General features: G+C 46.2%; 4 protein-coding genes and 2 long non-coding RNA genes across 18 annotated transcripts; 2 read left to right on the top strand and 4 right to left on the bottom strand.

Moving 5' to 3' along the window:
* Window positions 1-896: 896 nt before the first annotated feature.
* LOC308197206 lies at window positions 897-12431 on the bottom strand. Of its 4 annotated transcripts, XR_013952680.1 has the most exons (5): window positions 12152-12431; window positions 7162-11261; window positions 5465-5601; window positions 5043-5199; window positions 897-4358 (listed from the first exon to the last, which is right to left on the bottom strand). It is a non-coding gene; the product is annotated as an uncharacterized lncRNA (long non-coding RNA). The 4 variants fall into 4 exon arrangements; XR_013952679.1 differs by having other exon boundaries at window positions 897-5199; XR_013952681.1 differs by having other exon boundaries at window positions 897-5199; window positions 8066-11261.
* A 166-nt stretch (window positions 12432-12597) lies between these two features.
* SMNDC1 (survival motor neuron domain containing 1) lies at window positions 12598-22098 on the top strand. Its single transcript, XM_080597300.1, has 6 exons — window positions 12598-12737; window positions 12944-13063; window positions 16313-16455; window positions 18190-18351; window positions 19467-19620; window positions 20321-22098. Exons 2-6 carry the CDS (start codon window positions 12944-12946, stop codon window positions 20456-20458), a joined length of 717 nt encoding a protein of 238 aa, XP_080453426.1. The 5' UTR covers window positions 12598-12737; the 3' UTR covers window positions 20459-22098.
* LOC308197207 lies at window positions 17513-18296 on the bottom strand. Its single transcript, XR_013952683.1, has 2 exons — window positions 18163-18296; window positions 17513-17887 (listed from the first exon to the last, which is right to left on the bottom strand). It is a non-coding gene; the product is annotated as an uncharacterized lncRNA (long non-coding RNA).
* Window positions 22099-29271: 7173 nt separating the features above from the next.
* MXI1 (MAX interactor 1, dimerization protein) lies at window positions 29272-81692 on the bottom strand. Of its 3 annotated transcripts, none has more exons than XM_080597297.1 (6): window positions 81420-81692; window positions 71316-71448; window positions 55614-55643; window positions 34574-34688; window positions 32546-32717; window positions 29272-31150 (listed from the first exon to the last, which is right to left on the bottom strand). In XM_080597297.1, the coding sequence occupies exons 1-6, from the start codon at window positions 81592-81594 to the stop codon at window positions 30987-30989; spliced, it is 789 nt and encodes a 262-aa protein (XP_080453423.1). In that variant the 5' UTR covers window positions 81595-81692; the 3' UTR covers window positions 29272-30986. The 3 variants fall into 3 exon arrangements, with proteins under 3 accessions (XP_080453423.1, XP_080453425.1, XP_080453424.1); XM_080597299.1 differs by lacking the exon at window positions 81420-81692 and adding an exon at window positions 72153-72596; XM_080597298.1 differs by lacking the exon at window positions 81420-81692 and adding an exon at window positions 71562-71927.
* A 12225-nt stretch (window positions 81693-93917) lies between these two features.
* ADD3 (adducin 3) lies at window positions 93918-193572 on the bottom strand. 7 transcript variants are annotated; one of them, XM_080597291.1, is made up of 17 exons: window positions 193352-193558; window positions 158527-158572; window positions 124688-125019; window positions 120149-120372; window positions 108198-108336; window positions 106577-106728; window positions 106370-106450; window positions 104932-105081; window positions 103868-104011; window positions 103681-103779; window positions 102755-102937; window positions 101689-101946; window positions 100429-100548; window positions 99086-99175; window positions 98422-98545; window positions 97059-97154; window positions 93918-96325 (listed from the first exon to the last, which is right to left on the bottom strand). In XM_080597291.1, exons 4-17 carry the CDS (start codon window positions 120341-120343, stop codon window positions 96024-96026), a joined length of 2133 nt encoding a protein of 710 aa, XP_080453417.1. In that variant the 5' UTR covers window positions 120344-120372; window positions 124688-125019; window positions 158527-158572; window positions 193352-193558; the 3' UTR covers window positions 93918-96023. The 7 variants fall into 7 exon arrangements, with proteins under 7 accessions (XP_080453417.1, XP_080453416.1, XP_080453418.1 ...); XM_080597290.1 differs by lacking the exon at window positions 124688-125019; XM_080597292.1 differs by lacking the exons at window positions 124688-125019; window positions 158527-158572 and having other exon boundaries at window positions 193352-193572.
* A 17359-nt stretch (window positions 193573-210931) lies between these two features.
* Window positions 210932-241050, top strand: XPNPEP1 (X-prolyl aminopeptidase 1). 2 transcript variants are annotated; one of them, XM_080597288.1, is made up of 20 exons: window positions 210932-211089; window positions 214025-214155; window positions 219595-219658; window positions 221116-221220; window positions 221532-221624; window positions 222190-222333; window positions 222708-222803; window positions 225041-225122; window positions 226076-226286; window positions 229880-229969; window positions 231101-231151; window positions 232255-232313; window positions 232979-233056; window positions 233587-233658; window positions 235455-235515; window positions 236356-236425; window positions 237574-237747; window positions 238595-238671; window positions 239362-239460; window positions 240494-241050. In XM_080597288.1, the coding sequence occupies exons 2-20, from the start codon at window positions 214039-214041 to the stop codon at window positions 240620-240622; spliced, it is 1872 nt and encodes a 623-aa protein (XP_080453414.1). In that variant the 5' UTR covers window positions 210932-211089; window positions 214025-214038; the 3' UTR covers window positions 240623-241050. The 2 variants fall into 2 exon arrangements, with proteins under 2 accessions (XP_080453414.1, XP_080453413.1); XM_080597287.1 differs by lacking the exon at window positions 210932-211089 and adding an exon at window positions 211122-211357.
* The last annotated feature ends 1098 nt before the right edge of the window (window positions 241051-242148 follow it).

Raw genomic sequence — 242148 nt, 5'->3', positions numbered from 1 at the left:
CTTCAAGTAATAACATTTTCACAGCAACCTAACTTATCACCATGTATAAAGAAGTTATTTCTATCCAGTCGCACTACCCATAAACAAAGAGCCAAATAAAATATAGAACATGTGAAATATTGTTTTTAAAGCAGCCATCAAAGGCTAAACAGCACCCTTGGACTAAGCTGATGTTTGTCTACTCCTGATTTAGAGCAGTGAAAAATCAGGATATTTGGCCTCTGTTTAGGTTAAAAGCTCTCTCAAACAGACTCCTCAAAGCCACATCAACAACACAGAGAACACAACAGGTAGGCTACAATGCTGGACGTGCTCCGTTTCTGAATGTAGGGTGACACTGGCGGTAGGGGGATGGTTGGACAAGGTGATCTTGGAGGTCTTTTCCAACCATGATTCTATGAATTGTATTTAAAGGAGAAAAGTTATATTTAAAGGAGAAAAGCTTGTCATGAAAGAATAAATACGAAGAAAATGTACTGGACACAAACAAGCTATAAAGTAATATACAAAACCAGTTTGACAGTATCAGTTGGCACGAGAGGTGAAAATCCCACCTTTTAAGTGGTTTAAGGGTATAAAAAAGCATCCTCAATGAGATTAGGTCCCTTGCACCTAGAGAAATACTCCCTGTAGGAACTCCACCTGAGGTTGCTATGTTTGGCACACATGGGTCTTGGGACAGGGGCAGTTTATAAACAACAAAAGAGCACCAAAGTACAAGATGTAGCCTTAAATTCTAATTTGGAGTGAATGCCACCACCTGGGCCAAACAGAGCGAGGAGGAAAATGTGCACCTGTGATTTCAGGGGTTAACTCAGCCAAAAAAGCCAAGAAAATCCCACCTCAAAACCATTTTTGTTGAAATTTTTGGATTAACTCCTTTTTGTTTTATTGTTAATGTTACTTTCAAAGACCAATTACATACCTGAAATAATAAAATATGGAAAATTGTAACAAACCTAACATCCACATGGAAATTTGTGATAGGATTTGCATGCCTTCGGTTCATGTTTTAAACTAAATCAGATGTCAAGCTTGACTCCAGCCTAGGATTTTGCATTTCATATTTTTTTTATTATGGGGTAACCAATCTATGAATAACGTACTTATTTATTTTAAGGTCTGTTACCCAGTCCATCAAAAAAGACCGTGTGCCTTGAAGTCCCTTCTGACTACCCTCAGCCAATATACACAATTTTCTGATGATTCCAACCTGATGAGTTACAACTGGTTTTGTCATCATACAGCTCACAAACCACAAAGCAGGCCAAAAGCATGTTTTTACAAAATAATCGGGAGTCAGTCAGGTTTCAGACTTTTAAGATTTTTGAACTGAGAAACATGAAGAATCAGGAGGAAAACACATGAATTTAAGGCAAAGGGCATGTTTACTATAAACGATGTTACCTCTCTTGCACAGCTATAAACACTTGGATGGTTTATTTTTTGAAGGGGTAAGGAACAGATGACAAAATTAGATTCAACGACTCCGTTTGTTACGCAAAATAAGTTGTTTTTATTTATTGGTTTATAACTGGGAGCTCTGGGACCTCTTCTGATAATAGGCTTCACCAGCTGAGTCACAGCGTGCGCAGGATTAGTCACGTCTTTAGAAGTGTCCCAAGGTTTCATTTCCATCGGCGTATTTACCTGATGTACATTCTTTTTTTTTTTCTGTAAGTGGCAAATCTCTGAAGTTGTGTGCTTCGGGACCTTCTGGCTGTGTCCCTGCCCAGGGCACAAGGCGCTCCATCCGCCGGCGCTGCAAGACCACGAGGCTGGGTCAGGCTGCGACAGCAGGCAAGGAGGAAGGCGACGGCTGCTGGACGTGGGGAGAAGAAGAGAGGGCTCACAGCTCGCACAGCAACATATGCTATGTGGGCCACAGCAGAGCACAGCATGCGTCACGCTGACTTGAGGCTATTTTAGGCAGCGATGGGTAAACTAAATGACTTAGATGAGCAACCGAGCACCCTCCTTTCACTCTGCGCTCCAGATGATGAGTCTGAAGGTACTGCAGGAGGTACGCGTGCTTCCCTCTGCCCTGTGATCTTCCCTCTCTGCAGATGTGGAACAAGGATGAGATGGAAGCAACTTTTCCCAGGATTGAACAGCAAATCCTTGGCAAAATGAAAACCGTATCAATGCCTCAGGCCTCCATGTTTTCATTTACCCTCTCCATGTAATCCCCGAAAATCTTCTGCCTGGAAGATCTGACCTGGCAAAACCCGGCTCTCCCACAGGAGATGCCAGTTACTGCCTACACCGGCTCACCACATGAACGCCAGGGAGCATATCTTAGTTATCTCACGTACCTTTTACAAACACCTTGAATGTGGCCCTAATTAGACACAGATGCCTTTCCACTGGGGCCCACATCCTTACGCTACCCGTATGCTGCTCTCTCAATGAGCACTCAGGTCACTGTCCGACCAAGGGACATCTCGGACACTCGTCTCCCACCAAGTGAACTGCAGACACTCTTGAAGTTATCTCGAATGGAAGCCTATCTTCATGGCAAAACAGGAAAAGAGAAAACATACAGTAAAAATTATTTAAAACTGCACTTAAAGAACATGTTGTTGCAGGGACAGTCCCCCAATAAACTTGCAATCTGTTAAACAAATTTTCACACAAAAACAAAACATGGTTAGCCAAAGATAGTTTAGTCTACAAACGACGGCACGATGGCACTTCGCTGCTCTGTGTTGGCTTACACTGCTCACAGCTTCAAGGACAAACACAAACAGCCCACTGAAAACAGACAGCTCCATGAGACCATTCTCTTTCCTGTGAGGTTAACATGCATTTCACTCGGTTTTGTTCCTCCATGGGGTATGGGCTATACATTGATTCAATTTTACATTTCTTCCTGCAGTAAAACCCAAATCGTTAACTCTCATCTGTAGGTTAAACCACCCCTAATTTCCTTCCGTCTATTATTTCTTATTCTCCCTCCTCTCTTCCTGTTTCTGTGTTAAGGATATTGCCATGTACTTACGACAAAATTTTCCTCCTTTCTTCTACCAACAAATTGCTTTAGAAGATTCTTAACCAGTCTTATTAGACATACGGAATTTTTTTAATGCCATGCAGATGGAAATACACTATCTGAAAGCTTGACCAGCTCCAAAAGAGAAGTGCATCAATACTTATTGAACACTGTATACTAAAACCACTCATAGTATTAATACAGCTGATGATAGGAATAATCCACAGAGACTTATCAAGTGATTGTAAAGTTCAAAACCAATAGTGATTCCCTGTTCAGATCTGTTCAGAAATGCCAAAGAAATCTAGAAAGATTATTTCCCAAGAGGTTTCACTAACAAACCACCACCAACAAAAAGGATTAGTATAGCTGATCTAATATCTCAACCACAGCTCCTGACAACAGCTCCCTCAAGGTTAGCCTTAGAACTGTATCACAGCCTAATTTACTCTTGTTTTACATCAGTCTGAAACCATGTCTATATTTTATTGAAACCTGATTTTGTTACTGGTTTTACATATTAGCCAGATTCAATTTTTTAAGATGGCTTCATGGCTTGAAATGCACCATCATCTACTGCTGGGTAGTTTTTAGTACAGCAGGAAATGGAATTAGGAAAGATCTACTGACTTAATTGAAGACGCCACTAAAAGCATTTGTCAGCTGCGAATATTCTGCCCTCGCGCTTTCTGCAGTGGTCCTGGGGGAGCGTACTGAGCAAACAGCCACCCTCCGAACACAAAGCAATTCCACTGCAATGAAATCTGTGATGTAGACCTGGTCCACGCATGTATATCCAAGCAGGGGGCGCATTTACTGCAGTCAATATGACTTTGGGATGTGCAATGATTTGATTATGATAATTGTGCTGTGTTGTGCCTCTTCTCTAGCTCCAAAGGAAACCCAAACTCTGAAAAAAAACAAAATTCAAACCACAAAAGCCTCTACCTTCTCTGCTGCTGTAATGTAAATTTGAATCCCAAAAGTGACTAGAAGAGAAAATTATTATGAAAACTCATCTAAAGATATGCAAATGAGTATTTCCTATGCTCACTATTCTGATTTACCAGGTAGCTACTGCCTCCATTTTATTTCAATAAAAGGGGAATGGTGAGCCCAAGTGAATGTCCTAAATCTAGAAATACTAACACTTGAGTGTCAGTGAAATAAGTCTGCTTGGAAATCGCTCTGAAAAGAGGCAGAAGAAAAAAAAAAAAAAGGTACATTTGAGTTCTGCTACCATGTTTTCTCCCTGTGGCTTAAGACATCACTGTCATGACTCACACCAAGGATTGGGTTGCTCCCTGGGCGACACGGCCTCCTCATACCAGCTTTGTTCCTCATCCCGGTACAGATTGGTCATCCGCTGACACCAAATGAAGAAATTTCCTTATTAGTCATATCTGGATCTATAAAACTAATACCAGAAAATGATGTTTAAACAAGCCCACTGCTGCTTCAGGTATGCGGCCTTCCAACATTTCAAAGCTGAATAGTTTCATTAGGTGTGGGAGGAACGGCAGAAAGAGAAAAAAAAGTTAGATGCAAAACTGCTTTGGGGCTCTAGGTAAAATCTGTGCAGCAGCACTGCTCGCAGGCAGTTTGGATCCATAGTTAGCTTTTCATGTTCATTTGCTTGACTGGCAAATCCCAAGGAGATTCTGAGGCTGGTGTTTTAAAAACAAAAAACATAAAAACACACTGAGCTTTAAAATCCAGAAGGCTCAGTCAGCTCTCAGCTGCACTTTAGCTGATTAGCTGTCCATCCCTAGGCTGTAAATCACTGCGTCTTCCCATGATGCAATTAAAAACTACACACCAGATCACCCTGCCAAACACAGGCGCAGGTGTCAGCCTACACATGCTCTTGCCAGCACCTGTCCTGTAAAACCTCAATACATTTCTGACCTGGTGCAAACCCAAAAACTCTGAGAAAAGCAGGCTGCATCGGAATAATAAGTGTGATTTTATACCAAGTTGCTTAATGTAAAAGATACAGCAATAGTACCAAAGCAGACGTCATTACAAATTACATTTACAAGAGACTTACTCCATTAGCATGGCAGGCCAAGGCGGTAGCAGAGATGCAGGGAACATTGCAGAAATAAACTTAGATTTTCTCCAGTGGCAATATGTTTGGATCTGAGACAGCACTTTGCCCACTGCTGAATACGATCATCTCCTCTGTCAATCCAAAAATTATTTCCCTTGGAAGAAATCCCAAGAATATAACACGAAATGTTATTACATGGATAATGCCCATTATAATGGTCACTGACAATAATTATCTTCATCTTGTTCCCACTGACATTGGTTGCTTTTCATTTTAAGCTCCCTCCCCTGGTAACAGCACTGGGTCCAGTGCCACCCAGCAGCACATTTTACCCTCTCAGAAACTCTTGCCAGTACGCTTGACCAAGAAGAGGCCAAACGTCCCCATGTCAGGGGAGCTGATCAGAACCCATTACCTACCCCGAGGCAATAAAGTACGAAGCCAAGCTGCAAATCCTCCGACGGCCCTGAAGCTTTGGAAAGACTTTGGATCTATAACTACACCAAGGAACTGAAGTTTTTTTTCTCAAAGGAAGCCTAGCACAGGGAATCGAAACCTTCAAGAAAAAAAAATGCAATGTATGAAACCATGTAACATACCTACTGTACCCTTTTTTCCTTTGTAACTAAAGGATGTTGACATACTAAGTCAAATAAAATTGCTAAAAACCTTGAAATGATTCTTTTTTTTTTTTTTTAAAGCAACCAAGAAAAAAGCTCCCATAGGTTTTCAGTCAATACAGGGTGAATAGCAATTATCCCAGAGCCCAGACATGGCGTTGATGCCTTTGTGAAAACAAGAATCCTTTAGTTAGGCTTCCAGATCTCCTACATCTTTGTATACCCCTGGTAACAAGTCATCTTGGTTTCCCCATCATATTAAGACGGATATCAAAGTAGTTTTACATAAAATTTATCATTTAGAGAAATATCAGCCAGTCGCAACCACATCCTCTTCTCCTTTAAGTGACTTACAAACAGGAACATTGATAAAGAGAGGTCTCAGTGCCCATCTGATATATCCTCGTTTTATTATTAGCCTCTAAATAGGGACATTTGCTTGACAGGGATCCGAACAGACTTCATCTGTAGACAGCTGCAATGACGTGCGGGACGATTACGGCAAGAGAAATTTCAGTTTCATTTTCAGAGGAAACATCTGTAGGACTTTCAGTTTCCCTAAGCACTGTGCCAGGTGTAAGACATGAGACAACAGTGATTACCAAGAACAGGATGCTAAGCCACACGAAAGCAGTCTCGCTGCTCAAGTTGTGACTAACATGCTGTAGAAGGGAACATTTCACAAGTTCGTTCACGCAGCAGGATGGGTGGCTGCCATATCTCACCGCTATATGCACGCTCCAGAAATTCTCTCACTTCATGAGAATGTGTCTCAAAGTCTGGCAGGAAAACGAAGGATGGGAGACTTCGGAAGAGGGATGTGCATATTTTGGATTTTATGCAGGCTGTGCGTGTTGTTTATGTTGGTGGAGAAGGCGCACGGCTGCATGTGAATTCTGCAGCTACTATAGCATAGCGAATGTTTCCCAGGGTTCACGTACAGAGTAAACAGCAAAAATAACCTTACCACAGTCCGTTGCTAGAAATGTTAACTGTGGGCAACTTCTAGGTTCACAGGATAGAAGCAAAACATGTCCTGGCAAAGTAGACTTGAAGAGTCCCTAATTCTGTTCTGATGCTAGATGTTCCCAATCTGCTGCAATGTCAGCAGAACTCACCAGAATAACTTAAAACACTTCCACCTTTTCTGTTCAGATGAAGTCTTTGCCAAGGACCCCTCAAATTCTGTTTTAAAAAGAGAATTCTTCATTTCCTTACTGGCTTTCCCTTGATACTCATCGGTACTGTGTCTCAGCATTTTTTAAATACTAATTTCCATAACACAAGGCAGCCTTATTAGCCCCTATTCTACAGGAGGGCAGAGCAGCAGAGATACCAAAAACCAAAGGTGTCTGAGGGACTAATTAAAGTTCCGAACTCATTAACTTCAGAAGAGGCAGCACATAAACACTACTCTCGTTATAAATAAATTATCCTGTCTCAAATTGCTTGTTTCTATTTTTGACCACCCCCAAACAACCACCCACGTGGCTTACCCAACACTGATCGGGAGTGGGAGCTGTTGCGGGTCAAGACGCTAGGATTTTTCAGAACCTAGGAATGTATGACACAGTTCCCAAAAGCAAGCTTGCCATGCTCCAGTGGCAGCAAAATTACCTCTGGCTGAATCAGAGCTGCTTCGGTCAGTTTTCAGCGCCAAGACCCATGGTGCAATTTGTTTACAAATTGCAAAAAACTCTGAGTTTACACTCTGAGCTTTCTACTTGCCATACATTGCTGCTTGCTCATTCATGCTGTGTAGACACTCCTGCAGGGGTAACTAAATCCAGATCTTTACAGTGGCACTCGGTTGCCCTCTTGCAAACCTCACTTTCCCTTCTTTCAGCTTACTTTCCTTTAGAATTCAGGGAAATGAGATGCGGGACCTGCAAAAACAACACCTTTTTTTTTTTTTTTTAAATGTTTGTTTTAACTACCCGTCCTTGATTACTGTAAATCCTGTGTTCTGAATGGAACAGACGCTAAGAGGAAGAGGATGAAGGCATTTGAGAGTGTAATTGAAGACTGCAGCCGAAGGTGCAGGCAGTTCCCTTCAGGGCCGAAGCAGAGGAGCTAGGGGCAGAGGGGCAGGCGGCATCTTTCCCTCGCCCCTAGGCACTGTTACCTCTCCTACCAGCTGCCACCGCCGGACGCCTGCCTCCTCTCCCCCACACCAGTCCCACAGCTCACCCCAGCAGAGCTCCTTGTTCCTGCCTCCCAGGTCCCTCCCGCACAAACCCATGCCGTACCCCCGCCGTTCCCACAACAACCTTGAGCTCCTGCCTCCCAAACCTCCCACGCTGCCTGCTCGCTGCTTCAGGCTCTGCCAGGCCTCCCAGGCGCCTCTGCCTGCTGCACCGGCCCTCGCTGCCTGCTTTCCAACCCCCCTCATCTTCTCACCTTTACTGGCACGCAGCTCTCGCCTGGACACAGAGAGCCTCAGCAGCAGGCTTCCCAGCACCCCGAGGAGAGGAACCAGCACCCCCAGCTGCCTTGCAGAGTCCCCAGACAGCCCGCACTGCCCCGCTCACTGACACTGAGGGCAGAACGCCTCGCAGGAAGCCGTGGCACCTGCACTTGGCCTGTTCCTCCAGCCTGGAGACTCACGTCGGGCTGAGAAAACACCTGACAAACAGCGTGTTGTGTAGGCCTGCTGAGGGTCCGTCAAACAGACCTGCTGCTTGCACCACTAAAGTGAGCGATCGTACTGGCAGGCTGCCATTTCCTACGTAAGGCAGCGTTTTGTCGGGTTTCACAAAGTTGTCAGCAGCAGGAGAATGGGAATCCCACAACCTCTGACTCTGCTGAAGCAACTGATGTCCTAATGGCTGCAGGCTTTCTGTCCCTTCATCCCAGTTCTTTTTCTTCTTATCTCCATGATGTCCCACCCTGTCTCCTAATCCTCATCCAATTCTGATTCACTTCTCCTCCTCAGATTGAGTCACTGTGCCTTTCTCACTGATGGAGCATAATGACTGTAATCATTCAGGGCACAGAGCGTGTTCGAGCTCTCAATTTCTCTGCGTAGCACCACAACCCCCGTCGTGGGCTACCGGGGCTGTAGGGAGTCTGCGTTCAAGAACATGCTCACTTATTTAACTTCACAAACTCCTTTAAGAGCAGGTATTTGAAAAACTAATAATTAGGCCAAATTTCAGGAGAGTGGAACAGCAGAAAATATATCCTTAAAGCAAAAAGAACTTCCCCATGAAGTTTCAAGCCCGTGCTTTAGAACAAAGAGGCACTAGAACCTCTCAGTGACAGAAGTACCTGCATATTTTAAGTATAAGCCTGGCCAACCTGCATCTTTTCTAGAACTTGATTTTATAAGTTGGAGCTGCTGAAGTTTTCAAAAGTCCTGCCAGAACCAAACAGCCAGCGAAGAAAAAAAATCACCCCAAAGAAACAAATTTTGCAGGAGCAAGAAGAACAATGCCTCATAATAGCAAATACCACATAATTGTGTCTATGGACAAACCTGATAGCTCTGATAACAAACTGTTTAAAAAAAACAACAACAAATTTTGCTTAGAGGCACGGGTCAACTAAAAGGAAAAGATATATCTTCAGGAAAACAACTCTCTTAATTGAAGTATCGATAGATATTTCCTTGACGGTTTGATCCAAATGAAAATACCGATGACGCTGAGGCCCGACACGCTGCCCTACTAACAGGGCAAGGCCTGCCAGGCTGGCAGCCCACCAGAAAAGCCCCAAAAAGCCCGGTGTCTCCATTTTGGCCTAGATTCGGATTGCAGTTCAGCTTCAGTGACTAGCACAGACCGCTTTGTTTGCAAAAGCCACATTTTTGCTAGGGACTGGGTCGCTGTGCTGAGCGAAACAATCTGGCCACACAGATGAAGCTGAAAACGGAGGGCATCAGCTTTGGGTACAACTGTCGGCTGTGTTACCTGCCGCTGAGCACTCGGCTCACTCCCCTCCCATCCCACCGTTAAACGCATCAGGGTTTAACATCAAGGCGTGCAGGATGGTGCTGCTCTTGGTGTACCGCTACAACAGAACACCCGTACGCGATTCACAAGACCGGGTAGTCCCAGATAGCCTCAAAAACAACTTCAGATATACGTCGCTGATAGCTCTAACTGCAAAAATAACGCAGCAGACCGTGGAAAAGAGGCGTAACTTCGGTCCTGCCAAAGAAAGGTCTCCCGGCGGCCTGGGTAATCGTGCCGGCCGTGCAGGCGTTCGCGCAGCAGCGGCACCGCCTGCTGGCCGAGGCAGGCACGCCTCCAGGCTGGGCTCGGGGCCGGGCTCCCAGCAGGGCCCCTGTCCCCGGAGCGCTGCAACGCCCCGCGGGCAGCTTCGGGAGAGCCCCAAGGCTCACCATTAAGGGAGTAAGAGTAATCCAGGCGCCTTTTCTTCCTCTTACTAAGTTAGGGTAACAAATTCGATGGCGTTTGTGATGGAGGACGGTCTTAAATTCACTTGATTTGGCAATAAACTGCACAAAATTCTACGCATCATATAAGATGCAATGCACAAATTCCTATAATCGCATCAGTTACTCTGTAATAACAATATAACTGTGGCACAGCTGTACTCTGTAAATTAATATTGCTCAATTCTATGAATACCCTGTAATACCAAATGACAATGTATACACAGCTCATAAAAAGGGATTATGAAGAGTGAAAGTCCTCCTGGTAGCTACTCCCCTGCCCATATATAAGATGAAAGTACTGGCTGCAGTTAGAAACATCCAGATATGGCTGAACCATACCTGAACTTGGTTTGAATTCCTCCCATTTACAGATCCAACAAAATCTTAGCAACTAGATATCATCGTTTTAAGTAGCAAGAGGTCTGGCTTAGATCGTGTTTTTTCTCAATGTAGTATAAAAGATCTGTTTTGTCAAGCATAGAAAAAAAATCTCTGTTTTTGGGTGAAGATAAATCCATTTTTAAGGATACAATTAATGAGAATTTCCAATTTATAGGAGTTAAAGATAAGTGGTTTCAAGAGTGGGATTGTTTTCCTATCTGTAGTAGCATGCACTTGAATGATACCATGTGATGAAATGGCTTCTAAAAAGGCTGAAGAAACCAAGAGAAAAAAAATCCCCTCTCCCTTGTTTTTTGTAGTTAGTTCCAAAGAAGCTATTCATCTTCATTTATTGAATTTTCTAAAATTCTTCAGTGCACCATTAGCTTTCAGTCAACTGGGCCTCTCTCTATGCTTTTACATTTCAACTACTTCATATTGTTTTCCCTTCAGATTATTTACATGTTGCAATCAAGTCATTCCCGAACTTCAGTTAACAGATAAACAGACTGGGTATTTCAGCCTTTCACTGAGAGAAAGGCATTTTCTGTAGCCACTCAGCAATTTGATGGACGCTTTTAGAAGCCTGCAGATCGCACAGAACTCCAGACTCTAGAACCACATATATTATTGCAGCATTAATTCTCAACAAAACCTATAAAAATAAAATAATCTCCTTACTCTTGCTCAGGCAAGCACAAATGTTTTCTTCTTTTGCTACACCATTGCCTTTGCAGAGATCTGGACACCCCCACGGCTCCTCAGTCCTCCTCTGTCACTTCCTTTCCAGAGATACGGACAGGGCTGCTTGTTCTGAGAGGCAAAGCTAGTGTTAATTGCAGTAACGTGCATTTTAACTCATAGACGTGCTCACAGTCATTAAGATTGCTCTGTATCAACAAATTTGCAGGTTTGTTTTCAACAGTCACTGATTTGCTCACAAAGTTGCATCAGAAAATGCTTTTATATCTATTTCCAGGTTAATAAAAATACCAAAAAGATGCTAGCTAGTATCTTCATTGTTGCTCGTAAACATGGTCCCATCAATCAGTCTGTGAACAGTGTCCAATAACTTCTGTATTTCAATTATCAAACCTTATGCCAAGATTAGCCAGAAGCCTGGTTTATCCTCCACGAGGATATCCTCTCAGGACATAAATTAGGCACTGCAGGGTACAGTAGATGCATTTCCCCCTTTGTACATAAACAAACCCAAACGAAGCCCAAGTCATCTCCCTGCGAAGCACTGCACGCTGCCTGCCGCGTGAGACAGGATGTTTGCTGGAGACACCGATCCTGGCAATATTAAGAAACACTTTGGGCGCCTGCTCAATTTGAGTGGCTCACGGGCTGGAGGTCACATTAGTCATCAAATTTCTGCCAGGAATGCGTTCTTAATTCCTGCTCTGGGCTTGAGTGGTCCACTGAATTTTCCTTTCCCCTTTCCTCTGTTGGTGTAGGACTAAACATGGAATTACAGAGGCATTAAGGTTGGGAAAGACCTTCAGCATCACCTGGTCGTGTCCCCAAGCACCACGTCCAGCCTTTCCTTGAACACCCCAGGGGCGGTGACCCCACCACCTCCCTGGGCAACCCGTCCCAATGCCTGACCGCTCTTTCTGAGAAGAATGTCTCCTCATTTCCAACCTGAACCTCCCCTGGTGCACCTTGAAGCCATTCCCTCTAGTCCTACCACTGGTTACCTGTGAGAAGAGGCCGACCCCCAGCTCCCCACAGCTTCCTTTCAGGCAGTTGCAGAGCGCAATGAGGTTTCCCTGAGCCTCCTCTTCCCCAGACCGAACACCCCCCCGTGCCCTCTGCCGCTCCTCACAGGACTTCTGCCCCAGACCCTAACACTGGGAGTCACTCCTCAGACTATTTGGCACCGAGTTCCACACAAATAACCAAGCAACACAAATACGCCAGAAGAAACTTGTGTTTAATAGAGAGAAACACGAGGACGCGAGGCAAGGATCACAGCAGCGATGGCGGCCCCGAAATGGCGGCGGCCACCGCCCTGCGCCTGCGCCTCACCGCGCCCCCCGCGCCTGCGCCTCACCGCGCCCCTCCCCTCTCCTTCCTTCGCGCGGCACCGCTCACTCTCCCCCCACGTGACCCAGCCCTCTGGGCGCGCTCCACCAATCAGCGACGCGCAACGCCCGCACGTGATTAGCAGGGGAGCTCCCGCGAGCTCCGTTCTCCCTCCGGTTCCAGTTCCGGTTCCGGTTCCGGCCCGGCGCTCGGACGCGGAGGCGGTGGCGGCGGCCTCGGCTCCCCCGGCACGGCGAGGTGAGGCGGGGAGTGGCGGGAGGCGGCCGGGCCTGGGCCTCGGCCTCTTGGGCCTCTCGGGCCTGGTGGGGCGGCCCCGGGGCTGGGCGGGCAGGGCCGGGCCGCGGGGTGCTGGGCCCGGGGTGCTGGGCCTGGGAGCGGCCCCCGGTGTGTCCCGGCCGGTAACGTGTGTTCCTCCTCCGTGGCGCCGCGCGTGTGCCCCGCAGATGTCGGAGGACCTGGCCAAGCAGCTGGCCAGCTACAAGGCGCAGCTGCAGCAGGTGGAGGCCGCGCTGTCGGGGAACGCGGAGAACGAGGACCTGCTCAAGCTGAAGAAGGACTTGCAGGTGAGGGCGGCGGCACGGGGTGGCTGCGCCGGCTGCCGGTGCCGCGGCTGAAATACGTTCCCGATAGCTTTAGTGCTTCATTTTCCCGTGATTTCATATAATTGTTGTATGGTTGGGTGGGGGAGTAGCACCGACAAAGTTTGACCTACTTACAGTCTGTCCTGTACATTGCCCAAAACACACACGATTTTACATGGCAAACTTTTTTTTGCTGAAAACCCCAGCTAAGGAACGGTGAAAGATATGCCAGTGCTGTCTCTGCTATCTTTTTGGTTTTCTTTTAAGGTGTTTCTCAGAAAGGTTGGACTTAACTGCTCACCTTTTTCTGGGGCTAGTTTATAATAGCAATAAATCAGAGAAGTAGAAAAACTTAAACCTGAGAGGCATAAAATTATTCCGATGAAATTACACATTGGTTAAAGGGTACCATTATTTCTTGTCACTGTCACTGTGCTGAATTCTAATGGGTGGGCTCAACCTGCTGCCTTTCCGCTTAGCTTTGAGTTGTCAAATCATTGATCCAGAATCTGTTTGTTCATTACCTGCTCTTGCAATGATGCAAATTTTAGAGTATTTCAGAATTCCTTATGCATCTAAGCATCCGTTGTGTTAAGGCTTACTTACGAAAGGAAAAAGATGCCCTTCATTTGCCACCTGCAGTTTTTGAAACGTTTGCCCATACCGCATTCCAAAGAGCTCAGGAACATTTCTGGTCGTTAGGCTGCTGTTCAGTGACAGGAAGACCACCAGTCTCATGTTAAACTGGTAACTGGTCTCTGAGGTTCTTGTCTATCTAAAGACACCTTGGCATAGGCGTGAACAGCAGTACTGCTGAAACCTCATGTGAGAGTGCAAGATGCTGCCTCGTTTCTGTTGTGCGTTGCTTTAGCTCTCAAGTTTTAAAATATGTGCAAGTATGCAGTGCGAAATTCAGTGACCGCTATTGTGGATGGAAATAACAGCGATAAAATGAAGCTTCAACCAGAATACAGGTAGTGCCTCAAATCGGTGATCTTTAGAATTCCTTTTAAATTGTGAAGGCTTTGTGCCCGCAGGGCACTTTATAGATCACCTTAATGTCCTTCGCTGTACGCTGTTAAAAGCATGTGTATATTTTTATATTTTTAAAATGCACAGCAAAACCCATATGCGATGATATTTCCAATACCAACACGACCTTGGCTTTGATGTGCAGAGATCATTGATGTGAAAGGACAACTTGCACACTTTTTAGTAAAAGCTTTCTGCACAGAATGGGGAAGATGTTTACACTTTCGTCCCCAAAAGGTTTGCTATCCATATGTTCCACCTTGACAATGACGTAGATAATGTTGTACAGACTTAATATGTCAACCAAACAACTGTAGAAATGGGCTGAATGCCTTAGTGCCCTGACTAAGTAGCTTTTTTTTGTTCAACCAGAATGTTACTATGTAACTGAAACATCTTTTTCCACCATAAACAGGGATGCGCTACTGCATTTCATATACTCGGCTTATCGCTGAGTAACAAAATTAAAATAAATATTGTAAGAAACTTAGCTTTTTACCTTTTGTTTCACTGAAGCACTTCTTAGGATGCTGTCCATGCAGCCAAGGACCAAACTTCACCCTTTGCGTGCGGCAGAATTGATGGCAGCTGTCATCTTCTGCAGTTAGGGACGATATTCATGGGTGTTGCATGCTAGGGTGTAAAGCTGTGTCTGGGTTTTAGAGACCAGGTGGTGAGGAGAAATCCTGACAAATTCTGACTAGCATTCTCTGCAGGTCACACTCTGTGTCACGGGGCCATGGCAGCAAGCCCGGTTGTTCAGCTCAGTTGTTCAACTTGGTAAGCTGCTGCGGTAGTCGCTGCTGTTCAGAAACTTTCTTTGAATAAACTGTTCCCTTAGAGACTGTGTTGGAGCTATCTCGTGAGTTGCAACAGAATTTCTATCTTGTGTGCTTAGCACTGTATTTGCGGATATCGAATGAAGGCTTTTTTGTTTATTACCTGAGCTAGTCTTTTTAAACCCACAGCTGCAGCGGGATGTGAAGCTGTGAGGAACATTCAGGCTTCACAGAGCCTCAGTTGAATGTTGTTTGTCTGTAACTCCTTTAAATGAAATATTTCCTGCTAATTAGGAGGGTGACAGTGGCTCATACTGAGATACTCTTAAGAACTGAAGGTTGTTTTTTTTTTTTTGTGAACTGCAGAGTTGCCTGGTGTTATGCAAAAAGTTCAAATGTTCTTTTAGGTGCTGGCTCCTAAGTCTGATTTTTAATTCTAGTCAAAATCAGTGGTACTGATCTTGGAGAATACAAATATAATATGGGCGGGAAGTTGAGGAGGGTAGCATGCTCCTGTCTGTGAGTGAATAATATTTAAAAGAAATGGAGAAACTTGTTAAGTACTTAAAAGCCTTTTTCTCTTGTTTTTGCCTCGCTGGATTAGCAAGGGAAGGCCTGACCTGAAATCTTGAGGTCATGGATTTTGAGAAAAGTGAACACTTCAATTTAAGTGACTTAAAGAAATCAATTTCCTAAGGATGCATCTGAATGCTTTCTAGAAAAGAGAGGGCTTTACTGAGTGGCAGTCTTGGAAGGTACTGGCACTGAGTACGTCAGTTCAGACAATGCAGATATTTGAGGAAACACTTTTCAGTTTATTCAAACTTAGAGATGTTACATTATGCTTGCAGCAGTTGTTTGTTTATAGGTTATATAAAGTACTCAGCAAGTCCCAGCACAGAAGAGATGGAAGTAACTGCTGGCTAGACAGAGAATAGAAGAAGTACATGCTTGACTTTTTGTCTTTCTTAGAGCGCTGTCCTGCTGATTATTTGCTCTGCCACTCGTGTGCTTTTTGGGCAGTAACCAGTATCATGTGCAGCCATCTGTACAGAGAGCCACACCGCTGATGTGTCTTAATCTTACTTCGCCGTGAGGCTGTCTAGCTGTGTCTTTGTGCCTATGGATAAACAATTCCCCTAGAAAGAAATCCCATAAAAATAGAATGGGCAACTTTTCTGAAATTTTGTGGAAGGCATGGGGAACGTTACAGGGAGGACTATGGATCTTTTTATCTACATGGGCAATAAGTGAATTTAGTTAAATGATTTATAAAATAAAAAAAGCACCCCCCTTTGGTCCACTACATCAGCTATGAATTCATCGCAGTAACTTCAGAAAAACAGACCTGTAAGCTTGGGGTAAAAAATTCGTGGTAAGAGTTCTGAGATATTATTCTGTGCTATTTTTTCTTTTATAGGAAGTCATAGAATTAACCAAAGATCTCCTTTCGACACAACCTTCAGAAACTCTTGCAAGTTCTGACAGTTCTGCTTCTGCTCTGCCCAGCCACTCCTGGAAGGTTGGGGACAGATGTATGGCAATATGGAGTGAAGATGGACAGTAAGTGTAGAAAACTTCTCTAACCGTTACGTGAAATAGTTCAATGGTAAGAGACTTTCATTCAGCTTGTACTGCCCCTAGGGCGACTAAAAAGCAAAAAGAAACACGCTATTGGCTATCATACTCCTCTTATTAAAGGTCAGTAAAGTAGGTGAAAAGCAAAGAGCTGTGGGGTCATTTTCTAGGAATGCCCTGTTTGTCACTAGCCTTGTCAAAGTAGAGCACCTTTGGTAAATTCCCATCTGTTAATGTAATAAATGGCAGACTTCTGTGAATTGATCTTAGGGCAGCGTTTCATAAAAGTTACATAATACTAATATTATATTATCATAATAATTGATCAATATCAAGAAAAATGCTTGTTGTATCTCAGTGTGTGTCAGTAATTGGAAATTAGTTTTTAACTGGAAATATTTTTTGGCTATGAAATAACTGGCTATGCAGTGTAGTTAAAGAATTAACTGACCTTTGGAATTTAGTCTCCACTGTGTTAGCCTTTGAAGTTCTGGGGACCAAATTAGTTCATTCTGACTTCTTAATTTTTGAAATAAACATTCTAAAATTAGGAATGTGGTTCTATTAATATTTGTATTAACCACACAAATTTTGGCATAACTGTTAATATTTCAGGTAGAAAACAAACCTAATGATTAACAATTTTTCTGTCACAGATTTTTAATAACTAAAATGCCTTTGCGTAAGAATTTTAAAAAGATAATGTTATATTGTGTGTGTTTGGTCACCACTGGGGCATTCCTCTTACTCTGATACTGGGTTAGAGGATCAGAGTTCGAAGAAGAACGCGTTGGAGTGTCCACTGAAGTGGCAGGTGTTTTGGCAGCTCAGCATGCCAGTATTGGACGTCATTTGTATGACTGTCTTCTTACTTCACGCAGTTTGGGTTTCCCTGTATGGTGCAAGGCATTAACATTTAGCTCAGCGTAAGGCGTTAGCCCGCTAAAATTATAGAGACTCATTTAGTAGATATAAACTGGAATACTGTCTGTAAAACATCTCATTTTGTTCCTCAGTTTGTCTCAGAGATAACCTTTTGCTCTGAATCCAGACTCAAATTGTTTTAATGTTCTTGGAAATGTCACGCTTTCTCCCCTCTTCCCCATCAGGAGGTCCATTTGATTGACTACTGCATTTCATACGCATAAATTCAAAATGGACCTGTTTCTGTTAAAATTTCAAAATTGGGATTTCAATTCAATAAGAAAACTTAGAACGTTGTAAATGTTGAAGGGGAAATATTTTTGAATACGTGAGTTGTTTTTCTTTATTCTTTTTTATATGGAGGAGAAGGGAACCAAACCTTTTCTGCCATGAGCTGACAGTTCCTGAAACTTCCCAGTGAATTCCCTGAAAGCTGTGTTCTTTGAGTGCTGGATCGTGCTGGGGCTTTTTCCAGTCCCATGACCTGCCAGAACTAGGAACAAAATCAGAATTTCTGATTAGATTGCCCACGCATTAATCATTAGTCTTGCTAACTGTGAGACCATTGCTTCTCGCTGCCAAAGGTCAAATAGAACCAAGCCCAGTCTTTGTACTCGTGTCCTTTTGACCTTAAGGACATGATCTCTTGGTTTGATTTGGGTATTGTCCCTGAGAAGGAAGGCTGATAGTTGCAAGTTTTTTTACTTAATGCCATTAGCTGGCTGACAGTGTAGGTGTTGAAGGGCTGAGTATTAAACCTTTACTCACATGCTTACAGCCATGATATCTTTACAGGTGTTATGAAGCTGAGATTGAAGAAATAGATGAGGAGAATGGAACAGCTGCAGTCACTTTTGCTGGATATGGCAATGCTGAAGTTACACCGCTGTTCAACCTCAAGCCTGTGGAAGAGGGAAGAAAAGCAAAAGAGGACAGTGGCAACAAACCCATGTCCAAGTAAGTAATATACAGGCACGGGTCTGAAAGCTACTTGGTTTTTTATTTTTTCACCCTCCCTCACAGCTATGAAAATTGGCTGATGAAATAGAATTTCTCTTTGATATCTTCACATATTTGTGGTGAAGGATCATAAATCAGTCTGGCATATAACGTTTGGCAGATCAGATGATTGTGGCTGGTATTGTATGTGTGATGTATCCTGGTAAGATAACATGATAGGCTTTGTTGTGCTCAGATCATGCTATTTATTGCAAGATACCAAATATCGAAGTGGTAGACTAAAAAAAGGTAGTACTTTCTGGTTGCCAGCAGAGAGCCTGCAATTTTCAGCCCAGCTCCACAGCAGGCTGCTCTCAGATGTGTAACGTGGCGCACAACTGAGTGCACGTAGTACAAAGGACTTGTGCTCCTGCCCCTATCCATGTGTTGGGATAGCTGCGTTGACCCCATCACTGGGGAGATGAGCTTTACTTAATATCCCACTGTGCCTAACAAAGAAAGTATTTTTCATGTTTTAACCTTTTGGGGACAAAAATATGCAGTACAATTTCAGACTTTGCTATAGGCACCTTGTCCAGGGGCTCATTCTGAGGAATGCTGGTGTGGCATAGATTGATTCTTGAACTTCCTTATCTTACTGAAAAAAAACCATCTCTGTTCCTTTCCTTCCATCCCTGTCCAGTACCGGTTAGCATATGAGTGCTGTAGGCATCTAGAAAAATTTGGGCTTTTCACTCAGATGGGCTAGTTAAATTTTCCAAACACTAGATGCTTCTGAGAAGTGCTGGTAGGTTCCTTTCCAGACTCAGAAATGAATTGCATGCATTCCCACGGGTTGCTGCATTTGGCATGGTATTAATCAGGTGGTTCTTATTATTGTGCCCAAATACACAAAGGAGTAATGCAATGCTTAAGCATGGAAAGATATAGTTCTTTAAATTACTACTTTTATTTCCTCTCTCCCCCTATGAAGTGGAGAATATTTACATGGTTTATGTCCTTATGGAAAAACTATTGTCTCTCTTACAGAGGTTTTAGTTTCTTACAGGATGCTCTATAAATATCAGGAGAAAGGCACAAACATAAAATGTATTTTTTTCCCTTTCTTCCAGAAAAGAGATGATAGCCCAGCAACGCGAGTATAAAAAGAAAAAAGCTTTGAAAAAAGCTCAGAGAATTAAAGAACTTGAACAGGAACGAGAGGACCAGAAAGTCAAGTGGCAACAGTTCAACAACAGAGCATATTCTAAAAACAAGAAAGGCCAGGTTTGTTCGCGCTCTGTATGCGAATAGTAACAGGTTATAGAATTCTGTGCGTAACTGGGGAGAGAGGTGGCGGTGTTTTTTAAAGGGAACTTCCTCACCTTTGGCATTTCAAAGTATGCAGTTCAGTATTTTATATACTTTCAAGGCCTGGTTTTGCGCTTACCTTGGAGAACTGGGTAACTGCTCTCAGCTGCAAGGTACCGTTTGTTGGAGTGAAGCTTCTGAGGCCTGTCTAAACCAACAAGCCCGACTTCTTCTTGTGTTTATGATGTAGCAGGCACAGCACTAAATAACTGCCATGGGTTAGTAAGCACACTGCAAAAAAGTTAGCATCTTAAAACTTTACTTAATTTTTATCATGGCTGGACCAAGAGCTGCTGGACATTGTTCTAAAAGTTTGGTCTCCCTTGTGAGCAACAAACAAAGATCATCTCACGAGGAAGGTGACTTGTATTCATTGTCGGTCTGACCCAGGCCAACAAAGTGCAAAAATCACATCCAGTACATGCCAGCCAGGAAGCTCCCAGCTGTTGTCTCATCTGCTTGTGATGTGCCACAGATGAGCTAGCCCTGTTGAAAGCTTGCTTGCTTCTAGAGTAAGAAGTTGAGGATTTTGAAAGACTTCAAATGGTAATATTTGGTCATTTTTAAAAGCAAGTCAGATGTTATTCAGAAACGGTGTTTTCTGTTTCATTTGCAGGTAAAGAGGAGTATTTTTGCTTCTCCAGAGAGCGTAACCGGCAAGGTTGGAGTTGGAACATGTGGAATTGCAGACAAACCTATGACACAGTATCAAGATACCTCTAAATATAATGTCAGGCATTTGATGCCTCAGTAACAGGGGAAAAAGGTGGAACTTCATCTCTGCAGGGCTTTACACTTATCTTTTTACCATTATATTTTTCTAAAAGTAAATTATTTGTTGGCACATAGAAAGTAGTCCATTTTGTCACCATCACTTTGGCTTCAGCTGATACGAGCCTTAAATTTCCAACTATTGATTTGATTTCCCCTAATCATTGAACTTTTTGTAGCTGCATTAAAATACATTCTGCAGGTAAATGCTTTCATGAACTGCTGCACCCTGTTATGCAGAAAGCAGTAGTTTCCTGGAAGCTTGATCTCCAGAATCTTCCATTCATACTGGTGGTAAAGTTTTCTTTTCTTTTTTCTGTCCTTAAGAAAAGTGGTGGTATAAAAATGGCACCGTAACAGCCTCCCTCATTTCTGTAGTCACAGTGCTGTCTGCTGGTCTCGGTGACAGGCCCAGCATTACAGAGCTGCTGCAGTGCTGTAGAGAGAGCTAGGCTCCATCGTAGCTTTTAAGTCACGTGGAATTGCTAAGGAAGTTCTGAGTTACTCCCTTACAAATCCATGGAAGATTGATTTGTACAGCTGTGAATGAGGGCAGAACAGGGCCGGTACGATCCTTATTACTAAGTACTATTCATGTGCTAGAAACAATAAATCTGACTTTAATTCCAGCCTAAATTTCCTGTACTAAAAGTTAAGCAGAGGAGATCTTTTTTTTTATACTCTAATTGTAACAGGAAGTTACTGAAACATAACCAGAAAACCATAGGAAAAGATGTTTGGACTGCAGTTTCAAGAGTGGAACTGTACTTAAAGCGTGCCCCAGGGATTAGAGTTGAGAGACCTCTAGATGGTTGTGCTTTGGAAATGAATCATCACCTCCCCTCGTGTAGTTCTTAGAAACTAAAAGGTTTGATGGTCACAGACCTTGAACACACAGCAACACCTTGTGTCTGGGCTGCCTCCATCTAGAAGAGTAGAACTGAAGCCTAGCAGGTATGAATGCCTAGATCCCTCGTAGTTGTGAGTGAGTGAAGGTTAGTCCCAAGTTTCTGTCCGTAAATAACTGACTGGCCCTAGTGTTCATTGTAACTTCAGCTGTATTACAGTGCTGCTGAGCCCCTCCAATTTTATTCAGGAAACCACGTGTAAAAGCTCTTGCTTTTTTTGTATTTTATGTGATTTGCTTTCCTCTGTTATTTGTCTCTCACTTACGGTAGTGGTGCCATCTCTGAATCCGTAATGTGGTTAAAGAAGTTAATGGGTAGCCCTGTATACAATGTAGATATTATTTTTGTAAAATCTAGGGCTGAGTTAATGGACAAGAGTACATCAGCTGTTTCCCCATTAAATAATTAAAGGGTGTGTCTTGTCCATTAACCCTGACCATTATTTCCCTGTATATTATGTTAATGTAGCTCATTTTGTAATTTGTTACCTAGATCAGGTCACGTCAGCAATTGTTGATGCACTGATTGGTGGAACTGTCCATCAGTTACCTGAGTCACAACTCAAGCTAAACTCTACAACTGGTAGTTTAGAATCCATACATAGAAAAAAGTTTTCCCTATAATGGGAGAAGGTGATTTTTATGAATACAAAGTGTGTTAATTTCAGTTTTGTATGTTTAACTTTTATTAAATAAAGTGTTTAAAATCTGCTGGATATATTTGACAAGGTGAACATACCTAAGTGTGGCATGGGCACAGTAAATGAGCAGGAGGGAGGCAAGTATAGAAGCTGCTGATGTTACACAGAACAGATGGAGAAAAGGGGGTATACTGAATATGATACTCAAAAGTGAATCAAGACTATGTCACTGTCAGTACACATTCAATTCCTCATCTTCACTGCTAGTGTGTGTGGGGGGGTGAGTTTTCTTTTGACTAGAAGAAATAATTTATAGTAAAACAATTTGAGGGAAGACCCTGCTGCTTTTTAGAGAGGGAGTTTGTACTGCAGCCTGCACCCTATAGTGATGTCTCTGCAATGACGGTGGTGATAGTTCTGCAATGCTGACAGCTACTTGAGGAAAGTCACCTGTTTTCTTTTACAGATAGATAGCTTTGATAGAGATTCTGTATCACTTTCTTCAGACAAAAAGGAGCATCTTTGTAAGGTTACAACAAAAAAGCACTAAAGTAGACAGAACTGGGTTTCTCAGAAAGCCATGTAAGCCTTCCCTTAACTCTACCTGATCAGTTTTCTTTTTGGAAAAACACTTTTAGGGAAAGACTTAAACCATACAATAATGTACTCTGGCTTGCAGTAAGTATAACAAATAGTCTATCACAGGACTGTTCCCTAGTTCTGAAACAAACCTGAGGTTACAGCAAGTCACCAGAACGCAACGGCCCTCCCTTATTGTGACAGCCCAGCCCAAGGTGAACTTGGGCTTATGGGCTTGGTTTTTGCTGATCCTTTCCCTGCCCAAATTAACAGAACTCAAATACGGTTGTTCTGGCCTGATGTAGAAAAAAGCACCTCTTACAACCTGGGCTGCCTACTAAACTTAGCTGTAGTTCTGTTGGGCACCATGAAGAAATGCTGCTTACAGAAACCATTGCTACATATACTTTTTTCTTTCTTCCCCCTAGTGCCTCACCTGAAATAGCTTGTGACACACAACAACCACTATGGCTGGGGTGGTCCACTCTACAGAAGAGAGAATAACTTTAAGATCACTTGTTTAAAACCAAACCAAACCCCCTAAAACTGACATCTTTGCTACAGCCATTCCTCATGGTGCTTGATTAAATGGCTGTTCCCTCATTCTGTAGCACAGCGCCGCTAACTGCATAGTCCCAATAATGTAGCTTGAATTAATTTTTTTTAAAGCATCACTGGTGATTGCCAAAACAACAACAGAAGTTCCTTACTTTACAACAGCTGAAGTGGTTTTTGACTTCTGGGCCTCTCAGCAGATTAAGTATCTACCCCCGTGCTAGCAACTGCTACCATAAAGCAGCCAGTACTTCAGAAATACCAAAAGGAAGAAGAGGTAGTGTTAAGCATAAAAGTAAGATGCAAAAATGCTGAGCTAGAGACATTTTGGAAAAGTATTTCTTTTGTCAGAATACAGATTTGTTCCTTTAATGCCCAAGAAGAGCACTATAGGACGCATGTCTCCTCTTAAAAGCAAATTGCTATAGAAAATAGTTTATCTAGCACAATCTTGAGATTGTACAAATGGTAATCTCCTGGGGAAATGAGAACAGCACGAATCTGAGACTCCTAACTCACTGTAAGCATTTAGAACAGTCTTAAGAGTAGCAATATTAAATACTGTGAATGTTGCCATCACAGTTACATTTTTTTAAAGAGATATTACTGATTTTTAATCAGTAACTTGAGACATTAAGTATATAGAGGTAAGAGAGGAATTATACTGACCAATGCAAGGCTCATGGTCATGGAACTCCACTGAGGCTGCTGTTTCACTTAGTTCTGAAGCTGTCTGGCCTCCAAGAGATTTGGAAATACAAAGGTCTTCAGCAACTGCAATTCAATGCTGGAGGTGTTTGGAAGGCAAAAAAAGATACGGTAAACTTCTATATTTCCCCTTGACTTTTCTCTACTAGCCTGAGCTGGCACATTGGCAGTACTTTGTGGACCAGCCACCATTTGTGTGTCTTAGAGCAGTTACACTGAGCACGGGGTGACTGAAAATGCTCTGGGGTCAGGCCCAACAGAAGCATCACTACCTTGGCACTGGTGGTGGTGTTTGCATTGCAGTGTTGGTGCAAGCTTTATCCCATCACTAAAAAGCCTCATTTAAATTACATGGCAAAAAGGAAGGCAGTTTGCATCACAGCTCTGGTAAACATCCATGCCCTATACCCAAGCTAGCTACCTATTAACACATGACCCGATTAAGCAACTTCATCTTGACTCTAGAGGTTCTGACATTTCAGTGAAGGCACAGCTACACAAAAGGACAACTTCCCCTTGTGAAGGAATTATTCTAAACTGAACTCACCTTGCTTTATGATTCCTCAGTCCGTACAGAAGTGCAAAGCTTTCCCATGATGAATGCTGATGGAAATGGAAAGTGCCTGGAAATGTCTTGCTCTCACCTAGATTGAGGTGATGCGAGTTCCCGCAGAGCACAGGTATTCCCTAAGGCAACAAGTACGGTTTTGTCTAGCTGTCCTCTACTCCAGAAGAGCAGAAGGCTTTTACATTTTCCCACCAAGCCTTCCAGAAGGAGATTCAAAACAATTCATTATTTTGAGACAAGTATTTTCGAGAAGGGGTTAAATGGAAAGACCTCCCTAACCTTAGCTACACTAAGCACTAGGTAGTTAGCTGGTAGCCCAAGTCAAGGAATGCGCTAAGTCTGTATGTTCTGAATAGCAACCACATTTGAAAACACCATAACATTGCTAGATTGCTTTGATGGTTTATCCCATTTTGTTGTAATGTCCCTCACAATCAAAACTAATCCTTTCTAAAATGCAGCCCTGCTGCAACGTTCATAAACCCAATGGGGCATTAAAGGGGCCAATTTGGCCCACAGCTGACAGCACACGCATGGAGTGGCTTTCTGGCTCACTAACGTCTTTCAGTAGGAATCACAGCAGGGAAGAGCAGATGAACACTAAACCTGTCTTCTCTCAAGCCATCCCTGTAATTATCACCTTGTGGAGGAGGCACGCAAGAGTTATTGCTAGCTGGAAGGAAATAGGAAATGCCAGTGTCCTCCAGACCCATACCCATCAGTCAGATCCACACGATGAGACATCCCAGAGAACCCTATTGCAAAAACAAACAACAAACTGGGAGCACGCCTGGAGGTGGGATTAGTATTATTGCCTTTTACTCATCATTCCTCTCTGCTTGATCCCTTTACTCAGCTAACACGCTTCCAGCCTGTGAACACACTTCACGGCCTTACAAGCGCTGGCTGGGACCATCCCATGCTCCCCTGAAAGTCACTGAGGCAGCTGCCTTCCCTCACCCAGCTGAGAGCTGACATAAATCCTGTGCAGCGCTTTGTTTCCTCAGAGTAAATGCCACATTACAGTGCAGCCTCGCTGCACGGCTGCAGCACAGCAGACTACAATCCATGTTTTACGGATGAGGGGACAGAACCAAGATGGTGAGTGACTTGTTAAAGGCCGCGTGAACCAGCTCACCCCGGGCAGCAGGATGTTTGGGAGCACCAGGCCACGCGCAGAAATGTTCTGCTATCTAACGCGGTCCCATGGAGCTGGCGTGGAGCCCCTTTCAGCAGAAGCACGGATTTGGATCTGCATCTGGCCTAATTACTTAGCAGAGGATCCCAACAGGCAAAGTTCACACGAGCCCCCTCCGCAGTGGGCCGGCGTGTACAAAATGGCTCCTGCTGAGCTCGGCTGCCAGCCTCCCCGCTCCTTCCCTTCCCTCCACACACGCACAAACCCACCGCGCTACGGAGGCGCACAGAAGGCTCCGCAAGGCCCGAAGCTCTGCCCACACACAGGACAGCCGCTGCCCCTTCCCAGGGCAGCCCTGGCTCTGGGCCTCACGCGTGTGCTACCACCAAAGGGGCCGGCTTTCTCCAATGCGGTAGCATAGTGTTACATTAAAATATCACCGACGGCAGCACACACCTCACAGGGACAGCCACCCTTCCCAGGGGCTGCCCAGTAATTCCTCCTGCTCGGCCTTTTTCAAAGGACCCCAAAAGGAGCATCCCTCCTTTCAGGTAACTCCTCAGCTGTGGTGGACCACAGCAACACCACAGACGGGAGCCCTAAAAACCATGCGTTCAGTAGCACATCCATAGCACCGATACCCATAGCCTCTGTATTCCTCCTTCTGCCTACTACACAGCCCAGTCCTCTTCTCAGGGGGAAATAAACGAGCAGTACGTACATACCATCTGCAGGCCTTTCTGGAACACGTACCTCCAAAGGAAAACACCGCGCGTGCAGTCAGCCACTCTCCTGCCCTACGTCCGTCCTTCCAACCATCGCTCAGCTCTATCGGCCCATTTCAAGCAGAGCTGACAGCACATCAGTATTTGCAACAGCATTCATTTTTGAGGTATTTTGCACAGGCTGGTGAACAGAGAGGAAGAGAGATGCACTCCTCTTCCCCCAGGGTCCACAGGACAATTCAGGGAATTTATCTCAGATGCGGAGGAGTTTCAGTCACTCTGTCAGAGTGCTCAATTTATCACTCACCAGAGAATCTGCCCACAAGACAAAGGCCCAGGAAAAAAAATCAGACTTTATTCTGGTATTTATGGACTTTTTTTTATTATTACCAACCTCCCTAAACTCAGAATAAAGTCGTATTTTTTATCACCATCTTCCAGGGAGTTACCTAAATTTCTCTTTCCAATGACATACAGGTGGTACCAGAAAGATGGAACAACAAAAGCTTACAGTCATGGGGAAAATAAGATTCTCTATTTAGTGCACAAGATGGATCCCACCTCCACTGAAGCCAAATATCCAAATATTTCATCAGTTTCAACAGAGCAACACAAAAACACAGCCTGCAAACAGGGAGCAGCATGTAGAAGCAAACAAAGAGCAGAAAAGCTGGACATTAGGAACCAAACCAAATGAAAGCACAACGACAAAACCTGGAAAATGATCCATATGTGCAGTTAACCCCATTTCCATTGACCTCCAGATTTCTTGAGACAGACAGATTTGCGACCACCTTCCGTCAGTGACATGCCTCTAATGGAAGGGACAGCGAAATGACCTTCAAGTGACAACTCGCCCCGGGAAAACCGTGACAAATGCAGCCCGATAGCCATCTCCACCTTGCGTGCAGACACGAGATGACATACTGTAATACGCTTGTGTCACAAGGAGGGAAATGCTGGATGGTCTTTTTAATGGGTTTGTCTGTAGCAAAAGAACCCATCAGAGATGTAATTTGCAGGGGAAGGACTTGCCAGAATGAGCTTACGAAGGAGGTGTGTATGTGTGTGTGTGCACGTGTGTGTGCTGCGTGGGCAAGCTGCCTGAAGGAAGCACATCTGACTCTCTTTTATAGGGAAAGGCAGTGTATTCCTGTAAAATTAAACAGGTTTAGGGCTCCTGTTTTAACACAAACAGAAACAGACCACAAAAACAACAGCATGCATGAAGAAAACCATAGAAAGAATCTCACTCAATTTTGCAAGGATGAAAAGGAAACATGATTCCGTGCCCACAGTACCGTGTGGTAAGAATACAAATTATTCTGGATGGAGCTACAGTTAATGTAGTGGACCGACACCTAGGGCCACAGGAGACTGGGAGAGAAGGGTTTCACCTTACTCGCACAGGAGCGAAACGGGGCCTCAGAGGCAGCATGAATCCCTCACTACCATACATTAAAAAAATACCAGGGTTGGAGACCCAATAAGCAACATGCTTTCATTATTTTTGTCAGGTGAATGAAAAAAACTGTTTGTTTTATTTTCATTTTAAAAAGTGAGTTTGGACAAAACTGTCCTGAATTCTGTGTTGTGGAATTTTATACAGCACGTTCAGGTGACATCTGGGTAACCACGAAGATGACTTCCACCATCGGTATGAAAGCTGCTTCTTTCCCAGAACAGCACCCAAGAAAGAAGAGAGGGACAGAAAGCTGCTGCAAGCACCTCTCTGAGGAAAACCCATAAATTTGACTTGCTCTATGGGTTCTCTCAGAGTTAAGCAATGTGAGGGCTTCCAAAGGATGACAGACCTGCCCCTCGAGGCTTTGGGTCTGCACCTGTGGATACTTACTCCTTCACAAGATTTCAGAGCTGCTACTAGAAAGTTGAGGACACTTTGAAAGCTGACATGATCTTAAAGCAGATCGGGGACACTGGGCTATTTTGGCTTGCCACAATGGGGAAAATTCAGGAGATTCATACATTTTTGAGCAGAAGGAGCTATTACGATCATTTAACTAATATCCGGCATAACCGTACTGATTGGCCTGTACTATCATCTAAAAGTAACTGATAACGACTTCTCTGAGCCCATCCGCCACCTTGAACGTTCGGTGTAACAGCCCAGAGCAACACATGAACACGATGAGCGTTACAGACCGTGTGGGGTGCAAGCACACACAAAAGGCCAGAAAGCCTGCAGTGCAGTAATGCAGCGCAACACAACCTCAAAAAGCCAGAGAAATGTTTTCATCGAGCAAGAACTATTCAAACACTACCTGAAATCTGCTATGACCTGCCAAAACGAACCCTCCAGCACCAAAGCAACCCAACTCTTGTCTTTAGCAGTTATTATTATAAAGACACTTTCAGGTAGAGCAATAATGAATAAGTCAGGCCTTGTTAGAGCTGAAGTTTTCCTCTCTTCATCACTCAGAAGACTGTCCCAAACTCCTGTCATCTGCAGATAACGTGGACCCCAAACACAGGGGTGCTCTTATTCCAAAACCCTCAGGCCCTATTAATTAACCTGGAGCTCAATTCAGCCTGCGACAGGCTCCTCTTCCTGCCAGGTCACCTCCCAGAAGGAAGGAGAACAGATGTGCTGTGTTACATACGCACGAGTGAAAACACATTTAACAACAGCAACCTGACCCAGACTCAATAAACAAATTAATAAAAATAGAGGAAAAAGAAAAAGAAAACCACACAAAACCAGAAATAGTTCATTACAGCCACAGAAAGATTATTTCTCTACTCAAGCACGGGTGTTGTGCCTCTTAACAAGGGACAACACATTTTGGAGAAGAGTGGGGGACACAGGGGAATATTTAAACAGAGGCAATTCACCGTAACGCATAACTCGACAGCAGAACCACTCAGGATCTTCTCTTCACAGGATCAAAGGGCACGAGAAGAACAAAGGGTCAGCTGAAGTGATACGAATGACCAAGATGGAAGAACACAACTCATTTCGGATACAGAAATGTTTAATGGCGTTAAAGTGCTACTTTAATGGGGACCATATGCTAACATTTAAACACAATTCCACTGCACTGCTAAATATGGTTGTCTTTATTTTTTATTTACTTTATTTACTTCTTTTTGCCCAACCCTACCTAAAACAATAAAATAAAGTCTAAAGGACTGAAATTAACAACCCATTCAAATCAGCAATAAGTTATGAATTTTATAAAGCATTTTTTTTTCCTCTTCTTTTCTTAGTAATGAGGGGTAGTTAAATTACTTAAGGATATACAAAGTTTCAAACAATGCCATAGGTGAGGACTCTATCAAGGTTTTTAAAACTTGGAAAAAACGAAATAATCCTGGCCATTAAAAAGACAAAAATAAAAAAACAGCAAAGCCCTCAAAGTGCAGGTTAGAATGCTCATCTCTGAGAAAATTAGAAAACATTTGCTAGAATAGCTCTTAACAGCACCTGCACAGGTAAGATGGCAAGGCCCTTGGGAACAGGACGTGCAGTCAAAACATTACATTAACGTGAGAGACGTGCTGAGCTTAACTAGGTTAACTACTGGACTGGAACTTCAAAAGTCAGCAGAGGGAATGATTCTAAAAAGAAAACCAAAGGAACCCTCACCGAACTTGGCCTTCTCCAGCTAGCACAGCCTTCATCCATTATGTGCACGGCAAAAAGCATTTTGCATTTCATTGGGTCAAGTGCTTCATCAAAACAGAGATCTTCTCATGGCGTAAATTCATATAAAAGACATCTAAGGTTTAATATGGACAAGCTCTAAAAAGACGCATCAGACTTGGGGTGTTTTCCCTCCCAACACATTTACAAACGTTTATCAAAAAATCTCTTCAAATAAAAAGGTCATAGTGGCTCAGTATCTGGGCACGACTTTCTGGCATATCGCCTCTCGTGTGTGCTGGTTTCTTTCTGCCCTCAGCTGGTTGTGTGCCTGCGCGTGGGCACGCATCTACCGGGAGATCTGCTGTCGCTGTCACAGCACGACACAGCCCATGATGTGCTGGTAGATTACAAGCGTGTACCCCTCGCTTTAGCCACGCGTCAGAGGTACTTGCTTTTTAAATGATGTCCAACAGAAAGCTGAGCTGAATGGTATTCTCTCCTGTACATCTCTTTTCACTGCCCCTCTCTCTGGGCACAGAATGAGACCTTAATCATTACTGTTGTTGTTTCTAGGCTACTTATGCCCTCACAGATTTCCTATTACATTACGACAGCATTGGATTGTGATAAACTGTAGGACATGGTCCTTTTAGGACCACAAAAGCTCTTCAGAAGGGCCTAAACAAGGTTGTTCAACCTGAATGCAGTGTAAGAAATTCTGACATTTCTCAGATCTCATGACAGAAAGAGAGGGATGAGTCTCTAGTATCCTCTTTCAAACAAAGAAATTCAAAACAAAGTGTTTCATCGCTAAGGTCTAGATCCAGGTCCCACAGAAACAAATGGATATCACGGACTTCAATGGGACTAGGGTTTGGTCTAACTTTTGGCCAGCAGGAATTGGGATTGGTAATGTGACCAAATGAACACGTGGGTTTCTTCCCTCACCCCAAAGGTTTTATTTACAGGTCTCTTCAGGACTAGCTGTCAACGTGTCATTTCTGAAAGAGGATACTGGCATCTAGGACCCAGTTTGATCACCCCAGTGAAATCTTTCGCCCTGCACTGTCATCTCACTTGGTTCTAGGAAGCAAAGGAGAGCTTGACACTGGCGCTGGAGTAACCCTCGTCACTCCCAATACTCTGCAAGCTGCTGTGATCATCAATGTCACTGATGCTGGTTGTGCTGATATTGTCCACTTCTCCATGGGAGAACTCTGTGCTTTCAACGTCCACTTCAATCTCTTCTAAAAAGGGAAATGAGAGAAACACACACAGGTTAGCATCACAAACCCAACTGCTTCCTTCAAGCCAGCTGCCAGGACTGCCCTGGTCAGGGCTGCAGCAGCAGCCTGGCAGGAAGACTCTCGGTGTTTTCCCTTGGGGTAGGATAGGCTATGGACATGGTTTGGGAAAGGACTAGCTACCAGCCTGGAGCTTTTCACAGGGACTTTGCAAAGGGGCTTGACTCCTCCAGAATGCAAAACACACTGTCAGTATAAGTGGGCCATCTCATGCACTGAACTTGTTACTCTGCCTCTGTTCTTTGGAACGGTATTACCCCCGTGTTGGAAACAAACAAACAACAACAAGAAAGAAACACAGATAGAACAGAGGACAAGACAGAAAACAGAACATGAAGTCACCCCTAAAGTTACCCCTGCCTGTAACACGCTATTCGATTGATATCACTTTGCCAAAGGTGGGACCACCCATTATAATGGGCATTATAATGCATTAAGATGAGGGTCTGAGTTACTTTCAGAGCTACTGAGTGGACCTAAGAGCTTAAATCCTGTTTTTAAGAGGGTATTAGAAAGCAGATACTTAGTCAATCAGATTATCTTGATTTCCATAGCATTCAGGAATTTTCCAAAAGGATTTTTTTTTCCAAACTGTAGACTCAAACCCGAACTACATGGTGTGCTTGAGCCTGTTAGTAAATATCAAGCTATCTACTGTGCCCACCTGGGATCCACAGCAGAGGTGTTTCAAAAAAGAAAATTATCTGAATTCAGTTGGCCATTCAGACCATCTCTATGCAGTTTTAACTGAGATGAACAGTACGGGAAGCTTGGAAAAGAAAGGGGGTTGGTGGTAGAATGATTCTTGGAGTTTTAAGAGTCAGTTTGCTTGGTTATGCCATGGTAGGCCCAAATACAGGAAATATATTGGAGAGCATGAGAAGTTGCTTTGCAACATCTGCTCCAGCCCCAATAATATCTTTCTTAGATATTCTCTTTGTGTTGCTGAGAGATACAAAAAAGGGACAATGCATATAACATCTTTAACATCAGGTATTTATCTACCATCTTGTGACCACTGCAAATTACTTTGCGTAACTGATGCTTTCGTATTTTAGAGAGCTCTTCAGAGAAGCAGATCACTTTAAATGCCACCGAAATCATCCTGAGATGACAATGGCAACACTTCTTCCAAACTTAACTGTAACTCAAACAAAAGGCAAAACTTTTTGTATATAAGTGTGTGCATATGTATGCAAGTACATGTGTAAGCAAAATCAGTAGCCTAAATACCATAAGTCAGAGAGAAGCGGGTAACTGAGAGACAAGAAATGGATCAGCCCCCTGCCCCCTCTTCTCAGAGTCCCGGGGATTCCCTGCCAGCTCAGTGACACCCACCTCGCTCCGAGTCTGAGCGATCAGAGGAAATGGTAGATCCAATGCTGTCCATTCGTATTCGCTCTATCTCCTGAGACCCCTGTAGTTGTTCCAGTCTTCTCTTTAGGAATCTTTGTTCTCGTTCCAGGTTCTCAAGCTGGTGTTGGCTTCTCCTCTCGGTCTCTTCAAGTTTCTGACATGATCAAATATGGCTCAGTAATAGGTTTCATTCTTTTCTCCTTCCCTCCCACCCCACTGTCCAGCCACCTGCTTTACTTAGATGTTCCCAGGCCCCTGAAGGATTTAAGCTGCAAAAGAGCACTGAAACAAGCTGCTTTCCCCTTTCCAGGAGTTGTGCTGTCTCCTCACAACTCTTCCTGTTCCCAGGCTCTGATAAATCACACATGCATTGGTATCAAAAGGCTTTGAAGACAGAGCCTCTCCAGAGGAAACGATAGGAACCGTAGCACTGTGGGCCATTCTGCCTGAGCTCAGCCCCCTGCATTACCACATCTGTCCACAAAGGGGCCTCGGTGCCCTTAACCAAACCAACCCCGCGTTACAATCAGCTGTCACATAAAAACGTGCCCCGGGAGCTCTGTGTTCCTTGCTGCATGGTTTAGCAGGATTTCTCAGAAACAGTTTTCTATTTAGTAAGTGATTTACATAACCTACTACAGATTTCTTTGATCACAGCTGGGAAATCTACCAGGGCACTGTTCTTTGTTTCCTAGGACAAGCACATTGCATAAGGAGGAGTCATTTCAGGCTAACCCCGTCCCTTCAGCAGGGCTTTTTCTCCTTCGCCACCCATCCTCCCTCCCACTATCCTGGGCTGTGACAAAGGGTTCCAGCCTTTTCCAGATACTGACAATGCTGCGTTTTCTCTTTGTGCTTCACTCTGCCAGGAGTGAAACTAGATGAGTGTTGGGCTGGCTGGCTGGCTCCCACACGGAACTTCAGCAAGCCAGCCCTGGCTTACCCTCCTGGGATTTGCACCAATGTTTTGGCAATGGAAACTCACTGGCACATCAGAAGAAAAGGTGCATTTCCCATCAAAATGGGGTCATTCAACAGTAGGTATGTTTTTCTCGTAAGAGCTGTTGCTGTCAACAACTGATGACGATACAGAATAAGGCTCCTGCTTTCCAAATCAATCATTTCCACAGTTAACAGAGTTCCTTATGGACTCTCCTAACAATGTGGCTTGTAGTAATGATAAATGATTAACCGAAGAGACAATGCTTGCTTGTTGCTTTATATATATATACACACACACATAAAATGTAAATAATAGATATATATGTATATTAACATATCAACATGTACTACGAGTAGTTAAGAATCAGAATGAGTATTAGAAGTATTAGAACGAGTCCAGAGGAGGGCCATGAAGATAATCAAAGGGCTGGAGCTCCTCTCCTATGGAGACAGGCTGAGAGAGCTGGGTCTGTTCAGCCTGGAGAAGAGAAGGCTCCGGGGAGAGCTCATTGCAGCCTTCCAGTACCTAAAGGGGACCTGCAGGAAAGCTGGGAGGGACTCTTTGTCAGGGGGTGTCATGGTAGGACAAGGGGGAATGGTTTTAAACTAAAAAACAGTAGGTTTAGATTAGGTATTAGGAAGAAATTCTTCACTCAGAGGTGGTGAGGCGCTGGTGCAGGCTGCCCAGAGAAGCTGTGGCTGCCCCATTGCTGGAGGTGTTCAAGGCCAGGCTGGATGGGGCTTTGGGCAACCTGGTGTGGTGCGAGGTGTCCCTGCCACTGGCAGGGGGTTGGACTTAGATGATCTTTAAGGTCCCTTCCAACCCAAACCATTCTGTGATTCTATGGCATAAGGTTTGATTTTTGGGTGGTCTTGTGTGGATCCAGGAGTTGGACTCTGTGATCCTTGGGGGTCCCTTCCAACTCGCGGTATTATGTGCTTATTTGATTAAGGAAAGGCCTCGGTCTCCTTCGACACAGAGTTAACCTCTAGGCAGCAAGAGCGAGCTATTGGATTGTACTTCCAAACCAGCCCCGCCAGAAAGCAGCTGGGAGAGGCAGCTCTTACCTTGATATGTGCTTTGGCTTTGTTGAGCAGCCCAAGCGTCGTGTGCCTGGTGCAGTCTGGTCCGAGCGGTATCAGAACTTTCAAGCGTTCGAGACACAGGCGGAGGTGAGCTCGGCTGTAAGGGGAGAAGAGGAGATCAGAGCCGTGCTTTCGAGAAGGGAACACCATTTCTTTCTCTGCCTCCCTTCTAGGAGGCACTTTTCACGCTTCCTCCTCTCTCTACACATCAGGAGATTCCCCACAGGTGCCAGGATGGGCCGCCGCCGACCTATTTACACCGCAAACAGCAGCTGCTCACCAATACTCGCACGATTGCTAACCTCTGGCAGCCGCTGTTTGTTTTCTTGCCGTTTGAGCTGATAATCTGATTCAATGGATGGACTTTGTGCAGAGACAAGGCACAGGCACAAACGGTACGATTACCTTGTAGGCTTCACCTCTCGCTCAGCTAGTTGCTGCTGTGCTGAGAAGGTTTGTGGAGGCACTTGGGAATGACTGCTACCCGCGGCACGCTTGTGCATTGCCGGTTCAGGGACATTTGCTATGATCCAAGCAACATCTCTAGCATTTCTTTGCACAAAATTCGAAGAAGGAAATAGCAAAACAGTTAGCCCAAAGCACCCAAACGATCCCTGCTGGCAATTAAGAGAGTTAGAGGGATTGCGGTTCCCAAGCGTGGCACCCTTACTCCTTCCTTGGACCCAGGTCTCAAACAGTGCTGGGGGCACAAGGTCTGCAGGAACACGAGAGCCCTTCCCTGGGCACTCTGCTGACCTTGGACCACATCTCCAAAGACAATTTCAAGCACGACAGCACTGCTGATGGCCTGAGCCATTTTCTGCAGAATACGAAACGTGGGGAAAATGGTTCCGGAGCAGTGGCAAAGCACGTCGTCCTCAGGCTGCACAGGAGAACTGCTCCTGCCGATCCTGCTCTGCATCACGAATGCAGGGACCAACACCAGATTTATGGAAAACTATCTCGTGGGTTGCCTTTTTTCTCCTCCCTCTCTCTTTCCCAGACATTAATGATTTATGTCCAAACTTGTCATCCCAATCAATAACACAATGACATCAGCTTCACCATTCACATGCAAGCAACACCGGTGCAAAAGAGTCCTGAAAGCCTATCCCAAGCCCCGCTCAGACACAAAGAAACTGCATCTTAGCCCGATCTGTCTCAATGCAGGGGGAAAAAAAAATAAAGAGCACGGACAGTTCATTTCCATTTGTTTTTCAAATTCACCATTGCTCCCGGTTTGAAAGGGGTGGGGGAGAAGAGTCTGTAATCAGGCAATTATGTCAGTGACAAGCAAGGATGATTAAGGGTGGAAGGGTCAGGGGTTTTGCTGATGAACTGTCAGCACTGAGGAGTGCTCGCTGGCGGTGCTAGGGCTGGGAGCCCCTCAGTACTTCTATTATAAATCTCTTTACAAAGGGTCCATCATTCTGTCTCGAGAACAGCCACGGGGCTGCGTATGAGCAGCAAGGGCCTTGACGAACATGTGCTTTTCATTAAATATTAACAACTGGGGAAGGGGGGGGGGGGGGGAAGAACCAAAATCAGAAGAACCAAACAAACAACTACAGAAGAAAATCACATCACTCTCCTCTGTTCCTCCTCGGACTGCTCCAGGGCAAACTGTTGACATTAAACCCATATGGCTGACACAAGTTTGGGTTTTAGCTACCTGGAAGCCCCTTTTCAACATACGGGCTGGTGAGCGGGGGTGCGTGCGCCCAACCCACCCCAGGTGCTTTGCCCAGTACCTGTAGGGCCTGCAATGACAGCGCACTGCTGGGGCACGCCGCACGCGTCCTCCCAGGGGAGACTGCTCAGATGTCTGGCAGCCAGAGAGAGGAGGAGGAGGAGGTCGTGCAGTTAAGGACATTCTGGGTCTCTGAACCGATTTTTGGTTGTGCCACAGATTTCCTGAGTGCCCACAGGCGAGCCACCAAGCCAGAGCTGCCCCAGCACTGCCACCAGGCTGCCGCACGGAGCAGCGTGTCCCCGCACGGCACGAGTGCAAGCACCAGCCAAACGCCTCACCTGCAGGATCAGCCCCAGTTGGAAATGCCGCCGGAGCGGAGCTGGGGATGTGAGCAGATTTGGGGGCTGAGAGCAGGGCCACTGCCACCGCACAGAGGGCTGGGTACGCGGCACCTGCCGCGGGTAGGGCCTGGGACTTCGCCCTGACCCGCTGGTAACAAACGCACCGTGCACGCAGCAGAAAACCAAAGCTCTGGGGAATCAACGCCTGACCAGCGTCGAATTATCACAGCAGCTCCAGAACGCAGAGAGAAACGCACAGCACGTTACGGCCTGAGCTCCGGGGTTTTTACCAAGAACAGGGGAAGGCCCCGCACAAGGAACCAGGCCCTGGGGACCAGAGGTCAGCTCTGGGCAGGAACGAGCACGCGCCGGATCGCCCAGGCACAGGCTGAAAGGATGGCACCAGGTACTGGAAGCACGGCCACCCATCAGTTCGGCTTGTGCCCCAGGACCACGGTGGATCAAAGGAAGTCACCGTGCCCTGCAAACAAGGGCAGAGAGGGGACAAAAGATCTGGAGGGCTTGTCTTCAGAAGGACTGGACAAGCTGGCAGAAAGTTGCCTCCCCAGCACACACGGTCCCTATTTTCCCGTTTGCATCTGGTTCAGAGAGAGAGAGAGCAACCACAAAGCTATTAATCTTTCTTATCAAGTCCCGTAGCTGTACCTGAGCAGCTGTAATCCCAAGGTCACGCCCTGATAGGCACACCTTTCCTTCCCCTTGTTTACCTGGCTTCAGCTGCAACGTGGCTTCAGCAGCGCTGCAGGCTCTTGGGCTCAGTGAAAATGCCGGCATTGTGCAGGCTCCAGACAGAGCCCGATGGCTTCGCCTGTAAACCACTGGATTATGCCAATATTTGACGCATCTGCCAATATCTGGGAAAACAAGCCTAAATGCCCGTATTGTTGTGTAACAGAGGAGCGACTCAGGCTGGGCGCGAAGCGCTGCTGCCTCTCACTGCGCTGGTCCCAGGGAAGGCAGAGGAGGGCAGGAGGAGAACTGCAGTTTCAGGCAAGGCTGAAGCCTCCGCACGCGAGCTGCAGGGGAGACGGGAGAAGCCAGAGGCCTTCCTCCTGCCTCGGCAGCTTTGGTAAAATCAGGCCCCCCCAGCCTTACCTGTCCTCCGCTGAGCACAGGTAAGTGCTGGATGTGCCAAAGCACCAGGCTCACGCAGAGGGAATTGGGGAGTACCTGACAAGAGGAGGCTCCCCCCTCTTTCACCCTGTGCCTGGGTGAGAGCCTCTGTGTTTGGGTTACCTGCTTGCACCAGCCGCCAACACCCCCCATCCTCCTCCGAGCCCCCAGGCTCTGCCCCGCGCCCCTAGCAGAGCAGCCTGGCTCTCGCTCCGCGCCTCCCCCTGCACTGGGCTCTGCCTGGCTGCAGAGGGCTGTAACTTCACAGCCTGCTCTGCTCTCCTCTCCCAATGACATCATCCGCTCCGATTATATAAAGCGCTGGGAGGAAACCTTTATTTCTGCATGCTTTTTGCTCCTAGCCTCAGCTGTCTCACCGCACAGCCCGCAGCCAAATCCCACTGCAGGAGCCCGGCTCCTTTTTGCCTGCATTGGACTGCAGTGCAGGAACGGGGCTGGGTGCAAAAAAAAATTCCCCGTTTCCTCACCCCACTCTTCTGGGGACGTTTTGGAGGGGCTGGGGCAGGGCTCATCCTCTCCCCCACCAGGCACCACAGCAAGCTTGGCACAAAAGCCACCAGCTTTTGTAAACATCCCTGGTGAGACTGCAGCTGCTTTGCTGCTACGGTGAGGGCTTTTTTCTTCCACCACGGGCAAAAGCGATGGAAACTGAAACAAAGTTTCTCTGCCTAGAAGTCACTAAGAGACACGTGCGTGCTCAGCTCTGAAGCAGCAGGTTTCCCAGATTCAGCGCTCTCTGACTCCATCAGACGCTGCTGACAAACTTTGCTGAATCAAGGCTCGAACATCTGCAGAACACCGGCGCAGGCGCGCACCAAGCTCCCATCTTCAGACCAAACCTCCCCTCCTGCAGGAAATAACTCACGAGCCGCCAGCGGCATCTCAAGTGCTGAATTCCAATTCCTGTATGTTGAAAGAGAGCATTGGGGGGAAAAGGAAAGCGTTTCCCAGATACTGTTGTACCACGCCTGCAGGTCTATAGGGCCTGAGTTCAACAGATTTCAGCACGTGCTCAGCGTTAGGAATTCACTCAAGTCCCACCGAAGCTAGATCAGATGTTTGATCTCCACGAGGAGTTAACAAAACAAAACGAAAAAGCAGCACCAAAAGCACCAGCACAAGGAAGATCCTAACACGGAGAAGAACATCAGCACCAGCCTCCCTCTCTGCCCTCCTCTCTCTCCTCCCTCTTCATCTTTTCAAAGTTGAGTCCGATTTAACCCTGAAATTAGATACCACCAACTTTGTTTGGATTTCAGGGCTAATAGATTGCTTAAAAAATTCAGGAGGGATCGCTGCTTAAAGAAAGCAATTCCTGGAGAAACACAAGTGACCCCACATCAATAATTCATTGGACCAGAACGATTTTGAGATAAAAGTAATGAGAAACACATGCAAAAACCGCAGGGCAGGGAAGATGGGGGAAAATATGGTTTCCTTCTATAAGCAACTCGCAGGTCAGAGCCTCATTTATCTTGAGCAGCCATCACATGATGATGTTTTTTTCCTCGCTCGTCTCTAACCCTCTACCAAACCCAACCCTCTCTGCTAAAGGACCTGACCCCCGCCGCCAGCGAAAGGAGAGGAGATTTTGCCGAGTACCTGAATCAGAAACTGAAAGCCAGTCAAGTGCTGAGGACAGAGGCTGTATTTTCCTTGCTGCAGAGCGTTATGTAATTGCCGCGAGCCCTCGAGCCACGAACAATGGAGCTGCCGTGGCTCCCGGCCAGCCTGCAATAAACACGCACGCGCTCGCCCCGCTGCCTCCTGACAGCGAGGACGGGACAAGGTTTAGAAGGAAACCTGGTCCAGAAGCTGATGTCCTCCACCTGAGCTGTGACATCATTCAGAGCAAGCCATTCCGTCCGATTTTAATCCGGGCCTCTTCTCGTGATTATTTGTTTGTCTGCGTTTGCTCCACGTTGAACGAGATCCTTGTGCATTTGCCTCTTTGTCTCCAGTCCGCTTCTCCCCATGGCTCCCTGGCACAGAGGAGCATTGGTACTGCAACGCTAACAAAATGCACCGTGAAGAAGTAACTGGGGGGGGAAAAAAGGCCTTTAGATTTTTTTAATGCCTTTCGATCTTTTAAAAGACACAAAGAAATGAGAATTTAGGAATGACAATAAAAACAAACTCGATGACGCGTTATAAATCGGAATGTTGGCCCTGCACACACCTGGAGCCACGCGGACAGGAGGTATCTGCTTCCAACATTCAAGGCCACACCACTGCGGGCACAGCTGCAAAAAGGACACTTCTCCAAGTCTCAGGGCCCTACGCTCATCTCAGGGGGCACTTCAGGGAACAGGATCGCTTTCATCTCTGAGTTTTGTTTTTTTTTACCTTCCTTTTCACTCTGACCTGGTGCAACGCTGCAAACGCCGAACTGCTTGCTCAGCTCTGCTACCACTGGCCTTTGTCCTTCTGTCTCCACAGGTTTTTGCTTCTGTCCCCCCTTCTGACAGCCTGCAGGATTGGAAACTCTTTGGAACACAACCACAAGTGCCAAATGCGCTGAGGTCCAAACAGGATTTCATAGCTGCACTCAGAAATCCTGTACCAGGCAGGTCCCAAATAATCAGACTAATGCAACATTACGATTCTGAAGCTGAAGTGATGTATTTGGAGCTTTTTGTTTATTCACGCACTAACTGCTGGGCCTCTGGGTCCCATTTGTTGCACATCTTGAAGCTTTTCTCTTTGAACCGGAGGACTGAAACAGAGAATCTTGATTTAAATGAATAAAACAATAAAAAGGAGAGACCATCTGTAATCCCATGCCTCCCAAAACTAGGATGCTAAAGGAATGGCAAAAAAAAAGAAATTTAAAAAATGAATACTGATACTCACAGTAAAAAATACTGCTGAGGAAGTACCATTTTGGAAGGTGCCTCCTCCAGAACGAGCTCTCAGCTGTTCGCTAGGCTAACTGCTCATCCTTTCCTGACACCTTTGATCTTCAGAGGCCCCAATGAGACAGACTGCTTCAACTCAGTAGTAAGAGATCAGATATAAGAGCCTGCAGTTCCCAATGAGAAGGTGATGAGAGCAGCATAGGTGGCTGGCTGCCCAGCAGAGGAACCGAGTGAATCAATGCCTGGCATTTTCTCTTGCCTCTTCATTTTCCTCCAGACCTAGTGCCACGCTCTCAGTGCCCGTTCATCAGTTTCTCTTCTCCCCTTCCAGCTCCTCCACAGCTTTTTGCCTTTCTTTGAAAGCAAGGAAATTTAGACAGTTAAGAGATGTCAAACAGCAACAGATGCTCCGGAGCGGAGTCTATTACTACTTATCAAAGTTAATCTCCCCCTAAAATTATACATTGAGGATCTATTACTATTGATCTTGGCCATTAGCCACCAAGTATTTTAATCCCTGGTGAATCTAATGAACTGAACTTCGGTCTCCTGTAGCACAACACTCGATGCTACCAGCTAAACCCCTTTACGGCTCAGCTGTGCTTACAACAGGACCCTAAACCCTACAGCCATCACAATATATGAATGTTCTACCTCATGTTCTCTTTCTGACCTAAAAGCACTGCCCGGTTGCTGCCAGCAGTCACACCTAGGTACGTCCTGCACCAGACCGTTTGGCACCAACTTTCCGCTGATGCTCACTCCCGACACCGCGGGTGTCGCAGCCCCGCTGCCCTGGCAATGAGGCACGGTCACGATCCTGCACCCAGCTACCAGGGACCACGCAAAGCAAGCCTGCAACACCAACGTGCAGCCCAGTCCGGCTAATTAGAAAGCCCCGATTAGTCCAGCCTAATAAAAACTCCACCTCTGTTAAAAGGCAGTTAAAAATAGAGACCTGCTCTTTGAATAGCCGGCGGTGCCCTGTGCCCCCGCTCTCCCTAATACCATTATAATCACCCTGCCGGGGCCACGCAGCGTGCTCGGGGCCACAAAGCGCGGTGACACTGCTCCTGGCGTCCTGCTCCGTGCCACCAGCGTGCCTGCAGCGCGGCTCTGCCGTTCAGCACACACCCGCCTGGCCGCAGAGCGGCACTGACCTGCTTTGCTGCGACCCACGGATTTTCAGCTTTACGGCTAGAATTAGGTCACCAGCAAAGATAGCTGAGGTTTTCCAAACTCGCCAGCTATTCTTGATGCTCCTGTTCGGGTTTCCTGGCTAAGCACCACGCGTTTGAAGAGAAGTGACGAGGTATTTCAGATGCTGGCAAGCGGCGACGCTCAGCCCAGAACCTCTGCCTGCCTCCGGAGCTGCCGCCCACCACGAAGAGCTCTCCAGTTCGGATCTTCCTGGCCCCTCGAGGAGAAAGCAAGTGTGATACGCACCAGGAAACAGATAAATTAGCTGGGACCTGCAGAGATCCTTGAATGCCACCTGAGACGGAAAGAACGTGAGACACGAGGCAGCCTCCCGCCAGGCGGACGGAGAGCGGCGCCCTTCCTGCCCTGGGCCACTCTCCTGGCTCCAGCAGAAAAGCCACCCAGGTGCACGGGGTGTCACAGCAGCAAAGGCACGGACAGGGTCTCAAAACAGAGCCTCTGTTTCTTCATAATACGAAAAAGACCCTGCATTTAGGTGCTGAACGTAGTCAGGTTTTAGACCAGTGGCCAGCTGAAAGCAGCACGCATTTCTTTTGTCAGATCTACGTTTGTCCACCAGTTAAAGAATAAAGGATGCTACCAATCCGTTATTTGGGAAAACTATTTCCTGTCTTCAAAATAACAAGCAGGGAATACGCCAATACCAAGAACACGTTCTGATGTAGTACCAGTGGTCGCTTTTGTCATTAACGTAGTTCCCTAAATCACACAGCTAAGCTATTGCTACTAAGAAGTATTTTTCTGGTTCATAAGATAGGGCAGAGTTTTCCCACCCCACACAATTCTTTCCTGATACTGTATTCCAGTTTCCTCACCTCATGGAAGAAAATCTTAATTCCTAATGAAAAAAATAGTCCAAGAACAGGACCGTGTGGAATATTTGTTTACGTAAAGTCTTTTCTACCAGAAGGAAAGCATGTGCTTTTCATCTAATGCCACTCTGCACTGTCAGAAATATTTAGGGAGTCATCAAATATCTCCCGTACCTCTCAGGTACAGAGGGCACGCATCTGGAACAGAGGAAGCAGTGCATGTAATTTAACCTTGTAAAATTATTTTAAATTTAACCTCAGACTTCGCTGGAAAAAGGAATTACCAGCCAAGGTCATTACTCGATGTGCGGTTGGAAAAAGGCACTGCAACTAGGAAAGAGAACCTAAGAGCTCCTAGCACTATTTTTCCTGCCGGGTATATATTTTAGCACACATACGGCAGCACTAACGTATTTCAAAGGTCTAGGAGTTAGCTAGCATTAAGTGCCAAACAGTTTTAATTTAACTACACGTGTTATTCAGCAGGAGAACCTGAACACAGATGCCCAACTCCTGGCATTACGACAACAGATGCGTCACGTCCTGGCCTCACACGTACTGACGCCCCAGGAAAGGTGCTGAGAAGAGGTAGTGGAGAGCACATCGCGCTTCTGCTCAGCCGGTACAGCACGCTAACATAACCTGGTTGTATGCCAACACCGTTCTTCCAAAGAGGAGCAGGGCTGATCACCTAGAAAGTTATAACTTTGTAAAGTGCAGGAGAAAAAGCAAACCCAAACCTGTACCTTGCCCTTTCCCTTTAACTACCTTCAACATCTTCCTTGTGTTTTCTTCCTCTTCTCTATGCACGTGTAAAGGCAAAGAGATACAAGACTGCTCAAAACTCCAACAGAAAGAAGTGTAATGCTGGCCACTTAGAGCCCATTTCCTTAGGCAGACCTGCACCCAGAAGAAATGAAAGGGGATCAAATGTTTTTCAGTCCCACTACAAAACTCAGGACGCTGTTCCTAGTGAACTCCTGATCACTCCTGATCAGCTGGAGAAGATCGATATGACCCCAGCTTCGGCCAGCAGTGCCACAGACGGATATAATCCTAATTCCCCCAAACCAAGAACAGCTGCAGTTCAGTAAACTAACATTTGTGCGAGGATTAGCTGCCTTACGCTCACTCGGTCTGTATTCTCCCAGCAGGAAAAGGGCTGGGATCCCACCTGGGAACAAACCAAACGCAGAAAGGTTCATGCTTTTTTTAGGAAAGAAAAAGGAAAAAAAAGAAGGGCTAGAGCTCCCAGTCCTGTGGTTTGGTGGAAGCTGGTTCCCATTTGTTCAACCATCAGGCCAATGTTTAAAAAACAAAACACAAAAACAAACACATGTGAGCTTACAGAAATACTTACAGAAATACCTGCAGTAAGCTCACTGTAATTGCAACCAGACCTCTCCTTCCCTGTTATGCTGTAGTGCTTATATCCCTCACAGGGCCTTGTGAACTGAAGAAAGATAAATTACTGCTTCACGGCCAGGTATTTCCTATGCACTGTTCCATCCTGGGATCTCTCCCTGCTTGTTTCACAGATCCCCAGTGAAAAAACAGTTGCTGGCAGAAGCCCGCCCAGCTCGCGCGCATGTTCAGGGAGAGCGGTGCAGCACCGCAAGGAGCCAACGTTTCAGCCTCCCCACCGCCCTCGGGGCTGGGCCGCAGGCAAGACGTGTAAGTGCCAGCCAGGAGAGCTGCTGCAGGCAGCCTGCACCACCTCAGGTAAATCCCGCGGAGCACCGGCGCACGCACCGCTCATCCGCAAAATGCAGCTAATCCGAATTCCTCCGCGGAGCCCCGCACGGCTAAATCCACCCTTGTTTTGCAGGTGCTCACGCAGCTCAGCAATGGCACTGGTGTTGGAAACGCCTGGACAGTGGGACACTTGAAAAGGTAACTCAGGTGTCAAAAGGGGGGAGCAGAAGACACTTCGCCCGCCGCTCCTGCACCACCGCCTTCCGCTTCGGCCACCGCTAACCCTTTACGGCACGCTCATCCCGCAGCAGAACCCCCTTCCTGCCCTGCGCCTTCCCTACCACGCATGCTTTTCTCAGAGGTCACTGAGGGGGGGAAAAAAAGACAACGAAAAGCAAAACTCAAAGAAACTCCAAGATGCTCCTGGCTCCAGAGGGCTTCAGCATGTTTTCCTGAAGTATATCACAGCTGAAACAAGACTTCCCTTCTCCTCCCCCTTTGCAATCCCTTCGCGGAAGGGATGGAAATGCATCCCCGTATGTGCTTTTTCCAGCGAGCACCAAGCCTGTAAGCTGCTTTTCCAAGCCAAGAAAAGTTTAAAAGAGGTGACGCCCCGCAGAACAGTGCCTGCACACTTCCTTACGGGGTCACGTAACGTAGGATATCCACCAGAGACAGAGTGTTCCCGTCCGGTTTCCCACTTCTTTTGGCATCAACGTTGCTTTTCTGGGTAGGTGAAGTGGCATATGCATGGTCAGAACAAGGAAAAGGATTTTTCTCCTCCATATTCCCTCATCTCAGCCAGAACTGCTCTGCATACTCGTAGCATCTAATGTTCAGTCTTGCTGTGAAAGCTGAGTACTACGTGCAGCATCCAGGGCTCTCCCCTTCAAACTCACAGAGGCACTCAGCTTTGGATGGCTTTTTTTATTTCAACATTATTCTAGAAATAATTTTCTTCCTAGTTAGATGTTAAGGAAAAACTTTCCAGCAGTACCAACAGCCGGTCAGTGCACCAGGCCGTACTGCCTTCCCCGGCAGCCCTTCTCTCACGGGTTTTCAACACCAGTCAGACAGGCACCTGTCAGCTACGGTGGCGATGGAGCTTACCCTGCTTTGGGGCAGAGGGACACACCAAACGAACTACGCAGGCCTCACAGCTCCACCTCTGACAGCTTCACAAAACACCATGCAAACCCGAAGAGCCTTCCTGCCTTCTTCTAGGCGCAGGTCCCGAGCCAGCTGCACAGGCACCGTGCTGAGCCTCGGGAAAGTGAAGGGGGATTTTGCCTCTCCGAGCTACAATCCTGGTGGCAGAGCAAAAGATTTACTCTGGTGTGGCAGCCTTTGCTGCTGCATGCAGCTGGGAAGGGCAGGGATGCCACGTGTGCGAGCACACAGGCAAGGTAAGGGGATCAGGAGAAAGGAAACGCGCAAGGCAGCTCCCACCGCCAGCAGGAGACAAAGCCCTGCCCTGCGCGTTGGGGAGGGAGGACAAGAGCAAAGCAAACACCAGGAGGGCCTGCAGGTAACGTGACAGCACCGTGACTTGTGATTCCCCAGGTCGGGTTTGGCTGAGGAAGGACCAGCTGAAGAGAAACGTGCACGCCGGCAGGCAGCAGGAGGCCGGCGGGAGGAGCAGGCGAGGGAGAAGGCGCAGCAAGGAGCTGATCCTCGGCGGGGAGCGGGCGTCCTGAGCCGTGGGGGGCACGGGAGGAGGCAGCAGGCCTCGAGGATGCAGGCAGCACACAGCTTCGGTTGCCACTGCTCTCGCTCTTCCTTTCTTAGAGCAGTTGTTATTTGGAGGCAGGAGCAGACACCCCCAGCACCCCGCTAGCTGCTCCGCGTGCGGTTTAGCGGCTGCAAACATGCAAAAAAGCAGCCAGCTCCGAGGAGCGCCAGGATCCAGCCGGTGAGAAACAAACACAGATCAAAGCGAAGACCCGAGCTGTATACACAGCTGGGGCTCTGTCCTGTGCTTTCAAAAAGAGGTGGGCACGTAGATTTTAACTGCGAGCTCTTTGTGTGCGTCCCCGCACGTAACTGTGTTCATCTGTGCGAGCGGGAGCACTCAGCCCACGTCTGGCATCCCGATGCTGAAGGGTAGCTAGTGAAGGGTAGCTAGTGAAGGGGATTGTCTGAGCCGGGCAGGCGATTCCCACACAGCTGGGCAAACTCTGACTGGGCAACGCGCAACCCGACCTGCCCCAGGGAACAAGGGCAAAGAGGTGGGAACGAAGGACATGGAAGATACAAAGCAACCTCTTTTTAACCTCTGAGCTCTGTAATGAACTGGATGCTCCGCTCCCCCTTTCAGGGTAACTCATGGGAAGAATTTCCCCGAGTTCCCAGAAGAAGCAGAAGAACCCTTCCGTCTAAGGATCCCGTCCCACGCAGGGTCTGAAGTGTGCGTGCCTGGTGAAGCTGCGGTGAATCACCCCAGGGTTCAACAGGTTGTGTCTTTCAGCAGCACTGGGAAGCCCCTCCGGGGAGGAGGTGCGGGACTTGTCACCCAGAACCTGCTCGAGGTCACGGAGGACCTGAGCGATGCCTCCTGCACAGCGCAGCTTTGAGGGGAAAGAGCAGAGGAACGCCCCGCTGCAGCAGCTGCAGGTGCCTTTACCCGTGTGAAAAGACGTCTGCCTTTCCTCCACAAACAAATACACGTGCTTACTCACATGGAGAGCGGCACCTATCAAGCATCCTCCCTTCGCTGCCGTATCACACGGTGTCCTGGGCAGTACGGTGCTGAGTGCAGGGGCCCTTGGCACAGCCCCAGCACTGTAGGGACAAGCGGGGGGAGCAGCATGTACCCAAGCAACGGCGCAAGTATTCATCTGAGTCATTAAAAGCTGAGCTGCTGCCCAATTAGATGCGTTCAGATATTCCACCCTAGCAGGGCAAGCCCTCAGCTCAGAGCCGGCAGGCTGCACGTGCCTGTATGAGCACGGCTACGTTGTGTGCAGCTGTTTACCACCCCCCGCGATAAACCACACCCGTGTGGCACGCAGCATTATCAGCACGGACCACGCACGAGCTGCCTGATACCATTCACCCAGGCTGTTTCTGTGAAGGTAACGCTGCATTTCAAGCTCGTGTCCTCTTTCCAGGGCAGGTTTTGGTGCACGAGCTTTTCTGTATCAGCTTCTGTCACGTCTCCCTCTTTCCCTCAGCCTCTCCTGGGCAGAACTCCTTCTGGAGGCAGTTACAAGATGGCTTTGCAGCTGCTGCATCCCCTTCCCTTTTGCAGAAGCTTTGCATTTTGCATCCCTGTCCTTTGCAGAAGCTTTGCATTTTCCCCTAAGTAAGTCATGCTGTTTTCTGAACGCATTCTCAAAGGTAAATAACAGGCAAGTGGGACAGAAAACCTTACCCCGCAGCTGATGGGAGTGATGTTCAGGCAGCAACTTACACAAGAAAGACACCCTCAAAAGCCAGCCATTAATTTTTTTTTAATGGACCGTTGGGCAGAAGACCTGACTCATGCCATCGCTCTGGGATCCAGAGACTCCTCTGGACTCAAAGGAATCCAAAACCTTCACAAGAGTCAGTCTGCATCTGACAGCCTCAGGTGCCACCTTCAAAAGCAGAGGCACTCCTATTCTGCAAAGGCACATCAGGGGTTTACCAAAATGAAACACAAAGAATGCTACAGAGAGAAGATCTGTACTTCTACACAGATTCAAACTCTTGGGATGCACAGAACGGGAGTTGGGTAAATGATCCCCCTGGGTCTCCCCATCGCTACGCCCTGCCGTGGCCCTGTCTACATTGCCCAGTGGCTTCACGGGAGGAGAATTCCTGGCCCTTGGTTGCACGCTGCCCATTTCCTTGTTTTATGGCTGTCACGCGCTGCCTGGGGGGAAACCTGCCTGCTCTGTTTGCCCACAGCTATGCAAACTGCTCGGCACCAGTTTGCAGCCAGGCAACAGCCACAGCAACTGCCAGGCGAAGCCCTTCGCTTTCATTTCCCAGACACGGGGCGACGGAAGTGTTGCACACTTGCTCTGCCTACCTGCCTTCCCAAAGCAGGGGGCTGGAAGGTGCTGCACGAAGCCCCGCCACCATCCCACACCAGCAGAGGCCCCTTCGCTCCGTGCCCCTCTCCTCTTGCCAGAGGGGAGAGGGCACAAGGGCAGTGAGACAGCATCAGCCTGCACGTCCCGGCCCTGGGAGCAGTGTTGGGGACACCGAGGGGGACACAGGGAAGGAGAAAGTTGTAAAGGAAGCAGAGGTGAGAAAGGGCAGCCTTTTGTGGAGGGGAAAAGCAAGCACCTGGCTGGAGGGATGGAGCAAGGAGGCCCCAACAAGGAGCGGGTCAGCGCAAGCTTGCTGCACGTGCCAGTGATGCAGGCACTGGCTCTTCCCCTCCTCTCCCCAAGGCATCACAAAGGCACGCAGGTTCTCAAAGCTGTAACACCACATCCACAAATGAGAATGAGGAAGCTCCTTGCCTCTGGTTCCCGTTCCATGCCAAGATTTCCTTTGGTTACCCCAAGCCCACAGGGGCTGTGTTGCTGCAGTACCCCCGGCACGTGCGCCAGCCGCAGGTCAGCACACAGACCGCTGCAGGCAGCTCTCGCTTCTGCCCCGAGAGCACAACGTCCTGAAACTTGCAGTTACCCCGTAATCTGCCTCAGAAATTATACTCCTATTACCTCATCTTCTCTAAGACAGGAGCTCCCCGAGTGGCTGTTAGCCCGTAATGCTTCCGGGCCCACGCGCAGCATCAGCCACTTGAGCAAGACAAGTTGCTGCATCAAAATCTCTGGCTCTCGGCGCTCCAACAAACAGCACCCCAGGAAAAAACGAATACGAAAACCAAACGTGCAAAGTCTCCAGAGACGCGTTTGGGAGAGAGATGGCAAGTACAAAGCCCTGACGTGACTGAAAACTGAGCCAAGAAAGCTGAGCGCTCAACTTCCCACCTAGGGCCAGATTCTTCCCTGGCCCAAGCTCACGGACTGCAGGGTGGATTTGCCCAGGCTTTGTTTTTCAGGACGTCATCCTGAAAGAAAACTGTGGCAACACACCCAGGTAGAAATTTGAGGACAGAAGTTTGGGAAGAGAGTCAAGAACCAAAGCTGGCACTGATGCAAGCTCCTAATTAGGTATTATTTAAGTCCATCTGACTGCTTTCGTTACACATCCACGGCAGTGACCAGACTCCCTCCTGGAGCTCCGAAAACAGTAAAACAACCACAAAGCACTTATTGGATACCTGTTCTGCTCACTGCTCCGCAAATTTCAAGTCCAAGATGCTGAATGCAAGAACTCAGCCAGCACGTAGGGAGACACAGCAGTAGAGCATGTGGCTTTCTAAGGGCAGGGTCTGCTCTGGGGTCTCCATTCCAGGAGGAGAAAGGACGAGTGGATTCTCAGCATCAGACCTTCAACCTTCAAGGCAAGGCCAAGCAGACCATGGTGACACTTCTATCTGCACTCTGGGAGGAAAACACATCAGAAAGCGTCCCCACAACACATCTTAGTTGAGAAGGGTTTTGTGATGAGCACTGGGTTTTGAGAAGTGGCTTACAGCCGTGACTTTGTGTGGCATTACCGAGACATTTTGCTTTGAGGTACTTTATTCAAAATAGTAGCGGTGTTCTTTTTCCTCTTCCTTCTCCATCTGCTATTGGATTCATAGGGGAGGTGGAGAGAGCTGGGAGCAGAAAGGAAGCCGTGTAGGCATTCATTCCTCACTGCATCACTTTGAATAACAAAATACATATATACATACACACAGATATTGAAACTTGGAATTCCGATATGAGCAGTGCTGAAGGTCTTCCAACAAAATAAAGATCATTTTGTTTCCTTTGAATTTTGGCATGGAAACTAACTGTCACTTTTCAGCAGCTTTACTTGGAGTTCAAAATGTTCTGCTACCCAGCCAATGTGAAAGAAAGCCTCTGCAGACTTCTGACTCTGAGTGAGTCAAAGCGCTGCTTCTGTGCAAGGGGGCACTTTGTTTGAACAAGAGCAGTGGTTGAAGAGATCAGATCCCCCTTTTGCAGCATCTCACTGCTGAGTTCCTGGAGCAATGCAGAAAAGTAACAGCAAGGTAGCAAAAGGCAAACTGACACTAAATAATGGTGACCACACCTGGACTTCCCCAGGATGAGCATCCCTCTAATAACCTTGTTCCACAAGCTACAGCCGTCCCTCTCTGGTTAAACCAAACCGGGCACAGCAGTGTAACAGTTACCAGACCTCCTGAACTAGCAGAGCACCTTTCAGCTCCCGTGAAGAATGTTTGTCCCAGCTGAAAATGGATGCATCTGTCAGCCAAGCGGCAGAGCTGAGGACAGCTAGCTACTCCCAGCTCTTGTTCCATACCCGCCACGGAGACAGGAGGGTTTAGCTGCAGCTCCCCCAAGGAGCAAGTGGATCGCGGCGTGCTCTGACCTTTGGATGTGTCAAAAAAAGATGCATGCTCAGCTGCGCTGGCCATGGTTTGCCTGCTGCAGGGAACATCACAGGTTCCAAGTTTTATTAATGAGGAAAATAATACCTACTGTCAACGTCTGCTACACGAAGTTAACACGAAAACAAAGCCCGCTCCAGAGAACAAATGAAATGTACTAGATTAGGTTCTTGCTCCAGCTCTCCTGGATAAACAGCACGGAACTCAACACCACATTGATCAGTTGCTTCACGACAAACGCTGATCACACTGCCCTGGCAAGTACGTATCGCACAACAGAAGCACAGCCAGGCAGTCATTCAGAGGAGCAAGGATTCACTACTCTTTCATTTCCCCTCCCTCCATCTTCCAGCATAGACAACACGGCTGCGCTGTTTAATAACAGAACTACCTAAATGTGCTACGTTCACTATGTTCCGTAGGTAAATGCTTTCCCCTCCCTCCAGCATTTTGCTAGTACAGACGCACTCGAGGCCCTGTTCCGGAGAAGGGGAACCAGGCTGTGTAAGTGCTGCGGAGCCGTAGAAATCTAGCCCCATGCTGCAGTGCAAACTGACCCGGGTCATGGTTCTCTCCTGCACGTTGGGTAGGGTTTTTTCCTTTATCTCATCTGCTTCCTCAAATATGCAACCCAGCACAACAGTCAGCTCCGCTTAAGAGACCACTTGGAGAAATACTCAGCGTTTAACTGTTTCTCTTATGTTAAAGCAAGGATGTTTGGGAAATCACAGAAGCTACAAGGGAGACCCTGAGAAGAGTCAAAAAGGCTCAAAAAGCCAGCACCGATCATTGCTACGTGTGTGTTCTTCGCTTCGTTTCTGATCATCTCAAAAGATACCAGAGAGAAAGAATCTTACACCACTTCACTCTGTGCTTTCCCACTAAGCACAACACTTCAATTTGGCTTAGGAGTAGTTTTGTCGCCTTTAGACTTTGTCCTTCTTCGTTTTAAAACAAGTCACCTTTTGCAGAGACAAAATCCATGAGATCTTCAGAAAATGCTGATTTTGATGGTTCTCCCAGTGACTTTTTCCCTCCTATCTACCTTTTGTTTGAGCTACATTATTGTTATCAGAAGCGAAAATGACCCTACTAATTTCTTCCTCATTCAGTTACTCAGCTTTGTTTCCCTTCTTTCTGCTGTATTATAATGCAATCGTCACCAAAAGCAAATAGGTCAACCCAGGCTATATAACAAGACTTAAATAAAAAAATAAAAATGTGATCAGTAGCCCCAGAAACGTGACTCTTGTTCCACCAGGAGATGCACCGTGTCTGTCAGACCCCGCCACCACGTTGGTCTACCAGAACTGCCACTTCAGAGAGGAGCAGGAAAGCCTCTCGGCGCTGCGCACTGACCACATCCTTCCAAAACTGGCTGGTGTCTGAAACGTTCACAAACACCGGGTAATTTTGCTGTGTATAACACACACGCACGCATGCAATGGAACTTAAACCTGAATTTATACTTGTTTGGGCAACCATTGCTCTATCAGAGCGACTATTTTAGTCACTCACTTTATCGTGTTTTCTTTCAGGGAATGATGGGGCTTTGCTTAGGAGTCACTTTTTTGGTAGGCGTGTTAAAAAGCTAAGAAGTATTGCTTTAGTTACCATAGGAGAGACAGATGCTGGCTTCTTGTCTAAATGCAAGCTATGAGTCATCCCAGGCGGAGAGAAACTGAAACACATACCCATTAAATAGAAAACACAAACAATTTTCCAACATGAGGATTAATGACAGATAATAACTATAAATTAACTTTAATCTTTTATAAATCAAACAAAGCCCCTTATATAAATGTCACTGCAATCTCTCTAGATAAAAAACACAAATCAAAGCAGAAAGAGAAGTCGCTCACACACTGCAGTTAATATTCGGGACAAAATCAAACACCTCCTTCGTGGAAACACCCCAGTGTTTATGAAATATTTCAGTACTAAGAAAGGGAGTGCACCTTAAGACACTGCTTTAATTTCTGAAAATACAATTTTAGTTACTTTTGGACATGAAAAGATAAATATTCTTAATCCCGATGCATCAGAATTTCATGAGCTCTACCATAGTGAAACCAAATTAAGTTGCATATTCAAAAAGGAGGGGGAGAGCATTGTTTTTCTGCTAGCCCTTTGCTGCTGCTTGAAAGAAACCGTGCGATTGTTGAAGGGGTTAAAACGAAACTTCACTGAATGTAAGGCGGCTGCTGTTTGTAGACGGGAGGGAAAGAACCAGAGTCAGAGACCTAATAGTGGACAATTTTGAAAATTACAGTGTGTGTCAATAATGGAGATAACAGTGAGATTCAAAAGGAATAATCTCAAATAATAGGGAAAATGAGCACCTGCCAGCCACAAAGCCATTAGTATCAGGGCTTTTATCTTTGCCACAGTTAAGTCTGGAGACGCCGACAAACTTAACAACACAGCAAATAAAACACGGTGAAAATCTAACTGGGAAGCAATTCTCTTCACTCAGAAAACGCTGCCATGGAGTTTGAAAATGCATGCTTCTAGTAGGAAACCCAGTGTCCGATTGCTGGTAACGAATACTGCAAACTCAGCACAGCCTCCGTGGGGTCCAGCTGGGCTTGCAGATGCTCCGGCCTGACCAGCTACACGCGTCTGCACTGAGGGACAGAAGCAGAGGGCTCCTGACCAAAGGGACCCCAGGTACATACAGGATTTTGCCTGTGCAGACCACCCAATGCAATCAAACGCGTGTCCTTCCCAGAAGGATGAAATCAAGGGCACTTAAAACCGTATCTGAGACACGGACCTGGGCTACTGTGCCTTGGGAACTGGGAGCCCTCTAGGAAAGACCTTGCTGAGAGGGCTGATGGTTGGGAGTCTTCCACCTGGAGCAGGTGGGGATGAGGGAGCGCAACTTCGGTGGAAGGAGAGGAAGAGAGGCAGACGGTGTTACACCAACGGCAAGTGACAGCGTGTGTGGCAAGCAAACAGCTTGTCCATGCTCACAAGAAGGTGGTGTAAGATGAAACAGGTCCTCCACATGCTCCTCTCACTAGTAACATAGGTAACAAGGTTAATTCTCATATCCCCGCCCTAGGTAGTGTTACTGTCCACAGCTGAAGTCAGGGAACAGAGGCAGGAACTGCCCCAGCTCACACAGCGAGCAGGCAGCAGGCACATCCTGAGCCCACCGCTACTCACCAGCCCTCACCCAACGAGAGGTCCACAACATTAGCTGCTCAGACCTCACTCACACAGTTTGAAGCTTTGCTGCCTGTCCCCCATGCCTGAGGGCAGAAAAAGCTGGTCATAGATCCAGGCAAACCTGGCCAGTGTGAGAGGACCACGATGGTACAGGGGAAGATGGGGACAGCTCTGCTCTAAAGCTGCGCTGAGAACAAGCAGTGTTTGCAGTAACAATTAGATATGCAAATAAGTGCATTGAAAATTAGTGACGGTTCACTGTTGTCATGGAGAAAAAAAAAAGCACCCTCCATTCTGGGTCAGACCCAAGCACTGCATTTTGTTTCCCTCACTGGTGAACAAAGCTGCAGAGAGCACTGGAAAAGCCCAGGACCAGCACTTCTCAGCACAGCTCCACCTGGGCCCGGAGAGCTCACGGCTCGGACAGGGACAGGAGAGCAACATCACCTAAATAAAAAACCTCCCCGCATCACCCCAGAAAGGCAAAAAAAGGCCATGACAACTCCACAGACTCCCAGAGCTACCAGGAGGTACAGGCACAGCCGGGAAGAAGCCGCCTGCACCATGCAAAGGGAAAGCTGCTTCCCAGCACCGCTGCTGCCAGGGGGCAGAGGTGTGGGGGCAACACGGCACAAAGTACTCGGCTCCAGTTCTCCGGATCTCCATGGCAAGATCCTGCCTGAATTCCAATGCAGAGTTCACCTGGAGGCTCTGCGTATCCTTGGCCACCCTTGCAGTGTTCCCATCCCCTGTTAAATGGCTGCTGCTAGGAGGGGGCAATCAGCCTATTTAGACCCAGCTTTCCAAGCCAGGGGGTTTCTTCGCAGGAGCAGCTGGCCAGAGCTGCCTTTGCTCCAGCAGCCACAATAAACCCAGAACTCCCCCCCCCCCCTCAAATCCCACAGAAGGGCCATGATAAGTTTCTAATGGAAACCCCGACATAACCTTAACTACAGCATCCTGAACGGCAGCTGATAATCTGAGCTGTGTGTGAACTACCTCCCCTGGTCTCGACGGCATTTATCTTACTTGAACTCCCGTTACAAAAGGGTTGAGTCACGGAGCAGAGCTGGCCAAGGAACAAAAGCGCAAGCCTTGCTACAACTCCAGACTCGAGGATAAACAGGCTCAGTCCTAAACCAGGTTAGAAGAGAGGCTCCACAGGCACGCCAGGCTCCAAGCTCAGAGCCTCTGCACAATGGCATTTGCTTCTGCTGCGGAGATGATCACGGCCCAGCAGAGGGGTGGGAGGGAGAGGGCGTAGAGCACAGGGCTCTGCCCTTTGGGTCTTGGTAACACATCTTACCCTGCGCCCAAGAAACCTGATCCCGTAGCAACCTCATGTATGGGAAATGCCCCAATCAGATTTCACTGTGTCAGGAGAAGAACGGTATTTACTCTGCATACAGATTAGTCACAAAACTGGGTCACTTCTTGCCTTTTCAGAGAGCAAAATGAAAAAAATAAAAACAAGGCTTCTTCAGATCTTTTTGCGTCTCCCCCCCCCAGCTTTTAAAACTACGTGATGGGCTGTGGTCGTTCACAGCTGCCTAAGCTGATCACAGACACCTGCGTGTGGTAAGGTTAAAGCACATTAGCACTCGCTGGCCTCCCATTTCTCAGAATTCAGCTCATTAGCTACTTACCGGTTCTTTTCTAGCTCGTTGTGCGTAGACCTGGAAGACAAACAAAAATTTGGATTAGCCACCTTTGAACTCTCAGCACCAAAGTTCAGTCACTGAAAGCTGCGTACATCCCCGGTGGGGTACATCAGCATAAAGCCGAACACACGTAGGGTAACATCTAGAGCTGCAACCTCAGCCTCCCTGCTGAGGAGAGATTCCTTCCCTCCTAAGTCTGTACTTACCTGCTACGTGCAGATCTGGTGCTTACTGGTGCTGTACAAAACGCAGCCCAGCGGCTTAAAAGCACACAAAACCCCAAAGAGAGGCAACGATTCGGACAGGGGACCTGAAGCAGCCCTTTCCAAACTATTTCTGTCTCTGCCACCAGCTCAGGCCAGGACTGCAGTCACACATCTCTGCGCTTCAGCTTCTCCATCTAGCCAGTAAAAATATTGTTACCATCTGCTAACCCAGGAGCCGGTGGCGCATTCATTTCTGCACGTTAAATACTTGGGGACCTGCCGGCAGAGTCGGTTCTGCGAGGACACCTCTGGAGCCCCTCAGCCTTCACACGCCACATTCAGCAAACTCAGCAGAACTCCAGGTATGGCCGGCGTTCAGGCAGGAAATGGGATGAGCAGCGCTGCCCTGTTTGCAAACACCAGCAGCACTTCTCAGGTGCCTGCAAAGCCCTCAGCAGCGGCTTGTGGCAAAGCAGATGCCCCTTAAAGCGGTGCTGTGACCGCTCGACAAAGGAGGGGGCTTCATCTTTGCACCTGCCCGCCACAGCAAGCGCACTGCCAGCACTCCTTCCTTTGGAGCTCACAGCTTGAAAAGGAGACCGAACAGAAGCACAAGGGAAACGCACAAGTTCACTCTCCCGTCTCTGATGATAACGGCGGCAAAAACAAACCACCAAATAAATGAAAAAGCAACCAAAACCCCACCAAACTTAAACCATTTCACAATTTCTAATCTAACATGTTATTAGCAGCCCAGGGAAGCTTGTTGAGGACTATTTAAAAAGGATAGTCATCTATCCAACATTCCCCTTTAACAGAAGATCACCTTAGAATAAGAGCAAAAGGAGCCCAAAAGCTTAATAAAAAGGATCTATTTTCTGTAATTTGGCATCACATTTCTTCCGGAGCTCTGAGAAGATTATCCTCTATCCCCCATCTGGAGAATCCCGCAGAGATTTCTACAATTAGGGAACTGAATGGAGGATGTGCTCCAAGGGAAACCCTGTCATAATTAAATGCTGCTCCAAAAAGAGGGAGGAGGAGCGCCTAACAGGTGCTAGGACCTCGGTGAAGATGACGAATGAACTGCGGACGTCTGTGAAAAGCAACGCAAGCGACACTTGGCTGGCTGTGCCTGAGAGCTGGGGGTAGCTGGGAGAATGAAAAAAGAAATAAAACCTTTGATGTATGCTTGTGCAATACGCCCTGCACAGCGGGATGAGGGGTGCCCTAAAGTCAAGGCACGTTAGCCAAAATCCTAAAGTGGAGGGAACTCCCACAGCAACTCCTTCCACCCGACCTGCTGAAAACAGGACCCCTGAAGTCTGGCTGCCAGCAATCAGACACAAACTTAATACAGATTTAGTCCAGAAAAGTCACCCCACATCTCCCCCCAGAGCCTAAACCACCACAACCCACTTGTCCCAGCTACTTGGATGCAAGTTAACCCCCCGGAGGCTGAGCTGGGGCCCCGTGAAAGCAGTGCCCGTATGTTCTTTGGAGCATGTTTGCTGATCTTGTTTGCCCTACGTTCCCGCAGGAGCCTTTGCAGTCGTCTTGGCTGTGACATTAGCAGTTACGGAGCCAGAGATATGCAATGGCTTGAATTCCTATATTATATCGAGCCAATTATCAAGGCCAGCACTGAAAGAACAAAGTTTGGCCCACTGCTGTGAACAAAATTAAACCAGCAGGTTCTCCCTCCTCCTCTCGCATCGCAGGCTCTTTATTACCTATCTGCCTTCTGACGAACGCCACAATTGAGAGGGGTCACAGGTTTCTCACCAAGTCAGGAAATTTACGCTCTGACTTTTAACCATATTGGTGGCAGGGAAAAAAATAAAACAAGAAACAACCCCCCTCAAACTCCTTCCTCCTGCAGCTGAATGCAAAGAAAAGGATCCCGGCAACACTGAACGACTCCTGTGGGAATGCTGCCTCCCTTACCTGCCGCTGTCTTACTTAGTTTTACTGGGGACACTTGGAAAAAAGTAATTTTTCATTTCACCTAAACTGAGGAAAGAAACCAAACAGTACTGCTCCCCAGCACCACCACAATTCACTACTTCTATTTGCCGTGCCACCTTTCCTTTGCTCGGACAGCAGATACAAAAACACCTCTCACTTTTCTGTTCATAATTCGTTTCATTTGCTGTAGCTCCTGATTGAGAGATTAAATTTTCTCCCTGTCTTTGGGCTCCACGTGTCACTAAGGTTTATTTGGAGTTAAACAAGGACAGGGGTGTCAGTGAAGTGGTAAAAAGCACGGGAACCTCTACTGACACCACGCTCAAAAGCGATTTATAGGTACAGAACCAAATGTAGCTGAAGGTGTAGCTGAGGCGGTGTCATCCTCCCCTGGGAACCCAGAAAGGATCACTGGCTTTTGGATGAGTGCAGGCTGAACGCCACAGCTGTGCTCCTGCAACACCCAGGGGACGTTCAGGGGCACGCGTAACCCTGCATTTCCACCAGCAAGGAGCTGCTGCGTTCTGTGCGACGCTGCTTTGCTGCTGCTGGTGGTCGGGCACAGTCTGTGCCACGCAGTGAGACGAGGACATCACCGCATACAGCATGGATGATAGGAGAGCTGCTGCCTGACGGACAGGGCAAGCAACTCGCCCTTGCCCCCACCTGCAAGGCTGAGATCAGAGCCATGCAGGCACAGACGTGCTCGGACCGGAAAACAAAAGCCCATTACACCTACCAGCACCACCTCCAGCCTGCCCAGCACCTCTGCTGCGATTTAGAAGGAGCTCAAGCACAAGCTGTCTGCAGGGCTCTCATTTAAAAGCAGGTTTCTACAGCTGTCGGTTCCTTAACGAGGAATTTGAAACACCCGTACTGTTAGCGTCCCATAAGCAGGAAAATACTAATGAATACATTTTGAAAACAGTTGGGGAAATGATCATGAAAGAGTTTTAGAAGCTTAACGTGAAGGAGCCAAGGAAACAACAACAGAAACAGCAGAGCAGTCCTCATCGCAACTTAAGCACCAAAAAGCTGAGAAAAGGGGACGTTTATCCCTCTTTACCCCAGACACCTGAAAGCAGAGACAAACCAGCAAGAAGCAGGGAAGCACAACCGCCCGTCACACCAGCGTCAGGTCAGATGAACCAACCCTTCTGCATCCGTTACTGGGGTCCTGCCCGCCTGTGACACCGCTAGCCAGCCCTGGGACAAGGTGCTGCTGAAACATTAAGCTAGGCTAAATTCCGTCCCTGCACGAGACACTGTGAATAATTTACGACACTGTCTTTATTTAAATGAAGTCCCTCTTACCAAGGTAAAGGCAGCCAAACTTCCTCTGAGCACGGGCAAGGAACGGGCTCTAAAGAGCAACAAATTCATTCGCCACTGGTTTTGTTTGTTTGCTTTGCTTTTACATTGTAATTAAAATCACAAAGCTGCCACATGGCATTAAGCACAGCTGACCTTTCTGTTTTACACAGTTCACGTTGATAAACGGCCCAACAAATGCACGGACAGCACATCTGCTTTTTGTTTCCATTTCTTAGTGAGGTAACTTCTACCTACAGGAAAAACTCGGCAGTCAGGAGCCCCTGTCCTACACGATACATGGAATTCAGACCCCGAGACCCTGTTGTCTCCCCATTGCCATCCTCCTGTCTGTACCTGGCACCTGCTCCTGGGGATCCCAGGGCTCCCTGAGCTGCTTCTCCACCACACCAGAGACTGCAGTGGCTCAGGAGGTGCCGTGGCCACCCCTAACACCAGGCAGGGAAATAAAACCCAGCCCTTCAGCCACGTGGCCTCAGTTCTAACACAGACCAGTGCTTGTCCTCCCCACCACATCTCCAATTCACTCCCCCCACTCCGCTGTAGCAAGAAGTTGGTGCAAACTAGTGCCCCGTTACCTGAATCACATTTAGCACGGCAGCAAGAAGGTCCCTCCGCGGGGCAGGCCGGCCATCTTCTCTGCTTCGTTCTGCCCAGGCTCAGCCCTCTGTGCGTCGTAACCAACCCAACCTCCTCCCTCATTTCACAGCCCTTTCCCACCTGCCTCTGCTGACACCCGTTTGCTTGGCCACCCGGCTGCCCTCCAGGAGGTGCCTTCTCCCATTCTCCCAGCCAAGATCCACCAGCCCTGCAGGGACCGCTGAACTAACCTCCTGCTCTCTCCTTTATGCAAGGCTTTTCTCAGAAATGACTTCTAATGGAAACAGCCAAAACAAAACAGGACAAAACAAATCCTCAGCTCCTTTGTTCCGCCTCAACCCCACCTCTGTCCACACAGCAAAGCCTGCTGGCTGACAAATCTCCATGTTCTTGCCAGGGCTTCCAACGGCAGCGGAGCAGCCCCTAAGTACTCTGTGAAACCAACGGCACAACGCTGGGAAGCTCCAACGGCAGCAGTGGGTGAGGCTTTCAGCCCAGTGGTAAGGCAGGTACACAACTCCTGCACCGGAGCCGGACCCTGCCCAGACGGAGGTGCTCAAGGGCTGAGCTGTGAGGGAGCTGCGAGCCCACCTGGCCTCGGGGAGGTGGCTCTCAGGAGCCCGGCTCTCGGGGTCTGGGGCAGGCAGCAGCTGAGGGCGCTCAGTGCTCCGGCAGCTCCTGCGGTGAGCAGCAGGATGCAGCCAGCAGGAGAGGGAGCAGCTGGAGCAGAAGTGCTGCCGCTGCCGTCCACACACCCGCTGCAAGTCCAAGAGCCTCACCGCAGCCTTACTTACTAGCTAACGTAACGAAACATTTCCTTAAAATACGCCGGAGACAAAAGGTGTCTCCATCAGTGCTGACCCACGATCCCCCTACCCTGCCTGGCCTCGATGGCCAGAGAAACCCTGCTCCACGAGGAGCCACGTGAGGAGAGAGAACGGGCTGCGCTTCGCCTTCCAGCTGACGTCAGGGGAGATGCAGCAGATTAACCTGGCCCCAAAGTCTGGCTGGGCTTTCTGTCGCTCTTCGACTGACACGGTATCAGGTTCCTCCCCAGGCTCTGATCAAAGCTGTTTTCCCAGGATCGAGTCAGGCCACTTCCAAAGTTCACATTCTCCGTCTCCAGCAGAGAAGGGGACAGAGCCGTACTGGCATCTGTTCCTGTTTATTCATCTCTGGAAAAGGAGAAACGGCCCCACAGCCCGTTTTCAGCTCGACAAGGGGACGAGAGCTCCTTCGTGTGGTTCACGATGACTGCAGAAGGGCACCTACCCCTCTGCTTCTACCCAGTGTCCCAAAAGCCTCCTGCAACGTTGTCAAAAAAAAAAAAAACAACAAACAATTAAAGGAGATATACTGCACACCTCCCTTAAGGAAGTGAAACTCACACAGCCCCTCAGTTTGGTACCTACTCCCCATAACCATCATTTCTGTCTGCAACACTTCGGAAATCTTCCCTAACGCTTTCTGTGCGGGGGGAACACCACCAACAGGCAGAGAGCTGAGTGGTTTTCCCGAGGCCACACCAGAAGCCCGTTGCAGGGCAGGGTACTGAAATCGGGGTCCCTAAATCCCAGGAGAAGGACTGCATCAGTGGGTTGCTCCTCTCGGGCTCTGTCCCAGCGAGCCACCCAACAAGGCCGTGTGTGCCATCTGATGCTCATGTCAAAGAAAAGACGCCAGTCACTGCATGCTTCAAGGGGGGAAGTGAAGAACCCCCAATCCAACCCAAAACGAGCCCTCGCATCTCATCCCCCAGCTGCCAAACGAACCAAGCCTGCTCCCAGACACCACGCCACGAGGTGCTGCGGAAGAATCCCAAACGCAGCGTGCTGCCCTGCCCTTGCCTGTTCCGCTGTCCCAGCAGGAGGAAGGAGCTGGCGGGCAGACGGCTCTCACGCTGAGCACCGCGCGCCTCTCCCAGCCCCCGAGCTGGGCTCCCCCACGCCACAGCACCACCCCGAGCAGCAGCACAAGGTGGCACCCTGCAGGGCAAGGGTTTTCCGAGCCAGGCCACGGAACAAGAAGGTTGTTTTGCATTCCCTGCTGCAACCTGGGGCCAGCAGAGCAGCCCCCGGCTGGCCTCCCTCCCAGCTGCGCAGGGGCAGGCCGGCTCCTGCTCCACCCGAGAGCCCACGAGCAGGGGCTGCCCCCAGCTAGGGGCGAGCTGCCCCAGCACACACCCTCCCTCTCGCCGGGCCCTGCACGGCCAAGAGGAACCGGGTTTGCTGAACAAGCAGCTATTCAATATTTTGTTTTCTCCTCATTGTTCAGCGCGTGGCCTCAAGCCAAGCCCTGCTCTGAATGCAGAGCCCGGGGTTTTCTTACAGGCTTTTCGGCACTCTCACCCGGAGCAGGGCTAGGCACTTCCCATGTTTGCTGTTGAGCAGCCTTGATTTCCAAATGGGAAGCTAAGAAATGAAAAAAATCAGAGCCGCAGCTCCTCGTTTCCTCCAGCGTGCCTATGAAGACCCCCCCAGGGGCCTGGTTTTCTGGGCCACTTCACAATTTCAAAGCACCGCTCCCCCCGATGCTCCTTGCGGCTGTGCCTCATCAGCACTTCCGCAGCTCACAGCCCAGGCTCGTACTTTGGAAAAAAGCACGGCATGAAGAACACGCTGTTTGGGGGTCTCCTTTGACAAGACAGGCTTAAAGTGACTTGCTGAACGTATACAGGACTGCTGACAGGGGCCAGGAGGAAACCGTGTTCTCCGGCGTGCGATGCGCTGCCTCATTTGTCTGCTTCTGACTTCTGTGAGGAGTAAAGGTCCTACAGAAACCACCTCCTTCCCTCGCAGCCCGCAGCTGACCACATCAGAAGGGGCTGCTGCACGCCTATCAGACACGCGGGCTGGTGCATGTTCACTGTGGGTGGCCCCTCAGCCATTTCAGTGGGGAAACCCAGGCTCACCTCCCCTGGGCACGCTGCAGCTGACACCTTCTATACTGACTTAGAATTTGGCCAAATTACGGTAGATTCTCACAGCTCAGGAAAAGGTGTTTTCCTTGCCTTCACCAAGGCAAAATTTTTAAACAAACCATGTTTTTCAGGACACGGCGAGGAGAAATATCAGGTGGCTTCACCTTGGCACCTCCAGGCTCCACCACGAATGGAGAAGAACAAGGCACAGAGCAAGGGCAGCGAAGCAGACACCTCCTCCCACCAGTGTCAGGGGGCACCGTCCCCCAGGTCTCTCCCAAACGCTACTTGGGGCAGACAGCCTCCCTGCACAACCACCATAAATAATTCATTTTGCTTCAGATGACCTGTTTAAGTAGAACGATGCACAGATTTCATCCAACTGAATGACAACATCCTCTGCTAACGACATTTTCTCTGTTGAATATTCAGGTGTATTAGGGAGTGGGGTAAGGCCTGACGCTGCAGGAGGCTTTGTGGGACTGCTGTCCCAGTGACTTCCAGCAGGCTCCACGAGTCCCGCGGCAGGGGCAGGGTCTCAGTCTCTTCCAAAGCGCCACCAGAACCAAAATGACAGTTGGTGATGCCTACATGGCAAAGGAACTGCAATGATTTACAGAAAGAGAACAAAAACACGGGGCAATGTTCAAATCTACCTAGAAGACTTAGGATCCTAAGTTTTGTCTTCTTTCAATCCAAAACCCCGATGCTGCCTCCTGAAAAGAGGACTAGAAGAGCGTGTGCTCCCCCGACGTACAGACGGTAGGACCCGTGTGGGTTAGCTGACGTGCCCAGATCTTGCAGCGTTTCTGTGGCAGACTCAGGACGGGATCCAAGGGCCCGGCACGCCAGCCCTTTGCCCTGTACCGCGCTTCTTCCCACACACAACGTTACCCTTTCGAGGAAGCCAGAAATAGCCTTCGCAATGTCATCCGCAGTGCAACAGCCTGTTCGGGGAGAATGTACGTGTCTCTGCAGCCTCTCCTGACCTCAATACTCTGCCTTCAGATGCACCGGGGGAAGTGAGGCTTTTTGACTAAATGCCACCTGCCTGAAACTCGCTTTGTTTGAAAAGAAGCTGATGGCATTTGTATGGCCCGGGGCCAGGCCAGGATTTCTTCACCTACTTCTATGTAAGTTGTCAGCTCTCTCTCACGCTGCAACTACGCTGCTGCGATGCTGTGCCTGCAGATGGAGGGAGGGGAAGTGTACTTGAAAACAGGAAACACAGCAACTGTTAGCTACGCTCTGTCTCAGGGAAACTGAGGCACAAACACTTACACAGGCTGCAGCAAAATCAGGAGAAGAACCCAGATTTCCCCATGCCCGGGGTTACATCCTGCCAACAGGGACATTCTCCGCTAGCATCTGGGAGATCCGTGAAAGGGGAAGGCTGAGAAAACTGAAAAGCTCCAATTTCCTCTGTTCTTTCAGTTCTGGCTCAGGAGCAGCAGCAACTAAGAGGAAGGCAGCGAGGTGGCTACCTCCCACTGCTCCCAGATGGCCAAACGACTTGTGAAGCACCTCAAACTGCTGCAGTTTGTAGCCTGATGGTTAAAGGCAAACCAGAAGTGGTGCCATGTCACCTTACCGTGTCCATACATCGCTTTATGGCTGCCCAAGCAGCTGGGCAATGACCGCTGGGGTAAGAGTCAGCCCAACGTCATCTGTCCCTTCCCAGAACTTGTAGCACTCGGTTAATCCCTTCCGGATGGTGCAATAGATGGAAGAAGATAAATTAGAATCATTTAGAAGACAACTGAACGCTTGATGCTGAGGAACTTGAAATAAAACGGAGGCAGAAGAACTGCTTTCAGTCCGCGGGACTGCTTGCCATGGAGCGAGCAACAACGTATAAACAAGTAATTAAGATAATGCTGAAAATCATCATGTCTACTCCAATCGGGATTCAAAAAGCGACAGAACTGGAGTGAAATCACATCCATCCAGAGAATGGAAGTACAGTAGGCAGCACAGAAACGAGAGATGGGAATATATCCAGCGGGGTGGAAAAAACAGGCCTGTTCCCTCCCCGCTGATCAACGAGGCAGTGTCTCAGAGAGAAGAGATCCAGGCAGAAGCCAGCCAAGTGCACAGCCCCAGAGACCCCCAGCCTCTGATCAAGAGAGTCCAAAACAGTCAACAAAAACAAATCCTATCTTTGTTGGTTCAAAGCGGGTAGGGGAGCAGGAGCCAACTCTCTTGAGAACAAACAGAAGTCAGTCTTTGAATTGGGGCAGAAGTTTGTCAGGAGGGATCAGGAGATAATCAACAGCAGGAACTCCAACAGGCAAGACAATTAATTCAGCAGCACGACACGAAAAGATGGCCTGGACTGCTTGGGTCAGGAAGAGAAATGGATTTGAAAGCTCCACCAGGAGCAAGAAAGAAGCAAGTCAGCGTTACCCACAGAGAGGGGAGCAGACGGGAACAACATGACGGGTGACAACCAAGTCACCACCAAGCGAAGGAGCGGGTCAGGTTAAACAAATCATGAAGGATAAATCCCTGCACGTACTGTGGATGAGGTGTCTCAGAAGACCCGAAGCACCACAACGTGCTGTTCGGCACTGCACGAGCACTGCTGTCAGCAGTGTAATCACCGCCTCTCTACCTGGGCAGTGCCGCAACAGGAACAGTGTGAGCCCTGCCTAACAGCCCCCCTGCTGCAGAACAGCACCTGCCTGCAGGGGCTTCCCCTAAATCTGGGAGGACAAAGGGATCACGAGCCTTCAGCCACGGAGGGAGCCGATTCACAGCAGGCAGATCCCACAGCAGTGAATTGCAGCCGAGGTGCAGGTAGCGTCAACAACTGGCTCTGCTTCTGGTTTGCATAAAGGTCTCTTTGCACAACTTTGACAGTCTAACGAGATTGCAAATTACATTTTACACCTACTGAAGGTATCAAAGTCTAAATTCAGCCCAGCACCAGGGCTCTCTGCAACACAGATCTCCCTACGCCGGGCTGCATCGCCAATACACAAAGGAAAGCAGGAACTCGACAGGATCTTCTGCTGGGAGGGCCATCAAATAAACGGGGTGACAGAGGGGAACAAGGCGGGTTCCCCAGTGGAAACACATCAGCCCTACGGCATCTGGGGGCCTCAGTCCTCCCCAGGCAGTGGGATTAAAGGCTCTCACGCCACTTGCTGGGTTCCCCCTTACTTTCTGGTATCCTGTCAGCTGTAGCACTGCAGAGGCAAACATCACCAAGACACCGCACACAAAGCCTCACCTCTACCGGGCCATTTTTGCCCAAATCGTTGGCAGGATCTCCGCTTCTGATACAGACCAGCAAAGACAAGGAAAGGCACAACTTGGTGCCAGCAGGCTCAGAAACTAGCCATCACCACAGCTTGCTGCCTGTACTTGCAGACTCCAAACCAACTTACACCAAGAGGGCAGCTGGGGGCCTGCTCTGAAGCATGTTCCAGTCCTAACCTGCAGAAAGCAGCGGGGTTTTCACGAGGGGTGATGTGCCTCTTGTGCATTTGATGTAGCTGCTCTGTCACACCAGCTCGTTCCTGACGACCAGCCTTTGGACTGCAGCCCGCTCTGGTGCCGCAGCCAAGCCCCACCAACTCCGAAAGGCCTCTCCTGTGCTACCCGCAGGTAGTGCTGGCAGCGGGGGGCTCGCGCACAGCTTGTCTTGCCAAATCCGCTCAGGAAACAGAATGGACCAAAAATCCGTTTTCCCAATCTAACACTTAAACCACCACTATGTTTTCCCAAAGAGAAGTCATGCTTACACCTAGTGGCAGTCAGCACTAATCCCTCGGAGCAGCTCTACCAGGGAAGCAATCCTTAACAGCAGCTCAGCCTTGTCCACTTTTCCTTCCTTAAAAAATTACCTACGAGATGAGAAGGCAAGGTCCCACCCCCAACTATTTCCAGGCAAGATTTCAACAACGGCATGAGGATTCCTGCTTGCCATCTCCCTGTTTGTGCGTTATCAAAATGCGGCATAAATCAAAACACGGCACAGCCGATCTCACCCATCCTCCGCATCACACGCGTGTGCTTTTGTACTGTACGAGGTGAGCCAAGCCCTGAGCCACCAACAGAGCTCCCCGGCTCAACAAGGCTTGAGACAGAAGCAGTCTCTAGCCCCAGCACGTTACACAAAGTCCGGATCCCAACCCACCCACACGCAGAGAGTCAAAACTCAGCCCCCACTAGCTGAGAAGTAAAGCGTGATCCAGTGTGAGTACAAGTGGATAAAAAAAAATGCCCTAAACAAATAAATATCCTGAAACAAACAACTGCTAGAGGCTGGGGTGGGGGCAGTGAACCCCCTCTGACCAAAAAGATGTAATATATTTACAGCCATGCCTAAGCAAGCGTTCAGGATCCCCCTGCTCCTCCCTTGCACAGCGAGGTACAGTCGCACAGCGCTGCTGCCGTGGTAAATCAGGCTTCCTTTCGCACCAGACAGCCAAGGCTGACTTACAGCTACAGATGCCACATCCTTTTAGTTCTGCACCCATGTTCGTGATCCTGCGGCACACGGAGCCATCACCTGAGGCACGTGAGGTACCTTCTGCACACCTACCTGCCCCCAGCCTCCCTCAGGGGGGCTATGGACCGACTAAGCTTAAAACCAAGAGCACCCGAGGGTTTCAGTAGCTACAACCCCCAACCTCACCCTTAAAAAACAGCTTTAAAGGTTGTGAGCGGAGGGCTACAGAGAAGATTCAGCACAAAACCAAGTGATTTAATTCAGAAGTGCGAAAAAAAGTTTTTAATGGGATGGAGAAGAGACCAACGATATAGAAAAACGAGGAACTGCATCACTGGAACAGCCAGACGGGCACAGAAACCCAGGCACCCAGGCTTTCAGGCCACCCTCTCCAAAACGCCTTACCATAGCCGCTGCCGCTGCCACCTCCAAGCCCTGCAGGCAACCTGCTACCGGGTGTAGGTGCCTGAAAGGCCCCTGGGACACAAGAGAAGATAACGGGAAGAGAGGAAAATGAAGGGAAAAAGAAACTGGAGAGATCGAACCCTCCCCAAGGAACTGAGCAATAGGTTCTCTGAGTGCCCCCCTGGGAGGGCTGAGGGCTCTCCACGCCCCTGGAAGGGTGTTTGGCATTTCCCCAGGATCAGACCAAAAAAATAGCAGGCTTCTCTATATGCCTGAGAATCTGTGAAAAATACAAATGACAATATGATGATGTTGGAATGTAATTTCAGATTCTCTTATAAATCTTACCTTTATTAAACTGATGGTATTTTGAGTGAAAAAAAACACATCGTTTAGCATCCCTGCTGTTTCTTTGCTGCTCATGCAACAACTCAAATTGATTAAAAACTCTTCTCAAATGTTTTTCAAAATCCATAAATACCAGACCTGTCTCAACTATAATGGATTTTTCTAATAACTGGGCCTATCCAGGACTGCATATGGAGGGTCTGTAAGACTTCTACTTCACTTTTCTGGCAAGTTCTAAGAACCCAGCTTCTGTCCCAGAAACGTCTTCGGAAGGAAGAACACTAAATAAGTGATGCCATATGTTAAAATAAATCTCTGCTAATTTTCATCCCCATCCAAAAAATATCAGATACTATTTTCAAGAAAGATAAAGCGAATTTTAACATATACATAAAATTAAATTCTCATTTAATATGGGTTAGCTGATTGGCTTACTTGTTTGGTTTTTGTTTGTTTGCTGTTAGCTATATCTTAGACGGGATATTTTTTAAAAAGTTTCACTTGTTTATTAAAAATTCCAGGTCACGATGACTGTGGTTTCCCCACATTTTTGTAGGTGGGTAATTTTCAGTACCTAAATATCTCCAACTAAAGCCAAGACTGCACATGTTTAAATACATTCAGATTTTAAATCACAGCATGCACTCCTAGTCACTAATCCCAAAAAGGTCTTTAAAACATCCATGCAAAACCCCACGCATACATCTAGATAATGCCCGAGGATCACAGAGGGGGATCCCTGTGCAAGCTGTCAGTTGCACAACTGAAACAAACAAAAGGAAGGAGAGAACCTGAGCCAAAACATCCTTATTTCAAAAAGCATCATGTCAATTAGAAATAATGAAATTATGGGGTTTTTTTTCCCTCTTAGTTGTACGCTCCTATTTGGGGCAGAAGTAAAGTTATTTTGCAGGTGCTGGGAGCCTGTCCTTATTTCTTTAAGAGTAAGATTTGCTCCACCAATGCCATCCAGAGGTGGGCTGCCTGTAAATCAGCAGGTGGGTAAAAATACCTGTAGGTATTTATGCCACAACATCACAGGGCCTGTTGGGAAAAGCCACTGTTTTTGCAAACAGTGAACAGAAATACTTAGATTTAAACTGTGAAATAAAGAGCATCTAGGTTACGTAAACGCTTTGTGTCTCATACTCTTGGTTTGTCTGGTTCAATGAAGAGCAGCAACAGCACTCAAATGTCTCAAGTACTAAAGGTGCATACACTGAAAAAAAAAAGAACAACTGTGCTTTGCCAAGGTTGCTTGAGAGAATTTTTTTTTTTTTCCTACAGGAGGCTTTTCAACGACAAATCTGCACAAGATTTTAAAAGAATAATTTTTCCACACTAATTAAACATTTTGAGACAAAAGTAATCTAAGAAAATCGCTCACCCAGGCCTGAAATGTAAGTTTCATCCCTCATCAAGGGCTTGGTATTTAATTCAAAGTCCATTTGAACCTCACTAGGCAGAGCTTCCTGAACTGTCCCTTTGATTTGACCAGGAAGGGATGATACAGAGCCTTCTTTAAACAAGGCTAATGCTATACTCGGCGTCACACAAGACACACTGCAGTGAATTTGGAGGCTCCCTCAACTTCACAGTTGTCACTTGCCGGCACTGCAGCCATCTGGAAGGCCTGCCATCTCCCACAGCAAGTGCAAGCTGCTACGGCTCGCTGAAAGAAACTTCCATGTCCAACTGCGTGCGTAAGGTCTGAGCGCCCCACAACTGCTCTGCTCTCTGCCTGCACCAGACCTTCCTCAGGCCAAAAGGCCAACGGGAGACAACACACACTGCCTACCGCTTCCGTGCTAACGGATCGTGTTGGTACTCAGGTGTTCCTTGTATAATGAAGGTCTTAAATAAGGCTCAAAGTATAATTTCTGCCTCTCTGTTCCCTTACCCTCACCCCACACCCACCAGTGTCAGCCCGTCATGCTAAATAGCCCCTTGGGCTGGCCTCAGCCCAGAAAGGCACCCCAGGGCTCCATGCTGGCAGGGCACGCTGAGCACCCAGGCCCCAGGGAGTCCCCTGCGTCCCTCTCCAGTCCAGAGGATGCAGGATTTGGTACTAAGGAGCTCCTGAGGGGGATGTGCTTCCAGCCCTCCTCTGGAGAAGGGCAGGTTGCCATGACAAAGGCCTTTGGGAGAATGGTGTGGGATGGAGGAAAGACACGTGAGAAACCTAGGAGGGAAAAACACAGATCTCAACTCAGCATTTGCCGTCATTTCTCAACACCGAGTGACTGGGATTTGGGACTTTCGTTCATGGGAATTAGGAAAGGACTACAGCTGCCCTGAAATCAGGAGAGGGCAAATGAACAAGGCAGACAAATACAAACATGCAGCATAAAAAGAACCCAGGATGTGCTGATCCTGAGGAAGAAGAGTTCCCCACAGCAAGGCGCCCTTACTTCACTTCAAACATCCTTTGTTATCAAAGGCTACCCAAGCAGAATCACCGTAAGCAAAGGTGCCTTTCTCCATGGCCTCTACGGGTCCCTTTCCAATGGCCTTAAGAAAGCTTTAATCACCTGAGCCACCTGCCACCATTTTACGATTGCACAAGCCTCACTGCAGTAAAAGCAAGCTTGCAATTGCCTTTTCAAAACTATACTTTGTTTCTAAAGTTTCTTTGTGCCAGAAATTCTCAGCAAGGTCTGAACACTTCTACAGAAGGGAGGGAAAAACAACAACAAAACAACATAACAAAAAGGCTATCAGCTAGAAAGGAAGGTCAGATCTACCACTGCATCAAGTGTTAGGCCTAATCCGCTTGTCTATTCTACGTTTAACAAGCCAAGAAATATGGCATTGTTTAATAAGCAAAGTGTCAAAAACATGGAGTTCTACAATTACCAAGCAATCAGGAAGCCAGGAAATCCCACTGCCCTCAAAGGCAGAGTGAAAGACAGCTTCAATTTCCTGAACTGAATTTTTAACACGTTGCATGTAGCAGCCAGTCATCTCCCTCTCTCCCATTTGTTGAAGGAGATCCATTTCAAAACATCATTTCCTTGCTTCAAGTCATGCCTGTCATTACAATCCCAAAGCACTCAGGCTGCACACACGCTATCCCTTAAGAGCAGTGACTTCTGGGTTGGAAAGACAACATCAGCCGTATATAATGGGAATAGCTACTGCCTGTCTCCTCCCTACACCCCGCGAACAGATCTCCCCATTCCACTTCTCTCTGCAGCATCTGAGCCTTGGCACAGAGTCAGCTGGCAGTGCCACAGATACAGCTCCCCTGTGTCCCTCTGTTCGCAGCGCCACCGATCCAGAAGGGATGCTGTACTTGTGTGTCCCAGCTCCGGATCCCCCTGTGCTCAGACTTTTCCCATTTTCCCTGCTGGCTAAGTTTCTCTCCTCTCGGCTCATCTCCAGCTTTCCTCTTCAGCTTCGTCCTCCCGTCCAGCCCTGCACCCCGCACCTTCCTGCCCACGTCGTACCTGTTGGCAATACTTGCATTGCTGCCACTGCCGCTGTGTTTCCTTGCCCGGCTCAGCCTCCGCGTGGGCTTTGGGTCTTGTAGTCCAGGACTTGGAACTGAGGGGAAGGTCGAGGCATAGCCATGTTCGCACTCTGCACAAGAATCAACAGGCAGGGCATAAAAAAAAGGATCATTCGGGGAAAAAAAAAAAAAAAAAAAAAAGGAAAGAAAAAAGAAAAGGCAGCTGGCAGGCCTCATTGCTAACCCGTCAGTCTAGCTGGGGAGGCCCCTAAGCACAACAGCACAGGGAAATGACTGCTGATGTATTCAGAGGGAAGTGGAGCGGGAGGTGGAGAAAAGAGAGGAAGGGGAGTGTGAAGAAGGCTCTGCCGGCCTTGGAGGAAGGCCCACATCTCCAATACCTGAAAGCACCAAAAGAAGCCACGACAGCCAAGGGTGCCTCGTCCCTCTCTTCCTGTCTGAGCTATCTGAACCGAGCAAAGCAGACACCTTTCACTCTGCTACCGAGGTCTCAGCAAAACCAGAGCCTCCCACCCCATCTCTCCAGTCCACCGGGAAACTCCCAAGCCAACCCCTCGTCTTCCTTCCAGGAACCGCACTCACCTCCGTCTTCCCTTCTCCACAAAAATCTCCCACCCCAGCCACCACCTCGGGGAGGGTCTGCCAGCCCTGCCCCTAACCTCAGCCCCTGCTCCGGCATTTGCAGCAGCCCACCAGCGTACGCTTGCTCCGATCCCCTTCGCCAGCGGCTCCCTCACCCCTCTGCAGGGATTTCGGACCCTGGCCCCGCTCCCACCACAGGAGGCGGTCGCCCCGGCACCCCTCCTCCCATTACCTCTCTCCCTTCGCTCCAGATACTCGGCCGCCTCCAGCAGCCGCTGGATGTTGATCAGCTGCACCTGCTCCATGCCCCGGGGAGCCGGCCGGGGGGCTCCGCAGGCCCGGGCCCCCCTCAGCCCCCCAGCTCTCCCCTGGAAGGGGAAGGAGCGAGGCAGAGCCGCCTGCCCCTACACCCCAGGGCTCCTCACATCCACACCTCAGGACGATTCTGCTCAGAGGGCCAGGGGTGGGTGCATGGAGGAAACCCGCAAGGAAACCCCGGGGGAAGGATGGGGACGGGGATCCTTCCTCCTCCTCCCTGACGAGGCGGCCAGGCGAGCCCCCCCCGACCGACAGCCGGCCCTACTGCCCAGCTTCGCCCCCCAGCCTGGCTTCGCCCCCTTGCCAGAAGCGGCCCCTTCAGAGGCGGCCACCCTGACCCCCCCGGGGCCGGCACCGGCCCCCCCGCCTCGCACCACTTTGTTTACCTCCGCCGGGCGCTCACGGGAGAGGGGGGCGCAGCGCCACGGGGCTGCCTGGGAAATGTAGTTCCTATCTGCCGCTGAGCGGTGTGGGATGGTGGCTGCCACCGGCCATCACCCCCCTTTCGGCCCTGAGGTGGTGGCATTTAGCCCCAAATGGGAGCGAGGAGGCAGCCTGGCCTCCCCTCGGCTGGGGCAGCCACCCATGGGCGGCAGCGGGCTGGGGCTCAGCACGCTGCCAGCTCAAGGCCTGCAGCCACTCTGTGCTTCTCCCTACAAACTTCCACGCGTGGAAGTACCCCGAGTGGGGCGAGAGAAAAGCAAAGAGAGGCTACGGAAGAAAAAGCTGCAGCCGCAGGGTGGGAGCTTTCTGCGTCTCATCTGTGGAGATGTACGTAAAGATGAGGCGCCAGGCTCAGGGGAGGCGCACCTCGAGTGGTGGATCCAGGGCTCCTGACAGGAGCCAGCAGTACGGGATCCACGCCCTGACCCGAATACAGTCCTTCAAGAATTTAGACAAAAGAAGGCACAGACAGCAAGTCTATGTACTAATGAAAGCATTTTGTATATCTGAAGCACCATATAAGTAAGTGACACTTGACCTCCTCAACATTTTAAAGAACTCTGTCACACCTACACCTTGCAGTCCGACCTCCACTCTTCCCAGTGTCTTTACAATACTCTCACATCCTGACATTCCTACAGATACACACCCTTGTGATTATGTCTGTGACTGAATTTCACCAACATTACTGTTTTCTGGTATGGAGCTTAAAAACTGTTAGTATTTAATTGTATGATACCAGTCTCCAAAATACTTAATCTACCCTCCGAAATTGAACAATAGTCACAGGACATTCAGAGTCAAAATCTGAATCTCAAAGTGATACTGACCTAGAAACCTACAAAGGATTGTTTTACTGGGGTTATTTTTCACAGCTCTGAACCTTTAGATTGTGACTGACCACATTTTCGAACATTCCTCCAATAGAACAGGAGCTGAAAAAGCACCTTTAATAAAATAACAAAAAACAGAAAAGCTGAGATTCTCAATGGTTTGTGTCTGTTAGCAAGAGCTTTAAACAGAGCATAAAATATCAGGAGACTCATGGTAGAGTTGCAAGACTTGGCAGTAGGCCTTGAGAAGGCCTGAAAAAAAGTGTATTTAGTTTAGTGAATTTTTCTTTAGCGCATTTCTCCGATTCACCATTTCAGAGGTTTCCTCAGAAAACTGCAGGCTTGCAGCTGATGGAAGTAAAATAATACCACTATTCAGTCCGTACACAACCCCTTTCATCTCTGAATCTCAAAGGGCTGACTTGGTTTGTTTCTCTTAAGATGGGACAGTCAAAAAATAAAGGAAGTTGGAACACCTTCAGGGCCATACTTCCCTCATTCCGCCTTGCAGAAAAGCAAGGCCCAGTCCTCACTCAAGCAAGACAACCACCACTCATACACACACGGGGCCAGACCAGGATGCTCGTAAAAAACAGCTTTTATCCAGGGGAGAACTTGGGGAAGGAAGTATTCTTTCCGTGTCTCCCTCTCTCTTTTCCATACTGGAAACTACTGATAGCACAGATAATTAAAAGCACATGTTAAGACTCAAATTTGAGTAGTCCCAGGGACTACTTATGTGATCTTGGATTTCTCACAAAGGGAAAAGGATGCAGGTGCACACGCTGCTCTGCAAGAGCGGGGTTAATGCAAGAGCATTTCTGGGTTCTAACTGTACATCCTGCTTCCAAAACCAGGCAGTCATTTGCCTTTCAGGATTAGCAATACTAAGCATAAAAAAAAGGAAAAAAAGCCAACCATGACTCAAAAATCACTGCAAGACAGGCTGTTGTCAGCAACCACCACCACTACCTTTTCACGTGGCGATGCGTGTAGTGACTCTAGGGATTAAATAGGGAAAGCCATGGCTGTAATATGAAGTAGTAATTTAGGAGTCTATCTAAGTATAGATAGTATAGTCCTGAAGCCAAGGTTCAAGACACAAAATGGAAGAGTATGGAGGAGAAGGACAGGGGTGCACATGGTGAATTAAATCAGCACCAGAAAAAAGAGCAGGATCAGTTCTTTGTGCGGTGATGTAGGATCAACTCTTCCATTTACACATCAGCTCAGCTTCCACATCTTTGTTTCCTAAGTAAATAATGTACAATTAAAAAAATGTGTGTGAAACAAAGACAAATTTGAGAGTAAACTGTGGGCCGTCTTCCCAAAGCCCTACAGAGGTAGGCAAGCCAACCATGGAGCCACAGTAGGTCTGCAAAATCTTTCAGTTGTCATCCCAAGTGCTAGTGTGGGCAGGTCAGCCCGTAAAATGCCAGATTTGTATGTGACAGAAACAAAAGTGGGTGGAAAGTGAATGGCACGAAGACGCCTAGTGCTATTCAACTGCTGACCAAAAAACCCCCAAAGTCACATTTAAAATGTGGTTGAGCAATCCACAGGCAATGCTGGGGAGGGGCTAAGGGAAGAGTATTTTAGGGGAGAATGAGATCATTTAATTTAGTGGCTCCAAATGATCTGTAAGTACAGTTTTCTGATTATAAGTGCTTGCTGCTTGGCATCCCTTCTGGCAGCTGTGATTCACTTTCATTGTGTGTTCTGCTGTTTCGCCCTTTAGAAAGGGGCTTTTTACATTTTATTAAATGGCACTTCGGCAGCCCTCCATTTCCAGCCTTAATAATGGATTTGTTAATCTCCCTGATAGCCTTTCCCTCCTCCTTAGCAACAATTTAAATATCCAAGAAGAAATCTGCAGTGCAGAAATCAATTAATATTTACATCTGAAGTGCTGCTGTGCTATTTTAATCAAGTAAAACAGATGTGGTCTGTTTTTTACCAACACCATCACTCACTTTAAACTAGCTGCTTCTATCAGGGGAATCTTCTAGGAGCTTTCCAGAAAGTAATGTTTTAAGCTTCTCAAGACTGCGATGACTTCAGTTTATTTTTTTCTTTCCACTTTGCAGGAAGGGAAACTGAGGTGTAAGCAGCGTAATCGCTCACATGAAGGCGGCACACCCTAAGCTAGAAGTAGAACAAGAATACAGCTCATGAATCAAGATGCCCAACCCTCTGCTTTGAGCACGAGGTTTAGAAATAACACAGTGCTTTGCAACCTGGGTGTTATTTTCAGCAGGGGCAATACCTTTGGTTAAACTGCCTAGTCTTCCATCCCTTGGCTGGCTTTTTCTTAAATCCTCCTGTCCTCAACTCTTTGCAAAATCAGCTAGGAACATGAACATGGCAAAAGTTGCAAGAGTTTCCTTTGCCCACCTTCAAACAAACCCCGAAAATTCTTGATCTTGCTTTCAAAGCCTTGCAACCTAACACCCCTGCAACTAAGGCATGAACAGAGATCCCCATGAGGAACCATTTTCTGCAGCTCTCAGATCAGTAAAAAGATTCACTGGAGTGTGGAACAAGCAAATTTTTGGTGACAAGAGTTCCGTAAAACTCCTCGTTTTTTCTAGCCAGGAGAACAAGAGCTATGGCACACCTGAACATCCCACCTACCAGCACACACTAACAACCACGTCTCCATTCCCATACCCACCTCCCTTCCGATGCCTGCAATACCTTTCGTAAGGGACCTACAGCGTCTACAGGATGTGGCCTCATTTCTCATCTAGGAGCCTCGTTCTTTTGCGAGGCATCAGATAATCCCTCTCAGCACTCCCACTGCTGCCTGGAACCCATCCAACGGTGAGGACAGAAATTGCTCACAGCCAAACCACCTGGATACCCAGGAGTTTGAACAGGAATAAAGCGCACGCTATATACGCCGATTCAAAGAACAAGCTCTACCAATCGATAAGGCAAAAAGCCACAGGTGTACTGGCTCTTGGGGCTGCTGGCTTGCTCCCATCCTCTGGGAGATGTGTTGCTGTTTTCAGACCTGCGCCGTGCCCCAGTTCATTCTGAGTCAGTGACTCATTCTGTGACTTGGGTCAAGTCACTTGACTAACCCAGCCGCAAAATTAAGTAAGAGGGCCTCCATTAAGGAAAAAATACATCACATACAGGATGGGGTCCCTCAGCTAACTAACAGTAAGGTAGGGTTCTCCAGACAATGGCAGAAGGCACTTCGCTGCCAGCTCTGAGGATGCTCTGCTGACAGAGGACACGATCGGTTCTCAGCAGGGCTTCTGGCACAGCCCCACAGTTCCACCTCTGCCCTATCATTTCTCATGCTGTGGCTTCCTTCTGCCTTTTATGACGAGGTCCTAACAGCCTGAGTCAAAATAACCCAACCTGGAAGTGGCTAACTCATGAATCACTGTGGCCAGGTCACGAACCAGGAGGAGTGAAGGAGGTTTATTGTGAGCTGGATGAAAAATATAGAAATGAAGGAGCCCTGCACTGCTCCAAATATTGCATCACCGTAAGATCCAGGACCACCTACACCGACCTTGAGCCCCGGGTTCAGCTCTCATTGAGTCACGGGAGCTCTGCACACAAACTTAAGGCAGCCTCAGCTCCTTCTGCCCTCTCCTAATTATAGGTTTCTGATACATCTCTGCTTTGGCTTGTCAGAAAAAGACCCCAAACTGCCCATAAACAATGGAAGGAGCCACGTGATGAATACAGTGTTGACTCACCCTCAAGGCTCAGATCTCCTCTCCTTGAGACAGGATTATTCAAGAGCAAAGGACAAATCTAGGGTCACCCGTTTGTTATTCCTGGTCAGAAGGTCACTAAACACAGGCGGCACTTGAAAGTCAGACCGCAAAGAAGATCTAGCTAGCTTCTGGTGAGGGGCCGAAGTCCACTGTGCACACCTCTACTAAACACGTGAATAAGGGCACCGCTGTCATGGTGGTTTGCTCGCCTTCGTGATTTTAGAAGAGGATGTGACAGCGTATGTCTGTATCTGTAGTGAGATCAGTATATATTACGTACCACGTCTATTACAGATAAAGCATCATATCCAAAGAATTAATCATGTGTGTTTATGCAACCTTCCACTGACATAAGCATGAGTCCACAAACACACAGGTAATGCTTGGCACATGCTAACCCCAGCTGAATTTACTTCAGGTCCCTCTCTCTAAAGACATCTTCCAAACTTTAGCATTTCAGCTGCTTTTACACACTGCTACCCGCTTCCAGCCACACACAATTGTGAAGAGGCACTGGCAGAGGTTACCCACGCACCAACAGAGCTGCCCTCAGCGGAGCTTTCATTTCTGAAAACAGCCAGAGTAATTTTTCATGTGATGCTTCTATTCCTTTGATACCAAGCTAAGATTCCTAGAAACAGGTCATTTGGAAACCCGTCCGTGTCAGTTAGCGAGGTGCGTTGGGGCTGGGTCCTGTGGTCTTGCCGTGAGAGCTGCATCCCCAGGCAGGCAGCGCTCATTTCCAGAGGCTCAACTGGAGAAAAGACTTCTCTATTACTTCAGTACCTAAAATACCCCGTTTTACCCAAGCAGTCTGAAAACAGGACTCCATCCTACCCAGTCACTGCAGTGTACTCCAGATAATTTTGCAGACCCACACATTCTAGTTTTTAACAAGGCGGGTGAATACCAAAGCAGTGTTTTACTGTGCTGAACGGGCACCGCTGAAATAGTGTCCCACTGCTCCAGACCTGATGGTACGCTGCAAATGCATCTAAGGGGGAGCTGGTAAAAAAAAAAAAATCGTCTTATTTCTCACTGGGCACCACGCAGCTCGGGATCTGATGCCTTGGCTGGAAGTCCTGCCCTGACATGGAAGGCTCTCCTCACACTGCTGGCCTGTGGACAAGAGGCAGGGACCTGGTGTGTTTTGGGGGCTGAAAGGGGCCTCGGAGCTGCTCCTCCACCACCAGTAGCTGCGGCATGCGAGCAGGGAGACAGGACTGCCTCCAGCTCTCGTGGGGCTGCTCCACCAGACAGCACCCACCCCTGCTTGGGACAGCGTTTCGAGGAGGTGAACAACCTGTACGGCCGGCAAGGGCTTGGAAGAACAAATGCAGGCACTGAGCACGGCTTATTAGAAATGGTGTAAACTAAGATCACCTCCCGGGCTCGCCCAGCAGTTACGGCCCTTCCTCAAACACCAATCTTTGGCACCCAAAGCCCTTCGGGATGCACTATCTGCGTGACGAGCAGTGCCATCCCATCAGGATAACGCACGGGCTCCGCTCCCACCCCCTGCCTGCTGCTTCCCCAAAGCTGCGCCGCCGATCCCAGCACCTTGATGCCCGTCCCCAGCACGTGTCCTGGCCAGGTGGAGACAAACATCCACCTGCTACCTCTGTTTTTTTTTTTTAAAGACCGTGTTTCCTTGGGGCAGGGCACCGTCATTCCCCTACGTGCACAGCACCTAGCCCAGCGGGGCTGTGACTCAGCCGCCTTCCTGGTGGGAGTCACGCCGAAATAGCTCCTCAGAGCCCTGCCTAGCGCCGCGGTCGAACGACCCGGGCATGCTGCAGGAAGCAGGCGGGTGCCGAGTCTGCCTGCCGCCAGCCGGGACACAGCTCCCATCACCCGGCTTCTGGGGCTGGACTCCTTTGTCACTGCTAATTGCCAGGTAGGAGACCGCGCAGATAAGCGAGGAGCCATTATCAGCGTCTGGCAGCCAGCAAGGGGTGCAGCGAGCAATCCTGCCTGCTCTGGCAGACTAAAGGGCAGCGTATCCTCCTGGTGCAATAACCTGAGCTGAGCACGCAAATCTCTCCCCAGCCAGGCCAGGTATATACCCTAGGACGTAACCCTCCTGCCTCTGCAGCTGTTCCCCAGTTCAAACCGGGCCCGTCGTGCTCGGAGGTTGTTTTCCAGTTCCAGCAGCATTTCTCTTTGTTTGGGAGCAACACGTCAAAGCTGCCTGTTCTACCACGGTCACGTCTCGAGCAGCACGTTCAATAGCCCAGCCCTGCGCTAAACGGGACTTTTCAACCTAAAACGTCCCGACTGCCAACAAAAAAAAAAACTGAAAGATGTTGCAGAATCTCCTAAGAGAAGCGAGGAGTTTAATTGCTGGGACCGTGATTATCATCAGCGGAAGATTCAGTGTAAACAACTCGGATGTGAACGCTTTCTTTCCAAAATAAAGCAACCAAAATCCCGTATCCCCGTGTCCTGCTCATGCAGCAGAGCCAGCAAGTTACACCGATCAGCCCGTTTTTTGGTCCCAAACACAAAAAGGATGCGTTTTTTACGAAGCACGCAAAACACCCGATGCCATCCACGTCACGGGCAAGAAGAATTCCGCCAGCCTCCCCCAGCAGGAGAAAGCACCGCGACAACACGGGTTTTCCTAGCTCCCCTCCGAGTCGCGAGCGCTCCTTAAAGAGACAAAAACAAGCGGAAGGTCTCAGCTAGGGTTTCTGAAGCAACTGCGGCTGGTTTTTGCTGCTCGCTCCTGGCCTTTCCCTGCGTGCGGCCGCCCCTGGGCTGCTCTGCTCCTCCGCTGCGCGGCCGTGCAGACTCATTATGAAACGACAAATCGTAAACGGGAGGCGAAAAGGCGCTGTTATTGCAAGTTTTGGGAAGGGGAGAGGCTGAGAATGAGGGGCTTGGGGACCACCAGCGGCGGGGTCCCGGCCGCACAAAGCGGGGGTGCCCCGTACGGGGGCCCTGCGGCCATCGGAGCGGGGCGAGGGGGTGACGCTGTGATGGAGGCGTGCCGTGAGGGGCTGCGGGGTGCCGCTGCCGGTGCTGTGCGGAGTTTGGCGGAGAAGAAAAATGCAGCTGGAGGAAGAGGAGGAAAAGGAGAAAAAGGGGAAAAGAGAAAGCAGGGATTAAAAAAAAAAATAGAGAGAAATAAAAGAGATAAGAACAAAATAAGAGGGAAAAATGGGGAAAATAAAAGAAGGAAAAAAGAAAAAAATGAAATAAAAGTGAAGGGATAGATGCGGACGAGGAGGGCGCGGAGGCACCCGGGGACACCAGGGGACACCAGGGGACACCAGGGGACACCAGGGGACACCAGGGGACACCAGGGCACCCGGCGGCACCCGGCAGCCCCGGGCTCACCCCGCCGCCCCCCCGCCCCGCTCCGCTCCGCGCCCCGCTCAGCAACACGTGACGTCACGAGGGGGGGGACCCCGGCGCCGCGCATTGGCGGAGCGTCGCGCCAGGCCCCGCCCCGCGGGAGGCGCCCGCCAATCGGCGCGCCGGGCTGCCTCCATGTGCGAACCATGCGCCCGCGGGGGCGGGGCCGGGGGCTGCCCGCTCGGGCTCGGCGCAGCTCCGCGGGCGCGCAGCGCGGCTCGGCCCCGCTCCGTTCCGCTCCGCGCAGCGCGGTGATCGCGGCGCAGCGCCAGCAGCGCAGCGCGGTGTGACGCCGTGCAGCGCAATGCAATGCAACGCAATGCAAAGCAGCGCCCCGGGGCACGGCGGCCCCTTTGTTCCCAGCACGCCTTCACTTCAGCCCCCCCCCCCCTTAGCCCCTTCCCCGCTCCGCGGGGGGGGGGGGGGAATCGCGCAGTTTGCGCGCATCCTCCGCGCAGCGGGAGGCCGGCCGCCACCCCGCAGCGGCCGCTCGCCCTGCCTTGCCTTGCCCTGCCTTGCCCCGCGGCTACCTGGCGAGCGCCGCCGCTTGCCTACGTGACTGTGCCCATGCCCCGCCGGGGGCAGCGGGGACGCGCCGCCGCCTCCTCCCCCCCCCGCGGACCCCCCCCGGGCTGCGGACCGCCCCCCCCCGGCCGTGGGACACCGACCCGAGCCGTGGGGCAGGGGGGGCACACGGCGGGGGTGCCGGGGACCTGGGGGGTGCCAGCCCCGTGGCGCTGCGCCGCTGCCCCCCCAGCCCCGAGTAGTGCCTTTATGTCCCCCCCCCCCGGCTCGCTCACTCACTTTTATTCTCCTTCTCGATCCGCTCCAGGTAGCTGGCGGCCTCCAGCAGCACCTGCACGTTGCGCAGGAAGGTGTCCATGCCCGCGTTGCACAGCTCCCCCAGGGGGCAGCGGGCCCCGCCGGCCGCCCCCGCTCCCCCCCGCGGCTCCCTCCGCGGCCGGCCGCGCTTCCCCATGCCCCGGCGGCTCCCAGCCCCGGGCCCTGCGCGGCGGCGGCGGCGGCGGCGGCGCTGCGTGTGCGGCCGTGGGGCCCTGTGCGGCGGGGCCCGGCGCCGCCGCGGTCCTAGCGCTGCCGCTGTGGCGCTGCTTCGGGCCCCGGGGCCGCCGCCGCCGGCCCGCCCCTTCCCCGCTCCCCGACGGGGCGGCCCGGCCCGGCCCCGCCTGCGGGGAGCTGCGGCGGCGGGGTGGGGAGGTGTGCTGCCGCCCCGCGCCGTCCTGTGTCGCCCCGTGTCGCCTCACGTCGCCCCACACGTGTTCCCGCTGCTGTGTCCCCCCTCAGGGCTGCCTGTCGCTGTCACGCCAAGCTCTTAGGGCCACCCAGGGTCCCCAAGCACAGCCCCGGCTTCACCCCTCGAGGGGTGTCGACACCAAGCCGGCCGAGGTTTTTGAGCGGTGTCCCCGCCAGTTTTGAAGGGACCCCCGGCCGCAAGGTGCCCCCCGACATCAGGGGACCCCCGGCTGCGAGCATGGCCCTGGTGCCCCCCCACGTCACGTCCAGCCACGTTAGGGAGCGGTAATTGGCACCTGCGGTGTCACGGGGACCTGAGTCACCGGGAGCGAGCTAACCCCAGAGAGCAGTGCACGGAGTGAAGTCCCTCAGGCTCCCCAGTGCTTTGGGGAAGCACGGCGGCAGCATTTCGGCCGTCACACGCGCCTCGTGGGGCATGTGCCAGGGCCGGGCCGGGCTGTGTGACCACATGCCAGCGGCACCGTGTGCCCACCTCGGCCCTGCCTGGCTGCTTGAGGTGACGGCACCTTGCCTGAGCGGGGATTTCAGTGACACAATTCGTCCTGAGCAGGATTTCTGCTGGAAGATGAGGGGCCGAGTCGGGCAGGGGGGGCATGGGAGCCAGGGCTCTGCTGGAGATACAGCCAGGCAGGCCAAGGGCTCCAGATGTACTTTGTTTTATTCTCTCCGCTAAGTAGCTGAGGTAAGACACGGTTTCAGGTCACATGCCTGGTGTCTGCGTCCTCAGTTACCTTCTGCAGTTCTTGGTCCTCCGTGTACACCCGTACACGGCCCTTCTCCTAGGATCTCGTAACGCCCTGTTCGAATCAGGGCTGTGCGGCGTCCTGCTTTTTCCCATGTGACAACGCCAGGTCTGAAGCCAGCGCAATCACCATTTTGAGACGCTTCCCTATTAGCTTAGTTCCAAAACTATTATTATTATTATTAAGTTACTTCCACAGAGAAAAGCAATCAGAATTATAACTCTCTCAGAACGGCTTTGTGCTGGAATTGTTCAAGCAGCTCTTGTGCATGTGGCCAGGCCGCGGGGTGCCCCGGGTGCCCCCAAGAAATGGGGTGGCTCTGTGCAGCTCTGAGCCCCAGTGACAGCCCCAGTGCCCTGCCCGGGGGCACTGCCCCAGCCCCTCAGTGCTCCATTTCTTCTAAATTTCTTTGGGCATCCGTTCTCAGCCATCGACAGCAGCAGGATGCCGAATTGGCCTGGCTGTCCTTGTGCTCTGCTACCCACACCTGTAGCAGCCCCAAGCCACAGCTCCCACGTGGATACAGGTCTGTGCAGAGATGGGTCCTTGGTGGGACTCGGACACCCGTCACGGGGACAGTCCTCGCACCGTGCTGTCTGTATGGACACGGCCCATACCTGCCTGTCCTGCCTGCCGCTGCGATGTTCCCTGGGGAGTGGGGTAGGGAGGTAGCACTGCCACGAGGAGGGCCTGAGGAGAGGCCGGGATGCTGGGTTTCCAAGGGAATGGACCCGGGAGAAATGGGGTTTCCATGGGATATGGCCTGGTTTACATGCAGGGGCATTTCCATGGACATTTCCCCTGCCAGCATTGCCCCCCTGGGCATGCCACATCCCAGCAAGGCCCGTCTCTCTGCTCCCACTGTGCACGGGAAGGACGGGACACAAACAGAGCAGTGAGGGAGAAGGTTTTGCAATATCGCCGGCTCCACACACCCAGCGACCGCAGTCCGGCACCCCATGCACGTTAGCCGAAATGCAGCCAGCTGGGCCGGGCTCCCTTCATTTGCCTTCTTGTTTGCATCGTTTAACCTTTGAGCTCCCCCCGAGGTTTTGGTGTCAGGCTTCTCTCCGCAGGGCAGTGGCGGAGCTGCTTTGCCGGGCAGAAGCGGAGGGGCTGGCTGCACACCTATGGATCTGCTCAGGGGAGCCGGGGCGAGCTGGGGCGAGGTGCTGGCACAGCCCGGCTGCCCACGCCATCGGCAAACCCTCGCCCCCTTCCTCCTGCCCCTGTGGTAGCTGTGCCTGCAAAACGAGGCTGCAGCATGTGAGGGCTCCTTGTCCGAGCCCTCCCCGGGTGGAGGAGGCTGTAAATCACCCCTCGGACGGACTGTGTGGGATGTGGAGGCAGTGAAAGGGTTGGGGGCCAGAACAGCTCTGGGTTTCGGTCTGCAAAGTCTCCTGGACGCACCTGCTCTCTCTCCTTTGTGGCTAACGCCATCGTAATCCTTTTACAAAATTTCACCTGCAGTCTGCTGCTGCCCTTTTGGAAGGACGAACCTGTTTTCCAAGTGATAATTGCACTGCCCATCTGTCAAGGGCAGACATTTCTCACTGCTCGATAGCGGTACCAAGATAGTGGGAAAGAAAAAAAAAATAAATAAAAAATGGCTTGGAGGGCTAGCGCATCTCTTTCTTTTTTTTTGGTGGTGGTGGTGGTGGTGCCACAGTGTGTGTGGTCACAGACTAGAGCTGGACTGGAGCAGCTGGAGGCAAAGCAGGTTTCTGATGGATCTGGAGTGACTGCTAAAGGCTCGATCTCACAGCTGGACCCGGGGACTCCCCACAGCACCGCCTTCACCAGGGCAGGGCAGCAGGAAGCCTCGATCAGTGCTAAGAACCACAGCTGTGAGGAACGACATTTTGTCTTTTAGCATTTCTTTTCCCACTCCAATACCAGTCTTTTCACTTCCAAATACCTCGGCATCCATTTTTTTCATTTGCAACCTGTTTTGCAAAATAATCTGCCCTTGCACGTGAAGGGTTATTGGCATCACTGCTTGTGGTCACCCAAGTGGCCCCAGCCCAAAAGTGAGCGCAGGTGGAGGGTGGCTCCTCACCTGGGTGCCCAGGTGTGATTTCACCAGGGTACAGAAACCAGCCAGCACGGAGCGATGCTCAGAGATCAGTGAAATCCTGGATTTCATTTTTTTTCCTGCTTTCCAGCCCATAAATCTTAAAGCTGCTCCAGAGCCAGTGCAGTGGTCCACCGAAGCACCAGCACTTCTCAGGATGCTTGGGACTCATCCAGCTCTTAGGCGCTCCCCAGCACTCCTTCTTTCCCCTTCACACTCCTTCCTTGGACGGTTTATTTATGGGGAAGAAACCAGCATTACTGATCAAATATTTCCCTGTTCACAGAGAAAGGGGGAAAGGCTCGAGGCAAGAAGAGGCTTGAGGAGATGTTTAAAGACAAAGGATTTCTCCATCTTCCAGTCAGACTATTTTTGCCCACTTTTTCAAGGCACAAATCAGACAGCAATCTTCATTTGGAAGGTTAAAGCAGAAGGGGAGGAATCTTGCTGTTTTCATTTCCTGCACGCTACCTGTTTGATTTGTCTTGGGTTTTTAGGGAAGACCTTTCCAGACCGATCCAGGAAGTTTAGTAGGCAGCACTTTAACGAAGTGTGAGTCCATCTGCGCCTGAGCAGGCCAGTCCGTGCTGAGGGGCAGTGTCACCAGCACTGGCTGCAGGCTGTCCCGTCAGGCCCAAGCCTGCCACCTGCCCTTGCTGCCTGCCTGCCCTGGTGCCCAGCAGGCATGAGGTGGGAACGGGATGTGACTTAGGGGCACCGCCAGAGGCTGGGGCACAGGTGGCCAGGGCTGAAGGGAGGGGATGCATGGGAGCAGCTCCACCCGATGGAGTCCTTTGTCACGAAGCCATTGTAACACCAGCGTTTCACTCCCCCAGCTGCTCCCCAAACTTAAACAAGTTCGCTCTCCCTCCCCGGTCCGCCAGCTTTCCTCCCTTGCCACCACGCTGACCTCAAGCCATTGTCGGAGCAAGCTCCTTTTCAAGACGTGACAGGTAATTCATTCTCCATCATGACTCATTCCCAGGCTTTCTGGAGAATGGAGAAAAATCACCCCCGTCTTCCTGACGTGACAGCGGGTGGCTCGCAGGCGGCAAAGTAATGCAAACGGGTGTCCCTGCAGCGCGGTGTGCTGGGCAGATCTTCTCCGCCAGTTTTGTCCTTGAGTGGCTCTAAAGCATCTCCGTGATCTCCTCTGACAGCTGCCTCAAACTCTGCCTCAAGTTCTTGCCTCCTGCCCCTTACACAGGTGGGAGCTGTGATCTCTCTCTATTTTCACCCAGCATACTAATTGCCCTCCACACCCCTGTTTTTTTCTGGCATCTGTGTTGGCCCATAACTTTTCTCACTCTGGGGCTGTAAGCCAGCGCAAGATCTCCTTGTCTCTTGCTAGCTCCTTGCTGCTCAGCGCGCTTGGTCTTTCCTAGCAGTTGATACATCGTACTGAAATGAAAAGAATGAGTATTTTTTTCTTTCCCACACTTAAGGGAAAAACATGGCCTAAAATTGTGAGGTACCAGCAGAAAATGACATTTTTTGGGGGTGGATTTGCTGCCAGATGCTGCCGGCAGGTCTGGGTGGCTCTGCAGGGAGCAGCCGGGCTCTGGCACCCAGCTTTTGGGGACACAGGCAGCGTGGTGGCGGGGTCCCCTGGGGCATGAGCATGGAGTGATGGGCAGGGACTGCCCCAGGGGATTCAGCAGCAGCTTAGGGATGCAGTTCTGCTCCTCTTCGGTTGCTCGGCGTCGTGTCATTCACATACAAATAGCCTGGCCCCGCTGCTACTCAGAGAGCTTAGTGTCGTACAGGGAGGGTGGAAGTGGAGGGGATCACCCAGCCCAATTCCTGCCGTTCTGGGCAGCCACACCATGTAACCCCCTTCCCAAATTTCCCAGGCTCCCAATGGTCACAACCAGCCGATACCCGGTTGTTCCTGTGCCAGCGCTCCTGCAGTTTAAACTCCTTTCTTCCTCTCCGGTATTTCCCTGCTGCTTGCCCTTCTCCTTCCTCTTCCCACCTTCCGTACCAGAGGACGGGCACCGCACCTTCCTCATGGCTAAACATTGCGCCCACACTGTGGAAGTGAAAAATGGCTTGTTGCAAAGAAAAAAAACAACAGTGAGACTGATTTATTAAAACCTTAACCCTTTTCGCATCCTCTCCACGCTCTCCTGGGCAGGCGGGCACGGCCGAGCCTGGGGCCAAGGCTGGCGTGGAAAGGTTCCTATTTTGCCCGTGTTTCCCAGCTGCCATGCAGATTACAGCTGTTTCTCCCCGGTCACGTTGGCTGCAATACTCGTTTGGTTGGTATTTAATTGCCTCTCCCTAACGACACACTGCACAGGGTGTAATTTGCCACTGCTGGTCAAACAATACAGATAAACGCAGCTTGCACGAAAAGGCAGCGGAGCAGGGAAACTTTGCTATCTGGTTCTGGTCTCCTTTACAGCCGGTGGCTCCAGACATGGGCGGGACGTGAAGAGATGTCTCGGCCTTTGGGACGCAGAAGGAAAATACCAAATAAAAGGCGATGCCCACATACACGACCAGCTTCCCTGCCGGGGTGAACCCAGAAATGCCCCCAAAGACACCTGGGCTGTGCTGGTGTGTGCCAGCTCAGGGCCATGGTTTTTTATAGTTCAGCTATTCCCTTCTCTTGGGCTCAAGAGATGTCTATTTTAACTTTTGTTTCCCTGATTTTGAGGTGTAAAGAACTGAAAGATATTTTAAGATTTTTTTTTTCTTTCCTATTTTTTAACCTTAGGGGTGTGGGTACACGTACAGGAAATGGTAACTTGGTTTCTGCTTGGGAACCACCCCACAGGAGACAAAAAGCCCAGAGGGTCTTTGACGCAGGAGCCAGGAGGGCTGCCCCAACGCCCACGTGAAGTCGCAGTGGCTCAGAACCTGGGCTTTGGCAGAAACAGACAAAAAAGGAACAAAAATGGGAAAGTTTCAACCCCCAGCCTCAACTTCTGGTCTCGGTTCCATTGTACCGTGATGCTCTGAGGCCTCTAGCATGGTCGTGGGGCATTCCTGTGCCAGGAGCTGGACCTGCCCTTCCTCTTGCAGCTGTGCTGAGGCCAGGCAGAGATCTGCCCAGCTGCTGTGAGGCCAGGGGGCCAGAGGGGTAGCAATTAGCCTGCCCTTGCAATGCCAGCGCTGAAGAAGCAAACCGTGAACTTCCTTGCCCTGGCTCAGGGCAAGGCCGTGCATAATGCAGCTGTGTATTGTAAAAAAATACAGAAATGGGCGATACCTAGTATCAATACAAAGACAGTTACACAGACAGTAGGGTGGATTTTAATGCTCCTTAAATATTTATACAAATGAAGCTATCAGTCGGCATCACTTCTAAAGGACTGCAAACACCCAGAACGTAGTGAACTTTAAAACTCTCGGAGAAGCAGTATCACCGCTAAAATTATTGGGGAATCAATAGTCTCCCACCCCTGGACCACTCAGCATCCTCATCTCATTGCTACAAGGCCACACGAGATGAAATCGTCTGCTTCATTGCCACATCGCACACCACCGTATGCACGTACAGCACAGCAAACCACACGATAATAAGGTCCTGCCCTGGCAGTGGCTTGCTGGCAGGGCTTGGGCACACACAGAACAGCGCTGGCTTGGCTTTGGGCGCACGATCAGCACAACGGGGGTACCCAGCAGAGCTGCTGCCTCGGCTGGTCTGTGCCTCGTGCAGCGTGCACAGAGCGAGCCCCGAGCACAGAGCCTACGTGAGCAGCAGCTCCCAGGACAATGTTATATACATGTGTAAAAATTAAATGCATGTAGCCAGGGAAATCATCTACTTGCTTTATTTTTTTTTATTTTTTTTTACACACAACACACGCACAAACATTATTTTCCTCAGGAGAGATGGCTGAGGGAGATAGCAATCCTGGAAAATTGAAATGGAAATGCAAAGTTGTTTTTGCTGAGAACTGTAGGAGCTTCCACGCACGCGTAGATATATTTGCATGCATGTGTATCCACCCCCACCCTCACAAACACACCCTCCCGTTTTTACTCCCCACACTAGGTGTTCCCTGTGACAACCGCAGCTGCATGAATTTGGGCAGTACTCGGGGTTAACGCGACTGGCAGGGCAGCTCATACAGACTGAAAACACAGCAAGAGAGCAACAGGGAGGAAGGAGGTGTCAGGAGCCTGAAGGTTCCTGAAGTTCCCCTTACTGTTGGGAACGAGCCCCATTTAAGTTAAGTTTTCCAGACGTTACGCCATTTGAGTGCCTTGGTCACTGGGGAGCTGCGGCAGGCAGGGCAGCTGCTGTGGCCCGTAGCGGCATTGGGAATGAGACGCAGGGCATTAAAGGTGCTCAACATCACAGGTTTGTATTAACACAGTGTCATGTTGTGGTCTTAACGCTGCACACAGCCACCTCGCTTATCTACTACTGTGTGAGGCTCTGTCCCCACTGCTGCCTCCTCACCGCCCGCCCAGCCCTGGGCCCAGGCCGCTGGGGAGGCCACCGTCAGTTCAGGGCAGCTTCAGCACCGTCCATCCAGACGGCAAGGCAGCACAGTGCCCCGGTCACCTTCAGAGATTCCAGTTCAATTATATTGTGCAATACAGATTTCTCCAGTTAACGTTTTTTCCTCCACGTTCAGTAAAACAGCAATAGCGAAGGCCTCAGTTAGGGGCGGGGTTTAGGGGGCTGCTCTGCTCCCCGGCCTATGCACCCAGAACCATGCAAGGCAAATAATGTAATACCTCTGCATATATTAATTATATGCAGGTATAATTAGCATGTATATACACACACAAACACATACAACATATGTAATTACAGGCATTGGTGTTAGAGGTGTCTGGCCTGACAGGAACAGTCAGTGCTGAACTCCAAAACACCCCGGTGCTGCCTGCTAGAGAGGCGAGCGTGTTCGAAGGCGCTGGAACAAGCTGGTGGCTGGTATTTGGGGAGGGGGTTACTCCCCCAAACAGCCAACTTCTCCCTCTTGTCCATCCACCTGAAGAGGAATTGGTGCTGGGGCGGCCGAGATGAAAGGGCGAAGCACACAGGCTGCTAACTTCAGGTGCTGCGGTACGTTCACCCCATCCTCTGGAGATTACTTTTGGCATCCAGAGAAGATGCAATTTGGGAAACTTCTACTCAGGCCTCGGTCCTTGGAGCCTCTCTGAGGTATGAGGGAGGGATGCAGGGGCTGTCCTGGGGCCCCTCGGCAGGGAGCCTGGTCCTGCAGAGCCCTGAGGTGCCCTGGAAAGCCCTCATGACGGTAACAGCCCCCCTGGCAGCCGACTGCACAGCAGAGCTACGGCCTGGTTTCTGCAGATTCATGTCTTTGGATAAGATTTCAGTAAGTTTACATGAGTTCAGTGAAGCTTTGAAGCTTGCAGAGCCTCTGTTGCTCAGCTGTAACGAAGACAGAGGGAAAGAGGTGAGTCCCCACCAGCCGCCCTGTCACACACCACACGGCCGCTGGCAGGGGGCTGGGAGCGTCCCCAGGCGCCACAGGCTGCTCCTTCCCCTTGCAGCCCAGTAGTGGGGGCTCAGCCCTACGCAAGGCAACCTCAAGAAAGGATTACATGGCTTCTGATGCCTCACACTGGGGGGCCGAACCGGCAGCTTGCTCTTCCACAGCTCTCCCTGGCATCTGCAAGCATGCCCAGCCTCTGGAGAAAAATCTGGGTGTTAAGCACCTAATTTTAGGCAATGTTTGGACCTCCGTGAGGAGATGGCTCAGCAGTGTGCCTGATGAGGAGGCTGGAGAGTGTCTCAGCGATTCAGGAATCCCATATATCTGCATGATACGGATGCACTAATATCACACCTAAGCATAAGAGCCTAGAGGGAAAAGAGTCTGCATCGGTCACATATGGGCTTGAGACTTTGGTTTTCTCTCCCTGAGTTTGATCCAGTGCAAACGTGGACAGGGGACAGGAAGGAGAAACTGGAGAAGTCAGGCAAGACAGTCTGGAAAGGAAGTTCTGCTGAACACATGTGGAAAACACTTGTAGCCACTATTTCTGCTTTGTGTGACTTCTTTCACAAGCAGATCCCAAGTATGAAACATCTGACAACACCTTAGACGTTTTTTTTTTAAGCCAAACCTGCTTTTCTTCTCTCACTGAGACAACTCCAGGTGTCTGTCTCTTTGACCACTGTCTGTTATCTACTCATACCCTGTCTGTTTTTCCCTGCACAACAGTTAACATCAGCATTAACAGCTAAGTCATTCCCTTCTCAAGTTTGGCTAACATGGAAGCACAACTGTAACAAATCAGCAAAAAAGTCCAACTTACCCGGTATCCTGCTTCTCACAAAGATGCAAGGGAGACGCTTAGAGAATAGCCTAAAAACAGGGCAAGCACAGTGATGCTTCCCGACACCTTGCCATCAGCCTCTGAAGATTTACAGCTCAGAGACTAAGATGCACAGAAAGTACAAAAACCTAAGCTGTGACTTTGGCAGGTTTTATTTGCCAAAGAGCAAGGAGACACAAATGGGTTAAGTCAGTGGCAAAGCATGCCTTTCTGTTTTGAAGAGCCATGACAATTCAGTGCAACCCTCAGAACTGTTGCAGCTGAACTTCAAAAGCAGCACATTTTTCTAATACTTTAAAATATCTTCCTTCACCGTAGCCCTTCCTAGATACACAGCTGCCATGATGCAATTTGCCTTACAAATCCCCTGACATCTGGTTCTGCATTTGTCCGTCCATGGCTAAACCCACAGCTGAGCAGGAGGTCAGCAAAGCTCTGCCTCGGCTCCAAGGCACCCAGAACCCTGCAGGCTCCCAGCCACGTCCCGCCGCACGCTTTCCACGGAGCTCTTCTACCCCAGCCATCCAGAAACGCTGAGAGCCCCTGGCCTGTGGGTGAGGTTGCAAGAGAGAAGACATTCGATGTCAGGATATTCTTTAGAACAGTGCAGTAAGCTTCCAAGTGCAAAAATGTATTACATTCTTTGTTGGTCGCTGAAGCACTGAGCTAAGTGGATGTCTTGCTTCCCAGATAAACCCCCTTCCATTTCTGGATTTTGAAATGAATCAATAAAGAAAATGAGTCCAGCATCCAGATGTCTGCTTTCATCTCGCTGCGCTGGAACTGGAATAATGCCCACCAAATCTCCAACAAAATACTTTCTTTGAAAGCTCTTTTGTTAACGGCTTTCCAACTGGAGGGAATGAAATGTAGCAAACGTGAAAATCTGATGCCACCTAACGGCCACTTGAACGTTCAGCTTTCGGAGGTTGTGTTTGACTTTGGGACTCGACCGAAATTTCAGAGTGCGATCCCTTGAATACACATTGCTCCTGCAGACGCAGAAAGACAAAAGGAGTGATTAATTGCAAAGGGACTTTGAGAACTCACTCAAGGAAATGTTTTCTCAGCATAATGGCCCTGTAGAGCCCCCATCACTGTAGCGTGTTTAGAGGATGAAATATCTACACGTGTAGTCCTACCAGGGCTAGGCTGCACGGAGGGGAAACACAAGCTGTGGCCACATTTGCCCTCCACTTCTCACCCCTGACTGAAGCTTTCCATGCTGAGCACTGGTCCAAGTGAAAACTGCCTGGCTGTGTTTGCAGGCACTGTCTGCACACAAAATTTAAAGCTAATGTAATCAAACACTTCCACAGAACAAACCTGTAGAAAAATACAAGTTGCCAGAACGTCAGGTGGAGAAATCTTTCCTTTTAGAAACTTCCACTGCTGCTGGCTTTGCAACAGAGAGTGGAAATCCTGGCAAAGGACTGAGCAACCTTTACATTAGCGATGTGCTTTTTACTATTCCCTTAAAAGCCTGTGCAAAATTTGGCTGATCTGCAGAAGCAGGAGCTTACACAGGCTCTGCGAGAGCCCCGCCAGGAGCGTGCATCCAGCCTTCCAGCGCCGTGCACACGCAACGCCTCCGGCCCGGCTGTCAGCTCTCTGAATGCCCTCATGTGATTGCCACATGGCTTTTAATTACTGCTTTCCAATGAGTAATGTCCAATTTATGCTATGTGCTCAACACTGCACGATCACTCAACTAGAAAGGCAGGAGAATACTGGTCAAAATGGGCTGGTAGCAGCCTTAGCCGTGACTTACCCTGTCTTCTTGCAGCATATAAAGCCTGATCTAAAGTAAATAACATCTTACAACTTTTGCAGCAAATCAGACAAAATCTGTTTTGCCATGTATCACAGCTCCAGAACAGGTGAGTCTGTAAAAAGTCTGCAAGCAATCGCCTGACAACAATACAGGTCATCTTATCAAAAAAAGAAGGGTACAAAGATGTACAACTTACAATTCCTTTGTTTTCCTTCACAAGGTTCTTAGATGGTGGCTTGCATGGAATTCCTCACGGCATACGTTTCTTCTCCACAGTGCTCTGACTTCCTTGGGTGAAGCATCCTAAGAGCAATTATTATTTCCTATTATTTTCCAATTATTCTATAAGCAGGCTGCAGGCACTCCTAGAGACAAACAATAGTAAGAAATCCCTCGAATCTTGGATGAGATTTATTTAAAATGCTGAACCAAAATTATCCTCCCACACAGGAAGACCGGGTTCATGAAACTGTCACCGGACTCGGAGGACTAGATTTTGACTTTCTTGTAAGCAAACAAAAGGTTGATTTGCGGAAGGACAACGGAAACTAACATTTCTCAAAAAGTCCTTAAAGACATATCACAAAGTTGATAGAGAGATAAAAACGTAACGCTTCAACTTCTGCTGCCTCGAGCACTGAAGTACGTATACCATATGCTGGCAGGGCAAGATACAGATGTCTTCAAACAGCTTTGAATGAAAACATTTCCCACAAAATACTTTGTTTTCATCAAGAAAATGAAAGAAGCGGTAATTTCCAGAAGCTATTTCCCTGCTCTGTACTTCCATAGCACTTACACCAGCCGAGCTCCACGTAGAGGCTGTCATGCTTAACCCCATAATGCAGAGCAAAGAGAGACAGATGAAGCAGAAGCCGGCAGCACCAGCACGACCAGGGTTCAAAATCCCTGCTTGATGATGCTGTAGCTTTTTTTATTTTTATTTTTTATGATGGGCCCGTCCTTTTTCATCTCCAGGATCTCAGACAAGGAAAACAACTGTTCTCCAGTAAGATCAGACTACTTTCTTGCATACCTTTCAGAATAAGCCCAGGAAAACCCATCTTCGGAATAAATTCTGCAGAAGTAATGCGCATAATCAAGTCAGCTTTTTACAAGCAAGAGATGCAAAAGCCCTGTATAAATAAAAGGCTGCCATACAAAATGCATCTATTTAAAATACTGTTTATTTGTGATTTAACATTAATTAGCATTACATCTATGAGCAATTTCAGATAACATTTATATATTTTCCACAGGACACAAGAGTTGGCTGGCTCATTCTTTATGCCAAAGCAAGTAAATAGAGGCATTAGCAAAAGGTGCAAATAGTTCACGGTTGCATTTTAAAAAATATTTATGCACATTGCATTCATTTAGATATATTTTTAAAAAAGTTATGAAAAGCGTAGTTCACAGGTTACTGTTTCTACATATGTTGTAATACAACACAAATAATGTAGAACATAAAAAAAAAAACACCAAAGTAAGCAACTGAAAGTTTCCACTATGATTAAAAACACGGATTCCAGTATTTAGTGATAGCTAGAAAATTGTTTCCAGGATCCATTCCAACATTGCATTATCACACTTACACGGTCAAAGCTAACCAGCCCCCGAACATGCTATAATCAACATTTTTGCATGCCAAACCACTCTCCAGCCATATTTAACAATTATATACTGTATAGTATTTCAACTGGCAATTTGGGAATCACATGGATCTTTCAAATGTATGTCCTACTGCAATGACTGATTTACAGACAGTTTGACACAGTGAAGAAAACCCTATGTTAATTTCTATGCTTAGTTTGTATTTACAATACAGTAAAAGTAATAAAATGACAATATCAGTAAAAATGAGTAAGTGGCAGTACCACCCTTACCCATGGCACTAGGCTCTGATTTGCTCTGGGTTCATCCAAAGGACAACACAGACTCACGAGACCCTTTTACAATTCAAATGAAAGTAAGGAACAACAACAACAAAAAAGCGTTACACTCCACATGGATCCATACAAATTATTTAAAACTTCTAATATGGAAATGTCACTTTGCTGATTTAATAAAAATATCCCACAATCCATATCATATATTTAAAAAAAATAATCACCAAACTTTTACTTTCTTTGTCTCCTCCTATTTTCTTACTATTTCACTTTCCCTTTTAACAGTTTTGTTTCCTTCATTTGGTTATGTTAAGAGATTATTTTTCTTCATTCATTAGCAATACCATGAGGAAAAAAACCCAACACTAAGTTTTAAACGTGAATCCAGTTCGATAATTTTGTATGTTTTTCTTTCTGATTTCTAACTCCCTGGATTCCTGAATTATACTTAAGTATACTCTAAACCAAGCATTCTTAAATACACTCTACTATTAAATGCTTGGTTCACATGCCTATAATACTTTTATACTGAATGGTATAGAAACATTTGAACATATAAAATCTTTTTTGTTTTGCCACTTAAACTAAATTATCAATGTTAAGTGTATAAAACCCCCCCTCCTTGAAAAATAAGGGTTCCCCCCCAACTGATAGAATAAAAAAGAAGTCTTCAAAAATTATAATTCACTAAAATGAAGTATTTGGCAAAGAAGTTATTGATGAATGGAATTCTTAGACATTTTTTATAATTCCAAATAAACTTTCTCTTACACAGTTCTTCCCCTAATATTATGTGCCAGTGTATAATATTTCTACATGTTCTAATCTTAAAAAAAGATTTAAAGGTGTGCTGTTAATATGCACCCACTCAAACAGGGGTACAGAAAAATAAAATATATGGTCATAAAATCACAATACAAAAATGCATGACCTGGTTACCAATTGAGACAGCAGGTGTTTTTTTCTTTAAAAAAAAACTCACGTGATCACTCTAAGTAACTTTATTAAAGACTTTACTGTACTGAAAATTTTAAGGTCTGCAAAATACTCCAAGCAGAATTTGCTGCTGCATACTGCGATGGTATTTGATCTTGCTATGATGGTATTTGAGCACCTGACAGTGTAGTTCTACACAAAACTAATGAATGTTTCAAACCCTCGTAGCAATTTTGGACTCAGTTATGCGAGAGATGAATTAATTTTAATTAACATGAAAGTCTTTTTTTTTGGTGGTGGTGTTTTTTTGTTTTGTTTAAAGCAAAACCTCTTCCAGTTCCTTTTTGTTTAGGTTAAAAAGTCCAGTTACTGCACACCCCTAACACTACTCTGTTAATGGTCAACTTAAACGTTTAAAATGTGCAACATCTCCTCACAACAGAACTGCATTTATGCTTCTACTTTCTCCTTCTTTTTATTCTTTTTCAGGAAAGACGGGGTCCGGAATTTCTTCTTCTTCTTTGACGGGGATTTGGAAGGTGACCCTTCAGGGGACAGGGCCTCTTCTATCTTTTCAGAGCTTTTAATGGTAATCTCTACGCTCTCCACAGTACTACTAGTGGTTAACTGACTGACCCTCTTGGTGAGGTCTTCTTCCACATCATGTGCATCTTCCTTGCCGTTCACCACCACAACGGGTAGCTCCACAGATATTAGGTTGGCATTTTGGGTATAGAAATCTTCATGATTTTCTAAGAGAATGGAAAAATTTGCAATTATTTAGGTGCATTATCATGAAAACAAAAAAACAAACAAAAAACCACAACCCCAAAGCTGAAACAAAGATGTGAGTCTGGATTGTGATCCAAAGAACGAAACCTAAAGTGCTTAGATGGGGACTTTTCTCCTTTATCCACATGCCTACTTGTTGTAAACAGACAAATACTTTGAAAACATAATTAAAGGCTATTGGGCTGAAAATGCTAACCTCATCTCTGCCAGGTACATATACATCTCAAGCTGCCTACATTATATTACACATACAGTATACACATATGTACTCTAGCACACTCAGAATTGCACTTTACTCCAGAGACTGCTTTACAAAACTTCAGCAGTTCCATACGGAAATCTTTGGAGCACTACTGTTCTCAAGTTCTTTCTTAGAGCTTTCCGCAAAACCCTTAGGCCAAAAATCTAATCTTAACACTTTTAGTAAAACCAAAATATGCCATCTATTTCCTCCACCTTGTTAATATCTAAAGTTCAATATTCCCCATGTTATTTTCTATTTGTGAGAATTATGTATTTGAAAAAATTGGAAAAGCAGTTTACTGGATAGAGTTCCACCCAGACTTTGGTAAAAAGAGGGCTCTTGTTTTTCCCCCCTCATTTGACCTCATGCAAGTGTGAAGAACCCAGCAAAAGAGCAGATGACTCAGGTTATCAGAGCCATTGATATTTCAGAGAAACTACATGGAATACCTTCTAATTTTTCTGGGATATTTTGCGGGGACTGAGTTTGTGACTGAATTTGTGACACAGATGAACCGTCATCTGAGAATAATTCCTGTTCAGCATCTGCAGGACAAGATTTTAATTAGTAGCCATGCAAAAGTAAAAATAAAGAATGTCAGTACTAGTGTTACAAGATTTACAGCTCTGCTAGCATTGTGCTGTTCATGCTGACAACCTCAAGAAGTTGCAGTACACAGTTTAAACTCTGTAGAATTATGGATTTACACATTTCATCTGCTAACAATCATTATATATTAGTTCTTTAATAGAAAGCATAAAAAGGGGGGAGGGTTGCATTCCAGAAGCATGCCCATGGTTTTATCTAGCTGTAACGGCAGAGTGTGTGACTTACAATAAGCTATATATCCTAATATATCCTAAACACGGTATATAGCAAAGTTGTTTTATTACACAATATTAGTGAACAAATGTGCATAGTAAGTGCTATTGTTAAAAAAAAAAAGAATTAGTAATTCCCTACAGAATAGTAGTACTGGTGAAAAGATGTAAAAAGTGAAAGCAGATGAGTCTTGTACATTGGGAGAATAAAGGAAAAATTAAAGAAGCCAAGATCAAACATCTCAGTAAACTTCTGGAGATAATAAATTACAAATGTGAACTCAAAACCACTGGAATTCGAGGGTCAGAAAATGCAGAACCTATCGACAGGGCTGCACCAAATGTGAAGCATCACAGCGTATTTCATGTTCTCAGTTAGAGCCCAGCAGCTTTTTTTCTGTGAACTCTGATATCTGAACGGGTAAAAAAGACCCTGGAGATCACAAAGATTTTTTCTACCTTACCATATATTTCATAATTAAGTGGCAAAAAATCACTTTTCAGAGAGTCAACTATTCCCATATCATTTAGATATCTTAACCTTCTGCCCTTTGTCAAAGTTTTGTTACAGACTAGCTGCACAATCGTTCTCCTTCCAGGTATTCAAAGCTCTGCTGGACATGGCCCTAAGCAATGCGACCCAAATTGAAATTCACTTGGAGAAGGAGAGTGGACTAGGTGACCTTCACGGGCTTGTGTAAGCTAACTTCTATTATTCTAAGAACCCAATGATTTCTAAGAAAAAGGTCACTATGTAAAAGCATGTTTTTTTTTTCCCCTCAACCCCACTGCTGTGCAAATCCTCCATTGCTTTAATTTCAGCATTTACCAAATTAAAAATGAAAAATTAAGAAATAATTCCATTGCCTCAAGGAACAATTAAGCAAGTAGTTACATTTTTACAGTTGAATTTCAAACTAAGAATGAACTGATGATTGAAATATAAACCTCAACATAAAAACCAAACCAAACCAAACCATGCACCACTGACCTTCCAACCCTTGCTGCTTGCGCTCAATTGTTTTCTTGTACTCTTCCAGTTCTTTTTCTGTGAGATGGCTGAATGGGTTGGGTGGTGCTGGTGGTGCGTGCTCATCATCTTCAAATTGCATTGGCTGGAAGAGAGAAAACCACAAAAATGGACGCTTGAGAGGCAAGCAACATGCATGTGGCTAATAGTTTGGTGACACCAGACCTGCAGAGAGACAGACAGACACATCCATACTAAAATTACCCCATTGGATAGACATTTATGTAGAAATCAGCACCAACTACAGAGCTGTAACTCACCATTCTCTTACAGTGTCACAATCATATTATTTGAGGTGGGGTGTTATTTTTGTGTGTGGTTTTTCATTTGGTCATTTTTTTTTGTACCAAGTATGATAGTTTCAAAGGAGAGACCTCTCTCAAAAGCTTATAGCTCAGGGACCAAGATATTCTTCTGATAAGTTTCTTCAGAGAAGTGAAAATAATTTAACAACAGAGATTCAAGCATAATGCATGATGTTCCCCCTCCCTTTTTTTAAAAAATAATGGCATTAAAACATTTAGTTCTAACAAAGTATTTAGAAAGAAAATGATCCAAAGTGAAGTTTGAAAGAAAGTAAAGTGAAAAAAATATATATTTAAATCAGTGAATTAGTCCTACTCACTGGACTTGGCTTTTTATCCACAACAATCCCAGCGAGCAGCTGAGACTGCGGTCCTGCTGTCTTTAGGTCGTATCGGTTTTGTTCCCGAATCTATATATAGAGAAAATAAACTAGGTTAGAAGCAGTTATTTATGTGTTAATTTTAAACAAATCCTATGTCCATCAACTTTGTAAAGCCAGTAATACAGGTAGTAGCATGTGGCCAGAGGAACAAATTGTATGTTGGTGCACCTAAGATACAAGACGTCTTTCCTCTGCTGAAGGCACTGTGTATGTTATTTAGCCCTTCAAGTACTGCCGAATAGCCACGCTACCCCCAGCTTCTGTGCTTCATGTGAGCTAGTATTTAGAAATAAACTCCAAAGAATAGTACGTCTCTGAATCTCTCCTCTCCATCGCCAAAACGCATGACACACGCTAAGCTATGAGAGAGTTCTCTGTGGTCATAAAGGAAGGCAAGGTTTTTCTTTCTGAGCAAAATTCACTGTTTTCCCCAAAACAACAATCCTAGCACATGGTCAGTGCTTAAGAGATTGATAGATCAGATCTAAACAAAAAAAATAGATCAGATAAAAACACTGTACAGCAGAAAAAATAGGGGCCAGCTAACTAAGGAGACAGTGATTTGCACAAATCTAAAAATCATTGTCTGGGACTTGCAGTATAAATCTCTAGATGATTAGAGGGAGCCTCGCCCGCTCTAAGGAAGGGAGTTGCTCCTTCTGACTCCAGTTCAATCCCCACGGACACTGATATGGTGCTTTCCAAGAAATAAAAGATTCTGTAATCAAATGGAAAGTGTCCCAAATATCTGTTCGTACAGTAATGTCCAGGGTGGAGTGTTTGGTCAGTCTGACAGTCAGCGCCTTATGTGCTGGAAGGGAAAAGCAGTGAGACATTTGTGTTTACAGAGAGGTTTTTTTCCATTGCCATTACAGAGTGGACTAGGACAGAGAGACTCCAGCTTAATAAACAGTAGGAGAATTAGCACAGAGCAGAGCCCATCTGAATTGACTGATTTATGGTTCACCTGATGCACAACTATTTGGTTCATGCTGACACCTAATTATCTACCAAATATAATGCTAAATAGCAGGGCACTACCATTTCTAGAGTTAATGCTCATCATTCACCAAAGTATTGCATTCAAAATGTGCATATATTGCATGTATCTCTCTACAGAATTCATGTATATCACGTTTAAATACACGTTTTTATAATGCTTTTTGGTGCCACAATCACACAAACTTCCTAGTAAAGTCAGAACACTTAAAAATGTTATGTTACTTAACATATAATTATACTTGGAAACGTTACAATTTTACTCATTTCACATCTTTTACCTTATTTCTCTTTTCCAGCACTTCACTGGGGTTTGTGTTTAAAGGAACAAATTGGTTTGGATCTTCAATTTTGATTGGCGTTCCTCCGCTAATTTTCGAAGAGTCATCAGCTTTCATCCACTTAAAGGAAAAAAATAATGCTAAAAACCAGCGTGATGGAGAGGGACAATTCTCAGTTCTGTCTTATGGCTAAAGAACGGAGATAAAGAAAAGCCTTCCTGACTCTATTCTCTATTCCACACGACATCCACAAAATAATCCCAATTCCTTGCAAGTTTGTGTGCTTCCCCAAAGGGATTTAAGTTGACTCGAATATGTACCATCAAGATGACTTTCAGCAAACACCAAAATTTACTCTTGCAAAATACACTGCTGTGTACTAATGAAGTCACGTTTTGGAAGTGTCACGCTTCCTAGCGACTGGCACACAGATCTGTAAACTCCAGAGCCTGTCCTCTCTCAGTCGTACAGTCAACTTCCACCTCTGCTAACTGCACATTTTGTCTGGAGCTTTCTTACTTTGTAGTAAGGTTTTGCATCTGTTGCTGTGGATATTTCTTCCAAACTTAAGTGCAGAAGCTTGCTGGCCTGCCAGCAGGAGGAGCTGATGCTTCTACGGTTGCATTGTGCATCTGGGAGTAGCCCAACAGCAAATAACGTGTTCCACACACACACAACAGCCACCACTCTCCAGGCTGGAAACACAGCGGAAGCAGGAAAAGTCTTGCTCATGTCTTGTTCATCTTTAGAAGTAGTAACATTAGCAGACTCTTCAGTTCCCCCATTTTTATTTTTTTTCAATTCACAGAGGTGAATTAGAATCACAGAACGGTTTGGGTTGGAAGGCACCTTAAAGATTACCTAATACCAATCCCCTGCCATGGGCAGGGACATCTCCCACTAAATCAGGTTGCCCAATAAGAATTAGCACTTGTAGATATGAGAGCAGCCCACATGTGATTTAAAACCTTACTATATTGGGTGGATAATTAATAGCACAAAAAGGAATCAGAGGAACGGGTTATAAAGGGAAAATAATTGTTATATTTTAACAAACCGTTGCTCTTCCAAACAATGGCAAGGCCCAAAACATTGGGAGCCCTTAATACTGGTGTCATTAAATCTCTCACAAATCTATTTCTGCCAGCTTGATTAACTGATTTGCTAGTCCTGTTAAAGATGTCTTAAAAAAATCTGCTTGTAGTTTGCTTTCTCTCAAGTAGCATAAAAACAAAGCAACTACTCGAAGCATCGGCCTACCGTGATCTTGGTCCTGGGACTGGCTTCTCCGTTCCAGGACTCCTCAGGCACATTCACTTTCAAGTACGTGTTGGGGGAGTTCAGCCATCTTGTCTTTTCCCTCTGTTGCTTCTGCGCCAGGAATTTCAGCGGGGACAGTGGGACTGCATCATCTTCAAAGGAAAAGGCAGTCACAGTGGCTGGGATCTCAACGTCACTCTTGTGTCTGGGCTTTTCCCTGACTAACGGTTGCCTATAGGCATAGCCAGTTCTGTATCCCTATGGAGAATGAAAAAGAGAAAATAATTAAAAGGAAAAAAAAGTCAGAAAAAAATAAGCGAAGTAGTCATGAACTTTTTCTGCTGCTCTTTATGCATTGAACAGGCTCACTGAGCTTTTCAGGAAATCGGCTAGTGGTGTTCTCTGTAATTCATTCCTACTGTTCTTTTAACATTCAGGATACCCATTTAAACTACCCTGCAGGTAGGCAGCTGGACGGGTCGTCCCCCACTCACACTTCACCTTCCTCCTGCCTTTGTGAATACACAGCTACTGAGTGACCCTCCTGCTCAGGCTGTGACTTAGTTGAATATCCTCATGAAGTCCTCCTATCTTGCACTATGACAATCCTAGTTTACGACACTCTCCCATTTCTCTCTGTTTTTATTAGAAGGCTGTTCCAGAATTCATAGTGTAGTGAACAGACATTTCAAATAATCAGTCTTATTTCCTAATATTAGAATTATTAACAAAACCAGAGGAAATATTCTACATCTATTTACTAGGGTGGCATTTAAAACATTTTCACTAGTAGGCCACTTTTAAGAGCAAATGTTTGTGAGATGGGTTGGATAAAGTTTAAGATCAAAACATTATAAATTCTTATCAGAGCAGGATAATACTTTCAAATACACTGACATAAGAACTAAATCAAGCAGAAGAGATCTAATATACAATAGAAGCCATTCTGCCTTAATTTTCAAACTCACAAAAAAAAGCCAGAAAGAAACATTTGCTGTACAGAAGTTGATCCTACACTCAGCAGCTTACGAAGGCTGTATGGACAATGCCCCGCGTGCGTGCTCACCAGGTTGTCCAGCATCCGCATGAGTGCTTCGAACTCCTGTTCCCCAACTTTCCATTTCTGTTGCGAAGCCATATTAACTCCACCTCCTCCAGCTGCTGCCACAGCATGTGTGGAAGGCTTGAACTTCTGCAGATCCAGTAGTAGGAGATTGTCTATCCCACCTGCTCCAGCTAACGCATGCACCTACAGACATCAACGAGCATTATTTTGTTTGTGGAAATGCTTTTGGATACACTGCTTCTCTGAAAGCACTGGAGAAGCGCATTTACATACAAGCTGCAGCTGTTTCTCATGCTAGCTTTCTTCTGTGCAAAAATGTATTAAAATATACAGCAAGTGATTCTTACTGGAAGGATGATAGTATCCTGATAGTAATTGCACTCCAAAAGGAATGGGCTCAAACACTAACTCTCAAAGTACCCTAAAAAGGTCTTTTTGCATCACAATACTAAAAATTTTTCATTTTAATACAAGTTTCAAAATGAATGAGTGATTGAATTCAAAATGAATGGCAGGGTGAGGGAGGAGAGACTGCCATCTGCAACTCCCCTCCAAACGTACTCGGGAATGTGCTGGGGAACACGAAAGAGCAAAGTCACAACATTTCTGGGGATAGGCTTCTGTGGAAGGTGAGGACACTTTAGCATTTCTCTCCACAGAATACAAATAATGCCCAGATGGCCAACAGGACAGCTAAAGTTAGACAATAGGGAAAAACTGACCTGGGGACTCAACTTATTTTTAAATACGCAACCCTGTACCTATGCTCTAAAGACCTTTTGTTTATTGGGTTTTACAGTTCTTTGTGATCATAAGGAGAAGTTTCTTTCCTTGACACAACAGTCAGCTTTGATAAATGAGCTGGATATTAATCTATCTTGAGTCACACCTTTTGCAAGACTAAATACAGATGTATTCTTTCTCACCTGTGTTTCACAGGCCAGTTGCACATTGAAAATATAGTGGAATGCTTCTTCCAGTGTCTCTCCTAGTGCTACCACACCATGGTTTCTCAAGACTAATACCTAGTAAATGAAGACACTAATGTTAAATGGTAGAAACTGGCACAGAACATGAAAATTGCCTTTGGAAAGCGTGAATGAGGCTGAATACCTTGCAACTGGGTCCAAGAACTTTCTGAAGCTGAATTCTCTCTTCCTGTTCATCAAGAGATCCCTGATAATTGTAATAAGCAACATCTCCCAAAATCAGAGCCTCTTGAGATATTGGAAGGATGCCGCACTTCATAGATGAAACCTGTTTCAAGAAAATGAAGTAATGATAATTAGGAAAAAAAAAACAACTCTTAAAACACACCTTAACCACCCAAGTCTTTGCAGGTTGTACAATGTATCTTTGCCAGAAAAGAGACTCTCCATAACAAGAGAGCTGAGAAATAATACCTCTATGTTTTAACTGCTCTAACTTGCAACAGAGTGAGAGAGCTGCTGCTACACAACCTAGGGACAGGTTGATTATAGGAAAAGACAAGTTATCTCAAGTTAATTTTTGTAAATTTTATCCTCCTTTAATTTTCAACATAAGCCTCCCACTATATCTTTCTTTCCCTTGTTTATAGTTTCAAAAAACTAGCATGAAAGAACTTAGCCATTACCTTTTTTTGTCTGCAGTCAAGGAATGCTTATATATGTATATAAAAGTAAATAGATACATTTCATATTATTGTATTTCAAAGCATTTTTTTCAAGTCTCCTTACGTTTTTATCATTGCTGTACAAACCATTTTTGACATATTTTAACTATGATATTTCTGTAGTAGGGTAAACCCAAACTGAGCATAACTAATAATTAAGCCATTTAAAAATGGAGTTGCAGAGTGTAATTGATGATGTATACAGCACATTGTACGGTCTGAGATGCTATAAATAAAGCCTGAGTAAACTCTGTATTTTGTAACCTCCTCAACCTGAGGACCATCATATCCGTGCATCAGTTTATTCTTATCCATTTCACTGTAGTGCCCCAGCCCTCCTACTCTGCTGATTTCATGACCTTGCAGAATCAGCTTTAAATAAATAAATAAAGCAGTGCAGAGCTGATGTTACAAACAAAAATAAACCCCCCGTGAGTAGTGATTCAGCTACAGAAAGGCGATCTAAGTTCATAAGGTAAACCTGTTTTCTTTTACCCTTCATGCTAGATGGAGGAAGACTTACAGCTGCTGTTGCAGGGGTGTGTATGTGTATTATACACCTGACATCAGGGCGCGTGGAGTAGATGGCCACATGCGGACTGAATCCTGCTGTGTCAATACTTAGAGTTGTGCTCCCCTGGTCAACTACATCTCCTAGGATGTTTACCTTAACCTGGAAAAGTCAAGCAAAGCAACAATATTTAATAAGTCTGTGACAACCACAATTATTTGATAACTGCCCTCTTCTCACTTGGTACCCAATTTTCCCCACATACTTAGGGCTCAGATCATGAGAAAAAAAGGAGAGCAGCCATCAGTCTGCGTGTCATTAAACCACTCTACCATCCAAGACACTAATAGTATTTGACAGCATTTACTCCTCCTACTGTGGAAGAAGTAAAAGACAAGAACCCAATATACCATATCATACACTCTTCTTTGGTCTAGCTAACCTTTCATTTAAAAGAAAGTCTCAGCAATTTACATACTGGAATCACAATTGGAACAGAAAGCAGCTATGTGAAAGAAGAGATTTTGTTCAACCTATAAACATATTTAGCATGTTTATGTAAGCATCTTCCAACTACGCAAGAAAGGAGGAAAGACACTTTCAATATTTTCCCATAAATGACATACAAATACAAACCGCTACTGATGTCTCACTTAGAAAAAGTCATTCTCATTTCTAGCAGTTTAAAATTAATTTTATTAACATTTCCTGATTTTGAATATGAAGAAACTTTCAGCCTCTGAGAAACTTCCAGTAAGAAAATTAAATGCATAGGGAATTTTCAAAATTGTAGGAACATTAGAATACTAGCACATCGGGTCATATTCTCGCATTTTTATTTTGGTTCTGTGTTTGCTGGTGCAATGCTATCAGTCTTGATCTGCTGCCCCCTTCCAACTGGAGGTAGTTTCTTTACAGATATGTACTGACATGAAGAACATATGGCAGGTTCTGCAGCAAAAGATGTGTGATTTAGCAGCTACCAGTTCCTAAATGCCAACCTGTAGCTTTACCCAGCTCCTTTGTTGGGCCCAGGGAAGATTATTCAATTTATTTTTCCACTTATAAACATAAGAGCTGATTCTACTAACACTACTCCTACAGAGTGATTTCCCCTGCATTATAATATTGCTGGGTTATAAAAGGTTGCCGCTACACTGAGGCTATTTGGCTAGCTTCAGGAGACAGGAGAACAAAACTTTGCTACTCTGCATTGAAGCTGGAGACAAAGCAACACAAAGCAAAGCTAAACCCAGAATGAAATGCTAAGTATTAAGGATGCTGCTATCTAAATAGTTAATCAGCTTTGCATCTGGTGGGTAAACAATAAAACAAACAAACAAACCCAACAAACAGCATTACTATAGTTTAGGCCCGTTTTAGCAGCCACAAAAGTATTTTAGAAAACAGGTTGAGCCTTGGTGGTTATTACTGCAGGTGAATTACATACCAAATTGGAAGCTGAAGCTTCAGAAAAGGACAGACCTCTTGGAATGATTAGAATATGGTCATGTTCTTTGCTTACTCTGACCTGCAACAGAGGAAAAAAACAAATGGATTATTGACATATTTCTTAATTTATATTATCAGGGGGGAAATTAATTTGGCTGAAAAGCTGAGATCCCAAATAAAAACTCTTATTCTCTAAAATACTTACTGTGATATAGGCATTTGGCAAATGTGCCCACCCAAACAAGTCAGCCAATCTGTATAAACTGGCTAACTTGCAACGAGTAAGTTTTTCTCCCTTAACAAACAAGGAGGTATCTATTCCAGGTAGATCATTGATAGGGGTAACCATTCCATGGCCTGAAAAACAAACAGATGAAGATGGTGGCACGTCAGACAATTAAATACCTTCTAGCTATGTCGTGACCTTTCAGAAGCAGTATATTTAAATTGTCAATATAGCAGTAACAGTAATTATTAGACTGGACCTGTACTCCTGGGATTTCTAAGGTTTCTTTCTGAAACCTCTGTTACTTTAGGAGAGTAGGAACCACACCCTTCATCTCTCTTTCAAACACAAGGGAGAGGCAATATATAGGTTTCCTTTCAAGTAAGTACCACTCAGATTTTGAGCTCTCTCCTGATTCAGGATGCTATGTAGGACCTGAACTGCACTTTAAGACATCTGCCACTAATGAACTATTTTTACATTTTGAAAAATACATGAGAAAATGTTCCTGCTGGAACACTAACGTAACTAATCTGAAGAGATGTCTCAGTCTGAGCCCTTTAAAGTTAGTCCTAATGAAGGAATTAGGATTAGTGCAAGAGTTCTCAAACTGCTAGACAGAAGAGATCACGTCTTAACAGAGAAGGAATAAAAATCAATTTATTTCTTTGACTTGTGATTGCACAAACATCTCGTGAAGGACTACATCTCCCCTTTGCGAGAGCATGATACCCCTCTGAGAACTACTGCCTTTGCTTACAGGGGAAGTTACTACCCTACTAGAGTTACTAGTTACTACTAGAGGGAAAAGGGTTTGGTTTGCAACAGAAAGAGTGTGCACTTTGAGATTAGTCATCCTGTCCAAGTCCCTGGGCAAATGTTGCAGAGACAACAGTTGGACCTGCAGGACCAGCTAGAGACGTGGAGATAAGGCTATCTGAGCTCTCTGCTGTTCTTTTCCATTTGTTTTGTTGTAGGAACACCAAAGAGACATTTTAGGACCAGTTCTCAAAAGATGTTGAATGCTGACAGCTGCTACTGTACTTCAGGCTTATAAGCTCCCATATCATATCATCCACCCACAGAGCTTAAATTGACTTTAACACTTCAGTGTTGCAGGACTTGGAAAGACTGGAAGGTCCCAGTGACATCTTTGTAACTATAGTGCATACTAGAAGCTGTTTTTAACTCTGGGAGGTGTCTGGGTAACAATCCAGTCCTGCAGGCTATTCCTCCTTTTTACAACTTATGTGCAAGAGTAGAAAAACAAACAACTTCACATCTCTGTTTATGCTCATGTTAAATTGCTAATAATAGCAAGGCACAGAATTTTGTTCTTTCTCAATGTAACTCCTCTTAGCAAATTCTAAAATAACCAAGTGTGAAGATTCAAAACATTTTGGATATCATACAAATTAAAGCATTTGAGAGAAAGAAGGCCCAAAAGGAAAGTTAAGACCACCATCTGTACTACTTCACAGCTTAAGCAAGCTCTGACGGAACTTTTTTTTCAGATAAAGAAGAGATACCAGCAGTGCTAGCCACTGGTGATGATAAAAGTGAAGAGAAAAAGGGGCCATTGTAGGCATAGCTCACTTACTGAGTGAAGATGAGGAAAAGCCTGCAAAAGAGCTTGCTGTAATGTAATCAGCAATCTGCTGTAACGCAAGCAGTCCGGTTGGGTTATTGCCCTTCTTCATCTGTTCTTGAATAAGGCATTCCAGATCTTCTCTAAAAGCCTGTGGAAACATTTGACAATCATCAAGGAAACCTGGATTTGATAGAAGAAAGATTATTATAGGTGGGGCTGGTAGATTTGCCTGTTATTAATGTTACATGACACTTCCCCCTAGACGTTGTTTTTAGCTGCTTGTAACTTCACCGAACTTCCACCATCTGATCTAAGCTTTGTATGTGAAGTATTGGCAATCTGGGGGGCTGAGGGGGAAGGCGTTTGGTCACAGAGGGTTAACTATTTCCTAGAAGAACACAAGGTAAAATACATTTTTGTAAAGGCTAACAACTGTGTGTGTATCAACAATTAAAGCACACTCCATGTTTTGGAAGAGATACTTGAAATCTGACCAGGATACATCGCTTGTAGTGCTGGATATTTTTTCTTTTAAATTCAGTAATCCTTCTGAAAATCCATCCAAATTTGATAAAGTTATAAACAAATGGAAAACTGGAGTTCATCCACGCTCAAGTAGTATCGCAGACACGCAAAAACTAGAAGGAATGTCAGGAGGTCACCTGCTTTATTTCTTTCCTTCTCCTCAAGGGAAAAGCCCTTCCCCTCTTTTCCCAGTATAAAGTATCCAGAACCCCAACAAGATAAACTCATGCAGAATACATTACGAAGCAGTTTTCACAGTATCAGATTTAATATACTTAACGCTGTGGACAAAGCCTGTTCCTTCCAGAAGGCAGACGAACCACTATTCCTAACAAACGTCTGTTTTAGGACTACTTCAGCCTTGACATTTCTAGACAAAATAAATTCAGCTCTTTCAAACTTTCCTTATAGGTTATATTTTCTAACCCTCTCATTATTTTCTGGCAGCATCCTCGAGCTTTTGTCTGAACACGCAGCACGCAGGGCTGCACACACCACCAGCTAGGTGTATGGCAAATGCTCTTGCTGGTTCATTCCAGAAAGACATTTGGTGTCTGTACAACGCAGCTGACTCCTATTATAACTCCAGGCTATTCCCTTTCTGTAATTGCTCCTTTCAGTTTGCCTGCCTTAGTAGAGTGCTTAGTCTCAATTAAAAAGGAAAATAGTTCTGTAAGGCAAACGCAATTCCTTCGCTGAATTTTAATTCATTCCTCCAAAACACCCAACTTGGTTGGGAAAAATCCACCAGTTTCGTAACACGCTCTTGTATACTCAGAGCTGCTGATGAACAGAGTGCTGCTGCCAGACCCCCCGAAACATCTGCAGGACTCTGCTTGATACAGCCTCTCAGTTGGGCAGCTGGGCATCCACAACTACATTTGATTTTCAAGCACAGCCACCTGTGCTCTTTTTCTCAAAGTAATTTTGTCAGGATCACATGTACCTGAGACTTACCAGACCTCCACAAAAAAAGCCTCTAAAAATCCGTGTGGACTGACTACGCAGTGATCTGCTGCACAGGTCTCTCGGAGCAGACCAGATGCATGAGGCGTGCCCACAAAACAGCTCACCAGCTCCCTGCTAGCCTGCAGATACACGGGCAAAGTCAGATTTTTCTCCCTCGGCACTGGGAAAACCACCTGGTGTTCCTCACTCCCATCCTCCGTCTATCCATAGGCAACTCCCCTCCACCCAATTCAGCTCCACAGACGGCCATCGTCATCCATATTCAAACAACAAGGTGGGTGCCACTCTTATTAACAAAACAGCAAGCACTTTCCCTGGCCCTAACATGGCTGCAAAGCCCACAATGCCAGAGGCCAGGCACTCAGTGATGTTTCTCTGCCCGCCTTGCACACAACCTGTCATTCTACCACAGCTGTCTTGTCCCTTTGCCTCTCTTAGGGCATGGTGGCAAGTCCTCACGAGAAAAGAAATTCATTATTTTTTCCTCATCACGGCTCGGCGCACGGCCCTGTGCCTTTTCAGCATGCTGTTCATACCCTGTTGCGATAACAATTATTACTTATCTGAGTAGATTTTCTCTGGGGCAGATAAGTACTGTAAATCCAAATGCTTCTGAAGCACTGACTTCCTAATCCCCCAAACACGCCTTTAAGGTAAAGCAGGGCGCTATCACCGCTTTCACAGAACAGCAAAGAGGCGGAGGTCAGACGGTTCCACTAATTCGGGACATTCATTTTGAGACGCCCAGGGACCGACCCGCACAGCATGTGGCAGCAAGTGGCTTTTTACATACTCGAAGCCCAATTTTCTCTGAAAATCCGAGTGCAGCTCTGAGTGTTTAACACAGGCTGCTGTATCTCAGGGGAACAGGTTGGAAACGCAAACTCCAAACCTGAAAGGCCAGGAAGCAGGCGAGTCAGCATCGCTTGTGACAACCTGGATGAGATGCTGAGGCAGGTCGGGACCAGGCCCTGAGCACTTCTGTCACGGCAACCAGAGGCTTTGGATGAAATTCAGACATGTATGATCTATGCAACTTTGTATAAGACATAGGGATTTTTCATATAGCCAGAAAAAAACGATTTTGGTGATCAAATAGCTCACAACTGCATAGAGAAAGGAGCTGAGGACTGACCTTTATGCTCTACCAACCTTCTTGAAAGCACAAGAAGTGTAAAATAACAGAGGTACTTAGCCCTTTGCACATCGTATTCCTGGAGTTACAGATAGCTTTACAACAACAAAAAAAACACTCACAAAGTAAACCAACAAGAGATTTTGTGGCAGTTTACCTCATGTAACACAACACAACCGCTGCTCCGCCATAACAGACTTCCCAGAACCAGCCATCCCAGCGCCAGCGCTCTTTTCTCCTAATGGTTCATAATGTGGCTACAGTTTTATGGCATTTTCTCCTCCTGTTACTGTGATCTATTAAGATAGCAGAGACAGTGACTGGCCCATACATTTCATCAACAAGTAATACTAACCCTTATTTTCAGGCTCTGCCATTCCAAGACATGCAATTACTCCTCAAATGTTCCTGAAAGGGGCCCCTGCACAAAAGCTCTGCCACTTCACACTAGGGAAAGCTGAAATACTCTTCTACTCTTGTTTATAATCTGTACATAAGGAAATTGCACATTTGTAGTCTCATGGGGGCCATGTAGAAGACAGAATTCATGAAATTTATGTCAGTATTTGCTCGGGAGGAGATGGAGAAAAACAGTTATCTGTGTTATATTAAATCACTCTCAATTCAACAAGGACTATAGAAAGGATCTGCAAAAACATTCACAGTAAATTCCTATTAGTCATACCCAGACTTTTTTTTTCCCCAACTTGTATGAGAAACGTTACTGCTATTGCAGAAAAAAAGATAGAGTAATGTATTTTGGACAGCTTTTGATGGAACAATTTTATTTTATATTGCATTTTTATTCTTTTGCTTTCTGATCATGCTATTTTCATTCTTCTGCTCTCAGTTTTGTTCTCCCGTGCTAACAGGAGTATATTTTACATGCTAACACAAATAAGGATTTATAGTTTAATCAAGTTGCTCATAACACAACAAACTTTCCTTAGAAATAATTTCAGAAATACCAGACAACAGGTAAAACCCAGGGCAAGTAGCAAACACGGAGGTTTGGGATGAACAAAGCAGGTGTGGGTATGTTGAAAAGAATACAATAAAATTAGGTATGCCATTTATCTACGTGCCAGTGCACAGCGACGTTATCTAGTAGACAGCAGCCTTCAGTGTCACGGTCATGACTCACACACATTCCTCCACGCATATTTAGGCATGTTTCCCCACCTTCCAGTCACTCCTACAGACCCGTAGTACTCCCCTCTGCTGTGTTTAGGCTTCTTCCCACTTTCACGTGCTCCACTGCATGCCCGTAGGTGATCACCCACCGTGCTGACACAGCCGCCTTCTGCTCCTGACAGGCTCACAGGAGGGGCATCACCATCTTCTGGAGAACAATTTACCTCAGCTATTCCCCATTAAAAGAATGACATTTACTGGCACTTCCACTTGCTGTAAATCAGGGCTCTGATTTTGGGATCCAACTCATTCAGTACCAATAATCTGCTTCTGAAAACCCAGCTGTGGCCCCAGGGGCTTGGTTTGCTGTAATTCACAGGGCGGTAACGCGGGCGCTGCGCTGCCCACAAGTGGCATGCGACAGGGGGTGTCTTCCGAAAGGAGACAAAACACTGCTCCGGCACAAAGCAGCAATTTTTCAAGTGGAAAGGTCGCTAGTAATTTCAGATGTAGTACTTGACAAGAAAATGCTGACCCAGGAAAAAACGTACTGCCAGATGAATGACAAATTTATGTTATTCAACTGCATGCTCAGCACCACTCCATAAGGAGAAAGTTTCAGCTGTGGGATTCAGATCTTTTCTGCACTGGAGCACCACCCCGAGCATCCCGATGACAGCTTACACAGAAAACGGCCCCCAGTATCAAAGCTGGGCCCAGGACAGCTGCTGGAAAGGAGGCAAAGCCACCCTTCAGACAAGGTGCACAACCAGCAGGAGGGTGATTAGAGCTGTTAATCACCTGGCACGGGACAGCCTCCCCATCCGACCAGGGCAAGCCACCGGCTGCAAGCCCAACTTCCACACATACCAGCTGAGGTTGTTCTCGAAGCCATGGTAGGTGGACAACAGGAGGGCACCCCTGCTTGGCGCCGTACCTACACCGAGAACCAAAGCCCCTCCGTGCAGTCCAGACAGACAGACAGCCAGCCTGCCCTGTGCTGTCGGTGCTCTGCTGGCATCTCACCCGTCTCCCCGGGGCCACCCCACCACCATGCACTGGGGCACACATTTCCCCATCACTCACAGGTAGAACGACACTTGACTTGCGAACCGGGGCTCCCCAGAGGGTGTCCCTTGGTCAGCTGGATTTGGTACTGCACCAGTTGCCCTGTTTCTAAAGCTCCAGCCAGCTCCTTTGCAGCAGCTTCGTTAGGCAGCCTCACACAGCCCTGCAGCCTGCAGGCCTGATGCAGATTTTCTTGACAAAGTCATTCATTGCACGGTTAGCTCAACCTATTTCTAACACCATTAAATTAATTCTCCAGAAATATATGCAATTGTCTTCCAAATGCACATCACAAACTCAAGCAGCTTAGATGCAAAAGTCTTTTAGCCTACACCTGCAAGGGCTCTCTGAAACTCAGCAGCGAAGTTGCAAGCTTTGGTTCTGACTCATTTACCTCCATTTAGCTCAGGTATGAACTGACAGTGTAAATTGGGGCTTTTAAGAATCAAAGCAACTATTTGACAGCTGGTATTTTTCAGTCAACAGAAGCAGACAACTAGAAAAACTAGCTTGCTAGAATAACCTATAACACTACTGTTCTCTGCTAGATATTTTTTACTAGAAAAGTTCTGTGTTAATCTCTTCCATCTTGGCAGACAGCTCTCTGAGGATGTCATGAAGCATGCAGGCTCAGAAGTATTTAGGCTTATAGTATAAGTAGTATCTTTCTATGTCATTTCTTGTTTGTTTACCATTGATTTAAGAATGTATACGATGAGACTTATCGGCTCAACAGAAGTAGAAACAAAATGAAGAGAAAAAGAATTCCCCTGTGGACAGAGAAATGGCTGGCATGCAGTTTCATCTGCAAATACCCCACATCACAGCAAACTTCTAAGAGGAAAAAGTACGTGTCCCTGTCAGGGCTAAGAAGAGCAAGGTCCCAACTGTTTGGTACCTCAGCCTACATGAAAGGAGCTAGAAAAGATTTGTGAGATCCCTACACTAAGTAACAGCACTATTAGCCTAAAAGCTGCAGAAAGATTCAAGAAATTCCTTTACCCTCTTTTGCCCATTTCTGATCAAAGCATTTATATATATATATATATATATATATATTTTTTTTTTTTTAACAGGGTATAATTCAACTTATCTATGCATAAACGCACCCACAATCTCCAAGCCAAATCACTACGATTAACAAAAAGTTTTAAAACTTTACTGGTATTTTTTGTTCCGGAGAGCACGGAGACCCTACCTATCTCTGGTGCTCGATCGCGGCAGCCTGGGGAGGAAGAGCTTCACCGAGAGCAGCTGGCGAAAGCAGCTCTGCACCAGGCTGCCTCCAGCCCGCCGCGCAGATACAAACAACCCGTGCCCGAGTGGGGAAGGGTGGAGCCGGCCGCAAAAAACCGCCACTGAGTTAAGGCTTGCAAGGAGGAGATAAGAGCAACAAGTGTTTGTTAGCTCTATGAGTTAAAAAAAATAGTAAGAGAGGCTTTGGTGTTGATGCAGAAAGAAACAAGCTTATTAATAAGTCTGGGGAACAGTATACAGCTGCTACGATCTCTGCACTTGCAATGAGGTGTGTGGGTATCTGGACTGGCCTGAGCGACCCGAAGGACAAGAAGAGTCCTGCAGCCGGCTCGGTGTGGGCTGGTTATTCCTGCTCCATCCAGGCCAGGGCTGTGCTCCCAAAGAAACGCCTGCAGGAGGGACACAGGGGTGTCCAGGGACCAGAGCACAGCGTGGGGCACCTCCCGCAGCCAGCAGCCACTGCTCTCTACGAGTTCCCAGGCGCTGCTAGGAACTTGTGCTAAAGAACAGGATTATTTTTATAAACGGAGATATTTTTATAATATGGAGACATTTTCTGTCTCCAAGAAAAAAATGTAAAAAAAAAAAAAAAAAGACTTAAAAGGGAGCACAGCTAAGACCTGTGTAGGTCCTTTTAGTTGTCACTCATTACCTGTGCTGCAGCCCCTCTTCCTGCTCACTCACCAGACTGACTTGATGCCTTCAGTGGGCAGAATTCACAAAACCAGTGAATGGGAGAAAACCGGTGGGTTTCATTACAGTGCTTCTTATTTTACATCTCCCTATTGCTTTCCTGTAGAATTAAGGCAGATCAAATAACATTTACAATTAGTAACTTCAAATACATATAGAGCCATAGAAAAACCATCAGGCAGAAGGCAGGCAGACCTGGCTGCTGAATGACTTGAATAACCTAAAGGACATGGTGCTGCAGTTACAGCAGGATCTGCACCACGGCGCCGCCCCCCCCCGCCCCGCTCCCCCCCAAAGACAACAAAAACCCAAACCCAAGCAGCTCAACAACAGGAAGATTAGAAATAAAAATATATGTATATTTATTCAATCTGGAAAACACTGGCACTTTTATCTAACGAAAGCCTGAGTTCAAACTAAATGGAAAGTAGCAACATGGGAGTAAGAGAGGAGTCAAAGGTAACTTTCTTTTCTAACGTAACAGAGTAAAACAGCACAGATTAAAAAAAAATAGAAATGTTTCAATGAGAGGAGAGTAAGAGAAACGTCCACATCTCCCCAGCAGAAAGCCACGAAGACGTCAGAGACGCCCGAAGCCAGACGAGGGAGCTGCAGAACGAGAGGCTGGTCCAGGCAGAGGCGCCAAGGCACAGAGGAGATGGGCAGCCCTTCGCTGCCAGCAGCGGGCCATGCTCCTGAAGGACCCACAGGGCTTCTGAACTTATGGGGAAAGAGCAGTGTAAGCTGAAAGGCACGAGCAAGTGAATGGACTTTGGTATTTTAAAAAAATAAACTGCCTCAAAAGGGAGCGGTGTTGTGAAAACACTGGATGTTCATCCGATACAGAGCAAAGCAAGCCAGCCAAATGGAAAACCTGGGGAAAAAGTAAATATACAAAACTATCCCTCATTTCTGTCCTGATGGTTTGGAAAAAAAAAACCAACATAGCCAGAAAAAAATCGAGTGTGGGTTTGTTTGCTTGTTTACGAGGAGCAAGATCTGCCCGTACCCTGCACGCTAAGGCAGCCGCCAAGCGGCACCGGGTCGGGCAGGACCGGCCGGGGCAGGCACGCGTAGGGGCAGGAAGGACAGACAAGGGACAGAAGGACGTTTAACCTAAGCATAAGGAAAACGATTTTGTGACACACACAGGCACAACTGAATTACTGCTGTTATGCAACAGCGGCACTGAACCAGCATCGCCCTGCGGGGCCGCAGGGGCCTGATATGCCCTCCCAGCCAGCACAGAAAGAAAGCAAAGCACGATGAGATCCTGCGAGCAAGCTGCTTCTCAGCCTCAAACCAAATGTGTTTCATGGGCAAAGACGGCCAGGGCACGCTCAATGCACCTTGATGAGAAACATTCCTGGGTAAGCTCAAAACGTAAACCAGGCATTTAAATGCCAATAGCCAGGCATTTGTGTGTTTCAACCATTCAGCTCATTGCCTCGTACATAAATTTGACGACTTTTTGCTTGCATAGTAGAATTATGAAATATATCTAATTCTATTTTGTGTATATGCCAAGTAAATTTATGCACCCTCTCTCCCATTTCCACCCTGACCCTACTCAGCAGGCAGGCAGCTGCTGTGCCCCACAGGCCCCCAGAACGCAATAACAAAGTGACCACTCTGCCTCCATACAGGATAGCTGGGCAATCGTGGCTTTTCATGGCCTTTTTTTTTTTTTTTTTTTTTTTTTTAAAAAAAAAAAAAAAGTGGTTTTGAAGCTTTCAGTTGCCATGGTGAGGGCACCAGTGAAATGCCAGAAGGAAAGGAAGGCCAGGAGCACTTGCATACCACAGCTTAAATTAGGGTTTTGATGATATAGCAGATAGATGTTTACTCATTGAAAGAGCTAGTTATTCTGTGTAACAAGCAGAATACGATTATTTAGCATGTAAAATGACAAAACGGGTTTTATTTTTAGAGTTAACTGTGAAGTTTAAAAAAAAAAGCTTTTCCTATTTTGGATATATTACAGGTAAAGTATCTTAGAACCAATGTAAAGCAATGAAATTAGTCTACTGCAGAAATGTATCCTTTCCTTTAAAAATAAGCCCAGTACCCAAACCTTCTGAACTTGCAGACATTACTGACATAAACCTAAATGCTTTTCTGTTAAAACCACGGCCAGTTGTACTTCCAGATGCTATCAGGCTGGACATGGCTAACCTGGCTGAACGTACGTACTTTCCACCAGACACACACAGAACAACACATGCGGGTCCCATCAGATTGTGCAGGCCTTCAGACGCACATGGGTTACACGTAGCATCCAGCAAACGCCTGAGAAATCACTGATAATGTCAGGAGGTTCTTTGTGGGCAGCGTTGCAAAACTCCTATGATTTGTTTAAGAGTTATTACAAACAGGCTCCAAGACATTAGCAAACATCAGAGGTAATGAGAATAGCTTTTCAGTAGCCTTTAAATTATTTAATTTAGGAAAGGGAAATTGCACATCAGAGAGGAGCAGTCAGACTGCACATCAATATGTGCATCAAATGGCACATCAGAGAGATGCAGCAGTTTGATGTCTGAGGGTGTCTGGTCAGGGCTGTAGCCATTACAATAACACACACTGCTCAAAATATACACTGGTTCCTGAAATATATTCTCTAATTTATTTTCGTGCTAAGGGATGTAGATTTTCCTACCGGGAACAAAGAAAAAGGCTTGTTAATTCAATATATGAGTACCAAAGCTTCCTCCATTGTGGCAGCGCTTAACCCTTTAGCTTTATACTGTAATTCTTTGTTTGGAGAAAGTACGTCTTCACTCAAGCTCACCTCGAGTCCATACATGCTCATGTATTTTTAGAAAAGAAAGGCATTATCCTTGCTATGTACTGATACTTGCCAGGAGATGAGTCAATGACTATTTCTCCGATCTGAATGCATACATCAACATGTAAGACCGGGTGAAGATTTACCAGTGAGCAGACTCTTTTTGAAACTGTGTCTGATAAACTCTCTTCCTCCTCTTCCAAAACACCTTCAAACCAATTCCTACTCATCAACTGGAATAAATCAGAGGAGCAACGAAGGTTTATGCAAACTTCTAATACTCTGTAATTCTGTAGCTGTACAACAAAAGCATTATGCTCAATGCAATTCTGGACCTGTGTTAGGCAGACCAGTAAGAAGACAAATGCTTTCTGGTACTTTTGTGAAAAATGCTGTATTTATGAGGAAACAAGATGATAATTTTCAGTCCTGACTCTCAAGAACATTGTGTCACATTGCAGCCAGACTCTGGAAGAAATAATGCAGTTTCTATCTCCAAATCAGTTATGAAATTCACTTGATGGATGTTCAGTCACAGATGTTGTATTACAAATGCTTTTATTTCCTCACAAGAGAAACCCTAACAGCATTCCTTTAAGCTTTCTATTTCGAGAAGAGACGACAGAAGGAGACAGGAGGAGAAGGAAGCTGGTAGCTCAGGCACCTTCTCTCCGGGCCTGCTCGCACACTCGGCTCCATGTCCCCATCTTCTCCCTGCCAGATGCCAACAGCCGCCCAGCCAGCAGGCCCCTGGCTTATTTGGACAACTGTTCCCTTGCAAAACAAAAACTTGCAACTTATTGGCAGCTCCAAACAGTCACTTCCCAAAAGCGCTGGGCTCAGCTTCTCCTGCAGCAGGACACCAACAACCGCCTGGCAGCTCTTCGTCCTCCAGCTGTCTGCTAAAGCAGTTACCTAGAGTCAGAGGTAGCACCTCCTCATCCCTTCCTAAAACCTGCATGCTGAGACTTCACTTCTTAAAAAAAAACCAAAAAAACAGAGACTGCAGCAGAGACATTTATTACACTTGGCAGATGCAGCAAATGGTCCCCCCAAATGCTAAGCAAATAGTTACGCCCAGCAGATTCAAAGCTTCCGTCGGAAGAACCCAGGAATACCACACACGCAAGCCCAAACAAGACCTCTGTAACTTATTTTTACCCTGCCCCTTCTCAACAGGCCGAGGATCTATCTAGTCTTTGCTGTGAGTCCTGGCTACTTATAATGGGAGTATTTTAACAGGAAAGAGCAGGCTGATCACATTTTACAATTGAGCGTTTAACATAATTTTATCATGATTAAAGCATTATGCAATACCTCCTTGGAGTATTTTCTTTATAATAAAGAGGCTGGCTGCAGAACTAAACTTGCACAAATGGACTCAAAAGCAATAAATTCCTTAGTCAACAGGTTCACATTATACCCAGAGCAACGCACAGATCCAAGAGGCACTCCACGACAACACTTTAGCAAACAATCCTGTTATTCATGGATGACTATAATAGGGTGATTACTAACAGCTGTTTGCAATCTCATTACATATGGAAAAGCTTCAGGAAAATGACACAAGAAACACCCCAACTTACAGAGGAACTGAACAGGGAAGGATCCGTGAAGCAGCTTAACCCCTCCGCGCCCCGCTGTCTGCATCACTCACCTTACACCCCCCACCCTCGCACAGCCCTTACTCCCCGTGGCTTCAAAACACCAGTATTACTTTCTAATGCATTCATCAGCTTAAATCCACACGATACATAAATTACAATATGAATTAAAACTAATCTGAGGGCGGTTCAATAGATTTGAGTGTTACGTGCAGTCTACACAAGTACTGAACTTAGACAACCACTAGATGTGTGCTAATATGGCCACGTATGGGTACGATCGTCCCAAAGTACACGAGAAGAATGCACAGTCTAGCATTTAAATGACTGTAGCCTGCATTAAAAACGTTAATTAAAGCATTCCTGATGCAAATGATAGGTTCACACTCCAAACCAGGAAGCAGAACTCCTAGCAATGCCGTAATTTGTTCCTATTTCACCGGTGACTCCTTTACTCTCTTCCCCGAGCCTAAGTTTTTAATTAAGTACCCTGCAGCCAACCAGATCTTTTTGTAATGCTGTAATGAAGCATAAAACCATAAAAGCATCAGGAGGAAAAAAAAAAAACAACAGAAACCCACTCACAATAAAGACTGTTTGTTCACAGACAAAAAGCAATGCAAACAAAACGTTGGATAATCTGCTTCATGGCACTTCTTATAAGACAGTCCAGAGTTATTTTAGCTAACTGTGACATAGTTTTCTTTCTCTAAGTCTCAGCAAGTTAATGAGAAATCTCAGAAAAGAACCTTTTTTAGTTCTCAACCCCCTCCTAAATCCTACTCACAGGGCTCTGCAGTATCTGAGTGACCCTCTTCCTCTGCTCCATCATGTTGAAGTCCTGCCTCAGGTCCGGAGACATGTTTCTCTCCCGGATATACTCCGGGTCGTTTTCATTGATGCGATCGAAGTACCTCTCCTTGTGAGGCATCGTGGCAGGGGGAGGAGTAGTGATCACCACCTCACTGGCATCAGTACTCATGCTTCAGCTCTGCGGATGATGGCCTTCACCTGGAAAAAAGTGAGAAAGGGGCAAGAGTGATTAGCAATTGAAAGGAGGACTTTGAATGCAACTTCCAAGTTCGGACACACATAACAGTTCTCTTCAGCTCTGCAGAATGATGTCTAAAATGAGAGCGGAACAAGTGAATAATTACCATAATTAGGAAGTTAAGGAAAAACTGTAGAAAAGTGTTTAAAAACCATTAAAGAGATCTCTGGTACTTTGTAACCATCTCTACTCGAGCTCAAATAAAAACCACAGCAGAACAATATTAAAAATAATGAAATCCAAAATATACACTATATATTTTATGACAACATTTCCTGTATCATTTTACATCACATTCATCACCCCCCAACATGGTTTTTTATTATATTTCTCCTTCTTGACTCATTGAACTTCAACAGAACACATCCAGAAGACGGGGCCTCTGTTCAACATCCGCTCAGAGCTCACCTCCCAGCTCCAACGACGGCATCCCTTAATTACAGCATTTCCAAAGCATCCCATAGCTTCAGCTTATAGAAATGCTGTTGGCCCATCTGCAGCCTGCCGGCAGATCGCTGCCAGTGCCTGTGCTTGGAGGTCATGCTCAAAGCGAGCAAAGCAGCAGAAAAGGGTGGCACTGGACTGCGGCTTCAGCCGCTGCAGACATCAGGGCTTTAGCTCGTCTCCTCCGCATGCAATTGTAAGCAAGGATTCTCACCAAAGCTCATTACATTAGGAACGAAAAAACAACTTTCATGTCTTGCACTTAAAACGTCATTAAAAAAAGCTGATAAGCACTTGTAAACACAAACAGAAGCGGATCAAAAGCAGAAAATCTGACGCCTGGATTTTCATACACAGAATCAGGCTCAGAAACACGCTGAGGAACACCGTTCCTCAAACAGGCACCAAGAGGAAGGTTTTCTCAGGTTTGAAGAACAAAGAGAAGCAAGATTTGTAGGAAGAGATATTATGAAAATACATTTTAGCATGCAAATACCTACATTCAATAACGTACTTAACATAAGAATATTTGCATGCGAACGTCTTCAGTATATAAATAATTCACAGAGCAGCCAAATGTGAAGGAACGTCGCTTGGGAAGCAGCAGTAAGCAATGTGCTTCAACATGATAGTTTCCTCTCAGAGGCTCAAAACATCCCTTCCTTTGGGTCACTGCGACTACTCTTTGCAGCACTCTGCGAGCATCAAACCAATGTGTGGATCTGAGCTGTGCAGCTAAAACCTCCCACCTTTTCCAGATGAGATGTCTGGGGAGAATCCCATTAAAGCAGCTTCGGCAGCCCCAGCCCTCCTCCCGCCCGTGACGCGCCCCAGAAGCAGGCTGGCAGGAGGACGCAGGTTTCTCTTCAGCCAGTTTCCCACAACGGCGCCCAGCTGGCTCTGCTGGCATGCTGCACAGAGCATGAGAGGCTTGGGGCACTGCTGCACTGCCCCCAGATGTGAAACCCCAGACAGCACCTACAGAGCAGGGAAAGCACTCGCAGATAAGGCACAGCAAAACCACATCCCCCATTTTCTTATATACCATTATCATTAAATTACAACGCTATCCAGCTTCACACCCAGCTTTCGGGAGGGTGCCAGGCCTGCTGGATGAGCGCACCACGTCCTGGGACGTATAATCCACATCCTGGACACAGGCCCCACGAACTTGGATGGCTTCTTTATGGAGGCTGCGTTGCACTGGCTGCCCTGCCACGGGCTGAGCTCACTCAGCGCTTGCTGGCTGAAGTCCGCCACGCACGGCTGGTTGGGGGATGCTGGGGAGAAGGCGAGGAGACACTGCTTGCTTCAAGGAAGTGGGGATTTGGGGGGGGAAAAAAAAATCAGTGCGTGATCTTTCCCCACTACAGACTGTAATTAGTTAATGCCTTTTCATTTAAGTTTTTGCTTAGGGCAATGTGCTACAAGCAGGGGTACAAAAGGAGAGAAGGTTTTCCTAAAGAATGAGCCATTGTCTTCTCCAGCTGAGAGCACTGAAGCAGAAGGACAGACCTCCGGGGACAGCATCACAGCTCAACCTCCCTCTGTTCAGGTTAGAAGAAGAGAGACCCTTGTAAATCTAACAATGGATTACGTTGTTCCTTTCCCCCTGCCCCTGCAAAATAGCGGCGTTTGAGAGAGAAAAGGCAGACCATCATGAGGACACACAAGCCTACCAGCTCGGTCTCCAAGCACCACAAGGCTGAAAGAGCTCAGGACCAGAGCTGTTCGCCATCCCCTGAGGTAACTGCCTCCATCGGGGTCAGAACGGACACCTCCAAGTGCCTGCTGGTAGCCAAGACTGGTCTAGAGCTGCAGAAGGCGAGAACCTTGACCCAAGCGGCAACCACCCCCCACGGCTCCTGTTCATTACTTTTCTCTTGGAAGAGCCGCCTCATCCAGTTCTTTTTGCTAAAATGCTCCTGCAGCCGGCTAAGCCCGAGTGGCAAGCTGCTCCTCAAGTGCCAACCCACGTGGCTGGTCAGACCAACTGCACGCATGTCTGAGCTTCAAAAATCTTTGATTATTATTATGATGATTATTTTAAATAGGTTTACAGGACACAATTAGTTCAAGTCCGTTACTTTACAATGAAGCCTTACAGTGACAGAAAACCCCATTCATCTGGAAAAAGACACAAATGTGGCTGGCAATGCTCAAAAGCCACAAAAGAGATTTTCTAATTGCTCTGGACTTCGTTTTTTCCTCTTTCCTGCCAGATTGGTTTGTTACCTCCAGCCATTAAGATTACAACATTAAAGTCCTTGTGCTACAAAAACCTCCATTACTGGACATAATATGGGTATTGGGTCCAGTTGTTCCTACAAGACCTGGTTCAATGCCTGCTCTGTTGGGCCCAGGCTGACTCTTGCATAACCCCTACTGTTCGGCTGGAAAACTTTCAAACAAATCAGCCATTCTTTTATTATTTGTATCTTGCACTGATTTTTTTCTAAAAAGGGGTCATTTGTTAAAACATGCTCTGCTTCTGGGGATCTAAGAATCTGTACCTCCTTCTCAGCGTAGGACTGGCAACGACACAGAAGCAAGATAATCCCAGAAAATCCAGAAGTTGAAGTCTATGAGTTGTGACAGAGAATTATCACTCTCTATTCACCACTTTTATTTTCTGGGGCCATTCTTTTACCTAGGAGGAAATCAGTTTTGCTGCAAGGCTGCTTTGGGCTTCCACCCCTTCCAGTGGTGCTTCTGAATTACAGAGAGAGCGAGCTACCACCTTCCTGAGCAGTAACGTTTCCTATGCGTGCTATACTGTTTATATCTGGGAAATCTGTGGTCACAGAGCCTGAGATGCAGGTAGGAACGAGAGACCTCATGCCCCTGCAGCAACCAGAGGCTAAACGTAGACTGGTCAGAAGGGACACACATACACACAGAAATCGAACCTGACCTGGGATCTGATGTCCTGCTGACATGATCACTCCTGCTCAGCGGAGACGCACATCTCAGCCCACATTTTGGCCTAACTTGCCAAGCCATCGTGCCAAACAGACTCAAAGCACGCAGAGGAGCAGTTTTGGCACCTGTGGTTCAGCTCCTCTGATGGGGGGCAAAAGAAACCCTGAAAAGCAAGTCAGCGTGCTCAAGCTTTTTTTTTTATATAGGAGTCCCCATCTCCGCTGGAAATACTTTTAAGGGAGCTGTAAAACAAAGAGACCTGAAAGCCCCAGCTGCGGGGCACTCGCTAACGTCACCCTGCTTCCCCCACTTACTGCCAAACTGACCTCTGACACCGCGGCAGCAGAAAGTCGGCCGTGTGCCGCCTCCCTCTGATGCCCTCACACGGCTCGTCGCTTTGGCCTCTTTCTGTTCTGTATTTTGTACCTGTAACTGGGCGACACGAAGCAGAGCACGGCACCTTTGTCAGGCGGATATGCAGCTCTACTTAGTTTTATGTAATATAAGTTTCCAATTAATTGCGATAACTTGGAACCGGGCCTTGTAGGCTGCAAGATTAAGTCCTGATCGTGCCCATCTGACGCTTCGTAATGTCTGAGTAACACGCTGTGCTGCTTTTGCTGGAATAACTGTTTTCAATGTCAAATCACAGAAGCAGCTCAAAAATAATGAGGTCACAGAAACACAGAGTACTGGAGGGGAAAAAAAAAAAAAAAAGAAAACCAAGAGCAAGAAAGAAACCAAAGACAAGGAAAATTTCTTGCCAAAGAACACCCCAGAAAGCACTGACTTAACGTATCCTTCACAACATACGGAGCACACTTATGAATAAATACCACCATAAGAGAAATTCAGCAACAGAAAAGGGAGCAAATGATTAGATCGCCTAGCAACAACTCATTAACCTACCTTTTATTCTGACTTTTTATGGTGGGTTTCAGCCATCCCCATTTTCTCTACACAGTGCAATCCATCTGTTAGAGTTTCCAGCACCATAAACCAAGGGTGTGTGCACCGCATAATTAGCCGCTATGGCTGATTTCGGGTCTGAGCTCTCAAGCTAGACGAGACCGCATCCGAGCGCTTCTTTTAAGGCACATTGTGTTATTCTGCTCTTGCTACTTCTCGCCTGCTTGCTTTTAAGGAACAGTCTGCTCTTTCTTCCCCCCCTCCGGTATCTTGTCTGCCAGGAGACTTGTTGGAAGCAAGCTGGATGTCTCTTGATCTCGGTTCCAGCCTCCCTGTGAAACAGGCAGGTTCCAGTCTGAATCAAAGACTTGGCTCTCGCCAATGCTGTCAGCTACACAAGCGAGATGGCAGAAGGAAACACGCTTAAGGAATATGAAAGAATAGTTAAGAAGGACAGGAAAACAGGTAGGGGAATATGGACAGAGACTAAGGTCACTGTCGCTATCTTTTAGCATTAGGAATTCAACTTGCAATCCTCTCTCCTATAAGTTTTAGTAGTGATATATTATTGAGCAATCACATCCGTTCTAGGACAAGAAAATTCTTGGATAACACCTCAAAACTCATTTATTTTCCCTCTCTCTTTTTTTTTTTTATTCTTTTGATCAGGACATCAAATGCCATAAATATCTGACAATAAATTGACAGATTACATTCCCTCTTACGTTACAAGCGGCTTGGATTTCATTTATCAGTCTCACTTCACACATCAGTAAGAAGAATACGATGTACATTCATACACTAGCATCTTCTAAACATAACTTGCGGAACTGAAAATACTTGTACTAGACTAGGTAGTTAGCATTTGTTCAAAATTAACTGATTTTACTAATATACAGTGATTCTGTACACAGGTACTCAAGGAAGTCAAACTGTCAAATTACACCCTTACGTTGACACAAGGTAGTATTTGCATTAGGAAAAAAAAAAAGCAGTCACACCTCCCACCAACCCTCCCAGCCATCCAGTCCTTCTGCCTCTGTCACCTCTTCACGTTCGTGCCAGCTTGTGAAGTAGGATGGGTGGGAGAAACTACTCATCTGCTGATTTTACGTTTGGGTTTATTTTTTTTTTGGTCAGCCTGAACTTTTGTTTTTAAATGGCTGTTATTTTTGGCTGTGTCAGCCCCCCGGCCAGCTCACTGCACAGCTACCCATGCTGTTCTGGTACGGAGCTGGTGATGATACGGGGATGCCTCAAACTACTCCTGCCAGCACAGGGCAGACACAATGATCCGTCATACTACAGCCCAAACTGGTTACAAACCAAATATGCTAATCCACTGCCATGCACTTAATTTAAGTCTTTCTGCTTTTGAACAGAGTAAGCTAATGAAATAGTCATCATCTCCTTTCAGACACCACATTAAGGAGACTATGTGGCGGCAGGATATTTTTCCTGAGAAGTACGAACTTGAGTGTATCTGAACCCATTTTTTGTTTCTGTACTAAAGCTAAAGCATCATTTTTGCACGCTCATATGGTGCAACACTAAAGTCAACATGAATATGCAAGCAGTTCAACTCATGCTTTGCTCAGTGCGAGCTGGAGCTGAACCACAGCCAGTTTCTTCTCCACTGCTAAAAAGTGAGATGGCATCATGGGCTGCTGATATCCACCCAAAACACGAGGACAGCACCTTCACCCGAGGATGTGAGCCTTGCTGAGGTGGGGACGGTCACCTACTGTGTGCCCACCGCATGCCCCAGAAGCAGCACCGGCCTGCTGCGGGCTGCACTGCCATGCTCTCTGACAGCCTGCCAGTGTTTTTCAGATCGAGCTGGAGTGGGGAAAAAAAAAAAAGAAAAAAGAAAAAAGAAAAAAGCCTAGAATGAGGGTTTGATGCATACAATATGCTCTACCACATGGCCATAAACGCTACTTGCATGTGTTAAGTCTCAGAACTGAACTTTTGTACTTAACCTTGCAGACACAAACTACTTTAGTCATACGCATTCGGGTATCCTTTCACTGTTGTGCGACAGCTTTTAACGATGGAGAGCCCGTGGTGAGCTCCTGTTCTGGGTGGCAGGACTACAAAGAGCACCAACAGCCCCAGAGGAGTGTGCTCACACACCACGGGGCTTCCATGCCTCGCTCCATCCTCTTGCTTGCTTGCACCAGCACGGTGCTACGGCCGTGCAGACAGCAGGAGCACTGAGATTACACTGCTCTTTACACACACACGCAAATTGCGTCCCTAAAACCTCACTTTAAGAGAAGGTCGGTCACCCACAGATACCAAGTCGGTTCGTTGTTTCCCTGTCCCCATACTTGTTCCTTTAAAAGCAAATTTTCTTTTGCTATTCCTATTTCTTTTGTAGTTGCATATTTTTAATAAGTACCCAGTACACTGCAATTCACCAGACAGAGTTTTAATTTAGAGGTGAGTTACGTTTTGCTTGGATGTAAGTCTTATTTACATATGCAAACACATGCATATATTTAGAAATGACATTGAAGTGCACTTGGAGCGCCTGAGAGCTGCCACCTCTGCCTGGGTACACAGGGTGACTGGTCCTACGAAATGGTGTGGAGTCTGTGCATGCAGGCTATTTCTGAGGCAATTTAAAAAAATCACCTCCTTAAACTGAGTAAAAGCACCAGACTGGCTAATAAATTAAACCATTTGTTAAGCAGTAATTAGCTTCTGTACTTACTAGACTTGAAAAGCATGTCAGTCCTACCTCACACCCACTTTTCCTCTGTTTCTCTTCCACCTTCTATACCATGAAGTTCACAAAAAGCACAGTAAAACTGAACTCTGCGATGAGTGCTCAAGTCTGTCTTGGTTTACATTGTTTTTCTGTATTAGCACCAAAACCCACATACAGATGTAAGGGTTCACCCAGAAGCACCTGAATACCGAGCTCAAACCGCCTGTTTTTATGGCGTGGCAAGACGCCTCTCCTGGAGAGGCGTCCTCACTGCGGCACAGGGAAGGAGACCTACAGGAGCTGCTAGGGGGAAGACCTCTCCCTGTGGCACATGCAAAAAGCTGCTCTCACAAAGCACGGCTGCGCTGAACAACAAGGATGGAACTGAAGTTAATTTCTTCTTCCTCTTCTACATTTTTCTGCCTGTTCCCACTTTGATCCAGGGCAAAAACCCAACCGCTGCGCACAGAAAGCATCCTCCCAGCCCCGCTGCCCAAGAGGACTGGGCGAGGACCACAGCAGCAGAGCAGACTTCCAGCCCATCGAGTTGCACGCTTTCTAATAACGCGTTTCCTCGTGGTGTTGAGGGCTGCTACAGAGGATCTGCAGGCAGAGGGCCCCCCGCAGAGCAGCACACAGCGCAGCGATGCCAGCAGCAGCGCTGGCTCCCAGCCGGAGACAGAAGCACGAGCCCTCTCCCAGTGCCACCACGGAGCTTACGCATCCCAAAGAATGAACTGTTCATCCCCATTTAATCACTTACATTAACAACGCCCCTACCACAGCAAGTCATAAATGTGATTAGCAAATATTTACATATTACAAAGAATCTCAGTACTTATTAGTTGGGTGTAAAAGCCTTCCTTTATCCGCTCCCGAGGCTAGCTAGCACTTCAGAGCACCAGCACGGGATACAAGTCAACTTACAGAGCAGAGATCACATTACTGGTGGTTGACCTTACCTCAGGGGACAAAAACCCCTCAGAGTAACGTCAGGGAGCTTTAACCCCAAGTGTGCATTTCCATTTAATTTTAAAACCATAAACACAGACAGAAGACAGAAATACCTATTTTCAACAAGAATAATTGCTTTTCTTTTTTTGGTTTTAAGGATTCTGATGAAACCTTGGCAACACAAGCACTGCAGCACCAAAGCAGTTTCGATTTTTGGTTCTCATGACCTAGCTTATATTCATGCTACAAACTGAATGAGGTTTCGAAAACAACAGTCAGCAAAGAGGAACAAAGTACAACACAGGTGGAAAAAAAAGATTGTATTTTAAAATTGATACTGTTTTAAAGAAAGGTGGGGCTTGGGTAATGAAAAAAATGGGTAGTGTTTTCCAAAACATTAAAACACAATAAAAAGCTATTTTTTTCTTAAAGACTTATCTCTGCTTATCTACATAATCACTTGTGGTTAAGTTACCTAAAATATTTCACGGGTCAGTAGGCAACAGAGAGCTAAATTAAAAGATTATGTTCTGGTAGTGCTTATCCGTACTAAGCTGTGAAAGTACGTGAACACATAACCCACACACATACACAAGCAATGGCTGAAAAACCTCCCTAAATCCTTTGGAAAAGATGGAACCTAGGTTCCTCTACAATAAAAACTAAAAACTTATCTGTGAGAAAAAAAACACACAACAACATTTAATTGGAAAAGCTGATTGCAGCCGAAACCTTTTGCATTTTGCAACACCCTTCCCCTCCCACTCTTGCAGCTTCCTCTGGTGACTGTTTTCTGGGGCTTCCTCTGAGCGGCACTGATGCAGGAAGAAAACAATTTCACTCTTCACGCAGACCTATGCAGCGTTACGGACAGAAGAAAGAAGTTTGATGCAGATTTTTTTTTTTTTAAATCCCAACCTGGAAAGCAGCGTTTGGAGCCACAGGGGCTACTCTGGCAATCCCTGAGAGCCCTCCCTGCTCGCTGGTACAACGTGTGACATCAGGTAGCTGAGAGGAATCTTATCGATCCCAGGGCACATCAGAAGCCTTGATTTATGACAGTTTGATTTTCCTGAGAAGCGTCACGGCCAAAGCAGCTGCCTCCCGGGCCTGAAGGAGGCCAGAGGCTGTGACGGTGGGCGACCCAGATGACGGACACGTGGCAACTGCTGGATTTCACACGTGTTTACACCAGCAGCCCATCCTGGGTACGGCAGCACGCAGCCAGACCTTTTTATAGCCCAAACCACTGGATTCCTCCTCTTCACGCCACGTCCTGACCCTTCCCCTCAGCAGCGAGCAGGCCGACAGCTCGGCGAGGACCCGAGGGCCGCGGACCGAGCACGCCACGCTGCAGCTCACCGCCCTCCGAACTCCTCAGCGAGGAAGGGGAAGCCCGGCCAACAGCTGATCCCGGCGGGGACATTCGTAATCGGAGACGTGAAGAAAAGATGAAATCGTGCCAGGCCTTCGATCATAAAGTCTTCGGGACAAATTGTATCTTTATTTATGTTACGCACCACGCCCTGCGTGATTCCCCCAAGTTCACCTCAGGATCTCTGAATCACTCTACTATAAATTTTAAACATGCAGCAGCAACATAATCCATATTAATTCACTGATCCCAGCTTAGCCATGTAAAAGTTGACTAACTCCTCAAAAAAAGGAATTTCGACACTTTACTGACCCGTACGGATATTTCATGTTACACAGAAAACAATGTCACTTTAAAAAAAGCTGATTTATGATAGTAATAACCAAAAATTAAGTACGTTTTAGATAACGCAACTGCATATACTTATTTCACGCGCGATGAACAGGTATAGAGGGAACGATCACAGATTTTTAATTATAGTTTAAAAACAGTAATTTTAGGAATCAATGAAAGTGTGAAACAAACGATGGCACCAACCCCAGGCCTGACTGTGCAGCAGGCGCGTTGCCACTGAGCACTGGGAGAAGAATGGAAAAAGAAAAACAGGCACCTTGAGAATAAAGCTAGAGATTTACTCTAGTAAATGCTCACCCAAAGACATCTATGAACTGAGGTGTAGAGAAGGTACTGTTAGTAGGACTTTAACAGCCTCTATCATCCACTGGATGGCATGGAGAAAACAAAACAAAACCAACCCAAATCCCATAGTACACTATTACTACAAATTATGCTGACAGTGGCTTTTCTCACTCCATTCAGTCTCAGAAGGATCTTGCTTTTTCTTTTCATTACTGGAATAAGTTTTGCCTCAACATATTGGACAAATTTTCCCCTTCTTGGTCCATTTGCAACCATAAATTAAATGCTAATGCGTGTTAAAACATAACAAGAAGAAAGCAGCATTTAATTAAGGTTGCCAAATACATGCAAAATTCTCATCTGCAGAGGACTTAACTTGATATGCACACTTTATGCTACCATTTTTCATATTTTCTTGGCTGGCTCGGGGCGATCCTACCCTTCCCAACTCGCGCATTTCAGTTCTCCAAATGCCACCCCAGCACATCTGTCCACGAAGCGAGGGTCTGAACTGGATACATGAACACATCAGGGCTAAGAACAATTTGGGAGAGGAGGGCAGGGGAAAGTACGGAGCAGAGAAGGGCCACATGGAGGTTCAGAGGGCAGCCAGGACCTCCTTTATGAAAGTTCAAAAGACAGCTATACTTAATTACCAGAGTTCAAAGCATCTTGCTTTAATTATCCTTCCCTGGGAAATCCCTAGATTAATGGTGGTGCACTAATGCTTTTTTCTGTGTTTACTCACATTTCTAATACTGTCTTTAGCTTGCTTCAAAATAATTAAAAAATACTTGACTAGTAAATCCAAGTTTCTACTGCAGTCAAAGTCTTACCTACATAAATATGCACATTAATCTCAATTGACTTGGCCTGCATTTGACCTGTTTCTTGTCTCTGGCACCTTCTGCTAACAGCACTAGAAAAGCAAATTGAATTTAGAGAGGCAAAGGTCTTATATACCTTCAGGAATGGAAAATTACTCAACTGGATTTCAAGGCAGCCAGTCTGAAGTCAAATGGTCATTTTGGACTTAGCCACAGCGCTGAGCAGAGAAGCAGATGTGCCCAGCACAGCAGCCAGCACACCCCTGAACAAGTGCTGAGGATTTATTGACAAACGCCTCGGTAGGACACACAGCGAGGGGTACGGTGAGTCAGTGCTAAGCGCATAGAAAGTAGTTTTTAAGATGTCAAAAGCAGAATGTATAAATACTTCATAATTAGGCTGCTATTATTTTCCAGTTCAAGCAAGCAATTATTTATGTTCATCACTCCTTTTCCATCATCACCTGCAAGCATTGGAAGCCTGGATAATAAAAGAAGATGCTCCGCAAACTACTCCAGTATCCCAGCACGGATGCACCCTGCATACTGTCCACAATCCTGGGTACATGCAAACACCTGCAGTGGTTGTTTCTAGAATGCAGCCTGACATCAAAACCTGCTGGAGATTTACACTATATTCTCTTTCACCTAAGCAGCTGCATGAAATGTGAAGAAAATTTGCCGATTTTCATGTCTAATGGTCAGCCAGTCCAAGGCACCGGTGACAGAATTTCCTAACAGCCAAGGCGGCACCAGCAAGCAGCTCCACAGGACACATACTTTCTACCAAAACACTGCCATGCAAGTGAAGAAAAGCTTTTCTACAATTTCTGTAAGAGGAAAAACAAGGCAGGCTCCTAGAATGAGCTGCAGCAGCAGTAACTCATGGCCAGTCGCTAAGACCCAGGTCATGATTTTGGATCAGCGTGTGCAGCCTCTAAGTGACCACATACCCAGCACGGCAGGCGTTCCTGCTATTCCTTCCCCAAGCAATTCTTCCATTTTTGACTCCTATTTTTCTTTGTTTATAATTTTAAGAATATTCTTAATCAACAAATACATCAGATGGATCTGTCAGATACAACAATTTCAAGATAATGTGTCAATGATTATGACAGAATTCATAAAATAGCATAAAAGTTGTTTTATTTGAATTTTCTAAGCTCGTTTGTATACCCACTAAAAACGATATTTGCCTGCTTGCAATTAAAGTTGCTTATGTTTGCACTGAAAGCCAGGAACAGGCACGTAACCCACTGGCTGGGAGCTCAGAATCTGTGAGTGCGGAGAGATGTGGGGGCAAGTACTTCTCTCAGTTATATCGTCATGAATCAAAAGCAACTGATTTACAATTTAATCAAAATTACTGTAAAAATGACACTAATTTTACCTTTGGCAATGCTTTTTTTTTTTTTTTTTTTTTACACTACTTAACTCATGGAAATCATCCTAGGTAAACATGGTATTTCAGCTTACGCCATAAGAAAATTATTGATGATACAAAAATGTCAGAGGCTACACAGAATACATATATTACATCTGCTGGAAGAGCGAAAGTAAATCACATCTTTTCTATGGCTTTCAGTTATTTTGGTCACTTATGTTTTGGGTTGTTTTCAACATCTGTAAAAACCTAATACTGCTTTAATTTTCATCAAGTAATTAGAGACCTCTGTAGTAACGTATGACCATGCCAAAAAAACACCATGAAAGCTGATTAATACAGTGCTGAATAATAGGTGATTAGATGCCTGCCAAAGGCTGCATTCACGACAGCATCCACAGACATGCAGGAATGCTGTGTGGGACGGCACCGCACCAGCGGGCTCCGGCTCTGCAGCAAGCACCGCATCTGTGCTGGAACACATCTCCCGCTCCAAAAAGGGAAAGAGGAGGCTGAGGAGGAATCTGGTCCCCCTAGTCTGGTCTCAAAGGCTTCTGGAGGGATAACAGAGGATGCTTCTTTTGGAGTTGGGAAGTATTTAGACTTTTTTTCCCCCTTAATAAAGATGTATTCTTCTAGCTTGCTAAATTGTTGAATTATTTGAGGCAGTGATGTAGCAGGATTTCTGTTTTTCATCCTAATTACTGGGTGGCACTTACTTTCAGTGTGCATTAGAGTAAGTATTTAAGATACCATTTGTGAGTTACTGTAGGTTCTTTTTAATTCTGTAGCACATAGCTATGGGAGTTTGAATTCTGCCTGCCTCATCAGCATTATGTTCTCCCTGTAATAAATGATCAAAACGGATCAGAGTTAGCACTGCAGAGCAGTTAGAAAGAGGTGAAGGAAAGTATGCGAAGTTCTGTGCTGAATGAACAGACTGTTTCCTGTGACTTCTGGCTTCCAGCTCAGAATGCTGGGATTCATAATGAAAAACACTCCTACCTGGTGCACAACCCCTGCCCCTCATTCAGAGCAATTACACAATACGAAACTTGAAGACAGGTTTTCATTACGTGTATCCTGTGTTCGTTTTCATGTCACATTGAAAGTGGTGTTTGTAATCCGGTGATTTTGAGCAACAAGACCTGTGGTTTCTCAAAAACTAAAATGGGTGGAACTATTCCAAGTGGTCAAAATTATTTTTATTTTTTATTTTTTGAAGTTATTCTCAACTGTCACATTAATGAGACATTGGATACAAAGCTTTTAATAATTATAAATATGATACCTAAAATAACAAAGCATGTGATAGAGAACAGTAAGTAAATAAACAAATCCACCTTGTGATGGGGCAGCAAGGAGCCCAGTGTGCTCCACAGCCCAAAGGTAGGTCAACAGCTCTCGTGAGCTAACAGCACATTGCACCCTCTCACTCTGTGGCAGAAACCACTGCCCACAACGGTAACTGCTCTCAGGCAGCTGTCACAGTATTATTTTCATCCATGTACGGGACATACACAAGGAAAAGTAATTACCAAGTGCTGCCTCATTTATTGTGACAGCACAATAGTGACCGTTCTCAAAACTATGTTGTTTGGAAATGCAATCAATGCCTTTAGGTTACTTGCCTGCATTATGTGTACTCCTAAGTTGTTTTGCGCATTTTGCGATAAAATATAAAACACTTTAAATTGAAATTGTCTCTTTGTTCTGAAAATTTGATCATGAGTTTGATTAAGTGCATCCACTTTTACTGGACTGATTTTTTTTTGGTCACTGATCTATAATCAGGTGGAACGAGCAACTTACACCTCATTGCAACCTAAGCATCAAAATCCCACAACCTTCTCTTCTAAACAGGTATCAATTTTTGTAATGCTTTAGAGAATTATTTTCTACCAACGTGTACCACGTTTGGCTTAAAGTAACCAACAGGTTCAGATAGCTACATGGCAGGAATGAATATGTACACAGTGTGATCACAGAAGACCTCAATTTCTTCGAGCACCAAGTGAGCTGGAGCTCTTGCTGACATGCAGTGTGAGCCCAGACACAAGTGCAGAACTTAGTTCAGTCAAAAAAAAAAAACAACAAAAAACCCAACCAACAACTCCCATTAAAATTAAGCTTAACCTATAAAGGAGGATAGCAAACACAATTTTGCAGACAGGGACAGTCCAACGTGTACTTGGATAATCATGTTTCCTTTAACAACAAATAGCATTTGCGCCCGTGGTGGTAATATTTCCTGAAATGTGACAAACAATGCAATAGATATGTTTGAAAATTTAAATATGTAGTATAAAGACAGCATGAGCCATCAAAGCATACTAAACAGTGTTACAACTGGTGTCTATAAATAGCAGAGGTTCACACTTCAGAGAGAAGACAAGCATTCAGAATTCCCCAAGTGCCAGTGAACAATGACCTCAGAGTGTTGGTTGTACCTGAACGAAAAAAGCACTTAACAGAACTGGGAACTGTATTAGTAGAATAGCTTGATTTTTTTTTCTTCTGTGCCCTGTTCTTTCATTTCCCATTGCATCGTTATCACTAACAAAAAGACAAATCAATTCAGATCATATACTCAAGCGATTCTACGTTTTAAAAAATAACATATTCGTTGTTATTCTTGCAGCTCATCTGACCTCCTCAGTACAGCTATGACAAATGCTCAGTCAACAAAAATAATCTGAACAAAATGTGTGCTCAGAGTATCAGTTAAGAAATATAGCTGCTCTGAAACATTAAGAAGAATACAAAAGGGCCTCTACAATAGTATAACCTTTGCCTCTGTGTGCTAGCATCACAGTTTACACGGTTTCCACGGAAACCCTCTGCAAACATATGAATGTTCTTGCTGCGTTAGATGCCGAACAGAAAATCCTTTGTGACCATTCCGGAGGGCCATGGCCAGTGCCAACCTCCCAGTGAAATAATGCCCCTCACTATGCCTTTGCCCAGCAGGCTCATGACACACTCTCTCACGTGGTACAGCTGCTGCCATAGCTTGTTTTTCTCCATCTGAAAAAAAGAGGTGTACATCATATTTTTTAAAATGTCTCTTCCCACATCAAGAGCGTGCTTTGCCCCCATCAAACTGATGGCCAAGTCCCCAGGACTGGACCCTCGGATGCAACCCAAAAGCTGTAAAACCAGGGCACTGGCTGGGAGACTTCCAGCAGGCTCCAAGTCAGGGCACAGGGGAATATATTTACATAATGAGTAGGCAAATGCCCAAAGCGAATGCCACAATTCCTCATTATTAAATACCTTGAGAAAAGCAAATTAAAAAAATAATCTCAGGACGCCACAAGTATACTGGTGCAGAAGGGAAAACAAGTTTCATCGCTTGTTATTTTTTGTAATGGACACACCAACTGACCTACATAACACTCAGAATCACAGAATAGCTGAGGTTGGCAGGGACCTCTGGAGGCTGTCTGGTCCAACCCTCCTGCTCAGCCTGGAGCAGGTTGCCCAGGACCGTGTCCAGACAGATGAACTGCTCAGGTACTGCATGGGCTCCTGCTGCTGCAGCGGAGGCAGAAAAATTTTATCCAGGAAAGAAAGAAACTCAACAGGAGGACTGGTTTCTGGTTTTGGTAGTTAAGGGTGTGTGTCTGAGTGAAGGCTGAGGGATCAAGAAAACTTGTTTCCGTTTTATAAAGGAGGAGCTACTGTCAAAACATCTGAGTGTTGTGTCCCTTGTGAACTTCCTCAAAACGTACATCTCCCCCACAATTTAACATTTTAACCAACACTTGAGATAACAGCGTATCTAATAAAGTGAATTACAAGTGCACCTTCAAGAGACCCAGTCTGTGCACACAGCCGGACAGTACCTTGTTTGTAGACTGAAGCATTCCCCTGTATTCTCATTTCTCTGAAACTGAGCAAATTCACAGCAGAGCAAGTTTGACTCTCTGATCTCTGAGATATCAGTGGTGCAATTTATCAAATTACTTACAGATGTGCCCAGTCTGAGGCAGGACGATGGCTCCAAAGACTACATTGAGGAGAACAGCGAGCCTGCAGTCTGTGCGGCAAGGTGAAAGCCTGACTGTTCGATCCCAAATAAAACAGGAAAGGTCAACACCTTCTTGTTTGTAAACAGGCACTTCAGTGATTAAGCCATTTTCAGACACTATTACAGTCCCAATGACAACAATCAATGCAGTAATAGTTTTGTGGTGAGTGCTGCAGAAGGAATACGACAGAATTTGTACCGGGAAGAAAAACCACGCTCTTGCTATGTCAACACCCTTGATTTCTCCATTTATTTTTGTCCCTTTACAACAGGAAGCCCCGGCAGGAAGCTCCCAAAGCTGACACCGCCACCACCCTCCTGTCTTGCGCCCCAGCCCGACTCAGTCCCGCAGGCCAGCTACCACGTTACTTCTGCGGCCCGGCCCGCGTCTCCCTGCAGCACCGCCTGCGGAACAAAGTAAATATTGGGTTAGCCGCAGAGCTCTCGCTGTTCCCCTGCTTTAACAGCCCATTGTTCGCTTGCGGTTGCCTCAGTGAGATAAAACACCAAAAAGCAGTGTTTCCGGAGGGGAAAAGCCTTCCCACCGTGTGTCACGGGTCCAGGGCTGGGCTTTGTGGGGGGTAGGCCCACCCGGCTGCCCCATTGCTCTTAGTGCTGGGGGAGAGCTGACCACGTGTAGGCCTGCTTGGCCCATGCTCTCCTGCTTTGCTGCCCAAGGGCCATTTCCAGTGGATTTGTTTAAAGTCGTGTTTATTCCTCAGCAGGAGCTGGATGGGACCTGCTGGGGTCCACCCCGACCCATCCCATTGCCCCCCAGCATAGCTTCTGCTGCTACCTCTGTCAGCACCAGGTTATGGGTAACAGCCACTGCAGGTGATATTTAAGCACAGGAGATGATTACAGACAATATTTAAGCACAGGAGAAAGGACACAATAGACAGAGAAATTAATCCAACCATACAGGAAATGATAAAATCGAGAAGTCACTCATTTAATATTTTCAACCATATCCTCTCGCCCAATAAAGAAGTGCTCTGAACTTAATTAACATCCCGCTAATGAGACCTTCGATTGCCCAGAACAAAGCAATAATGAACGTGAGCTCTGTTTCTACCAAATCTACCAGAAAGATTTTTAAGGGTCTGCTTTCCCGCTGACATAAACACATGACTCCCATTAGCCTTAATAAAGGAAGAGAGCATTCAATAAGAGATTAATTTCCCAGGACTGCACAACTAAACTGTGGCATGCCTAAAACACAGTACAGGCTGCTAAGAAAGGGTTGGCTGTCACAAAATCATAGTGACAGATCAAATTCTTTCATAACTTTCCCATGAATTTTTTCATCTCTTGTAGTTCAGAGCTTTTCACCTCAGGATGGAGAAAATGTTCAGAACTTTTCTTTTGACAAAATTATGGACAAGCAAATCAGATAGTGGAATACTTAGCTCATTTTTAGGCTGAAAAATACAACTTCAAACACGCACTTTTTGTTTATTTTAATCTTAATGCATTGTCCCTGTATACTATTTTTGACTATACAGTACGTAAATCCTTACTCCCACAACAATGTAAATTTGTTGACAGGATGATAGGTTAAAGTTTATCTTTCAGGCCGCTTCCCCTGCACCAGTCAGAGAAATCTAGTTATGTCAATTTATGTCCCTCGCAGTGCTCAGCGAGGCGAGGAAACGGAGTGGAGTGCCAGAATGTGGAAACAATGCAAAAAAAACAACTAGTGCCAGAGCTGAGCATCCCATGCTTCAGCTAAGCTCTACATGTCCACAGAAAACTCTGAGATTAGTACTGCGCATCTCAAAGCTGCATTAAAAAGACTTAATTCTGGATGTCGAAAGCATATTTAAGCATCTAATAGAAGTTTTTTCTTAGTCTTTTCTCCACAGCTCATGTTTATGAATTTCAAAATGCTTGAGGGCTTTTCTTCCCTCCCCCCTCCCAAAAATCCAATTTGATAGGCAAAATGAACATATTTCATGATGTGCTTATCATAAGAAATCTACCTGACATAATCTAAGACATTCAATGCTATTATAGTATACATTAATGAACGCTGTTTCACACATTCTCCTATAGCTTTCCGAGAGAATAGACTATCTCTTACTGCAATGGCTGATACAGAAGAATATCTTGTTTGCTACTACTTATACACATGATAAAAGCCCATTAGCACGTATACTCACAGAAGCTGAACTGCTTTGATATAATAAACCGAGATACGGAAATAGAGTGCAACAGTTGCTGTAGCTGCATGACCAGTACCGTGCTGTATTTTAGAACCATATATTAAAACGCATCTTGCGAATTAAATCAAAATTACTTATTTGTGCTCAGCCATACAGAAATATTTGTTTTATTCTATTGAATTAAAACCGAAATCTGTAAGGCCAGTACAACAAACTACGATATTGTGCCACAGCAAGATCAGTCCTATGCTTGACACGGTCACAGCATACACTTGAAATCCAGCAGCCAGTCCTCTCAAAGCTGGCACTCTGTTCCACTTAAACAGAAGCAAAACTAAATCCCATGTTCATCAAAAACCAACTAACCAAAACAAACAAATGCAGAACAACTGAGGCAAGCAGGGAACAGCTGACTTAAGGACTACACAGATACCAATTGCACTGGAAAACCGCACTCAAAACACAAAAATTGTAACTCACCAGCCATGACGCTACTCTGAAGACAAAAATCACAGAAGTTTGAAATAGAAGATAATCAAAATACATGACAATTTTCTTCAGCATCCATCCCCGACTGTTCTGTCAAATACACAACAGCAATAGCACAAAGCATCTTTATGACAGGAATAAAAGGCTCTTTAAATGCTCCTTTTATTTTTTATTGAATGAACCCACTCTTACACAAAGTTCACGCAACGATGTCTCGAGCTCCAGCACTGCTAAGTCATGTATTTGATCGGCCAACCATGGCGTGCAAGTTGCATGCAGAACAATCCAAAACATTTTATTAATTGCACATAACAACTTCATGTGGCAAGTCAGGTGGTTGGTTAAGACAACGAACTTGCAAGCACTTTGGGATATGGAGTTGCTGGTAAGATGAAAATCTTTTCAGGGAGTATTTCACCGTGACTGACTAAACACTTCTCACCTCACAGTCACTGGCTGGCAAAAAAATAAAAGCAAACCAAACAAATACGGGTGTTGAGAACCAAACCCACAGGCTCCTCCTGACAACAGTGTTAGATTTGGTGTGGTTTGCTCTTGTCACAGCACCGTGACTCCTCGCTGATGCTGCTTCTCACTGCACGGAGGCAGGCTGCACTACCCCTCCCCATCACCGCAGAAATGCCAACAGACAGTGACCACTGTTTGAAAAGATACCATCAGATGTGGCAACTCCAGAGAAACCTTCCCCTAAGGAGTGTTCAAGTTTATTCATGAGAAAAGGGTGGAGAAAAACCGCAGCTGCAGGATTCACAAACACGAACCCACTCGCAGGTTTGCAAAGTCCATCGCGCCACTGACCTGTCACGTAACCCACAGGCAAATGCAGCCGCAGACTCTCCGAATCGAGATGTTCCCAACAGGATAACATTACACTGCCCACCTACTCTCTCTGTTCTTAAAACTGCTTTTTGCCACTTTTAATCTCAGTCAGACAGGGATGAGATTAAAGTACATTAGGAAAGACAGGGCACGAAGCCAGAGCAGAAACCAACCTGCTCCTATCCCTTGTTTTAACAGCCCCCTGCACTGGGGGGGAAGCTTAGAGCGCTGTTTTCATACATTGTTCAGTGCCTTGAAGTAGATACAGACACAGTACTGGCCATAAAAACAACTGCAGCTCTATGATTTCTTAAATATTTATCATTCAGACACACCACAGTACAAAACCCAGAGCTGTGTTCCTGATACTCAAGCCTTTCTGTCAAAACACAAACTGAGAGAAGACCTCCTGGTAAAAACAGTTCAGAACACTTTCACGCTTTTGTTTTGAAGTACAGATCTGTCTTTTTTCCCCCCACCCCAACACCACCCACTCTTCCAAACAAGTAAGCAATCCAATGTTGCAGAGGAATTTTAATTGTTTCCATAACTTCTGTTACCTGCCAAAAAAGTGCTCAGTATGACAGAGAGAGGACAGGGTGCCTATGCTATGTGTATATTTAAAATAAAATATGAGCATACGAATATATACATATATAGGCATAATATATGACTTTCACAGCAGTTAACTTGTGTAGCTGTACAGACCAGAAGACTTTGTAAGACCCACCCTTTACTCTTTGAAGTAGCAACCATGGCTTGAGCACGCTTGACTCTTGGGCTCAGATTTACAAGCGAGTTACTACAGCCCAACTCCTGCCTGTCGTGTGAGCCAGGCTGGGTTTGTCGTCTCCATGCACAGTGCTAGCCATGACAGATGTTAGTTAGCAGCAGCCATCTCTTGCACGAGAGGCTAAAGTAAGGCACACAGCTCTGTATTTGTTACAAGTGCAGTCCCCCAGGTCTCCCCAAAGCCTCTGCAAGCTTGGCAGATGTGGGTACTGTGACTGGAAGCCTGCCTCCTCACGAGAGTTGTGTAACTTTTTATTTATTTTATTTTTAAGATCTTGGTCTGTCATCCCTTCCTCACCCTGCACAGTATTTCTTACCACAAATAATGGTTCAGGACCTTTTAAATACTCATCTTGTGATAGGAGTAATTGCACAACACAAGCTTGTGAGGACATTTTCAGTGTATTTGTACAACTTCATTTATTTAGTTATTGCGACCAGATCTAAAAAACAAAAAACAAACCAAACCACTTTCTCTAGCATTTGTTTAAATAAATAATTCATTCTATACATCACACTCTATAAATTTACAATATGTGATTCTATGTATCAGCAAAATCTCTAGGAAGGTTGTAGTTTAGGCAAAAGTGGTTTTGTTACTACAACTTAGAGATGTTCTCTTGGGTAAACTGCATGCCAGCATAAGCTTGCTAATAGGGGAGGCCTAACAATTTCCATAAAACAAATGCATTTAGAACAGTTTAATAAACAAGAGGAAAAATATCTGTGGGATTTGCAGGGTGGAAGCTAGCAAAATATTATCTTCAATGGTAGATATTACACATTTTTCCACTGATTCTAAAACTAAAACCAGCAAGCGGCAGCTCCTGACATCTCTCATGTTCAGAACCTACTTTTGACAGCATTTTGTGATTTGTGATGGGTGGTTTGTTTTTGAATTTTTACGGTCTGGGGGAAGCCTCGAGGCAGATGTGCAGCACTGTTGATAACGCACATTTTCCAACACCATGATAAATTTACCATAACTGCTGGCCCACAACATGACTTTTAGCAGTTTGAATGTTTCACATTTGGATACAGCAGTGTCAGTCCATTTGGTGTGATAGCCTTGGAGCTATTACACCAAAGACATGACTTCCAAAGATGGAAGACAAACATTTTCAGAACTCATTACTTTCAGCGCTCAACTGAAGACTCCTTGAAGCAACTTAATTTCTGAAAAATATTGCGTGTTGCATTCAGAAGGCCAAATCTCCCTTGAGGAACTTCTCAAACTGGAAACCCTAAGTCAGAGATGACTTTTGGAAGGTATAGTCAGAATCTGGATACTGACGTTAGCAGCATTGGCTGTTAGTGCTTAGGAGATGCTTTATCTCACATGCAAACCCAAATAAGCACATGTATTTCAGCACCTCTGCATCACTACCGCTGAGAAGGTCTATGCTGTTTTCAAAGCCTGAAAACCTGCCCTGTCACAGCTGCAAAGGAAGTGACAAGAGAAGAAAAACATGGGCAGCGTAGATCAGCAATTAATTCCAGCCACCGCTGCCCAGCTGCTTGCGCAGGGAGGAATTGGCCTGTTTCCTCTCCCTGCCCCACTGCACAGAGGGCCCTGCAGGGCTGGAGGGGCAAAATCCAGGCAAAATCCAGGCCAGCGTGCAGGACAAGAAGCAGGGCACAGGGAACGGGATGGCCACGGCCACCGCTTGCTGGCGAGAATGAGGTGGGACACACCTTTAGTCTTTCCTCTGAATATAATCCCCTCACCTCCCGGGGATTGCAGGAGAGGCACAGAGTACGAGAGAAGAGGATGGTACCAGTAACACCCACAGACCCCGCTCTCCACCAAGCGCCAGGAAATTTGATCCCACTCTGGAATAAATTCACAAGGCTACAGGCAGTTTTATCTGCTTCCTCTAACACATTTAAACAAACAAGCAAACAAAGCAATCCAAACAAAAGAATAAAACAATACATTTTTTCCTCCCTTAACTGAAGTCAACCCCCATTCAGAAGCTCCAAATCTTTCCTCTGGATTCCTTATCGCTGGGTAAAGCCACACACAGCAGACTCTTAATATACATTACTGGCTTTTTCTTCAGCTCCAACACCACCTGCTCAACAGCTCTTTGCTTGTTAGTAACAGCAGGTCACTGTTTGGCTTGCTGGATCTATCAGGCAGGGACAACTTCTCAAACTGCACAGCTACTCAGAAGAACACTAGTAAGAAAACACCAAACCTTTGGCAATTTTCAGAACCAGTGTTTAAGTAAAAAGTAACTATTGGAGGGCTATCCCTCTGCAAAAAGGCACCAGGAAGAGCTATCTTGCCCATCTCACTGAATAAATTTCGTTTGCTAAAAGTACCAGCTTGGGTACCAGCGTGTGGGAAGAAAAACAACACTGGAGCAGCAGGACTGGGACCCAGCGTCCATATAGAATTACAGAATCACAGAATTATTAAGGTTGGAAAAGCCCTCCAAGATCATCTGGTCCAACCATCCCCCTACCACCGATGTCACCCACAAAACCATGTCCCTCAGCACTACATCCAACCTTCCCTTGAACACCCCCAGGGACGGTGACACCACCACCTCCCTGGGCAACTCGCTCCAACTGCTCTTTCTGAGAAGAAAAACAAGCATGAGAAACAAGCATGAGAACAATATTCTTTTAGCAAGTAACAATGATGAAATATTTCAACACTGCCTCTTTAAATACCAATCTGTGAAGTTTAGACGTATGCTTCAGGAAGATTGTATAATCTCTGCAACACCTACACAAGCACTCAGCGTTATCAGTGGGAAACTACAAAAACAGAGGATTGCAGCAATTTAGAGTTTTCCAAGGAAAGTAAATCCAAATTCTGTGGTTGACTGGAGAGCAGTATTGCATGCATTGTTCAAAATACCTTCTCTTTTTACTTCCTTGGAACGAATGGCTTGCTGATGGGTACACAGAAACAGCAAACTGTTTTTAAACAGAAGTACAGCACACTTTACATTGCCGGTAATCTCACTATACTTTTGCAGTAGTTACACTGCTTACTGAAAGCACGACCAGCTCTCATAAATCGTCCTGTAATTTCAATTCTAGCTGCTCAACACTGGGCAAATCCATTGAGGGACGGTTTCCTACGTTGTTCTCTGTCTGCCACAGCAAAATCTGAGTTTCTCATGTAGGAGAAACACACGCAAAAAGCTTCTTTATACTTTCAATCCAGTTTTACAGCAGGAAGGAAGGCATGGGGGGAAGGAGGGGGATGCAGCAGCACTCACACCGCGCAGTCCCAGGAACTCCAGGGTATAATGCCAGCTCTGTAAGTTAGCTCCTTTCATAGCTGCTGCAATACAAATGATAAATAATAATTTATCATAATTATTTTATATTATATTAAGTACTGGGCAATACAAGGCAAAACTCGAAACAGCAAAACAGACAGTGAAGTTGTTAATTTAAAAATCTCACAGGGAGTAAAGGCTTTATTAGACCTACCTCAAGCTCCGAGGCACTTCAGTAAAGTAGGGGGTGGTGACAGTGACAGGTGCCTCTTAGGAAATCACACAGCCCAGAAGTGATGCCCACCTCACCCATGCTTACTAGAGTGTTTATTAAATCAATGCTCATCAATTTCAGGACTGTTTCTCAAGCTCAGTTTTACAGTGATGTTTTGACAGAAGGCTACAAAAATATTGACACGTCAAGAAGGACAAGAGTAAATGTCACTGCACCAGTGAAGCTCAGCTGAGTACTACAGATAAAAATAGCCCAAATGAACCCTGCAGGTGTACACATGCCAAGAGGTTAACCCAACACGACCACTCACAGACTACTCTTCTTTTTCTGATATAGAGCATAATTTTTCCCCATGCAGCACACCTGCCCAGGACCCAGGCATTGCTTAAAATCACGTAAAATGCCTCTCATAAATTAATGCCACAATTCTTCAGTTCTGTGGGATTTAGCATTTAAACTGAGGTGTGATGCTTCGGGCTGCGGTGACTAGGGCTGAATGCAGATGCAGAGCAGGCTCCAAGCCTGCACACCACTCACATCCCAAAACAGCCACGGGTGACTGCAGCAGCGGGGTTTGAAGAGGTGTGCAGCTCTCAGATGCGCTACACACCGAGCATTTACCAGGGAAAGGTTGTGAAAGGTGTTTAGAGAACCCACAGCTTCCACAGACAGCCACGGCGTGAGGCAGCTAGTATTATTACTCATGCTGAGAAGGCGCCCACACAAACGGGCAGACGATGTGTGCAACATGCCCTAATGAAAAAGGAAAGTGCTCGATGGCACCCAGAAACACATTGCACAGCGGCTGAGGATAAGGAGCACCCACCTGAACCTGCCAGAGGAGTCCAGGTGAGTTACCCCCCTACACACTTGATGGGTAAACAGCCCGTGAGTCACCTAGGACGATTTAAGGTTTTCTCTCTCGAATTTAAACCAGAAACAAAGATGCCCACGGACTTTAAGTTCCCAGTCTGAAAGGAAAATTCCTCGCTCCTAAAGTAACAGAGTTCTCATTCCTCGTTCACATGATGCATGAGCTACAGAAAAATAACATTTCCATGTTCAACTCGTGTCCACAAATCCATTAGGTCCTAGAGGGGGGTTCTTTTGCTTAAGCTCAGATGTTTACAAACATTTGAATTCATTGTCTGAAGCCTCCCTCTAGGCTGAAGTGGATAATTTGCTAGACTTCGCTGCCTGTACTGACTAGACATGCATCACAACAGAAGCACATAATTCACAAGTAGACATCCATATTGCAGACATCTTCAGTTATGCAAGACAAACGCTGCTCTGCCACACTAGCAGGGTACGTGCAAGACTGAGGAAATACACACCAAGAAGAGATCGCTTCGTTATTTTAAATACCGAGGGAGAAAAATGACAAATGGTGGATTTTAAAACAAGAACCTACTCAGTAAACTATTGCAATTCACACGGCAGCGCAGGCAGCACACTTCGGCGTGTGTTTTTCCAGGCTTCTCGCTAACTTCAGAGGTATCGATCCCCTCCAGAAGCTGTATTACATACTGATTTTCTGCACTGCGACACAGAGCAGTACGAAACGAGCGCAGAGCAGCTACCAAGCAAACAGCAAGATCTGGCAACGGTGGTGCGAATGTGGACGTACAGCTAAAATATGCTGCGAGAAAATGTCACCAGCACAAACAAGCTTGCAGAATATCAAGTGCAGGAGCTGCTAACATAACAAGCGCTAAGTGAAAATACATCTGATTCCCTGAAATATATAAATCGCCAAAGATGTCAACATGCAGGGAAGAGAGCAGGAGGAATGGCGACAGGAGGAGGAATGGGAAAGATAGTAATTTACATTTTATTGTATTTTGTGATCAAAATACAGGTTTACTTGATTAGGAAAATGTATTTCCATGAAGACTACTATATAGCAAATAACCTTAAGAGGAAATGGTGCTTAACAAGCTCCATAAAAGATTTTTAAAGCAACTATAACACTTTCCCCCTTGCTTCCCATAAATGCTTGAAGCTAATGTACATCTTGAAAACCAAAATTTCCGTATTTTGTTATTGCTGTCATGAGAGGATAAATGAGCCAAAGAGTTAGCAAATGCATTAAACAGCTCACACTTCTGGACCTCAGCAAGGTATTAAATTCTTTATATTGCACTGTTAGTATGACATGTAAATAAGCGAAGTGATGCTTTCTATCAGAAATCCTTTAGAAGTCCATGGTGAAAGCTGAGTTAAAGCAAAAACAAAACCCACACATCCATCAGCCCATTACAAACATCCTGTTACACTGTTTGGTAAAGGCTAATTTAAACCCAGCCCCCTTATACCACAGCTAGATATTTTGGGGTTGAACTGGTATGATTAATGGCAAGCATGGAACATTATAAATGATGGTGAAGATGAACGGGTTTCGGAATACTTTTCTGAAGCATGCAGGTTTAGCAGCACCCACCTACAAGCATATGCTTTCTTCCATATGACACAACGCGTGCAAGAAAACAACAGCGCAAACTTGATGTTTTAGGTTTTAAAAAGACTAGAATAAACGTATCTGCATATGCATCTCCCCACGGCCTACAGAAAACAGATTTTGTCAAAGAAAATGTTTCAGTGGAAGGAACCTGACCTCTTTTGTGACTTTTCCCCATTTTATGATTCCTTGGTACAAAACTGGTACATAGCTGAGAGATGCAGGAGAAGGCCTTTTTTCTGGTCTAGTAAACCTGTTTTACTTCAAAACTATTTCACCGTTGTTATAGTATTAAAATTTTACAAAGATCAATGTTCAGGGCTTTTTTTCAGTCACTTATCTTTTCATATATCCACAGATCATCAGCAACTTTATATACGGTCGAAATGCAAATCCTTCCTGCTCAGGGTGGTAAGCAGCTGAAAAAAAATCCTCACGGCAGACAGCCTTATTGCTTTGTGCAACTGTTTACTTTTTCAATGGAGATGTCATCAAAACAAGTCTATCAAGTATATCTTCCTTTTCATCAGGTATTTTTCTCTTTTGCAGAAAATGTAAAGTTCATTAAATGTCTACTTTCTCTTTCAGATCATGAATTCATATACATACAGTGAAGCAGGAAAAAAAATGATGTTTAAATCTATTACAAATTTTTTAACATAAAAAAAATGCTTTCAGTCTACACACAAAGTTAGACATCCCAAAGAGGCTGCACCCATAGAAGAGCTAGCACAAAGCCAGAATTAGTCCCAAGAAATTTTTTTCTTTAACTCTTGTACCAGAAACAAGGAAGACACTATACCTTATTCATTACGTATCCTCTTACCAAGAAGCAAGATCAGCAGTACCATTTAAAAAAAGCCACAGGCATCCACCCTGACTCATGCCAATCACATATGAAGACAGCAGAAATTTCAGACTTGGCAGATTTTGTAGGACTCTGCTGACCATGCCGCATCCACCACTCACCACAAAGCAAGTTTTACCTACACCTTGTGGTCAGGACTTGACCAAAACTGAGCAAACATTCACATCTAAATATAGGTTTGCAGTCACAGATTTTGACCACATATAGGATATTTAATGTACTCAATACAATACCGTTGATTTCAGTCCACTACTTCTTATGATCTAATTATTCATGAACATCCACGGGTTTTACACAAAGTTACACTGTGGTATGGCATTAAACTTCTGGTTATTAAGTATGTACGTTCCTCACAAAGGCACATGATTGTAGAATAAATAATTGCTTTTTTTACATTTTATGATACTGGCAGTTTCAATTCTACAAACTGAAGGGGCAGACGAGAACCAGCAAATTGCACGTCCGCCATAAGACTGAAGAGCATCAACCTATTTGAAGCGTACACGTTCACTTTTCCCAAACCACACGATACATGATATATGCCCACATATTTACCGATTCTGTGGGGTTTATTTATTTGTAATGATACATACCAACTCACCTGTATAGACTCGCTGGTCTGTGGTACCCCGACTATTTCTGGAATGCTTTTAAGATACTGAAATTGTGTTTGCCTATACCTCTGATCCTGAGGTAGCTTTAAGCAATGGATCACAGTTGCTAGATCAGCATTTTCACTTGCAGTTACCTTACAATCTCTTGGGCAAATATCTGCTACTGGGCAACTAGCTACTTTTTTTTTTTTTTTTTTTTTTTAAGATTCTAAAAGTGTCTTCTATCAACTTTTCGGTATGAAACCGATTCTCAAGATTCAACCGTAAAGTTCCTGCATGAAGACTTCTCAGGGAAGTCAGCTTGCATACAAATCACCCAGCTTTCATTCTGAGCCTTATCTGCTCTGGGCGCTCCTTTCACACTTGGGCCATCCATCAGCTCTCCAGTCTGTCTGGCAGGACTTCAATTTCCTGCAAGTATCTGAAATGATTCAATATAAATGATTTATCATAGGCTCTCATGTCTTTAGTGAATTGTTTCTCAGAATATCTTTTGGCCAGCCTCATTATACTTTAAAATTTAATTTGAGAGAGGGTATTTTTTTTCCTTTTTATTTTCTTTGTTTGAACACAGCTTCAGCTTTTGAAAGATGTCTCCTTGTTTCTAATAGATTCCTTAACTCTGCTATAAAACCATCCTTGCCTCTTACAAATAAAAAGTGGCAAGAGCAGAAAAAATTGGAATACAGCATATTTGATATATGGCATGTATTTTATCCAACCTCTAATATGCAGTCTTTCAAGAGCTGCTTTACTACCTGTGAGCTTCGATTTCCTAAAAAAACCAGCTCTCTCATTTTTATCTAGCACTTTTTTTTTTTTTTTCCTAAATTAAGAACTCTACCATAATGAACTTTCTGGCTATTTCTGAAAAGATCCTGAATTACAGTATATTACAGCCACGGATACGTGATACCAAGCACTTGAAATCACAGCCCATGCACACAGAATCAGATCAAACTGCTCCCTGTCCTGCAGGTTCTTTGACCAGCTGCACCCCAAGGCAGCCTTTTGGCCCAAGACGTCACTCTTTGTTCTGAGTGAGCGATAGGTACTGCAATACTAGTATTTTTCATTGTACAGAATTAGAAGTGTAACTCATTACTGAAACAAATCCTCTGTTTCACCTTGAAGCTTTCTTCAACATCCAGAAGCTGTCTATCAACAGTCACCTCTGCCTTGCAATTATGGGATTTCTTCCGACCATCAAGTTGTGACACATCTACAGCCTCACTAAAAGACACACATCACCATTTTTAATTATTTCTTCCCGCTGGCATTTTGTAAAACCTTCAGGTGGGAGCAGGCATATATTTGGTCTGTCTTCAGACTCTTCTCTACCCTTCATCTCGCTTACTCTTTATCCCACCTGAGCTGATTTTTTTTGCTAATCTGTACCTTTATTGTTGGAAGATTATTCCCAATTTCACTCCTAGAAGGCAGGACATGCCAAGCTGTCTTCACCAACAGCTGGCTTCCTCTCCCCCTTAAGTTTGAAAACTTGTCCATGAGCTTCTAAAATGTCAAGTACCTTTTGCTGGTTCCCTGTTGGTTTAGCATGAAGTCGTCCTTCCTTTTCAGATCTTTTGATTGAAAACGTTTTTCCTCCTATTCATAATTGAACAAAAGCCTCTTTTCTCCATGCTTTTTCACAATCACACACCAAAGTTGTCTCTGCCTCAGCAATAGTTCCTACACGATCCTGGGAACACCTCAGACCACTTCCCCAAGGGCTCCTGCCTCCGGTCAGTATACATTTGGCTTTTGAAACTCTGTCCTACCCGTACTGCTCGTCCCTGGCTCCTTCCCAGACCTTCAAAAAGATCTGCTGAGTTGCCTCCTGAGGTCTAGGATCATAGCAGCCACAGGTCTTCCTTCTCCCAAGAACACCTGATAACCAACTCACCCTCTGCAGCCTGACTTGTCTTTGATTTGGCTGTGACTTGCCAGTTACCCTGCTTCTACTTAAATTATTTGTCCCGATTACATATCTTAATTGCAACTGCTTACATGGAAAGCAGAAGCACTGGCGTGTACATGGTAAGGAACACAAGTGTGCAGGGAGCCACTTCAGCCACAGTTTGAGTGTCTGCAAGAAATAACTAAGCCTGTCTACTACTAGAACTATCCAATTTTCAAAGCTCCACTTCAGTTCAGCACCTCTTTACCCTTGCCATACTGATTGCAAGTACTAATTTAAAGTGATCATCATTACACGATTCCAGCTGTGCTTCTGTAAATTATAAGCTCAACCCCAATGACCAGGGACTAAGCGAGATACCCTGATGAAGGTGCTTTTGCAGTAATCCAAGTGTTTAGGGATAAGTAAACTAATTATCAGATGTGGAATTTAAATGTGATCACTGAAGGATGAAACTACCACCGACAAAAAGGACATATTAAATGTTTTTCTCTGCCTTGCTGTATTGGATGAACAATTGCTGTTGTACTCACTTCAAAGAAGAGAAGGTCATTTTTACAAGAACTACCAAGATCATGATCAAATAAATTCATGAAAATACCTTAATGTACAGTTTATAGTCCTAAAAAAGCCACAGGAAGTTAGTATTGACTTTAAAAGCTTACTTGAAATGGCAGGTTAAAGAAATAAAATTAAAAACAACACTGATAAGCTGAAAGTATAAGATTTCCAGCCTTATTTCTCCCACAGATTACTTCTGTCTACTAAAAATATTAGCATTGCATTCACCTGTTTGTATTGATAGGTCTATCCACAAAGTGCTTGCAATGTTCTAATTAACTACAGGGCCCTATCGTACTCACGCTGTGAAAGTCTCAAAGCTATGCACAATTAGAAAAAAAAATCTTCACCTTACATCTTACCAACTCTTGATCTTGGGTTTTACTCTGGAAAGCCTGTAATGGGCACACCGGTGTTTGCATCAGACATGGAAATGTCTTGAAAAGGCTTCAACTAGCAGAGGCGGGAGGCTGACATGGGAACTGCCGATGGAATTTGCTATACTAGAGTCCAGTTACCAACGTACTGAAAGCAACACTGATATTTTCTGAAGCTACTTCCTCCTGCAAGCTTGAGACTGGTATCAACAGGCTTCTTCCTTTGAGAGCATTCATAAACTTACTTCCTTCTGCCCCTTCACAGAAGCATACTCATGCTCCTAATATCAAGGTAATTTATTCACTGTTATATACAGGCTTGTAACTCTTGTGATTTTGACTTTTTTTTTTTATACTTTTTTTTTTAATTTTAAGGATCACATTCAAAGAATGCAAACAATGTAAACAAAGGGGTTTGTTTTGCTGCTCAGTAATTACATTTGGGGTCTTGGACTGCTTTAGCTTAGAAGAACTAACTCAATTGTAATTTACAGTCTACATCAAGTATAATGACATCCTTACAGTTAAAGACGGACATAAGTTCAGAACAAACAGATTTGATACAGCAATCACAATTCATCAATTTTATGCTAACATTAATTCAGAAGCATGGATAAGTTTTACTTAAAATCGAAAGTTCTAATTACAGTTAACTCCAAACAGCCACATAGATAAACCTCAATCTGAACGGGTTGATGTGTAACCCTGAGCTTGCTTCTCCATACGGAGGTGTTGACACCAGGCAATAGCAGCAACTGTTGACCACTGAAAATGATTCCCAAACACAGACTGAGCATAAAATAAGCGCACTTGCACTCACCCTACATCAGAGATATTTTTCCCCCCATCCCCTCTTCACCAAGACTCTCATCAGCTTAAAGATAATACAAGACAAATCACGTTTCCTAGCACCCTGTGCTGATAACGAGCAGAGGCTACAGCTTTGGAAAAACTCAGCTAACAGCACAGGCCCTTTAGGAGCAGAATGAAGAGAGCCTCAGCTGCAAACCACTCGACTGGCACTGTTTTACCCTGATACGCCAGGGTACACGCTAAAACAAGTCTTAAAACTCGGTCCACATTTAACAAAGTTAAATGCAAGATGTTCTCTGTGAAGAGTGACTGCTCGTTAGCAGAATGACAGAGCCCTCCTGTTGTTACAACTGAGCTGTTAGGAAGTAAATCCAGCTTCAGCTGAGGCGCAACAAAAAGCAGAGTGTTTATTAAACTGACTTTCTAAATATCAACATTTGCTAAGAAGGTCAGCATTACTATATACAGTCCAATGCACAACGGGAAAAGAATAATCCTAAAAAGACAGGCTGTTGTTGAAATTATTAAATCAGTATTGAGTGGATGGAAGTTTTAAGGCTTATAATTATTTTGGAAAAAGTTCAACTTTTAAACACTCATTCTTCATTCATTCCACTCAGCTTATGAATAAAGCCAAACCAGACTGGGTTGCTAAAAAACAACCCCACTGTAAGTCACAGTGATGAGCCGATACATATCTAGGAACATTTTTTTATGCTCATAAAGATATGGTATTTTTAAGTCATCAAGTACAGGCTTGCTCCTGAACTAAGGAGCATTTTAAAAAGTAAGTACGGTGCAGCTGAGATAGAGTGACACATTAAAATTTCATTAATAGTTTTAATGCTAGCAAAATGGAATGATTTTGCCTATTGGAAACAGTATTTAATTTTAAACTAGATCTGTCCTTTTGTAGTTATAAGCCTATTGATTTAATGTATGCCAGTCTGCAAAGTTGAATGAAAACTTTCAGCTTTAATTCCAGCATCACATAGAAATAGCTGAAAATCTGACCAGCATGTCACAAGCTAGTAATTATATCAACTTATTTTTCCAGAGCTGGTCTTCATTAATTCATCATTAACAGGATAAGATAACACAGTCTGTACTACTAGCTTTTAACAGCCTGCTCTTGTCAACAGAAAAAGCTGAAAACGAACAAGTTTGTTCAAGTTTTTTTTTGTTGTTGTTGTTGTCGTCGTCGTCTGGTGCAATCCAGAGCTCCACTGCTTCCCTCCCACTGCTCGGCTGCATTCCCTCCCTGCAATTCCCTCTGGAAATGACAGCCAAGCTTGCCCGATCCCAGTGCAATCGGAGACTTTCCATTCATGCTGTCCTCTTCCTCTTCCCGCCTAGCATGAAACTGCTTTATTGCACGGCCCAAAGAATTTGACAGGGAATGAGATATAGAAACTTATCAGCTGCCAGAAAACTGTTTCCAAGATAGGGGCATAGGAAAGGGAATGGGAAAAGAGCCGTGAGCCATCCAATGCTCTTCAACACCTTCCAGGTAACTCGTGGAAAAAAAGGGCAGTGCCCATGGTTCAGGATTTTAACTTACTGAAAATAATGCCTTTGAAAGACGTAGTGTCTTTTTTCCTAATTCCACAACAGGAATACTATCTACAGAATTCCTGCACAAACCCTAGATCAGCTACTAAGACTTTAGAAAGCTGAATGAATTTGGTTGTCTTCCTCACAACCATGGATCACAGACACAGCAGCAATCCTGCAAGTACCCTGGGATGATGCTTTCTCCTCTTGTACTTTAAAAGCTTCCTCAGCCTCCACTGTTAAAGCTCTTCTCTTACAGTTTTCCATCACGGTGAGAAAGCGTTAAGTTTAGCCAAGTCTTGCCAGAACAACTTTGACATTGGATCTCTTAAGACAGAAAATCTTCAGCTTGGTGCTGAAGAAAGAACCAGGTCCTATTTTTCAAGTGGCAATCCCTGTTGAAATTGATGTTTCTCAAAAACCTAAACCACACAACCCTTTCATACGTGTAATAAAGCAACAGGAACTACATACAAAAGAAGTGCTTTTTCATGAGAAAGGCAACAACTGCAGAACTGTCGAACAGGATCTCCCTTTGTCTTTTTTATATTCTCTTTGATTACTTTAGCTTGCACAATATATATCCCACACCGCGTTTCATTTGTTTACGAGTATCTGGGCAGAGCTCCAGTGCTTTGATGCAAGCGGTCAGAGGGAACAGCTGAGTTCAGCGCGAGCGCTGCCACCAGCGGGGAGGGCTGGAGAGGTGGAGGAGGTACAGCACCATCACCACGTCCAGCACAGCACGTGGCTGCTGCCACCAGCCAAGCAACAGGGACCGAGCCCCAAAACGTTTCTTCAGCTGAACGGGAAAGCAGTCCAACAAGTGAGGAACTCCAGTTCCAGAGAAGCACAGAAAATACAGTTGTCTTCACACTGCCTACAGATCTCTTTTTCCATTCTAAGTGGAAAAAAATGCAGACTGCAGACACAGTATGAGCAAATATTAATGTCAGCAACTACAAATATTTAGTGAGAAGGTTAACTCAAAGACTTTCCTGCTCTGAAACCTCTCATGCTAAGGAAAAAAAAAAACCTTCAAATTGATTCATGGCAGAGAACAAGACATCGGATTACAACATTATTCTATGTTATGTGCGCAAGCCCAACTGTGTGTTTAGTTTTGTTTTTGTTAATGGACTGCAAGACTAGCTTATTTTCACAAATATTTATTGGGAAGGGTCATTTAAGGCAGAACTACCCTTGTATCCCATATCCTGCTTCATTATTCATGCAGATATGAGTATCGAGTCACTGCTGTCTGAAGAGCCCTACCTGGGAAATAGCCCAGATGACAAAACTGCCCAAACCAAGGAGGCTCACCCTGTGCACAGTGCTCAGCAGGGACAAGAAAGTCATGTTGAGCAGGAGGACCCCACGCCTCTGAGATCCTACAGCACGGCTGGGAACTGATAGAAGGTGGCGATCAAGCTTTTCACGTTGGCCTGAAATGGCACATATCCAGGAGTAAACACTTACTAAGCAGTTTCCATTGCTTGAGACTGGAAAGGGGTGAGGTTAAATGGATTTTGAGTCAATGGTCATCACAATCGCTGGCATGGAAGGGTGAGGGCTGGTAGGAAAATGGAGATGTACGCTTTCCAATGTGAGAGACAGACGTGTCGAAGGATGTGTTGGGTGAAAAAAAGCACTCAAGTACATGCTTAAAATAACCCCACGAGCAACATCTAGTCCCTGTGTGGGCTCTGAAGGCCCAGGGCTCAACAGCACAAAGCCCACAGAGGCCGGGTTAGAGGCACGACCTTCACCCACACCGTCACGGTCACCCTGCAGACTGGGCCCGGACCGTGTGAGTGAAACTGGGAAACGACGGACTGACGCTTATGGAGGTTAGAGCCAAAAAAAATTGATCAGCTCCAACTTCGGTAATAAACAAAAATATTTTGGTAGTTGTCCTAGCCTGCCCTGCATTGACCTCTTCCTCAGTGCTAGGTGTAAGGTGATTTTAGAGCTTTAATTTCTAGCAAAACTAGCAATGCCAATTAGGGCCTAGAAACACGCTTCATATGAGAGAGACATTACCTACTCAAAAAGCATAAAACCCCCCACATTTTCACAAGCATCTGCACCTCCTCACATGGACCATGCAGGCAGAGGTGAGGGGACACAGCTGGCCCAAAAGCTAAGGATCAACTCCCACTTCTATCTAACCAGGTTAAATGCTTCTGGGGAATGGAGGAATGCTGCCGGCCTCTCCTTCTTCAGGGCCAGGCTGAACTTTGTTGTTTTCTTTTTTTTTTTAAGCAATTTAGGCAAGAAATTTGAACACAGATTTACATTCATCTTCCATCCGACTGTATTTTTGTACCATTTGCTTTTAGCTCGATCCCCAGACAAAGCAGCAAATAAGAAGCTGTAGCTTTGCTGTGTTCTCCTACTGTTACAAGGCGGTGCACCAGCCTGGAGTTATTGAGCAAACCCGTAAGCCCCCCAGGTTACATTCTTCCTGCACCTGCCGCCTTGCCTTTCAAGTGAGCCCTGCTCTTATTAAAAGGATCAGAGGCTGTCCTCAGGCATCCCCTCTCTTTGAAGCAGCAGCCCCAGCTCCATTTTATGGAAAGGACCGCTTGGTTCAGACCTTTGCCAAACAGCACGACAGGTTTAAACAATTACTGAAGACAGTGCATTCGGATTCCAAGCTCCTCTTGCTCAGTCTCTAGTTTTAAAAATAATATTTTTCTTTCTGCTAGGGCACTCCTGAAATAAATGCTCCAAACAGCGACCATCCAAAAGGCATTATGGAAAAAATCAAAGCTTACGCGCTGTGACACAGGTTATCAATAAAGAATCTCACCACACATGGAAAAATGAAAAATATTTGTTATTTTTCAGCAATCACAAAGACAGTGGTGAATCCTGACAGCTTCAGACAGAAGGGAATAATAACTCCTGGGATATGTTACACAAATGAGCAACAGCAGAGAAGGGAGAAGGATCCTATAGTTTCCTTTAAAACCGAGCGATTAGCAGTGTTTCCTTAAACTGCTGGGAAAGTCTGCAGCCTGGAGCCAGCCACATGTTACTTATCAATGCTTCGAATGCAGGGCTAGTAAAGAAAGGCCACGTCTGGTTCCTTTTGCAATAGGGAAAATCTCTTTTGAAGTCTTTTAGAGAGACTGACGGAGGAGAAAGTGTCAGGAAAAGGATCTGACAGGTTTTGCACAGTCAGGAGCAAGACGACGTCTGGAATAAAATCTCGTCTAAATTGGGCAAGGAGATAGAAACCTCTCCTTCAGCATGGAGACGCCAGATAAAAACGTCTGAGGCTCGCCTGTATCTCTTTTCCAGTCGCACACAAATTCCTTCCCGTGCTTTCTGCCAGCTCCTGTCTTACCGGGAGCCTGGGGGCGCCTGCGCTGGGGAGCACAGCACCTACAGCACAGACAGACAGCCTGCTGAGCCCCTGGGAACCGCTGGCGCTTTGAACACCCCAGGAACCATAGAAGGCCTCGCCTAAAAGGTGGAAGAGAGCAAAGCTGAGGGACTAAGGAGTCACTCCATTTCTTGAAATAAAAAATACCCCCAATGAACACGCTGATGACGATGCCACTGCTTCGCTGCTCTGGGACAGGATTTCTCTGTGTTGCCAGTTCTGTGCAAGCAACTACGCAGAGCAATTTTGCACCGCCTGCCATGTAAGTGTAATGACCCACTGGCAGGCCAAGAACTGGACACCTTTCATTTTTACCAGCACTGTAGGCTGCTCTGCCCTTCTCTCAGCTTCCCACCCTCTGCAGACACCACTCAAAAGGAAAACACACATTTTTTTCCCCAATCACAAAGCCAAAACAAATGCTTGATGTAATCATTCTCTAAAAGCTGTATTAGAAGTAGAAATTTGAGAGATTACTTCTGTACGAACTGTATTCTTGTCTGTATCAGACTGCTTTTGTATGTGGCGTATGAACAACCTACACAGCTAAAAATACATTAACCTAGCATAAACTCCTGCACAGGGCAGAAGGCTGCAGAGCTCACTACAACAGCACTCCTAAGTAGCAATTTCATGTATTCATATGGGAAGAAGGCAGCTTTGTATCTCAGCACCATTCAGTTTGAAGACCATGGAAGTATGCAGTAAGCTCTTAGTTAATGTCGAAGAATTTATGTTCCAACTAAACATATAATCAATGGGTACAAATAACTTTGTTGTACTCTTTCCTCTCCAGTTTCTTCTTTATGCACATGAATTTACTTAGGAAGATGAAATTCAATAACTAACGTCTGCTATGACTCTATCTACTTATCTGCTCCCCTCTCTCCCCAAAATCATGACAAATAAAGGAGATAAACTTTCTCCAACTAAAAAAAAAAAAAAAGGAAATCTATAAAGCATTGTGAGAATGTTTGCTGCCTATTATTACGAAAGCGAGGAACACAGTATTGTATATCCTAGCCATACCAAAGTAACACTTGTAATTCAAAATAGAAGTGTCTGGAAAAGGTATAAAAACTGAAGAGTTCCTAACTTGTAAAATATCAGCTACTGCTCAGCTTTTGCAGACTTCATACTCCTCCTTTTGCAGCTTTAGGAATCGTACAAGTAACAGTTAAATAACGTGCTGAATTTTGTTAATTACCGTGACGAGGGACCAAGCCGCAAGCACTCTCTTTGCTCAGCTGGGATAGTCCGACTGGTGGGCAGCACCCAGCTGGAGGCCACCCCACTGCCCATGCACATGGGAAGCTCTGTGCGCCCTTAAAGCAAGGGTTAGGCGGTGCTGTGCAGGCTCCAGCACTCATCCCAAAGCTAATGCACAGCTTCTCCCCACAAAAGTATTTTACACAACCTTAGTGAGATTAAAAAGCACAGATAAAAACCACAATTGCTTCAATAAAGCCACTTTAAAGTGGCAGTTCGCTAATTCAGTTATCCCCCACCCCCCAATTAAAATCATTACACTAAATGACCAGCAAGAACACAGCCAAAAATCCACGTAATAAAATGTTTTGGGTACCTCGATTTTTTTCCACAGCTCTCCTTGCTCTATTAATGCAGCTGACCTGTAAAGCAGAAGAAAGATTAATGACTTGTGGTAGGCTTTTCAGTGTTACTGGAATATGCTGTACACTTAAAACTTTACAAATCATTAACACAACATTAGGTTTCTTGAACTCTTTTTCAGAATATTTAATTTAATTATGTTTTACTTTGATACCATACAACGCATTCTTCATTAAAATAATAAATCTCAGCACAGGGAAGTCTCATTTAAGAGTGCCTGGGTGGGGAACCCAGCCATGTGCCTCATGCACAGCAGGCTACAAACAGAAACAAAACCCAGCTACCTGCTGAATTTTGTAAAATAACCCCCATATTCCATAATTCCTCTCCTAGGCCAGCAGAAGCTGAACTTCAGAGCAGTCAAATGCCTGCTGTGCTGCCGGGTGGGCAGACCCTGACCAGGGTGGGGAGCAGGAGAAAGGGGAGCACAATCGGGAACACAATTCCTCTCTTTGAAGGCCGGCAGCTTCATAGCTGCTGGCGTGCAAAGTTCACGCGGCAACCACCGCCTTTCCCCGACCCCTTCCCACCACCGAGCAGCTATGGGCTTTCCTCTCGCCTTCATCTTTTAACATGAAAGTAAAACGAGTAAATAAAACAGCAATTGTTTGCTTCTAGCATCTTTTGTCTTCTCAGTCTTTGAGCATAAACTGTCTCCAGTCAAACCCAACAAAATCTATTTCCATCACCTTCCCTTTTCCCTTAACCACTCCTGTAAGGAAAAGCAATTATTTCCTGGTGGATGGGGGCCAGGCTCCTTGATTTCATACGTGCATACAAAACACGTGCTTTTATTTATTTATTTTTAATTAAAAAGATCAACACATTGCATATTAGACATTTTATGCCTTGCGACATTGAATTCAGTCTACCAGCAGGCATAGTGCTTCTTTCTAACCAGCTAACCATTTGTATTTATTCAATTGAAACAAATTTAACTATCACCAGCTTTGCTTTGTTACTCCTCCAGGACTTGAACACAGTATCCTCAGGCATTACAGGTTTGCTCTTTTGAGTATGTACAAGTACTTTAACAGTTTCAACACTTCAGCAGGCTGGTCAGCCCTTTCTCCATTACTGAAGTCCGGATTGTTCAGTGCTGTCTTGGTTTTAGCTGCAAAGAACTGACTTCCAAAAAAAACAAAAACCAATGTGCATGAAAAGAAAGTAGAATGATACAAAACTAATGTGTGACACTGCTGTCACAAGATATTCACAGTCTACTTTCCCTAAATTACAGCGTTAGAGAAAGCCAGTTCCTTGCTCACTTGAAAATAAACACTGAAAAAAAAAATATCTGGCATTGTTTTCAGCCAGTTTGCACTCGGGAATGAAGGACGTGCTGGCACTCAGCATTACCCCAGGTAAGCAGCCACCACCGGAGTTCCCCTGCCTTCAAGGCCAGCAGAGGCACGAGCTGGGGGCAGGCCTGGGGCATGTTTGCTCCTCACCGAGCACACCCAGAGACCCATGGCAGTGGCTGGGGAGGGCAGGGGACACGGGCTGGCACCAGAAAGCACCATGTTACAGCCGGAGCACTCCACAGCAGCAGGAATTTAGACACTTGAACGTGGCCATTTATTCTTGGCATGAGTACGGTTTATTTTTCACCTACTTCACGCTGCAGGAGATAAGGGAATGCTATTTCTATGCGAGCTCCTGATCGGTTATTTTAAGCATAGCTGTCACCAGCGAGAGGAGATGTCACGTCGCAGGCTGGCAGCTGCTCTGTTAGACCTCAGTGCCCTCCTCAGCTCCATCAGCCCAGGGCCCAGTGGCCCTTACGGTGGTGATCAGCATGTTTTAACGCCCTGGAGCCCACGGCACCCACCACGGGGCCAGTGTGAGCCCTGGCAAGCAGTGGCCAGGCTGTGCCCCCACCTTGGAGGCCAGAGACCCTACAGCGGTCAGCAGAGGGGAGCAGGGAGGAAGGCAGCTGGAGCCAGGAGCCATTAGGCTAGAAACGTCACAGGCCCCTGAGCAGATGCTTTTCCTGCTGCTTGTCACCACCTCTTTGCTACCAGCCCTTTCTTCTTCTCCTTCACATCCCTGCTCAGTAGCGCTGCACGCATTTTCATAATCTCTTCCCCTCTCCCCAGTTTAAAATTCCCATAATCAAACAAAGAAAACCCTCAACAACCGTAAGACTACCACAACATTGGTGTCATGACCTAATTCACTCTGCTTAACCGATCGGGGTCTTCTCACCCCACCCTACCACTCCTCCAGCACGGCTGAGAAATCCTCTGGTGTAGGCACTGCCCAGCAGTTGGCTTCGCCGAGCTTAGCACTGCTTAGGACATGCATGAAGCTTTCTTCACTAGAATAAACATTAATTAAATGCCTCTACAGCCAAAATGAAATTGCACATCTAATACCAAAGGATGTAGATCATATCAAGAATGGGGGGAAAAAAATATCTGAAAAAGGACTAAGAGTCACACAGTAAACATCATCTCAAAGCCAGCTCTCAATTCAGGGAAAATGAAGACATTCTTGGATGAATGGGCTAGGAAGAGAGATTGATTTTAACTCAAGATATGACAGCGGTAAGACAAATATTGAACATGAGCAGCTTCAGAAATTTGGAATACATCTGAATGAATGCATATGTCAAAAATTAGACATATTACACAAATCCTAACAGGATATTGAAAACACAAGTACAAATTAAATGTTAGAAGCCTTCAGCCTGCAAGACAAATGGATTTGTGTGTCAAAGATGCCATTTCTTTTCTCGAGAATTAAAGTGAAAGCCACTTGGTTATTTGAGAGCTTTCCCCTGCTCACTCAGAGAAAGTAGTAATGTTTTAGAGCTGCATCCAGAAAGTATGAGTAATCACAATGATGGATAGTCAAGGAACTGATGGGATATCCCAAAGAAACACCCTCTGGAATGAAAATATAATCTTCAACTACTCACATTATAATGGTTGATCAGCATATATTAAGAAAATACACTTCTGGTTTGAATCCAAACCTTGAGTGTAGAAAGCAAAGCCCTAGTAAATATTTAAGAGAATTTTGAGTTCTGAACCGAAGAGCTGGCAACTTTTTCTTTTTCTTTTTTTTTTTTTTTAAATAACAAACAAAACCATCAAAAGATTGTGCAACTCTAAAAGAGCCCTTAAGGAAACAATTGGGAATTTTTCATAACATGGTATTTCCTTATACCACTGACCACAGGAATGCAAACAGTTCCACCAAACAGAGATTTCTTCATTGGAAACAACTGACAATCTAACCATGTTTCCATCTTTTCCACTCTCAGCTCTCAGCATACAAAATAGATGACATAATAGGATACAGAAGTGGTGTACAATCACTATTAGGGCCATGAGATTTCTTTACTAAAGCTCAGCAACTGAGAGGTACACATGAATATACTTCTAGAAGGTTAGAGAGAGAACTTATGTGGTATTATTGAGCATCTTTGCCTAATGATTTTTTTTAATACAATTTCTACTCCTTTGTTGGATTTCACCAAAATATACCTCTCTCAATCAGAAATCCCAAACCTCAACTGTATTATCAGTAAAAACACTCAGTCCTGCAGCATTCCTCAACAGCAAGGCGGGCAGTGCCAGTGAGGAGCTTTGCCATGAAAACCTGGGTTGTTACTTGAACAGTAGATGAAAACAGCACTAATGGTAGTATACCCCTTGCACCCTGTACAGTATCTCCGATGTTAGTCTAATGAATAGATTTCCTCTACAACTTCTCAGTTCACAGTTATTTCAGTAAAGCTTATCACCACTACAAATCATCCCTGAAGGAAGCCAAAAAAAAGCATATGGGAATGTGCAATGGCACTTCCAGTACTAGAGATCTACTGGCCTTCAGACTCTGTGTGATGATAGCAAGCATCAGAGACACTCCAAGGGAAGTGCAAGACAGACCTCACAAAGGGACTAGATTTTCTTGACAGCTAATTAACAAGTCACTCTATCACAGAAAAAGCAATTAACGCCCTGTGCTGAGCTTCACGCAGGGAAGAGAGAAAAAGGGAAGAAATGAACATCAGCAGTGATAAAACCAGAGAGTATCATCAGAATTCAGAAAGGTACCAGGAATGCAAAGAGGTACTAATCATCAGCACCCTGACAAATATCTGTCATCACAAATTTGCAACTCAATTAAATGAAGATTTTAATCAGGGCTACAACTGAATTTAATTCTCTCCACTGCAGCTGAAGGAAAGCAAGTGGAACAAGTCATAAAAACAGAACAAAAACAAAATGTGCTACAAAGAGCCCAAATTATTTTCAGAAGGAAAAAACAAAACAAACAAAACCCATGAAAGACAGAAAGCTTGATGTTTTTAGTGCGCCAGACAAGTAAACTCAAGAAGTTTGGATGGTAGGAAGACAGACAAATGCCTTAACTTCAGACAGAGATGTTAGAAGAATTTGCTTGTGTAGGAGGTTGTTGACGATCTATGGCAGAGGGATTATTACACCAGTATTCAAGGAATCCACTCTTGGAATGGCAAGATTGGAAATTTTGGAATGTCCCAGTTTGAACTAAACAGATCATGGAAAAAAATGCTCCATGCTTCTCAGAAAGGAGGAAGGGATATGGCTCTGGCATCCCCAGAGGCCCACAGGGCCAGGGAAGACATCTCCACGCGAAACACCAAGCGTGGCCTTCTTTAAGGAGTTACGACAGTTCCAGCTCACAGCTGGGGAAGGGAATGCTCCCTATTCTTTTCAGTTATAGTATCAACTTTAGCCTTCAGAGAAGGCCTAAAATACAAAACCCAGACCTGTATTGTGAGTGTAATAGATGGAATAAGGATTACAGAGTCCCTGGGAATTACAGAAAACCCCTTCCATTGCCAGCATGCTGCTCCCTCAGCCTCCACCAGACCCTTCATTGCTCACGCAACCCACAACGTAGATACCCTGTGGGGGGGATGAACATCAAGGAGAACATCAAAGACACTCGATGTTCGACATTTCCAAGACTCACCAGTTTTAGTTCAGAGCTGCCTGAAGCACTAAGTGACTGCTACCCTCAAGCTACCAAAAAGGGCCTCTGGTCTTAGCTCACCTTCTCTAAAGTTACAAATACATGAGCACTCCCTTCCTTTTTAGTTGATGCTGAAGATCTAAACGTAAAGTATAAAAAAAGCAGGTTGGCTTAATGACAAATAGTACAGCAAAAAAAAACATTTTTCTAGTCATTGCCTTAATTAGATAGCAAAATAAAACATCAGCTGATATGCTGAAGTCTGTACTAAGATTTAGAAGACTACTCGAAAGCTATTTTTTAGTTTTATTACTCTCAGTAACACAGAGGAAAACGAACACTAAAAGCTTTTCAATTTAATCTTACTGATGATGCTATACAGAGAACTACCCTGTGCTTAGACTACCCGAACTATGCAGATTGTAAGGCAAGGCAGTATTTAGAATATACCGCATATTTCCACAATTAGAGCAGAGTAGTATCAAGCTATGCCAGAAATGATTTGCTGGTTTTGATTAAAAACACACAGTTCATTTTTATTTTTTCCTACAGTTGCTGCACCAAGATACATGACCAGAACGGCAAGAAACTACAGAGTCCATATAACACCGCTACTCAGGCTGAGCTTTCACTACCATCAGTGGAAGCGTTAGCATTAACGAGGAAGCAGAACACGATTTTAGACAAATGTGACAAATCAAAGCTATTGAAGAATTTTTAAAAGGCTTAAATTATGAATTCTGGCTCAGCTAAATACATGTAAATATGAAAGTGCTAATTCAGATTTCCCTTACTGTTTATTTGTTACTCCATTTACCTCGTATCCCACTATTAAAGGCTCAGTGCTCAACAATTCAGTGTTATAAAGACACAGCTGCAGCCTGGAATCTATTTTAATTACTAACCCTGTTTAAGCAAGCTTGCAGAAATCTTTTCAGGTAGGGTATTTTAAGCACTGCATTATTACTTAAACTTAGTTCACATAAATGCAGTCCAAGTAATGGGAAGTAGTAGTTTCAGAAATCACCTGAATGGGCCTTAGGGGGTCTGGATGACAGGCACAGCTCTGTAACAGGCGTCCTGCCTGGCCTTGGGAAAATCATTTGAGCATGGCATACCTCTGCCCTGCCTCGCCCCCTTGAAACAAGGTGAAATCCCGACTGAAAGCAGGATTAGTCAAGCTGTGTTCATTCACACTTGTGAATATAGTGCATCTCTTTCAGTGACTGGTATTTCAAGACAGACAAAATACAAGTGCTCACTGTTGGCTTCAAGGTCTGTCAAGGGGATGTGGACTGTGCTCCCTCATCCTTGATTACGAAAAGAGAAAAAGCAGATGTTAAAGCTACACACAATACACTGAAAATAATTTTCCAGTTATGCCCAAGGTTTGGGTAATCATCACCAAAAAGCCATCTAGCATTTTCCAACCGCTATTTAAAACCCCTGCCTACCTACCTTGCATCCTGATCTTATTTTCACAGCCTTCTTTGTCCAGTACCACAGATATTCTGATATTAAGACTCTTTAGAGTTTAAATCTCTATTGGAAAAATAAATCTCTTAAATTCTTAAAAAAAAAAAAAGATACAAATGTGAAAGCCTGTCATGACTTGTCTCTCGCCTTTTGTTATCACTGGTTTCCTGCTTTCTTCTTGTCCCTGAGACTGAATCCCATTTTCCACCAGTCTTTCAGTGTCAACTCCAACTCATTAGCTTTTGCTACAGTCTCATTATGACCACCAGATTTCATCTACTAATATGCTGTACTGCACACTTTAAAAATTGGTCTTGGCTTCTCACCAGAAGCTATCCACCCCAACCACTCCTACCTAGTGGTTTCCAGGACCCTACTCTCAGCAGTGCAGTTGTTCAAAAAATGTCAAGAGCGCTAGAAGCGTGAAGAAATCCCACCCTCCACCCTTCGCAGCTCCGTCCTTTCACGCTTTGCTCTGACTCCTGCGTTCAGTTTTCAATGCACTTAGAACAACTTTATCGTTGGTCCTCTTTTGCTATTGCCACGTGTGCTCTTGACATGAGAATTGCCTATCAAGTATTGCCTAGACTAACCTCCTACGCCTGGGAATCACAAACATACTAGTTTGCCCCTAGGAAACAGCCCTGCACCTATTTAGTCCTTTTTTATTCTCAGCCCGACACGTCCTCTGCAGCATCCTCACCTCAAGGAAGGCACAGACATTTCAGGGAGTGAGACTTCTGCCCCCTGCGTCTGACATGCGATAGTAAGACCAGCACCCAGGTATGTGCATTTGACACGCTGTTCTCATTAGACTTGCACAGAAAAAACACACTTAAAACATTTGCAGTTACAGTACTGGTATAGCAATGACGGTCTGCCCAAGGATAATAAGCAAGGCAAAGTCCATAGGGAATCTTTTCATACTTGTTTTTTTTTTGTAAAAAGTATCAGTAAGATCCAACACATTCTCACGTTAGATGTCATTTCAGAGCATGGTTTCGCAAACTGTCTTTGATGTTTTACTGCAGAAAAACACCCATTCAGGATGTCTTCACCAGGAAATGATGCTTGCTAACTTGATGCTTGGACCACCTACACAGCCATTGATTCCTTTCTAAGCCCATCTTTTCCTTTCATATTATGTTCTTATTTTTAAGTCATCGAATCTACAGCAACCCCACACTTGCTCCAGCACGCAGATTTCTCCTCCAGCTCTGATGTGAAAGCGTTTACCCCCATCGTACTTCAGCAGCGTTACTGCTAAGCAATTCCAGCAAGGTTACTGTGATTGCACATCTCTTTCAGAGACTGTCCGAACTTGTCTCCTACCACACCCAAAACCAAAAAGAGAAAAGAGGAAAGGAAAAGGAAGCCCTGCAGCCACAGACTGGAGGGAGGCCTTTCCCTACACCCCACAGAGTGACTGAGTGCACGGCACGGCCTGCGTGCCTGGTGGGAGACGAGCAGAACACATTTCACAACGTAAACTTCAAGTGCCTGGTGCTATTTTCTTCCAGTAATAATTTCTGGATAAAGTCATAGCTGGATTTGTAACAACAGCACTGCTGCAAAGGTAATAACAGTCAGTGCACACACAGATCTTTAGATCTTTTTCCTCAGCTACAAACACTCATTTGTTGAAACAAACTGTATTTGGAAGTTAAAATTATTTGTTTAAAACTGACCATCTCCACTGCTGAAAGAAAAACAGGTTCTATCCATTTTCTTTCTACTTTATTCTGATAAACAAACAGAAACTTTGCCTCTTCATACACTTTCATTTAATCACTATCATGAAAGGCTCAAACCAGCCCCAAACCTCAGGAAGAGCAGAAACTATTTTTTTTTTTTTGTCTGTAACTGCATTTTCATCTTTCACTTGTTCACCTCTGACTTCTACAAAGCTTAATTCATCCAACCTCCACCCTAACCCCTGGGAGCATCTTGTACTTTCCAGCCATCTGGACTGTATTTACTTTACTAAGAAGTTAAATTTGTTCCTGAACAAAGAAAACCCCTTACTATCTTCCTGTCATGTCTGCACAGTTATTTTCTAAGTTCTTATTTTCTCAAAAAAAAAAATAATTATGCCCTCTGGGAAGCTCTCACAATCTTTTCTGTGAGCTCTACTCGGGTCATACAACTTCTTCATTCACCCTTTTCTAGTGCTGCTTTTTTTTGTAGGAAATCTGTATTTTTTCCCCTTGGTTTTCAATCCCTCTTCACAAGAGCCCTTACAAACAGCACTGAACCTCACATACAACACAACAGAACGATGGCAGCTGTACCAACGCATTCAAAAACCAAATTCACCAAAGTGACAGTTCTGCAAATGAAATCAGCTGTTGCCAAAACATGATCAGAAACAAGTTTTAAAACGAACACAGACCGAGATTTACTTTTGGAGCCCTACCTATTTCGAGGGCCTTCTGCTCTGCCACAAGCACCGCGCCGCGACCCCCGTCCCAGCGCTCGGACACCCACACGTCCACGGAGTCTTGCAAGCCCCCCCAACTGGTTTTTAAGCATCAGCCACATGTTCTTAAAAACCGCCTGCTTTTATCTGTTTTTATCTGTGCTGCTGTAAAATTCTTCCCTTTTAGTATGTTTTATAAGCCTGTTTTTCAAGGCACACTATCTTTTTCTATCAAAGGTAGCCAGCTACAGCTTACCATTAAAAGCTATTTTGCAGCTTTCCTCTACCCCTCTTGACAGGCACGAGAAATCTGCATTAAGTTTCAATGAAAGCCAGACCGGCCCCTTTGTTACTGACAAAATTCATGAAAGCCATCAGCAGCGCATAAAAGGCAGCTAGCTAGCTTTATAATTGGGAATTGAAGGTTCCTGATGCTTTGTGATGCTTGACTCAAACATCTGATTCATTTGAAAACTTAATTTAATGAACTAATTTAATGGCTGTGATAAGGGAAAAATGCTAACATATAACTATACTGTAAAAGAAATTAGAAAATACATACTGAAAGAAAAACACTTTCAGGGGTGACTGCTTAAAGAGAACTACCTGCTGCTGTTTATTTTCTAGCTGAGCTTCCAAATGTAATTCAAAACAAGTGACCCTTCAGAGGAATAATGATTTTTAATGACCACATCAAGTATTTTCTTATCTCTTCAACGGCTCTTCTGGAATACCAGGGAGTAGAAACTCAATTACGAACGTGCAGGAGGCTGCATACCACAGTAAATTCATTAGAGTAGAAAACGCACAGTATATAAAGCAAATAATGAATTAGAAATGCAGCTCGACATGTCCACGTGAGAAATGACTAGGGAAGTAATTCACCAAAATAACACCACGCATAAAACAATGCAAAAGAGAAAGTTAATATTTTGCATCAAACTCTGTGGCCACACAAATGTTTGGGCCAGCAGTATTAAACGGCCAAAGCAGAGGCAGAAACACTTCCCTTGCCAACATTTACCTCTTCCACGTCTATGAAGCTAAGGCTTAATGCCACATTAACAATAACCCAAACATTCTGCCTCTTTGCAGTTGCTGTTTCCAATTTCTAGACTGATTCAACAGTATCCCTTTCCAGCTTTTTCCTCCTCATCTCCAAAACCCACAAAGGGCCACCAGTATGAATAAACATGTTTTGTCATTAAAATCAGCTGAAGCACAGTGAAGATGCAACACATCTCTGTTTTTGGGAAGCATTGTTGTTATTTATCAGAAACAAAACCCCGGGAGATCTGTTACCAATTGAGCAATATCTCCACTAACAAGGACTTTTTTCCCTCTTGTATGATTTCACGCTGTTCAAATTTTCCCTAGAATTTGTAATTTTTTTCTCCTTTTAGAAGTGAAGACATGGACTTGAATAAATTCGACAACTGAATTGCCTTTTCTCAAGACACGAGCTGAATGTTTCAAGCAAGATATTAAGAATGTTTTGCTTCAAGCAATGACATCTCACAACTTTATCAAATGAATGGTGATCACAGCTTAAGTGCACTCTGTTCTTTAAAGCACCTGAGATGGAAAATGATCAGTAAGAGAAGATTGACTGCATTGTCCGCAAAGAAGCGAGGACCAATATATTTGCATTTAGTATGCATCACCTTGATTTTATGTGTTTCTAGTGGAAAGGATGCAAAGCAACTTGATTTTCAGTCTGCAGCTATGGTATGAAATTAGTTTCTACAGAAATCTGACAGAATCCGAGGGAATTTTGGTTTCGAGCTGCTTCTGCAGCAAACAGCACCAGCTGCAGAAGGCACATGAAGCAAAATCCCTCCAAACTGATTAAGGAATTGAATCCTGAGCATCCTGCAGAAGTAATCTGCAGTTCCAGCCCAGCACTTCACACAGCCGGCTCCTCCGCGTGTGCCACCGTTCCTCTGTGACTGCTGAAACATCCAACTACCCACATTTCACAGTTCCTCTTTCAGAGGGAAAGCACATCTTTCACCAGTGAGGCAGAAAACATTTCTTTCCAGGAACTCCAGGAAGGGCAAGTGAAAGGCGCTGGTCTCCAGGAAGGGTTTCCAAGTTGTGACCCCTGAGCCACCTCCCTGTGCAGTGCGGGCACCAATTCCCTGCCAGAGACACTGTGGTGGCTCTGGGTGCTCTTCCGTACCCCAAGAAGACCCTGGCACACTGGGGACACCAGGAGCCACAGCAGGGAAGGCAGGCAGGCCCACGGTGCTGCTGCAGGCCAAGGTCCTGCAGGCCAGCACAACCGGAATCCCTCGGAGAATTTAAAGACTTCAGAGGTATGCGGTGCACTTCCGAAACTTTAAAATGAAACATTCCTTCCACCAAGCACCCACACCACGAGTGGTCAGCAGCAGGTGCCGCAGCACGCACGGGTCTGCCAGGGGCACAGCAAGTCCTGTTCCCCAATATCCCCAACACAACGCAAGGCGGCTTCTCCGCAGGGTATACACAGGGTTTTTTTAAAAAGTTACCTTAAATTCACATTTCCAGGTAAATTCATGTCTCCTTTCCATTCAATACAAAGTGGACAGTGAATTCAAAATAAAATCTTTCTAAAGCAGTTTTGATAAAGGTACCAGTAAGGCTAATTTGAACTCCAGAGAGAAGGCATCAGGTCCTGCTCCAGCTTCTCCTCTTGCCATATGAGCTGTGTTGGCTGGAGCAGAGGTTTTCACACAGATGCCTACTTCTCAAAAGGAAAATATCAGTACACCTTGAGGCATCAGTGTTAAGAACTACTGCCAAGTGTTTGCCCAAAGACCAAGAGCCCAGGGATTTACAGACATGGTTTGAAATCCTGGATATGTCACCACAGGCCAGGATATTTTCCGCACTCAACTCCAATGCAGGCTGTATGTCAATGCCCATCTTAAAAAAAAAAAAAAAGGAATGTATTTTGGGCACAAAAAGCTTCAAAACAAATCCTTTTGATCAACCTCCCAAAATAGTTTTCAAATGCTGTTTTAAAATGCACAGATTATTATTACTTCAAATTTATAAACACCAGCACATGTACTATGAAAGAAGAAAGAAGGTAAATGCTTAATTACACACATTGAATAATCCAGATAATGGCCTGTCACACGCATCATTCTGAATGCAAAGTAGAATGATGTTTTTAGCTGTAAACACAATGCAAAATTGTAAAATAACTTTGTTTTTGCCTTTGGTGAGAACACAATTCTTTAAGATATATTTCTGTTCTCAGTGGTAGATATATATGCCGATATACACACATATATTTGGCTTTTTTGCCTTTTAAATTTTGAAGCCTTTTCTTACAAAACATACCTTTTAAGATATTTCAGTAGAGATGAATAATTATATTTCCTCAAAGAGAAGAACATTGCCATTTATTGCCTTGATTAAAAAAAAAGAAAAAAAACACACACTAGAAGCAACAACATGGTTTTTGCCAAATTACTGTTGTCCAAGAAGACTGTGACTGTTTTCTGTCGTGAAAATGTCTATAAAGGAAGGCTGCACTCAAAAATCCCTGAGATGAGAGGCACTTACTGCTTTGGAGAGAGGAAGGAAGGAATACCCACAGCAAAGAACCCATGCCTTACACAACAAAAACCAGGCAGAAACAAAGACATACAAAAGGAAGGTCTACAGTTGAGCAGGCACCATCAGATGAGCGCACCCATATCTGCAGTATCAGGAAGGCAACACGAACAACGGCTGCTGTCTTTGTATCTGGCACTGAAAAATTCCTTATGCTATTGCCTATGGTATAAAACTAAACTTCTGCACAGGTTAGGACACATTCCAAGTCAACATTATTAAGGGGAGATTGTGCTTTTTATGAGACAGTCACACAACTCAAGAAATTTCAGATAATAGAAAAGAACAAATAAAGAACTTCAGTGTCTACATGATGACAGTAGCTGTTTCAAAAATAAAAGCAACAAGACTTCTGTCTGCTCTATGATACGCAAGTCTTAACTTTTTTTCCTCCCCACTGCCAAGCTTTAGTTTCAAACAACTTTTGCCACTTACAAGAAATACAAAAGATAAATTCCAAGCTGAAAATTAGACTAGTTTTAAGGTTTGAGGAAATACTATAAAATAGTAATACAGGAAAATAAATGCACAGTTTTTTAAATGAAAGATAATTGGAATAGATCTAGGGTTACGCAGTGAAAATACTGCTGCTGCACAGTTTTGTCTGGTTGATATCACCAAGTTGAGACGAAAGACAGATCCTGTCAGATACTGCTGCAAAAGCCATTATAACAAAGTCTAACTGATGCAATCCTAGTTTGTCATTCACCACAGGGATTCCAGATTTCCAAAGGAAAAAAAGGAAGAAAAAGGACCATTAGAACTATATGTAAGTGGTACAGTCAATTTACAGAAGATGTAAACAATAATAATACACCAATTTACTTACATTCGTAATACAAATCCCTACTTTGATGAATGCCTGCAGAGCACAAAGCTTCAGAAGACTGCTCAATTAGTTTAACTTATTTTGCCACCAAAAGCTAAAGGAAATTCTTACGTTTCGACTCAGGAAGAGCCTGCATTTCACAATACACATATTATTGTCCAAGTCCCATAACTCTAACTCCAAGTCAATATGAATGTTGCAGTTTAACATATATCTAGTATTCTTGAAAATACGAGTTATCGGGGTACAAGAACATGACTTGTTAACCTTTCTTTCCCCCTTCAGAAAGGAAGTTTTCTGTTTTTATTCAGTTATGAGACAAAGCATTATTTGCAGCTTAATCAAGCTGACTCACTTAACCCAGGCTCCTCCAGCACACTTCTAACAAAGCTCTTTTGGGAAGGAATTATATTTCCTTTTTCAAAACTGCAAGTCAAAACGGCACTCAAGTGTACAGTAAGAACAATACATATGCACATTATTGCTAAACAAAAAGGATGCTAGTTTTACACGTTCCTCCCCCAAGAAAGGTGGGATGAGGCCTAGTTTGGTTTAAAGATCCCCTCTCAGCCCCAAAGTTGAATCCAACCATGCAGGCCTCCTCCTCCTCGCCTCTCAACACGCGCCTTTCTAAGGGGATCCTGAACTTCTGCTACCAGGATTTATTGTGCACACTGTGATCCCTTCAACAGAAATTACTTAAAAAGACGAAGAACACATGCACTGATCAAACAGAGCACTGCATGAAGTGGCGACGTAATACTGCAAAAGATATACATCACAGGCCAACACCATTTACTGAGTTCAAGTATAAAATAAAATAGCACTACAAGAGTGTAACATTTCCTGACTATTCACATCTCAGTGAATTTACACAAGCCCCTACTAGTCTTTGCAAATCACTCACTTCCACTGCTAAGTCAGCTAAACTCAAAAGACAAAATGAATACAGTTGTTTTCATATGCTGCTTCTAAAAGCTTGCCATATTAATAACTCGTACATCAAATTGAGTTACAAAAAAAGAGCAACACTAGGATAGAACTAATTGACATTTTAACTTGAGTGTGACTGCTGAATATTCTCTTTAATGATTCCAGTCTAATTCTAAGGTTTTATCTAAATTTTTCTTTTTACTATTCTATAGCATTATCTGCTTATTCAGATTGGGTTGGGATAATGCAAACAGAGGCTTGTTATCTGTTTAAACAGAAAACCCATCCTCTGTAACATTGCATTAAGTCAACATGCAACTTAACACCCCCTCCATATTCTTATTCTCTATGGTCTTCCTGGCCACCCAACTCCTTCCTCATCTGTTGTCTTCTGGCTCATTTTATTTCTGTTTTAAAAAATGATCAGGTTTGGGTATTTGTACAAAAACAGTCATAACTTAGAAGAATGTTATAAATTGCATGTTGTAATAGCATAACATCTCAGGAACCTTCCTTAGAGTTAGCTCTTTGTTGAGCATCAACCTATAGGCTTACCAGCAAAATGTTGTCATGTACTCATGTTTCCTGTTTTAATATCCCCCCCCCCCTTTTTTTAAAAAAAAGAAAACTAAGATTATTTTCATCCTTAGAAACAGGAAGTCATTAAATTCAAAATGTTTATGCTAAATGAAAACATACATATCTCCATGACTGCTATTCAGTGACTATTGGGTGGTCTCAATCTGAATCCAGTTTCTGAACAGCAAGTGCTTCCCTTGTAGAAATTATCAAAGCCAGTATCACTAAAACACAGCCTCAGAGACCAAGCATTGGAAAGGTATAAACAATCAGCTATTATAATTACAGTTCAGGATTACAAGATTTTTTTTTTTTTTAAGAGTTTAACATACCCACAAAAACCTCTCAAACATCTGTTTTCACTAAGCATTTAAATCAATGTTTTCCCCAAATTATATCAGAAGTTGGCTTGTGTTGTACATTTCTTGGGATGAGGTCAGTAACGTGCATTAATGCAACGCCTTTGCTGCAGTAACATGCACATTTATTTGTGTTAGCATATGAATGAAGAGGGAAATTCATTATCCATTGGCATCCTCCATTGGGAAGCTTCACAACACTATCTGAAATTCCCCGTGATCAACATCTCCAACATGCTCCTAAACCATTCCAATTTTCCCTCTTAATTTTCAGAAGCATAAGAAATCTTCACTTTAGTATTTTGACTATAATACCCTAAAAGGTGGCAAGCAAAGACTTCCCATACACAAGACAACATGACTATATTCCCCAGCTTAACACAAAAAGCTGCAACTTTTGATTTTAGTTTATTGTCATACTAATCCCAGTTTACTACTGCCTGCCTTCTGCGGATATAAATTAGATTCTAGGAGAAATCAAACTCAAGTCCATCAGAACAAATTCTCAATTGCTTTCTCAACACCATCTGTCCTTATCACAGGAAAATTCACTCCCTCTCAAACTCAAGTTTTTAATCATTAAATACGTGGAAGAACTCTCTTACGAGAAGATAACTGCAAAGCAGTTCCTCACTAATCGTGGGCATTTCCAGAAAACTTGAATGCTCCTCCAGCTCGCCCACTTGCTTTGCGTGAAAAGCAGTATTCAGAATTATCATCTGGAGAGGTCTACAAAAGTGCTGAGAACAGTTTCTGCATATTTTGATGCTCTATGAATCACCAAGAGTGGAACATGAAGCCAAAAACCTGTAAAACATACACACGTACAAACAACAAGTAAGACCTATCTTAGACCTACCAAAACGTATCCTGAACGTATCAGGAAGAGACCGACAGGAACTCATATATTATGCCATTTCCATATGAGACTATTTACATTTGTTTGGACCCACAGATCAATATGAACATCAGGAATTAATAAAGCCAGCAGTACAGAGCAGCTCTCCAGGGACCAGCCACATCTGCTCAGCAGTGCCAAGCTGCCAGCTGGAGAGAGTCCCAAAAGCCTTTACAGGGTCATCATGCACAGCAAAAGCTCGTGCTTGGCTAAAAACCTTCCAGCCTAGCAACAAAAAAAGTAATATGTATTCTGTTAATTACATTAAGTAATTAAGCCGTGTTTAGCTCTGTTAATTAGAATGCTTAATTTTAACAGGTCTAATACCCACAATTCTCATTTTGTTCTAGTACTGCAGTGAAAATCTGTTCTAGACGACCATCATTCTCACGACTAAGTCAAAAAAAATGCTGCTAACAAATAATCTATTGAAAATCCAAAACAAAAGTCAACCTGGATCCCAGGTGAAGACAGTTAATCACACAAGGACATTTTATCTAGGTATAAATTGTCAAAACTTCCTTTCCTGGTGCACAATTGATCAGAGCCTACTATGGCAAGAAATAAACCCAATGGCAGATGATATTTGCCTCCCTCCCCACTGCATCTCTCAAGCATCTGCTAGCCTATATGGCAATTGCTCCTTCCAAACACCTCCAGACAGAAGTACAGTACATCCATACTCAGTCAAACACTCCTCAGTCCACAGCTTTTTCTGCAACTGCAGGTGGCCCAGCTTTCACATTAGAAAGCTACAGCTGGCACCCATAGCTACATGGGTCAGCACGTGCCGATGAGATGTGTGGCTGAGCACTACAATGGGTGAAGCCCCACCACGTAGCTTCCCCCTGCTCTGGGGGTGCTCACAGCTCACTGCCCTTTTATTACAGGAAATCATACCTCTGAATTTCCAGTTCTTGTCTTTCTGCTGCTTCCTAAGCTGAACACAAAAGGTCTGTCCAGGCTGGAGCTCTTTACAAGCCCCACAGGGGTGGCTCTTTTTGTGAAAAAGCCACTTTAAAAAGCATCGTTAAGATCAACCTGTTCAAATTAGTCTGAACAGCTCATGCGAACGACTGCTGTGCGGTCTATTTTATTAAAAGCAGACCACTGCTTCCAAACCTAACTCCTAGCAGCAAGCAGCACCAGGGGCTTACTACTAGTCCTCAAAGGCATGGTGTCTTCGAGGCTTTGTCATCGCTTAGCCTCACCGTTGCTGAATCCACACAATGCTTTGGGAGCATTACCAGCACAGCACTGCCAGCAGAGCATGTGGGGCACTACCTCCAAAGGCACCTGAAATTATCAGGCTCACATTCCATTACCGACTCAGATCCTAATTTTATGTCCCTTTATGTCCCAGGACTTCTTATTCACACCACCCGGTACCCCAGATCGTTCATGAGGGAATGCAGATGTCATTTGCTCACCTCTGTAGTGTGCTGCAAAGTTTTCGGATGAAGAAATATTTCATCTTGTGGTGCTATATAAATAAACAAAGTATTATAAACAATCATTTTTATCTGACTGGGGTTATGTCATATGGTTTGCTTTCTTTATGAAAGAAAACACGTACATAAAGTGCAACCAGATGCTGTTGGCAGAGAGTCCATTTAATATGGACTCATTTCTAAAAAACATGATTACAGATGTGGCCTACATCTTGAACCCAATGTTTAAAGGAAAATTCTCTACTTAATCATTTTACTTGCCATCTTTTTTTTCTCTATCTTTTTACATACATACAAAGTTTTCTAGAACTAAAAAGTTGAAACTCCCTCACCTTTTCACATTTCTACCACAAAAACAATTCACATGTACCCTTATCTACAAAAAGCTGAACATGCTGCTTAGGAAACACTGCTGTAAGAAAACTTTTCAGGAGAGAGCTAAGCCTAGTCTGACTTTCTTTACTACAAACAATGCTAACCTAGGACTGCCCCAACTCAAGTGTTTATTTTCAAAGTACACAAACGGTTATTATAACTCTACTCACATTTGTGGAGACACTTAAGATACTTCAATCAAATATGTTCAGTGTTTTGAGTTAGAAAAGAAATTCAACTAATACATACCCAAGTTTTAGATCACTAATGACATGTTTAACATCTCTAAGCCAATCCATAAAGCTCTTGGCCAGATAACTCAATTTGAGTTAGCTCGAATATATACATTGTATGACAAAATCAGTGTGCTCCATCATTGCTGAGAACGCAAAGTTTAATTCTGATAAGAACCCAATCAATCAACAAAACTAATAGGAATAATAAGTAAGTTCTAAACTGAAAATGGGTAACGTCTAAAGAAGAACTTGGTTCTTCATGCATGCCAATTTACAAAATGCTACCAACTTAGCTCAAGAAAGTTTTATTCAAACTCGTATTATTTTCAAAACAGGTTAGAAACAGCACAGAAAGCTTGACTGTATCATTCCCATCTAAAACCCAAGGACTTGCACCATATAAGATATCCAGATACTGAAGTACTTACGAATAGCACTCTTAATAAGTGCACTCCTGAACTGGATCAGGCAAGTTCATATTCACATGAGTACTGAATCCAATGTTTAAGAAAAATTCTCTCTGTATATAGTCATTTTACTCTTACTCTACATTCATGTTCATATTCATGCAAAATTAAATTAGTAAAACCCCAAGTGGTTCACAGTTATAAAGGTTATTGCCTTGATGATGTATTTATCATAGGAATTAAAGTACTTGAAGTGAGGTTAGTTAACCACCAGTGACATCACTTAAATCAACAACTGAAAACAATCCCTGTCTCCAAATTATCTTCAGGTTGAACCTTTGCAAAAAATAACTTGGCTCTTTCACAAGACATTGCCACTTATGAACACCTGTATTTATCATTAAAGCAAGTATTTGATTAACCTAGATTATTTTCCAAGCAGGGTATTAAAAAAGTCACATGAAACTATAAAGACGCTGAAGAACAAAATCAAGGCAGGGAAAAGCCCAATTTTCACCTTAAAAATACAACGCAAGATGAGACAATTGGCACTTCAATGTGAAAACCCTCTCGCAGCCAGGCAGTTTGGAACCACCAGGTACATCACGGCGCTTGCCTCTGGCGGCAGTGAGACCTGGCAGCATCAGTCCTCCACTACTATTTAAAACGTGCCACCCAAGCTCTAACGAAAACTTTAAACATCCATTGCATCTGAATTGAGTATTTTCAACAGGATTTTACAAAGAAAAGATAGTTGTGTAAATACTGTCCTTAGAGGCGGAATCAGATTAATTTAATGTGTGATTAGAACTAAGGGCTTGTTCAGAGAGGAAGCGTTGGCTGGGATGGATAAAGAAGGCAATCAGAGCACAGAGATGAGCAAATCATTTGTTTCTGCTCCCTGAGGAAGCGATGAATTCATCTGGAGAGCGTGCCAGCTCTCCCAAGCTCAGCAATGTGCCTACTCTCGTTTTCCTGGGGCGGCTGGGAAGGAGGGTGCAGGTAGGCAGCTCTGAAGATTACTTCCAACAAGCTTCAACGCTACATCCTCAGTGAAAAAGAAGAACCCACCAAGGTGTGGGAGCTTAAACTGTTTGTAATAAAAGCCTTGCTAAAACAAAAGGACATGAAAGAAAAACCTAATTGGGAATATTTGTACCTAATACTGAAGCTGACCTACAGATGGGGTGAGGGGGAGCAGGAGAAACAGACGAGGATGTGTGTGTTTGTTTATTTTCTTAAGAAGGAATGCAAACAAACTGAACTGCTTAAGAACCTGAAACCTCCAGGTGGATTCTGACCACACTGAAGTCAACAGCAAAACTCGCTTTCATTTACTGGATGCCAACTGTTTCACACTATGGGCTGTCTGCAGAAAGGAGGAACGCCAACAGCTGCCAGTCACTGGGGGCTTCAAATATCCTAAAAGAAGAATAACACTGCAGCATTTACACAGTCTATATTAAAAAGAATTTAAAAAAAAATCTCACAGCCCAAGACTTTCCATGGGCTAAGCCAATATGCAGATGGGGCAGTCAAATATTACAGCAGTCTGAATGACGAGCTGAGAACTAAACAGAGACTTGTTATCCATTTGTCATCTGTGCAGAGCTGGGAGGACCCAGGGATCCGGACCCCACTGCACAAAGAGCATGTGTGCAGGCATGGCAGTGTAAGGGCTGTATTCACACTTCGCTAACTGGGCACCCTAATTAGCCAGCTAAGTCTGAACTGGGTTTGCCTTGTTGTAAGGCTTCCACCAACAATAGAGTTCTCCAGAAAGCAATTCGAGGCAGGGATGTGATTAAGCAGAAAGCCCGGGCTGGATGAGCTGGGCGGCTGAATGGCTCCTGCCTTCCCTCTGCCTCAGGGACCGAGACAGAGAGATTCTGTGGCTCCAGAGCCGGCTGTGGAACCATGCCCAGTGCAAACCCCACAAGCATCACGAGATGCTACAACAAAATCCTTCAACACACACATGAAAAAATTTCTACTGTTGTGCTTTTACACCCCCCAATCCATCAAATGTGCCAAAGACAGCACTCAAATTAATTAGAAAGCTGTGCAACTGCACACTTCAGTCAAGTCTGCACTAGCTCAGTTCACCACAAAGAACAAACAAATAAAAGATCAGATCCTCATGTGCTAAATACGAACTCAGACCACTCAGGAGACTGAATTTCACACAATTTCAAGTTAACTGAATAATGTGAGGATGTCCACTGGAACGTTTACTCTTGCACTGAGTTACACAACCTTGTAACCCTCGCAACCCACAGCCTCCTGTAAATAACTATGTTTTTCCAACACATCCATGCTCACCTCGCTTCCGGTCATAAGTGGACATTGCAATGATCTCTAGGCAGGCAGACAGACCCTACTTTTCGAAATGCTTTAGTAATTTAGGCACTTCAGGGCAAACTTTTTTTTCCCTCTCTTACGTAACACCCATTGCTACAGTCCACAGAAATGTTTCCAAAAGTTTCTCCTCGGGGCTATATACAGTTTTACCCCTTTCATCAGCTTTCTTTTTCATCAAAAAGATTTTCTGTGTGCGTCATACGCATACATAGCACACACACAAAAAAAAGACTAAAAATGTTGCATTTGCTGTATTTGACTATAATGCACTGTAGTCGTGTACAGAAAGTGCTGATCTCAAATCACACACAGCTTTTTGCTACATGAAGAATCCAGTTTTCACCTTCCGAAGCACTATACGATTAGCCATAGCAAGGGCTTTCACTTTACCTGAGAGCTGTTTCTAACATGGACAGCATAAAAATAAGAGTGGAAAAAGAGTTATGTTGTTGAGCCTGAATATGAGAAAGAGCATTAGGAAAGGCTGCTCTGGATTTCTAGGATTAAAGAAATTAATAAGACATTTTGACCAGCACATACAGAAATAGACAGTGAAAAGAAACATTTCTGGGTATGAGGTATGACTCAAAGTTGTACCTGACTGTATACCAACATGCAAAGACACAACAGTTATTAAGAACAAAAATGGGGAGAAAATACCACCAAAACATTTAAAAAGAATCAGATTAAGAGGACATTAAAGATACCTACAGCTTTGACTTCAGCAGCTTTACTAGGATTATACATTAGTTTGTAAGTGTTAACGCCAAGACTTCAATTTTTTTCCCTCCTCTCTGAATAGTATCTGCAAAACCACAGCACCGCACGCTCTTTGCCCTGAAAGATCAAGTGTTCTGGCACAGCAGAGACGAGACAAGGGACTCGGCATCACTCCTCTTCTGCAGTGGTTCAGCATCAGAATGGGAGAGAGCCAGCAGCGCGCTCTGGCTTCTTGCTTCACCCGAGAGGCACAGTCATTTACCAAAGGCTTAGCAAAGAAAGCCGTTTGCATCCTGAAGTATGCTGTGATGATTCTACCCTTACAATTAAGGTCACCTTATAACAGAAGTAGGAGTGAAAGCCAACAGCAGCAGCCAGCCGTGGCATGCCAGAGAGCGGCGAGGAGCACCAGGTACTCACCGCTCTGAGCAGCACCGCTCCTCGGCAGGCATGAGCCCAGTGCTTGGCACAAGGCTGCAAGAACCTCAGGCACAACCAGACCTATCAGGCTGGCTTCAGTTACACCCTCTGGTGACTCTGGATGTCTCCTGCTGAATTTACTGCTCTAATCAAAGAGACTTCCTGAATAAGCCAGAATTCAGGGGAAGTGCATAAAGATAGGACACAGTGATTAACAGTATTGCCCGAATTGCCTGCTATTGGGCTTTCAACTACTTCAGACACTCAAGCTGCTTCAGTTTTAAACTCTGCTTAAAGCAAAATGAGCAAACGCCAATAAAAAAAATTGATGGAAAAACCAGCATCAGCCAAACCCGGCATTGTTTGTTTCAATTATATAGAATCATTATGTCCAGTTCTTGGATCCTCTTTATTATACCCTCATTTCCCAACTGAAGAAGCCTCTGTAGCAGAAAACCCTAAGGAGCCATAATTTAACAAAGACAGTATCCAAATTTGATACAAAGATTGCATGAATGAAGCCAGTAATCTGGGCATGGTTAGAGGGTTTTTTGTTGTTTTTTAAATTTCCAATGGACAAAATAAAAAACTACATTTGATAATAAATCATCTCTTTTACAAGTTAGCTTAATACCCTTCCTCTTGGTACAAGAATGTAATGCTATTCTCCTTGCCAAGAAACAACAAAAAAAGCATAGAAGACCCACATTGAACAAGAAATGAAACAAACATCAGACGCACACGGTATTTTCAAAATTTTTTTTTTTTTGTTCTCCTGCACATCAGCTCTCCCGTTAACTGAGCCCCTTTACAAGGGGCAGTGCTGGAGGCCAGCCTTCGGCAAGCCCCCCCGAAACAGAGCAGGGAGAGATGTGGCAGGGCAGTGCTGGGGGACCCAACTGGCACCCCAGGGCACCCAACTGGCACCCCAGGGCACCCAACTGGCACCCCAGGGCACGAGGCCTACGCATGAGGCCTACGCATGAGGCCCAGGCAGGAGCAATGGCCGACAGGGCAGCCCTGAGGAGAAGGGCCGAGAACCCGAACCTGAGGGAGGGCAGCGCCTGCACCCAGCCCAACGAGAGCAAGAGGCAGCGGCACCACACGCGGCTTTCACGTGCTTAAAAGGCCCAGCATGACCAGCTCCCTCTAAGCCTTTTGGCTAATCACATCGAAAATTCGGGAGCGTTCAGCCTCCCTCTTTTGATTCATCTAATGCTGAAACCAGGTCGTCCAACACGCTGACACAGCCAGGGCTGTTATTTTTAAACACAGCCATAGTCTATTTAGCTAAAGCATCTTTACTCTGACTGAGCCAGTATTACTTTGATAAGACTCCTTAAGTATCTACACTGAAGCTGGCACATCACATCAAACAAAAAGAAAAAGCACAAAAACTTCTGGAGATAATGCTTCAGTGCAGTTGAGGGTGGGGGGACAAACAACAACAACAATAAACACAGAAAAAATAAATAAAAAGAAAAGGAAAAAGTGAGGAACACACCAGGATAAAGGACATGAAGTGCTATCTACAGGACAGCTATGCACGCTGTGAGTGCGTATCATTCACCACCTGCAGGGAATAACTGGAACCATTTCAGTCAACTTCAACAGCAAACAGCTTTCTGCTGTTGTGAAGTCAGCATTAAATTTGTTAAAACAATTCTTGTGCCAAGTTTGTTAGTAGCAACACTAGGTTTTCTTACACATCATTTAACTGATGAAAACCTGGATGGAAGGAAAAGTCAGATAACACTGTCCAAAGGATGAAAAGAGACCACAAGTTTTAATTACAGGACGCTCTGGGAGGCAGGCTGAGCTATGCTAAGCCAACCTATTTGTATACTTTTTCCTGAATGCAATTGTCACTTCTTCACATATAAAGTTGTCTTGCAGCTGTATGCATAAGTTCATTGCTAGAACCAAGAACAGCCCCATTCTTTCTCATCAAAAAAATCACTTTGGTCTATAAGTTGCAGAATGCTGACGTATCAGAACAAGACACCCTGTTTTACCTGATGAAATAAAGCTTTACCATGGCAATATTTTGCCTCAGTTTCTTGTACATAACCATGAAACAGAGCTAAAAAATAGCAATGTTACACACCGCTCAATAGTGAAAACCTTTTTATTTTACATGAGAAAAAGTAGTTACGATGCTTTGCATTGTACAGGAACGCTGCAGACTGAAGACAAGGGGATGGTGCCACAGAAAGCAACCCCAATGCCCCATCCCAAGCACCCAGCCCAGGACCATCACCCACCGGCAGCCCCACGGAGCTGGGACATGGCTGGACGATGCTTGAGCCCAGGAGTGGCTGCATCCAGTGCGCAGCTGTGCCAGGCCACAGCTCTGTGTGCGCAAACTGCGCTGAGGCCCCCGCTGCTATAGGACATCATGGCACAATGCCACCCGCTGTTGTAATGTGCTTGGTCTGCCTGGCTGCCAGCATCCCGTGCCCCATGTGTCTGACACCCCAGCAGCGCTCCAGCTCCACGTCAGGACACACTAACGCTTGCAGATGAAGGGAGCCAGTTGGTTATTTTACTCCAAGAGCAAGCTGACTTCAAGGACTTAATGCAAAATGAGAAAAACCCGAATCGCAGAGGCACCTTCCACTGTCCTGCCTGCACACACGCTCCATACCTCCACCTCCTGCAATCAGTAAGAGTTCGGTGAGCCAAATGCACAGATACGACTGCATGTTATGGTCTAAGGATAATAAAATATGGAGGCACGCTTCAACGCTTATTCCTAAAGCTTCATCAGCTTTTTCACTCCTCCTCTGCATTCTGTGCACCAGTTACATCAGCAAGTCCCACTTTCAGCTTGGTTATCCCCATTTTTCTTCCTCCCCCTCCCTACATGACACTTTCATTCTTCAAATCCAGCATCTAGGACAGGAAACTCTCCAAACTATCAGATAACAGGAGTGGCTTTTCAAAACTTGGAAGGTTTGACACATATCTGAGCCTCTTAAGAATTGCCAAAATAAACAATGGACAAGGAGGTTTTAATTAAAATAATTTTGAAGTCTATGTAGTTTCTCCAGAACGTTGCCTTCACCCCAAAGAGCCTTCCCTCAAACAAGACCTTTTCCCAAAGATTTTGGGAGTACTGGCAGGGCAGGGGGAACCTAATGACCTGGAGCTGCCAGCTCGTATCTCAAAGCCTAGAGAAACTGCCTCTTCTTTCTGACTTGCCTAAAAACAAGTCTCCTTGCAAAAGGCTTAGCTTGCAGACAACGTCCACATATGTATTTGCACGGACTGAACAAGCCAGCATTGCCCCCTTCGCAGGATTTTGGGACCGCAGCCCCAAGCTCAGTACAGACAGGTTCCCCTGTCTCCTTGGCACGTTCCCACCATTGAGACCTTGCACCTGCTCCAGTGCTCGTGCGGCTCCTCCTGGAGCCAATTCAACTTATTAAAAAGAATTAATGCAGAAAGTGAAAGGAGAGGAGGTGTTCTGCTGTATTTTCACAGTGGACTACTTAAGTTTAGTGAGCACCAGCACTTGTAACAAAAGCGTTTGGGACAGGATCCAACTATACATGGCTTTCTTGTATTTCTTTAAATTGGTTTTGGAGAGCGAGAGAGAGAGAATAACCAAAAAAAGTTTAGAAAGAAGGTGAAATAACCTTGGAGGGAGGACATTGCATTATGCCATGTGAACCAGAATGGTTTCCCCAGCACAAATATATGCCAGCACACATTCTTCAAGTTAACTAATAAACTGAAGAGCCATAAAATAGAATTACTTGCGCTACACGTTTACACACTATAGCTGGTAATTCTGCAGCTTTAATTCCATCTTTGAACTATCAGTTATATTGACAAATAACAGCGGCAGCAGTGCATTATTACAAAAAGGAGTAAACAAATGACCTCTATCTAACTTTATTAAGGTAATAAAAGGCAGAATTTTTTTTTTTTAAACTTTCTTCAAAGAGAGTTTTATAGCTAACCACCAGCAGGGTGTGGACTGAAGCTAAAAACTTTGAAATAGGTCCCTGTGAAATCTGAAACCAAAATACAGCAAAGGTCACCCTTCTGCGAAGAACCGTCTGGTCTGCATGCATGCTATAAGCAAAGCTCTGTTAGCTCAGCCGCGGTAATAACCTCGCTCAACTCGCCCCCTGGGAACAGCAGCAACATCGGGTTTCTACTACAAAGATAAATTTCCTACATACAATACCCGTTACTATACATTTGCAGCATGTTTGATAGCAGCCAGACTCTCCTGTTACATGGCATACCTCAAGCTATTTTTTTCTTGTCAAAGGCTAGCCCAGGTTATAAATATGACTCTGTGAGTCCAACTCCCACCTTTAGCTAATTCATTTCAGTCAACGTTTCGCAGACAGTAGAGAGTCTTATGCAAAGTATTAGCCAACGTTAAGAGCAAAGGAGGCAATGCATTTGATTATTATTATTTTTTTTAACCCAAAGGAGACTATTTGAACCCTTTTCAGCAAGGAAACATGGTGAATTTTTCCATCAGAGATAGGATCTAACCCAAGTATGGGGACAATCACACCACTGTGCTGTGGGCTGCCCTGTTGGGCTGGCCCTGGGATGGCCGGGTGATCTTGGGCTGCTGCTGGCTTCGCCTACGGAGCCGGAGCAGCCTCGACCAGGCACTCCTACATCTGAGCACCAAGCTCTCCCTTCCCTTGGCTCGAGTTGCATCCTAGGTGCTTGCCAGCTGAGGGAAGATTTGGCAATCTTTGCAGCTCAGCAAGGATTTCACAAAGGGTATGACCGCCCTTGCTGGAGGACACTTCTCTGGCAGCATTGCACGCCCGCCAGTGGCCATGCTGGGTCCATCGCAGGGGACAGCGCCTTGACCCAGACAGTCGGAAACCTTCAGGCTTAAGGTATTTTGAAGGGAAAAGGTTCCCACCTGTCAGTAAATTAAGTCATTAGATTTGATTAGAAGCACTGACACGCAGTGACAGCCTCATGTTAGGAACAACTAGAAAGAACATTTTCTGCTGATCTGACAGCAAAAATTGCCATTTGGAACGAAGCAGTGGTTGAGAAGAACTAAGCAGTCCTTCTGATCTAGCCCTTATTGAGCTGTCATCCTAGGGCGTGTAAAATCACAGGCACTGCTGTTTAAAAACATCTAAGCTTGAGCAAACAAGCACACTGGAAGCATAACATACATCCAAACCCGCATCTGAAGAGGAAGCGGCGTTTCAGTTTCCCCCCAGAGCCTGGCTCACAGGAAAGCATCTGATACAAAGAGGGAACCCAGAGCTGCCCCTCTGCTGCCTCAGGGCGAATTATCCAGGTACCTCTAAGTACCACCTCCCAGTGTTTTACAGCCTAAACATTTTATATAGTTAAACTGAATTGTCTTGAGTTCTCATGTTTTAATCAGGAAGCTCCCTGGACCCATTTCAAGGCACATACTTTTTTTTTTTTCCTTATAAACTAACCTGGTTTTGAGCACAGACTCACTCATGTTAGTGCTTTACAGATGTATTCAATCTCTTAGCACACTGCAAAATTATTTAAACAAAGTTTGAAATAGAGAAGAAAAGGAGGGGGAGAACCTGACTGCCAGACCACTAGGACTGTTTTTTTGTGTGTGTTTTTTTTAATTATGGATTTTTAAATCCCACAAGTTTCGAAGTATTTGCAAAATCCTCTATTTCTTTTCTTTTCCTTTCCCTTCCCCCCCCGGCCCCAATACTGGTACTAGACCCATGATTTTGATTAGCTTGATAAAGAACAAGCCAACTCTATGAAATGGGCTTTGCTGGTTACAGGCTTATTTTGCTTTAGAAATCATTGCACTGCCCATTATTAAAGCACGTCTCACAACTTCCTTTTTCTCCCTCAGCTGCTCAGGATTAAGTCTTTGCAATGAAAATATTTATGAAAATTTTACTGAAAGATCTACTTTGGACACTTCGTCTTAGGAGACGGAGCACTCTGTTCCAAATCATGCACACGAGAGGTGTCTGCCAAGCGCTCCAGCTGTGTCCCTCCAGTCCTTAAGCCATTTAACACAGAACACGCACGTGTCCTTTGCATGCCAAGTCAGCTATGCGTCAAAGACAAATAGCTCTGAATACTCAACTTATAACAATCGGCACGCCAACAAGAAACCTAATTTGTATTCAGTATTATGTACATTGAAGGGAATGGGGGGAAAAAAACAACGCATGTATATATATTCTTTACCTTGAGAATTTAAGGAATAAGTAAAATACACAGCCTTTGGCATGAAAATATACAGTTTGCCCTAGGAGACAACAGCTCCCATTTACTAAATGAGTTGGAGATCATGAACATCTCTGCTTTCTGCCTTCTAGCCTGACAGCTGGGCCAGAAAAAAACTTAATTGTTTTGAATCTCTAGAAGAGTCTTGCCTTTGCATATACTTTTAGACAAGCATGCATTTAAAGCAAGCTGCCATTCAAAGCCAAAAATTCCACAGATTAACTGTGAACATTACAAAGACTTAAGACTCCTCAACTTGGCATTTAGTACAATACTTCATATGCAATCAAGATCTGAAACATGATGATGGGCTTGCGGGCACTGCCACAATTTAATCATGATAACAGAAATATTTCACTAGGTATTCATTTATCATGGCAGTTATATTATATCACACGGGCTAATGTTGAAATTCAGTTAACATGGGAGTGCCAGCTGTTAATTTGATATAGAAACCAGCTTCTTGCACTCTAAGTTTCACAACCACCATAAAAATTGCAGATAACACAGCTGAAAACAACCGTACGAGGATACATGATCTTTCCCTCCACAGAGTACTACATCATGAAATCTCAAAATAAAGTTTGAATGTTCTAACAATTAACTTTTTTTGTCTGGTTTTGAGGTTTTAGGATGCACAGCAAATACAGTAGGTTGTCTGGTATGTAGCAACGATCGGTGTATTAAAGGCACGCCAGAATAACTAACTGGCTTACACCACATTTTACTCCTGTTTTAGCATTATCCAGGAGCCTGGAAAAATGACTGTGCAATCCACAAGCACTCCTGCAAACGACTGTGTATTTGTGTCAGGAAAATACACAGGTTCTTTGCCACGCCACCACTTGTGTGTCACTGTGCTCGGTTCTCAACAGAGCTGGACGCGTTGTCTAGTATCTTTCACTCCTTCCACCTCCAAAGCTTGTTTTCAGTTTTGCCTAATTTTTCGTATTTTAGGCTTAAGGTTGCCTCTGCTAAGTGTCTGCTAGATCTGAAGCATCTGAGCCAAAACACTTCAACTCCTCCTGACACAAGGGCTCATAAGTATGCTTTCCAATGCTATAGTTTAATTTTCATGTTTAAATCCAGGATATTTTCTTTGGAAAGCACTACTTCGCTTTCGAATACTTGACTTTGTGGCCTTACTGATGTTCTTTCTAATTACAGAGCTTTTTGTACATGTATCTATGAAGACTGAAATGGGAGTGAGACCATTGCTGATTCTTGAGCTGGGCACAGTCAGAAGAGCTGAGACGTCACTGTGTGGTCCGAAAAGCAGCCTGCAATGTCTTCACCCAACCTGTGTTTTGGAAAAGACCAGGCTGGCCAACAAACTTCGCCCAAAGGCCTGAACTCTCCCTCCTGAGGTCATCCTTTGCTCAGGGGCTGTTGGTGAAGGGGACCGGGAATTGGTGAAAGCCCCCCCAACACACACACACCTTCATACGGGTTGCCGAGGAAGTGCTGGGACGCTGAGTTATATGAAACAACGTGCTTTAATACCAGCAATCTCTCTGAACACAGCAACTTGAAAGTTCCATTGATCTACAATGATTTGAGTCACACAGACAAGGTCAGTACCGAACGGATTTCACAGGCTTAAGACAAGACCTCTAGAACTGTTGCAAAAGCCTTCCTTCACCAAAAGCCAGCCTATGCTTGGAGGGAAAGAAACAAAATGTTTAAGATATATTTCACCTTTCTCGTTTTTTCTACATTAGCACAATAAAGCAAGCTTTAGGCAATAAGCAAGGCTTTCTACTTTGCACCCAGCAGGACATGCACAGGAGGGCTTTGCTGGGTGGCACGCACCTTGCTGCCAGATCTGACGTCGGCTGTGCATCTGCAAACACAAGAAGATGCAGATCCAACTGGTCTCTGAAGAACGTCACGTGTAGTGCAACAGGTACGAATGAAATGCATAGCAATGCTTGTTTTCCAAAAAATAAAAAACATAACGTTTTCCTGGGCAACCTGCTCCAGGTAGCCTTGCTTGAGCAGATGACCTCCTGAGGTCCCTCCCAGCCTAAACCATTCTATGATTCTGTGATAACACACTTAAACGTAGGCAACAACAACAAAAATCTTAAGACAAATTATTGTGGGCGTAGCTGAAGATAGCAAGCACAAGTTCACACAGCGATTCAACAGAATCCTCTCACTTGGGCCGACGGAGTCCAGCTCCTGGCTGAAGTGCCAGCCACCTCCACCAGCAGCACCACGCTGAGGACTCATTCAAGGCAGCACAGCGGCTGTAAGAGAAGCAATAAAAGCTGCAACGGGACAGGAATTTAACTCCATGGTACTCAAGATCGCCACGTCCTTCAGCTGGAGAAGTAGCTTCAGGAGGTGCTGGCTCCGCGGGGGCACAGGGATTTTCCCAGCTGTCAGCCATCGGGTCAAGCAAATGCCGAGGGAAGAGCTGCACAGACCAAGCGGGGCACGGCTCCCACGCTGGTTAGCACATTTACTAAACCCCACAGCTCCCTGCCGCTTTGAAGTCACCAGGATTTTAACACATTAAACAACGCAAGGCAAGGAAAGAGTTTCTTCCCAGCCAAGACCAGAGCGGTTTAAGAGACTGGAACAGTGAATGAGGCTATTATACTATTTCCTTAATTAGCACTTTGTACCAGCTGATTGCATCCTTGTTAAGAAGAGTTTACATTATTACCCTTTGAATGACTTTAAATATAATAATGAATCTTATATGCTCCCAGAGTCCTGACTAAATAATTACCTACGTCACATCAGCTAAACCGTGAAGATGCAGGCTATAAAAAAAACAAGAATCATCAGAAGGAGCCTTCTTTCAGAAACTTTTCAATGAATCCTAAGAAAACCTCAACTTTTTAGTAGAAGCTATTTTCCATTTTACTGACTATAGAAGGAAAAAAACCCTCCACTACAGCCTGGATTAAAAGCAAGCTATAATTGAAGACACTTTCATATCTGACCGAATTTATTAATGCAATTAAAAATTGGTTTGTCTTAACTAATAATCCAGACCAAGAGCTATCCACAAAACCACCACGTACTTGCCAGGACATCCTTAAAAGAAACACCTCAAATTCTCACTTGCGACATACAATGAGTTGTTACCTCGCACAGGGAAAAGAAAGAAGTGCTTCCCCACATGCCAGTTGTCTCAAAGTTAATGTAGGAACTAGACCTGTTCGCCACATAATTTAACATTACCACAATGAATAAGCTGTGGCTTGCTCCCTAAGGGTCAAGTAGCTTTTATTCATCTTCATGCACCAAAAAATGCTACATAAAAGACACTGCCCTCCGAGAACCATAACACTGCCCTCCGAGAACCATAACACTGCCCTCCGAGAACCATAAGATGCCACACCACCGCCTCTTCTCCTAACGCAGGCACCAGCATTCCAAAACATAGCTTGAGGAAAAGCCTGTGATGTAACAGGAAGCAATGCTATTAAACCCTATAGATCGCATTCTTCTGGGTCGATACCAAAACAATGACCCACTCGGTTTTGGAAACACCGGCACTACGAAATTGCAGAATTGATCTACAAGAGAAATAACAGCCAGAGGTTGCTATGGCCTCTACAGTTGCAGGACATTTTAAAAAGAATTTTATTTTCCTCCTGTTTAGAAAAGCTAGCAAGGCCAACTTTATGCACCAGCTCAAGGTCACACACGGTTTCGTTTCCTAAATTATTATATCTTTTAAGCACTGTAATTGCAGTGCCGTCAGCCGCAGAGCAGGCTGTTAGGGATGCTTGCTGCAGGTTTAACCGGCAGCAGTAATTTTCACGAGGCACCCCCGTGCTCACCAACACCTCCAGCACCAGGCTGGGCAGGAACGAGCCCGGCAGGGCCAGGGGACCCATTCCAGTTCGCACCCACAGCGCTTCCCAGCAGCGCGGGGCAGGCAGAGGCACCGCAGCGTGCAGTCCTGCTCACGCCCAGCTGCTACAAGGAGCGCTGCAGCGGGTGGGGAACGCGCCACCTGCACCCTGCCCTGCGGGATGCACCTCAGCATCACCCCCAAATCATCGTTTCCTTAAATAAAAACACCAGCTGCGCCGATCCTCAGGCAAGAGTACAGGATAATGACCGATTTAACCAAGACACTATTAAAACCCCAGCCATCCTGGGGTGCAGCAGCACTCCATCTAATGGCCAAGGGGTAAGGACGTGCTCGGTCATCACCCCCATGTGCTAACCCCGACCACCGAGCACTCGGTCCCTCAAGAGCCCCTGCTTCGGGCGTCATGTTCTCCCACTGAAAACTAAGCAGGAGTTATAATTTGTTCTGAAAAACAACAAGAAATCTTCTAAAGCTGAAGATTTGGAAACTCGTAAAGCTAAGACCAGTATCTGCTATTAATGAGCACACACAAATTAAGAAGCTCGTGCACTCCTTTCTCAAAGCAGCACCTGCCAGCCCTTTTGGCACCAGCCCAGGAACCGGCCACATTCCCAGACCCACACCTGCTCTCCTCACCAAGCCCTGGGCACGGCCGCAGCAGGCTGCAAGGACTCACCTGGGGTTTTTGGCCACGCCGCCGTAATGGCTGGGCATGCAGAACACCTCCACCGAGAGCTCGCTGGCACGAGACGTGCCGGTGGCCCCGGGCACAAAGCGAGCCTTGCCCAGCAAAGCCACTGCTGGGGCCACCACACATGGCAGTGCCGCTTCCCTCCAAACCAACCGCCGCTGGTGGCGGCACGGCACCAGCCACCCGTGCCTGGAGCAGGCGGGATCCTGAAGTCTCCCCGGTCGCACCGAAGCCCAGCAGCTGAGGTCACATTTAGCAGCTTCACTCCTCTGGTCCCAAAGCCGATTTAAGCAACAGCTTATCCAGCACAATAAGTAATTTGGCAATTTCATACCTTGATTCTTTTAGAACCCTTGGCTGATTATTTTTTTGCTCATTCATTGCCACTAATTCTGTTTTAAAACTCAGCCCCTCCTAGGAGTGCTGCCCAGATGAGGCTCAATCCTGTTCTTTTTTCCCTCTGCTCGCGATCGTATCACCACCCCCGAGATAGCCCAGTACCCCTGGACGAAGGGCAAGCCGCTGGTGCAGGCTCAACTGCAAGACAAGGATGCTCAGAAGACAGAGCCGCAAGCGACCACCTCCAGGAGCAGCCCTGGTGCTGGCTGTTTTTCAAGTCAGTTCCTCGCTCGTTTCCCCACGCCACTGCAAGGCTTCATCGCTGAAATCTGGTAAAGCAGAGGCTGCCTAGCTGCCAGACCACCCGCAAGTCTGGGATAAACATTGGTTTATGTAGTAAGAACTCATTTAAAAATTCAAGGTGGATTTAACGCAAGAAGAAAATTGTCTTGGGGCCGCAACCAGAACTGGGGAGCGAACTCCCCAAAGGCGTCCCCACCGCAACCTCGCTACCGAAGTTCACGGCACAAACCTTGAAATTTGTGGTGACCAACACACACGCAGCGTCACACGACAGAACCAAAACACCAAACCCTCACCAAACGGGGGCTGCACAGCCGGGGCTGCTCCCCGGGGAGACAGCGGGGGAGAAGCGGGGCCGGGGGGGGACAGGTACTGGTGGTGTCGGGGCAGGTACTGGTGGCACTGGGAGGTGCGCCACTGGCAGCCCAGCAAGTCGGTGATGGGAACGCGTGGAAATTGGGTTCCTGGGCTCCCCGCGCCACTACAAGCGGCAAAGGTGGAGCTGTACGTGTGCGAGCGTTTCCACAGCCCAGCTCTCACGGAGCACGCAGATTTTCAGCGGTTTTCTCAGCCTTGTGGGGCCGGGCCCCGCGCTTACGGCCGGCCCTAATTGCAATCCCTTCCCCGGCTTTATGGGGTCAGGGTCTCCAAACCGAGGCGCGCTGCTCCGCGCCCCGTCCTTTCCACGGCGGCACCGGAGCCGGCAGCCAAGGCGGCAGCACCGCAGCGCCAGCCGGGGCGCTGGGGGCTCCCGGGCGTGCGGAGACCCCCACAGGAGGGGGGAAATAAAGGGGGGGGAAAGGGATGGGGGCGGCCACCCGCCGGGGGGGGGGTTTGGGAAAAGCGAGGCAGGGAAACGCCGCGAACTCACCGCTGCGCTCTAGCAAGGCTGGGGGGGGGGGGGTGGGCGCGGCGGGTCCGGCACCGGGGTGCGGGTGTGCAAGGGGGGTATAAGGGGGGGTGCAAAAGGGGTGCAAGGGGGGGGGGTCCTCGCCGTGCCCCCGGGCGCGCAGCAGCAGCCGCCCCGCAGCCTTTGTGCGCCGCCGCGCGGCCCCGCCGGGCTGCACGCGCTGCTTGCACGCGCACGGCGCCAGCTACACCCCCCCCCGCCCCCCACCCTACACACACACACACACACACCCCCCACACACACACACCCAGGGACCCCCCATTTGGGGGCTGCCCCCCCCGGCCCCACAGCGCATCCCCAGCGCATCCCGCCCGCCCCACACCGCCCTCGGCGGCGCCGGGAGGCGACATTTTGAGGCCCCCCCTCCTTCACAACCCCCCCTCCCCGACCCCCCCACAAGCACGGCAGCGTTACCTCGGCGTCCCCGCTGCTCACTCCATCCCTTCCCTTCCCTCCTCTCCTCGCCTCTCCGCCCCGCGGCGGGCACGGCCGGGGAGGGGCAGGGGGCAGGGCCGGGGAGGGGAGGGGAGGGGAGGGGGGAGGGCCGGGGGGGCGGCGCACGATGTGGCAGGAAGGGACACCTGGGCTCCTCCTCCTTCCCCCGGTGGAGCACTATCTGGCAGCGGCCGCCTCCCGGCTGAGGCTGGGGGGGAGGGGGGCTGCGAGGAGGAGGAGGAGGAGGATGAAGAGGAGGAGGAAGAGGAGGCCCCGCCCGTCTCCCTCCATTGTTGTTCCCGCCCGGAGCGGAGGGGAGGGACCCGGCCCCCCCCGCTGTGCTGCAGTGTGTGCGCAACATGCAAATCTCTCTTTTTTTTTCTTTTTTTTTTTTTTTTCAAAAGCCGGCCTCCGTGGAGGCTCCCGCGGCTGGGCTCTGCGGCTGCAGTCGCCCCTGTGCTGCTCTCTGCCCGGTGTGGTTGGGCTTTGGGATCTGGGGTTTGCTGGCCCGCCTCTGACCAGCCCTTTGAACTCGCAGAAGCACGTATCGATGCGTGCAAAAACCCCTGGGTGACATGCACGCATGCAATAATAATAATAATAATAATAATAATAATAATAATAATAATAATAATAATAATCCAATGCAAAAATAATAATGATTTTGAAAGTCTGTTATTATATTTGTAATTGTTTTTAAGATTCAAAAGTTGTGCAAAATGCGCTTGGAAGGCTTAAAAGTTCCCTCTGAGACCCAACGGCAGTGCTTACAGGTGTAAAGCCGCTCACACAACCGGCTTTGCGTCGTTTCAGGGACAAAACCTTGTAATTCTGCAACCTGCTGGCTTTGGAAGGGCTCCTTGGGGACGGCGATGGCAGGGACACGAGCGGGGCTGCAGCAAGGGCAGGGCGAGGGCTGCGTGCGCCCAGGGCCTTCGGTGGGAGCCAGCAGGGAGGCTCCAGCCCTGCCGGCTGTGCCACCACGTCAGCGTGAGCCCCAGGTCCCTCGGGAGCTACAGAGGGCCTCAGAGACACAACTGCTTGAGGCTCTGAGCTGCCCAGCCCTGGGGTGTGCAAGATGTCTTTTAGCTTTGCAAATTTCCACCCGTGGCTGAGATGGCCCCAGCTGGCGGGACCGGGGCTCTGGGAACCCGTAGGTGCTGGCCAGTAATAATGGGATGAGGTGGAGCGGCACCTGTTATTTAGTGCAGGACCTCTAACCATCTGGCGGCTGCGGGGAATTAAAGCTTACCTGGGGCACGGGAGGAGCGGGTGCGTTCACACACACACACACACACACACACACACACCCCTACCTGCATGTGGAGTGCGCTGAGGCAATCGGCTTCCTCGTGCGTGGTTATTCACTGCAACGCTCGTTTGCCTTGTAGGAAGAAAAATAATAATACAGCTGTATCATGTTTTGATAAGCTTTCAACCTGAAAAACCAAAGAATGCCACAATTTAGTTGTGGTTTTGGAAGTGAGGGTGGTGCCGCGGTGAGGATCAGGAACTCCCTCCGGCCACTGACCAATTTCAGCTGGAAATCAGAGGGGAGTTGTCAACCCTCGGAGCAATCAGGCTCAACCTTCCCCAGGAGGGTACTGGGAATGGAAAAACCTCGCTGCTTTCGAGATAAAGTTTATTAAAGCCATGACACGAGGCGCTGTCTGCGCAGCACGCTTGATGTCTGGGGAGGCTGATCTGAGCGCTGAAGCGCTGCGTGACATCGATCACACACCTGGAAATCTGAATTTCAGAGGCACCGCTTGCTTACCCCAGCAGAATGCTTTCAGACATGTAAAGATGCCTCGTGTGTTTATTGTAGGGCAAGTTCTCTTCTCCTGGGCATGTGGCTAAGTTTTCCCATTACTCTAGTCCTGAAAAGCTTACGGGGATGACAAATCCTCGTGATTCAGACCACGAATGGATTACAAGCAGGACCAAGGAGAAACATTCCTGCGCAGGAGAGACTTTTCCCATCAGTTCTGGAGGTTTTGTTCCTTCGGAGTGGCTGCTGGGTGCTGCTGAGCTCGGCCCGGTCCCGTTGGACAGGTCTGGGTGCCGCGGCTCCCGGGGTGCCTGGGTGCTGCTGCCGAGGTGCCCGTCGGTCTGCAGATAGTGCAGTAAGGGGGCATAGCAGCCAGGACAGATCCACTCGGGGCAGACTGGAGCTCTGGGTTAAAAAATACACCCTAACGAGTGAGCCCAAGCCCACAGAAAGCTACCGTAACATTGCGTTTTTGGAGAGTGGGTTCTCAGAAAGAATTAGGGCTGTGCTCCTCTCTCTGGGCTTCGTGCCCTTGTCCCTGTTTGCAGTGCCAATGGAACCCTCTCTCTGCACATTTCCTGCATGCAGCTAAATACAGTCCAACAAACAAACAAACAAAACAGCACAAAACTACATACAACAGATAACGTGTCTCCTTTCTGGGGGCCCGATCCACCAGACGTACTTTGCCACTTACACGGTCCTGCAGCCTTTTCACCCTCCATAAAGCCATGTGTCTAATCGGGGGACCAAGCTGAGCTACTCGTTAGAATCTTGGCCAAACCACAAACATTTGTTTCCTTTCTTTATGCCAAACTCCGAGAAAGGAGGAGGGAGTGGCACGAAGCTCATGTTAATGAGTTCTTCGTTCCCCACAGAGAGATAATCAGAGCGCTGCTCAGAGATTCATCAACATTTTTTATTAGCACTTTAATGGCCTACATTTTTTTTTTTTAGGGAGTTACTTCAGCTAAGAGCTAGATAATTCCTCGTGCAGCTGTGGTTTAGGAAGGAGCTCAGGGGACGTGCATGTCAAATTACTTGAGCTCCAGTTAAAAAAAATAATATATATATATACACCACAAGGTTTCCTGGGTGCTTCCTTTTCCAATCAAGGTCACTATGTCCTCAATCTATCTCTCCTGAGTTGTGTGGGGTTGTGTGGGGTTTTGAGGTTTCTTTTGCACTCTTTGCAGCCTGGAGAGCCATACGGTGAAGCGCCAGCCCCTGACGGCACTGCACGTTCGCCATGGCAAGGGACCGTGACAGCTCCCTGCTCCACAGACCACTGCAGCTTCAGCCGGCCGAAATGAGGATCGAAGGTGCTGAATGCTGAGGGCCGGAGCCTTTTACCCACTGCTGCGGGGTGAGCCCCAAGCCAAGGTGTTCACCCGTGCCCAGGAGACCTGGCTCGACCACCTATCTGTAGGTTACGGCGAGAGCTGACGGGTGGGGAGCGCTCTCACGGCCCTGGGGGAGGCTGCTCAGAAATTACACAGAGTTTGGCATTCGCAGCTGCTTTCTCGGGGAGGCTTTCACAGCAAGAGCATCGCCATCTCGCCCTCCTGCTTCCCGGGGCGTAGTTTTGGGCTTTGATTTTGCTTTTATGAAACTCGGGGCATTTTGCAGCCCCCATGCCCGCAGAAGCGTCCCTCTTCCCGCAGCAGACTGCCAAGGCAGCAGGGGCAGTTGCTCTGGGGTCCCTTTGGTTGGAAAGGGGGAGAGCTGCCGGCCTTGCGCTGTCGTTGAGGAGGGCTGCTCGCTGGAAATGGCCCTACAGCTTCTTCCCATGCCTCCCCCGCTCCCCAGCGGCCTGATTTCCTTCTGGTCTTCTGGAGAGAGCTGTGAGAATATATACATTAAAGGCAGGCAGGCAGTCCAGTGCTGCAGGATAGCTGGGGTTATGAGAGTATAATAAAGGAATACTATGTACTTTTTCCTGAATCGAGCCCCAAGTGTTTCCTGTCAAACCTCAGCACAATGGGACACAAATGTCCAGTTCATTACGTTCACATTTCCTCCAAACCGCAGTCTCTTTCCTTCAAACACAGAGGACAGGAAAGGATGCTCTCTGCCCCCACTCGTGTTTCTCAACCGACTTTGTGTCGTGTGAGAAGGGATTGGAGGCTTTCGGCAGTCGCTGTGTTCAGTAGGTTGTCTCCCTTCAATCCACACCGCCTGGGGATGCAAGAGGTGTAAATATGGAAGGATCCCTTTGAAATCAAAGAGAGCGTTGCTGGGGGATAATCAGCATGAATGGAAGCGAAATGAGGTCCGTGGGGAATAAAATGCTAATGTCTGGGAAAAAAAAATCAAGATTCACAGCACTAGTCCAGAAGAATAGTAGCTCATATCATATTAAAAAAAAACATAGTTCTCATTTCCTCCTTATCCCTGCAGGACAGGAAAGAACATCCTGCTCTTTTAATATGAGCAAAATGCAAGTTATTTTTGGAAGAAAAAAAATCACGCTCAGAGCACGGTTTTCAAAAGACATCTCTAATCTGTGATTCTGATGATGCATGTGGAGCACAGCACATCCTTCTGCAGCGAGAAAGCCAGGTTTGTCGCCTCGGCACCGTTCACACTTGGGCAGAAGGTTCCTGCTGGTTGCGTGAGGGGCCAGCAGCTCCTTGCCAGCACATCGGCAGTGTCCCGAAGCCAGCCGCCCCCTCCCAGGGGGTGTGCAGGGGGCAGAGTTGCAGTGGTGGGAAGCCCAGGCCGGCTGCTGGGGGAAAGCACAGGGAAATGTCAGGGCACAAGGTGATGGGCTGGGGGGCGAGCGCTGATTCAGGAGCACTGAAATTGGCTTTCTGGACCCGTGCTGGACTCCAGGCCAAGCTCCTATTTTGTTACCTCCAGCTGCAGGACAAGGCTGGAGCCCTCCCTGCCCTCAGTGGTGACGGCTCTTTTGACACCATGCTTCCTGTTCTCACCATGGACCTGCAGGGAAGAGTGTGCTTCATCTCCCGGGCTGAAGTCTGGAAGTTTAGAGCATAAAGTCAAACCCAGGGCCTTTGGGGCAAGCCGCTGCTTAGCGTGTTTGATGGACCGCTTGAAAGGACGGAGATGAAATCAGCCTCAGATTTGTTAATGGGCATAAACAACATTAATTCATGAATAGTGTTTGATTCTGATTCTGCATGGGTAACTGTTACTCCCAATGCCCCTTTTGAAGCAAGTAAGAGTGAAGAACATATCTTAGCACAACATCTAATGATTAGGATAAACAAATTGTTAATCATTTACCACTGCAAGATTAACAAACTCCTAGCGCACTATAAAAAGAGCTCCAGTTTCCCTTTAAAAACCATTCAGCGAGAGTAAGATTTTAGCTCCTCTCTATGTCAAGGGCCCCAAATACCTAAGCAGACTCTGGGGAATGACCTCATCTGTACTTTCTGAGCCTGTTCCCAGGGATGCTAACGCTAGGAACGGCTGCCTGTCAGTGATGGAAAGCCAGGGTGCAGGAGCTCAGCCCCCAGCACAGCAGGGGCCAGATGTGCTCGTGAGATGTGCCAACGGGATGCCCCAAACCCCAAAGGGCAGCACGGGTCAGCGGCACGCACACCGAGCAGCCTGGCAGTCACCCGTCGTACGCTGCACCGCTGAGAGCACGCTTAAAAAATCCACCCGGAGATATTCCTATGAAGTCAGTGGATTACTCATGCACTTAGAGCACTGATTTCCCTGGCGGGACAAGCTGTGTTCCGTGGTTTCATCCGCGAGGACGTGAGGCTGTTTCTGCTGACTGTCTCGGTTTGTTCTCAGACAGGAAGCGGAGCGGGGCAGCGTGGACCCACGGTCGGGTCTGTGCAAACAGCCGGTGGAAACTCACAGCACATCGGTCACTGAGATACGTGGATGGATGCGAGGGAAAAACCCGTGCTTGTCTGTGCCCGGCAAATCCGGATCATTCTGCAGAACGTGTTTTAACCAGCTCCACGCCTGGCTCTGTCCCTGCTGCTGGCGTAGCGTGAAGTGCAACGTCAGGGCTTTGACCGGGGCGCCTGAACTCTCTGGGATTCTGCAGGGGAAAGATAAATGGTCACAGCCATTTCCCTACGGGAGATAAGGAAGCTGCGGGGGAGGAAAAGCACAGATCTCTAACAATAGTAATATGTGACTCTGTGTACGGTGACTTACATACTGGAAAATAGCGCCCAGATCCATTATATAGGAAAAGCACTAAATCTGTGTAATTGCTGCACGGCAGAAGAGGAAGCTCGACCCACTGTGCAGAAAACAGACCTCGGATTGTCTCAAGATAGATGGCAAAAAGACAGCAAACATCAACAGAGTTCCCCAGAGTGGGAGATACATCAGTGCAAATTGAGTATCTGGTCCCCTGGAGTTCTGCAAATCATCAGAAAAGACATTAATGTCATTAGTAAAAACAACAAACGTGCCTATACTTATTACTTATTTGTAATAAGATTTGGCTAATGTATAATTAGCAGGCTTCAGAAGTCTTTAACGACCTCTGAGATTAGTCTGTCTGCCACGCTGAGGTTCACCAGAAAATTCTCATCGTTGCGCTGGAGCTGCAGCTTCCCCAGCAGCCCCTACACCCTCAGCGGGACCCACATCACATATGCAACGCGTCTCCTAAGCCCGTGTGAGCTGGATGTATATTTATATATATACACACACGCATTAGTTTTGTTTGATTATTTGCTGCGCGAGGGTAGTCTTTGATCGGGACTGCTTGTTTCCCAAGAGGCGACAGCAGCCTTTTGCCAAGCAGGGCAGCGAGCCGTGCCGTGGATTTGCGGTGCGTACCTGCAGGATCACCCGTCAGCTGGTTCGGACACATCCAGCTGTGCCTGGCTGATGGAGCTGGCTCGCTGTCTTTCTGCTGTCACACTTTTCCTCCGCTTTCAGCGTGGCTGTAAGAAGTTATTCAAACACGTGCCTCGCTAAGAATGTGCACAGCCCAAGAGATGCTGCGCTGGCATGGGGCAGGTCCTTGTGTACCGGCTGGCCTGGCATCTTGGTTTGAGTCCCCGTGTAAAAGAGACGAATTGGGTGACACCAAATGGCACCGTGCAAGACTGCAATTTGTGCTGTTGCTCCTCGGAAGGCTGGTGGGACTTTAGCCTGCAGGATAGGCTTGGATGTGCCGGACAGGAAAATGGTACATAAATATTCAGCTGACATTAAAGCAGATGAGGATGGTGGTGCAGGAGCTGGCCCTCTCTCAAACCAGGAGCAGCCACAGATCCAGCATCCTGCCTGATGTCTGGGTGGGAAACCAGCTCCAGAGCTGGCAGCTCTGCTCCATTTTCTATAAGCTGGGGACTTTTCAAAGCTGTTGAAGGTGCGTGCAAGAACCATCTGTTTCACCTCATTTTACACCACCGGAGGTGTTCAGAGGCTGGTACGGCACCAGGAGAAGGGGCCCTGAGTCAGCTGGGAGCTTCTGAGCATCCGATGATGCCCTCGCCTGCCTGGAGCCCTCCGGCTGCCAGGGCCGGGGCTGGCAGCAGCTGCTCTGCGCCACGCTCCGGAGCCCAGCTCGGTGGCACCACCGGGTTGGAGGGGCCAACTCTGGCTTTGCACGGGGTCTGTATGGAGAGGGGAGGTGCCGGGGAGGGCCAGGAGGCTGAAGAGGAGAGGAGAGACAAGGCTCTGCTGCAGGTGCCCTGTGTTTCAGCAGTCTGATACCCCTCCATGTCCCACAGGGTCACTGCAAGGGGAGCTCCCGGCAGCTTCAGCTGCTCCACTTGTCTTAGAAACTGCTTGTTCAAAAGCCATTTCTTCTCACGCGCTGAATCTGTTTCTTGATCCACCTTCTGTCACCGGCATCAGATCTCTGACGCCATCAGAAATCTGCTCCTCTCCATGCAACGTGCTGCTCAGAGCTCGCCTCCGTGCCATGGGAGCAGTGCTGGGACAGGGGCTGGGGCTGGGGACATCCATCCCTGTCCCACGAGCAAACAATGCGGTCCCTTCACTGGTGATGCTGCTATCTGTGGTTCAAAACAAGATAGCAAAAATACTTTCCATGCTGTGCAACTGGCTTCCTAGATCTAGCCGCATCACGATGCTCGCTCTCGTACTTTCAAGGATTATCAGTGTAATTTCTAACGCTAATGGAATAACACCGAGTGCGAAAAGCAAAGGACAGATGTAATAAAGTTGGATTGAATTTCTGCCTCTGCTATAAACTTTGTGTACAAACACGGGCAGGTCTTCAGGGGGAAATATTTCCATGAAATTTGCATCCCCACATGTGAGAGTCCAGGCTTTCGGATGTACCGAAAGACTTAATTGTCTTTCGAATCCAAACGCAGCAGGTGTTTTCATAACTCACAGCCTGCCTTCCACCTGGGCCTTCATTTTCCCAAGCCCAGATTCAAGTGTCCTGAGCCACCGATGCCTCCAGTGGGATCTGACGCTGGATTTCTGTCGCAGAGCCTGCTGCCAGGCCGGCAGCACCAGCCAGCTGTGCTCGCAGAGCCTCTCTGGTCTGCGTGGACCTTGCATTTCTCTCAAACAAAGTCAAACCGTTGATTCGAGCCTGATGAACTACTGTGAATGCTCTGCTTTATCAGAGGAAATAGTTGGAGGCTGAAGTCTTGGTCCCTGACAAGTCTTTGCGAGGATATTAGCGTGTCTTGCCAAGACCTCGTAATTCCCTCGCAGCCAATGCAGCATTCCTCAGAGGCCATAAGGCGAGACGGGAAGGAGGATCACGGGGCTTGGTCAAGGCTGAATGAGCTTCTACGCAGAAACACTGAGTGTGTGACCTCCTCTCGGACACATCCAATGGAAAAAAAAAACCACCAGGTTTTGGAGGATCCATTAGAGGCATCTATTTTCCAAATGTCTCATGTAAGAGGAGAGGAACATATTTTTGAAAAGGACATAAAAGCTGCCCATGCAACGCGATATTCTTAGCAAAACAAACAGCCTGCATGACTGGGGTTAAAAAAAAAAAGGAATCGGGGAAGAGGATGTCGTACAACTATTACTAGATTTTGTTTGCCTGCTCTACAGTGAAACGAGAGTGTCAAGAGAAGCAAAACAGAATAATGCTAAACCTGATCCCTGCTATGTGACAGATTATGCAAAACTCTGTCCTCCTGGGAGTTGCCTATGGGAGGTTAAACCTGGCTCTCAAAAGATGAGCCGCAGGTTTTCAATTATGTCACTGAGAACACCGCGGTGGGAATTAGGAGAAGATGATCCAGTCAAGACGGCCCTCGGAGACATGCTTTTTATTCAGCCAGAGGACGAGCCCTCCGACTGGTACTCTCGCAAGCATCCAAGGTGTGCACAGAGAGGGGCAGCCCAGAGATGCCCCCAGCAGGCTCCAGCAGCGTGGCTGGGGCTGGAGTGAGCAGCCCTTGGCTCCCAGTGCCTTGCCGTGGCTGTGCCCGTGCTAAAATGCCATCTGGCTTCTTAGTCGTGGGAGCTGCCTTGCTGCATGCTAGTCTGGGAGTCTCAGTGCCACACGCCATTGCCAGGCTCTTTCTCCAGCCTGAAGAGCAACGAGACTTTTACCAGCAGCAGCAGAGAAAAGCAGCCAGCAGGGAGGGATTTGTATCTCCTATGCTAAGGATCTTTATTTGGTTCGCCACTCATTGTTCTGACAGTTGTCTCATTTATTCACTTTTTACATCAAAATCCATTCCTTTAAAGCTTATGTTAAGCCTTAAGCTTCAGCATGTGCTAATAGTATTAATCATTCTGGAAACGGCTCTGTCTCTTCTGTTACCAGTAGCTATCCTGATGGTGCTGCCCTGGCTCCCCACTGCGTCCCTGCTTCCTGGGGCTGGCTCTTGAGCAACGAAACAGGGGCACAGCCAGGGCCAGGGCAGCAGGCAGAAGCAAGCCGAGGGGATGCCCTTTGGCTGTGCCCCACGTTGTGGAGCGTGTGCTGAGGCGCACTTAGCTGCAGCACGATTCAGCCCTGGTTTCTTCAGGGGGGCTGAACTTCCCCTTTGCATCCCATCTGTCCTGGAGGAGACATCACACAGCACGCTCAGGGTGGTGAAGCAGGTCCAGAAACCTTCCAGGAGGGTCCTACTGTCACGGGCATCAAGGGCAGATGGGACCTGCGGTCAGGAGAGCCAGGTCTTGGAAACGGGCTGGGATCCTGCAGATCAAGTTCAGTGTCCTGCCCATATGGTTCTGCCTTTTGACTAGCCAGGCTTCTGTTTGTGCATCTCTTCAGAAAAAGGAAGGTTATTCCAGAGGGCTGCCAAACTATCTCCTGGATATGTTAAGAAGTAAACATCATGTGCAGAATCACCAGCAGAGAAATTCGACTAGGACTAAAAATAGTTTCCTTTTGCTTTCTTATTCAAAAAAAATGCTAATGCCCAGTTTTAGGATTCTTGTGTTCCTTCATACCACAGTCAGTCTTAAAATAAGATAATAATCGTAATAATAAACAACAAAAACATCACCTTGGGCAATGTTTTATTCCCTTCGCAATTGACTGAACCAGGTTTTCTCTCCTTTCTGATCACAGAGTACCTCACAGCTAGCTATAGTGACTGTGGAAAAATACCAGTAGCAGCAGTAAGGTTGTAAGTAAAACATCGTCAGCTTCCTTGAATATGATTTAGCTGCTGAAAAATGAGTGATGGCTACAAGCATGTGACCAGTCACTCTCTGCTTCTTGGCCCATGGCTTAAAAACTGCAAATTAGTACAAAAATGCTTCACAGTTAATTAAAAGCCTTACTTTTGTGAAGGTCAGTAGAGATGGCTCTGCCTATGATCTCACACAAAAACTTTTAGCACACTTGACAAATCACTTCCCACGTCTTAGTTTCCCATTTCTAGATGGCACAGAATGCTTGCACACCTGACAACTTTTCCATGGCCCATAGCAGGATCCAGGAGGACAAACTCCACCGTGGGACATTTGGAGGTCTCAGGTATACTACGGTCACGTTGCTGCTGTACCGCAAGTTGCACTTGCTGAAGTAGTCCTTGAGTAGCAAAAGATGAGGTCGTTTTTAGCTATTGACAGACCATGCAAATGTGAAAGGCATGGGATATAAGTAGGATTGGATCAGAATAATGCTACAGTAATTGTTTAGGAAATATTAAGCTTTTACTGATCAATAGGCAAGTCAACAATTCATGTGAGGTCATTGTGTAACTATTTGAGGCACTCTAGCAGTACCTGTGTTTTACTACTCCAGTACCACGCACCACACGTCAAAATATTGTACCGGTAGCTGAAATTAAATTAATCTCAGGTACCTGATTTCTTCTGCATTGATCATCTGTTTGACTCTGGGGTCAAATAGAAGTAGTCCTCCTTCAACTCAGAGCACGCTGTCAATGCTGACATTAGATTAACGTTAGCATACACTCATAGCCAGGAGAGAATAATCAGCATGCAGCCCCATCTCTTTTTTTTGCTAATGTTTTGTCATGAAGCATGTTTAAAAAGGCTGGAAATGAGCATAAAATTGAAAGTTAACCAGGCTACTTCATGCCTTTTCCCACAGCAGCAACAATAGCCATGTCACAGAACAAATGTATCGAGAAAACAATTTTTGCTGTTGGTGCCATTGGGAAAAAGCCCAAGTTCCCATTCAAGTTGGAGCAGTGTTGCCCGAGTTAAATGAATGTAAAAAATCAGGATGTTGTGATTATCTTTACTCCCTCCCAAAACGTGGTGCATTTTTTTGCACTGCGGGTTAGGACACCCTGGTCACCCTGGCGCTGCTTTTCCGCGATACCCGGTGCTCGACGCTGTCCCCTGCTTCTCCCCGGGCTCCTTCCCTCCGGCCCCGTGCCCCTTCCCCTGCTGTGGGGCTGTGCTGTGACGCTACCACGACTTTCCCAAGTTCGCCTTGCAGCCAACGGGGCCTTTTGGCACGAGCTGCCGGCAGCAGTCACTTCTCCAGCTCTCGCCTTCTGTTGCATTGCCTTGGCAACATGCTTCAGCAGCAAGGCAGCAGCCTTGAACTTGTCAGGGGCTGCTGCAATGCGCCGCCGTGCTGCTCGCCGGCACCTCGCGTTGCTATAACGACTGCCGACAATAAAACTCATCTCCCGGCTTAAAACGGGAACTTTTACAGTCCGTTTCCTGGCAGGGCTGCGGCGATATTATGGGAATCCTGGCCGGGTGATTTGGGAGCGGGCGTGCAGGGGACTGGTCGTCCCCGTGTCACCCACAGGTTGTCGCGACCCCAATGTCACGAGTTCGGCCTGAATCACCGGTATGAGGTCTTAAAAAAAACCATCTTGGTGGAGACCAGGCTTTCCGAGCCAGAGGAGCCCTTGAATGAACGAGGAGTGTTTTTAACCCATGGAAATCACGGCGGGGGTGTAGTTGAGGCGGCATCGTGGAAGTTCCCCCCTGCCCTGTCCCACCTCCTTCCTGTGCCTCCACTCCCGAGGACGTCACAAAGCACTCAGCCTCTTCCTGTCCGTCATGGCAAGGAGCACTTCGTGCAGACTGAATGTCGTCCTCGCTTTTCCATAACACAGGCCATATTTTTTCAAAGGGGTAGGATTCGTAAGCTGTGACCCGAACAATGGGAAGGCTTGTTAAAAGGTAACCACAGGAGGATATGGCCTAATCTCTTCCCCAGCCGCTGCGGCTCTGCTCCGTGCCCATCGTTTGAAGGTGCCATGGTGTGAAGGAGACCCAAGCAGAAAGAGAAGCACCCTGTGCGGGACAGAAGAGGCACCCAGACCTGACAGACCGTCCCAACCAGCGTTACACATGGAGTTAAAACCTCCCTGTCGCTTTCAGACAAGTTTTTGCCTGTTGTCCTCACCTGCTGTCACCATGTGCTCCTCACAGGCTTTTTGGGGGGGCAGATGTGATGTCTGCTCGAGCCCTGCCCTGGCCCTTGTGGGTTTGAGGCCTGCCCCTGCTCCCTCTTTCCCATCTTCCTAAAGGGATCCTTGTAATAGTTCTGTTTGGTTTTCAGGCTCGTGCTTCCTCTTGCACAGAGCTTTGAGCAAACATTGCCCAGCCCATGGATGGCTGAGCAGCTGGCCTGGCGGGGACACCCCAGCCCCCAAACTGTGCCAGAGCTCCTCAGATTTCATGTTTCACTTGGGAAAAAAAAAAATAAATCTGAGTTTTTCCTAACTCCTAATCTAGAGTTTTGTTTTCATGGATAAAAACAACTAATCAAACATAGTGAGCCTTTGTTTTAAGGAAAACCCGGTCAGGGCTCAGTTCTGAGAGTAGGCCTCAGGGTCGCAGCCCCCAAGGACCTGAAGTATCATGGCTGGGGGCCCATGATCCCAAACTGCCCATGGACATGGGCTATGATTCGTCCTGTCTTGAGTTAAACTAAGTGGCCAGGCACCAAACTAAACCCCGAATAGCCCATTCGCTCGTTGTAGTGGGCAGGTCCGTGGGCGAAATACCCACCACAGGACCCAGGCTACGCGGTTGGGGATCTCGCCCCTACATGGGGCACACTCAGCACTTTCCACTCTCAGCTTTTCCACTTTGTCCTGTTATCTGAGACAGACAGTAACCCAATACTTCGTGTCTGGACTCCTGCACCCACTGGAATAAACATCTGTTTCTTGTGCTGCGATTCATTTAATATATTGCACAGCTCGGTATGCCAAATTATTTCCAATGTGCTCAGGCCCCAGGGATTTTTCCACAGGTGAACAGGTCTCGCTCGCAGAGGTTGTGACTTTGGGTGGGAGCTGGGGCTTGTAAAATGGGGTCCTTATGTATATTTACGAATGAATCTCTGCTGCATGGTGAATGCTAATTGCAAACAAAATCCACATCTGGTCCTTCTCTGTCAATGCCAGATGCATCTTGGAGTCCTGACAATGCGTGCCTGGTGGGTAACCAGTTTCCTAAGGAAATGAGGCTGCACAGGCTGTGCGCTCTGTCCATCCGCCCGTCCATCACCACCTCACAGAGGTTTGGGGCCCCTCACGCAGCTCCCAGAAAGCCTGACGGCAGGACGGGGAGTGCGGAGAGCCCCACGTCAGTGCTGCCGGAGGAGATGGGTGCTGTCCCCAGCCCTGGCCACTTCGGGGCAGAGCCAGCAGGGCCAGGCCGTGGGTTGCAGGCACACGGCATCGCTGGTATCATTCCCCAGGGAGACACGGGAAGCTTGCGTGATAATGGTGCTCCCAGGCATCAGGCCAAAACACAGGCATGCTGGGCACTGAGCCCCGGTAACGTTTGTGCTGATGAAGACCTCGGGGAAGAGTGGCATCATGTTAGCTGAGGAAAAGTCTCTGTTGCACAATAAGCACCTTTTTTTTTTTTTTTTTGTATTTAAATATAGACAGTATGTCCAGTCCATCAAGGATACACCTGCTAAGCAGCACTGTTTTATGCAAGCGGAACAAACCATCTCCTAAAGCACTTGACAGGGCAGCAGTGTCCGCCATGCTCTCTTTTGCAGGCATTAGATCTAGCTTTTTCCATCTTTTTTTTTTTTTCCTGCTATAGCAGACAAGGGGAAAAGAAAAGGTCTTGGAAGTCACTACAAGGCTCACGCTTCCCTTGCAAGCAGCCGAGTGCAGGCGAGCAGGGATGTGTGCTGCTCAGTGTGGAAACAGATCCGGGGGGAGAGCTCAGCAAACATTTTATTTCCATCCTTGGCATTAAAGGCTTATAAGTAGAGTCCTACCGTCTGGTACTCAACTGAAAAGAGCCCTGGGACATCTACCTGGCCTGCTGCTGCCTCCCTTTCCTTCCCAAATGCACAAAGGCAGCCGCTGGGAACCAGCCAAACCCGATGAACTTCCAGTGCTGGCTGGATGAGGCATCCTCGTAAGGAAGGCTGAGACAGGATCTCTAGATAGGCTTGTTCCATCCCTCCCTGCTATCTTTTCCCCCAAACACACCATTTGTTGTTGCAGTCTCTAGTTCCACTGTTTCCAAACATACAAAAATTATTTTAAATGTGATCCAGAAGAGACTCATTACACGTGTTTGGAGTCTCTGTTTAACTCAGAGCTGAGAGCTTTAAATACCATCACTTTTGTGCTGAACCATTCTCAGGACTCGCCGTGCCTCGGCACGCTACATGCTGCTGTTACACACTACCAAAATGCAGGTGTTAATTGCTGGGTAATTTTATAGGGTGGAAATAGGAAGAAAACCATTCTCAAAACATGTGCTCTCTCCTGGGCACGCCTGCAGGCTGTGAGGACGTGCCCTGGCTGAGCCAGGAAGAGGCTGGACCATGAAGCTGCTGCGGCGCTGCGATCAGGGCAGCATGCACGGCGGGCACAGGGCAGCAGCACGAGTCCGGCGGCTCGGTTATTACCCGGGACGGGATGCTGCAGCACTGCCAAGAGAAAAGGGGCTGCTGGGCAGTCGTGGCATGAGTGCACCCTCGTGTTTCAGCCCGGGAGATGTCCCAGGCCACCAGTGGGATGCTGCCCTCTGAAAGCCAGCTCGTGGTGTGAACTGAGCTGTTCCCCCAGCGCAGGTGTTCAGCCCCATGCCACAAATCCCCCTTTCCTATTGCTGCCTCTCCACAGCACCCTGCGTGGGACCAGCGGTCTGCCCAGAGCTACCTGGGGCCACCTCCACCTCTCCGGTCCCACCAAGGTGCACCAACAGCCAACGGTGCCGTTAAAAAGCTCTGGGCTCCCTCGGGGCCAAGGGTCATCTCAAAAGATTAGATTGCAAAACAGGAGTCATAATTTCACCTGTGCCCAACAGGAGAAGGTGAACAAAATGAAAGCTGCAGCTATAATAAAGGTATCATGGGTATGGGAGGGCTGATAAGATAATGGGAGTTCTTTTATGGCTTATTTCCCAGCCTTGATCTCTTGATATGGATCAAGATTACAACAGAGTTAATGGCTCTGTCATATGGCGAGGTTGGTCTCAGGCAATTTTGGTTGCTACTTGCTAGGCCGTCCTCTGTCTCCCCTCTCTTTTGTAATCTGATGGAATATAGCATTGTAAGAACATAAAAGATAGCCCATTTAGGACAATTTAATAAAAAGCAAGGTATTTTGAACCACTTTCATAAAACACCTTTGCAACAGAACTTGCACCATTTTAGCTGAGATCAAACAGCTGCTTAGAAAGGACAGTTTCATCTCCTTAGTCATTTCAGATTACATATCATACACAGCACTGCCTGATAAATGAATTATTAAAATATTTTAGATTACCTACATTGGCACATTCATTAGAAGCTTCCCAGAGACCCCAGATGCCCAGGAAATAAGCATCAAACATTTGGGCTTAACTGGAAAGCTCATTCCACTTTCTCTTATTTAACTGAGAGGCCATGTATTATTCAAATGAAATAAATAGTGCTGCCTCCCGTGCACATCTGGGCAAAGCCTTTAGCAGCAGTCCTCTGCTGGCTCCTTCAGCCTGGGGATCCACCCACCTTCCCTGGGGCTGTGTCTCAGCACCAGTCCCCAGCGCACCCTGGAGCCCCCCAGTGCTCATCCACAGGCCGGACACTGGTCCTGCGGGGTCAGGCCACTGGTGGCACTGGGATGCTGAATGTCCACGGGTTATCCCTACTTGCACAGGCAAAGAGATCTCTGGACCTCTTCTCCTCCAGGATGGGGAAAGCAGGGGCACAAACCATGGTGCCTGGAGGCCCTCCAGATCTGCTGGGTGAAATAAAGGAACTGGGAACTCAAGGGTTTAGGTCTCATTTCTGCTTTTTTTTTTTTTGACAGAAAAAAAAGTCTTTTTTTTTTTTTGGGTCCTCCACCTATCGAACAGCCTTGGTGCTGCCTGCTGCAGCGTAATGAGATGTCTGTGAAATGCTTCCTGGCCCCTATACATCTGTTCTTACAAGATGCTCATCTTCTGGAATGAGGTTCCTACGAGAATACCCATCACAGAATCACAGAATCACAGGATATCTGAGTTGGGAGGGACCCACAAGGATCACCAAGTCCAACCCCTGGCTTCACACAGAACCACCCAAAAATCAGACCCTGTGTCTGAGAGCGTTGTCCAAATACTTCTTGAACTCTGATGGGCTCAGGGCCACGACCACTGCCCCAGGGAGCCTGTCCCAGTGCGCGACCACCTCTGGGTGCAGAACCTTTCCCCAACACTCAGCCTGACCCTCCCCTGTCCCAGCTCCATGCCGTTCCCTCGGGTCCTGTCGCTGTCCCCAGAGAGCAGAGCTCAGCGCCTGCCCCTCCGCTCCCCTCGTGAGGGAGCTGCAGGCCGCCATGAGGCCTCCCCTTGGCCTGCTCTGCTCTGGGCTGAACAAACCAAGGGAACTCAGCTGCTCCTCACACACCTTGCCCTCATCATTTCTGTAGCCCGCCCTTGGACACTCTCTGGTAGTTTTATGCCCTCATGTTGTGGTGCCCAGGACTGCACACGGCAGTGCTGGTGGCGAGGCCGCCCCAGCACAGATCAGAGCAGGACAGTTCCTTCCCTCAGCCGGCTGGCAGTGCTGGGCCTGATCAGCTTGAAATTATTCATGGCGCCAGGAAGGGAAGGAAATTGTCTGAATTTTAACATTCAGCCAGTCAAGTATTATTAGAAGCCACGGGTGGGTACAGAAGCTGTCACAACACGGCCCTGTGACACCAAGGGCTTAATAACTGCAGCTCTCGGAGCCGCACTTGGCTCCCAGTGCTTTGGGCAGTGTGCGCGCAGCCTCCTCGTGCGCCTCATCAAGCCGAGCCCTTAACTGGGAAGAGAAAGAAGAGAGGAGAGGAAGGCGGGTGGCGTTTTGGTCACCACACCAAGCACAGCGCCATCGGAGCAATGACTTCATTTATTTTAACATTTCCGTTTGAATTTCCTCATTGCTTTTATTTTAACCTCCAGAGGGCCGCCGGTACCCACTCAGCGCCCGGCCCCGCGCTGGGACCGCGCTGAGGAGACCGAGGGAAGGACGCTGAGGGCGGCGAGCGAGGCGGCCCGCTGACGTCACGCGCCGTGACGTCACGCGCCGTGACGCGAACACTCCGCCCCGCGCTCCCGTGACGTCGCCCGCGACGTCATCAGCGGCGGGCCTGGGCGGCAGGTGAGGGCGGGCGGGGGCTGCGCGGCCGGGGCCGGGTCACGGGGGCCGGGGGAGGCAGCGGCGGCGGCTCCCGGCGGCCCGGCCCCGTCCGTCCCCCCGCCGGCCGCCGCAGCGCCGCGGCCCTGCCTGTAGGGCCCCGCGGGGCCGGGCCGGGCGGTGCGGTGCGGTGCGGTGCGGTGCGGGCAGAGGTCGCCGTGCCGTGCGGGCTCGCCCTTTGGCTCCCCGGGCGCGGGTCGCCGAGGCCCGGCGGCTCGCGGGATGGAGCTCGGTGAGCGGCGGCACGGGGAGCCGGGGGGCGGCGGCGGGGCAGGTAACCGGGGCCTGGTGCCTCGGGAAGCGCCGGGGCAGGGACGGGGCCGTGCTGCTGGTCGGGGCCGTGCGGCGCCCGCTGCCTGAGCTCCGGCTCTGCGGAGCTGCGAGCCCTGGGGTCAGTAACGGCTGGCAGGGAGGAGGCCGCGGTAGCTTCACGGGGGCTCGTAGTTACAGAGGGGCCGCAGCAAAGGGCTAGCGAAGGTCTGACAGAAAATAGCTCGGCCTTCTCTGCGAGGTAAAGACAACGTTACTGGAAAGTTCGTGGATTTTTTTTTTTTCATGCTGACTTTTTAATTTTTTTTCTTACGCTCTATGGGCTATCTAAAATCAAAGTCCTCCCTGATATGCTTTTCACTGCTAATCAAGCTGCGTTCTGTTTTTAATAGCAAATCTTTCAACAGTGAGCACTCTTTTGATCTATTTTTTTCTCTCCTCGAGAGAACCTCTTGCTTGCTAAGAAAACCGGGCCTTGTCAGCAAGGGGCTTAATTAAAAGGCAAAGCCTTGTCGTTCTTGCCCGTTCAAATGAGACCTTCAAGCTCCTGGAGACAAAGCACGGGTTGAGAAAGGAAGCTGTGTCCTCATGAGTTTATTTAAAATAAAAAAGTAAATCTCCTGGCTGGTCATAATGTTGTTGCTCTCCCTCTTCTATGTTTTTTCTCTCTAAATAAATCAGCAGCGGTGTTATAAAATCCTACAGGAGCTTGTTATAAAGGACGGACAGAAACAATCACAGTATAATAAAGTGCAGCGTAGTTTGCACACGCTGTGGAAAAAATATGAAATTTGTTCTGAGAATAAATCTGAAATGTAATCTAATCCCAGCGAAGGCACTGGGGTCAGGTTATCATTTTGATGGTGCAGTGTGTGACGCTTTTGAGCCTCCTTTGCTCCTTGTGAACTGGGTTTTAAAGCACGGTGTGCCAGCAGGCAGCCAGCTTGTCACACGTGAGTCTGGTGTGCTCTGAGCTTCTTGTGACGAGGAGTACGAGTGATGGTTTCGGGTAGAGACTCCCACACCTGAAAGCAGGAGGTTTTAGTGCAGTTCTTGGCTCAGTCACAGTGTTGCTGCATGGCCTTTGTCAGATCACGCTGCGTTCCTGTGGCTCTGTGAAACTGTGGCATGTCTTCTGCCTCCCTGTTTAGATGGCAAGCATCACAGGACTGTGCTTTGCTGTCTTTTGGCCCAAGACAGTAATGTTTCTGGGGGCTTCTGGTAGTTACTGAGGTGTAAGTAGAATAAGAGTGTGTATAAGCAAAAAATGTTTGAGACTTGCCTGCTGTTTGCTTCTGCCATCTGTTCGGTGTTTGTGGACATAGCTGCGGAATGAGCTGTGGAATGAACTGGTCAGAATAAAATGCTGCGCAGTGTGGCGTTCAGGCAGCACAGAGCCTGCCCACCCTGCGCTGGGAGTGATGGCATTGAGGTTACAGCATCCCAGTCTGCACCTGTATGTGTGAAAGGGGTGGGCAGAGGACTGGGAAGGGGATTTTTTGGGCACAGTATGGAGAGGTAAGTGAGGAAAAGGCAGAGAGAATCTCTGAAGGCATCACTTGATGTTCATAGGCTTTCAGGCCAGGCCTCCCCCACAGCTTACACAACCTCTGCAGCTCGCTGCGGAGCGAGGCACCTCAGCCTGCGCTCTGGCTTCCCAGCAGCGTGGCCTTCCGTGTCCCTGCACGGGGCTCCAGCTGCTGATGTTTTTTGGGAAGCAGATTGGGAGGCTGCCGTGCATTGCAATACTAAAGGTGCACCCATTGCAGAACCAGGGCGAGGGAGTGTGCTTGGTCTGTGCCCTTGTTTTCCTTTCCATCCACGCTGTGCCCCACTCCTGGCTCCTTTATCCCAGCTGAGCTCAGCAGAGCATTTGCCAAAGGTCTTTAGGGAAGGTTCCTTTAAGCCACCCTTGTCCCCTGGCAGTCACCTGTGAGAGCTCAGTGGGCTGTTCCTCCTGTTACAGCTGGGCTCTCGCTGCGTGAGCTGACATGCACCCAGTATGAATACACCCAATAAAATCCTTGTGTATGTCCTTGGGAGCAGATTTCTTTTGTCTGGGTTAATCCGGTCCCCAATTCAGTACAAAATCCTGTGCTAGAGTGAAACTTCTAAAAATTGCTTTACCTGCTCTGGTTCCGAGTCCCCAAAATGCACGGCTCACCCTCCCTGCACTGTGTGCTCCTGCGGAGAATGAGCCACAACATTTTTACCCCCAAAGTGAAAAGACAGAGTTTCTGCCTGTGTGCGTGACTAATCCTTGGGGACTTGGAGCCTTCAACGTGACGTGCCAAGACCTTTGTTGGCTGTCATGGGGTTCCTCAAGCTGTTGGGCATGTCTGAGCTGCTCTGCTTCCAGGTGCCAAGCAGGGATGGCGTGTGTGTTCACCTGGTGTGTGTCCCCACTTGGCGGGCCAGTCCTTCACCGGGTAGTAAAGGGCCTGAACAGCACAGAGCAGGTTTGGTTCTGTGGCCCTTTTTCTTGTTCTCGAGTGAAATGACAACACAGCAGAAGGTGACACTGGTACAATTGTCCTCAAAGGGAGTTTCCTGTGGTGGCAGCCTCCAGCTGTGTGTGAGAGGCCAGGGATGGCTGGAGAACCTCTGAAGTTTTTGTGCTTTGTTCTAGCTGCAGGTGGGAAGATGAGTCCAAAAATTACAACAGAGCTGCTGAAACAACTGCGGCAGGTGATGAAGAGTCCCAAGTATGTCCAGGAGCCTGTCCAAGCCTACATAGTGCCCTCTGGAGATGCCCACCAGGTATGGATAGATGGATTATGGGAACAATTATACTTTCCTTCCCAATAAAAACTATAAGCCAGGGATAACTAGAGTCATCCTTCATTCCCTCACTTTAATGATTCTAGCATAAAAGCGTGAGTAACCTGAGAAACATCATGCTGGAAAAAGTTTCTGGAGCCTGTTCAGGAGACTAAGGTTTTATGTTCTTGCAACAAATCAGCGTGGATGTTCCACCAGCAACTTCTCATCAGACTGTTTCCAGGGAGAAAAGGGAGCTTGCCAGAGCACTTGCTGTCCCCATCCTGGCTGTTGGAAAGGACGGATTTACGGGGGGAGGAAAAGGCATTATATGGGCTTTAGTTTCTCCATTAGCACCTCCCAACCAAAATGTGCTCTTAAGCCTGGTTGCTGCAGAGCTTTCCCTTTGCTAGATCCAGTTCTTGCTGGAATTTGCTGCCTTGTGCTAAAGCTCTTAGATCCCATGCAGAGGGGGCTTTGGAGAGGCAGGGAAGGAGGATGCCACAGCGACCCTTCCTTTCGGAGGCTGCTCTGCACCAGCCAGTCCTGGGCACTAAAGACAGGAGCGGCTGGGCTGAGGGGGGTAACTCGTGGTGGCAGCTCTGTTGTGTGCTGCTTCTGTGGCTAAGATCTTTGTAGTCCGTGACGTTAATTTTAAATGTCTGAACTGCCTTCTGCCTCCCCAGTTTGTTCGTTTGCTAGTTTCGCTCTTCTGCCTGCTCTGTTGGGAGACCTAAGAACTGCTAAGGCTTTTTCCCTCCTCAGCCATTTTCAGGAAACAAAAGACCTGAAGCTTTCCTGGCTCACGCCCAAAGCTCTCTTTTACCCCAGGGTGCAAGAGAGCAAAATGCAACTGAATCGGAACCTTTGCCCTCGGCTTGGCACTGGGGCGCGTTGGGTCCAGGCTTGTCTGTGCCCTGGGAGCGATGTGCAGCATCGTGTTTCCTCTTTAGGAGATCCAAACTTGGGCAGGTAGGGGGAAGGCTTTTTCTGCAGCTGCCATTGTCTGCTGCATTCCTGCCTCAAGCTGCCTCCGTCCATATATAACTCTGGTTTCATTTCACTAGATGTTAAATGCTGTCATGTGAGTTGAAGAATGTGACCCTCAGGACTTCTGGGTTTTTCTGTTGCTCTCTTTTCCTTGACAGAGTGCAGTTAAGCAGAGAACCCCATGTTGCTATTTCCTGCCGGGCAAGTTGGTCAGGTTTCTTCGCGGAGAGAATCTATCTAAATGGAAACGATTACCAAAAGCTGCTGATTTTGGTGCTTCCTGACTAGCTAGCGCAGGGTTTTGTCTGTGAGGTTTGGGAATTGCTGCAATTTTAGGCATAGGCGGAAACCTGTTGATCCCAGAACAGCCTCGCTGATCCAGGTGACTTGTGATGAGCTGAGATTTGCAGCTTCCCTTCATTCCAAGCGAGGCTTTGTTTCCTGAATGCAAATGGGAACTTTACAGGCCTGCAGTCAGTTTGCTCTCAGGCGGCTCCCTCTGTGACTCAGAAGACCGTGGTCAGTGATGCCCAAGGTTTTAGTGGCTGGAGCCGTTTCCTCTCTGTAGCCCAAGCTACTTATTCCTGTTCTCGCTTCTCTCAGCAGTTGCTGAGGCTGTCCAGGGATCCGCGCCAGAGAACTGATCAACAAGGAGGGTTTTCCCTCCTGTAGTGTTGACCATGGTATTAGACTGGGTGAAACATGGCCTTTTTGGTTGCAAAGAAACCCCTGAGTCAGACTGGTGCTCTCAGGCCCTGATGCCGCAACTGCTGCCTAACTTTTCTTGGTAACATCGCTGGGAAGATTTGAGCTCTGGGCTTTGTGGTGCTTTTAAAATTGGTTTCCCTGCCAAGGCCAAAAGGCTTCGGTTATAAGCCTACCAGTTCTGTCCTCTGCTTTCCATGCTTCGTTGTGTAAGGAGGTGAAAGACTTGAAGAGCTGCTCTCACGCAGCTGGCTCTGACTCTGGCTTATCAAGGCTTTTAATACCTTGCATCTGTGGTGTTTGTAGCCAGCCCTGAATGTCAGCTGCTTTGATTTTTGAATGTTTTGATGCTGGCGATTAGAAGTCAGAATAAATTAACTCTTCCCCTGGGGACCTGGGTGGTCCAAAGGGCAGTGAGAAAGGAGAGCAGTCCCAGCCAGAAGTGGGCTGAAGTCCATACAAGGAGCCCCGCTGCCGTTTCTGAGTACTGGGCATGTCTCGTGGCTGGAGTTATCAAAGGAACGTGGAAGGATGAAATGCCATGCTTTTGGGACTGAGGCACCCAATCCCTTTGTCTCCATGACAAATGCTTGTCTAAGCTTTTGGGGGTGTTGCAGTGGTGAACGCAAGATCCATTTTTATGTTGTCGTCCAGTTCACGCTGAATGTGGAGTCTGCCCACGTGGGGTTATCCAGAGACTGGAGGCGCTTTCCCCTTAGTGGAAGGGAGTGATATTTGTATTGGAGCTCGGGTTTGAGTCACAGAATCACTGGGGCTGGCTTCCACCTCAGGTCTTGGCTCAGTGCAAACAAATTTGGTCAGATCTGGCCGATCTTCCACGCGAAGGCAGGACCTGCCCAGCTCAGGGCCCCATGTTTGGGTTGGCAGAGATGCCATCTTCTGCTTGGGGCTGCCTCCTCTGACACACACGTTGTGAGCCGAGGAATCAGCAGAGCTATAAAGCAGGAGAGGAGATGGCTTGTGCACAGGTTGCACCGACCTGTTCCGGATCTTACTCTGTGGTTAGGTTTTTGGCAGCGAATGCTGACCTCCCTCCAAGCACACAGCAGTGTTTGTTCTTCGGCGGCATCAGCGTGGTAGCTCAGCGGGCAGCGAGCTGCACTTCTCCTTGCTGCTCTCGGTTGACATTTGAATGCCCTGGGTAAAATAAGTTTTAAGATAGTAGCTGCATGGCTGAATCACTAATGATAAGCACCACTGATTTCTTTGGGTTCTTCCTGGCTCGGCTGAGGGTTTCTGTGATGCAGCTCTCAATTTTATCTGCACACCGTGGACTGACAGGTGTGGAGAGCAGCCCCGAAGAGCCTGAGAAAGGGGTAGGTTGAAGGGCATCGGAGCTGCAAGACAGGCCCCAGGGGAATACCTTGCTCCGACTGTGCTGTGGCCTGCGCTTTGTGTGGCGTACGCAGGTGTTCCCCTTGTAATTTTAGCTTGTGCAAAGTATGAGCTCGTCTTTGCACAGTGGGGGTTGCTGCACAGAATGGAACAGGTGGGAGTGCAGGAATTCAGGCTGACAGATGAATGAACCCTCTTCCCCTCCAGGTCCCTCACAGGCCCTTTTAAAGCCCATCTGCCTCATTGTGAGCACTAAAAACATTCTTTGGATTTGTCTGTGAATGGGACAGCATGAGGTATTTCCCATTCAGTTGAGGTCTTTGTTAGCTTAGGTCAGCTTTTACCAGATCTAAAATGGATGAACTTTTTTTTTACCTTGTAGATTAATCTTTTTTTTTTTTAATTACACCGATCCATTTCACTGTCCTGGGCTGTTAATGATGTCCTGGGCTGTTAATGCAGCTAGCTCAGCCTTGACTCGTTCCCATGAATGTGAAATTGCCTGCACAAGCAAACCAGCCTGTAATGTTTCTCTGCTGTGTTATCACAGTCAGTGATGGGATCCACAGTGGGAAATTTCCAGCATCTCCTTCAGGCGTTGGACCCTTGGATGTGGTGCCCCAGCTGTGAGTTGGGAAACGTAGGGGAGGGGGAGCTGTAGTGGTCATCGTGGTGGATAGCTGTTGGGAAATCTTGAAGTGAAGGATCCTTCTCCAGCCCAGCGCCGCTCTGCCTTCGTGCTCCATCCTGCTGCTGTGAGGTAGGCACCCGTGGGAAATGGATGCTCGATTCCCTTCCCAGAAGGGCTTTGTCCTCTCTGCCCGCTGATGCCTCCGTTGTTCTTTTGCAGGGGGCTAGTGGCACTGTTTCTGCCGATCAGTGGTTAGATAAAGTAGAGGTGTTCTTGGGAGCAATCCCAGGGATCTTCCCTGGCAATAGAGATCAAAAACATATTCAGGCAGATTCTCTTTTGGACCGTGGGCTTTGCTGTTCCAAGGCTCAGTTTCATCAGGTCAGTGGGAAATGGTCGGTAGCTGCTGCCCAGGACCTCTCCGGGGAGGGGAGAGACGTGGCTGCCCTGGAGGGTTTTTGACCGTGGAGTGGTTGGAAGCAGAAATAAACTGTATTGGTCCTGGGTAACTGGGAGCTGCTGCAGTTTGTGCTTCTTGCTCGTTTCTGTGCTTTTGAACCCTGTCCCTTCTTTAGGAGAACAGTGAAGAAGAGCAGATTTGAAGGGAGGATTTTCTGATGAGCAGGTGATTTGAAAATAGACATGGCCAGAGAGAGGGAAATGCAGTACCTATCACAGCAGGAACCGAAGCCACCTGAGAGTCAGGCTGTGGTTTCTCAGCTCATTTCCCAAAGTGTTTCTCTTGCCACAGCACAGCTGGGAGGAGAGAAGCTTTATGGGCACAGGAACCCTCTTTGGTTTCAGACCATTGCTAAGGTACAGATCTCGGGGGTTTGCCAGTTGAGCATCACTGCTGTCAGCCTGGATTGTGCTGTTCTGCTGAGTTGTGCTAGTTAATGAACAGACCTGCTCAGCAGTTCCAAGCTTCGAACTTGCCAGAATGGGATCCCATAAAAAATGACGTGTAGGCCATTTCAAGGTATGGCTATTCTTTTAATTTTGGCAGCCCCCATAACTGTCAGGTATCCGTGCCTTCTCAGGCTCTTCTGTAATGTTGCTGACAGAAGTGCCCACTAACAGGTTGTGATGGGTTTGGGACAAGGACGGACGAGTAGTTTTTGATTCTCACTCACTGGCAAAACCATAGTTTCTGCTGAAGTTGGGTTTTGAGTAGGCAAGGAAGAAGTGAGAGGATCAGCACCTTGTGAAAGTTTGTGAAGGCTTAAAGACTTTACAGTTTTACCATCTCAATACTTTTCTTCAATGTCGTTGTGGAAGACAAAGCCTTAAAGGAATCCTCATAAATCCCAGTGAGGGGACTTCATTGGAGACAGTGAAATTTGCAGGTTTTATACACTGATTACTCTGGTCTACAAGATCATGGGGCACTTCTGATTTCTCTTCCTTTCACATCGCAGCTTCAAAGGCGGCATTTGTTTGTTGCCTAAAGGGGAGGCTGAGTGTGAAATAAACATCTGCAAACTCTGAAGCACTCCAGTGTTTACAGACAGTTGTGGGAGAAAAGTGCTGCAGCTTGGAAAAAAAAATACAAAAACCCCCAAACCAGTTGGACGTAAATACAGTATAATCACAGATGATTAAATGTTCCGGGGAAGGAGAGCCGAGGCTTTTTTTAACTCATTTCTCTCTCTCCGTGGCATCCTTTAGGAGAAGAAGCTTATCAAAGTATTTGTCGTCAGCTGATTTTTTTTTTTCCCCCGCTGCTACAAATAATTGCTGCCTCTTTTGTTTTCCAGAGCGAGTACATTGCACCCTGTGACTGCAGACGGGCGTTCATCTCTGGATTTGATGGCTCTGCAGGTACTTTTCCAGAACTTGGGTTCTTGCTAACGTCCAGAATTCCCCCATAAAGAAATGGTCTCATTCATGGCATAGAGGCAGGATGGAAAACTGTCCAGCTTGTTTGGACTGTTCTCTTCCCATCTCAGCCTCTGCAGAATTATGTCTTGGCTGCCCACTGGAATTATGTAATATCAGCGCAATAACAAGTTTTCAGAACATGTTTGACCCGTGAATGAACCGCCCATAAAGTAAAATCCTGTTAACTCTTTAATGCGGTTCTTGTAACCTACGTTCGTTTCTTTTGATGTGGAGCCAGTGTGAATAGAATTTTACAAGGCCTGTTTGGGTTGGGTAAATAGTAGAGATGGACTTCAGCTAGCCCTTCTGTTTAGAGAGAGCCAGGGCCAGAATCACTGCATTTGGAAACTGAACTCTGTGGAAAAGTTTGCTTATCTTGCTGAGACAGGATGTTTTCTTGGCTGTAGGATAGGTCTGTGTCAAGAGACCTATTTTTTATGCTAGCTGTACCCTAAATAATGTATCTCTGCTGTGTGATTGTTGGAAAGTCACTTTAGTCTACTTAGACTAAAGTTAGGTCTTTTTTTTCCCCCAGTTGTAAATTGGTTTAATAAATACTGCTACCTATGTTTGGAGGGTCCATTCATCAGTTCCTATGAACTGCTCTGGGACCCCCATGTGGAAGGTGATAAACTGAGGGCTGTGGGCTGATGCTAATAGATAATTTGGATCCTGTATTAATGTCATGCCTTCCACATTGCTGCCTCTTAATCTTCCTGTCTATTTTGGACCCTCATTATGTGCCTGGAAGGTCTGTGTTCCCAGCCTAGCATTTGGTTAATCAGTGAAGTTTCACTCAGGGTTCACTCACCTTGTGTTTCCTGATGGAAGACACTTTTGCTTTACATCTTTTCAGGTTGAAGCAGCTTAAAATGGGGTGTGTGGGAGTTTAGTAGAAAACAATTCACTTTTGGAAACTCTGCTCTGCTAATCTGGGCTTCAGTTCATGAATGTAGGTGAAGGGAGAGTATAGTCAAGATGCAGAGACTCAAGACTTGTGTTTTTTTTTTTGTTATTGTTTTTTTTGTATGGGCAAGGCAGTAAGGGTACCCTGCTGAGATGTCACTGCCTCAACGGTCAGTTTACATCCCTCTGTCTGGGGTCAGTGGAATAGGACAGGTCCTGCAATCAGCAGAGGTTTATGTTCATAGATCCTGTTCAGCCATCTCTGCTGCAGCTGTAACATTTGGTAAAGGGGGCGCAGCTGGGGGTGATCCCCACTTAGGCCAGCCTAGTAACACCTGCTTCTTGTGGGTGGCATGAGCTCCGGCTTCCTCCCGGTAAGAAGATGAGATGGAGTCTGGGGATGCACGGTATGTGTTAGTGTGACAACAATCAGGTAGAGACCGACTCTGAGTAACCTCTAAATAACCACATCTTTCTGCCTTCCTGCCTAGGTACTGCCATTGTAACGGAACAGCACGCAGCCATGTGGACAGATGGGCGCTACTTCCTGCAAGCAGCAAACCAAATGGATAACAACTGGACTCTCATGAAAATGGGTACGCAGGAGGCTGGGGTACTGCTGAAAAACAAACAACAAGCACAAGCTGCTTCGCCCATGGTACAGCTTGGGCAGTAGGGATACCCCATCATGCAGGAGTTTAGGGACATATTGGATACGCTGCTTCTCCTGCTTTAGGGCCCAGGGGTCCTGTGGTTCTTCTTGCCCATGGGTCTAGACATGCATTGGTAGATGATGTCTGATGCATCAGCTTGGACTTGGCATTTTGGGTAGTGTAGTAATGTTTTGGTATGACTGCTTCTACGAACCTTTTCTTACTGTATTTTATTTACTTTTTAATCTGTGGAGGTCTGAAAGATACACCGACTCAGGAGGATTGGCTGGTGAGTGTCCTCCCAGAAGGCTCGAAGGTGGGAGTGGACCCTTTCATCATTCCAGCTGGTTGGTTTGACTTTATTTTATAACTCTGGGTTGGGCAGCTAGTTTTCGCTTCTTTGCTTCCCTGGCTAAGCTGTTGTGTGGTGATGTGCAGCTAAATGTTGCTGTATTTTGGTCCAGATGGAGTGGTGGGGAGTTAAACCGTTATACAAAACAGGTCAGATTTTGATTTCAGGCATGTGTCATGAGAGCTTCTCAGCAGCTCATTGACTCCAAAATGCAAGAGGTGGCAACTACTTGCTGGACTTGCAGTGACCTTATGTGAAAAACAGTGTCATCATTATGGCAGTCTCTGGGGTGGCTTCTTCTAGTGACTCCTCTCTCCCAACTGGAGCAGTTTTTCAGCAGAAGCGTGAGGCTCCTGGGCCGCAAGGTTCTGGATCTGCTGCCGCCTTGCTGTGGCTGTGGAACTCAAGTTGCAATAGCTTTTGCTTTTTTTTTTTTATGGGAAGGAGAGGCTGTAAAGAAAGGAGGAGACTCAGATTCCCGTTTTCCCCCCAGTGAATGGGGCTGTTGTTCAATCAGTATATGTTCTCTGAAACTCACTCTTGACTCTTCCCTGTGTCAGACCAATGGAAGAGGATGTCCAAAGTCTTGAGAAGTGCTGGCCACGATCTTGTACCTATCAAAGAAAACCTGATCGATACGATCTGGACAGACTGTCCTCAGCGCCCCTGCAAGCCTCTCATCACACTGGACCTGAGTTACACAGGTGAGAAGTCTTACTCCCAGAATACGGGGACTGTTTATACTGCCTTACCTCCCTTTACTTTTGTCTTATAAGATAGTGAGAAAAACACTACTGGAGCCCAATACGGTCTGCTGTGATTAGGTTGAAGTTTGTCAGACCTCAGCTAATGACCTCTTTGTTCTTGAAACTTGACGTAACTTTGCTAGAGGCTAATTTAGAAACAAATTCATGGATATCTGGAGAGGGCAGCTTGTTTGAGATGGTTTGTGTCAGTTACTAGGCAGGACTGAGGAGCACAAACAGTGTGCTTTGAGTACCTCCAAAATCCAGTTCGTGTTTCCACCATCATCCCCAGTAAAGTTGGTGACTGTAGCCTTTCGTATTGTGTTTTGCAGGGGTTAGCTGGAGAGACAAAATTGTAGCCCTCCGTTCAAAAATGGCTGAGAGGAAAGTCCTGTGGTTTGTGGTAACGGCCTTGGATGAAGTAGCATGTAAGTCTTTGCATTGCCCTTCTCAGTTCTTCCTACAAAATAAGCGTCCTCCCTGCTTTCGAAAGGAAGAACGCTGCCAGGGTGAGAGACACTCATGACAGCCAACATGTTTGTTAGATGTCGATTAACTTGTATCAGCTGCAGTTGAGGAACCAGGTCAGAAACAGCGAGCCTGCATTTCTGCACATTGTCTTTTTACACCAGCACAGCTCCTGGATACGCTTCTGGCCTAGGAAAGGCAGCAAATAACCACCTTTTTAAAACAGCACAGGCAAAGGTAAAGGAAAGTTCTACATAAAGCTTGAGGCAGTTTCCAGAGGGGTAAAAATGACTGAGATCTTCTGGTTCTAAAGTACCCTGAAGCTGCTTCACCCTATGGGAAGATGGAGGCTGTTATCTGCTGTGGAGGATGGGCCACAAACAAAGCAGTGCAACATGTGGCTTTGTGTACATAAGGCAAGGGTGGGGTACACGGGCTCAGTCATCCTCTGAATTGTCACACAGTTTTATGTCAGTCTTTACCTCTCTGCTGTTTGGCAAATGCTTTGATTAAAACAAATATGTCAGGGCTCAGCTGTTGTTTCCATATCTTTTCAACCCAGGGTCCAAGGGTCCTGTTAGAGGGTCTCCCCTGTGTTTGGGGCCCCGGGGTAACTAGGTCTGCACGCCCTGGCTACCAGCCCAGTGTGTAAAAAGGGAGCACAGCCAGAAACAGCAATGGTTCCTCTGGGACTCCTGCTAGTTTTGTGTATCCTTTGTGCATCCCAGTGCACAGAGCGGCGCAGTGGGAACGTAGCACTGGCAGGGTGTATGCTGCTTAATGCATGTACCTCATGTCTGATCTGACAAAGCAGAAATGAAAATGGCACTCTCCTAGCTCCAGCACTGCAAGCACAGAGTCTCTGGCACCGGGAGAAGCCAGCTTGTGGAGGCCTGTGGGCTCTCCTGGATATGGGGCACTGAGCACAGAGTTTGTTTCATGAAAGCAATACTTCAGGGAGTGGTGAATATGACTCCTCCCTGGGGAGGCCTGTGTGAGCAGAGATTGTCTCACCTTTTCAGGCGCATCTCCAATTAAATTAATGATAAATTGGTGCCCTGAGGTGGTTTCAAATTAAATGTCTTCAACAAAGCCAAGCTAGGTTATGAATCAAGGGTTTTAAGACAGACCAGAGGAGGTCATGAGAGAAGCTTATTGCCAGGTACCTGGCTGATTTCCTATCCTAAACTGGGGGAGGAATGGGAAGGTCTCTTTAATTCTATTTAATTCTATTTCCTGTATTAAACTTCAGACAAGTTTCTGGGGACAGAAAGAGAGGGCCACAAAGGAGACCTCCTTACTGCATTGGGAATAGTCTGAGCGAGGAAATTTGTACTCATGCAGTAAAGAGTTCTTTGTGGCTCTTTCCTGCTTTCAAGTGACCTACTCCTCCCCTGGGGAGAATCAAACTCTAGTTTGACTTTCGTGGCAGAATTTGTACAGTTCGATGAATACAGTCTTGGTTGTGATTTAGGACATGCTGGTTCTTTTTCCAGCTGTCCTGCTGGCTGGCGTTATTGCCTTGAGTAACTCATTTCAGCTGATTAGATACCCTGGGGTTTTTATTTGACCCTAAAATCATGAGTTTGGAGATGCTGAACATCTACTTCCCCTCTTGACTTTGCCTGGAATTGTGAGGAATTAAATCTTTGTGGGGGGGGGGAATCAAGACTGTGCAGCCTGAATCTGAGGTGTTGGAGGCACCCAAATGAGAGGCCAAAAAAGGAGCATTTTGGTCTTGCTTATTGTTTCCCTTCTCCCTCAATTATATAAAAAAAAAAAGTTTGGAATTAAATGATATATCCTCTTGTAACTGTGAACTCTTCTGGTTGTTGAGAAGTGAGCTTTTATCGTACTGCACAGACTAGAAAGAGCAAATAATACATTTTTTATCATGTCCATATCTTTTTTTTGCCTGTACCTGCTTTCTACCAAGCCAGCTGTCCTTTAGAAGTTAAACCCTAATTTCCTTGCTCGATGGCAGTGTTTAAACTGCGGTTCTGGTGCCATCTCCTGGCAAAAATTAGGATTGCCAGAAAGGCAGCAGGATGTGGAGCAGCTGGGTGGGAGCTGGACCTGTGGCCTGCACCCATGACGACTCATTGCTTGACTGTGTTTTGCTGAGATTATTTTTGGCTTTCTTTAATGTTGCAAAAGATGAACCAGGACTGTGATTCTTGGCGTTCTTATTTTCCAGGGCTTTTCAACCTCCGAGGCTCTGATGTTGAGTACAATCCCGTGTTTTTTGCGTACGCCGTCATAGGAATGAACACAATCAGGTGCTTATATTCCCCTCTTCTGTCCCCCAAGATGCATTCTTCTGTGGGAGATCCGTTCCAGCAAAACATTTGTCTTTTAAAAACACTTCACGCTTGGATGCTTTAATGTCCCTTCTGAGCTCATTTGCCTTTGATATTAATTACTTTCCTCCACTGATCAGAGCTAGAGAGGCCGCCAAGAGCTCTGCTGTGCCCCTCAGCACCTCGGCTGACTTGCTGGGTTGCACTGGGCAGGACGACTGACCCCTATGGGTGTCACCCTAAGATAACGTGGAGGGCTGTTGGAGCCTGGGGTGAAACGTGGGTAAGAGCCAGCGCTGACCTGGGCATTGGAAAACCTCTCTCTGAGTCATTGAGTCACCTCAGAACTTCAGGGACCATGCAGTAAAGCTTCAGGGCTGATTTAGGACAGAAGGCTACTTTCCTGCTACTGCTGCATAAAATGAGCTTCAGCAAGCACAAGAGTCTTAGGGGCATCTCCAAGCTGCTGGTTAGACGCGTCTGGGGTAAAACCTGGCTGAGAGAGTACATGTTGCATATGAAGGGTGAGCTGAACTTTCTCAGTCAGTGCAAGAGAGGACAGTGTGGTACTTAACAGTAGATTTTCCACTATGAGATGTTACTCTTAAAAATGAGGGAATGGCCATTGTGTGCTTCTGTTACTCTCTTGCTTGAAGCACAGTGATGGGATGCAGCCATTGCAAACGTGTCGTGCAAACAAAAATGCTATCAACTCCTTTCTTCTCAGCAGGATGGTACATCATAATTTCAAAGCGGGATTTAAGCTGTATGAAGGCTGGTGGATAAAACAGTATAGAGCAAAGTATGAAGCATAATTGACAAACTCCTTTCTCCCTGAACACCAGAACAGCGTGGTTTCTCCTTCCGTACCTTACTCCAACTACTGTCGGACGGGGTCCCATCCAAACTGCTCTGTTGTATTTCTTTCTCAGGCTCTTTATTGATGGTGACCGGATGACGGACCCAGCTGTGAGGGAGCACTTACAGCTTGACTCCAACCTGGAGCCAGAGTTTAAGATCCAGGTGATGCCCTACGGATCTATCCTGACGGAGCTGCAGGCTGTTGGTGCAAGCCTCTCACCCAAGGAGAAAGTATGGCTCAGTGACAAAGCCAGTTACGCTCTGACTGAGGCCGTTCCCAAGGTTTGTGGCTTTGGCAAGGAAAAAGGCTTTTCTTCTGTTTGTTGAGCATGGTCAGGAATGGTGGTAATGAGGGCAGCTGGCCTCAGCTTCCCTTTCACAAAGCGTGCCACAGGCTGGAGCTGGAGCGGAAGGGATCCAGCCGTACTGAGGTATCGAGGCGTTGTTTAATCCTGGGGTTGCTCTCGATGGAGCTGCCCTTCCAACTCACTAAGCTGATTTACCCAAAGAATTGCCAGCTTAAGATAAGACAAGTATAGTGAGAGAGGGGAGGGAGAGAGGGAGCAGGGTGAACTCGGGTCACCGTGCCCACGGCTGGAGCATCGGCCTTGCACAGACCAGCAGTTAGAGCTGGAAATACAGAAATTGCAGCAGAAAAGTTGGGCTGGACTTTCAGGAGGGAGCACTGGGCTTGGTCTGAGTGTCTGAAGATGGTTCCCCTTATTTATTGCAGTAGCTTGAGGTTATGAGGCAATATGTGATGTCTCATATAGAAGACAAAAGGAGCAGGGAGATAGAGTTGTTGCAGCAGGGAACCTTGTAAGGAGACAAGTAACTTGCAGGCACTGGTTGTCCATGCAGTGATTGCATCTGCCAAGGGACAGTTGTAGCATCAGAGTGATTTTTGTGGAGCTCTACGTGCTATATCTTACCCTTGTACTTGAACATGGCTGTTTGGAGCCCTGCTTTGCACCTGATACTCTGGTAGCCATGAAAGGAGATACTCAGGGAAGGACACAGCAGCAACTACAGACAGATAAGCCAGCTTCCATGTATCTTGTGTACATCTCTTGTTTAGTACAGATCACATTCTCTCTGGAACATCATCCAGTTTACAGAGACAGCTAGTACCCAAAAGATGCTGAGTGTGAACATACTGCACAGCAATGTGGCAGGGAACCAGGATGCTTTCCAGTGGATATTTTCCAGATGTTGCTTTCGAAGACCAGACACTGAACAGTCTGCGTTTGTGCTGAGTTATTTAACAGTCCAGGCTTGCTACTTCAGAATCACAGGGCTTAGGTTAAGGGGTCACTGAAGGAAGAACTAAATTGTACAAAATATTTGGCTGCAAGTCTGTTATTCATCCACCACCAGCTTTCTGCCTCCATCAGGCAGCCAGTTTTCTTCTTGTTTCATGTACTGCATGGATGTGCTGCAGGTGCGTGTATGATATGGCTGTGCATGTGGCAACAGCTAACTCATGGGGCCTGAAGGCCTTTTCTGTATGCAGGAATTTTAAGAGTGGACTCGGCTTTGTGTCTCCCAGAAGACAAAATTCCCAGAACAGGAATCCAAACAGCACAAATCTCTGGGTAAACTTCTCAAACTTTAAACTCTTTAAACTCTCCAACTCTCTAATGCATAGCAGGAGCCATCCATTATTTTTCTCCAGTTGCGACACTTGGTTATATAATTTGGTAGCTTCATTGTGCTTAGTATGTCAGGACAGATGATAAAACCAAAACAGTCTGGCAAGTTCTGTTGCAACCAGCACAACCCTTTAAAATGGGATGTGGCTCTCGGTGCTTTTGCACTGACTCGAGGGAAGCATGTAGTTTGTCTTTCTTTTTAATTTAGTAAAAAAAAAAAAAAGTAAAAATTAAAACAACAAAAAAAAAACACAAGGCATGTGCATGAGCAGGACAGGCACTCTTTTGCTTCTGCATAGGGTTAAATGTTGTGACGCCATCAATCCATTTCTAGGTGCAAACGGCACCTGAATGCAAAATGCTGTCATTCTGCCCACTGCCTCTTGTTCAGTATGACAGAAGGAATAGAGTCAGTGGAGCGTACAGGGTAAGTTGTTGCTCTTCTGCCTTCAGAGCAGAAAACCCCGTGTGGTTTTGTAGTTGGAGTCAATGGACTGACCCTGGTTTGGGCAAGTTGCTGTAGCTGCTTTGTGCAGGGCAAATAAATGTCTGTATGGACAAGTATAGCAGGTCTGGCCTAGATTAAGGAATTTAATGAGTTGTAGTGATGTTATTTACCCCTTTAGCACTGGAAGTTTTGTCTAATACTAAGTCATTACAGTGCTACTTGCCCTCTGTATGCACAGGGAGAGTCCCTGCCTCGAGGAGCTCTGTGCAGTAGAAGGCAGAAGGGGAAGGACTGAAATATCTTGATTAAAGACCATTTAGAAAATCAATGGCAGAGCCAGAGGTTTCCCAGTTTTCATGCTGGGTGTTTTTCAATATCTCTGTACCACCTCACATCAGCTGAGCAACTGGCCTGGGGTGTTTGAAGCACCCTGGTCCTGGAAGTCCATCTACTGCCTGTCTACATCAAAGACAAATATTGACACTGGCAAAACTCCAGTTCGTTATTAAACACAGATCTGCAAACCCTTTGTAGGTTTGCCTACAACTGCATGTAAATATGCTTTTCACAGGAGAGTAATAGAACCGGACAGTGTCTGTAAAAGACAAGCCGATCTAATACAGAGTCTGACTGTTAAAAAGTTTTGTCCTGGCTCTGAGAGAACTTTCCTGCGGCTTCTTCTGTGCTTTAGTTTCTGCATGAAGTAAAGAAACTCTCTTGCTGTTGTTAAGAATTTGGAAACCATAAGCCTGTAGGATTTGTGTGAAATCTGTCTTTGCTGAGGGTCCAGCAGTCCTTTCCCACAAGTTTGAGTGGTGCTTATTTGTATGCTGGTGTGTTGAGAGCAGGAAGACAGCGTGCTTCTACCTACTTACGTAGGTGCTCATCTCATCTCCCAGTGTATAATGGGTAGAGCAGAGACCTGGGGGGCAAAAGGTTTTGCTCTTGTTCTTTCCATACTGTGATATGGCTTGGACGGGTCACCTCAGAGAATCTCTGAGGATGTGCTGAGAACCAGCCAAGAGTTCCTGCTAGCTTAAGGACAGCTGATGTTTAGGGAAAGCACGGTAGTAACTGATTCCTTTCCAGTTCTTAATGTGTGGGAAAGCTTTGTCTCAAACTGCTGATGTAAGCTCCTTTCAGAAGAGGACAGCATGTAAAACTGTTTCTTTTCATGTTTCTTGGGCTGTTGAAGTATTTATCAGAGCTGATCATTAGAGGTGGTGGTGCTCGGTGCTGGAGGAGCCAGACCCTTAAGGGGTGGGTCCTCCAGGTTCAATTCCAGTGCTTGGTATCTGGGCTGGATACCCTTTGTTCGCTGCTGCCTGAGATTAACAGTCAGGTAACGAGTCAAGGTGACTTTTTAGGTCTGTTTGCACAGCTTGAGTTCTGCCTGAGTCCCCGGAATTGGTGTTCTCATTGGCCGTCTCTGGGCCTTTAGTGAACAGAACCAACAGGAGTCCCCTAGCTCAGATATTGATATTGATCAGATATTGATACGATATTTAGGATACCCAGTCTTGACCCTGCTTCGTGACATGCTGTTGACCCCTCAGTTCCCTGGATTTCCCTGATGGCAGTTTTTCCTTCAGTCAGGGACTGTTTCTCCTCTTTATTCCCTGGTACACTTAGCTGACTACTGGCAACCAGTATCTCACAGCGCTGAAGGTTGAGGGAGACTGCCAAAGTATGAATTGTGGCCAGGCTGAGTTATTAAACCTGTAGGATTACGTAGTCTGACTAATCCACAAGTAATCCCTGTCCTTCTGCTGCAGGCTTACCAATACCTCACCCCATACACCCCCATCTGCATTGCAAAAGCTGTGAAGAACACGTCGGAAACGGAAGGCATGAGACGAGCACACGTAAGTGAAGCCTTGAGAGCCTCCTTGCACGTGGCAAGAGGTTTGCTTTATGTTCGGGTTAATAAATTGAATTTTCCCTTTAGCTTTAGCGTTTTGGATTAAAAAATATATTTATTTGGACGTCAGGTTAAAAATGTTGGATGACTGTTGCTGATGAAGCAGCTTTTTGCTTGTTTAGTGTTCCCTTGGAGTGAAGAACAACATTCTAATCACATAAGGGTCCAAGCTTGCTCTGTTGGAAGACCATGTAGGCTTGAGAAGTGTTATTTAGAATATGAACCCTCAAAGGGATCTTCTCTCCCCTTTGCAAGTTCTGTTGCTGGTCTCACTGCAATCTTAAAATTATTATCACTTGAATAAACATGGCTTGAAGAACATAGAGAAATTCTTCAACACATGGTGCAAAACACAGGCCAAGATATTCAAAAGCAGCTTGTGTCCTCAAAGCACTCCGTTTTCGTGTCTTCATCACGACACTTTGGAAATGAGTCTGATTTCCCAGGATGTTTCACATTTTCAAGCAAAGAAGTTGCCTGTGAAACAGGTTCATGGTAGGGCTGAAATTTGCTTTTGTTTATTTCCTGTTAAATTCCAAGCAGCAGGTTTCACAACAGGACAAATGTGCTAGTTGAAGCAGCATTGGCAGTTCTGGGCTTGTCCCTTATTTGCTGCCATTTTCTTGGGATCTGCTACTTCCTACTTCAATGCTTTATTACCCTGTCAGTTAAAGGGAAGTAAAAATATTTGTACTGTGCAGAGATCTTGTTCCCCTGTTCATGGCCAAATGTGTTGCGTGGTTACCTCCCATGAGCTGAAATGCAAGATCTTGTGTGTAAAAGAGACCTGAAAATTATGTGTGGGATAAAGCTAGTGTTTGCTGAATACTTGGTAATTCTTCAGAGTAAGATACATCGCAGCAGAAAACCTGTATTAACGCTTATTTAATTGTCCTGGTACATTTCCAATGCTTGCAGTAATTGCAGGATGCAAAAGCTGAAAACACCAGATTACCTCTTAGTTTGTATTTCTGAAACTTGCAGGTTGAATTGCTTTGCATCAAAAACAGTGTTTGTACTGAAACTTAGTTTTTTTTCTTCACAATTCCTTTTGCTTGTGCCTATTTTAACATAGGTTAAAGACGCTGTTGCCCTGTGTGAGCTCTTTAACTGGCTGGAAAAGGAGGTATTGTATTACTTTTTTTAAGCTGAAATCTTATTAAGTAAAATTTGTCATTAGCATGAACTTTTTTATATTCTTTATAGCCCCTTTGATATAAATGGGGAAATACATGGGTTTTCTTCTGGGGTGTGTGTGTGTTCAATCATACTTCCATCCAAGGCCTAAGACTTTTTTTTTTGAAAACACTCACACTTATTTTGCACAGGCCAAAGCCAGAGCAGGTGAGGAACGATGCGAACAGACTTAATGTAGTGTTAATACTCTCTTGTGCTGGTTTGTTAGTGCAAATCATAAAGTAAAATGAAATATCTTCTGGCAGAATTAACAGATTTGGTGTTTATGAATGGAGAGGTTTGGTCATGCCCATGTGCAGTAAAACTGGGGTAAAGTGAAATTACCCGTGTTTGTTCTGGTTTAGAAGTACACAGTGAAGGTGCAGAATGTCAGGTGTTGCAGTCACTGAGCTGTGCTGCTTGTGTGCTACTGCATATCTAAGTCCATTGAACTCACCTATGGAAATGCTTTGACTTCCAGAAGGTACCTTTTTACATGTCTGAGTAACTCAAGAAACCTGCCTCAGGGGTTATGAGACCTATCTCTTTTCCTGTCCAGTCCAGGGCAAGTTGATTCAGTCCCCGTGGGTTGCAGGTTTTGATTTAGTAAATGCCCAGAATTTGACATCCATGCTTTGTTTTTCCTTTGACTGCTTCCATCTCTAGATTAAAGGCATAAAATTTCTGCTAATAGCATGGGCTGTTGAAATGGAGCGAACTGTTTACACTTACTGTGATGTGTATGTGAGGAGATGTTGCATTCTGAGATGTTACTCTGTGCATATCTCAGTGAAGTAGATACTGCAGCAGCTGTTCCCTAGGCGAGGTTCAGCAATCCTGCTCTGACCAGCTCTGCTTCCTGCTTCTCGCACGCCCTGCACAATACAGCTGGGTTTGTGTTCCTCATTACTGAGGAATGAGGACAGAAAACCTGGAAACAGGCCACTTCAAGATTGGGTTTCATAATACTCAGAGGGGGGGGCTAGTGTTGCGGCATATAGCATTTTCTTTGCTAGTTAGTGTACTAATTCAACCTGCATCTTTGTCCACTAGGTTCCAAAGGGAACAGTGACAGAAATAATTGCCGCAGACAAAGCGGAGGAGTTCCGCAGGTAAAATGTAAATCCCCGTGTGAGGGTGTTTTCTTGGTGGCGTTTTTATCCTTTCTTATTCTGTAGAAATCCTGCTCACTCACAGATATATTTTACCTGAGGATAAACCATAACTCCAGCATTTCTTTGAACATTTGAAAGAGCTGGGGAAGAATTGGGTCTCTTGGGAGGTACAAGTCCCAGCCCACTGGGTCCCACTTTCCTCCTAAGACAGCAAAGAGGAATGTTGCAGGTTAGGACACTTAAATATGAGATGGTTGCTTTCTTACCACACAAGAGTTCATGGAAGAGTTAGATTTCCTCTTCTGGTGGAGAATGAGCAGCATTTGTATTGGGAGATAGTCCAGTCTGTATATAACAGGACCTCTAGAAAAGTCTATAAGTAAATAAGTAACAAAGAAATAGTTCAGGACATCTCTTCCCCGGGTGGTCTGGGTGGTGAACTTCTTACTAGTAAGAAAAGGGTGGAGGTGGAAAGCAGGCTCCCACACGGTTGGGTCAACAGGATTTGGATCTGTACAATTCTTCTGTTCAAGTGTTTCTTGCCCAGGTGGCTTTCAAGGCTAAGGGAAGGCTAAGATGAAGTGAAAGTGAGGATGGGGCACTGCAGGTGCCTGGTGTGCTCTTCTTGCTCGTGCTGTACTGACCACAATCTTTTCTTTCAGCCAACAGAAAGACTTCGTTGAATTGAGTTTTGCTACTATATCAAGCACAGGTCCAAATGGAGCCATCATTCACTACAAGTAAGAGAAACGTGGCTGCTTCTTTCATCCTTCAGCAAGCATAGTTGGGATGAGTTGTCAAGCTTTTTGTGGCATCACAACAGAGTATGATCTTACTCCAGGGAGATGTAGTCGCTGTTGATTGCCATCTTAATTTATTCCACACATATTAAACAAAGATCTCTTCCTGCTGGCAGCATGCACGTATTATGATGCTGAACTGCCCAGGGGCCATAGAGAAGGGCTATTTGGGGGTAGAAGTCTTGGGCCGACAAATATGAAGTGCAAGTTGTTCTGCAGTGTGTCCAGGAACAGATGCTGAGGGTTTTCCTGGAAGCAACAAAGCTATTCTTTGTACTTTAGCGCTATGCACTGTAGAAAATACATTCCTCAGTATGAACCCTGCTTGAGCATGTGTTGGATTTCTATCACTGCCACAAAAAATCAGAGCTGACGCATCCAAGCTTGCACTTAATACGGCTTCTGGACTGCAGATGTGGGCTGGAGACCTTAAGGTGGTGGAACAAAAACATTTGTCTTTAACTGAACAGGCCAGTTCCTGAGACCAACAGAACACTGTCTGTGAACGAGATCTACCTCCTGGACTCGGGAGCGCAGTACAAGTGAGTGGGATGGATGGGGCTGAACAGCTACATCTTCTGCTCCTAGTGACCTCCCTGCAGGGTCAGCTCGCAGTTCCTCTGGCAAACATGGCAAAGTGTGGTTTTGACTACAGTGCCATTTCACAGAAAGCCTGCTTGTTGTATCCCTGTGGAAGGAGATTGATGTATGTGTGATGCTAACGTATGCGTGATGATAGTGTGATGCTATACTCATAACCCCGCAGTCACTGGGTGACTGATCCCTGCCAGAAGGCGCTGAGCTAGGCTTGGGGCAGCAGACTAGGGCTGCTGACTAGCCTTGCCTGGGGTAGGAGGTGAGATCCAAAAGTGCCGTTCCCCAGAATCCCATTGACAGCGTGATGGTAGATATGCTTCAGCTGGTGGCACGTGTTTCCGTCTGTTGCAGCTCTGCTCACTGGCACATTCATGTTAGAGTTGCAGGGAGTAGGGAGCAGGCCTGGCTTCCCAGGTTTAGCCATAGGCTGCCTACGAAGCTGAGTAAGGATGTGGGCAGAAGGTAATGATCTGGCTGATGCTGAGGTCAGGATAAGACAGAGCAAAGGAGCAGGATGGCACTGCCTTGTGGGATTCTCTGCCTTTCCAGAGAGAGACTCGAGCAGGTTTTCTTATCCCAGTGGCTACTCGGTCTCAGTTGTGTTTTTGGGAAGGCATCATGTCTGACTCACTCTCTGCTGTGCTTTTTTTTTTTGGCAGCAGCCTCAGTCTCTGCAGATGTTTATTGTGTAGCTCTGACCCCTTGGAAAATGAAAGAAGGGGTGTTTTTAACCAGTGTAAATAGATGAGAAGTAGTTTGTTCAGAGAGATGCGAGATGGACCTGGCTGCTCCTTTGAGATGAGCTTTGTCTTTAGAGCTATGCCTTTTTGCTTTGTCAGTCAGGAAGAGCCTTGAAAATGAACCATGTAGACATCCTTTGATAAGACTTTTACAATGAGATCCCTCTCCCCTCCTTCCCCCCTGATGGCCTAATTAACGATTTCCTTAGTGCCACTATGAAAAGCAGCCATTTGAATAAAATGCAAGCTGGACATCAAGGGCACTTATGGTAGCATTGTCACAGGGATGCTAAGCTTGTCACTGCTGGGAAGTTAAACCGTGACCATGGCCAGTGCGTGCTGGGGAAGAGTGATGGCACAGCAGTGAGTGCTTCAGAGGAAACTCATTATTTCAAAACCCTTTGTGTTTTTCACAACAGGCTCAAAATAATATTTGCATAAGGAACTTCGAGCCATTTTCTAATGTCTCAGACTAACCCGTATCCAAATGATAGATAATTTGTAGCACAAAGCATCCTGAGGATGAAAAGGACACAAAACCTACTTGCACTTCCTTCTCCTCAGCTGGTAGCTGTAATTTGTGCATAAATATATATTTTTAAACTGCTAATGAATCACCTTTCATACAGATAGAATAAATTTGGCCTTTTCTGTCCTGTTCTCAATGGGCAGGTACCAGCTGCTAAACCTCAAATTAACTTGATGTTTATGAGCAGTCTAGATTATAATTTGAAAAGAGCTTTGGGATCCTTATGGATGAAAGATAACATTTTGAATTGTAAATCGTTATTGTTGCATCAGGGATGCGTGTGTGTGTTCAGGAATTCTTGAGATTGGGAACTTTTATAGCATCAGTTTTGTGTAGCACAGAGTGGATAACTTTACCCAATGATTAGTCTGTTTTTCTGCAGTCTGATGGGGTTTTCTGTGCATTTTCACTTTGATCTTTCTTTCCCACCCCCCATTCCTTGGCTTCCTGCATCTTTCTTTGCTTCTGGAAGAGATGGTACAACAGATGTGACCAGGACAATGCATTTTGGCACACCATCAGCCTATGAAAAGGTAAGTTGGTATCTCAGTATTTTGCAATCTGACCCTTACTAGAGATGCTTAAACCATGATGGCCTAAATTTAGTGACGTGCCTTACTGATATATAGTCACAGGGATCTGTCAGGTATCATTTCTGTACTAATAAAAGTGACAGCATTTTGCAGATTGAAAAGGAGACTGTCAGACTTCAGATTTTCAAAACACCAGCAATTTAGAGAATGACGCTTTCATATCATAAAATGCACACCTCTCATCTACTAAATGACATGTCTTCTCTAAGAGATAATAAAATCAGTGGGCTGTGGATAACCATTACTGGCTGCCCAACATGGGAGTTATAGGAGTTTCGTTTAGCATAAAGCTCAGTATCCAATGCAGGGTTGCAGTAGTGGTTAGTGTCTAGTGTACTGTGTTAAAATCCAGTCTGACTGCTCTGAGAAGGTCCGTGTTGGAAATTCAGTGATGTAATTTTGTTTATTTTAAAATGTTTCTTTAATTAACACTCATTTCATCATTATAGTTTGCTCAGTAATGAAAATACGCTGTAGGCTATGCTCAGGAAGTAAAGCTATAGCCACAAAGAAAATGAATCATGTAGGTCAGATGAATCCTGCTGCTAAGCCTGCAGCCTGAGATTGTGACACATTCTGCATATTAGCTGAAAAAGATCTTCAGAGCAATTTAAACTTTCTGCTCATGCTTTGCTTTGGCATTGCCAGTCACAGGAGAGCATGAGTAGGTCTTTGCAGATCCTCTGCAATTTGCTACAAGATGCAGTCTTTCTTTCTGTTCCTGGGAAGGACAATGTTTTGTCTCTCCCTGCTTATTTATGGTACACGTTTCTTTGGCAGGAATGCTTCACCTATGTCCTGAAGGGACACATAGCTGTGAGTGCAGCCATCTTCCCGAATGGAACCAAAGGTAGGTTGGTGAGTTGGAGTGCTTGACCGTGGCGGTGGTGACCTCTGAAGAGTCATTAAGTGGTCTAAGATCAGCATTGAGTGACAGGTCCAGATGTGTTAGGCAGATGTTGGTGTAACTGTCTGTCTGTTTCCAACACAACATTTTGGATTCTGGATTATTGATTTTTCTCCCTTTTTCAGCAGTAACCAGCACCAAACAATTTGAGGGGGAAGTCTGAAGGGTGTTCAGAGTGCTATGGCTCTAGGGTGATGGTGACTTTAATCAGTCACTGGCACTGTAATACACCCGTGGCCTGTTTGTGCTCTGAGGTTGTGTTCGTTATGCTTTACTCACAGCCTTATCAAAGGGATAGGTCACTTTCCAGCTTCAAAAGAACTGGCTAATTGTCTTCCAATTAATGCGGAATCTCTTATCAGTGAGCAGCATGGGAAAATGACACACAGAGGGACTGTTTTGATTTTGTGCAGGAGAAGCTGTAATATACATTCACTGCTGGTGCATGTTGCAAGCTGTTTTCTCCCTGCTCCTAAACCTGATATCGAGATGCCTTTTTGTAGAATTACGTCCAGTTTGCATTCTTGAGTGTGTGAAGGAAAAGCAGGTGGCTAGTGGCATGAGAAACTCCAACTGAAATTGGAGGGTGTCAGAACTTGCACATGTGGACTTGGTGTTTGTATGCAGGCAATGGAAATCCTCTACACTGATTGAAACAGCCTGAAATGACTGGGACTGGGCATCCAGGCAAGAAGGCTACCTGGTTTGTTCACCAAATGCAATTATCACATCTTCCACTTTGAGTTATCTTAGCACAGCTACCTTTTAAGAAAGATACTGAATTCACTATATGCTACTTAAACACCAGATTCTTTCCTGAAAACCCCAGTGGAGCAAACAGCAAAACAGAAAGGCTGTGCAACCTGGGAAGGAGAGGGGCTTCTTAGATAAGAATGGACTTGAATGGCAGTCTAAGTGTGCCCTGTAACTTCCAACAAGCCAATGATTTGTTTTCTTTGTTCCTTTTAAATTTTCGTATTTTTCTTTGCACATTTTCTAGTTTTGAGCCCTCAGTGTGACTATCAGTCTCTGAGGAAGCCTGACTCGATAAAGTTTTCTTTCTATGTTTGTCTGTTCCCCTTTGCTTGCAGGTCACCTTCTAGATTCCTTTGCTCGCTCTGCCTTGTGGGACTGTGGTTTGGATTACCTGCATGGAACAGGACATGGAGTTGGTTCTTTCCTAAACGTACATGAGGGTCCTTGTGGCATTAGCTACAAAACCTTTGCAGATGAACCTTTGGAGGCCGGCATGATCGTCTCTGATGGTATTTAACATTGATGATTCTGTCTGGCTTTTAAGGGGAGGGACCAAGCTCTTAAGATGCAGAGGGGATAAATCTGGCAGTGGTGGAAAGGGAGGATGGGATCATAAGCTCTGACTCTGCCTTCTCGGTTTATTTTAATTGTTTAAGCTCTCTGGGTAAAGACCCTCTGATTTTAGCTGTCACAGTAAAGCATCTTTGCAGTTGGGTTCTGCAGGCCTGCTTCCTTTTCTGTACAGTGCAAACCTCAGCAGAGCTGTGCTGCTGACCATCCCAGCTCTGGCAGGCTGCCTTCACCTGCAGTGGAAGAGCTGGCTACTCAACTAGGTGGACACCAGGAGATAATTCTGTCTTTGCTATGGGCTATTTGAGCCAGCTCTTTATATCGTTGCATGCCTTACTTTCCCAGTAGTAAGTTAACAGCCTGCTGGGTTTTGCTGAGACACTTGCATTCCTTCAGGGCTGTTAAGTTCTTTCAGGGAGTCAGGGAACACCCTCTTAAGATGACTTCAGGGGAGAGGTTTCCTACCTGCCTCTCATAAAGAGATGAAGATTTTCTGAGTTTCTGGTACTTGGAACATGTACTTGGTGCTCTCTTGACTCGGAAGGAGACTCTGAGCTCGAGGGCTGTCTGGTTTCTCCTCTCTTTGAGAACTTCTGCTGTCACCTTGCTCGGGGCTTCTGTGCAGATTAAGTAGGCAGAAATCTGTTTGCTTCTCTGGGTGCCTGATGTCAAGATTGTTTAGCGACCTCAGCAAACTAAAGCAATGAAGGGGAAGTTTGGCCATAGGGAATAAGTATTTGCACAGTGTATCTGTGTGTCTTAGTTAATTATTGTCTGTTTCTGCAGAGCCTGGGTATTATGAAGATGGGTCCTTTGGGATCCGAATAGAAAATGTTGTCCTTGTGATCCCTGCTGAAACCAAGGTGAGTGACCTACTGAAGATGCCCCTTTCTTCATGAGTCAGTGGTTGTAAAACTTAGAGTACTGGAACTTGAGGTAGGATCATGCTGCAGATAGTTGAATCCTACTCAAGTCTGCTGCTCTCCAAAACCCTGCCTTGGTGAAGGCTGATTCTGTCTCCCCTGTTAATGGGGACACAGAAGACTGTTCTGCTTGTGCAGTTTCCATAGGTTGAAACGTGTATGTGAGAGTCGTTTTAAAATGTTTTCTGTCTGGGTGTCAAAGACGAGAATCATCTTTAATGCAGCGCCTTGGAATCATTGCTGGTTGATCTTCTCAAGTCAGGGTTTTTATATCTGATAGAGAGTCCCCCCTTGGCAGTAGAACCAAAACTACAGACAGATTTTAACATTATAATTGCAGGTCTGTCTGGGTTATGCTTTTAGAGATGCTGAACTGGAAATGACCATATGGCTAGTTCTGTGCAATTGTGACCCGGGACATAGCCTTTATGAAGTGACCGCTGAAAGAAATGACAGTGGTTTATATTGAGATTCTTTGCTTGATATGAGGGAAAAAAAATACTGTTAAGTTGCTACCTTCTCATCTGAATGCTACAAGGCTTTTTTTTTGTGTCTGGTGTTGACATAAGAGTATGATCTTGCTAGAGCTGTTTCTAAGAATTTGCAACCCCATTTGTGTTTCTGTTGCAGTACAATTTCAAAAACAGAGGGAGCCTGACTTTTGAACCCTTAACCCTGGTTCCAATCCAGACAAAAATGATTGATGTTAGTTTGCTGACACAAAAAGAGGTAAGTGAAACTGTAAGTTTCCAGTGCCGCATTTATGCTAGAAACATTTCTGTTTACAAGAACCACTTGCCTCTGCTCTACCTGGTAGATTCAGAGAGCGGCCCTGAGGAATCTGACTTAATTTTAAATGATCCAATTTTGAGTGGGAGAGTAGACTAGATGACCTCTCTAGAGGTCCTTCCCTTCTAAATCACTCTGATAAGGGCAGCAAGGACATTAGTGATGTTGTTTTGGTAGTTCCTTTGATATGGTATTTGCTGGTACATGTAGTCTTCTTTCCTACTCGTGCCTTCGTTTGCTTCTGTCAGACTACCATGCTGTCTCTCCAGAAGCTTATACTAATGACTGTCCCATGTTGCCGTCTGTGTCTACTCATGGTCGGTCCCATTTAGCCATGCCACGTTTATCAGTGCATATGGACTCTGAGCAGACATCCTACTTGCTCAGCAGTATTTGTTTCCTGAAGAGCTTTACACTGTAGCTTTCTGTTTAGGTTTCCCACTACCAATAGCACATTTCATCCTGGTTTTCTACCATGTTGTCCACTTTACTTCAGTCTATCCTCAGTTTCTGAATGACAATCCATTTTGCAGTTTGCATTTCCTTTTTCTGAAGAGGACTGAACAGTACCAAGATTCATCTGCCTTAAGGTTACCTGTTGAGATCAATAGGCTAACTCCTATCTCATCACTGCATTGTTCAGAGTTACAAATTTGCAAAGCTATTTACTAGACTGTGCCAAGGTAGCTATTCTGACTTGTTGGAGGCAGTGATTTGCAGAGACTTTAAATACTTGTCAGTTAAACTGAACCTTAGCTCCTCTGAAAAGCCAGGACTAATTGCTTCAGTTCCTACCCTCATCAAATTTACAAGTCACTTCCACGTATTAGAGGTCTGTCTCTGGGACAGGATCCCATCCTGGCCTAACAGCCCATCTCAAAGTGGCCTACTACTGTCTTTGGCTATACACAACTTATAAAGGCACCAGCTATTCTGCATTCATGCTGAATATCATCTCTCTCCCTTTCACTAGTTGAACTGGGTGAATGACTACCATCAGAAGTGCCGGGAAGTAATTGGAGCAGAGCTGGAGAGGCAAGGTCGGCTTGAAGCTCTTCAATGGCTCATCCGGGAGACAGAGCCTCTGATCAGAGTTCAGTAGCACCACGGTTGTCTTCAATACAGGGAACATCAGGACTGCTTGGTGTCACTGTAATCTACGTCATCTTGGTCCATGACACCACTGGGAGAAATTTTGTCAATAAACCTTTGGAAATCAGAAGGGGGATTTCATTTAGTGTCTTCCTCCTCCCCAGAATTTGCGGGTAGCGTGTGGGGGTAAGGAGGGTTACTGTCTCAACATTTTTTGAGCAGGGGGGAAGTTGAGAATAGAAAGCAAACAAAATAAATAAGCATGTTGCCTTTGAAACAGGGGTCTTCTTGAAATAATGGTTTTAAGAGACAATACTGGAATATTTTATATGGTGTGGTTTTTCACTATGAAAACTCAGTATTTTTACATACTTGGGTTCCAGTTGCTGGGATGCTACCCACACAGCAGGACTGATTACTGAATAAAAGTTTCCAACACATTATTTGCTCTGTCTGGCTTCCCTTGCAGTCAGTGATGTGTTGGGTTGGACAGCTTGGAGGAGGGCAAAGACCAGATAATTCCATGTTTGTGCACCCTGCTCGGACAGTGAAGAGAGAGAGCTGCATATATGTGTACAGAGCTGCCTTGTGCTAGGAGCTGGGCAGATGTTATGAAAAGGCCTGTCGGGAGCCATCACTTCTGTCTATGCTTTGTGACAGATAGTGGAAGGGATGCAGTGACACTTGGCAGAGGGTTGTGCCTGTGGAGCACCCAGGCCACTACTTCTGTCTATTCATGGAGTACTTCTATAACCCGGGGCAGTGCAGGATGTGTGGGCAGTATCATGGAATTACAGCTCTTCCTGGACACAAGGCAATTACTAAGTTAAAAATAAAAAAAATGCATGCAGTGGACAAAGGAAGGCCTCTTTGCAACTTCGGTACAAGATCAGCCAGGCCCTGGACACCAGGAGCAGTGCTCTGGATTGTGCTAGGCAGTGCACAAAGCCATCTAGTGGTTAAGTGAACTACTGCAAGGCAAAGGCAGGTTTGGGCTCTTCCCAGCCTTCAGCCGGGAGGGAGAATGCTCTGCTTGCAGTCTTCTCAGCTGTCTTCTGGAAAGTCACTGTGTGCAGCCCCATCAGAGCACTGTCCATAGTGTCAAATGGTGGTGTAAGAATATACCTACTAAAGGAAACATTCTTAACATTTACCCACAGTGTTTCAATCAAACTAAAACTCAAAACTCGGTACTAGATATAAAAGGGACAGTTGGGTAATAGTAACTCACATTCCTGGCATTTTAAGGAAATGGTCTGTGCAAATGGAAATGTTCATATAAATAATTCTTTTAAAAAAATAATTTTCATAATTCCAAGAGGGAAATGCTAATCTCTGTTAAACAGCATGAAATTGGTATATCCCTCAAGAGATGTAGAAATTGGAAGCAGTACCGTGTAGCCAAACAAAACTTGGAAGAGAAACATTCCTGGAAATTATATTATAACGTTCCCTGGTCTCCTAGCTATGCTATCCAAGGAAGTGTAAAAATAAAAGTGCAGTAAGTGGTTTAAAAGTTTGTTTTGACACTACAGC

Source organism: Anser brachyrhynchus (assembly GCF_964034855.1).
Source record: "Anser brachyrhynchus genome assembly, chromosome: 6".
Lineage (NCBI taxonomy): Eukaryota > Metazoa > Chordata > Aves > Anseriformes > Anatidae > Anser > Anser brachyrhynchus.
The sequence above is the reverse complement of the archived record's forward strand: the minus strand, read 5'-3'. Positions and strand labels throughout refer to the sequence as shown.

Coding starts and splice junctions, on each gene's coding strand:
- SMNDC1 (XM_080597300.1), top strand. CDS start 12,944: ATGTCGGAGGACCTGGCCAAGCAGCTGGCCAGCTACAAGGCGCAGCTG. Junction 16,456..18,189: donor ATATGGAGTGAAGATGGACA/GTAAGTGTAGAA, acceptor ATATCTTTACAG/GTGTTATGAAGCTGAGATTG. Junction 18,352..19,466: donor GGCAACAAACCCATGTCCAA/GTAAGTAATATA, acceptor CCTTTCTTCCAG/AAAAGAGATGATAGCCCAGC.
- MXI1 (XM_080597297.1), bottom strand. CDS start 81,594: ATGGGGAAGCGCGGCCGGCCGCGGAGGGAGCCGCGGGGGGGAGCGGGG. Junction 71,449..81,419: donor GATCGAGAAGGAGAATAAAA/GTGAGTGAGCGA, acceptor ATTCTTGTGCAG/AGTGCGAACATGGCTATGCC. Junction 34,689..55,613: donor AACGAGCTAGAAAAGAACCG/GTAAGTAGCTAA, acceptor CTCCCCTTACAG/CCGAGCTCACCTCCGCCTGT.
- ADD3 (XM_080597292.1), bottom strand. CDS start 120,343: ATGAGTACTGATGCCAGTGAGGTGGTGATCACTACTCCTCCCCCTGCC. Junction 108,337..120,148: donor CTCAGATACTGCAGAGCCCT/GTGAGTAGGATT, acceptor ATGTTTCCACAG/GCTTTTAGAGAAGATCTGGA. Junction 104,012..104,931: donor ACACCCCTGCAACAGCAGCT/GTAAGTCTTCCT, acceptor TTCTTGAAACAG/GTTTCATCTATGAAGTGCGG.
- XPNPEP1 (XM_080597287.1), top strand. Junction 225,123..226,075: donor ATAGGAATGAACACAATCAG/GTGCTTATATTC, acceptor TTTCTTTCTCAG/GCTCTTTATTGATGGTGACC. Junction 229,970..231,100: donor AAGGCATGAGACGAGCACAC/GTAAGTGAAGCC, acceptor ATTTTAACATAG/GTTAAAGACGCTGTTGCCCT.